At 38.9% G+C, this 210,519-nt stretch overlaps 1 protein-coding gene, 1 long non-coding RNA gene and 4 pseudogenes across 13 annotated transcripts, besides 6 other annotated features; 2 read left to right on the forward strand and 4 right to left on the reverse strand.

The window, feature by feature from the left end:
- Nucleotides 1-19,520: 19,520 nt before the first annotated feature.
- On the reverse strand, nt 19,521-65,182 carry SEPTIN7-DT (SEPTIN7 divergent transcript). 2 transcript variants are annotated; one of them, NR_120511.1, is made up of 6 exons: nt 65,043-65,182; nt 58,463-58,579; nt 45,766-45,902; nt 22,736-22,830; nt 20,290-20,374; nt 19,521-19,752 (listed from the first exon to the last, which is right to left on the reverse strand). It is a non-coding gene; the product is annotated as an SEPTIN7 divergent transcript (long non-coding RNA). The 2 variants fall into 2 exon arrangements; NR_120512.1 differs by lacking the exon at nt 20,290-20,374 and having other exon boundaries at nt 65,047-65,182.
- Nucleotides 30,215-33,209, reverse strand: LOC442293 (glycine cleavage system protein H (aminomethyl carrier) pseudogene; annotated as a pseudogene).
- Nucleotides 64,846-64,905: an enhancer, noted in NCBI's record as "active region_25842". NCBI's record gives its function as "activates an Ori minimal core promoter by ATAC-STARR-seq in GM12878 lymphoblastoid cells {active_cell/tissue: GM12878}" and the evidence as "EXISTENCE:reporter gene assay evidence [ECO:0000049][PMID:35858748]".
- Nucleotides 65,028-65,651: an enhancer, noted in NCBI's record as "NANOG-H3K27ac-H3K4me1 hESC enhancer chr7:35840081-35840704 (GRCh37/hg19 assembly coordinates)". NCBI's record gives its function as "activates a minimal SCP1, AML or CMV promoter by ChIP-STARR-seq in primed H9 embryonic stem cells {active_cell/tissue: H9 hESC(primed)}" and the evidence as "EXISTENCE:reporter gene assay evidence [ECO:0000049][PMID:30033119]".
- Nucleotides 65,028-65,655: a biological region, named in NCBI's record as "NANOG-H3K27ac-H3K4me1 hESC enhancer GRCh37_chr7:35840081-35840704".
- Nucleotides 65,266-65,655: an enhancer, noted in NCBI's record as "active region_25843". NCBI's record gives its function as "activates an Ori minimal core promoter by ATAC-STARR-seq in GM12878 lymphoblastoid cells {active_cell/tissue: GM12878}" and the evidence as "EXISTENCE:reporter gene assay evidence [ECO:0000049][PMID:35858748]".
- On the forward strand, nt 65,543-180,320 carry SEPTIN7 (septin 7). 11 transcript variants are annotated; one of them, XM_011515656.3, is made up of 15 exons: nt 65,614-65,827; nt 96,049-96,053; nt 97,355-97,457; nt 128,109-128,215; nt 137,223-137,323; nt 138,198-138,332; nt 144,380-144,497; nt 147,041-147,133; nt 148,448-148,544; nt 150,385-150,436; nt 155,225-155,350; nt 162,772-162,940; nt 177,208-177,260; nt 177,719-177,800; nt 180,203-180,298. In XM_011515656.3, the coding sequence occupies exons 1-15, from the start codon at nt 65,767-65,769 to the stop codon at nt 180,281-180,283; spliced, it is 1,383 nt and encodes a 460-aa protein (XP_011513958.1). In that variant the 5' UTR covers nt 65,614-65,766; the 3' UTR covers nt 180,284-180,298. The 11 variants fall into 11 exon arrangements, with proteins under 11 accessions (NP_001229885.1, XP_011513958.1, XP_011513963.1 ...); XM_011515661.3 differs by lacking the exon at nt 177,719-177,800 and having other exon boundaries at nt 180,203-180,320; XM_047421095.1 differs by lacking the exons at nt 96,049-96,053; nt 177,208-177,260; nt 177,719-177,800; nt 180,203-180,298 and adding exons at nt 66,820-66,821; nt 167,633-167,772; nt 168,811-171,667 and having other exon boundaries at nt 162,805-162,940.
- Nucleotides 65,806-66,045: a silencer, noted in NCBI's record as "silent region_18097". NCBI's record gives its function as "represses an Ori minimal core promoter by ATAC-STARR-seq in GM12878 lymphoblastoid cells {active_cell/tissue: GM12878}" and the evidence as "EXISTENCE:reporter gene assay evidence [ECO:0000049][PMID:35858748]".
- Nucleotides 66,076-66,525: a silencer, noted in NCBI's record as "silent region_18098". NCBI's record gives its function as "represses an Ori minimal core promoter by ATAC-STARR-seq in GM12878 lymphoblastoid cells {active_cell/tissue: GM12878}" and the evidence as "EXISTENCE:reporter gene assay evidence [ECO:0000049][PMID:35858748]".
- LOC107986783 (gem-associated protein 7-like) lies at nt 111,457-111,983 on the reverse strand (annotated as a pseudogene).
- On the reverse strand, nt 194,715-194,821 carry RNU6-1085P (RNA, U6 small nuclear 1085, pseudogene; annotated as a pseudogene).
- LOC100419774 (zinc finger protein 383 pseudogene) lies at nt 198,445-199,126 on the forward strand (annotated as a pseudogene).

Here is a 210,519-nt window from a genome sequence, read left to right on the forward strand (position 1 = left end):
TAACCACGACACAACGACTCAGGATCAGCTTTTTTCTTATCTTGCTCACTATAATTAGTTGCCTTGATCAGACCTCTACTGACACAAAAAGAGCAAGTGAAACAGCCATACATTTTGTTTGTTAAGCACAGCTGAGGCTAGCTCAACAGAGTGTCAATTGAAGGGAATAAAATATGCAGCAAAGTTGGGAGAATGGGAACAAAGAATCCAGTATGACAATTTACAGGAGAGCTAAACAAGCTTTCAAAACAGCATCACAAAGGTAAAAAGCCTCAATAATGTAGAAAAGAGATAAATTGGAAAAGAAAGCTTGAGAGGAGCTGGAAGGACTAATTTAAAATCAATGAAGAAATTTAAGACTTTGTTTTAAATGAACTTTTTTTAAAGTCAGGTTTATTGAAATACAATTTATATACAACAAAATGTACCCTTTTAGTGTATAGTGCTACGAGTTTTGACCATTGCATATAGTTGTATAGTTGCCATCACAGTCAAGACATGGGAGAGTATACATTTTCTAAAACTATATATGTGTGTATTCTCAAAATGTTTGATAATGAGATTATATTACTTTATAACTAGAAAAAATACTTATATATTATAAATATGTACTAAATACATACATACAAAGTCTGTTTCCAAAGCCCATTCTCTTTGCTGAGCAAGGAGGAGGAAAGGTAGGGGACACAGTTTAGAAGGAAATGAAAGAAAGCTTCCTCCTCTTAGCAACTGGGATTCATTCAGAAATGAGAAACCATGAATCAAATTTACCAAAAGACCTGGAGCACAGCTCTGCTGTCTCTAGAGCTCATCACAGTCTAACATCTCCACTTTCAAAATGTTGTTGAGCACAGATATTATTCCAAAGTGCTGAAGATGAGCCCTGGAGGCCTATCAAGCCCACTGAGACCACTCCAGACCCACAGACCATCCACGTAAGCATCTTCCTGTCTCTTCCCACATCTCCAGAAAATCAGGTAGGAACAAGCTAATCATTCTTATGGGCAAGTGAATGCATGGCAGCCTTTCACTGTACTGAGGAGGCAGGAACATGAATAATGAGGCCAAAGCCAAAGGGAACACAGATCCAAATACAGGTCACATTTGAATACAGAAGCAATCCATAGACAGAGATAAAATATTTGCAAATCATATGACAAAGAATTCATATCTAGAATGTGTAAAAAGCTCCTATATCTCAAAAATTTTTAAAAACCAACATGGATTGACTTTAACAAACAGTTCGTTAAGGAAGATACATAAATGTCCCATAACCACTTTAAAAGATGCTCAACATTGTTAATCATTAGGGAAATGCAAATTAAAGCCACAACATGATAACTACTGCTCACATGAATGGCTAAAATAAAGGAAAGACTGCACTAAATGTTGAGACAACACAGGACAATCTGAACTCTCATACACTGTTGGTAGTGCAACCACTTTGTGAAGAGGTCTGACAATTTCTTATGTGACTAAACACATACCTGCCCTATGACCCAGCAATTCCTCTCCTAGGTAGATAGCCAAGAGTTACGCAAGCATTTCCACAAAGAAACTTACACAAAAACCATCATAGCAGGTTTAATTGCTAAACAAACTAAGGCATACTCATACAATAGAATACTACTCAACAATACAAAGAAACAAATTCCAGTACATATAATAGTGTGGATGAATCTTTAAAACATGCTGAGTGGAAGAAGGCATATAAAAGCATATACTGTGTGTAGGCCATGAGTGGTGGCTCAGGCCTGTAATCCCAGCACTTTGGGAGGCCAAGGTGGGTATATCACTTGAGGCTAGGAGTTCAAGACCAGCCTGGCCAACATGGCGAAACCCCATCTCAACTAAAAATACAAAAATTAGCCCAGCGTGGTGGCACATACCAATAACCCCAGCTACACAGGAGGCTGAGGCAGGAGAATCTCTTGAACCCGGGAGGCAGAGGTTGCAGTGAGCAGAGATCGCGCCACTGCACTCTAGCCTGGGTGACAGAGCAAGACTCTGTCTCAAAAAAACAAAACAAAACAAAACAAACAAACAAAAAATACACGTACAGTGTGATTTCATTTATATTAAGTGCTAAAACAGGCAAAACTAATTTATGGTGGGGAAAAAAATCAGAACAGTAGTTGCCTCTGAGATTATAGGGATGAGAGAAGGGACATGAGGAAACTTTCTGGAATGATAGTAATATTCTGTGTCCTGATAAAGATTTGTGTTACACAAATGTTTCCATTAATCAAAAAAAAATCATTGAATGGTACACTTAAGGTATGCGTACTTTGCTGTATGTCATTTTACCTCACTAAACAAAAAAGAACTCTACGTAACCAAATATTGCACTCCGGTTAATAATATGCACACTAAAATGTTTAGGGGTGAAGTATATAGATGTTTGCTGCTCCCTTTGAAATATATTTTAAAAATAATATGGGGCTGGGCATGGTGGCTTATGCCTGTAATCTCAGCCCTTTGGGAGGCCAAGGCGGACAGATCACTTGAGGTCAGGAGTTCAAGACCAGCCTGGCCAACACGGTGAAACCCCGTCTCTACCAAAGACACAAAAATTACCTGGGTGTGGTGGCAGATGCCTGTAATCCCAGCTACTCAGGAGGCTGAGGTAGGAGAATTGCTTGAACCCGGGAGGCAGAGGTTGCAGTGAGCCTACATCATGCTACTGCACTCCAGCCTGGGCAACAGAGAAAGACTGCAGCTCAAAAAAATAAATAAATAAAATAAAATAAGATAGGTTGATGATTGAATAGAGGAATGGCTACATGGACAGTTATGTGAGAAAGCAAATACAGAGATAGGTTAATTGTAGAAGGCAGATGGTGGGTATATGGGTGTTAACTATGAAATCATTTTATCTTTTCTGGATATTTAAAAAAATTATAACAAGCTGGGCGTGGTGGCTCACGCCTGTAATCCCAGCACTTTGGGAGGCTGAGGCGGGTGGATCACGAGGTCACGAGATCGAGACCATCCTGGCTAACACGGTGAAACCCCGTCTCTACTAAAAATACAAAAAAATTAGCTGGGCGTGGTGGCATGTGCCTGTAGTCCCAGCTACTTGTGAGGCTGAGGCAGGAGAATGGCATGAGCCCAGGAGGCAGACCTTGCATGAGATCATGCCACTGCACTCCAGCCTAGGCGACAGAGCAAGGCTCCGTCTCAAAAACATAAATAAATAAATAAATAAATAATTTATAACAAAATGTTGGGAAAGATAGGTTAAGAGTTAGAAGAAAAGGAAAATGAAGATCAGATAAAAAAGGATGAAGCCAATATTAGAACACAATGAAGAACTACAGATCTGCCTTTGAGTTTCCTAAGAGCCAAAACAAAAAGTGGGCAGAGGAGGACAGAAGAGGAAGATGAAGAGAGAGGAGAGAGAGAGGCGGGAGAGAGCTCAGTTACATAATTAGCAATACTCATATGATTTTTAAAGTTCTTCTAGTAAAGCACCACTTTTCCTGATACGAAGTTTTCATGAAGAGGAGACTGGACATTGCAGTTCTGTTAAGAGATTTTACACATTAAACAAGCAAGAAATTAATTTCTCTCTTACATAATGGACCACATTACGAGAAATGCAAATTAAAGCCACAATATGATACTACTGCCCACATGAATGGCTAAAATAAAGGAAAGACTGACCACACTAAATGTTGAGAGAACACAGAACAACCTGAACTCTCATACACTGTTTGTGGTGCAGCCACTTTGTAAAAATGTCTGACAATTTTTTTTAACATATATATTTTTATTATACTTTAAGTTCTAGGATACATGTGCACAACGTGCAGGTTTGTTACACATGTATACATGTGCCATGTTGGTGTGCTGCACCCATTAACTCGTCATTTACATTAGGTATATCTCCTAATGCTATCCCTTCCCCCTCCCCCCACCCCACAACAGGCCCTGCTGTGTGATGTTTCCCTTCCTGTGTCCAAGTGTTCTCATTCTCCAGTTCCCACATATGAGTGAGAACATGGGGTGTTTGGTTTTTTGTCCTTGTGATAGTTTGCTGAGAATGATGGTTTCCAGCTTCATCTATGTCCCTACAAAGGACATGAACTCATCATTTTTTATGGCTGCATAGTATGTCATGGTGTATATGTGCCACATTTTCTTAATCCAGTCTATCATTGTTGGACATTTGGGTTGGTTCCAAATCTTTGCTATTGTCAATAGTGCAGCAATAAACATACGTGTGTGTGTGTTTTTATAGCAGCATGATTTACAATCCTTTGGGTATACACCCAGTAATGGGATGGCTGGGTCAAATGGTATTTCTAGTTTTAGATCCCTGAGGAATTGCCACACTGATTTCCACAATGGTTGAACTAGTTTCCAGTCCCACCAACAGTGTAAAAGTGTTCCTATTTCTCCACATCCTCTCCAGCACCTGTTGTTTCCTGACTTTTTAAAGATCGTCATTCTAACTGGCATGAGATGGTATCTCATTGTGGTTTTGATTTGCATTTCTCTGATGGTTAGTGATGATGAACATTTTTTCATGTGTCTTTTGACTGCATAAATGTCTTCTTTTGAGAAGTGTTTGTTCAAATCCTTCGCCCACTTGTTGATGGGGTTGTTTTTTTCTTGTAAATTTGTTAGGGTTCTTTGTCGATTCTGGATATTAGCCCTTTGTCAGATGAGTAGATTGCAAAAATTTCTCCCATTCTGTAGGTCACCTGTTCACTCTGATGGTAGTTTCTTTTGCTGTGCAGAAGCTCTTTAGTTTAATTAGATCCCATTGGTCAATTTTGGCTTTTGTTGCCATTGCTTTTGGTGTTTTAGACATGAAGTCCTTGCCCATGCCTATGGCCTGAATGGTATTGCCTAGGTTTCTTCTAGGGTTTTTATGGTTTTAGGTCTAACATGTAAGTCTTTAATCCATCTTGAATTAATTTTTGTATAAGGTATAAGGAAGGGATCCAGTTTCAGCTTTCTACATATGGCTAGCCAGTTTTCCCAGCACCATTTATTAAATAGGGAATCCTTTCCCCGATTCTTGTTTTTATCAGGTTTGTCAAAGATCAGATTGTTCTAGATGTGTGGTATTATTTCTAAGGGCTCTGTTCTGTTCCATTGGTCTGTATCTCTGTTTTGGTACCAGTACCATGCTGTTTTGGTTACTGTACCCTTGTAGTATAGTTTGAAGTCAGGTAGCATGATGCCTCCAGCTTTGTTCTTTTGGCTTAGGATTAACTTGGCAATGCGGGCTCTTTTTTGGTTCCATATGAACTTTAAAGTAGTTTTTTTCCAATTCTGTGAAGAAAGTCATTGGTAGCTTGATGGGGATGGCATTGAATATATAAATTACCTTGGGCAGTATGGCCATTTTCACAATATTGATTTTTCCTGTCCATGAGCATGGAATGTTCTTCCATTTGTTGGTGTCCTCTTTTATTTCATTGAGCAGTGGTTTGTAGTTCTCCTTGAAGAGGTCGTTCACATCCCTTGTAAGTTGGATTCCTAGGTATTTTATTCTCTTTGAAGCAATTGTGTTTGGGAGTTCACTCAGGACTTGGCTGTTTGTCTGTTCTTGGTGTGTAGGAATGCTTGTGATTTCTGCACATTGATTTGTATCCTGAGACTTTGCTGAAGTTGCTTATCAGCTTAAGGAGATTTGGGGCTGAGACAATGGGGTTTTCTAAATATACAATCATGTCATCTGCAAACAGGGACAATTTGACTTCCTCATTTCCTAATTGAATACCCTTTATTTCTTTCTCCTGCCTGATTGCCCTGGCCAGAACTTCCAACACTATGTTGAATAGGAGTGGTGAGAGAGGGCATCCCTGTCTTGTGCCAGTTTTCAAAGGGAATGCTTCCAGTTTTTGCCCATTCAGTATGATATTGGCTGTGGGTTTGTCATAAATAGCTCTTATTATTTTGAGATACGTCCCATCAATACCTAATTTATTGAGAGTTTTTAGCATGAATTGCTGTTGAATTTTGTCAAAGGCCTTTTCTGCATCTATTGAGATAATCATGTGGTTTTGTCTTTGGTTCTGTTTATATGCTGGATTATGTTTATTGATTCGCGTATGTTGAACCAGCCTTGCATCCCAGGGATGAAGTCCACTTGATCATGGTGGATAAGTTTTTTGATGTGCTGCTGGATTCAGTTTGCCAGTATTTTATTGAGGATTTTTGCATCGATGTTCATCAGGGATATTGGTCTAAAATTCTCTTTTTTTGTTGTGTCTCTGCCAGGCTTTGTATCAGGATGACGCTGGCCTCATAAAATGAGTTAGGGAGGATTCCCTCTTTTTCTGTTGATTGGAATAATTTCAGAAGGAATAGTACCAGCTCCTCTTTGTACCTCTGGTAGAATTCGGCTGTGAATCCATCTGGTCCTGGACTTTTTTTGATTGGTAGTCTATTAATTATTGCCTCAATATCAGAGCCTGTTATTGGTCTATTCAGAGACTCAACTTCTTCCTGGTTTAGTCTTGGGAGGGTGTATGTGTCGAGGGATTTATCCATTTCTTCTAGATTTTCTAGTTTATTTGCATAGAGTGTTTATAGTATTCTCTAATGGTAGTTTGTATTTCTGTGGGATCAGTGGTGATATCCCCTTTATCATTTTTTATTGCATCTATTTGATTCTTCTCTCTTTTCTTCTTTATTAGTCTTGCTAGCGGTCTATCAATTTTGTTGATCTTTTCAAAAAACCAGCTCCTGGATTCGTCGATTTTTTGAAGGTTTTTCTGTGTCTCTATCTCCTTCAGTTCTGCTCTGATCTTAGTTATTTCTTGCCTTCTGCCAGCTTTTGAATGTGTTTGCTCTTGCTTCTCTAGTTCTTTTAATTGTGATGTTAGGGTGTCAATTTTAGAACTTTCCTGCTTTCTCTTGTGGGCATTTAGTGCTATAAATTTCCCTCTACACACTGCTTTAAATGTGACCCAGAGATTCTGGTATGTTGTGTCTTTGTTCTCGTTGGTTTCAAAGAACATCTTTATTTCTGCCTTCATTTTGTTATGTACCCAGTAGTGATTCAGGAGCAGGTTGTTCAGTTTCCATGTAGTTAAGCGGTTTTGCTTGAGTTTCTTAATCCTGAGCTCTAGTTTGATTGCACTGTGGTCTGAGAGACAGTTTGTTATAATTTCTGTTCTTTTACATTTGCTGAGGAGTGCTTTACTTCCAACTATGTGGTCAATTTTGGAATAAGTGCGATGTGGTGCTGAGAAAAATGTATATTCTGTTGATTTGGGGTGGAGAGTTCTGTAGGTGTCTATTAGGTCCCCTTGGTGCAGAGCTGTGTTCAATTCCTGGATATCCTTGTTAACTTTCTGTCTCGTGGATCTGTCTAATGTTGACAGTGGAGTGTTAAAGTCTTCTATTATTATTGTGTGGGAGCCTAAGTCTCTTTGTAGGTCTCTAAGGACTTGCTTTATGAATCTGGGTCCTCCTGTATTGGGTGCATATATATTTAAGATCGTTAGCTCTTCTTGTTGAATTGATCCCTTTACCATTATGTAATGGCCTTCTTTGTCTCTTTTGATCTTTGTTGGTTTAAAGTCTGTTTTATCAGAGACTAGGATTGCAACCCCTGCCTTTTTTTGTTTTCCATTTGCTTGGTAGATCTTCCTCCATCCCTTTATTTTGAGCCTATGTGTGTCTCTGCATGTGAGATGGGTTTCCTGAATAGAGCACACTGATGGGTCTTGACTCTTTATCCAGTTTGCCAGTCTGTGTCTTTTAATTGGAGCATTTAGCCCATTTACATTTAAGGTTAATATTGATATGTGTGAATTTGATCCTGTCATTATGATGTTACCCGGTTATTTTGCTCATTAGTTGATGCAGTTTCTTCCTAGCCTCGATGGTCTTTACAATTTGGCATGTTTTTGCAGTGGCTGGTACCGGTTGTTCCTTTCCATGTTTAGTGCTTCCTTCAGGAGCTCTTGTAGGGCAGGCCTGGTGGTGACAAAATCTCTCAGCATTTGCTTGTCTGTAAAGGATTTTATTTCTCCATCACTTATGAAGCTTAGTTTGGCTGGATATGAAATTCTGGGTTGAAAATTCTTTTCTTTAAGAATACTGAATATTGGCCCCCACTCTCTTCTGGCTTTTAGAGTTTCTGCTGAGAGATCAGCTGTTAGTCTGATGGGCTTCCCTTTGTGGGTAACCTGACCTTTCTCTCTGGGTGCCCTTGACATGTTTTCCTTCATTTCAACTTTAGTGAATGTGACAGTTATGTGTCTTGGAGTTGCTCTTCTCGAGGAGTATCTTTGTGGCATTCTCTGTATTTCCTGTATTTGAATGTTGGCCTGCCTTGCTAGGTTGGGGAAGTTCTCCTGGATAATATCCTGCAGAGTGTTTTCCAACTTGGTTCCATTCTCCCTGTCACTTTCAGGTACACCAATCAGACGTAGATTTGGTCTTTTCACATAGTCCCATATTTCTTGGAGGCGTTGTTCATTTGTTTTCATTCTTTTTTCTCTAAACTTCTCTTCTCGCTTAATTTCATTCATTTGATCTTCAATCACTGATACCGTTTCTTCCAGCTGATCGAATTGGCTACTGAAGCTTGTGCATTCGTCACATAGTTCTCGTGCCATGGTTTTTAGCTCCATCAGGTCATTTAAGGCCTTCTCTACATTGGTTATTCTAGTTAGCCATTTGTCTAATTTTTTATCAAGGTTTTAAGCTTCTTTGCAATGGGTTCGAACTTCCTCCTTTAGCTCAGAGAAGTTTGATCGTCTGAAGCCTTCTTCTCTCAACTCGTCAAAGTCATTCTCCGTCCAGCTTTGTTCCATTGCTGGTGAGGAGCTGCGTTCCTTTGGAGGAGGAGAGGCGCTCTGATTTTTAGAATTTTCAGTTTTTCTGCTCTGTTTTTTCCCCATCTTTGTGGTTTTATCTACCTTTGGTCTTTGATGATGGTGACGTACAGATGGGGTTTTGGTGTGGATGTCCTTTCTGTTTGTTTTCCTTCTAACAGTCAGGACCCTCAGCTGCAGGTCTGTTGGAGTTTGCTGGAGGTCTACTCCAGACTCTGTTTGCCTGGGTATCAGCAGCAGAGGCTGCAGAACAGCGAATATTGCTGAACAGCAAATGTTGCTGTCTGATCGTTCCTCTGGAAGTTTCGTCTCAGAGGGGTACCCGGCCGTGTGAGGTGTCAGTCTGCCCCTACTGGAGGGTGCCTCCCAGTTAGGCTACTCGGGGTGTCTGACAATTTTTTATGTGACTTGAGGTAGTGTTCAGGATGGTATTGTGTCTCTGTTTAAGAGACCACAAGGGAAATGAGGTGATTGGAGCTCTAAAATTCCACAACATAAAAATGTCTGCAGTGATTTTATCCAGGAAGAAAAAATTAGGTAAAAAGATAGAAAGAGCCTTAAAAATCTCTAAGAAACATATTCTATCCCCTATCTCATTCATCTATGCCAATGTATCCTGCTAAATTCATTCCTCTCTGAACATATACCATATGCTAGATACCATAGGGAATGATAATAATAGATTTTTATGCCATATTTCAACAATTCTAAGATGTATGATTTTTTGCACATTTTGATATTTCTGAAATTGGGATAGGTCTTACATCAATGGCATGTCATAATTGGTAGAATTTTTTCCTTCTTAATGGTACATAAAATAATTGCACTTCTTAAAATCAATGATATCTTAGATTTATTAAAACACAATCTCTAGTGCTTCATAGTTCAAAGTATTTTCATCTTATTTGATCCTCACAGCAACATATTTTGTTGAGATGGGTAGTTACTCCTATTCTAAACCTAAAAATCAAAATTCAGAGAGACTAAGTGACCTCTCTGAGGTCCTCCTTAGAGACTTTATGATGAAGCCATAACTCTAATCTAAATCTACTATTTTCTCCCAATATCCCACTGAAAACTCCATGGAAAAAAATACCTGTTTCATTCACTCCTGTGACACCAGAATATAGAACATTACTTGGCATATAGTAGGTATTTGATAAATATTTATTGAATCAATGTATTACATTATAGAAGTGAATGAAAGTCAGAAGGGAGAGCGTTCTGTGAGTTGTAGTGAGCTGAGAAGTTTATACAGAGGGTGAGTATCCTTCCATCTTTCCTCCACTTTGGTGAACATCTCATTTATTACTCAAATATCTTCTGTTCCATGATGGCTTCCTCAGGTTAAGCCAAACATATTTGTTTCCTAACGACTTGAAAGGCAACCTAGTAGAGCAGAAAGCATACTGGTTTTTGCCTCAGAAAAAGTGGGTGTAAATTCCTTCTGATTTTAACCACCTACTAGCACAAAACTTTGGAAAAGATTGGAGAACTTTCCTGAGCTTCAATTTTCTTATCTGCAAAATTGAGAATAAAACCTAGCAGATTGTATCATTGTGAGCCTTAAATGAGACCAGATATATGAACTCACCTGGCACACAGTAGGAGCTCAATAATATTGGTCCCTTTCTCTTCCCTCTGCCATGCTCCACTTGGACTTGGTAAACACGTCAACACATTTTTTCCCCAAGAGACTGCAAGTTTCTATAAGAACTCTATACAGATGAGGGTACTTAGTGAAAATAAATAAATAATAAAATAAAAGAACTCTGTTTGGTTCATAACCACCTTTCCAGAGCTTAGGAGAGTGCCTGACACATTCTAAGTGCCCTTAAATAGTTTCAGAGTTCATTCATTCACTTATTTCATCTTTAAATATGCATCATGTGCCTACTACGTGCCAGGACCTTTTCCTGTTGCTGAGGATATTGCAATAAATAAAGCTAATGAAAAGCCTTGCCCTCATGGAGACAGATGAACAAGACATGAATAAATAAACAATGTATAATGATAAGTGCCATGGAGGAAAATAAAACAGGGAATGGGGATAGGAGGTATAGAGGCAGGCAGGGGTGACTTGTTGCAATATTAATTTGGATGTTAAAGAAAAGCCTCACTCATGGTGACATTTGAGCAGAGATTTCAAGGAAATTAGGGGAAAGCCATACAGATACAGATATATGGGTTAAATTTGAAGAGCAATTTAAATATTTGTAGGAAAAAAATGAGAGAAAGGTAAATGGAACATTCCAGAACTTGGGAACATTTGACCAAAAACCTGATGGAATTATGTAGAAGGCTGGCTTGGGCAATATTAAATGAACCAGCTTAGGTGGAGTGTCAGGGCTTAGAATATCAGGAAGAGAATGTACATTTCATGTTATAGACAATGGTGAATCATTGAAGACTTTTGAGCAAGATGACGTGACAGGAAGCTTCATCTGGTAGAACAACCCATGCAAAAAGTATTAAAGGAAAAAGATGGCAGTTCTGTTTAAGAGATCTTGAATTTGACATCATAGTACATACACAATGGAATACTACTCAGCCATAAAATGGAACGAAATAACCAACTTCACAGCAACTTGGATGGAACTGGATGCCATTATTCTAAGTGAAGTAACTCAGGAATGAAAAATAAAATATCACATGTTCTCACTTATAAGCGGAAGTTAAACTATAAGGATGTAAAGGCATAAGAGAGATATAACGGACTCTGGGGGACTCGGGGGGAAGAGTTTGGGGGTAAGGGATAAAAGACCATATATTGGGTACCGTGTACATTGCTCAGGTGATGGGTACACCAAAATATTAGAAATCACCACTAAAGAACTTATACATGTAACCAAAAATCACCTGTACCCCCAAAACTATTGAATTTTTTAAAAGTATGCATATTTATTTATTTACTTATTTTTCAGACAGAGTTTCGCTCTTGTTGCCCAGGCCGGATTGCAATGGTGCGATCTTGGATCACTGCAACTTCCGCCTCCTGGGTTCAAGCGATTCTCGTGCCTCAGCCTCCCGAGTAGCTGGGATTACAGGCATGTGCCACCATGCCAGGCTAATTTTGTATTTTTAGTAGAGACGGGGTTTTACCATGTTGGTCAGGCTGGTCTTGAACTCCTGACCTTAGGTGATCCACCCGCCTCTGCCTCCCAAAGTGTTGGGATTACAGGTGTGAGCCACCGTGCCCAGCCAAGTATGCATATTTAAAAAATAAAAAAAGAACTGGGCAGACTTGCCTACCTGGTCATACAGAGTGCTGAACACTTGCTGGCTTCCCCATGGAGCCTGCCCCAGGAAAAACAAAAATAAATTTAAAAAATAACATAACCTATTTGTCAGACAAAAATACAGGCCTAGAATTAAGAGAGAGACAAGGGTTTGAGATTTGAGAAGCGTAGCCCACCTAAATCCTGACAGACAATTACAGTCATCTTCTAAGAACTGCAGACTCTGTCGGTGAGCAACAGACCTTGCTAGAATTTCATTTCTGGCCTAAGAATTAGTACAGCATTCCCCTTAGGAATTTTCCAAGCTCAGGCCAAGACCAGAAAACCAAAGTCAGCAGTAATGAGAATGATATGCAGGACCTGACAGGGAGATACGCCAGCAAATTAAGTCCTGTGTAGGAAAAATACCTTGAAAGGTGGGGCACAATGTGTCTTGGGAAGCTCAGGCTCAGGAGAAATCTGGAAGAACATATATCATGACAGATGCTTCAGCCTCGTGGGAGGGCTTTTGTTTAAAAGTGTGCTATGTAAAATGATATAGACACCCTACAAAAAGCAACATGCCAATGATTCATCTTGTCTACAAAAACATTACAGACCCTCACATTTGATTTTCAATCCAACACTAATTGAAGTTATCAAAAAAGAAACAAAAGTTATCTCTTTGTCATTTGGAATGATTTTTCATTTACCCACCAATAAGCAGGAAGGGGGTCTGTGAGTGCTCCAAAACCAAGTAGTGGGGTTTTTAAGCTGCAGGGAGAAAGGTTGCGGAAACCAGATGCATCTTTATATAAGATTTTGGAGTCCTACTGATGTGTTTGTGACTTTATGACAGTGGAACTCTACCACTGAGAAAAGAGAAAAGAAAATGCCATTGAAATAAACTTGGTTCTCACCAACAAAGCCTGGAATTCCAGCCAGGTGTATTGCGTGCCTATAATTAGCTGTTGGCTCTTGGGAAGGAAAGAAACTAAAGGGATGCAAAAAGAGAGGGCCTCCTTTACTTGAAATATCTTAGTCCAAGGATCTTCAAATATTCTGCTTACATAACCCCCAAAAGAATGTTGTAAAGCTATGTAACTCTTCACATATTTTAAGTTGACATCTAGCATTTTTCATCATAAGATAAAAATAAGATGATGATAGACTGTAATTGGGATAAATATTTCATGACAGTATTTGATAAAAGATATTTTAACTTCACAATAAATAAAATACCCCAAATCTGAAAGAAATCATCTAAAAATTTTATGAGCCAGTTTTATCCAATGTTTCTCAAAAAACTTGCTTGTGTTGTAAGACATTCCAGTTGACTTTAAGAGAATCAGCATCACTAATTCATACGGTTCAGCTATTCCAAATTCAGAGCTTTCCCCACAAAGACCAATTATTCCATTTCTAATGACAAGCTTCACCCTTAACAGAAATATGTATACAGGTCAGGCAAATAAAGGAAGCCCCATGGATGTAAGGCAACTTGATTAATAATAACTGAAGATTTCTCCATCAAACCAATATTTTGTTCTTGTTTTTTTTTTAACTTCTATATGTATCCACAAAAAATAAAAACCTTTTCCTAAACAGGCCAAATTACACTGCCACAGAACAAAAATATCTAATCCATATTAAAATGTCTCACATGTCCTTTATGGTTAGTTTTTCTAATCCAGGATTAAATCCTGGGCCATATACTGCATCTGGTGTTATATCCCATAAGTCTCTTTTAATCTAGAACATGCATTCTTAACCCGGGGGTGGGAGGGTGATATTATCCCCCAGGGAGTGAAAATTGGTTCTTGAGGAATGAAAAAAAAATGCACTATTTTTTATGTACAAAGCACAGATATATGTATAGTACGTAACCTGTATGTTTACAGTATATACACATATACCTGTGGTATTTTCATGAATAATTAAGGGAAAAATGTCTAAAAAGATTCCTTTTAAATGTATGGGGTGCAATAATGAAGAGAGGTTGAGAAATACTGGTCTAGAAGAATCCCTCTTTCATGACACTTATGGATTGATGAGGCCCCCAAATCAACATTTCAATATACCCACTTGTTTCATTCACAGGGGAAGTTTTCATAGCCTGGGGCAATATTCCTTCATAAGATTTGGGATGAGAGAGGTGGCAGATGTGGAAATGTGCTGCTCAGATCCCCCTGCAAGAAAGGCTGTCTCCTTAGCTGGGAGGAGTGTGGCTAGCAGACACCCTCCAGCTGTTACGTTCCTCAGGATCTGCCTCAGCTTTCCAGCCAAGGTCATGCTCTTCTTGGGGCAGCCTCAGGCAATAACTGAAAAACAGCTGATGTACATGGGCTTGGCCATTTCCACCCAACAGGAGAACTTCTAAGATGCAATCTTGGCTCTGGAGCTTCCCCACTGAGCTGGCCAACTTTGTGGGGTCTGCGTTACAGTCAGACAACTCCAGCTGCCTAACCCTGCTCTCCCCCTCATTTCCCAGATGTCACTCCCCAATAAAACACTGGTATTCCTAACTCTCTCTCTCTCTCTCTCTCTCTCTCTCTCTCTCTCTCTCTCTCTGTCAGCATCTTCTTCCTGGAGAACCAAACTGGTACAGTGAGGGCAAACATGGGCTTATAGATCAGTGTTAGGAAACAGTAGACAGGAGATGGAAGATCTAGGAAATGGTCTCCTTAAAATTATCTGTAGTCTTAAAGTCTTCACTTACCAAAGGTGTAGGAGATCAGTCAAGGTTCAATTAGAGAAGTAGAATACTAGGAGATAGATAGGTAGGTAGGTAGGTAGGTAGGTAGGTAGGTAGGTAGGTAGGTAGATAGATAGACAGATAGATAGACAGACAGGTAGATAGATTGATATAGTAGGGCATTTATTATAGGGATTTGATCTTATTCATTTGGGGGAGCTTGTTACTTACTCTGTGTGAGGCCATCGCATCTGTGTTTGGTGCTGAAGCCTGAAATCCTCAGAGAAGGCATTTGGGAAAGAGAGATGTCTGTGAAGTTGGGGAAACAGGCAAACTGGAACCCACGAGGACGGACTGGAATCTGCATTCATATCCTACTGCTTTCAAGCTGCCAACTTCAATGGTCAGGTACTCTCTAGGAGAAGCTGGTGTCCTTCGTCATGGAGGACATGTTGGGTCTGGAAGTCAGAGAGGCTGGAGAAGTTGCAGGCGTGGCTACTGTTCCACACCACAATGCAAGTCAACAGGTAAGGAACAACATGAATGAGATGCAACAGCACCTGTGACCTGCACCAACCTTTCAGGTGTAAAAAATGTATGTCTGCTACTTCACTGCTTTACTTTTGCTTTCTAAATCTCACACAAAGCTAGGTATGGTGGCTCACACCTATAATCTCAGCACTTTAGGAGGCTAAGGCAGAGAAGGGAATTTTGGGTGCCATAGTTTTAGTTTAGCTGAGTTGATACACAAATCCACCCAATGGGGGTTTCCATATCCTGTTTAAGAATCACTGACTTAAATAACAAAGGGCTAGAGAGCCCTTCTAAAAGTTGTGCTTGGGAGTTTAGGATTAAATGTATAGCCTCGTTGCATATCCTGAGAGTAAAGCCTTCAGTCTTACAGGCCTGGGTTTGAGGGGCTGATGGCTGCTAACCTCTCTGAATTTCAAGGTCTTCATTCATAAAAGGGCAATAATACCTACTTTGCAGGATTCTGTGAGGATTGCATTGTGGCAGCACACACAAAGTCCAGATACATAGTGCTTAATTAAGGGCAACTATTATTTCAAGGGTGTCTTATAGCTTTCAGGTTAATACAATCACGCTAAGATTTTAGATCTGCTGAACCTTTAGAGGCTTATACAAGCCAAAGACTGGCTAAGCCACAGGTTAGAACTCATGGAACCATCAGCTTACACCCCCTAAAACCAGAGTTCTCCATGTCCTTGAGTTGTGTGAGTAGGAGGGAAAAGTCTGATAGTCCCAATTGGTTAGACTTTGATTGATGAATGCCATCAATGGCTGCAGGTCAAAGGCAGCAGTCAATAGGAAACCATGCTTCATGTTGCTATTGCAGTTCAGCATTTCCTAAAGGCAGATGCCTCCTTCCTGGTCCTTCATGCCTCAAAGAGTTGGAATCGACCTGATAATCATGGAGGCAAATAAAATTGTGATAGATGGAAAAAGGCCATTTCTGTCCTGTCATAATTTGATTCTCTCCACCCCCTGCTCTCTTACTCCAATATATAACTTAAGGGCCACAGATATACTTCATGATTAAGAGTGCACTTGGTCCTGAATTAGTCAAGACTATGGTTGCAAGAAACAGAAACCCAAGTTGAACCAGTTATAAACAAAGAAATAAGAAAGAAAGAAATAGAAGGAAGAAAGGAAGGAAGGAAGGAGTAAGGTTATGATTGTTTAAATATTTATTTTTTAATTTTGTGTTTTATTGATACATAACATGTACATATTTTGGGGGTACTATGACAATTTAAAACATTCATATGCCTTGTAAAGATAAAATCAGTGTAACTGAGATTCCCATCACCTTAAATATTTGTGTTTTCTTTATGCTAGAAACATTCTAATTCTTCTCTTCTAGCTATATTGAAATATACAATAGATTATTGTAAACTATAGTCATACTACTGACTGATGAAATACTAGGTCTTATTTCTTCTATCATACTGTATATACATACCCATTAATCAATCTCTCTTCATCCCTCTCCCTGCTAAGGTTACGATTTATTGAATATTTGGCACAAGTAATGGGTAGTTGTAGTCTAGGGGAAGTAGACCTTGCAGACCTTGGTGGGGATTGCAGGGACTTAGCAGTACAGTCAGATCTCTCTCTCTCTCTCTCTCTCTCTCTCTCTCTCTCTCTCTCTCTCATTCTCTCCTCCGCTTTTCTCTGTGCAGGGGATGCATTCCTACATTCTTTCCTACTACAGATGAGCTTGCTCATCTTGCTGTGGAGAGGAAGTGGAGCATGGTCCAGACAAGCACTGGTTTTGTCATCGCTGTCTAGTAACATCAGAGAAGAAAGCTTCCTTTTCCCAAAGTCTACATATAAATTCCCAGGGAAAGGCTCTTTCTGGCTCAATTTGATGTAGCCAAGTGGGTGGTGACTATGGTTGGTCAAGCCTGGATCTCATACTCACCCTGTAGACTGAAGACTGGTTTGGCTGTCCACTAAAACCTTAAGGAGAAGAGGTAGAACCTTTCTCTCCAATGAAATAAGGTGTTGTACTGGAAGACAGGTGGGAGAGGAGCTGCTGAACAGACACAATCGACAGGTGTCCATTACAGATCCTTCATGTCTCAAGATTTTGTTTTGTTTTCCAACAAAAGTCTCTGAAAACAGAGGACATTTACAATTGCAAAAGAAAAACTCTTTGTTGACAGAAAGAGGAGAATGTGTACAGATGACAGAAGCTGCATAAATAGGCTGTCATCAAAGCTCTCTTGGAGAGTGCATCATCTCCTCATGACTTCAGGTATTTAATCTCCATATGACTCTCATATATACTTCTCCCAGCCTCTAATCCTCAGGGGATAAGAGTAGCGCCGACCTCATAGGGCTTCTGTGAGAACTATTTTGAGTGAATGCAAGTAAAACACACAGTACAGAGCCTGATGCATAGAAAGCTTTTTTATAAATAAAAATAATTTTGTATATTTATGTACTACACCAATCCTCAGGACACACTGAGGGCTATTTGCTGCAAATACCTACAACATTCTGCTTAGGGTTATTTTTCCGGCACAGGGAGACCGTTTTGGAGAGTTAATGCCCCTCAAATAAATTCTCAATTGACAAGAATTAGTGGATAAATACTTCGACTTCCTGATCCCTAGGCAGGACTACATTGAGACATCTTCTATACTCTCTTCCAGTGTCTCCAGCATGACTGCTCTCCAACTGATTCCTTTGAGAACATGCCCTTTATTTTTTTGCTTCCTTTCTTTCCCTGTCATACTGCCCCACTCTCCTGCCGGTGTTTCCTGAAATCACCTCCTCAATAAGTGGTGTGCATTTAAATCTTCATCTCAGGATCTGCCTATAGGGAACCTTAAACTAGGACAATAAAATATATGAAAGAATGTGCACCACATTGTCTGCCATCATCATCCTACGACTGGTAGGATTGTAAGTTATTATCCTTTTTGTTATCTATATTTAAAGCATTTCCACAATGAACACAGACACCAACTAATTGATGATTGAAACAATCTAAAATCTTAAACCGGATTTTTAATCTCTGCAGGACCCGACCAACTTTTTCTTCTACCTACTTCTAACTCTGTATTCACAACAAACAAGTCTTCTTACTTTTGGACCCACTAAGTCCATTCCTCTCTCCAGGCCTCTACACATACTTGACCTAGCATTTTCTATTACTCTTATCTCTTCCACAAGGCCTCCCCTGACTCACTCAGCCCATGATGCCAGTTTACATTCATTTCGTCTACATATCATTTAATCAGCATTATCAGTTCTTCCCATACCCTGCACTACTTTAAAGAGATATGTGTGTAAAGTACTTCTTTGCCATATGGGTCTCTCAAGTTTCTAGAACATTTGGATCAGACATAGAACCACTTTCCACGTGAAAATGGCATTACACCAATTCAAGATAAAATGCTCCCCACAAAATTATTCAAGATAATATCTGAGCTGCATCTGCTGTTTCAGTCTGTAACAAAGGGTCTTTTTACAGGACAGCAGCAGTGGGGAGGAGAAATGGAGAGAAACAGAAGCTGCCTCTGATGTACTGATTCTACCACACATAAATGATCTTTTCATGAGCCAATTAGGAGAGAAGGAAAGACAAAAAGCATTCTTGACTTAGGAATGGAATAGTCGCTCCTCCTCGGTGCCTGATTCAGTTATTTAGAATGGCTTTCTTACGGCTGGGCCTCTTGTGAATTATGAGTCTCTCTCTCTGTCTTCCCCCCCAGGCTTCATATTAAAGACAAGACACAGCTGCCAAGGCCTCCAGAGATTTCCCAGCAGTCTACTATGGTGAAATAAAACACCATGTTATGCTGGACAACTAGCCTGTCGTTTCTGCACCATGGGCTGTGCTATTCTCACGGCCAAGATAAAAAATCCCAGGCCCTGGACACTTACTGCTTCTCTTGAGATTTGTGGCTTGATCTTCTAGATAGTACTCGATTTTGTGTGTGTGTTCCAGCTTCCCTGCATGATATTGATAATTATCTTCTAAAGGGATTGGATATGTTTGTATAATATACGTATACTCCTCCTTCTTGAAATACTGTCTTGAAGGAGGGCATTTGGTTACCATTAAAGCAACTATTTTGCTTCCAAGTGGTAAGAAGTTCTGTGGCCCTGGTGCCACAGATGACTTGGGACTTTGACAGGGTTGTGATCGTCCCTATAGGCATGTTTTGTGTCATTACTACCAGAAGGATTGCATTATACAAATGGGCTGAGGTTTGTACATAATGATTGGTTGAACTGCTTCTGATGTTGCAATCTCAGCTTTATCTGCCTCAGAGTAAATGGAGCCAGCTGAAATAGGTCTGTAACCCTGCATGGAGATTTGGAGTATACTAGTGAAATGTTGGGAAGGTGTCAAATTGGAGACTATTTTTAGTTAAATGGTTTACACCCTAGTAGAGAACAAGACAGAAGGCACACATGATGCTCCACCTTCATATTTTGATTTCAGTCTTCAAATAATAGGATAAATTTCAAATCCCAGCAGTCTTACATGAGCCTATAGTAAAGGAGAAGAAGAATCTCAGAAATTAAAAAGTTCTTCATACTGATGACAGGAGCTCTCCAAGTGTTGACAAACAGCCCTCCCCACACATTCCTTTCTTCCTCTCCCATTTTATCCTAATTATAAGCTAGCAAATAGGATAAAGGAAGATACCGCTCCCTATTGGATATACCTGTGTTCAGAAATCTTTACTAAACTAAAATCATCAGAATCCAATTTCTTTCTAACCTAACTATCTGCATGGTGTAAATGGGAGGGTAGGTAAGGATCTAATTAGTGATACAAATGTCATTTGTATATTCAATCAGACAAACAGATCCCTTTGGGAGTACACAAATAAAATCCCAAACAGTAGAATTTACCAACTGAAGGACAAAAAAGAGTCTTGTTTATTTTTCTATTTTTTATGCAATAGGTAGGTGCTCAGTAAATATAGTTGGGTTCGATTATGAAATTGAAAACATCCATGCCCACTTTGAAGAAAATAATCTGAAAGGAAATTATCAAATGCCATGAATATGTAAATTATACCTTGAACCACTTCTCTGCTTCTCAATTGTGAGGCCAAAATGCTTCCCACGTATAACTCACTAATTTTTACAAGTTGTAATAGTCCCTGCAGGAAGAGAAATAGCAATTGCCATTGTTCCATTTGACAGATATGAGAACTAAAGTACAAGCTGTTAAGCCAGGGATGGTGACTCAGTGAGTAAGAGTCAGAGTAGAATGATATGAGACTGGGACAGAGGGAGCAGAAATGCTGCCTAGAATTTACTCTGGGGCTCCTATTCTAACTCCTTGCGTCCTTTGACCAGATAACAACTTAGGAACCCCTGGCATTGCACTGTCGTACACCAGGAGAAGCTTCCCCTGCCATCACAAGGGCAGAGGAAACAGCCAAATTCCAGGACTCACGTAGAGCAGGGGCTCTGTTTTGCTTATCATGGTGGGCCCACCTTCACCCTCATTCCCCAGTGCTACCTAATTCAGCACTTGCATTGGCCCTAGCAAACAAGGATCAGATGACAGGATGAATCAATGAAGGCCTTGTGACTCCCATTTTTGGTGTTCAACCCATTAAATCAATATTTCTTAAAACAAGCTGGTCATGGTGGCACATGCCTATAATCCCAGGGACTCAGGAGGCTGAAGCAAAAGGATAGCTTGAGGACAGGAGTTCAAGACCAGCCTCAGCAACATAAAGAGACCCTGTCTCTACAAAAAGTAAAAAGAAAAACATTAGTCAATCTGGTAGTCCCAGCTCCTCTGGAGGTTGAGTCAGGAGGATTGCTTGGGCCCAGGCGTTTGAGGCTGCTTTGAGTTATGATTGCTGCCCCACACTCCAGCCTGGGTGACAGAGGGAGAGAAAGAAGGAAGGAAGGAAGGAAGGAAGGAAGGAAGGAAGGAAGGAAGGAAGGAAGGAAGGGGAAAGAAGGAGAAAGAAGGAAAGAAAAGAAAGAAAGAAGGAAAGAAAGAAAGAAAAAGAAAGAAAGAAAAGAAAGAAAGAGAGAGAAAGAAAGAGAGAAAGGAAAATAAAGAAAAAAAATTTCTTAGGACATTACAGTCTATCCCTTTAGAAGAGAAAATGCCCCATAGCATCGCCTGCCTGCAATCATTCCTGCAGAAACAGCAAAAAGACTTTCTACATCTCAAGGAATCACATGCCTCCGGTTCTAGTGATGCTCCTTTCCAATAAAACAAATACTCCCTAAGCAGATAAATAAATAATCAAACACAAATAAATGTCATACATGAGGAAAGGTCTTCCATAAGTTTTGAAATAAGGAAGTTACAAAACAGCACATTCTCTGGGCTAAGGGCTGTTAAATGTACTATCCCATTTGATCCTCATAAAAACCTTGTGAGGTAGATATTCTTTTATTACTTCTGTTTTTGAGGCGGGGTCTCGCTCTGTTGCCCAGGCTGGAGTGCAGTGGTGTGATCTTGGCTCACTGTAGCCTCAAACTCCTGTGCTCAAGCAATCCTCCCACCTCAGCCTCCTGAGTAGCTGGGACCAGTGGTGCACACCCGGCTAATTTTCACATTTTTTCTGCAGAGACAGGGTTTTGCCATGTTGCCCAGGGTGGTCTCGAACTCCTGAGCTCAAACAATCTACCCGCTTCAGCCTCCCAAAGTGCTTGGATTATAGCCATAAGCCACTGCACCTGGCCTCTTTTTATTCTTATTTTACAGATAAGGAAACTGAGACTTAGGTTAAGTAATGCCCAGAATCACACAGCTTGAAAAATATTTAAAACCCAATCTGTTTGAATTCAGAACATGGCATTTTACTCCTCTCTCTGGTTCTTGCTCCCACCCTGGCTTCTTGTCTCCTTTCCCCCCCTTTCTTCTCCTTTTCCTCAATTTCTGTATATCTCTCTCTCCCTCTTTTTCTCTTTCTCTCTCTCTCCTTTACCATGTAAGTTTATCTATGCATAGCTTTCTTCACATTCTCCAGGGTTTCCATAACCCACAAAACTTTCATTGCCAGGAAGCTTTGCCAGTCCCAGACTCAAAGGCCAAGCAGGGTATCTGATATTCCAGCTACGAGGCTGTTGACTAAGGTCACTGCCCCACTACTGGGCATATCCCACACTCACACATTCTGCCAAGTTGGGACTGTAAATGCATTTCGTCACATGGATGTGAAAATGGCAATTATAAAAGCAGTATTTAGAAATGGCTTCCACTTAGATTTTGGTCAACTAGTTTGTATAAACATGTACTATCAATATAAATAATTTGCATCAGAGAGGTACGTGGCCTCTTCTGTAGAAACATTCTTCATGCTCCAGAAATTGTGTCATCAAAACATTATCCAGGTAGCAGTTAACTTCCTTTGATTCAACATGTAGATACATACTTCATAGCTAATATTTTGAGTAATGACTGTACAAACATATGCCTAGTGGTTCACATCCATAATCTCATTTAACCAAGGCTTACAGGGTTAAATAACAGCCCAATTGTCACTTACTAAGTTGCAGAGCCATTTCTCCAATAAAGGTGGGCCTCCTGTCAGGATCTAAGTTCTCAACCCTTCTGCTCTCAGTGACAAATATAGGGCCATCCCTGTGGAAGATAAAAATGAAATGGCTCAGTCAAACAACATAGAATCCATTAACAAACATTTTTTAAAAGGTTTACAAACATAATAATAAAGGACAGAATGCAACCTAATAGCACCTTCTTGTCCAACAGATAAGAAGTAGTAATGATATCTTAGAGCAGACCTTTAATTTGTGAGGGATGCTTTTTAAGAGAACTTAGAGAAAAGAGGAAACCACAGAGCATACTCAGAGGCAGGCAACTCTCCAAACAATTACTTCTGCAGAGTCGAGTCAAGACTGAGTTGAGACTGATGGGGTAAAAGTCCAGAAAGTCAGTGATGGGGGTGGGTTTAAAACTTGTATGCATCTGGAGATAAAGAGGTCAGAAGGGCTGAGGAAAGATTAGAGTTAATGACCCACATGGACTAGAAATCCTCTGGCAGTAAGTAACCCCTGACACCAGGGGGTGGCTGATACAATCAGAACAGGACAGACACCGAGAAGTCAAAAACTAACCATTAGTAAATACAATAGGGCTTTTGAAGGCCAAGACTCCTCCTTGCTTTATTTATTTATTTATTGCTATAGATCATTTACTTAATACACGATAGTTCTTAGGATAGTACACACTGTTAACTTATAATCATTATTAGGTTGAGAGAGAAAAACACAAATTAAACATCACACACAAATTAAAGATCTGTTCTCTTTAACAAATCATGACTACTCTTTATCTGTTGGGCTGAGAATGTAATATTAGGTTGTATTCTGTCCCTTATTGTTATATTTGTAAAGTTTGTATACAAAAAGAGAAGATTCTCCCAAACTATTTTCTTTAGATACCTGACTGGAGGAGTTGGGAAGGAGTCAATGCCAGTAATTAATTGCCATTTTTTTTTTTTTAAGACAGAGTCTCGTTCTGCTGCCGAGGCTGGAGTGCAATGGCGCAGTCTTGGCTCACTGCGACCTCCACTTCCCAGGTTCAAGCAATTATCCTGCCTCAGTTTCCCAAGTACCTGGGATTACAGGCATGCGCCACCTCACCTGGCTATTTTTTTTATTTTTAGTAGACATGGGGTTTCACTATGTTGGCCAGGCTGGTCTCAAACTCCTGACCTCAGGTGATCTGCCCACCTTGGCCTCCCAAAGTGCTGGGATTACAGGTATGAGCCATCACGCCTGGCCTTGATTGCCATTTTTGAAGGGTTGAAATCACTCTGTCATGATCTAATCTCCAACAGTTTTTAAATGACCATAAACTCCAGTCACACTGGCGATGGAGTGGTCTCTCTACCAAAATCCTACTTTTAATAATGTCTATCCATCTTTACTTTCAAACATTTTAAAAATCTGGGGGCCGAGCGTGGTGGCTCACGCCTGTAATCCCTGCATTTTGGGAGGCTGAGGTGGGTGGATCACGAGGTCAGGAGTTCAAGACCAGCCTGGCCAAGATGGTGAAACCCCGTCTCTACTAAAAATACAAAAATTAGCCAGGCATGGTGGCAGGCACCTGTAATCCAGCTACTCGGGAGGCTGAGGCAGAAAACTGCTTGAACCCAGGAGGCGGAGGTTGCAGTGAGCTGAGATAGCGCCACTGCACTCCAGTCTGGGCAACACAGCAAGACTCTGTCTCAAAAAAAAAAAAAAAATTGGAAGAATGCAGAACCAGGGGGTTCCATAGCTTGGTGGAACAGTTGCAAGGCTTGACTTCCTTCGATAAGTGTTCATCAAAGACTGATTTTTCCAAATGAGGAGACTTATTCTGCTCATTTCCTGCCTGCAGTCACATCTCCTAGTTGGGGTGCTGCATGGAATGGTAAAAGCTATAATGCAAATATTTCTCAGAAAAAGAAGTGCATTTGTACTCCATTTGCCCTTTAAGGGTTATCTGATTTCAATCATCTTTTTCCAAAAAATCTTGCTAGAACTTGCAAAGTTCTAATAGAAATTGGTATGAAGCAGTCAGGCAATGGCAAGTACAAGAGGGAAAAAATGAAGAGTCTTGACTTTGAAAAGTATTTACATACATTCCAGAGCATTCTAAACACATGAAGAATAAACTTAGCAGGGAAAGGCATTCCATGCCTAAAATTGTGTCTTTGAAACTAGGATCTGAGTGGAAGAAATAAGTTATGTTATTAATATATGGTGAGGAACAGAACAGAAATTGAAGGCGCAAATGAAGTGTTCGTGGAAGATTCGTGAGACAGAAGGGCAAATATACACCAAGTAGATACTTCTCCTACGGACACGCTTTGCAATTTGAGCATTTTTGAGCTTGCAATGGAATTTTAAAGCCATCCAGAAACAACAGATGTTTGAACCCAAATGATCCAACGTCTTGATGCCAAAATTAGGGCTCTGAAGAGGAACGTTAAGAGTTGGAGCACATGAAGAATAACTTCAGTAACTCTTCTCTAATGCAACAGTTGAAAGATTTATTCTATGGCTTGCTGACCTACCCTTTTATCTGTGCCCAATTATATTTGAAGTGATAAAAATCTCTGTCGAATGGGAGTATTAATAACTAAAATTCAAGTCTCTTTTCTAAATCTGACTTCAATCTCTTCTCTCTCCTCTTTGAGCATTCAATCTCTAAATCAAATTATGAAATCAGAAGGAGGGCCCTTCTGAACATTATCTATTCCCAAATTTTTGCATATGAAAACCAATAATAGATTATGGCTGTACTTACACAGCACAGGATTATCTAGCTAATTTAATAGTTGTAAGCAGCCAAGCCAGGTACTGTGAGCAAGCAAACAAAAACCAATCAACAGCAACTCCCACCAACAATGAACAACCAAACTGCATTTTGCAAGCTATTCTTTTTCCAGATTAAATCGGTAACTGATAAATGCTAAATCTCTGCTTTACTTGATTTTTTTATTTTTATTTTTGAGACAGGGTCATGCTCTGTTACCCAGGCTGAAGTGCAGTGGCATGATCATGGCTGACTGCAGCCTCTACCTCCTAGGCTCAAGCAATCCTCCCACCTCAGCCTTCCAAATAGCTGGGATCACAGGTGTGTGCCACTAGGCTTGGCCAATTTTTGTATTTTTTTTGTAGAGACAGGGTCTCCCTATGTTGCCCAGGCTGGTCTTGAACTCCTGGGCTCAAGCAATCTTCCTGCCTTGGCCTCCCAAAGTGCTGGGATTACTGGTGTGAGCCACCATGCCTAGATTGCTTTACTTGATTTAAAATGACATGTCATTTAATCCTAAAACAAGAACGTTATTTTTTCATTAGTTTGTTGGATTTTTTTTTCCTCCTGCCTCTCTGTTAAATAAGAAAATGCCATTTAGACATCAAATCACTTCATTCAGTTTCCAAAGAAACTTCTTACATATCTCATTTACCAAATAAACTTCCCTTCCTAGGGCCAGGCATAATGCCTCACACCTGTAATCCCAGCACTTTGAGAGGCCAAGGTGGGAAGATTGCTTGAGTCCAGGAGTTGAGGACCAGCCTGGGCAATATAGTGAGACCTCATCTTTAAAAATAAATAAATAAACACCAATGAAATTTCCCAGCCAGGTAGCAAGGTTTATTCGTTTCCAGAAAAAATGCAAGCATAAAGATATTTCTTAACTCAGTCACTCAAATGCTGTAAAATAGCACCTTTGGGGAGAAAGTGGCAGTATGATCATGGTTCTAAAAGGCAGCCAGGAACTCAAAATTGTAACAACATTTTAAAAATAGCGTCGCAGCTATGATTACAATTTAGCTCCATAGCACGTAAGCATGGTATGAACAGGAAATGGGAGTACATCTTCAGAGCCTGATAAGATTCACTAATGTAAGACATATGCTCTGTTTCTCAGCTTGCAAGCTAGGCCTAGCCAGAAAGAAGGAAAGCATACATGTTTATCTTTAACCTAAAGATCAAATTTATAAACCTTGGAAGATTTTTTGAATTGCTATTGAATTAAGTGATGAACTCGAGAAATGTGCAGCATAGATTCAATTGTGAATTTGAAAAATAAAGGTTTGAAGTAACTTCCAAAGGAAAATTAATTGTTAGCCATGCATCACAAGCCTGGGTTATCTCAGGGCAGCCTCAACAAGGCAGAACTTGTCCTTAGAGAAATGATTGCTAATCAAGGGGACATTCCTAACAAAAATATCTCCATTATCTATAAAAGACCAAAGTTGAGTTCACTAAGGATGGTATGTTTTAAGAACATTCTACAGTATCAATAATTATTCAGAGTTCTACTTAGAACAAGTAGAAATATGTCAGGATGCCTTTAATATGACTCATATTTTAGGAGGGAACTGATGGTTTACTTGTTTCCAGATTTATTTTAGAAAAAGTAGAAGATAGTGCAACATGGTTCAACAGTAGACACACAGCAGTACATTTAAGTACACACAAACTAATCAAATCACCCAATTTTACAGTCCATATTAAAGACAATGAAAAGGAGCCAAATATCAGTCTCTATCATCAAATACAAATTGGATTTATAATCCTTTGATATGGATCATGGTAAAGAAATGTTGACACATTTGGAAAACAACACCCCCTCCCACCCCCCACCAAAAGTATTATGATTTAGATTTCTAGCTTCTATTTCTTCACCAAAAAAGTCTAGGTTTTTCTGGTTATTCAGAATAAGAATAAATTCACTCGTTCCACAAATGTTTATTGAGGGCTTCCCATGCATGAAGCACTGTTGTAATTGCCAGAGATATAGCAGTGGGAAAGACAGATAAGGAGCTCACATGCTAGTACGAGACGTCAGCTAATAAATAAATAAACAAGAGTTCTTCAAGGGTAATTAGTGCTGTGAAGGGGATGAAAGAGTGATGTGTAGAGAAAGACAGAAAAGGTGGGGACTATTTTAAATAGGATGGTCAAGGAAAGGCTTGTCTGAGCTGAGACCTGAAGAGCAAGAAGCAAATAAGTGAATATACTGGGGAATGATCTGGAGAAGAGGCAAGAACCAGTGCAAAGTTCCTGAGGCAGTAACAGGCTTGACTTCTTCAAGGAACAGAAAAAAAGGCAGCAAGGTGATAATTAATGAGGAGAGGGAAAAAGATGAGCTTGGAAAGGCAGGCAGGGACCAGATCACATGGGACCTGTTGTACCTTGCTAACAGGTTGGGACTTTTTACGAACAATGAAAAGCCATTGAAGAATTTATATGAGTGAGTAATGTTTATCTGATTTATATATTATAATTAAAATAAAAATATCTGATCTGATTTTATTTTAATTATAAAATTTTTCAGGCATCTAAGAACTTACAGACAACAAGAAAAGGGATACCTTAAGAAATCAGATTCAGTTAAAATCCCCATGGTACTCTTTTCAGTCCTATTCTCCTCCCTCTTTAAAGGTAACTGCCATTCTAAACTTTATGCTTGTAATTTTCTTGCATGTTTTTGTGCTTTTACCACACATACTCATACATATCTATAAACAATATGTAGCACTGCCTTGCATGTTTTTAAACTTTATATGAATGGTACCATACTGTGCATATTCTTCTGTACTTGCTTTTTTACCTTCAGTATTATGTTGCTGAGATTTATCCATGCTCATTAATCCTTAGCAACTACTTAGCATTTTCTTGGATTAACATGTCGTGATTTCTCCATTCCTTGGTTGAAGGGCATTTATGTTGTTTTCAATGTTTTTGTTCATATCTCCCTGGGCAGACAATGGAAAATAGACAAGAGTAGAAATACATAAGCCAGTTAGAAGACTCTTCAGTAGCCCAGCAGAAAGCTAGTGGAGGCTAGGATTAAGAGAACAGCAATTGAGATGAAAAGAAATGGAGAAACTTAGTATACGTTTTGGAGATGCAGCTGATTGGACTTGCTGATGAATTTGATAGGCAAGAGGGGTTGCTGAGAGAAGGTGAAAAATCAAGGATGAATACTAATTTTTGGCCTTGAGCAATTTTAAAGGCATCTAAAGGCTGAAATCTAGAACTCTAAAAGGTGTTTTATGATGTCGTATTTTAATTACTTAAGGTTAGTGAAAATCTTATCTTACTTATACTTGCGTCTCCTCTAGTGCTTTGCAATGTATAATATTAGGTAACCCCAAAAATTTTGTTGAATGAATAATAGACTTTACAATTGCTTCTCTATGGTGCATAGGAATTATATTTAGATTTAGTCATATGACAATCTTGAATATTGTCAGAAAAAAAGTGAAATGATGCTAGATTTTATTAAAATAATGCAGGAATAAATCCATTTATCTTTGGGAGTTATTAATAAAGCAAGATTGGCTATATGTTAAACATTTTTGAAGCTGAGTATTATATGAGAGTTGAATTTTTGTGATTTTTGGAAAATTCCAAGATAAAAAGTTTAAAAAGGCCAGGCATGGTAGCTCATGCCTGTAATCCCAGCACTTTGGGAGGCCGAGGTGGGTGGATTGCCTGAGCTCAGGAGTTCAAGACCGCCCTGGGCAACATGGTGAAACCCTGTCTCTACTAAAATACAAAAAATTAGCTGGGTGCGGTGGTGGATGCCTGTAGTCCCAGCTACTCAGGAAGCTGAGGCAGGAGAATCGCTTGAACTCAGGAGGTGGAGGTTGCAGTGAGCCAAGATTGCGCCATTGCACCCCAGCCTGGGCAACAGAGTGAGGCTCCGTCTCAAAAAAAAAAAAAAAAAAGTTTAAAAAGAGATTTTTAAAAATTTAGCCATTTCCCCATCGAGAAGAGAATTGTCCCCTATTTGTCACTTCAAATATTAGGTTGGTATAAAGGTAATTGCAGTTTCTACCATTAAAAGTAATATAAACATCCAAATAATAACCACTCTAACGAAGCAGCTTGTCAGAGAATTAGGAATTCCAGCCAAGTTCTTAACTTCTTGGGGCTTATAAACCCCTTAGAAAACATGATGAAACATATGAACACTTTTCCTGGAAAAAAAGCACATGTATACAAATTTGCATAAATATAGCCAGGTGTTTTTGACATTCTTTGAAGCTAATGTCATAGACCAGATTAAGAAAAGAAGGTCAGTTAAAGACCTGCATTGAAGTTCTGATACTATTATATGAATTGTTAGGTAATTTGTTAACCTGAAATTTTGTCACATTAGTTTTTTAATTGTTTAATATTCTACTCCACAGTTGGTACTTACATTCCTACCCAGAGTTTGCAGCCAGACGATTGGGGTTTGAGCCTTCCCTTTCCCACTTTTAAGCTGTAAGATCTCAGAAAGTCACTTAACCTTTCTGAGCCTCAGCTTCTTTATCTATAAGTTTGAAATAGTAATAAATACACTAAGTGCTATTGTGTGATAAAATGAGCTAATATAATTGAAAGTCCTTCATAAGATGTAAAGAGCACTGTAAATTGGTGGTCATATTTTATACCATTATGTGCCAGAAACTCTTCTAAACTTTTTTTTTTGAGATGGAGTTTTGCTATTTTTTTAACAAAAAAGTATTTTATTATTTTGCTGCAAAGCTGTTGCTTCACAGTGTAAAAATAGCACCAGCAAATGCAGTATATTGCAAAATTAAGATAGTGTTGTTCTTCATCTGACACTGTACAAGCAACAAAAACTTCTTCGCTCCCAGTTATTTCCAACGGAAAGATCATTAAGTGTTTCAACCCAAATCCAGGTATAGATATACACAAGTTACAACATTATAGAAGGCTTAAGAATAACATTATCATTGAATTATGTAATTTTTTATATACTTTAAGTTCTGGGATACATGTGCAGAACTTGCAGGTTTGTTACATAGGTATACACGTACCATGGTGGTTTGCTGCACCCATCAACCCGTCATCTACATTAGGTATTTCTCCTAATGCTATCCATCCCCTAGCCCCCCAATGGCACGATAGACCCTGTTGTGTGATGTTCCCCTCCCTGTGTCCATGTGTTCTCATTTTTAAAGTCCCACTTACGAGTGAGAACATGTGGTGTTTGGTTTTCTGTTCTGTGTTAGTTTGCTGAGAATGTGGTTTCCAGCTTCATCCATGTTACTGCAAAGGACATGAACTCATCCTTTTTTATGGCTGCATAGCATTCCATGGTGTATATGTGCCACATTTTCTTTATCCAGTCTATCATTGATGGGCATTTGGGTTGGTTCCAAGTCTTTGCTATTGTGAACAGTGCTGCAATAAACATACGTGTGCATGTGTCTTTACAGTAGAATGATTTATAAGCGTTTGGGTATATAACCAGTAATGGGATTGCTGGGTCAAATGGTATTTCTGGTTCTACATCCTTGAGGAATCCATTGCCTTCCACAATGGTTTAACTAATTTACACTGTCATCAACAGTGTAAAAGCATTCCTATTTCTCCACATCCTCTCCAGCACCTGTTGTTTCCTGACTTTTTAATGATTGCCATTCTAATTGGTGTGAGATGGTATCTCACTGTGGTTTTGATTTGCATTTCTTTAATAACCAGTGATGATGAGCTTTTTTTCACGTTTGTTGGCTGCATGTCTTCTTTTGAGAAGTGTCTGTTCATATCCTGTGTCCACTTTTTGATGGGGTTGTTTTTTCTTGTAAATTTGTTTAAGTTCCTTGTAGATTCTGGATATTAGCCCTTTGTCAGATGGATAGATTGCAAATATTTTTTCCCATTCTGTAGGTTGCCTGTTCACTCTGATGATAGTTTCTTTTGCTGTGCAGAAGCTCTTTAGTTTAATTAGATCCCATTTGTCAATTTTGGCTCTCTTGCCATTGCTTTTGGTGTTTTAGTCATAAAGTCTTTGCCTATGCCTGTGTCCTGAATGGTATTGCCTAAGTTTTTTCTAGGGTTTTTATGGTTTTAGGTCTTACGTTTAAATCTTTAACCCATCTTGAGTTAAATTTTGTATAAGGTGTGAGGAAGGGTCCAGTTTCAGTTTTCTGCATACGGCTAGCCAGTTTTCCCAGCACCATTTATTAAATAGGGAATCCCTTCCCCATTTCTTGTTTTTGTCAGGCTTGTCAAAGATCAGATGGTAGTAGATGTGCAGTGTTATTTCTGAGGCCTCTGTTCTGTTCCATTGGTCTATATATCTGGTTTGGTACCAGTACCATGCTGTTTTTTTTACTGTAGCATTGTAGTATAGTTTGAAGTCAGGTAGCATGATGCCTCCAGCTTTGTTCTTTTTGCTTAGGATTGTCTTGGCTATACGGGCTCTTTTTTGGTCCCATATGAACTTTAAAGTAGTTTTTTTCTAATTCTGTGAAGAAAGTCAATGGTAGCTTGATGGGGATAGCATTGAACCTATAAATTACTTTGGGCAGTATGACCATTTTCACGACATTGATTCTTCCTATCCATGAGCATGGAATATTTTTCCATTTGTTTGTGTCCTCTCTGATTTCCTTGAGTAGTGGTTTGTAGTTCTCCTTAAAGAGGTTCTTCCCTTTGTAAGTTGTATTCTTAGATATTTTAATCTCTTTGTAGCATTTGTGAATGGGAGTTCACTCATGATTTGGTTGCTTGTCTATTATTGGTGTATAGGAATGCTTGTGATTTTTGCACATTGATTTTGTATCCTGAGACTTTGCTGAAGTTGCTTATCAGCTTAAGGACATTTTGGACTGAGATGATGGGGTTTTCTAAATATACAATCATGTCATCTGCAAACATTATGTAATTTTTATAACTAGTTTTTACCATGGATAATTTAATGAATTCTGAATACTAGAGCCTAGTCTAAAAATCATAGAGTATTATAAAATAGAAGAATATTATGTTTGTCTATAATCATTTGAAAGATAAAGGGCATTTTCTTTCATTAGTGTTAACAGTAGTTTTTTTTTCCCCATCGGTAATGCTAAAAGTTGCTATTCTAAGTCTTCTAACCACCGCTAATTTAAGACAATTCTGCTGGGTTGCATAATTTCATACTAGTTTATTTAGGGGTTCCATTATCGCTCCTCAATAGATTTTATGTATGTCTCATACACTTCTTCACTCATAAGTTAATCCAGTTCTGAAGAGTTACTCAGTGTCATCTTTATCAGCCAACCATCTTCACAACAAGATTTGTTGACAAGTCCTGGATTTTCTGCAAGAGCTTCATTAATTTCAGTTACTTCTCCTGATTAAAGAGAATAGATTTCACTAGCAGCTTTCACACTTTCCAAAGCACAAAACTCATCTTGTTTGTTCAATTTTGTCCCAACTTCAGACAGACTACAGTAAACAACATCTCCCAAAGCTTCGTTTGCAAAATTATTGATTCCCACTGTTCCAATACCATTTTCTGTTGTTATCCATTCATGCTTCTCTGTGAATTTACACACCCAGAGCAGAACGGGTCCTGTGAGCAGCGTCCAGATGGCGCCCGCCCCCAGCTGCCAGGGCCTTGGCAGGCAGGGCACGGCGGGTGCCCAGAGCGCGCGCAGGCTGCAGAGCACGGCCCGCATGCTCCGTGCTGCTTGCAGGGCCATGTTCGCAGGAGTTTCGCTCTTGGTGCCCAGGCTGGTGCAATAGCGCGATCTCGGCTCACTGTGACCTCCGGCTCCTGGTTCAAGCGATTCTCCTGCCTCAGCCTCCCGAGTAGCTGGTATTACAGGGGCGCGACACCGAACCCAGCTAATTTTTGTATTTTTAGTAGAGATGGGATTTCACCATATTGGTCAGGGTGGTCTCGAACTCCTGACCTCAGGTGATCCACCCGCCTCGGCCTCCCAAAGTGCTGAGATTACAGGCGTGAGCCACCGCGCCCGTCCTAAACTTTTTAAGTACTGTCATTAACCTCATTTTTACCCATTAGAAAATTGAGGTTGGGAGAAGTCAAGTAACTTGCTTGGTGTCACACAGCTAGTAAGTAGTGGAATTAGGATTTGAGCCCAGCCATTCTGACTCTAGATTGACTGCCCTTAATTCTTATGCTGCGAATTACATTATTATTTACCCAAAATATAACATCCCTCCACTGCCCTATGATATAATGTTTTGATCATCTGATTAATTCTGTTAACCTAGCACTGTGAGGAAAACTATAATTCAAGTAGCAGTCAAATTCTAAGAAAAAAATATATGCCACTTTCATCTATGTTAAACCTTGTGTTGGTTTTTAAAACAATTTTTAACTAAAGTGTTTTACATTTAAATTTCATATTCTTAATTTTTTTTCTGTATAATTTTTTTCTTTTTTTCTTTTTTTTTCTTTGAGATAGAGTCTTGCTGTGTCACCCAGGCTGGAGTGCAGTGGCACGATCTTGGCTTACTGCAACCTCCACCTCCCAGGTTCAAGCAATTCTCCTGCCTCAGCCTCCTGAGTAGCTGGGATTACAGCTAATTAGACCACCAGCTGATTTTTGTATTTTTATTTTTATTTATTATTATTATTTGTTTTTTGAGATGGAGTCTCGCTCTGTTGCCCAGACTGGAGTACAGTGGCACAGTCTCTGTTCACTCCAACCTCTGCCTCTCAAGTTTAAGCGATTCTCCTGCCTTAGCCTCCTGAGTAGCTGGGTTTACATCACACCACCATGCCCTGCTAAGTTTTGTATTTTTAATAAAGACAAGGTTTTACCATGTTGGCCAGGTTGGTCTTGAACTCCTGACTTCAGGTGATCCACCCACCTCAGGCTCCCAAAGTGCTGGGATTACAGGCGTGAGCCACTGTGCCCGGCCTAATTTTTGTATTTTTAGTAGAAATGGGGTTTCGCCATAATGGCTAAGCTGATCTTGAACTCCTGGCCTCAAGTGATCCTCCAGCCTCGGCCTCCCAAAATGCTGGAATTACAGGTGTGAGCCACCATGCCCAGCCCTGTTTAATTTTTATATTGTAAAATTTTACTTTATTTAAGACCTTCTTTGGAGAAGTGCTTGTGGAGGCTGGGGCAGGGAAAACACAAGGTGAGTCTGAGGCATCATGTGGTGCCAAAAAAGTAAGGAGTGCTAAAAAAAATAATGGGGGCATGTCAGGAAGACATAGGGGCCAACTAGAAAGAGCTCCCAGTGGCCAAAGCTGAAGCAATTTGATCAAAAAGTAAGTAACAATAGCATTGGATTACAATCCACATAATAAATATTTATGAATTCATATTGATATTAACAAATAATTGCATTTTTAAAAACTAATGGAACAAAAGAGACAGCCTACATAAAATTCCAATTAATAAATATGGAAAAAATGAGGGAAATAGAAAATTAAAAACAGAACACCACACTAATATTTGTTGCAGGCAAGATCCATTAATGAATGCTTAAAATCAGTGGAATAGAAACAGGATATTTTCAATTTCAACATATCTTCCCCAAGATATTTATTAATAATAAAGGTAAAAATAGTAACTTTGTAGTGGAGAAACCTGGCAAATAGCACCTTAATCAAGTGATGGAGACTAGCATTACTGTAATAAGACATATCAGTATCATGAACCCCCGATCATGATGTTGTGAGAAGGGCCCATCATTGCTGTGTATGCTTATCAAAAAATGCATAAACTTGATTTAATCATGAGAAAACATCAGACACAGAAAAACTGAAGAACATTCTACAAAAACCTGACCAGTACTCTTCAAAAATGTGAAGGTCATGAATGTCAAGGAGACACCGAGTCTACATAAAGTCTACATAGTTGGCAACTAAAAGGACGTAACAACTAAATGCAATGTGGGGCCGGGTGCAGTGGCTCATGCCTGTAATCCCAGCACTTTGGGAGGCCAAGGCAGGAGGACCACTTGAGGTCAGGGGTTCGAGACCAGCCTGGCTAACATGGCGAAACCCCATCTCTACTAAAAATACAAAAATTGGCCAGGCGTGGTGGCATGGGCCTGTAATCCGAGCGACTTGGGAGGTGGAGGCAGGAGAATCGCTTGAACCCAGGAGGTAGAGGTTGCAGTGAGCCAAGATCACACAACTGCACTCCAGCCTGTGCAACAGAGTGAGACTCCATCTCAAATAAATAAATAAATTAATTAATTAAAAAAAGAAAAACCAAAAATAAGCAAATAAATGCAATGTGGGATCCCAAATTGGATCCTAGAAAAGAAAAATGATATTGGGAAAACCAGGGCAATACAAATAAAGTCTGTAGTTTAACTAATAATAGTATTATACCAATGTTAATTTACTAGTTTTGACAATTGTAATATGGTTACATAAAATGTAAACATTAGGGGAAGCTGGGTGAAGCGTACATGGGAATTCTTAGTACTATTTTTGTAACTTTTCTGTAAGTCTAAAATTATATCAAAATAAAATGCTAAGAAGGAAAGTAAGCCCAGACCCTGCATTGTTTTAAAAAATTGTTTAAACAATCTAGTCCAATATTTCCCCAAATTCAGTCATTTGAATATAAATTTCAGGATTTTGACAATCTATGTAATAATAGTAATATCAACAACAACAATCAACATGTAGTGAATTGTCACAATATTTGACAAGGGAGGAAAATGAGGCGCAAAAAAGTAAGCAACTTATTCAAGGTCACAGAACTAATAGCTGGTAGAACCAGGATTCAACCTTAGGCAATTTGATGTAGCATTCATCTTCATTTCTCCTCTATACTATCTCTGACCTGTATCCTGTACTGCTATGATATGTATTATTATTTACTTACTAACTTAAAATTAAACCCATTTTTAAACTTAAAAAACAATAATCAAGCAAAATAATAAGCTATGTTATAGGGTCCTCAGGACAGAAGTTTTTGTTTTATCCACTAATATTTTATTCACAAGTTCATTGAACAGTGCCTGGCACACAGAAGGTACTCAACAAATATTTGTTGTGTGAATAAGTGAATAAATAACTTTATATCACAACTATAAGTAGCAAACCAGCACCATTTGCCAGAAATAGAAAGTTATCTTCTAAGTAAATATGATGAAAATAATATAAAATTATTAAATGTTATTGCTTCCTGAAGGCTCTGGACCTGAGCCCAGTATCTCTATATTTAAAAAGTAGTGTAAGTGTTAGAAGATATCAAAAGAGGATACCAGTTCCAAACAGACTTTCTATTTGATTTAATCAGATGGATTTAAAGAGAATAATTTTCTGAGCAAACCAATTTTATTTGAAGTCATATCAGTATGCCACCTAAAATCATCATACAAATGACCAGGGTAATGTCCCATTCTTTAGGAAAGATGGCCTTCTTGTAAAGGGACCAGTTGAGTCAGGGTTCATATAATATTAGACAATTCAGTCTCTCTCAATCTTCTTCACTCTTCCTTAAATATCATCTTGTCTGTAATATCCTACTTCCTCTTATTTACCTCTCTATTCCTACCACCAATCCCCTAGATAATTATTTGTCTCTGTAACACTCTTTGTGCATTTCTCTTTAATAGCACTTAAAACATAAATTCTTAAATTCATAATTATCTTTTCCCAAGTCTGTCTCCTTCACTTAAATTATAATTATATTGGGCATCAGAGAGAGTGTCATAGCATGTTTATATCTCCAGAGCTCATACCACTATCTAAAAAGATGAAAGGCCCATAATAAATTGTTGATTTATTAAATTAAGCAAATTAGAGGAAAAGAGAGAATTGTCCAATTTTCTTCTATCCATGAAGCCATGATTTTGTCATTGCCTGCATTTGAGACGCTTACTCTTGAGATCATTCATAAGATCTTCCCAAATACACATAAGGGTTCTACATGAAGATGAAAGGTACATATTGATCCTTTCCTTCAAAAGACTTCAGAATTAATTTGCTTCCTAGGGCAATTATAATATAATATCATTCTCCCTTTGGGAGAATAAATGCTTCGCCCAGGATGGGCAACTCCTTCGTAGATGTGACTGCAGCATTTTTGCAGCTTGCTGATAAAGTGGGGTAGTGCTAAGGTCACTTTTCTATACCTGGGTGATGATCTCTGCTCTCCACAGAAAAAAATAATGGAACAATACAGGTCCTAGCTGACATGAGTAAGAAAGGTACAAGATAGTAAAGGAAACACATCACAGAACAACATTTTTACTAGAAACCAGAGCTGCAACCTTCCTCAGATATCTCTTAAGATGGCTAATAACAGTTTCTTGGAAACTAGCCTGTTAATAACTATTGCATTTGAGAACAGGATTCAATATATAAATACAAGCCCTAATATAGAGGCACATAGCAAGCATCACTAAAATATTGAGCTGAAATCATCTCCATATTATGAAATTATTATTCAGAAAGCAATAGCTTTCATATATATATGAATAGAATGGAAAAGAGTCTATTTATAATAAGTGTTAATAAATATAAAATACTTCATCTTCATTCATAATCAGAGAAATGTTATCAAAATTGTAAAACCATACAGATAACTAGCTTTCTTCTATCAGACAGGTGAAAATCTAAAAGTTTTACAACATGCCCTATTGGCAAAGCTGTCAGGAAACAGGCACTCTTATGCATGTAGCATAAACTGGCACAATTCTTATGGAAGGTAATTTGGCAATAATATCAAAATTACAAATGCATTTACACCTTAACCTGCCAACGTCACTTCTGGGAATTTATCCTTTACACCTGCAACACATGAAATTACAGATATACACTGTTATTCATTGCCTCACTGTTTGTAATAGCAAAGGATTGGGGAAAAAAACCAAACATTCATCAAAAGGGCTTTTTTTGTACAAAATATATTTGTACAAAAATAAACTAGGCAGGGCTCAGTGGCTCACGCCTGTAATCCCAGCACTTTAGGAGGCTGAGGCAGGTGGATCACCTGAGGTCAGGAGTTCGAGACCTGCCTGGCCAACATGGCGAAACCCCATCTCTACAAAAAAATGCAAAAATTAGCTGGGCATGATGGTGCATGCCTGTAGTCCCAGGCTGAGGCACAAGAATTGCTTGAACCCGGGAGGAAGAGGTTGCAATCAGATGAGATCGTGCCACTGTACTCCACCCTGGGCAATAGAACAAGAATCTGTCTCAAACAAAAACAAAAACAAACATAAATAAATAAAATAAATTGTATAAATCTCAATTGAGAGACACTTTACAAAATACCTGACCAGTACTCCTCAAAACTGTCAAGGTCATCAAAAACAAGAAACTTACACAGCCAAGAAGAATCTGAGACATGATGACTAAATGTAGTATAATATCATGAAACAGGAAAAGATAAAACTAAGGATATCAGAATAAAGTATAGACTTTAGGTAGTAATAATAAATCAGTATCGGCTCAATAATTGTAACAAGTATACCATACTAAAGTAAGATGTTAATAATAGGGGAATCTGCGTGCCTGGTGTATGGGAATTCTCTGTACTATCTTCACAATATTTTTGCAAATATAAAACTGTTCTTAAAAATGAAGGTTATTAGGCCGGGCATGGTGGCTCACACCTGTAATCCCAACACTTTGGGAGGCCGAGGAGGATGGATCACCTGAGTTCGGGGGTTTGAGACCAGCCTGACCAATATGGTGAAACCCCATCTCTACTAAAAATACAAAAATTAGCTGGTCGTAGTGGCAGGCGCCTGTAGTCCCCGCTACTCGGGAGGCTGAGACAGGAGAATCACTTGAACCCGGGAGGCAGAGGTTGCAGTGAGCCGAGGTCATACCACTACACTCCAGCCTGGGGGAAAGAGCAAGACTCTGTCAAAAAAAAAAAAAGGAGGTTATTAATAAAAATATGTAAATTACAGGATAGCCATATAATAGAACAGTTCTATACAACACTCAAGAAAGAACAAAGAGGCTCTCTCTGAAGTAACAAAAAAAAAAAAATCTTCAATGTTGTTAACTGAAAAAAAGAGTTATGTAAGGACTTTTATTTGTCTAAAGAAACCCTGAGGTCGGGCGCGGTGGCTCATACCTGTAATCCCAACACTTTGGGAGGCTGAGGTGGGAGGATCATCTGAAGTTAGGAATTCTAGACCAGCCTGGCCAACCTGGTGGAACTCCGTCTCTACTAAAAATACAAAAATTAGCTGGGCGTGGTGGCAGGCGCCTGTAATTCCAGCTACCTGGGAGGCTGAGACAGGAGAATTGTTTGAACCCGGGAGGTGGAGGTTGCAGTGAGCGGAGATGGTGCCACTAGACTCCAGCCTGGGTGACACAGCAAGACTCCGTCTCAAAAAAAAAAAAAAATTAAAAAAAAAAAAAGAAAGAAAAAGTGAAAGAAAAAAAAAAGAAACCCTGCATGCACACACAAGCATCTAATATCAGTGGCCATCTGTTGAGGTGGAGTGATGAAACAAAGTGGATGGAACACAGGGTGAGAAGATACACACACACACACACACACACACACACACACACACACACACACACACACTAACCATGTAAATGCAATACCTATTTAACTAATTTTGTTGCCTCCTGCCTATATGATTGTATAAATAAGCAGTGAGATGGACCCTGGGTAAAATGAGATCATAGTTGAGAAGCAACCCTTTTCCTCAAATGCTGCATCTTCCACTCTTGTATCTCTGTGTATTCTTTTTTTTTTTAAGTGTAAAATGATTTGAGCCTGGCAAACCTGTGTGAACTAATCTCCTACAACCAAAACTCCCAAATGCCTAAAAGATCATGCCACCCTTCCATGGTATCCTGTTTCTTTTTATGTAAAGTGAGGGCTGGCATAAATAAAATTTTCTGTTCTGAAAAACTCTTATTATCAATGAAAGAGAGATAATTTATGGAGAGAAAAAACAGGGGAGTAAGTACAGAATGGCAGATCCATAAGAAATTGTTCCAAATGAAAAGCAAGCTATGAAAATTGGTATTTTCAAAAAAGATTAACGAAGTCAATCTCTGTCCTACCTCTACTGCGATATTCCTTCCCTGAATATTTTAACAGTAGATATATAACAGGGACAGAATAATTTGAAATCAGAAGTTTCTCATTTTAAAAAAACTAGTGATTTAAAGAGTAAAATTCACTTTACCTTGATTCCAAAGAGCTGTTAGAAACACAACTCTCATGGAAGGACATTTAATTATATGAGCTTCACAATAACATTGTCTTCAAATCAGGCCTACCCCCTAACATTTGGAGGATCTGAGTCAAAAGCACATATTGAAGTCAACTTCTCATGTTGACTTTAAAACTCTAAATATTTTAAAGTTACAAACAAAGCAAAATAAACTGTTAAATAAATACTTAAATCCTCCTGCCTGGACACCTTTATAAAACCCTGAAATATCAGGTTTTAATTTAGATTTCTCAAACTCTTCAAAGTTCCATACCTGCTTAGTCCCCAGCCCCATGGCTACCTACCCTTGGGAGGGTGGAGGTGAGGAAGAAGCCATGGAAGTTGCTTGGACCATGTGAGCTAGGAATTCCTCCATCCTGGTTACCCCAAATGTGGTCTGATGAGGGCATACAGACTCTGAGTGAGTACATCCCTTTAGCAACACAGACACTTTACCCCATGAAGAGGGGCAGGACCCAAGAAAGGCCAGAGTGGAAACCTCAAATGTTTGGGGTTCAGGCTCAGGGGACATTCTCACTCTGGCCTAAGGATTATACTGCTTCAGATACTTCTTGGTGATCAATCGTTAGATGAGGGAATAGAGAGTAAAGCTTTCATTCTTCTGGATACTTTGGAATATTATTTTTAAATGTAAATTTTTTATGACATTAGTTGACAAATCAAAAGTTGTAATGATTTGTCTTTTGGATCATTTCTCAGCCTTCTGGCTAAGACCAAGTGTGATTTGTCTTTTGGCATCATGCAGCATTAGAATTTTCTGAAATTCAAGGTCATATACAAAGTGAAGTGGAGTTGGTTGATTCTTATTATTATTTTGTGTGGTTTTTACATAATGTGCAATCCAAAAGATAATCTCTAGGGAGGAGTAATAGGAGTAGAGAGAATGGAAAAGGAGACTTTTACCCTTAGTTGATACCATTCTGAACTGTGGGACTTTTTTATCGTTTGGATATATCACATTTACATTAACATGACAAAAAATTAAAGATCTTTTAATAGTCTCTTATGCAAATATAGAAGTTTGAATGCTGAATTTAATGATTAGGCATAGGTCTTTTGGTCTCCAGATGAAACACTGCCAACTCAACATATTAGGTAATGTGATAAATACAGAAATGCTATTTTTTCTTAATGGCAACATTCACATTTGAAGCAAGCTGTCAGTAGCAAACAGCTTTGCTTGAGTTGCCTGGTTTAGCAGATGTCTTTGTTAGGAATGTGACAATTATCACCATTGTTTATTTCAGTGAATATCAAGTAGTACAGAGGGAAGCCAAGTCCTCATCAATAGTGCACATGGTTAATTGCATCATGATAACTTCTCACATGCCTTACTCTTTGTTACTTGCTCTTGAAATTATGAAAAGACATATCTGACTCTGACTAAAAAGGTGAATGCAGTTCAAAGTCAATATCAGCTGTAACACAAAACTATGTAGACCACATGGGAATAGGCAAATTACTTTTTTCCAGCTACTTTACTTGCTGTATAATAATAATAGGTAACATTTACTGAGCACTGACTTTGTACCAGATAATTAAGAAGCACTTTACATACATGATCTCTTTCAATTATAATCAGAAGCTTCCCTGATATTTGCATATATTCTTTCACTTGCACTGTGTCTTCCTTTTAACATGTTATTATTTGCTATAGTGCCAAAGGCTTATTTTGATATGATGAATATCATGAATTTTGTCCACTAAATAATTCCCATTATGGAAGTTCCATTATAAGGAGAAAATGTATACTATAATAAAGACTAAATTATTAAGGAAAACAAAATAAAAATCTTGCTCCCCAAGACAAGTTAAATTGATCCTTAATTCTATAAATTAAATCAAGTCAAAGCTTGATATAGAATTCAACAATTCTATAAACAATAAAACATCTACTATGGGAGCGCTTCATATTCATTGGGTCGGATGCAAAAATGAATTAGGCTGTGTCCCTGTCTTCCAAGATGTATGCTTTAATGGAGAAGAGAAACACGTAGGTGCCAAAACAGACTGTACTCAGTTCTGTGTTCCAGATATTAACCAAGTATTTGATAATGCAGGGTGACTCTTGTTCTGACTTTGGTGATGGAGACAGCATTTTGAAAGAGAATGATTTGAATGAGGTCCCTGACCATGGGCCCTGAACTTTTGAGGGTCCCACTCTGGCCTTCTGGGGGCTCTACAAAAGCTGATCTAGGAGGAAGACCATCAGACAGAGGCAATAGTCTAAGAAAAGGCAACTGAGACCCTGGTCTGTTTGAGAGACTTGCCACACAGACCAGGCTGCAAGAATGGAGTGGAGATAAGATGAGAGAGATGGATTCAGACCAAATCATGGAGATCTTTGACTACAGAGGAAAGGGGTAGGGTATAAAAGTCTTTGAACTGGAAGTGTGACTTGGTCATATCTGAACCTTAGGAAGATGACACTAGCAGCAGTGTTCAAAAATGTGACATTCGAGGTGACAGAGAAAGACAAGTAAGTAAGCCAAAGAATGAGAAAGAGCTTTCTTTCTTTTTTTTTTTTTTAGACGGAGTCTTGCTCTGTCACCCAGGCTGGAGTGCAGTGGTGTGATCTCAGCTCACTGCAACCCTCCTCCTGGGTTCAAGCGATTCTCCTGTCTCAGCCTCCCGAGTAGCTAGGACTACAGGTGCATGTCACCACACCTGGCTAATTTTTGAATTTTTAGTAGAGATGGAGGTTTCACCATAGTGGTGAGGCTGGTCTAGAACTCCTGACCTTAGGTGATCCACCCGCCTCAGCCTCCCAAAGTGCTGGGATTACAGGTGTGATACACCACGCCCAGCTGAGAAAGAGCTTTCTATAATGTGAAGAAATCACTGTGAATGGTACAGTTATTTTGCTATTTTTTTGCTAATTCGAGGAAGACAAACTGAAACCAGAGAGACTTTTTAACATGCTTTTGCAATAGTCCACAGAGGAGTTAATGAGTTTCTGAAGAAGGGAGTGAACAGAGAAGACTGATTTGAAAGATAATGGTGGAAGGAGATGCCATTGAATTGATTAGCCAAGATCAAAAACACACCAGTAAAAAGTGATGAGTTGAATTTAGATCAGAGTTTAAAGTGTCTGCAATGCATCAGTGTGGAATGCTCAGCATCCAATTAGAAATAAGGGTCTGATTAGGGGAAGACAGATGAGGGCTAAAGGGACAGAGGTAGGAGTCATTCTCACAAAGGTGAGAGGTATAGCAATTAAATAATTGAGTCATAAGATAGGATGAGACTACCAAGGGACTATTGAGAGTTAAAAGAGAGGACTGAACACTGAATCTTCAGAAAGCTTACATGTAACCGGCCTATTCTAAAGGGGGAGAAGAGGAATCCTGAAAGGAAACTACACAGAAGCAGTTCATGAGGGAGGAGGAGAGGAGAATGCAACATGAATTCCAGTGGAGATGAGGGTTCTAGTGAGAAAAGCGTGGTCCATGTTGTCAAATTCTGCTGAAACCAGAATTTCAGCAGAAGGTCTAAGAAGAGGATTTTGGCTTTTGAACTTTGCAGAGGCTGAAGGTGCTTAGGATTAAGTGGGGGAAGAAACCAAGATGGATGAAGTTTGTGGATGAAGAAGAAAAAGAGAGAGACAGAAATACAAAGAATGGAAATTAGACTCCAGGGAGAGTCTCCTTAGGGCAGGAGAGAAACGGTTTGCAGTTATTAAGGGGAGGACTCGAAGAAGAGATGATTGATAGAGCAAAGTCAAAGAGGACATGGGAAGGGAAGAGAGAAAAAGGGTAGATGAAAACACTGGCTTTAGAACAAAATCACAAAAATTCTTCTTCAGACACCGGGGGAAGATAAGTGAATAGGTAATAATTTGGACAAAATGATATTTATAAGTTATTCTTATCAGATGACCTCCAGCTTCTAGTAAATTAGGTGGCAAAAGAGGTTAGAGGTAGATGTAGAAATTTGGTAAGACTGCAGAGGAGTGAAACAACAGATAGAACTATTTTAAGAGTGAATGAATGAGAGATGAGAAAAGGAATGTCCAGTGTTGTTGAGTTCCAAGACAAACTGTACAATACAACTTTTAGAGCAGTCAGTCAGCCTGGTTATGGTATGTTCTCCAGAAATGTTCAGCTGCCAAGAAATGGGTAAAGAAGATACAGATGGTTTCCTTAACTAGGGCTGGAAATCAGCAGAACAGGTGTGACAGAAGAACAGTGAGATGAGTCATTAGAATGCTGGCGAGGGCAAAGTGAGAAAAGTTGTCCCAAGGACTCATGAGGTGCCTTATGATGTCCTGTGAAACCAGGAAGACTAGTGGATGGGGAAAAAGCAAAGGGACTGGATCTAGTGATGTGAAGAATGGGTCAGAAGGTATGAGGTTATAGGAGAGATAGAAAGATAGGTAGTGGTCAGAGGAAATTTTTCACGTTTGACAGTCTCAGATGTGGAGAAGTTGAGGGTGATGGTGAAAACTAAGGTATGTCTGGCTACACCAAAGAGGATCTGAGGCAGAATGAGATGAAAGTCACAAAGATCAAGTTAAGGAGCCAATAGTTCAGAAAGTTAGAAAGATTATCAACATGTATTTTGAATCTCCCAAAATACTGTGGTTGGTAGCTGAGACTTATTTAATATGATGAAAGCCACACATTAATATGATATTAAAATATGAGTCACTAGAAAAGTATCTGGAAGGGGGTCACTCAACCTTGCTCCTTCAACAAATATATATCAGGTAATATAATGGGCTTAACATGAAACTACATTCAACAAGCATGATATGATGGATATGTTTTTAAACAATGGTTTAATTAACGTTGAGTTTAGTTCCCACTGTCAGAGTACAACTTAGCACCTTGTGGATGACCTTGCACTAAAAGTAGAAAATACAAATCAGTTACCATGAAGAAGGAAAGAAAAGTAGAGAAGTTAAATCCAGTAATTAAGAAACATCACCATACATTTAAATGAATGGTTGGACCAAGTAAATAATAATAATGCTCAAGAAATTACCTGTATTCATCCTGAAACTGCTAATCATTCCCTAATGTTTTGCCCTAAGAGTATACATTTTCACACTCAAAGATTCTTTGTACAAACAGTCAATGGACCCAGAAATACAGGCTTTCTCACCAATTTGCCTTCTAGGTTGTCATAAGACTAGCTCGGTGGTGGCACATCTGGAGTCATCGAATGCAGGAACCACAACAAATGGGACTCACTGGTTCTTTGTACCACATATGGGAACACAGCCACAATTTTCTAAAGTTCTGAAAATAAATAAATTTTTTTTTAGAGACAAGTACAGTGACTCTATTATATACACTCATCAGGAGATTGTGCAGAGTTTGGGATGTTGTAATCATCTAACTCAAAGAGGAATTGTTAGCCAGATGTCGAAAAATACATGTAAATAGGCTCTGGGAGTACATGTTATCTCTAAATCTTCCCAAAGAATGTTGAACTAGTCCTAGAACATTTACTTACATATGCTTTTCAAACAATCTTTAGAGTAAACTGAGAAGCCCTCTTTTGCATTACTTTGGTTAGTCCAATATAGATAAAACATTGATAATTGTTGAAGCTGTGTGGTGGATATGAGAGTTTATCATACTCTTCTCTCTTCTTTTGTATATGTTTGAAATGTTTCATAATAAGAAGTAAAAAAACATAAAAGGAGAGAGGAGACAGTCTCCTTATGGGGCTTGTATAGCTGGTGGTAAATGAGACCCCTTTCTTTTCTTCTTCCTGTTGACACACTGTAACCTGTGAAAAGCTGCTTACTCAAGTTTCCTTTTCAACAGAACAAATTAGAATGCACTGAGCCTAAGTTATGGATGGCATAGCATCATTATTGTTCCTCATATTCCTTCATGCGTCATAAAATTCTTCCACGTGCTGTCATTTCATTTGCTCCCACAGAACTTCCGTACTCACACGCTTCTCCCAAATAGTTTTCCTCCCAACATCCATCCTGAATGCAACAGGTTTTAATCATTCATGAACCAATCTTTATGGAACACCTAGTAAGTGTCATTATTTTAACATTATTTTATAAATTCCATGCCTAATTATTTTTGCGTGACAAAAATATCATCTAACAGAAAGCATTTATTTCCTCAATAAACATCTATTAAGCACTTAATATCTGCAAAGTAGGTATCAAGGCCTTGGTTATAAAGCTTGCTGGAAACTTCTGCAAGGAAGCAAAAATGGTTGAAGATTAGTGAGGTGAGGGCCTGGGGCAGTGACTCACGCCTGTAATCCCAGCACTTTGGGAGGCAGAGCGGGGTGGATCACAAGGTCAGGAGATTGAGACCATCCTGGCTAACATGGTGAAAACCCATCTCTACTAAAAATACAAAAAAGTAGCCAGGCATGCTGGCACGCACTTGTAGTCCCAGCTACTTGGGAGGCTGAGGGAGGAGAATCGCTTGAACCCAGGAGGCGGAGGTTGCAGAGCATGCTACTGCACTCCAGCCCGGGTGACAGTGAGACTCTGTCTCAAAAAAAAAAAAAAAAAAAAATTAGTGAGGTGGCACTTCTAGTGAGTAAGTGAGAATATTTAAAAATGCAGATTCTCTTGCTGTTTTGGTTACTGTACCCTTGTAGTATAGTTTGAAGTCAGGTAGCACGATGCCTCCAGCTTTGTTCTTTTTGCTTAGGATTCTCTTGGCAATGTGGGCTCTTTTTTGGTTCCACATGAACTTTAAAGTAGTTTTTTCCAATTCTGTGAAGAAAGTCATTGGTAGCTTGATGGGGATGGCATTGAATCTATAACTTACCTTGGGCAGTATGGCCATTTTCACAATATTGATTTTTCCTGTCCATGAGCATGGAATGTTCTTCCATTTGTTGGTGTCCTCTTTTATTTCATTGAGCAGTGGTTTGTAGTTCTCCTTGAAGAGGTCCTTCACATCCCTTGTAAGTTGGATTCCTAGGTATTTTATTCTCTTTGAAGCAATTGTGTTTGGGAGTTCACTCAGGACTTGGCTGTTTGTCTGTTCTTGGTGTGTAGGAATGCTTGTGATTTTTGCACATCGATTTTATATCCTGAGACTTTGCTGAAGTTGCTTATCAGCTTAAGGAGATTTTGGGCTAAGACAATGGGGTTTTCTAAACATACAATCATGTCATCTGCAAACAGGGACAATTTGACTTCCTCATTTCCTAATTGAATACCCTTTATTTCTTTCTCCTGCCTGATTGCCCTGCCAGAACTTCCAACATTATGTTGAATAGGAGTGGTGAAAGAGGGCATCCCTGTCTTGTGCCAGTTTTCCAAGGGAATGCTTCCAGTTTTTGCCCATTCAGTATGATATTGGCTGTGGGTTTGTCATAAATAGCTCTTATTATTTTGAGATTAGAATGGCAATCATTAAAAAGTCAGGAAACAACAGGTGCTGGAGAGGATGTGGAGAAATAGGAACACTTTTACACTGTTGGTGAGAGTGTAAACTAGTTCAACCATTGTGGAAGACAGTGTGGCGATTCCTCAAGGATCTATAACTAGAAGTACCATTTGACCCAGTGATCCCATTACTGGGTATATACCCAAAGGATTATAAATCATGCTACTATAAAGACACATGCACATGTATGTTTATTGCGGCACCATTCACAATAACAAAGACTTGGACCCAACCCAAATGTCCATCAATGATAAGACTGGATTAAGAAAAGATGATACATATACACCATGGAATACTATGCAGCCATAAAAAAGGATGAGTTCATGTCCTTTGTAGGGACATAGATGAAGCTGGAAACCATCATTCTGAGCAAACTATCACAAGGACAGAAAACCAAACACCGCATGTTCTCACTCATAGGTGGGAATTGAACAATGAGAACACTTGGACACAGGGTGGGGCACATCACATACTGGAGCCTGTCGTGGGGTGGGGGGAGGTGGGGAGGGATAGCATTAGGAGAAATACCTCATGTAAATGATGAGTTAATGGGTGCAGCACACCAACATGGCACATATATACATATGTAACAAACCTGCATGTTGCACACATGTACCCTAGAACTTAAAGCATAATAAAAAAAATTTCATTTTGTGAGGAATACTACAAATTGGGTTCAGTGTATACTGCTTGGGTGATGGGTGCACCAAAATCTCACAAATCACCACTAAAGAACTTACCATGTAACCAAATACCATCTGTTCCCCCAAAAAGCTATGGAAATAAAAACAAAATTTTTTAAATGCAGATTCCCAGGCCCTGCCAACAGAGGGATTTAAATTTGAGGTAGTCCCAGAAAAGGCTGAGAACCACTGGTCTAAGTCATTAAGTCTAAGGTGCCCAAGAGACTCTAGTCTGACTTAAGCTGGCCTTCAACTTGGAGTGTAGTTGGCAGGTGTAAGCAGGCAGGATATTTGTCTGAAGCTGCATCCTGGTGCCGGAAGGAATCTGAAAACAGGGTCCAAATCTAGAGAGAGAATTCAGCAGGATTTAGGCAAGGGGTCAGAACTCAGAGCTGCCAGGGTTTAGGTTCAAGGCTGGGCTTTGGTTCCGGTGGAGTGCTAAGCAAGGATCCTGAAAAGATCTACTGTATATTTTGTCCCAGTTGTGTAGCAGGCACTGTGTGAAGCTCTTACTCACGTCATCTCATTGATTCTTTATAATTAGCCCTGTGAGACAGGTTGATTTGCCCAAAGTCAGACAGCCAGTAAGTGGCTGAGTTGTGATTTGAGCTTAACTCTATTCTAACTGCAAAGCCCCTCTCTTTCTGCCCCTCCATGGTGCCTACAAGGACTGGGGCAAAGGGTCATCAGGCTCGCCCAGGGCAATAGCTAGGGAGACCATTGGAGTATAAGGGGTTCTGCTCATGTAAGGCTTCAGGCATCTGGCTATTTCCACACTCCCCTCACTAGTAGGTGAAATAAACTCCCAGTGACTGATAGGTTCTCTTGATTTCCAGCATTATGTCTCAGGCAACATAGGGAAATTGGCAGGTTTCTCTTTGTGCCCACAGCCTTCCTGATTATATCTGTTTCTTTTCCAGTCCCTTAGGAGGGGACTACCAGCCTCATGCTCTTCATCTCCATTCCCATTCAGGAATACATGTCTGAAGACAGATGAAAACATTGTACTTTTGGGACCTATTGCGTTTGAACAAAGATGAGGTACTTACAAGAATAAAAGTGATATCAAGAGCTGGAGATAGGAAAGATTTGGAAGATAAACCGAATTCCCAGAAATCACACTTGTAGATAGGCTGTAGCACATTCAAACTGCTCCTATTGCTATCTGAAGGAAATGATAAGATTTTGGGAGATGAGCTGATCAAGAGTTCTGCTGCTTCAGAGATTCTCTAGAAGTACTTTTCATACCACTGTACAGGCCTATGTATACAAAGTCCTCATTTTTCACAGGGAACAATAAGTATGTGTACGCTTCTCACAAAGACAGTCATCAGTGGTCACAACCCATCAAAGCCTCTTTCTTTTGATAACTGAAGTGATAGACCCAGTCACTGCTTTATTAGTATTCCAAATACCAGCACCACCCTACCCTACAATAAACAGAGTCAACAAGAGTGGCTCTCCTGGTACTCTTCACCTCACCAACACTGAGAGCTCAAGACCACGGAATTTTCTTCTACTTATCAGTGTATCACTTGTGAGTCCAAAATTGTCCTAGCAAATACTTCTGACTAATGGCTACCAGACACATTAATATATATTTTAAAATTTACAGGTGGTAGTTTATTTGCTGAGGAAATACAGTAATGAACTTTGAATGACATTATAAGATAATGTCAAACTGGATGACAACTTTTCTTTCTTTTTATAAATGGAGTCTCACTCTGTCACCCAGGCTGGAGTGCAGTGGCATGATCTCAGCTCACTGCAACCTCTGCCTCCCGGGTTCAAGTGATTCTCCTGCCTCCCAAGTAGCTGGGATTACAGGTGCCCGCCACTGCGCCTGGCTAACTTTTGTATTTTTAGTAGAGACGGGGTTTCACCATCTTGACCAGGCAGATGTCGAACTTCTGACCTCGAGATCCGCCTGCCTTGGTCTCCCAAAGTGCTGGAATTACAGGCGTGAGCCATGGCACCTGGCCACGATATAATTTTTAAACATGAGTTCAGACTATATACAGTTTTCTACAACTTGAGGTTTTTGACTTACCATGGACATCTTTTCAGGCCTAGTGTTCTATTTATATGATTGAACTGCAATTTATGATACAACTGTCCTATTAATGGACAATTAGGTTATTTACTATTTTTGCTGTTTCAATCAGTGCTATAGTGAGCATCCTTATATAAATACCTTTTGACACCGGGCATGGTGGCTCATGCCTGTAATCCCAGCACTTTGGGAGGCAGAGGAGGCGGAGTGGTCAGGAGTTTGAGATCAGCCTGGGCAACATGGCGACAACCCCATCTCTACTAAAAAAAAAAAAAAATACAAGAATTAGCTGGGCGCAGTGGCGGGTGCCTGTAATCCCAGCTACTTGGGAGGCTGAGGCAGAAGAATTGCTTGAATCCAGGAGCGGAGGTTGCATGAGCCAAGATCATGCCATTGTACTGTAGCCTGGGCAACAGAGCAAGGCTCCATCTCAAACAAAACAAAACAAAACAAAAAATCTTTTGATATATGTACTGGTTATTTTTCTAGGACAAACATCTAAAACAGGAATTGCCGAGTCAAATGGTATACATATTAACTAGACTTTGGTAGCTTGCAGGGAGAATGGTATGGGATGAACTACATCCCTCAAAAATTTATATGTTGAAGTCCTAACCCCTAGTCCTCAAAATGGAACTGTATTTGTAGAGGTAAGGCCTTTGAAAGGTAAGTTAAAATGAAGCTGTTAGGGTGCGCCCCAGTCCAATCTGACTGGTATCTTAATAAGAAGGAATTTGGACACATGAAGAGAAACCACAGAGGTACACACACAGTGGGAAGACCACGTGAGGACACAGTGAGAAGGTGGCCATCTGCAAGCTAAGGAGAGGGGCCTCAGGAGAAATTTAATTTGCTAACACCTTGATCTTGGAATTTTAGCCTCCAGAACTGTGAGAAAATTAATTTCTGGCATTTAAGTCACCCAGTTTGTGGTATTTTGTTATGGCAGTCTGAAAAGACTAATAGAGGAATCACTCTAAAAGCCTGGGTGGATCCCCAGGTGATCCACCCGCCTCAGCCTCCCAAAATGCTGGGATTACAGGCGCGAGCCACTGCACCCAGCCTGGATGAAAATTTTTCTGTATCCTGTGTACACAACAGGATAAAGTAATTTATTTCTATATCATATACACAATAGGAGAAAGGCAGCATAATAAGGCAGACCAAACACTGGGCTTTGTTGCTTATTAGCTGTGCAACTTTTGCAAATTACTTAACTTCTCTGAGCTGTGTTTTCTACCATGAGAAAACAAAAAGAGTAATACTTGCCCTGAGAAGTTTTTGTGAGGACTGGGCATAATATACGTGATTGTCTAACAATACCCGGGATTTAGAGAGTTGAGGTGGGGCCCCTGTGGTGTGAGCGAGCTGTTCTAATCACTTGCTCCCTCCACTCGTGTCCTTTGTCTCTTCCTTCATCACCCTTACCCTCCTTGCTTGTTGCAGTTTCTTTAACATGGTGTTTATTATAAACCTGGAGGAATTTCAAGGATCTTTGGAGGTTTGTGAACAATTTGTTTTTTGATGTATCTCATTCTGACATGACATGGCATTAAGATTACAGGAAGAAGTTATTAAGGTATTTTCCCATTCACTTATCCCCACTTGTCATCATATAAACTACAAAACAGTGAGAAGAAAATCAAGAATATCTTTCCCACATTTCTTTCTTTGATTGATGGGAGTAAATAGTTCACCTTTAGTAGATCATTTTAAGTACATTAGTCTTTAGATTAAGACAATTAAATCACCCTAGATCTACCTAGTGGCTAGGGTAAGTTAACACAACGTTTGCAACTGAGCCTTAACATATTCCCTCTTCCTGACCATGCCTCCTCCCTCAACTTTCACCATATCTGATCCATGTGCTTCTTTGAGAAAGAGGTAGGAAGGAAACTTGAAATGACTTGAGGATCTACATACATTCCATTCTGCAGCCATCCTCAATTACCTTCACATACTTGACATTCTTTCGATTTCCCAAAGAAATTATATACCCAAAATGGCACAGCTACAGTAGCTGGAATGATTGGTGTCAAGGTATAATACTTTTTTCTTCCTTCAGCAAATCATTCTTTTTATTATTATACTTTAAGTTCTAGGGTACATGTGCACAACGTGCAGGTTTGATACATACGTATACATGTGCCATGTTGGTTTGCTGCACCCATCAACTCATCATTTATGTGAGGTATTTCTCCTAATGCTATCCCTCCCCCAGCCCACCCCCCAACAACAGGCCCCAGTGTGTGATGTTCCCCACCCTGTGTCCAAGTGATCTCATTGTTCAATTCCCACCTATGAGTGAGAACATGCGGTGTTTGGTTTTTTCCCTTGCGATTGTTTGCTCAGAAAGATGGTTTCCAGCTTCATCCATGTCCCTACAAAGGACATGAACTCATCCTTTTTTATGGCTGCATAGTATTCCATGGTGTATATGTGTCACATTTTCTTAATCCAGTCTATCATTGATGGACATTTGGGTTGGTTCCAAGTCTTTGCTATTGTGAATAGTGCCACAATAAACATACATGTGCATGTGTCTTTATAGTAGCACGATTTATAATCCTTTGGGTATATAACCAGTAATGGGATTGCTGGGTCAAATGGTAATTCTAGTTCTAGGTCCTTGAGGAATCACCACACTGTCTTCCACAATGGTTGTACCAATTTACACTCTCACCAACAGTGTAAAACCGTTCCTATTTCTCCGCATCCTCTCCAGCATCTGTTGTTTCCTGACCTTTTAACGATTGCCATTCTAACTAGTGTGAGATGGTACCTCATTGTGGTTTTGATTTGCATTTCTCTGATGACCAGTGATGATGAGCATTTTTTCATGTGTCTGTTGGCTGCATAGATGTCTTCTTTTGAGAAGTGTCTGTTCATATCCTCTGCCCACTTTTTGGTGGGGTTGTTTTTTTCTTGTAAATTTGTTTAAGTTCCTTGTAGATTCTGGATATTAGCCCTCTGTCAGATGGGTAGATTGCAAAAATTTTCTCCCATTCTGTAGGTTGCCTGTTCACTCTGATGGTAGTTTCTTTTGCCATGCAAAAGCTCTTTAGTTTAATTAGATCCCATTCATCTATTTTGGCTTTTGTTGCCATCGCTTTTTGTGTTTTAGTCATGAAATCCTTGCCCATGCCTATGTCCTGAATGGCATTGCCTAGGTTTTTTCTAGGGTTTTTATGGTTTCGGGTCTTACGTTTAAGTCTTCAATCCATCTTGAATTAATTTTTTGTATAAGGTGTAAGGAAGGGATCCAGTTTCAGCTTTCTACATATGGCTAGCCAGTTTTCCCAGCACCATTTATTAACTAGGGAATCCTTTCCCCATTTCTTGTTTTTGTCAGGTTTATCAAAGATCAGATGGTTGTAGATGTGTGGTGTTATTTCTGGGGCTCTGTTCTGTTCCATTGGTCTATCTCTCTGTTTTGGTACCAGTACCTTGCTGTTTTGGTTATTGTAGCTTTGTAGTATAGTTTGAAGTCAGGTAGCATAATGCCTCCAACTTTGTTCTTTTTGCTTAGGATTGTCTTGGCAATGTGGGCTCTTTTTTTGGTTCCATATGAACTTTAAAGTAGTTTTTTCCAATTCATTGGTAGCTTGATGTGGATGGCATTGAATATATAAATTACTTTGGGCAGTATGGCCATTTTCACGATATTGATTCTTTCTATCCACGAGCATGGAATATTCTTCCATTTGTTTGTGTCCTCTTTTTTTTTTGTTGAGCAGTGGTTTGTAGTTCTCCTTGAAGAGGTCCTTCACATCCCTTGTAAGTTGGATTCCTAGGTATTTTATTCTCTTTGAAGCAATTGTGAATGGGAGTTCACTCATGATTTGGCTCTCTGTTTGTCTGTTCTTGGTGTATAGGAATGCTTGTGATTTTTGCACATCGATTTTGTATCCTGAGACTTTGCTGAAGTTGCTTATCAGCTTAAGGAGATTTTGGGCTGAGATGATGAGGTTTTCTAAATATACAATCATGTCATCTGCAAACAGGGATAATTTGACTTCCTCATTTCCTAATTGAATACCCTTTATTTCTTTCTCCTGCCTGATTGCCCTGCCAGAACTTCCAACACTATGTTGAATAGGGGTGGTAAGAGAGGGCATCCCTGTCTTGTGCTGGTTTTCAAAGGGAATGCTTCCAGTTTTTGCCCATTCAGTATGATATTGGCTGTGGGTTTGTCATCAATAGCTCTTATTATTTTGAGATACATTCCATCAATACCTAGTTTATTGAGAGTTTTTAGCGTGAAGGGCTGCTGAATTTTGTCAAAGGCCTTTTCTGCATCTATTGAGATAATCATGTGGTTTTTGTCATTAGTTCTGTTTATGTGATGGATTATGCTTATTGATTCCTTCAGCAAATCATTTTACATGTAAAGTGAAAGATTGCTTTGCTGCAGATTGTTGTGTATTGGTGACAAAAGGAGAGGAAGAGCGAGAGTATCCACCAGTGATTGAAGAAAGGGCTTTACTTTTATCATCTTTTCCTTCTCTTTTTTTCTTTTCAGAGTTCACCTTGGTAGATTAAGCACTATAGGGGGCCGGGTGTGGTGGCTCACGCCTGTAATCCCAGCACTTTGGGGGGCCATGGTGGGCGGACTGCCTGAGACCAGAGTTCAAGGCCACCCTGGGCAACATGGTGAAATCCCGTCTCTATTAAAAATACAAAAATTAGCCAGGTGTGGTTGTAGGCGCCTGTAATCCCAGCTACTCGGGAGGCTGAGGATGGAGAATCACTTGAACCTGGGAGGCGGAAGTTGCAGTAAGCCAGGATCGTGTCACTGCACTTCAGCCTGGGTGACAGAGCAAGACTCTGTCTCAAAACAATAAACTTGAAAAAAAAAAAAAAAACACCATATGTCTGGGAAGGCTTGTGCATACTTTTCCCTAATAGGTTAGTACCTATCTTGGGAAGCTAAGAGTCAGGGCTGCCTTTTATCTAGAACTGATCAGAAGGGAGAGGGGCTAGAAGCAGCTGGGCTGAAGCAAGAAAAGTAAAGATGGATTTGTTCTCTTGACCCAACCTGGCCAATGGCAGAGTTAGCCAAGGCTTTCATTTGTCTGTCATGGAGATGCTAAAAACAGAGAAGTCTCTGCCAGATTTTAAATCTGGGGGCAAATTGTGTAGGAACTGTTGTTTTTCCTTTTTTCTCAATGTGTTTGTGTGTGCATGCAATGGAAGCTGGAGATAAATTAAGGAGCAACTATGAAGATAATATAACAATTTCTTCCTATTTGCAATATTTAAGTTCCACTTTTTTTGCCCCTTTTTGGTGCTGCTTTTTCTACTCTATTTTCTAAACCACATATAACCCTCCAAAATATATGCAATTATTTCCAATAAATATTTGAGTGCCTACTATGTGCAAGGTATTATGCTAGGTTCTGCATTAGAGAGCTAAGATTTAGTCTACCTCATGGTCTGCAGTCTCACAGCAAAAGTAACCCATGGTCATGCTTGCTCATAGATTTGCAAAAACAGCTAGATTTTACAAAAGAAAACATTTTAGTTGTCTAGCATTCATTGATAGCATCTACATGTCATGGACATTTAGCTCAAAGCAAAAACGTATTTTGAAATAATGAACAATTAAATGATCACTTTTATCAGAAACAAAAATTTCAGAAGAGTCTGCTCACTTGTGTGTCACAAATCGTGAAAGGGAAAGGGAATTATGTCCATGCCATATGTGAACCATAGAGTTAGGCAGTAATATCATATCATCTGCAGTACAGCTGCTTCATTTAAATTCAAACTCTAACATTTATAGTTTCAATAGTTGTTATTGTGGGCTGTATACATGACATTAAAAATCATATTTGAGGAAGTTCTTGAATTTGGTAGCTGATTTAGATTATAAGGTCTCTTCCAACTCTAAGATATTAGAGTCTATTAGGACACAAATGTAGTCTTGGGAATAAGAACTTGAGGGTGAAATATCCAGAGTTCAACACCAGTGTTTAATGCTGCATTGCTACCATTTTGGATAATAAAAATGACAATTATTTTGGTTTCATAAAATCTGTTTATCTGTTTATAGTGTTTGGCTGGAAAGATGTTATCACTTACTGCCAAATTTTTAAAGCAAATAAAAGAAAAAGGAGTATCAACCAAAAACCATAAATAAATCATAATCATGATTCTGCACATGAAAAGGAGCACATCATGGATAACAATCACAAACACCATCATTTGCTTTTTTTTTTTAATAGATGCTTAAGTACCTCCCTAAAAATAGGATCCAATCAATATCAAATGATTAGAGATACAGTACAGGAAAGAATTTCTGAGTTGTTGGGAGCCTCATGAAGGAGGGGAGTAATGACACACTATACTACTTTAACTATTACTAAGCATTTGTCCTCTACCAGTCAGTCTCCATGGTAATCCAATGCAACTGCTTCGCTTAAAGCAAGTGGATCAGTCTGGCACAGGCTAATTTGCTTCCTCTCCAAATTTCCTGTTTTCCTGGATATGAGGTCTCTAAGTGCATCTTCAGGAAACAGCCACTCATTAGAGGTCCTCTAGAAAGGATAACTTGGAGAGAGCAGGTTCTTATTGCTTGCTAAAATCATAGCCTTGTTCTAACCTCATGTTTCATCTACATAAAATTACTAAAGTTCAATTCAGTTCACTTTCAGGAGTCTCTTCTAGTGCAGGAGGCATTCACTTATTGCCAAAGTCAATATACTAAGTCTGGTTGTTGAAGGCAGCTGGTTTCCCATAGAACCATGTGTCCTTGTTTCCTATTTCAGTTAGTTTCTGAGTCAATGGTAGGAAAATGCCAAAGGGAGTTGGCAACAATGGCCTTTTCCACTTATAATAGATTTTCTTTGATGTACTTTGGATTTTTCTCCAGTATTGTGTTCAGCAGTATTTCTACTGTGTAATCAGATTGGATAGCTCCACAACAAGGCACTGATTGGCAAGAGAACACCGAGGTAAATGGTTTCCTCTCTTCCTTTGGTCCCTGAGGCAACCGTGCTGCCAGTCTATTACCAGTGATATGGAGTCTTGAGAGGGAAGTGAGGCTCTTATCTGCATTAGAACTAAGGTTCCAGAAGAGCCCTGGAATTTGAAAATTCCTTGAGCCTCCAGTGATAAGTTGAGATAAATCCGGCCTCCCGAGGCAGTCTGGATTCAAACATCCTATTTCTGCACTGCTTCCTCCCCCTTCCCTCCTTGGCTGGTGGGAAAAACTCTTCCTGAGGTGACTAATTTAAGAATGGGAGTTATTTGCTCTGCTTTTTTGCTGTTTAACTCTCTGGGGCTTCAAGCTGCATGGTTCTCTCATTTTATTTTCTTTTGTTTTGTTATTATTACTATGTCTTTTGGCTTTTCCTCCTTTGTGGGATGAAGTTTGATTTTAAACAGAAAAAAAAAGCTATGAGGCTTTATTTAAAAAAAAAAACAACTTTGTTCATCAGTTTTATAGCCTTGCAAGTGTCACTTGACTTCCTGTACCTTACAGATTCCTAATCTATAAAAGGGCATGTCAATATTCCCTTGAATTTGTGGAACATTAACATTGTCAATTATTTTAGATTCTTTGTTCTCAAGATAACTTTCCTCTAATAACTATGCTATTTAATCATGAACTTAACATTAGAATGTATAATTTTCAAATATTCAAAAGTTAAATATAAAAATATTTAAACCATACTTACCTTGATTCCCTGGTGTTTGTATTTCACAACACTTAAACGAGATTTTGTGAATGGTAGAATATTTCTCTTGTGTAATAGTTGTCTCTCAGTATCAGAGGGGATTGGTTCCAGGACCTCCTGTGGATGACAAAATCCTCAGATGCCCAACTCCCTGATATGAAATGGTGTAGTACTTGCAAATAACCTATACATATCCTCTCTTATACTTCAAATCATCTCTAGGTTACTTATAATACCTAATACAAGGTAAGTGCTATGTAAATGGCTGTTATACTATATTGCTTAAGGAATAATGACAAGAAGAAGTCTGTACATGTTCAGTACAGATGCAATTTAAAAAAAATTTTCTGTGGTTGGTTGAATCCATGGGTGTGGAACCCACAGATACGGAGGGGCTGGCTATATCTTGAATGAAGAGTTTTCATATTTGAAATCTGACCTGAAAAAAAAATTAATTCATACAAAACTAAGTTAGTTTCAACTTGTTTTTTTTTTTTTTTTTTTGAGACGGAGTCTTGCTCTGTCACCCAGGCTGGAGTGCAGTGGAACAATCTGCTCACTGCAACCTCCGCCTCCTAGGTTCAAGCCACTCTCCTGCCTCAGCCTCTCCAGTAGCGGGATTACAGGCGTGCACCACCACGCCCAGCTAATTTTTGCATTTCAGTAGAGACAGGGTTTCACCATGTTGGCCAGGCTGGTCTTGAACTCCTAACCTCGTGATCCACCCACCTTGGCCTCCCAAAGTGCTGGGATCACAGGCATGAGCCACCGTGCCTAGCCCTAGTTTCAGCTTTCATGAACAAGTTACATAACTTTAATTTTCACAAGAAAAAAGTTTTAGTTAATGGCTCTTTCTTTTCCACATAATTTCTCAATCCTCTTCCAATATCCTTCAAAGGAGGAATATAAAGCACTCAAGGGCTTTTTGGATACTTGGATGTTACTGTTAATAGCAAAATATTGTGGATTGCCTAACCTGGTTCATAAAATACACACCTGAAGTCTCAAGCTTCCCCTCCACCACTCAACCTGACCATGTCTGCTAATTTTTGGTAACGCAGAAAACAGGAGAGATCTGTTGAGAGGTGCCATCTCATTTTTACTGTTATGTTCTGAGTTGGCCCTCAAATAGAACCTTCATATAGACCTAATACCATTCTCTGGTCCTTCTTCTTGCATCAAAGGTAAAAAAGTACCTGAAAATTGTAACAATCATCTTACCCTCTCACCAGACTAATGTCCAGCAAATAAAGGATAGGATTCAGGACAATAGGGAAACAAATCTCTTCACCTGAGATCTCATTTATTGGAAAAGTATGAGTTCTCTGAACCTTGTCTCAGAGCCTTATAAAATGTGAAGAGCTAAAGGGAAATCATTTCATTTCTTTGAACTTTGGTTTACTCAATTAAAAAGTGGGTGTAATACCTGTTCCATAAAATTGTTATATGGATTAAATGAGATTAATGTGAAATGGCTGGCTATAAAAATTCTCATCTTCAGGTTATTATAGGTAGTCCTGGTTCTACTACCAGCTAGAATGTTGGTCCATATTTATCACAGACAATTACTAAAACAAGAATATTTGCATAACACTCCATAGTTTACAAAGCACACTGACCTAAAGAATACTTTCACTTATGCATATTCAAATGTTAAATCTGGGTAATATTTTTACCTGTTCAGACACGAAGTCTGGGCATTTGGGAGGAACCTTTATTAAGAAACATTAAGCAGCTGTGTGCCAGAGTTTTGGCAAGCTGACATTCACTAATTATAATTTAACACATCTACATTGAGCTCACATATGTGCTAGTGCAGCAGTTCTCAAACTTTTGGTCTCAGTACTCCTTTACATTCTTAAATATTATCGAGAACCCCAAAGAGTATTTCTTTATGTGAAATATATCTATTGATATTTATTGTATTAAAAATTAAAACTGAGAATGTTTTAAAATATTACTACTTCATTAAAAAACCAATTCATTAAAATTCATCAAATAACACTAAACCGTTACATGATAATGTAAAAAACATATTTTGATGAAAAATAACTGTATCTTCCAAAACAACAACAAAGAAATAGTTTGGAGTGCCATTGCTTTACATTTTTGCAAACCCCTTTAATGTCTAGCTTAATAGAAGATAGCCGGATTATTTTGTTTTTGCATTCAAGCTGTTGCAATATCACACTTCACACAATCTCTGGAAAATGACACTGTGTGCTCATTAAATAATGGGAACAAAAAAGGTAAAAAATACGTCTTATTATTGTAATTAAGACATTGACGTCTTGGCACATCTCAAGAGATTCCCTCTTGAGGTTTCCCCATTCCACACTTCAACCAATGTGCTAGTGCCTAGTATCCAATTATCACTCAAGAAGTAATTGTCAAATAAAGTAATGAATACCATATCCTGGGCCAGGTGCTGAGGCTACAGAGGTGGACAAGACAAGAGATCTTGACTTTAAGGAGTTTAGACTTAAATTTGTCTCTCTTAAATAGGAGACAAGTATTTACAAAACTCTGCTACTAGAACTACCATAGGAGAAAACACAAGATACTATGGGAGGTGAGAGGGTACCTAGCCTAGTTTTTGGTGATCAAGGAAGACTTTTAGAGAAAATAGTGGTTAAGCTGAGACTTAAAGGAAAAACCAGGTAAGGAATGCAAATGTAAAAAGGAGAGTGAAGTGGGAGCAGCAGGGCTTACTAGGATTTAGGGTGAGCAAGGTATAGCAGATTAGCCAGAAATGAGGGAATGTGTCATGCAAGTTTCTTCAAGGAAAATTTTAAGACTTTAAACAGGGGACTGACATAGTTAAAGTTTAGAAAGGTCACTCTGGGTACGATGTAAAGGATGAGTTGCAGTATTACCGGCCAGAAAAGCTACTGCAAGGAGTTGAGGCAGGAGATAATTATGGCTTAAGTAGAATAGTAATGAAGCGGAGAGAAATGGAAAATTAGAGTTGAGAAGGAAAAACTGATAGGGCTTTCTAATGGCTGACAGAGAGAGACGGGCTGAGTAAATACCCATATTTCTGGTTTACAAAAGCGGGTTGATGATACCCACTTTTAGAGATTAGAAACATAAAAGCTGGTAAAATAAAGAGTTTAGTTTGGGATTTTTGAGATATCTTGGAACATCCAGGACAGATATTTTGAAGGCAGTAAGACATATAGGTTTGTAGTCAGAAGAGAGAACTGGACTAGAAACTTGCATTAGGAGTTACTAGTGTATATACGGCGGCTGAAGCCATGAAGGTGAATGAGACCACATAAAGGATAATGTAAAAAGTGAGATAGAAACAAATTGCACACAACTTTGGGGTTCATGGATATTTGACAGCCAGAAGGGGGTCCTGAAAGGTAAAATAGAGACACAGAGATCTAGGAGAAAAACTAGGAAAGTGTGGTTTCACAAATCAAGGCATATGAATGCAGAAGGCCAAGGGTTCTAGTATCAAATGCTGCAGAGAGGTCAAGGAAAATAAGACAAAGGGTCTACTGGATTGAACACAAGAGGTTCTTGGTGACCTCGTTGAGAATTTCAGTGGAGTGGTAGTTGCAGAACCCAGAAGCTTGTTGAATAAAGAACCCATTGACTGCAGTTCCTGGAAAGGCAGGAGGAGTGAGAATCTAGAGAACGAGCACAAAGAGATGGAATACAGGGAACTGGCAGAGATATGTGCCTCAGACAGGGGGGCACCTAATCTACCGTGAAGCTTGAAAGAATGAGTATGGAGACATAAAATTGTTGGAGTTCCTGTTTTTTTTTTCTGAGACGGAGCCTCGCTCTGTCACCAGGGCTGGCAGTGGCACGATCTTGGCTCACTGCAACCTCTGCCTCCTGGGTTCAAGCAATTATCTTGCCTCAGCCTCCCTAGTAGCTGGGATTACAGGCACCCGCCAAGACATCCGGCTAATTTTTGTATTTTTAGTAGAAACAGGGTTTCACCATGTTGGCCAGACTGGTCTCGAACTCCTGACCTCAGGTGATGTGCCTGCCTCGGCCTTCCAAAGTTCTGGGTTTACAGGCATGAGCCATCACGCTCAGCCTGAGTTCCTCTTTGATGGTTTCTATTTTTTTCTATTCTCTTATTTGAGAATAAGTGAGGGGAGTGGTTTGAAAAATAAGGAGAAAATCAGAAGTGGCTGTTGTGGAAATTAAGAGAGAGCCAACTAGGGAAACAAGCATTGCTTGGTAAAGTTGAAGGCCCACGTGAGTTTGGACGCTGTAAATATGTGGTGGAAACCATCTATATGGTCTGTCCAGAATTTCAGATCAGTTTTTTTAAATCTGTTTCTGAGTCAGTAAAGTCTAGGCTATATTTTATTAACAAATAAATGCAATAAAGAGATCATAAATATTGCAAATAAGTGCAATAAAGAGATCATAAGATCAATACAATTCTCTTTCCTCGTGCACCACGTATAATTTGCATAACACATGTATATACATTATAGAACATTGGCTATGAAACCTCCCTACAAAGAAAGTTCCTCAGAATATCATTATTTCATTGCCTGTAACACTCCGTATAATTTTTTCTTTTTTTTTTTTGAGACGGAATTTCGCTCTTGTTGCCCAGGCTGGAGTGCAGTGGTGCTATCTGGGCTCACTGTAACCTCCGCCTCCTGGGTTCAAGTGATTCTCCTGCCTCAGTCTCCCGAGTAGCAGGAATTACAGGTACCGCCACCACACCCGGCTAATTTTTTGTATTTTTAGTAGATGCGGGGTTTCACCATGTTAGCCAGGCTGGTCTCGAACTCCTGACCTCAGGCGATCTGCCTGCCTCGGCCTCCCAAAGTGCTGGGATTACAGGCGTGAGCCACCGCGCCCGGCCACTCTGTGTGATTTTCAATGAAAAGTAGTGAAGCTATCATAGTGTGGGGTGAACATGAACAAACTTCAGACAAGGAATTTAATATAGTTTCTATTAAGAATTTATCCATTTTCATAGCACAAAATAACACAATTCACCTCTTTCATACCCATTAAGAGATCTTCCTCAAAGAAATATTATCAATAGAGATGGGAGGCAAAGATTTACTTCCTTTAGACTATTAGGTTATATTAATATAAGTATTTGCTTTAATTTTATATTTTAAAATAATCTATATTTAGGTAATATTTACTAAGCATTGACTAAGCACCGTGTTCATGTATTAGTCTATTTAACTCTTATCAAAATCCTGTTAGATAAGTATTATCTCCGTTTATAGATGAGGAAACTGGATCACAGGAAAGTTTAAGTAACTTGTTCTTGGTTGCAAGCCTAATAAATGGAGAGCTGGGATTTGAACTCAGGCAGTCTGACTCCGGAGGCTATATACATTTACCCTCCTTGGTACACTGCTTTTTTTCAAAAATAGAAATTCAACAAAATTTCCCAAAGTAAAAGTTCATTTGAAGTTTCAGAAACTTAAAACAATGATTGAACAGATAAGTTGCAACAGACTTCATAAGCAGTTCAGTAAAAATGTAGACTTACGAAATGGCATATATCAAGATACAAAATAAGTTGCTTCTATAAGTTTCTTTTCTTAAAAAAAATTACTTGGAAATATTTCAAGTATATAGAACAGTAAAGGAAATAATTACAAGTGAACACCCATGTGCCCTCTACTTAGCTTAATGTTTTGCCACATTTTCAAGATATTTCTGGTAGAAAACAAACGTTATAGATACAAATGAACCCTTCTTGTTACATTCCCTTCTGTTCATCTCTGGAAGCAACCAGTATTCTGAATTTGGTATCTATCATTTCCTTATACAATTTTTAGTTTGATCTTACTTTTTTGTAATTATTAAACTTTTATTTATGGTATGTCATATATATCTTTCCGCAACCTGTCTTTTCATTTCTTCCTCAATATTAGGTTAATGACTCTATCCATATGAAAAATGGTAGCTTTAGTTCACTGATTTTTTGGTTCGTGTTGTATGTCAATTTGTTCAACAATGACACTTATTCATCCATTCTCCTATTAGTAGACATTTATTGTTTCACTAATATAAGCTATTTTGCTCTGAACTTTCTTGCACGTGCCTATAACTTAAAAATACACATACTTTTTTAAAACATGCAGTTAAACAGGAACATACACATTTCTTTAACATGTAGTTAAACAGGAAAAGTAACACATGTGCATGAAGAATACAACCAAGAGAGCCATCACGTTCAAGAAAAGACCACAGGTTATTCCGAGTGAAGTAAGGCTTTCACTAGAAGGCACTTGGGGAACGTTCCAATGACAGCGACATTCATCGCTACAGTAGAAACTCACACAATCGCAGCCCTTTATTAGTATTTTGTTACCCAGTAGTTCCTGTGTCCATTCATTTCCTCAACTGGAGTGTGAGCTCCAAGAGGACCGAACCGGGCACCGACAAGGTGAGCCAATATGAATGTGGCGAGTCCGCAATGGGGGCTACAGCGGCCGACCTCTGGGGCTGTGCCAGGCCACTAGAGTGTGATGGCGCGAGGGAAGGGTCGGGGAAACAGGGCCTAACCTCACTTTTCACCCCGAAAGTCAAGATAGCCACGGAAACAGGGATGAATGGGGAGCACAGACACCTGCCTCGAAGTGTCTCTTCACTTTCACTCACAAAGCCGTCGGGTCAGTAACCAGAAGCCGAGGGGCGGATGCGGCCCCCGCCCTGTGGCACTTTCTCAGTCTGGTTCTTCCAGCCGCGCCTCTTTGCCTTACGCCAATTCCGTAAGGAGGCGCTGAGGCCAACTGGCCGGCTCCCGCAGCTCCAAAACTTGACGTGAAATTGCGCGGGGCAGAGCTGACTGCGGCCATCTTTAATTCGGGCAAGACCCCACCCTCGCACCCCACCCACTAGTCCTTTTCAGCGTTCCCAGGATTTTCTCCAACAAATGTAACGCGGTTAACCTTAGAAGCAGTGTTGAAGAAACACGCAAAGAGGCCTGAGTATCCATGACCTCAGTGGTGCGAAACCCGGCCAACTTAAACATGGCGGCTAAACCCGAACAGCAAAACGTTGCTGACGCCAATGAAGTCATGCTCGAAATGGAGCGAGGCGGCGGAGCTGGGGAGGCGGTAATCTCGCGAGATGGAAGCCAGCCTCCGCTAGGCCCGGAAGCCTCGTCTGAGGGGGCGGGGGACGGAGGAGGGAGCGGGAGTCGAGCGAGAGCCTGTGGAGGAGTCCGCCTGCTGTAGCGTGCGTAAGCAAGGCAGCTACGCCGGGCGGCTACGCTGCGGAATCGGCGTAGGCGCCTTTGGAGAATCGGCGGGCTGCGCTCCGCTGGGGCTGGTCGCGGAGGGGGGGAGGGGATGTCGGTCAGTGCGAGATCCGCTGCTGCTGAGGAGAGGAGCGTCAACAGCAGCACCATGGGTGAGTCTCAGCTTCGGGTGCCGCGACTTGGGGTCAGCGGCTCCGAATGCCGGGAAGCTCTGCGGCCGCTGGACCGAGCTAGGGAACGCCCTGAGGCGAGGCGGAGGCAGCGGCGAGGGGAGCCGGGATGGGGGCCACTGCGGGCCCGGGGCGCGGCAGCGGCGGGCTCGGGGGGAGGGGAGGCGGCGGCGGTGACAGTTTGAATTGAACGTGAGGAGAGCCGAGGCGGCGGCATTTCCTGTGCCGCGGCGGGCTGGCCCCCGGCGCAGAGCCGCGGCCTCCGCGGCCGGAGCAGCCTGAGCGTGGTGGTCTCAGCCCTGCCCTTGCTTCTCTCCGTCCCTTCGCCTTTCCTCAGTCTCCTCCCGGGCCCGCCGGCTTCCGCGGCCCCGCTTCCTCCTGTCCCCGGCCGCATCCCCGTCGGCAGAAGTCCCCTCGTGGGGCAGTGGGCCTGGCTAGGAGGGTGGGGACGAGTGTGAACGCTCGGGCGAGGGTGCTGTGTGGGCCAACCCGGGCGGGCGGCGGCGGGGAGGGAGGAAGAAGGATGCACCAGGCTGAGGCTGTGGTGGAGGCGGCGGCGGCGGCTGCAGCCGCAGCTCCAGTCACCGCGTCGCCTCCCCGCTCCTCCTCCCGCCTCTCGGGGTTGCCTCTCTCCAGGCGCAGCCCGGAAGGCCGGTGGATGGCGGGCGAGTCTTGAGAACGGAGGGAGAATCGGTAGTTTGGTTTGGAATTTGGGCTTAATTTTTAGGAGTAAGGGAAAGAGAACGCCTGGGAAGGGCGCCCCCCGGAGGAGATAGAAAGGGTGGGAAGGGTCCTTGGAAAAGGGAGGGAGCGGAGATGTGGAGTGGCGAAGTTTAGGGAAATTAATTTTTGAAAATATTTCAATATTCTCAGTTATTCTCTTAACGAGCCCTTTCATTTCCTTTCCTCCCCCACATGTTGGAAAAAGAACAGGCCATTTCATTTACATTTTCCACTCCTGAGTTCCATTTCAGCTGTGTGTATAGTAAGAAATAAGCAACCGAGATTTTTCTAGGACATTTCCATTTGCTGAGTTACTTTTGAAGAGTACACTGTTTCAAATTTGGGTTTTTACAGTCCTAGGAAAGAATTTGTGACGTCCAGGTGTTTTCTTAGTTACTGAAATAATAACTTACTACATTTCTTGAGTTTATTGCTAAATAGTTCAGCTTTAAGAATTCTTTCTTCTGGCTTTTTTATTTTGATGAAAGGAAAAAATATCTTTGTTAGTGCCCCTGAGAATGTAAATGAACAGATCATCTAAATTACTAAGCATCTAACCTGTTTTACATATTTATGCACATGCAGGTGATGAGTATAGTCAGTTTTTCCCCCTAAAGTTTATGTGCAGACATGGGGAGGAGAGTATTTTAGACTTAAAAGTGTACAGGTAGGGATGAAATTTATGGAATCCTGATAGACTGAAGGGGGGATATAAACAATGACCAAGTCAGCTATTGCTGCTTGGATTCTTTATTTCTTCAGACTGCAAGGGAATGAGTAAGGGGTGGTTGGGTGGTGATGGGGGGGTGGTACGGTCGTGGCGGGAGAGCAGTAAACAATCTTTCATCTCATTCAGCTGTTCAGTGGGTGGGACTAAAGGAGATAAGAGTTGAGTGAAGCTATGAAATAAATGTGGAAGCTACATAGGTGATTTGCATGGTAGCATTGTCTTATTCTATGATGGGACAACATGATGGAACCAGGTCTTCATAACACAGTTATTAAAAATACATATTTTACCACATCTTAGGCTTACAGAATTCAAATTCACAACAAATAACAGAAATGTTAAGTTGATTTTAATTAGTTCTTATCCTTTAAAAAGAAAGGATATTGTCTTTTTCTAATGTAGCTTAACAATTTTTGTTGCAGGCTTTGGTTTGGAGATATTTGATGCATACATAATACATGAAAGGTAGTGTTAAAAGATTGTATTTCAGAAGTTTGTGATAAAATTGGTTGTTCAGATTTGCACATTGTCCCGTAGAAGTCATTTTAAGTAAATCCATGCCAGAACTTCTGAACAAGTCTGAGGCAAGTTAGGAATCCTTACAGAACCTAGGAGAATTTAGAGGAATATGCTAGGACAACAACAACAACAAAGCTTGGGGGAGAAGAGGGAGGAAGAAGAGTTACATCTATGGCTTCTAAGGTCTCAGTAATGGAGAGTGATCAGATGAGGGACCAGTCAGAATAAGGATAGTGGTAGAGCAGATTAGTTTCAGACTTTGTATAATTTGATGATATACATATTCATTGTAGACTGTATTCTGGGAATTGCCGATAGAGAATTCCTACCTGACTAAATTGCCTGCTGAGAAATGTGTTTCACATTTTGAATTAATAAGCTATCTTCAATTTTTGATTATAAGTTGAACATTTTAAACTAATGATTTATGTCTTTTACTAAGTTTTGAGACAAAACTTTTTGTATACTTCTTTTTTTGTACTAAGTTTGGACTGTAAAGATAAACTTTATTATACAATAGAAACTGAAGAAAAATTATGTTTTTAAGGAGCAGAATTGTAAGGTAGTTTGATTATGGGTTTAGTTCGCTATATGAGAGCATACTGTTAAATGTAGACCATTGAACTCTACAGCAGTGTTTTGAAGACTGCAGGTTGTGACCCATTAGTGGACATTGCACTTAATATTTTGAGGGAGATTAAATTTTCTTTCAGGTATTGTGTACTAGGTGGGGAAGTAATTTTTTTTAAGGATTGTGGTCAAAATGTACAGTATGGATGAGTCAAATCTAAGGTCTTCGAACCTTATGTTAGGGGTTGGAGGTCTTGGTGTGAGGAAGGAAGACTTTAAAATTAAAGACTGTTAAGTCCGTGTGGCTTTTTCTTACTTTGGATTCATTTATCCTGTACTCCATGTAGCTCGCATGGTTAGAGAGATCTGAGGCCTACTCCTATTTGAGAGGATGTTATCCCCCATAGCCAGAAACCAGGGTGGCTTCCAAAAGAAAAGGGTAGCATTCGGTGACTCTGCTTTAGGCCTTGAGGATGAATCTTTTCTTTGTTTTTGTCTTCCTGTGTCCTTTTGCATCATCAGAGATCTGGAGACTAAGCTTTGAGCATGGGCTTGGGGAAGAGGGGCCAAAGAGGCAGCTTGGCTGGCATTAAGTGTTGAAGGCCGTAGACCAGACACACACTAAATCCTTGTGACTTACACTTGGTGCAGTCCAGCTATCCAGATGTAGGGATTACACATTGGGGTTTGAGTTCAAAATCTTAATAATGATTTAGAACATGGGCTTTGATGTTAGATATGGATGCAAATCTTGGCTTTGCTACTCAATAGATACACCAGTCAGAGTAGGTTAGATTGTAATTTTAAAAACTACAGTTAGGCGTTGTTAACAATACGGTACATTGAGAAATCATAGAGTATTTTACCTACACAAACCTAGATGGTAGAGCCTACTATACACCTGGGCTATATCCTATTGCTTCTAGGCTATGAGCTTGTATAGCTTGTTATTGTACTGACTACTGTAAACAATTATGACAAATGGTAAGCGTGTTTCTTTTTTTGTTTTTTTTTTTTTTTTTTGAGACGTAATTTCGCTCTTGCTGCCCATGCTGGAGTGCAATGGTGCAATCTTGGCTCACCGCAACCTCTGTCTGCCTCCTGGGTTCAAGCAGTTCTCCTGTCTCAGCCTCGCGAGTAGCTGGGATTACAGGTGCTTGCCTGCCTCAGCCTCCCAAGTAGCTGGGGTTACAGGCACTCGCCACCACGCCCAGCTAATTTTTGTATTTTTAGTAGAGACGGGGTTTCACCATGTTGGCCAGGCTGGTCTGGAACTCCTGACCTCAAGTGATCCTCCTGCCTCGGCCTCCCAAAGTGCTGGGATTATAGATGTGAGCCATCACGCCCGGCCAAGTGTTTGTGCTTCTAAGCATAGAAAAGATGATGTGCTGTACTATGAACTTGTGACTGCTATGACATCACAGGTGATATGAATTTTTTTAGCTCCATAGTAATCTTATGGGACTACTGTCATAAATGTCCATTGTTGACCAAACGTTGGACATACTGCATGACTATACTGCAAATAAAAAAAGTGGAAATGGAATAAGAAAGATAAACTATAAGCCCCAATTTTTTATTATTAGTTTCAATAGACATAAAATTATTCTGCTATTAAATTTTCCATTTTTGTGCTCTCAATTTGTGTTTCTCTGACATAAACTGATAATTCACAGACTGGCTCATTGGTCCACAGACCACACTTTGCATAGCACTAGGTTAAACTATGCTGCAGCAACAGACTGTCATGCTAAAGTTTATGTACAGTATTATGTTTTAGGCCAGTGTTAACTTTAAAAATACTATACTTTGAAAGCTGAGAATTAAGTATCCCCTGTGATTGGGGGGATAGCCTGAAGCTGCTCCTGCTTACGTTATTTTGAAGTTTTCTAAGTCTTAAGTATTCATGTGTCATTTGCATTTTATTCAATGTTTGTTTGCTTTATGTGAAATATAAAGATGATATTCTTCCTCCTTCCCCACTGATCTGGAAGTAAAAATGGACTTTCCTGAAGTTGTAACATCTTAATTCTGTTGTTTTGTTTAACTCTGGGACACAACTGACTACTTCTGGTAGCTTTATTGGAGGTGAGGCTCCAGGTCAGAGTTTCTCATTTGAGGTTTTGTAATTATTTGAGGGAGGGGAGGGCTGTCTTGAGCATTGTACAGTATTTACCAGCATCCCTGCTGTCATCGTGCTAAGATGCCAGCAGCACATGCTCTCTCTGGTTGTGAAATGAAAAAAATGTCTACAGACATTGCCAAATGTCACGTGGGGGAGCAGAATCATCCTTGGTTGAGAACCACTGCACTAGGTGATGGAGAGCCATTGAAGGATTGTGGGAGACGGGGAAGAAGGAACAAGCTTCCTTAACTGTCTTACTTTTTACTTCTTCCTGGAACTCCTACCACTTAATATTCTTAGTATTTCCTAAACTTGGGAATCAAAATTACCTAGATTTTTTTGTATTAAAAGTTTATCATTAATTGATATATTTTTGCAAAGCATGATCAGTAATTACTGGACATAGAACATTATGCTAGGTCATTATTTTCTAAAGTATGGTTGAAGGGTCAACCATGGCTTGGAGTTAAAAATGCAGATTAACTGGTTCCCACTACAAGACCCATTGATTAGCAATCTCTGGGAGAGGGACCCAGGAGTCTACATTTCCAAATGCTTTCCGACTTATCAAGTAACTTCATTATTGTATGCTTTCATAGAAAAAAATACGTGGATTTTAAGTATTTAGTTCAATGAATTGCTGATGTGCATACACACATCTTGTAGCCTTTATTCTAATCAAGATAGAGAATACTTCCACCATCCCAGAGTTTCTTGTGCCCTGTTGGAGTTCTCCTTCTACTGCCCCAGGTAACCACTGATAAGATTTCTAATAGCCATGAATTAGTTTTTTTGTTTTTGTTAGTTGACTCATTTAAAGTGTTTTTTCTGGGTAACTTTCTAAAGTCTCCCCATCCCTATAACTTCTTTATTATATAAGATTTCAAATAAAATGAACGTCATGGTGTTTTTCAAAGAATACAGATTCTCATAGTGTTTCACACTTTGATAAATGATAGGCCTGGGATGGGGCCCTGAAAATCTTTGGCTCTGATTGACTGTTTTCAGGAAAATCAAAACTATTTTCCACCAGTTTTGCTGTGCTTTATAAAATATATTTGAAATATTCCTGCAGTGGTAATTTGAAACTTTTGTAAACTTTGTTCATTGATTTAACAAGTATTTGACTCCAGGAAGTATCAGACACTTTGACACCATAGCAATCAAGAAAGCTGTGGTCATGGATGTTATGATGTTTCTGTTTTCATTTCTGAAATTGCTTTTTTAAAACTTTTTTTTTTTTTTTGAAACGGAGTTTCGCTCTTGTTGCCCAGGCTGGAGTGCAATGGCACAGTCTCAGCCACCGCAGCCTCCGCCTCCCCGGTTCAAGTGATTCTCCTGCCTCAGCCTCCCGAGTAGCTGGGATTACAGGCATGTGCCACCATGCCCGGCTGAATTTTTTTTTTTTTTTTTTTTTTTTTTTTTAGATGGAGTCTCTCTGTGTCGCCCAGGCTGGAGTGCAGTGGCGCGATCTCGGCTCGCTGTAAGAAGGTCTGCCTCCCGGGTTCACACCATTCTCCTGCCTCAGCCTCCTGAATAGCTGGGACTACAGGCGCCCGCCACCGCGCCCGGCTAATTTTTGTATTTTTAGTAGAGACGGGGTTTCACTGTGTTAGCCAGGATGGTCTCAATCTGCTGACCTCATGATCCGCCCGTCTTGGCCTCCCAAAGTGCTGGGATTACAGGCGTGAGCCACTGTGCCCTGCCAATTTTTGTATTTTTAGTAGAGACAGGGTTTCTCCACATTGGTCAGGCTGGTCTCGAACTCTCGACCTCAGGTGATCCACCTGCCTTGGCCTCCCAAAGTGATGGGATTACAGGTGTGAGCCACCGCACCTGGTTGCTTTTTAAAAATTTTATTGGGAGGTTTTTTGTTGTTGTTTTGTTTTTTTGAGACGGAGTCTTGCTCTGTCACCCAGGCTAGTGGCATGATCGTGGCTCACTGCAACCTCTGCCTCCTGGGTTCAAGTGATTCTCCTTCCTCAGCCTCCTAAGTAGCTGGGATTACAGGCACATGCCACCACGCCTAGCTAATTTTTGTATTTTTAGTAGAGACGGGGTTTCACCATGTTGGTCAGGCTGGTCTCTCCTGACCTCGTGATCTGCCTGCCTTGGCTTCCTAAAGTGCTGGGATTACAGGTGCAAGCCACCGCACCCAGCCTGGTTTTTTTTGTTGTTGTTTTTTTTAATAGGTAATATAATCACTTGGTTCAAAATTCAAAAGGTTAAACAGAGAGATACAGTGAAATCTCCTTCTTACTTCTACCCCCAAGTCACCCAGTTTCCTAGTCCTCGGCATCCTGTGTTAACAGTTTCTTGTATGTTCTTCCAAAGGTGTTTTTTGCATATGGAAGTTAAAAACATTTATCCTTCCTGCCCCCACCCTTGGTAGCATTAAGACACATTATTTCCCACATGTTTTTTTCCAATGAGTGTAATTTGGGTTATTCCGTATCAGTACATAAAGAGCATTCTTATTCTTTTATACAGCTGCATAACCGTTACATGATATCTCAGTCTGTTTGTGCTGCTCCAACAAAATACCTGAGACTGGGTAATTTATAAGGAACAGAAATCTATTTCTTACCATTCTGGAAGCTAGGAAGTCTAAGATCACAGTGCCAGCAGGTTTGGCGTCTCTGCTTCCAAGATGGCACCTTAAATGCTACTTCCTTTGGAGGGAACAAATGCTGTGCCCTAACATAGTAGAAGGAGCAAAAGGGTCAAGCACCTCCCTTGCACCTCTTTTATAAGGTCATTAATCCTATTAATACCATTACTAGTGATTAAGTATCAACATACAAATTTTGGGAGAACACATTAAGACCATAGCATATGGATAGATCATGATATGGGATATATTTTGATTTGTTTAACATGTCTGCCTCTGATAGACATTAATTTCCAGTGTTTTGCTATTACCAACTTTGACATGGTGAGTCACTTGGGATATTGATCTCTTCACATTTGTTAGTGTATCTAACAAATACACTAACTGTTAGTTTTTGAACTCTTTGAAGCAGGAGACTACCACTTAAAAGTTGTAGTATTGACATTGTCATTATATCAATAATGTATTGATGTTATAGTATCATAACATTGATGTTAAGTATTGGTAATATTGCTGTTAAGTCATTAGTTTAGAACTTCAACAATCAAGTTCATTCACTTAACAAATACACGTTTTGTACTTGCTGTGTGCTGGCCACTGGGGAAACTGAATTAAATGCTGTGGCAGTTGAAATAGAGGCATGGTGATTAAGAGTTTTCGGATCTAGAGTCAGACTTGGATTCATATCTCAGTTCTAAAGCTTAACTGAACCTTTGGCAAATAACAGAACTTCTATTTTTCCTTCTCTGTAATGTGGGAATCATAAGGTTATTGGAGAAGTAAATGAGATAGTACATGACAAATCCTTAGCATGATGCCTGGCATATAATAAACACTGAGATGTTAGCTTAAAAAAAGTTATCAGACTATATTGCAGTTGACTTTATGTTCTGCCTCCACTGTGCTTAAAGTCTAGGCCTGTGTTTTGTTCACCTTTGTGTCCCCAACCCATAACTGGCTTGCATTTAGTAAAAAATTTGTGATACGATATAAAGGTATGCAGAGCATACAGTGAAAGTTCAAAGCAGGATACCTTTTCCATGCTGGAGAAGGTGAATCTTTGAAAGTCGGTAGGAGTGATTAGGTAAAGGAGGTGAAGGAGTAAAGATAATTATTCTAGACTGAGAAATTATGTTAGTATCAGGTTATGAGGTTAGAAGAGGTAAGTAGGCAACTGGTATTGCTGTGCTGAGAATTTAAAAATCTTTATTGAAGGCTTTAAAAGAAAAGTGGTAATCGTAAGAATCGTGATGATAATTCTCTCTGTTGAGAGTTGACAGGGCACCAGGTTGGAGCCATTAAATTGAAGGAGTTTAATGTAGCAGTTTAGGACTAAAAATTGGTCAGAAGCAGGGCAATGGGAAAGGACATGAGGGGGATGGTTGTAAGGTGTTAGGGAAGATGTGGGTGGTGAGTAATGAGTCCAGAATATTTGAGCTTTCTGACTTGAGTGAATGGGTAGATGAATAGATGCTATTTCTTGAAATAGGTAATTTGAAACATGAAATTGAGAGGCCTGGGGGACATCCAAGTGGACATGTCTTGTAGGGTCTCAATACTAGGAAGACATCTAGGATAGAAAATAAACATTTTCTGATAATTGTAAATGTATTCATTTGTGCTTTGAATTTTTATGTTTAGTAAGTGAGTTTGTGAACAGAGTTGAAGGAAATTACAATAAAGTGATTTGTGTGAAACTTCGTTGTCCTTCAAATATAGACTGAGGTCTCCAGTTTCTGGGGTAGTACTAAAATGTTTCCTTTTTTTTTTTTTTTGAGATGGAGTCTTGCTCTGTCACCCAGGCTATAGTGCAGTGGCGCGATCTCAGCTCATTGCCAGCTCCGCCTCCCACGTTAACGCCATTCTTCTGCCTCAGCCTCCCGAGTAGCTGGGACTACAGGCGCCCGCCACCACACCTGGCTAATTTTTTGTGTTTTTAGTAGAGCCTGGGTTTCACCGTGTTAGCCAGGATGGTCTCAATCTCCTGACCTCATGATCCGCCCGCCTTGGCCTCCCAAAGTGCTGGGATTACAGGCGTGAGCCACCGCGCCCAGCCAGATGTTTACTTATTTAAAATTTCAGCTGGTACGTTTCACAGCAGCAGTTGCTTCAGACTCAGGGTTATGCTAGTGTTTCTTTGCAGGAGTGACATTTTGTATCCTTATATATTGTTATTGTCCATTCAGATTGTAATGAGTTAATGAGTTTTTTTTTTTTTGAGACAGAGGCTCGCTCTGTCGCCCAGGCTGGAGTGCAGTGGTGAGACAGAGGCTCACTGCAACCTCCACCTCCCTGGTTCAAGCAATTCCTCTGCCTCAGCCTCCCGAGTAGCTGGGATTACAGGCACATGCCACCACGCCTGGCTAATTTTTTTGTATTTTTAGTAGAGACGGGGTTTCACCATGTTGGCCAGACTGGTATCGAACTCCTGACCTGAGGCAATCTGCCCACCTTGGCCTCCCAAAGTGCTGGGATTACAGGCATGAGCCACTGTGCCCAGCCGAGTTCTTTCTTTTGAGGAAGATTTTGGTATGTATTGTCCTTCAGTTTTAGAGAATACAGTAAATATTTTGAATGAGATCATTATTTGTGTAAGAGGAGGCAAAATTCTCATAATAATTTTCTTAGTTCTTTCCATTTATATATTTTTTTAAAAAATAAGGAGAGTACCACCTTATTTATTACATGTAACATTTTGGGGTATGAGGCGATCTATACAAGGAAAAATTTTCCAGAAACTAATGTTCTCTCAAATATTAACATTTTAAAGTATTTCTAATAATAAAAATTTAGTATATAAACTTGGTTTCTTTTATGATTAACTTAAACAAATTAGCCACAAGGGGAAAAATAAATTATTTCAATCATTGTAAGTTAATTTGTATTCTTTCTAAATATATAGGTTGTAATTAGGGGTGTATTAGTGGTCCTAAACCCTGGACCAGCATTGGAAACATTTCTAATGTTTAACACAGTTGGAGACTCTATAACTCACTAGGTGGGAAGTGGGGCTTAGAAGCTTGCTTATTAAGAGGCGGGCATGGTGGCAGTGGTTCTCATCGGTAAACCCAGCATTTTGGGAGGTCGAGGCGGGCTGATCACTTGAGGTCAGGAGTTCGAGACCAGTCTGGCCAACATGGTGAAACCCTGTTTCTACTAAAAATACAAAAATTAAGGCTGGGCGCGGTGGCTCATGCCTGTAATCCCAGCACTTCGGGAGGCCGAGGCGGGTGGATCATGAGGTCAGGAGTTCAAGACCAGCCTGGCCAAGAAGGTGAAACCCTGTCTCTACTAAAAATACAAAAATTAGCTTCCTGCAGTGGCAGGTGCCTATAATCCCAGCTACTCGGGAGGCTGAGGCAGGAGAATCGCTTGAACGTTTCAAAAATAAACAAAAAACAAACAAAAAAATTAGCCAGACATGGTGGTTGGTGCCTGTAATCCCAGTTACTCAGGAGGCTGAGGCAGGAGAATTGCTTGAACCTAGGAGGCAGAGGTTGCCGTGAGCCAAGATCAAGCCTCTGCACTGCCTGGTGACAGAATGATACTCTGTCTCCAAAACAAAAAAAAAAAAAACAAAAAAAAAACAGTTTTTAGAGAGATGGCTAACTCAACTTCAGCTGTGGGCGAAAAAGATAACTAGAATGACTTAGCTGGCAAGTAGACCCACCAAAAATACTTGTTTGTGTTAGTGCATGGTGCTGTGCTGTTAGAGAGGTAATTACATAGACATAGGCCCCACGTCCCTTCCCCACCCCCCCATTTTTTTTTTTTAATTTTGGAATAGTTTTGGATTTGCTGAAAAGTTGAAGCCCCTTTCTTTTTGAAAGCTAAACATGTGGTCAACACAGAGGAAATGCAGAAATAATGCTACAGACATGCAAATATAGCACGATATATGATATAAATGCACCATCAACGTTAGTACTGGCCAGGGTTAAGGGAAATGTCAAGGGAATGGGGGTTTTATGCTTAATGGAAACATCTTTTATTTGAATCTGTGTTGAAAGTTTTGGGAGGCTCCATTGCTTTTTAATTGAAGGATGTGTATTCTAGTTCTGGTTGGTGGGTAGTGGATTTCATTTAACAATTAGAATCTAGCTAAGATAAACAAAGGACCTTTTTCCCCCGTAGGGTAGTTTCCTCATTGTTCTTATGGCTTCCAGTCTCTTCCCACTTCATTTAATAAATAAATCTTTTAAGATTACTATACCTAAAACATTACTTTTACAAAATAACTTACCTATTATAGTAACATAAATATGTCTATTATTTATAGTATTGGCTTCTAGAGCTCTTGTTAAAAATATTATTTCTTGGGCTCTATCGGCAAGATTCTAATTCCCTACTTCTAGACTGGGGCACAGATTTCTATTTTTAATCAAAAGCTCCCCATATTCTTCTGATTATAGCCAGGTTTGGGAATAACTTTTCTGCAAGATATAAGTCCGGAGGCCTTAATAATAACTATCATCTGTAGGGCAACCACTGTAACAACTGTCATTTATTGTACTTACTGTATGTGAAGTGCCAAACCCTTTATGTTAATTGTTTTGTATATACCTTACAAATATCCTCATCAAGATGTTATCCCAATCTAAGGCTCAGAAAGGTTATGTAACTTACCCGCCTGAACACAAATAAGTTACAGCAGATACTGGAATTCAGATTTCTAGCTAGCTGTACATATACTGCCTTATGAATCTTTTATATATTAAAAACTTTTAGGTCATCATTTTAGCACCTCCTTGGTTTGACCTTTTCCTACTTACAAATGAGTAATATTCAGTATTCCTTTTTTTTTTTTGGAAAGAGTCTCGCTCTGTCACCCAGACTGGAGTGCAGTGGCATGATCTCAGCTCACTGTTGCAACCTCCACCTCCTGGGTTCAAGCGATTCTCATTCTCTCCTGGGTTCAGCTGCTGGCCTCCCCAGTAGCTGGGATTACAGGCGTGTGCCACCATGCCTGGCTAATTTTTTTGTATTTTTGTAGGCATGGGGTTTTGCCATGTTGACCAAGCTGGTCTCAAACTCCTGAGCTCAGGTGATCTGCCTGCCTCAGCCTCCTAAAGTGCTAAGATTACAGGAGTAAGCCACTGCACTCGGCCAATATTAGTATTCTTGCTTCTGGTTATGGTGTTTGTACCTGCCTTGAAGTCCTATCATCTGTTAAGGAAGGCCCATATCAAAACTACCCATTCTGAGAAGCTTTTACCAACCATGACATGATGAGTAACTTGGGATATTGATCATTTCACATTCGATAGTGTATCAGTGCTTTTGAACTCTTTGAAATAAGAGACTATCAGTTGTAGTATTGACATTAAGTTCATTACATCAATAATGTATTGATATTATATTACTGTAACATTGATGTTAACTATTGGTAGTATTGCTGCTAAGTCATTAGTTTAGAACTTCAACAACTTCATTCATTTAACAAACACATGTTTTATACCTGCTGTGTGCTGGTCACTGGGGAAACTGTTAAAAGTTGGAGAGTATTTTCTTTCATGCTTTTTCTGTAAACTTAAAAAAGCTGTAATGATAGTGGCTCAACATTTTATTTCTCTTTGGTAAATTCTTGGGGTAAGTAATATGGTAGATGTATGTTTAATTTTTAAATTGCAAAATTATTTTGCAATATATTAGTAACATTTTACATTTTCACCCCCAGTGAATAAGAATTCAGGTTGTTCCATGTGCTCACCAACACCTAGAATGGTCACTGCTTTTAATTTTACTCATTCTTATAGATTTGTAGAGATAACTTACTGTAATTTTAATTTGTATTTTCCTAATGACTAATGATGTTGAGGATCTCCTGTGCTTATTTGCCATCTGTTTGTCACCTTTGGTGGTCCATTGAAATCTTTGGTCCATTTTTAAATTAGGTTATTTGTCTTAATGAATTGTAAGGGTTTTTTTAATATTTTAGGTACTAGTTTTTTGTTGGACTGTGCAAATACACTATTTCTCATTACACTTTTACCCACTAACTTTAGTATCTTGTCAATGATTCTTGCCTATGGCAGTTATTACTGTGCTGTTTGTGTTACTGGTGATTTTCTGTTACATGATTTTCTGTTTACATGTACATGATGCTACATTTTAAAGCTGGGATTCTGACCGGGTGTGGTGGCTCATGCCTGTAATCCCAGCACTTTGGGTGGCCAACGTGGGTGGATCACGAGGTCAGGAGATCAAGACCATCCTGGCTAACACGGTGAAACCCCGTCTCTACTAAAAATACAAAGAATTAGCCGGGCATGGTAGCAGGCGCCTGTAGTCCCAGCTACTCGGGAGGCTGAGGCAGGGGAATGGCCTAAACCTGGAAGGCAGGGCTTGCGGTGAGCCGAGATCTCGCCACTGCACTCCAGCCTAGGCGACAGAGCGAGACTCCTTCTCAAAAAAAAAAAAAAAAAAAAAAAAAAGCTGGGATTCTGTTGTAAGGAAGAGCTCTTTTATTTATTCATCAGTTCGGTTATATATTAATTTTTTTCATTGTTCAGTTGTCCATTGATAGACCTTTCAGGTGGCTCTTGTTCATCCTTTCACTGTGTACCCATCATTTTTAGGGGTACTTCTTTACTTTCTAGTTCATCTTGTATTTTTCGTGCCTAAGCCTTGGAATCAACCATTGTCCAAGGAGTCCAGCAACCTTTTTTTGAGAGTAGTGATTAAGAACCAAGATCTGGGCACCAGAAGTGCTCATTGCTGCTGGGGTGTCACTGCCTCTAGTAGATGTTTTGAACAGACAGAGGTAGGCAATATATGAATTTATATATATACATCTGTATTTTTGTATATGTGTGTAAAAATATTTGCATATGTATACTAAAAACCATGAATTTATACTGGTACATCGATTCCAATCTATTAATGCAGAGTTCAATCTAGCCTTTCTCTTTTCCTTGTAACTCTTTTCTTCAACATTGAGAAACCTGGCTTTCATCTACAATTTATTTACATACTTGGAAAAACCTATTGTACACATAGATGTAACTTCAGAACTATGTAATATGCTTACTTGCTAGAGTATATTTGTGTATGCTTTTTTTGTCTTTAGCCTTATGCAGTACCAATACTGTTAGTTAATATAGTATGCTAATACCTTATGCTAATCAAAATACTTTTTTCCAAAGTTAGTTATATTCTTTTCTGTTCCACCCCCTTCAGTGTCTTCATGTTATTCTTCTGAAATACAATTAGTTTTATTTGTTACTATTTCTTTTCACATCCTGGCTGATTTTGTTTTTTTAATGGGAATATATGGAAAATTACTATGGTGTTAATAGACTTAGTATTCTTCCCACCTTTCTTTTACCCTGTTCTCATTCTCCTTTTTTCTACCACTTTCCCACACATCGATAGAGGTAATGGATCTCATCAGTTTCTGATTGATTTTTTGTGAGTATTTTTTTGCGCATATGAGAAGATATGTGTGAGAAAGGAGATATAACAATTTATGAAAGGTAGTGTACAGTACATGCTTGTTTTTATCACAGATTTATTGAGATAATTTACATGCCATAAAATATACCCCTTGAAAGCGTGATTTTGTGGTTTTTCGTGTATTCAGGGTTGTGCAACCATTGTCACTGTCAACTTTTAGGACATTTTCATCAGCCCCAAATGAAACTTTGCAGCCATTAATAATCAGTCCCCATCCCTTCTCTTCCCTTGTCCTGGCAACCACTAATTTACTTTCCGTTTCTATGGATTTGTCTATCTTGGACATTTTATATAAATGAGATCATATAATGTGACTTTTTGTGATGGGCATCTTTCACTTAGCAGTGTTTTCAAGTTTTGTCTGTGTTGTAGCATGTCTCAGTAGTACTTCATTCCATTTTATTGCTGGATATTATTCTGTTGTATATATACTACCATATTTCATTTATCCGTTAGTTGATATTTGGGTTGTTTTCTACTTTTTGACTATTATGGATAATGCTGCTGTGAATGTTTTGAGTACAAGCTTTTGTGTGGACCTATAGTTTTCAATTCCCTTGGATATATACCTAAGGATAGAATTACTGCATCATAGTGTAGTGTAACTCTAGTTTAACTCTATGAAGAACTGCCTGACTGCCGAAGCAGCTGCCTTATTTTACATTTCTACCAGCAGTGTATGAGAGTTCCAGTTTTTCCACATTCTTGTCCATACTTGTTATTGCCTGTGTTTTAAAACTATCCTACTGGGTGTGAGCTGGTATCATTGTGGTTTTAATTTGCATTTCCCTAATGATGTTGAACATCTTTTCATGTGCTTATTGGCAATTTGTACACCTTCTCTGGAGGAATGTCTATTAAAATGCTTTGCTGAGTTTTTAATGAAGTTGTCTTACTACTGTTCAGTTGTAAGAATTCTTCATAGATTCTGGATATAAGTCCTTTATCATATAGAAGACTTGCAAGTAGTTCCTACAATTCCACAGGTTTTTTTTTTTTTTACGTTCTTGATAGTGTTCTGTGAAGTACAAGCATTTTTAATTTTGATGAAGTCCAGTTTATCTACTTATTGCATGTGCTTTTGATGTCATAGTCAAGAAAGCATTTCTAATCCAAGGTCATGAAAATATACCCCTATGTTTTCTAAGAGTTTTATAGTTTTAGACCTTTATGTTTAGGTTTTTGATCCATTTTGAGTTAATTTTTGTGTATGGCGTGAGATAGGAGTCATTCTTTTGTATGTGGCTATCCAGTAGTTTCATCACTCATTGTTGAAAAGACTAGTCTTTTTCCATTGTGTGGTCTTGACAACTTCTGTGAAAACAACTGGCCATAAATGTAAGGGTTTTCTTGTGGATTCTCATTTGTTTCTTATTGATCTATATGTCCTTAATGGCAGTACCACACTGTTTTGATGACTAACTTTGCAGTAAGTTTTGAAACTGGGGAGTGTGAGTCTTCCAACTTTGTTCTGTTTCAAAATTGTTTTGGTTATTCTGGTTCCCTTGAATGTCCGTCTGAACTATAGGCTTAGTTTGCTAATTTCTACAAGTAGGCCAACAAGGATGTTGATAGCCATGGTGTTGAACTTGTATATCAATTTGAAGAGTATTGTCGTCTTAACAGTATTAAGTCTTCCACTCCATTAATGCAAAGTATCTTCTGTTTATTTAGGTCTTCAGTTTTTGTGAACAACATTTTTATAGTTCTCATGTATAAGACTTACATTTCTTTTTGTTAAATTTATTTCTAGGTATTTTATTCTTGATGCTATCACAGATGGAATTTTTTCTTAATTTTTTTATAGAAATGCAATTGATTTTTGTATATTGATCTTATATCATGCAACTTTATTAGTTCCTGTAGTGTTTTTTTTTTAGTGGATTCTTTTGGATTTTTTATTTATAAGATCATATCGCCTGCAAATACTACTTACATTACTTTACAATCTAGATACATTTTATTTCTTTATTTTACCAAATGCCTTTTCTGGAACCTCCAGAACTGTGTTGATTAGGAGTAGCAATGATAGACATCTTTGTCTTGTTCTTGATTTTAGAGTGAAAGCATTCAGTCTTTCATCATTGTGGGTTTTCTGAGATGTTCTTTATGAGGTTGAGGTTCCCTTGTATGTCTAGTTTGTTAAGTGTGTTTATCGTTGAAAGAGTGTTGAATTTTTGTCAAATGTGTTTTCTGTGTCTACTGAGATGATTATGTGTTTGTTGTGTGTGGGTTTTAATTTAGTGTATTACATTGATTAATTTTCATATGTAAAACCAACATATTCATTCTGGGATATATCCCATTGGTTATGGTGTATAACCCCTTTTTATTGCTGGATTTGGTTTGCTAGTACTTTGTTGATGTTTTTTTCCATCCATATAAGATATTGGTTGGTTGTTTTTACTCGATGTGTTTGGTTTTGGTATCAGAGTAAAACTGGCCTCATAAAATGAGTTGGGAAGTATTTAATCCTCTTCTATTTCTTGGACTAGTTTTTGAAGGATTGTACAACCTTTAAACATTTGATAGAATTTACTGGTGAAGACATCTGGGTATGGGCTTTGTGTAAAGTTGTGTTTTTGCCTTTTTGGGGTGTGTGTGTGTTAGTTATTTTTTGTTACTAATCTATTATAGGTCTATTCAGATTTTCTGTTTCTTGAGTCAGTTTTGGTAGTTTATGTCTTTCTAGGAATTTTTGCATTTCCTCTAGGTTATAATCTGATCTGTTGTCAGCATGGAATTAATTGTTCATAGGTTCCTTTTTATTTCTGAAAGGTTGGTAGTGATTTCCCTTCTTTCATTCCTGATTTTAGTAATTTGAGTGTTCTGGTTTTTTTTTTCTTGGCTGGTTTAGCTAAGGTTTTGTCAATTTTGTTGATCTTTTCAGTGAACTAACTTGTGGTTTTGTTAATGTTTCTGTTTTATGTATTTCATTTATTTCTGCTTAAATAATCATTTCCTTATTTTGTTTTCCCTGTTTTGGGTTTAGTTTATTCTTTTTCTAGTTTCTTGAGATGGAAGGTTATGATGTGAGATCTTTCTTTTTAATATAGGCATTTACAGCTGTAAATTTCCTTCTAAGCACTGATTTAGCTGCATTCAATACATTTTGGTATGTTGTGTTTTTAGTTTCATTCATCTCAAAGTATTTTCCAGTATCCCTTGTGATTTAGTTTTTGACCCATTGATTATTAAAGAATGTACTGTTTAATTTTCACAAGTGTGTGAATTTTCCAGATTTTTCTCTGCAGTTGATTTCTAACTTCATTCTCTAGTGGATGAAGAATATACTTTGTATGATTTTCAGCCCATTTAAATTGAGACGTGTTTTGTGATCTAACATATGGTCTCTTCTGGAGAATATTCCATGTGCACTTGAGAAGATTGTGTTTTGCTGTTTTTGGGTGGAATGTTGTACAGCTATGTGTTAGGTCTAGTTGGTTTATAGTGTTGTTGAGTCTTCTGCTTCTTTATCATCTGTCTAGTTGTTTTACCCGTTATTGAAAGTAGGGTGTTGAAGGTCAGGTATTACTGTTCAGTTGTTTTTTTTACCTTTCATTTTCTTAGCTTTGTGCAATTTGGGGACTCTTTTATTAGGGACATACGTGCTTAAAATTGTTCTATCTTCTCAATGGATTGGTCCTTCAGTCAGTATAAAATATCCTTCTTTGTGGTAACAATATGTCTTTTAAGTCTGTGTTTTCTGATATTAGTGTAGCTACTTCAGCTCTCTCTTGTTTTCTGTCCTTTTTTTTCAATCTGTTTGTGTTTGTGATTCTGAAACATGTCTCATGTGGGCACCACATAGTTGGATCTTACTTTTAAAAATCCACATAGCCATTCTTTACCTTTTGATTGGAGTCCTATTATACCTGAAACAGCAAAATACATTAGTTACATTTAATCTAAGTAGTGATATGATTTACACCTGTAATTTTGCTGTTTTCTACATCTTGTCTTTTTTTTTTTTTTGAGACAGGGTCTCACTCTCACTCAGGCTGGAGTGCAGTGGCACCATCATAGCTCACTTGGTTGACAGTCTTTTTCTTTCAACATTCGAAATATGTTATCCTTTTGCTTTCGGGCCTCCATGGTTTCTGATAGGATGTCAGCTATTCTTATTTACAGTCTCTTATACATATAGTTGCTTCTCATAAGCTGCTTTCAAGATTCTCTGTTTTTGGTTTTTAACAGTTTGGTTATGTGTGGGTCTCTTTGATTTTATCTTATTCAGTTTGTTGAGCTTTGATGTTGATACTAATGTTTTTCTTCAAATTTGGGAAGTTTTCAGTTCTGTTTCTTCAAATATACATTCTGCCCCTTCCTTCCTAAACCCACCCCTTTTCTCCTTCCCTCCCTTACTTCATGTTTGATTTTGTTCTGTAGGTCTCTGGCTCTGTTCATTTTTCTTTCTTTACTTAAATTGGTTAATGTTATTTAACCCATTTTCAGGTTTGGTGATTCTTTTTTCTGCAAGCTGCAATCCTTCGTTGAGCTTCTCTAGTGAATACTTTTATTTATTATATTTTTTAACTCCAGAATTTTTAAAAAATTATCTTTTTTGATATTATCTATTTGATGAACATTGTTTTCATACTTGACAGTTTATTAGACTTTTCTTTAGTTCTTTGAACATATCTAAAATAGCAGGTTTAAAGTATTTGTTTAATGTCTGGGCTTTCTCAGGGACTGTTGCTTTTTTCCCCTGTACATGGGCCATGCAGTTTTGAGTTTTTTTTGCAAGGCTCATACTTTTCTCTTGAATACTAGACATTTTAAATATTTCAAATAATACAGTGTGGCAGCTCTGGAAATCAGATTCTCCCTTCTCTGCAGGGTTTATTGTTGTTGCTTTTTGTTATTTGCTTAGTTCCTTTTCGAACTAATTCTGTGAAGTTAATTTTTGCCATATGTTGTCACTGAAATCTCTGCTTGGTTATCTTAGTGGTCACTTGTGAGTGGGCCTTTAGGGACTACCAGACACATCAAATAATGACAGCAGTTTGAGAGTGAGGCTTTGAAAGCATTCCATGATTGTTCTGTTTTTTTCCAGTTGCCACTAGGCTGCTGGTTTTTACTGTGATTGTGTGCTGATGGTTTTCAAGGCTACTGTAGAGGTAGAGAGATGACAATGGGCAAGTTAAAATGCAAGAGCTGCTGTTTTTACCAAGGCTCAGCCCCTTGTCTTGAATCAGCATTACCTGGATTCCTGCAAGCTTTTAGTTAATTTCCAGAATTTTAAGTTAAGTTGATTTGAACAGTTTGTGTCAGTTTTCTCCTTGCTTTTAATGAAGCAGAATTTTCTGAAGTATTTACTCCACCAATTTCTTTGATGTTCTCCTGTGACAAGTGTTTAAGAATGTTTTTCTAGTCAATATATCATTATCTGTCCATGCATATTTTTCTAAAACCTTACTTTTAATGGCTGCCTGGTATTTTAATACATGGAGGTACTGTAATACAATTTTAGTTTCACTTGTCTTTAGAACTCATCAAAAATTGTTACAATTTTTTACTATTATGAGCAGTGCTTTGTTGAATATTCTTTTATCTTAATCATGTATGATTCTCAAGACTATCCATTTCTGGAAGTGGAATTTGTTGAATTTAAGACAATAAAAACTTCAGTTTTTGGTCCACATGGTTAAATTGCCCTTTAAGTAAGTGGTTTAAGTTTATATTCCAAAAGTCATGTAGGAGAGTGTCTCTTTTTCCACATCATCACCCAGTACTGGGCACTAGTACTCACTTTATTATTTTTATTTTTATTTTGAAATGGAGTCTCACTCTGTCATACAGGCTGGAGTGCAGTGGCACGATCTTAGCTCACTGCAACATCCACCTCCGGGGTTCAGATGATTCTCCTGCCTCAGCCTCCTGAGTAGCTGCGATTACAGGTGCATGCCTGGCTAATTTTTGTGTTTTTAGTAGAGACGGGGTTTCACTATGTTGGCAAGGCTGGTCTCGAACTCCTGACCGACCTCAGATGATCCACCCGCCTTGGCCTCCCAAAGTGCTGGGATTACAGGCGTGAGCCACCACACCTGGCCTCATTTTATTTTTTTAACTTTTGGAGACAGAGTCTCGCTCTGTCGCCCAGGCTGGAGTGCTGTAGCACCATCCTGGCTCACTGCATCCTCTGCCTCCCAGGTTCAAGCAATTCTCGTGCCTCAGCTTCCTGAGGAGCTGGGACTACCTGGCTAATTTTTTGTATTTTAGTAGAGACAGGATTTCACCATGTTGCCCAGGGTGGTCTTGAACTCCTGAGCTCAGGCAGTCCACCCGCCTCGGACTCCCAAAGTGCTAGGATTACAGGAGTGAGCCACCACACTCAGCCTAATACTTATTTTATTTTTTTCTTTTTTTAAGAGATGAGGTTCTATCTAGAGGTGATGGGAGACAGTGACAGATCATCAGGCATTAGATTCTCATAAGGACTGCGCAACCTAGATCCCTTGAATGAACAGTTCACAATAGGGTTCACTCTCCAATGAGAATCTAATGCTGCCGCTGATCTGACAGGTGCCAGAGCTCAGGCGGTAATACGAGAGGCTGGAGATACAGATAAAGCTTCAGTTGCTTGCCCGCCACTTACCTCCTCTTGTGCGGCCCAGTTCCTAACAGGCCACAGACCGCTACCAGTCCATGGCCTGGAAGTTGGGGACCCCTCTACTGGGATATTTATAATTGCATATGTGGTTACCTAATATTTCCATGATACAACACTGGTCTAGATTCTAGGCCATTCTCCTTCAAAAAGAACCCTGCTTCCTTACAGTTTTACTGTTTAGCAGCAATGTTTTCTACCCCTTCTTAAAATTTTCAGCTACCACACCCCTGTTTTGTTCTAATATTAAAGATGACATCTAACACTCAATTTTTCTTTCTGCTCCAAGCTCCATCATCATTCTGGGACATTTTTGGCCCATGTGTAAGACACTTTCAGTAAGTTAGCTTCAGTTTCTTGACTGTGCTTGAGCCATCCTTTTTTTTCTCTCTCTGTCTCATCTGAGAGCCATCCTTTTAATAGCCCTATGGAGGAATGGGTGGGAAGAAAAAATATTTAAAAGTAAAATATTAAAAAAAGAAATAATAACCCTGTGGGGCTATCATCTGCAACTTATGTTCCACTTCTAAAATCTTAATTGTATAGTCCATTTTAACCATAACTTACATGTATTTATTTATTTTTTCGAGACAGAGTTTCGCTCTTGTTGCCCAGGCTGGAGTACAATAGCGTGATCTTGGCTCACTGCAATCTCCACCTCCCAGGTTCAAGGGATTCTCCTGCTTCAGCCTCCCAAGTAGCTGGGATTTCAGGCATGCATCACCACGCCTGGCTAATTTTGTATTTTTAGTAGAGATGGGGTTTCTCTATGTTGGTCAGGCTGATCTTGAACTCCTGACCTCAGGTGATCTGCCCGCCTCAGCCTCCCAAAGTACTGGGATTACAGGCATGAGCCACCGTGCCCAGCAACTTATTTTTTTACTGTCTTCTTTACTTCCTGCCTTCCATCCTTGATCCTCTCCATTTTCATTCACTGAATTACTTCATCTGTATTTGTCATCTCTCTTGGTCTTGTACTTTTGTGTACCCTTCCTGCAAAGCAAGTTTCAAATGACTCCTACAGCCAATTTTATTGTACTCAAGTTATGGATTGCTACTGGAGGAAAAGATCACATGGCTTCAGGGATACAGTCAAAGATTTATGGTCTTCAGCCTTAACCAGGTGGACAAAATTGCTTGGATGGCTGTTACGTATTCCTAGTCTCTCTCTCTATTCTTATGGTTGCTGTTTCACATCTTTACTTCTTAAAATCCCCTACTTCTCTTCTCTTTTTTTTTGGGATTTTCAAGTTGTTTTATATCTGGTACTTAGGGAAAATCCTGTCCTTCATTCCATAAATGTTATCTGTGTCCTTACTTAACTTTGTCTGCTACTTGGTGTTTTCTATTAGCATTCACACAAATAGAACCATCTGCCTTTTTTTTTTTTTAAGTGCTTAAAACTCTTGACCTTGTATTTTCTGGCTGCTATCCTGTTGTTCTTCTCTTCAAAGATAAGCATTAAAAAAAATTGCTTATACTCACCTCCTGTAGTTTTTTTTTCTGCTTATTTATTTCCAGTCTGCCTTCTTCCCCTATCTTTCCATTGATACAGCTTTGAGAGTGGTTTCCAATGACAATAAGTAGATTTTTCTGTATCCTTAGATTGACCAATCCAGAGCATTTGGTATAGTTAACCACTTCTTGAGGGGGCTGCTACAGTTGACCTCCTTTGAAATGCTTCTGGGAACTCTTTGATTCTTCTTTTCTCTCAGCTTTTCCTAGGTTTGTTTAGGTGATTATGATGGGATGTTGGTGTTGCTTCTTGGCCTGCTTCCTACTCTGTATGCTGTATTTGGATTCATATCCATGGCCTTGATACCATTTAAATGTTGATTACTTAAGATATTCATTATCTGTCTAACCTAGATGTTTCTAGCATTTCTAACCTTTATATATACAACTGCCTACTAGACATTGTCTTCCCAAAGTCCACCTTAACTCAGATGATTTCTACTTTTAACAGTTGGTACTCACCATTCATCTTAATTGCTCAAGCCCAAATTAAGAAATCTGAATTTTATCACCCTTCTACAAGTTAGTTACAGAGATCTGTCATTTCATGTCTTTAATATCTAACCTAGCATTGTCCAATAGCAATTTGATGCAAGCCACATATGTAATTAAGCTTTCATAATAACCACATTTAAAAAGTAAACAGGTGAAACTAACTTTAGTTTTATATTTTATGTAATTGGGATATCTAAAATTTTATTTCAACATGCAATCAGTATAAAATTATTAATAAGATATTTTTGATTCTTATACTAAGTCTTTAAAATATGATATTTTACACTTACAGCACATCTTAATTCAGACTAGCTACATTTCGAGTACTCAGTAGCCACATGTAGCTAGTGGCTACCTTAATGGCTAGTAGAGTTCTAACCTATATTTCTCTTTATCCTTACTACCTCTATCTTGGTTCAAGCCTTTATTTTTCCCCTGAGCAGCTGGAGCAGCTCTTGGGGATTACTACCATTTTCTCCTCCAGTTCATCATCAATATTCTTGTCAGTAGTAATTTTCTAAAGTATGAATGTGACTCTGCATGTGAATTCATGTGATTGTGCATTCCTCTTTGTATCTTTAGTGTTCTTCCTAAGCTTTCAAGATGAAGTCTAAGTTCCTAAGTATGGCCAACAAAGTCCTTCCTCATCTGACTTTTGCTTAACTTTCCTAAGCTATAGTTCCTTGATCCTAAAAATGAGTTGTATTGAACTGTTTGTAGTTCCTATAAGGAACCATACGCTCTTCTTGCTTTTGGGCCTTTGCAGTTAATAACTCAACTGACTGAGACCCATATTCTCCAGCTCCCACCCTCATCTGTCATCAAATTAAGGTCTACTAGTCAGTCCTTCAGTATCTAAAGGATCTGATCCCAGGATAGGATGAAACACCCTTCCTTGTTTGCTCTTATATATCCTTCTGTGCTTTCCTGTATCAGGGCATTTATCACTGAATTATTTTAATTGTCCTCTAGCTTATCTCACCTCCCTATTAGATTCTTAGCTTCTTGAGCAGGGATCTTGTTTTTATTAGCTTTTATATTCCTGTTTACTAGAACACACATATATGCTTGGCATATTGTAAGTATGTTGAATGAATGAGTGAAGGAATGAGGTAAGTCTAGGAAGTTAAGATCTGAACTCTAAGTTCAGAGCAAAGAAAAATTGATTTAAATTTTAAGTTATCTCATTCTTGTATGTATTTATAGAGTTAAATATTAGAATCTTTTTAACAGATTAACTGAGAATCCAGAATAGGATTAAGAAAATAAAAGTTGGTTCTGTCAGTACCCAGTTGTTCATATCAGTAAAAAGAGGAGAGCTGGGGGCATGCTAAATAGGTTATGAACCTTTAAAATAGTTGAGGGATGAGGAACATAAAAACTGATATTTAGGACATGCCTATGTAATCTTGTAATATTTTAGTTTTCATATTATATTAAATCTAGAATCTAGGCATTTTTAGACCAGTTATACTTAAAATATTTAAAACATTTAAATGGCAAATGAATTTCTTTAACTTTTCCCTTAGGCTGTATGAGAGATGGTAGGAATTTGACTAAGCAAGTACCAGACACATATCTGTGTATGATATAAGGCTTTTGTTAGGAATACTAAGGAGTTGAGAAGTAAACTTCTGCATTAATATCTTTTCCTTTTGTAGTCTGTGGTTGTTTTTCATATTTAGAATTACTTACACTTTAGGAGAAACATACTTCGTCAGTGTGTAAAACAATATGCTATATATATGTATATTTATATATATATATATTTTTTAAAATCCAAAGGGAGGCAGATTGGAGTTATTTAGAAAAGATCAATGGCTATTTTTGAAATACAAAGTTACTAATGTAAACCTTGGATTTTTGTAGCTTGATGTTTAAACTGCAAATAGAATTTGGGTGTGTTAAGGTAATTTGAGGTGCGCATTATAATCCCTAGTCATTTTAGTTTTTTATTAAACATCTCATTTTGTAATGATATTGGGAAGTTGAAGGTTTGTAGTTCCTTCTAGGGTTGTTTTTCTCAAATTCTGATTTTTATTAGGCATCCATTCTGTTACAAACTCCCCTTGATCAATTTTTTGTTACTAAAAAGCATATTTAATAGTTTTCAAAATAAGTTGCTGCTTTTTCCTATTGGAAAATTTTTATCTACTGGAAAATTTGTTGAAAATTAGTATTCAGAGTTTTAAAAATGGTAATGGCATTTTAGATAGCAAGATTTGGGTAACTTTGGAATAGGAACAAATGGCAAGAGAACGTAAAGAATTCTTAAAGAATTTCAGTAATCTATCTATTAGAACTTGTTTGAAGCGTGCTGTTACTTGAATATATTTGTGCTGAACTAATGTAACCTTAGAAGGAAGGTTAGAACTAAGTTACCGGATATTGTATTTAAGTTGATTTTTCCATCAAACAGTGGAGTTACCGTAGTTTGATTTTTCTTAACTATGCTTTTAACATACAGATTTAACATCTAAAAGATTTTGTAAAGCATATCTAGCAGATACGCTTTTAGAAAAGATTATTTGATAAATGTTTCTTCTTAAATGACTAATGTTTGAAATCAAGGAATACTTTAAAGACCTAGGGGTATTTTTGTAGAAGCTTGGGTGAATATGCTTTTATTTATACATACTTATAAATGCCACAATTGTATCACTCACATCTATAAATAATGTTCCTTATCCCGAGATATTTCACACTGGCACTGTGAACATTTGTGCAGGAAAAGAATCAGTGGGTGGTTAAGTCTTTTGAATTACAGACTATGGTTGATTTTAGAATTTAGGGTATGGAAAAATTCTTATGAGATATGACAAGTCTATATGTTTTAATCGACCAGTATTAAATTTTTTATTTTTTTTGAGACAGAGTCTTGCTCTGTCATCCAGGTTGGAGTGCAGTGGCGCGATCTCCACTCACTGCAACCTTTGCCTCCCAGGTTCAAGTGATTCTCCTGCCTCAGCCTCCAGAGTAGCTGGGACTACAGGTGTGCGCCACTATGCCCAGCTAATTTATGTATTTTTAGTAGAGACAGGGTTTCACCATGTTGGCCAGGCAGGTCTCGAACTCCTGACTTCAAGAGACCTGCCTGCCTCGGTCTCCCAAAATGCTAGGATTACAGGCTGGAGCCATTATGCCTGGCCAAATTATTAGTATATTTTCTAAATAGTATTTGTGCTAGGTAGCTTCAGAGCCATATTTTTGTATCTGATAGGACACTTCTATACGAATTTTGGGATGATATGTTTTTAGCCAAACCCATGTTTTATCTTTGTACAGAGTTTCTTCCTCAGAAGATGTTTTCCTGAAAGAGTAGTCATTCAGATTTTTAAAATATCTACTGTGTGTCAGCACTTTGCTAAGAACATAGAGATGAATATGACATGGTTCTCTCCCTCTGGGAAATCAGTCATATGGGGGAACTGACAAAATGTTTAAAATAATTTTATTTTAAAAAATATTTATTATAATAATTACATGCAAATAATTGTCTACTGTAAATCATCCTAGTTACTCTTCTTTGTCACCATGTTACTGAGACTGCTCTTATTTTTTAAGTTACCAGTGACCTTATTTCCAAATTTTATCAGTATGTCTGTTTCTGTAATGGTATCTTTCTCTGTAGCATTCAGCATAGTTAAGTGAATCCTCCATCCCTGAGATGATCTTGGTTTTCTTCCTGTCTCCACTGACTGATCTTTCTCTGCTCCAGGGCTTTGCCTCGACCCCCTTCTTCTTTTTTTTGAGACTGGAGTTTCTCTCTTGTTGCCCAGGCTGGAGTGCAGTGGCACGATCTCAGCTCACTGCAACCTCTGCCTCCCAGGTTCAAGCGATTCTTGTGCCTCAGCATCCCAAGTAGCTGGGACTGCTACAGGCACATGCCACCAAGTCCGGCCCATTTTTGTATTTTTAGTAGAGATGGGGTTTCACCATGTTGGCCAAGATGTTCTCGATCTCCTGACCTTGTGATCCACCCGCCTTGGTCTCCCAAAGTGCTAGGATTACAGGCATGAGCCACCGTGCCCTGCCGACCTCCTGTTTATCTATAGTCTGTCTTTGGGAATCCAATCCTGTTTCAATAGTATCTGCATGGCGATGATTCCTAAATCTATATTTTCAGCACCAACCAACCATGAAATTTCTCACTCTGTTGTCCAGGCTGGAGTGTAGTGGCATGATCACAGCTCACTGAAGCCTCAACCTCCTGGGCTAAAGCAATCCTCTCGCCTTGGCCTCCCAAAGTTTGGAATTACAAGCATGAACCGCTCTGGATGGCTGAGAGCTATCTTTAAAACAGTAATCAGGTCACTTGCCTATGAAAAACTCTCTAGTGTCTTCCTATCATGCCTAAAATAACATCCATATACTTCCTACTTTGGCTGAGTCCCAAATGATCAGGCCCCTGCTTGCCTCCCTGACCTCATTTCCTATCACTCATCCCCTTGTCCACTACTTCACTTCATTATAGTTCATGGACCTTCTTTTTTTTTTTTTTTTTTTTTTTTGGAGACGGAGTCTCGCTCTGTCATCCAGGCAGGAGTGCAATGGCACGATCTCGGCTCACTGCAGCTTCCACCCCCTAGGCAGGTTCAGGCCATTCTCCTGCCTCAGCCTCCCGAATGGCTGGGATTACAGGCACACATTGTCAGTCCCGGCTAATTTTTTGTATTTTTTAGTAGAGACGGGGTTTCACCATGTTGCCCAGGCTGGTCTCAAACTCCTGACCTCAGGCAATCCACCTGTCTCGGCTTTCTTTTTACTCTTGGAAATACCAAGTTCATCCCCACTTTAGGGCCTACCCCTTTGCCTGGAATGGTTTCCCGCTTTCCACAATTTTAAAATAATACTGTGTGCCAAAGACTGTTCTTGTTGCTAAGGATAAAGCAGTGAATAAGAGACAAGGGCAGACCCTGAGTCATTTTTGTTATACCTCTTATCTGATGAGTTCCTTCAAGGTGCAGTCTAAAATACTGTATTCTTTGAAACTACTGGTGCAACTTGCTCTCAGTAGCTTCCTTTTTTGATGTACCATTTATGTAATTCATTCAATCTCTGCGTTGATGGAGCTTACATTGCGGGCAGGGTGGAGGTCACAGTAAACAAGTTGGGTAAAATGTGTGTTGGATAATGGCAAGAGCTAAGAAGAAGCATACAGCAGGCAGCAAAGTGCTAAGGTGAGGAGTGGGGTCGTAATTTTAAATAAGGTGATTAGGGCAGGCCTTTTTGAAGGTGACATTTGAGTAATAAAAATAATCTGTGGCTGGGCTCGGTGGCTTACGCCTGTAATCCCAGCACTTTGGGAGGCCAAGGCGGGTGGATCATGAGGTCAGGAGTTCAAGACCAGCCTGGCCAAGATGGTGAAACCCCATCTCTACTAAAAATACAAAAATTAGCCGGGTGTGGTGGCACATGCCTGTAATCCCAGCTACTTGGGAGGCTGAGGCAGGGAATTGCTTGAACCTCGGAAAGAGGTTGCAGTGAGCCGAGATCGCGCCACTGCCCCCCAGCCTGGGCAACACAGTGAAATTCTGTCTCAAAAAAAAAAAAACTATTCCAAATAAAAAAAGCAACAAGTGCAAAAGCCATGAAGTGATAGTATGCACTGTATGTTTGGGGGGTAGTTAGGGATTCAGTGTTGGGGAAAGTGAAGTGAGCAAGGGGAGGAAGTGTAGCAGGAGATGAGGCCAGAAGTAAGAGTAGAGCCAGATCTTGCTAGGCTTTGTTGGCTAGTGGCTTTCATTGGTACACATTGGAACTACTTGAGGAGCTTTAAAAAATACTGATGGATGGGTTTCGCTTGCAGAGATTAATGTAATTGATCTGGAGGTGCAGCTGAGACATTAGGATTTTATAAAAGCTCCCCCAAGTGATTCTAAGATGCTGCTAAGGTAGAGAAACACTGTAGGCCATCATTGGGACTTCGGCTTTTACTTTTGAGGAAGTTCGGAAGTCATTGGATGATTTTGTCATGGAATAATTTTGTAATTAACTTTAAAACTGGGGTTTTGTTTATTACATTTAATTACCTTAACTATAAAACGGACTCCAGTTGTTTGAAGTGGGTTGTGATATAACTCATAGATTTGTATCAGTATAAAAATGCACACTTTTCACAGTTTGGCCAAGGATTATCTATTTTATTTTCTGTGCTTCATTAGTTGCCTTTTAGTTTTCACAGTTCACATATGTCTCCTCTTTCCATCTGTTTCTGCTTATCATCTTTAGCTTCCTTCCTTTTCCTGTATCTAAATGTCTACATTTCTTTAAATTCTGGACTTCAGTTTAATTAATAGAACTTGAAATACAGCATTGTATAAAAAGGTTTTAACCAAAACATTTGCATTTGTCTGATCTGAGCTGTCTTAATCCAGTGACTGACAAAGCAAAATTGCATGAAATTTACATTTTTTTTCTTCTTGTAATTTAAAACTTGGTTCCTGTATACCTTCCTGGATCTTTATACTTTTGTATCTTTTCTACCATTTCTGTAAAACCTCAACTGCAGGGTGCAATAATGGGCCTTATTTTCTATATTTCAGCAGGACAGTTGCTGAAAATGGGTTTAAACTCACTGGCATTATATCCCACACAAAAATATATTACTTTGACATGTTTAGAAAAAAGTCTGCCTTTAATTTCTTTGTAATTTACCTCTAATTTGTTGAGTTACATGTAAGTAACTTTTTTTTCCCCTCTGTCTTGCTGTGTTTCAATGGATTTGCCTCTCCTGTTTGGACTGAATATGTCATTACAATTCTTGGAATTCTTTGTTTACTGTTCCTCTGTGGATTTCTTCTGTTGGAATCTGGAACACTGGAATGATGGAAATGTGTTCTTTACAAAGTAGCTGTGAGTATACTACATAATTTATAGAGTTTTTTTCAGTCTCAGTTAACTTAAATTTAATTTATAGTTGGATGAAATATGAGCCAAGGAAACCTTAGGTTTAATGCATATTTCTAACTCCACTCATAGCAGACTTTCAAATATTTGACTTAAAAATGTTAGATTCTGATTAGTCTCCTAATTATTATGTTTATAGTTAGCTTTTCATTTTAATGGGCTTCGTTTTTAAAATTTGGCTTAAGAATTAGTTTTATGAAATGAACAAAAGAGCCAAAGATTATGGATGGAATATTTAGCTACATGACTAGTAAACATTGTAGACTTCTGTTCTTTGTTAAATCCAAATGTATTGAATTGATGTTTTGATCCCATGATTGCTTTTTAAATGAGAATTTAAATGTGGCAGAAACTTTTAAGAGAATGTGTGCCTCTTTTTGCTATTTTTTAATGTTGAGATAAGACTGCCTCCAAAGTAAAATTAACCAATGAGACTCTGCTTATTCAAATAGTCTTAACTACGGACAGCATTTCTCACCCATGGGTAAGTTAGAAGTCAGACTTATTTACTACACCAATTTGGAAGTAGATTTCTTTCAGTTACTCACGAAACTATTGTTGAGGTCATCTAGGAATAAAAAACCAATAGAAAATGAAGTTATAAGTTACTTTAAAACCTGGATAAACCTGAAGATAAAGGCAGTAGGATCATGTGAAACCTTGAAGTGACAAAATTGGACCTGGCATAACAGCTTGAATGATACTGTAGCTGGTTGACACTGATCACAAGAGCCTTCAAGAGTTTATTTTTTAAAATTGCTTTAAATTCAACATTTTGATTTCATTTCATGAATAAGAAGACAAATTTCAAGAATCTCATGCCTGTGGTATAATTAGTCAGTGTGATCAAAGGAGATAATTAAAAAGGATTCTTAATATGATATGAAGGGGATTTGAATTTTTTTATTGTGAAGAATCCTTTGTTATTTTGCTTTTTTAGTTGGTTGGTCAATCATCTTGTTACTAACTACTGTCAATTGAAATCTTTGCTCTGAGGCAGGTTTTCTAAATTTTTATTTCATTCCCTTGGATTTTTATAATTAACCATTATATTGTCAGTCAACTCATGCTCAAATAATTTTGTCCATTTAAGAATTGATAGTTTTATTGATAATGCCATGAAAGTAGTTTGATTTGCTGTGAATAATAGTATAATTTTCTAAAATAGGTTAATGAAGGGAATTTGAAAGTGTGATTGAATAGTACTGTTGATACATGAATAACTTGGCCCTTTTTGCTTTTGTCAGCAACAGAAGAACCTTGAAGGCTATGTGGGATTTGCCAATCTCCCAAATCAAGTATACAGAAAATCGGTGAAGAGAGGTTTTGAATTCACGCTTATGGTAGTGGGTAAGATATGATTTCTTACTAAAATGGAACTTTGGTTTAAGTTTTAAACGTTAGTCAACTCTGAATAGATTTAAGAAAACACTGGCACAGATATCTACAGTGATCATATCTTTGTTGTATTTTCTCTTATGTGCATACATTTTAAAATTTAACTCAGTGGCATAATGGGATTTATGTCTTGCCTCTTATTTTAAGGTAGAAACTACAAGTTGAGAAATGGTGGGTGATAGTGTTGGAGTGGAACTCTAGAGAAGTTATCTTCAATTCATAGTGCTACAAAAGAAAATAGCATCTGGTGGTTACTTACTACTCCAGGATAGTTTTGTTTTCTGGCTTATATGCTATAGTGGAGTATCATATAAGCATTTAACTTAATGTGCTCTGAATTTTGAAAAGAAAGGTAGGATAGAGGATCATAATAATGTAGTTGATTACCCTTGGAATTCATTAATTGAATGTAAGCACTGGAATGAGTAAAATATGACTCTCCTGGTTCTCTAATTCAGTCTGAGTTTTCTTTTGTGTGTTATTCCATGAACACATTACCCTGCCTATAGTCCATTTGAAAATACTGTTAAGGATAATTTTGACTGTAGGTTGGTAGCATCATTATTAAATATGAAGAAACACACTGTGTCTTTCCCATCTATAAGATTAGTTATCTTCAATAACAGTCTTACTCTTAAATGACTATACAGTATTTTCACCTCATATAGGCTGACTTTAGAACCTAAGTTACGAATATTGTATAGTGTAACTTTGTTGTATTTCTGTTATTTAAGAAGGTGAATTGCAGGGTAGTGGATTAGCTATCCTTAACAAAGAAAGTTGAGTTGATGCTTGACTTTTTAGGTAGTATACATTTTTGTTAACTATGTTTCAACATCTAGTATTTTTATTTTGGTGCTGAATTAGGTTAATTGAACTAGCTGTGAAATACTCCTTTATTGGGAGGTAGAATATTTTATCTACTGACTGCAATATTTTACCTGTTGGTCAGTTTTTGGCTCTTTGGAAGTTGTATACATCGTCAGAGTTCACAGTTAAAACAGGTACAGAATATGCAAATTTGATACTTTATAGCATTGGTTACCTTGTCTATGTATCTCTTGTTGAGTAGAAGTATGGTATATCTAGCTTGCAAACTGCTGCTGTGGAGTAGAGATGGGTCTAGATAGAGGGATAAAATAATGCAGAGCATACCTTTTCTTCGGTAGGTTGGTAACATCATCATTATATGAAGAAACACTGTATCTTACCTTTACATATGTAATATTAATAATCTCAAGTGACAAACTGTAGACAAATACAATTTTTTCACTTACGGGAAAACCTCCTAGGTCCATTAGGAGAACTGTAACAATTAAAAAAATTTCCTTTGACTTTAGAATTTTTGTTTAAAGAATTACTTTTTAAACTATACTTAGTAGGATAATGTCTGGTGATCAAGGCCAGAGAGTTGATTTAAAATCTCTGTGGCATTTTTCCAAATGAAAAAAATCAAATAATCATCTGATTTTGATTTTTAGAGGAAATATTCAGTCTCTAGATGTATATTACTTATTAGCTTTTCTAATTAATCCCTTTGTGAAATGCAGCTTTTCTTTTTTCTCTTCCTAATGATAAGACTTCAACTGAGGCCAAAGAAAAATAGGTGTTAATATCCTTACTTTCAAGTGTTAATATCCTTATTCTGTTTTCCCACTGAGCCTTGAACATTGTTTAATTAACTACATTTGAATAGATATATTGAGTGCAGGTATTAAATATTTTCATCTATATAGGTGTAGTGCCTTATACATAGTCACTTACTAAGTATCTAATCACTTAGTATCTAATATGTTGATTTATTTTTCAGATTTTAGGCTGACTCTAACAGCATCATTTGCAAATCATAGAAAGCTGAAACCAACCTTGCTTTAATATTCTTGACTTAAAAACTTTCAGCTATTCCTTATGAGCTAAATCCTCATTTTTGGGATCTAAACTCAGAATAAATTTGGCTCCCACATTACGACAGTTCATTTACAACTTACACATTGATATCAACTGAGAATCTGTAACAGATTTTTTTTTTATTAAACTCTTTGTACTTTGTTGGAAAACCTTTAATAATCTTGCTTCATAAGCAATGTTTATTGAGTACTTGCTTGAGTGACTTATTTGTATCAAAGAAGCATGCTGTGTATTCCCATATTTTCTGTCTTAAAGGAGCTTCTGATTTATATGACAAGATAAACCACATAGAAATATGAGTCAGTAGAATCATACAAAAGTTAAGAGCCATAGAAGTTTAAGGGTATAGGACAGTTTGCCTCAGTTGGAGATTATTATTGCCTTCTTTTGAAAAGGGAGGCATTAGGACAAATTTTTGAAGGATAGAATTGGGGCCAAGATTGAAGGAGCAGTCCTGTTGGCGGAAATAATAGCCATCATTTACATAACTTTTTTATGTGCCAGGTAATGTTTTCAGTACTTTATGGGCATTATCTGCTAACTTACGATTCTTACAACAGCCCTATGAAGTAGGTATTGTTATCCCATTTTGGAGCTGAAGAAACTGAGGCATAGCGAGATTAGGTTACTTGCCCATGGTTACATTGCTAGGAGATGGCAGAACCAAACCCAGTCTACTGCTCAGTTAGTCTGGGATGTTCTTAACCACCATGCAGAGGCTAATCTGGGGATACTGGGTATAGTGCAGTGTTTATAAGAGTACATCCAATATGCCTTGAACTTAGATGAATTCAGTGAAAGAGAGAATGAATGAGAATGAGAACTAGAGAACTTAAATAGTACAAGTAATTTTTCCTGTTATTCCACTGGAATGAGCATCTGGCCTAGAGTGGGTGTGAAGTGGGAGAGGTGCATTTGCTATTCTCCTAGTCATTATTAGCTTCCACATAGTTTGATAGTGTGAACTCCTCACTTTGCTGAATGTTATAGTCTAGGGACAACAGGGCACCTAAGTACAAATTGGTCACTTTTTATGTGTTCAAAGAAACAGTTACCTATTTTAGTGGAGGAGGAAGATAGGTTGTTAGCTTGTATGTAATTGTGCTTTATGGATGATATAAGGAATTTTTCAAGATTTTTTTCACAGCACACTGACTTTAGGATCTGACCCCTAAGGTGTAACTTTACAATTAAAATTAAGCTGGAAAGGTAGACTAGCCAGGATTTTGGAGACCCTGATTGACAATTTGATGGGGAGATTAGAATTCTTGATTTTGAATCTTTAAAAATTTAGGCATATCAAATAATGAAGACATGTAGATCTCTATTCAGTGAAGTTGTCTAACCTGTTTGGCTTGGAACTTGACTATCATTAGTGTGCTCCCTAATTAGACTTAACTGTGATAGAGAATAAATTTTTAATTGTAATATCCTGTTTTTACTAGAATTCTTCAAGGAGGCAGAACTCAGAAAACTGTAGTTTGCTTTATTTAACTTGAAATAGTTTTTAAAACAGGTAGTATTAAACCTATTATTCTGAATCCTAGGAAGATAGAATCCAAAATTCAGTCATTTCTGTAATCTTGAACTTTGCAAAATTTTTGTGATAACAGAATTTTAAACATTTAATGATATGTCAATAATGTATTTGACCTATGCCACATGTGTTTAGTGGCAGATTGGCACTTCTATTTTTTTTTCCAGTGGGAGAGAGCTTAGAATATGTTGGTTTGGCCATTTTTTGGGATTCAGAGTTTATCCTAATTTTTTTTTGGTATATGCCTTATCAGAGAAAGTTTAGGAGTTACTTAGTTAGTGATAGGATATACGATGACTATCCTAGTTGTCATTTTCCTCCACTGCCTGTTGATGTTTGAATTGATAAAATAACATCTATATCAGTTTATCAGGTTATTTGAAAAAATTGAAAGATAATATTGGCTCAAAATTTTGTATCTAGGCTGTTGAGCATTTTGTGGTATTTTTAAGATATGTTAATTCCGTGAAATGTTTTGAGTTATGATTTTAAGATTTTTCCTTGAGCTCTGTATTTTTATTTTGCTTTTATTAATAGAAGTAACTTAACTGATAATGACTTCACAACATTGGGGATATACTAAAAACCATTGAATTATACACTTTAAAATGGTGAATTTTATCTTAGAAAAAGTAATTCAAAAAGAAAGTTTAGAAGAAAAAAATCACATAATTCCACATGTCCACTATTTTAATTTTGTACATTCCTTCTAGCTGTTAAATCTGAATATTCTTTAAAGCACTTAAAAAATAAAGTTAATATATTTCATTGCAGAAATTGGGAAATGCAGAAAAGCAAAACGAAAATAAATATTGTCATCTGTCACCTATTGATAATAACTCTTAAGTATAGGAACATTTAGTATTCTTATGTGTATCTGTAATGTTCTATGATTGCCTTTTAAATGTGTAGTTAAATTGTGATTATCTTGTGATATCGTACGTTCTTTCATAACCTATCTATTGGTCAAATTGTAGACTTTAATGGCCTGTATAGGTTAGATATATCATTCTTGGTCATATTGTCAGGATAGTTAAAATTGCTAGCTAGTATTAATACTATAATAACATCGTTATAGTTATACCTTTGCTTCAATTTTTATTTATTTTCTTAGAATAATAAAGCTTTGGAAGTTTGAATTGCTGTTAAGATTGATGCATTGATTTAAGGGTTTTGATACATAATACCAAATTGCTCTAAAACAAGTTGTGTACCATTTTGTATGCTCATCAAGTGTTGACAGCACTGTTTTTCCTGAATACTGCCAACATTGGATATTAATCTGATTCCTAAAACGTGGTATCTTATTTTCATCTGTATTTTATTGTTGCTAGTTATTTTATTTATTTATTTTTTGAGATGGAGTCTTGCTCTGTTGTCCAGGCTGGAGTGCAGTGGTGCAGTGTTGGTCCACTGCAACCTCCACCTCCCAGGTTCAGGCAGTTCTCCTGCTTCAGCCTCCCTGGGACTACAGGTGTGCACCACCACCCCCAGCTAATTGTGTATTTTTAGTAGAGATAGGGTTTCACCATGTTGGCCAGGCTGGTCTTGAACACCTATATTGACCTCAGGTGATCCACTTGCCTCGGCCTCCCAAAGTACTGGGATTACAGGTGTGAGCCACCACACCTGGCCGTCGCAAGTTATTGTTTATTTATCTTTGATATTCTTTTATAAATGGTGTGTTCCAGTTTATTTTTAAAAACTTTTTTTTTCTTAAGTTTAGGTAGGTAGGTACTCTGAGGGCATTATTATTATTTTGTTGTTGGTAGGCATTGACATTTTTTTCCAGAATTTTTTGTGTGTTGTGTTTTCTATTAGCTTGATTTTTATATTATCCAAACTTCCTTCCTTCCTTCCTTCCTTCCTTCCTTCCTTCCTTCCTTCCTTCCTTCCTTCCTTCCTTCCTTCCCTCCCTCCCTCCCTCCCTCCCTCCCTCCCTCCCTCCCTCCCTCCCTCCCTCCCTCCCTCCTCCCTCCCTCCCTCCCTCCCTCCCTACAGGGTCTTGCTTTGTCACCCAGGCTGGAGTGTAGTGTCACACTCTTGGCTCACTGCAGTCTCTGCCTCCTGGGTTCAAGTCATCCTCTCCCCTCAGCCTCCCAAGTAGCTGGGACTACAATTGTGTGCCACCGTGCCCAGCTAATTTTTTGTTTTTGTATTTTTTTTGTAGAGGTGATGTTTCACCATGTTGCCCGTGGCTAATCTTGAACTCCTGGGCTCAAGCGATCCATCCGCCTTGGCCTCCCAAAGTGCTAGGATTACAGGTGTGAGCCATTATGCCCGACCTCAGTCTTTTTCTTTGTGGTTTACTTAATGTCTTCTTGCTTGATTCAAGGTTATTAGAAGTTTTACTACATATTAAATATAAAGACTAAATGACTAATTAAAGACTAATTTTTTATTTTGAAATCTTAAATCCGTATGGTTTTTTGATCTAAGTTGTGAGGCAGGAATCTGATGTTTATTTTTTAAATGGTTGAGTAGCCCTACCAAAACCGTTTGTTACAAGCTTAATTTTTAAAAGTGTATATGCTTGGTTTGTTTTCTTTCTTACCCTTTGGTTTAGTTCATTGGTCTTCCTATATAAATACTACATTCTTGGAGTTATAAATTTCCAGCAATTATGTTGTTGATTTATGTAGGAAGATTACCAGAGTTTATGTTAATTTAGGGAGATAGGCAAACAGTAAGTCAAATGATTACAAACTGCTATTTTCTAGAAAGAAATAAACATGGTGAGACTTATTTGGAGTCATCAAGGAGGACCTGCCTTTTTGAAAAGGATATTTTTTCATGCTAATTCCTGAATTACATGACAGTTAGGAAATACTAAAAAGAGAAAAAAAGGAAAATAAAGACTTAGCAGCAAGAGATAATAATCATTAATATATGCTGTGTTTATCTTCCATATTTTACTTTGACCACTGTGTAATGTTTCCAGCTGTGGCTATCTGATATTTTACCATTGCTTCATCATTTGACATTTGAATGATTTGTTTTGTTTAATCTCATAATAATGCTGCAATAAAAATTTTACAGAATGGAAATTTTGGTCAACATTTTAACGATAATGCTTAATGGCTATATGTGTATTCTAATCTGAGATGGAATATGCTATAATTTTTGTAATTTATGTTATGTTATGTTATGTTATGTTATGTTATGTTATGTTATTTTTGAGACAGAGTCTTGCTCTGTTGACCAGGCTGGAGTACAGTGCGCTATCTCGGCTCACTGCAACCTCCACCTCCCAGGTTCAAGCAATTCTCTGCCTCAGCCTCCCCAGTAGCTGGGATTATAGGCGCCTGCCACCATCACGCTCAGCTAATTTTTGTATTTTTAGTAGAGATGGGGTTTCACCATCTTGGCCAGGCTGGTCTTGAACTCCTGACCTTGTGATCCACTTGCCTCGGCCTCCCAAAATGCTGGGATTACAGGCGTGAGCCATTGCGCCTGACCTGTAATTTATTTTTTTACTGATGGACACTAGGTTTGTTTTTACCCCTACCCTTGTTACAAATAGCATGGCAATGAAGATCTTTAAACACACAGAGTTTTGTTATATGTATGTTGGCAGACAGAGGGCAGTATCATTTTTATTTATTTGTTAATAATTCCTGAAGTAGGATTATTAGATCAAAGTATTTGAACATTTTGTGGCTCTTGGCACATACTGGCAAATTGTTCCTTTCTTTTCTTTCCCTTTTCCTTTTTCTTTTTTTACCTTCCCTTTTTCCCCTTCCCCCTTCCTCCTTCCCCCTTCCCCCATCCTTCCTCCTCCCTCCCCCTCCTCCTCCCCCTTCCCCCTCCCCCCTTTCCCCTCCCCCCTTCCCCCCTTTCCCCTCCCCTTCCCCTTCCCCTTCCCTTTTCTTCTTTTCTTTTTGAAACAAGGTCTTGTTCTGGTGCCCAAGCTGGAGCCCAGTGGTATAATCAGAGCTCCCTGCAGCCTTGAGCCCCTGGACTCAAGTGATCGTCCCACCTCAGCCTCCCAAGTACCTGGGACTACAGGCACACACCACTATGCCCAGCTAATTAAAAAAATAAAAATAAAACAAAATTTGTTTTGTAGAGATGGGGTCTCACTGTGTTGCCCAGGCTAACCTTGAACTCCTGGCCTAAAGCAGTCCTCTCTCCTTGGCTTCCTAGAGTGCTGGGATTACAGGTGTGAGTCATCATGCCTGGCCAGCAAAATTGTTTTTTAAAAGTTTATGCTACTAAAGATTATATATTAAGAAAAAAGGAAATTTTTTTTTTCTGAATTTGAAGAGATTTATGGTGTATTTGAAGGTTAGGCTATTCATTCCATGGATGTTATGACTGTTTTAGATGCTTGAGAGGGATTTTAAAGGTACATGAATACACTATAATAGTAGAGGAGGAAAACAGTATACACATAACTATACCATGAATCATAATGTGTTAAGTGGCATAAGAAATGTGTAAACCAAATGTTATGGAAGTTTAGAGAAAGGAGACTTTACAGCTAAAAAGCATGCCATTATCTTAATCATTTACTAATTCTTGAGAAAAAATGGTACTTTTTTTCAGTAATTCGTATATTCATGTTTTGTTTGCTTAATTCTTAATCTGAATTAATGGCTTAAATCCAGTGTCTTAATCATGGAACAGTGTAGTTAGGAAAAATACTTGGAAAATCAGTCTTACAGATTGCAGTCTATTAGCCAGATGTAGCGGTGTGCACCTGTAATCCTAGCTACTCAGGAGGCTGAGGCAGGAGAATTGCTTGAACCCGGGAGGCAGGGGTTGCAGTGAGCCGAGATCGTGCCACTACACTTCAGCTTGGGCGACAGAGTGAGTGAGATTCTGTCTCAAACGTAAAAAAAAAAATGTGGTTCTGTAACAAGAGCACTATCTGGATTGACATATGTAAGAAATGTAATCTTGATAATATCCCAGTTTCATTTAGCAGTCTTTTAAAAAGTCATCAGTGTGATTTTAAAAATATAAGCAAGTCATTGAATTATGATTCTTAATCTGTTTTTGCTTCTCATACATATACTATCCTAATATGGTCTTTGAAAATAATACAAGAAACTCCAGTGTCGAAAAACACAGCTATCCTTTCTTTTGACAGACCGAGAGGCCTAAGATAAACTTCATAGTATATAGGCTGAATTAGTTAAGGATGGTCATGTTTGTCAGACCTAGAGAAACTGTTCTCTTGGTATTGAATACACTCAAGATTGATTGGATAGGTGGACTGAAGTAAAAATGGTATCACATTTGTTAATTTTAATTAGCTAGATGTTGGGACAGAAATATGAAGGCCGCATAGTCTGTCAGTATTTTAAAAGAACTCAGTACTGAACGGAAGGCAAGGACATGAAGGGAGCACATGTTAGTGTAACTTCTTTACAGATAGAAATGTAATTCTCACATAGAAGACTCATTTAGTATGTAGTTTTCATCTTGGCAAGGAAGACTGCTCTTTCTTTCTCCATAATGGGTAATTTCTAAATCTTTCCTAGTCTAGGTCATGGAGGCCAAATACTATTGTGGGTCAGGTGGGTCCATCGTTTTCTTAGGTGACTGTATCACATAAGTCTGAAATGTAATTTTAAATATGAGATAATAATATCACCTTCTGCTTAGCTATGACTACAGTCTAGCACCAAAGGAGGTCAGAATTTCCCCCTTTATATTTAGTCCATCTTTCTGTTGAAAGCATTTGTAGATTGAGTGTTTTTTGTATTATGAATCGGGTTTAGTCTCTCCCAAGGCAGGAAGTTTTCAAGTATTACATTTTTTAATACACAGCAGGTGGATTTTGTCTGAAAGATAGTTTTATGCCAGGATATTGTACTTGTTTCACTATTGAACTACAGAACCTTAGAATTATTTTAAAGATTGGAAAGGTATAACCTGTCTCCCATGAAAGACCTTTGTAGTGGTAAATTTGCCAACCTTGTTAATTTTACTCAAACTTTGTTTTTGAAAAAAAAAAAACCCTCATTTTAAGTAATAATTTTCATGTATTTATATCTAGGTCTTGGGGTTTTTTGGTCTGTTTTACTATATAGGAGTATATAGCCATTTAAAGCAGTGGCTAAGGTACTGAAGGCTGTGGATCAAATTTTTAGCAGGGAAGGGGAATGCTGAATGGGTTCACTGACTTGCCAAACTTTCTGAAATATAATTGAGATTTTTATCATGTCTTTATATTCTGGAGACAGATTGCATGTTTAGAATCTCAAAAAGGTCATCTACCTAAAATACTGAAAATTATAGGTACAAAGTATTTTATATAATTAGAAGTGTACGTCATTATTTACTGCACATGATTACTGTGCTGAAAATAATGTGTTAATTTTAAATTTTGAAACAATTCTAAACAAAAGTTACAAGTACAGTACATAACTTTTTTCCTAGGATATTTGAGATGGATGCTTCTCTTTTGTCCCCCTAAATACTTTAGTATATCTCTCTTCCTCAAGGATATTCTGCTATATAGCCATAATATACCATCAAAATCAGAAAGTAACAAGTGTATGTTATACACACACAGACACACACATTTATATATATATGTGTGTGTGTATGTATGTATTGAAAAATATAAGTGCACACTTAAATCTCCAATTTCATTCCATCACTGTAGGGGTCCTAATTTTCATCTCTCCCATATTTGTATTGTCCTCTGATGGTGAAAATACCATTATCTTCCATATGTGTACTTATTTGATCAATCCCCCTGTAATTAATCCATCACCTCCTTCAGGTTCTTCCCTTTCTTCTCTGAAAAATATTAGGGAAGAACCAGAGGGAGGTAATGGATTAGTTAATTGCAGGGGGATTAGTGTAATTAAGGGGGAGGCAGTGGCCCTGCTTACCTCTCTTGTGCTGTGATGTCTTATGCAAGGCCATTCTTCTCATGTGGATGCCCCCTCATCCTATTTAACTCAGACATCTCATGCTAGTCCATTCGTATGCTCTATTAGAAACTTTTCCTCATTCCGTAGGCTCTAATACCCTAATACCCTGTTCTGGGCCACTGTGGATTTCTCTCCAGCATGGACACCTACCTCTGTCAGTCTCACGTAATGACTTTTGGACTGAATTTTTAGGAAGAAATATGGAAAAGATAGAGCTGAAATAATTTTGAAGTGTTCAAAAGCCAGTATTTGACTGTATTATAGAATTAATTGGTATGTGAATAGAATAGTTTTTTCGATGCCTAAAAATGTAGAAAAATTAGTAAAATTGTTATTTTGGACTGCCATAGAAAAAAATGGTGGAGATAAAAAGCTCTGGAAAAATTTAGCTGGGAAATTAAAATTATCTGCATATGCCTACAAGTGTTGCAGAGTTATAATATTTACATATATTTTGATAAAGTAGCATGTCCCCCAAATTTACTAACAGTTGAAACAAATAGGCTGATATTTAGAAGGAAGAAAGTTTTAGACTTTGGGGCTTCTGTTTCTTGTACTGCCCAGAACCCTAAGTAAGCAGATGATAAATACAAGGTAATTATGCATATCAAAGAATCAAATGTGAAGATTTGATTGTGAAGAGTTCATTCTTAACTCAAGTTTTTAATGATCAAAGGCTATAAATTGTTTATTATGTTACAGATGGAAATAATTACAGCAATAACATAAAGGATGAGCTCTTTCATAGCATGCTTGTCCTGGTTCAGAGGGTAAATTTTAATTGAATGATTAGTAATTAAGTTTATGTACATCAGCAGTGTAAGTGCTAAGAATTACTGATGAAGCGGATGACATGAAAATGAAAATGATTACTTCTACCCTCAAAGGAATTTCCAGGGAAATGCACACTACTAATTACATTTAGTTGAATAAAGGTTATAGTAATGTACATTTAAAGTGCCATGTAGTCAGGAGTTTTTATTTAGATTTATGTGGTAACTTTATTAGTCTGATAGGATCGATTAGAATCTTGAAACTAGTAACTCACTATTGTGTTTAAATTTGGAATTTACAATTTATTTTGGCAATTTTGTAAAATTTTATTCATGTTTTTGACTTATGTTTTTGTCACACCATGAAAATAAGCCTTCTGTATTTAACTTTATATCTACTTTGTAAAAGTGCAGCAGCTGTTACACTGAAAAGAATATCATACTTAGTCCAGTTTAAAACTTCAATTTCTGTCACAGACAAGCTGTATGACCCTGGACAGATCACTTTGAATCTCACTTTCCTTTTCACAACAAATATTTACCTAGTCTTTTTTTTTTGAGACGGAGTCTCACTCTGTTGCCCAGGCTAGAGTGCAATGGCGTGATCTCGGCTCACTGCAACCTCCGTTCCCCTGGGTTCAAGCAGTCTTCTCCTGCCTCAGCCTCCCGAGTAGCTGGGACTACAGGCGTGCACCACCACACCAGGCTAATTTTTGTATTTTTAGTAAAGACAGGATTTCACCATGTTGGCCAGGCTGATTTCCAACTCCTGACTACAAGTGATCCACCCACCTTAGCTGGGATTACAGGTATGAGCCATTGCTCCAAACCTTACCTTGTCTTTTCTAATCCAAGCATTGTGTTGTGATTACAAAAAGTAAACGAAGGCCAGGCTCATTGATGTGTGTAATCCCAGCACTTTGGAAGGCCCAGGTAGGAGGATTGCTTGAGCCTAGGGGTTCGAGACGACCCTGGGCAACAGAGTGAGACCCCATTTCTAAAAAAATATAAAAAATAAAAATAAAAGAGCTGTGGTAGGGTTCCTTAAGAACTTGTGGGTGTAGGATGGTGGTAGAGTGGAGATACTTACACAGGAATGCTGTGTACTGTGAGTGACCACCCCTGCCTCACAGAGGGCTTGAGATAATTGTGTATATGAGTGTACTACATATATATATTATATATGTAAAATACCTAGTACATCTGTAAATTGAATAAATGTTAATTTTAAACATATTTTTATTCGTGCATTTTCATGACTTAGTTTTAAGATCCAAAACGAGGAATGAAGAAAAGGGAAAGCAGGGATGGTAGACAATGATATGCAGTTAATAAGCTAAATATTTGATTAATCCTTACTTTGTACTTCTGTTTTGGTTGAACTCTTTTGATTATAAACATTCGGGGCAAATGTGTGCTCTTTGTAATTCAGTATAGATTGCTGGGCAAAGCTGTTTTCTGGTGAGAGTCAGATTTAAAAGATGGTTGAGAATTTATTCTTTTCCTTCTTAAAACATGGTTTAGCTGAGTAGCTTAGATTCTTAAAAACACAATATGACTTTTTACCTGTCTATTCTGTGCAGGTAAATATCGTGCTCAAGTTTTTTATGTGATATGACTATTTAGTCTGAAGGGTGCACTTGCTTTATGGTTGCTGAATATTAATGCTACCCCTTGCAAACCTTTCGAGTATCTTGTTTTCCCTGGACTGTGTCAGGTATTTAATGTTAGTGATAGGAAGACTCTTAGGAATTGATTTTTTTTAAAGTTAATAAACTTTAAAAAAAGTTTTACTTTGAGATTTTGGACCTGATTTTATATATGTGGATGTTTGCCTTTGTTGTTGAATCAACATGAATTATATATTTGTTTGAAATGTGGTTGGATATTTAGATAACTCCTGTTTTTTTTTTGATATAACAGATATTCAGATATATGGCTTGAAATTTTCTTCCTATAAAAACTAGGACTTGTTACAAAATGGTTTTTGATTAGAAAAGTAATATGAAGGAAGTATATGGCATTTTAAGAGAGAGGACATCACCATTGTTAAATTTTGTTATTTTTCTGCATCTTAGGCATAGCTGTAATACCATATTTATTTTGTATACTTTCTTCATCTAATGCTGTGGCAAGCATTTCTCTATGTCAGATTTTTAAAAGCTAATTTTCAATGGCTGAATAATATTTTTATAGGTGTATCATAATACGCTTAGCCTGCCTCCCATTGTTGGACCTGGAAGGTCTCCCTCTGCCACCACACACACACTTTTTTTATTGTTAAAATATTATTGCAGTGTTTTTCTCTGTGTGTTTCATTCCTAGAAGTAAATGGCATGGTAAAGGATGTTAACTGAAAATGTCGTACCAACTAATACAGTTTCTATAGGTGTGTGAATGCTCATATGTGTCTCATCCTTGCCAATATTGAGTGGAAATCTCTTTTATTTTCCTGGAGAAGTTGGTTCTTTAGCACGAGGGAAGCATTTGAGAGTGTCTTCAGGATGGCTCAACTTTGCAGTGTCTTCAATAAATAACTTCCCATAACTTCCCACTCTGTAATTTGCCCACCTGTATTACCCCACCCCCAAGCCTCAGACTTTAGGAAATGGCATCAGGCCTGTATCTGGAGAGTTCAGAGTTCTGTGAGGTAGAGCATTCCTTCCAATGGGACCTAGAATTCCTAGAGTTGCAAAATTCTACTGATTAGACCCAGGAGGTCTCAGGAGTCCAGAGTTGCTTGGAGCTTGGCTCAGAATTCCAAGGGGGCCCATAACTCCATGAGGCCCAGAGTTCCTGGCTTGGGAACACTGGGAGGCCTGGGATACTGTGGCTTAGACTCAAGCAGAAAGGTGAACACAGATCTTTATTAGCAGATACCAAATTTGACATTTAAAGGAGATTTCTGAGCAGCTGCAGACCTCGCCAAGACCATGCAGATTCCACTGACTATTCCCATGCCAGTGCTCCAGCTGCTCAGGCTTGAAGGTATGTGAAATAATGTCACTACATTAGAGCAGTGTCTCTGCACACTTACGGGAGTCTGCAGCTGTGACACATAGAAGTTGGCCGTGTCCAGATTGGTGGCTCCGAAGTGGGCAGCCTTGTGCACACAGTCGTGCAGTGTGAAGCTCACCTGTCGACGCACTGTAGCCAGCATGCTGCAGAGGTAACATTCCCGAAGGGCAGCTCGAGCCCACTGCTCCAGGGATTCCTGCGATTCTTGAACTATGGGACCACTCTTGGATTTCAGGAACCTCTGGCTTCAAGGGCCCCAGCATCCATCAGGGGCAATGCCATGGCTGAAGCCATCAGGGCCCCCGGGTAACTGGAACACAGGCACAGGAATAGTCAGTGGAGTCTGCATTGTCTTGGTGAGGTCCACAGCTGCTCGGAAATCTCTTTTAAATGTCAAATTTGGTATTTGCTAATTTGGTATTAGAGGTTTTACATTTTATTTTACTTGCCTTTGATTATTTATTTGAAATTTTTAAAAAAGTACTGTTCTTTATTTGGAAATTTTGTACTTGCAACTTTTTTAATGTCAAAAGTCTTCTTTTTGAAACTTTTTTTGCCTAGCTTTTTATTAAGTATAGTCACACCACTAATGACAATTTCATTGTTATATTTCTTGTGAATGTTGTAACTTAAAAATAAATGAGTACAGTACTCTTTTATTTTTAAAGAAATATAGTGAGATATAATTCACATAATCATGGTATGATTCAAATACTTCATCCCTGGTCCTTAGGGGATACGTTTTGGTATATGAGATTTATAAAAAGTAAGAACTTAAAAGAATCTATAGGTTATCTAATTCAAAGAGTTAAAAACTACCCACTTCTGCTTTGAAAGCTACTTCTTAGAACCACTGTATAGAACATGCTACCTGATGAAGAATAAATCAACACCTTGCTTCCCGTCTTCTATCCATTAGATATCCAGGTAAAATAATATCTGTTTTCCTGATATTTCTCCTTTACTTACACTCCAGCATGCCACGTGGCCAGCTGTAAGTTGCCCTCTACTTTTGTAGAGCCCTTTGCTGTGTTTCTGCAAAATCTACTTTTTCTGATTCGTGTAACTCAAAACTAGCTCTATTTTCTTCCAAATTAAAACTCTTATTTTCTTAATTAATGCTGGCCCAAAATAGAAATTAGAGGGAAAGTCTTATTCCAGGATCTGAAAGACTAATAGTATTCACAAGAATACTTGATTTTTTTTTTGAGATGGAGTCTCGCTCTGTCGCCCAGGCTGGAGTACAGTGGTGTGATCTCGGCTCACTGCAAGCTCCGCCTCCCGGGTTCACGCCATTCTCCTGCCTCAGCCTCCCGAGTAGCTGGGACCACAGGCGCCCACCACCATGCCCAGCTAATTTTTTGGTTTTTTTTTAGTAGAGACGGGGTTTCAGCATGTTAGCCAGGATGGTCTTGATCTCCTGACCTCGTGATCCACCCATTTTTAAGGAGGAATGTGTATTGAATGATCAATTAGAATTTCAGGTAATGGGAAGAATTTAGAGGAGCATTGAGGGACAGCTCATAGACTGTATTTAAACCGTCAATTTCAACTGTTTTCAGTTTAGCAAAAGAACTTACAGAAATTTGGTATATATCTTATGAAACTTTGCAGACCCTAACCTAACCTAGGTCAGGCAGTATCTTTTACTACAAAATTGGGATAATCATTTTCTAAATAATCATGAAGAAAATGTTCTGAGTAGGCAGTAAGGATTTCTCTGGTAACATGATGATTTAAAAATGTAATTGTCCACTTGAACTGGGTTGTATAAAGAATGCTTCTATTTCTGAGTATAGCAAGAAAGATCCTAACATACCTCTTAGCGCCTCCCAGCCTCAGACGTGTAGCAAGTGAAAGCTGTTTGAATTGGCAAATGAGGTAATTATTGAGTAGCTGGTTGGAATGTTTGCTACTAGCTATCCAGCAGAATTGTTAGTTCTTAGTACTGGTGTAATTACAGTAATTAGAATAAGTAAACTTCTTTTAAGATAATTGCAGGGCCAGGTTATATAGAGCTTGTTTAGCTTGCCTTTTAGTATTAGCATGTACATCAGTGTGTATGTTAAAGGATACCCTAATAGATTTTGTGGAAATGGAATTGTCTTATAGTAAATTCCAGATCAACATATGTATGGAATGTATCTAATGTAGTCTAGACCAGTGGCTCCCAGTTTTTTTGGCACCAGGGACTGGTTTCGTGGAAGACAATTTTTCTGCCAGGGTGTGTGTGTGTGGGAGGGGAGCAGGATGGTTTCGGGATGAAACTGATCATCAGGCATTATATTCTTATAAGGAGGACGCAACCTAGATCCCTCACATGTGCAGTGTGCAATAGGGCTTGCATTCCTTTGAGAATCTGATGCTGCCGCTGGTCTGACAGGAGGCGGAGCTCTGGCAGTAGTGTTCACTACCACTCACCTCCTGCTGTGTGGCCTGGTTCCTAACAGGCCACGGACTGTGGGTTGGGGATGCCTGGTCTAGATTGTTCTTCACAGATTAAATCTTTACCAGATTAAGTTTATTAAAAAGTAAAACAAAGAATAGCGCCCTCCCTTGGCAAAACATCTTGGTGTGGTATCTTTTCTTCATTTTACAGCCAGATGTAAAGAAAAAATAAACCTCTACTTTTAAATTTCCCATCCAGTACTTAATTTCTCACCATTTGGCTTCTCTCCTTAACACAAAACTACTTTTATTAAAGATCAGTAAAAGGCCTTCTGGTTGTCTTTTTCTTTAACTTATTTGGCATTACTGACCATTTTTTCCTTGAAACTCTTCCTCACTTTTTGTGATATTGCCTCCTGGTTTACCTGGTTGTGTTGAAGCCTGCTTTATTAGGATCCTTTCCTGTGGGGCCATCTTTAAATGTTAATGTAATCTGGCATATTGCCCTATGTCATCCTTATTTACTAGAATTTCTTAATTTTCTTTTTAGGGACAGGACAACATGAACATAAGAATTTCTTAATTTCATCTACCTTTCAAATCATTTGGGAAGCTTCTTCAAAGTATTCTTGGAAACACTTGCCTAGATATTCTGGGCTTTGGGTCTAGGATGGAATATGATCATCTATTTTGAAATACCTCCTGAGATGACACTAATATGTATTTTGGTTAAGAACTATAGTTTGTTGCTGTCTCACCTCTTAATAGGTTTCATTTGAGGTGCTTTTTAAAATGTCAAGCCCTGTGCATTTAATTAATAAAGTAGGTATCTTGATCAAGGTCATATACTTGTAGGTGATTGAACTAGGATTTGAATTTGAACAAAATTGATTTCAAAACCCAGGAGAAAAATGAAGGAAGGAGTTAGAGGAACAAGGTAGAAAAGCTCCACAGTGTGATCACCAGCTCCTCTCAGGCTTTCCTCTTGCCTCTACTCTAACATGGTAAAACATTCTGAAAGGACTTAAAGATTCTGTTTCTAAAAATCCTTTGCTTTCTTTTCTATACAATTGCTATAAAATGGTAAAAGTGGCTCCTTGAATCTACAGATATCCCAGAAAGTTGAAATGCTTATTGAAATGATACTCCATCTTTCAAAGCCTCATTGAAATGTGACCTCCTTTCCAGGCTGGTGTGATTTCTCAGTTTTCTGAAATTCTGTCGCTTTGGGGTATCTCATTCATGATTTTGATAAAATTCTGCCTTGTTTGTACATTGTTTGCATATCTTACCTCTTGTAGCATACTAAGATTTTTAAGATCAAGGACTACATCTTATCTTTGCATTCCTCGTTCATTTATTTGATAAAAATTTAATGATCACTTATAAAATGTCAGGTACTACTTTAGTCTCAGAAAATCTAGAGATTAATAAGAAATGTATATGAAGTTGAGATGCTGAGTAAAACAAAGATAAGCGAGCATCTTTAAAGCAGGACTTCTCAGATTCTTTTATTATAAATACTGTGGGATCCCAATCCCAAAGACCTGAAGAAACCTGACGTTAGCTATTATAAACAAATATTATTGTGACTTTCTTCAAAACCTTATAAACAAATAGGTGATGAATGTTTTATTTTTAGGCTTGAAATTTAACATTCTTGAGTAGTGATAGAATATGTGGCTTTCATGGACAAGTCCTCAAAGATAAGAAGGACATGGGTTATTTTAACATGCTTATTAGGTTGAAGTACATGTGTTGTATTACTGACTCTAGTTACTCTTGTTTCTTAATTTTCATAGAGTAACACCTTAAATTGTAAATATTATGTTTTGTTTTAATAAGGACAAAAAAATTTAAAATCCAGTTATTTCCCCTTAAACTGCAGTAAAATGAGGGAATGATAATGACATTGTTGCAAAACATGTATAATGCATTTCAAAGTCAGAATAAATGTAAAATAGGCATTAATTTGGAACATTCAGAAATTTATTTGGATTTATTAAAATATTAGTTTGAAGAAATATGAAATGTTACAGATATTCTTTTTATCTTGAGTAATTTTTTTCTTAAGCCAGTATATATATTATTCTGAACTCTATTCTTAAATGTTTTCTAAATAATGCAGAAGTACACTTGATTTGGGTTGTTTCCACAGATCTTGTGTTTAAGTAGAGTTTGATTTGATAGGACTGATTATAGTTCTCTATTGTTTTGCATTAATGATACTACTTCCTTCCCTTTAGTAAAGCCAATGAACAAGGATCAATTGTAGTTATAAGTCACTTTGAGATTATTAGACAAGGCTGCTATATTTTGTCTTGTAATTATAGGCCACTTGACATTTTGGTATGGAAGTAAATATTACTCTACTAAATGTGAGTAGAAATTAATATTAATGTTCAAACTCAGGCATAGCCTCACTGCTTTCAACATTCCTTTTTACTTATTTTGAGGCCAGTACCCTTTAGTGTCAATAAATTGCCAACCTTACTCTTCTACTTTACCCCCCTGCATCCCTGTTTCAAATGTTTATTCCCTTCTTAAGGCTGTCTACTTCACCTTTGACCCTTATTCTTAGTAGTTGCACTAGGGTCCTTTCTTTTTCTGTGAGAAAATGTGAATAGTAATAAAATACATTTCATTGCAACTACCTATTACTGATATTCAGGTGTCCACTGTGCCAAGGTATGATTCTAATGAGATCACTTATTCCTCACACCAACTCTGTGTTGTTGTAGGTACTGCTTTTATCTGCATTTCATAGGTGAGGGCACTGACACACAGAAGTATGGTTTGCCCAAGGTCACAAGAAAAGTTTATTGATGGAACTGAGATAAGAGATTTCAAGGAAATTTTAAGCTCTAATGGACTACTATAACCTTTGCCCCTAGACTTTTCCAAAGTTACACAACTACTTTCTTACAATTATTGGTACTTTTGAAAAAAAAAAATGAGATAACTTGGATTAAGGGTATGTGATACTTAAGGAAACACAGAAAAATTTGGAATACACTTAATTTACACCTTCAGGGTACTTCTTAGGAAAAATTTCCAGGGAAGAATAATAGTATTACCAAACTATTTTTGTATTTGTCAGGTGCTATATTTTACTCTGCTACCAAGTAAAAGGACTGCTCACTCATTACAAAATAGCTTGTTTTTAGAGCTCCCAGTCACAATGATTTGAGTAAGGTGACTTTGCTTATGGGAAATAAACTATTTTATCAGGCTTATTTGAATGACATTTTGGTAACCTCTGTGTCACGATAATAGAATCATTAAGACAATACAATAAGCTACAAATACCTCATTTATATGAGGTACTTGACTTGAGTCAATACAATAACCTACAAATACCTCATTTGTATGAGGTACTCGATTGAGTACTTTAGGAGAATATTCACTGAATCAGTGTTATTCTTGAAAGGACGTAGATCTATTATTGTATCTTGTAAAATGTTCTTTTTTCCATCTTTCTCAGCCTGCTAAAGAGGTTATGATTTAGTTTCAGGACAGATGTGGAATTTGATACTAGGGGTATCAAATTAAAGATTTGACAAGCCTTTAATGACAAGATTAAAGGCTGTTGAACTTAGTTTCTCTCTTCTTCCTGTTCTAAATTTTTAATTGCTTTATCCTTTACTTTTCCATTTGAAGCTCATTGTGGTTAGTGCAGTAAAAGCAGTGGCCCTGGTGCTCAAGCATGTAATCCCAGCCCTTTGGGAGGCCGAGGTGGGAAGATTGCTTGAATCCAGGCGTTTGAGACCAGCCTGGGCAACATAGTGAGACCTCATCTCTTAAAAAAATATTTGCTGGATGTGGTGGCATGCACCTGTAGTCTCAGCTACTCGGGAGGCTGAGGTGGGAGGATCACTTGAGCCCAGCAGGCAGAAATTGCAGTAAGCCATGATTGTGCCTCTCACTTAAACCTGCACGACAGAGTGAGACTCTCCTCGGGGCTGGGCGGGGGAAGTGGGTCAGGACATAGAGGTCAAGAAGCATGTTCCTTTCGCCTGCTCAGAGTCTGGGAAGTATAGTATGATTAAGGACATGAGATTTGCCATTCAGATTGAGCTGTAGCTCTGCTACTTGGTAGAGGTATTTGTCATTGGCAAGTTACTTTCAGAGGTTTCATTTACTTAGCTGTAAAATTGTTTAAAGAATCTTATGTAGAGTTTTGTAATTATTGAAGTCATTGAATGCATGTAAAGTGCCTAGCTCAATGTCTTTCTTATAGTTATTGAATAAAAATATTAAGTGTTATTGTTAATGAAGATACTGGTAAAATATCCCATGTCAGATATGGTCCAACCTGGTTAACCAGATTGGAAGGTAGTTGGGAATTTTGGCACAGAGTCTTTAATGGATAAATGAGAGTGGGTATTTAGAAAGGCAGTAGAACATACTGCCTGGTGTCAAATACTGATTACTGCTTATTAACTCTTTGGCACTAGTAAGTTATTTCACTTTTGTTTCTGTTTTTTCACCTTAAAATGGTATTGATAATGATGCAGATTGAGTATCCCTAATCCAAAAATCTGAAATCTCAGATACTCCAAAGTTTGAAACTTTGAGTGCTGACGTGATGCTCAAAGGAAATGCTCATTGAACCAGTTTTTGGATTTTGGATTTTCAGATTAGGGATGCTGAACTGATGAGCAATGCAAATATTCTAAAATTTGAAAAAGCCCCAAATCCAACACGCTTCTGGTCCCAAGCATTTTGGATAAGTGATACACAACCTGTAGCATCTATCTCATGGTATTATAAAGGTTAACTAAGTCAATGCTTGTAAAATACTGGCACACAGAAGAATTTATAACTTACTGGCTGTCACTGTCATTATTTTTGATGCATAGTGGTATCAGTGCTAGAGGATTTGGGGATTCAAATTTTGAAAAATGCCCCCCAGGGGACATCTCTCAACGTCTGGAAGCATTTTTGGTTGCCACAGCTGGGGAGGAGGGATGCTAACTGGCTTCTAATGGGTAAAGGCCAGGGATGCTGCCAAGCATCCTTCAATGAACAAGGCACTCCTCACAATAAAGAATTATCCAACCCAAAATGTCAGTAGTGCCAAGATTGAGAATTCCTGTAGTACAGCTGTCTGGAGCTGTAGTTGCCAGCATCTGCAGCAACCTGTGCCTGATGCCTGCCTCTCATTTACTCTGTAGTCTCTTACTGGACTCAATAATCATTTTTCTCTTAACTTTTATCCCAGTACTCCCAATCACTATATTTGCAGGTAGCCTCTTCTCAGGCATTCTTGACTTCTTTGTAGTATAACATATTATCAACCCCTTTAAATATTAAAAGTTAAAATTAAATATTATATAATTTATGGTTCTTGTAGAAAAACTGATATACAAAGAAGAAAAATTTAAATGTTTCATAACCTTTCCCATCTAGAAATAAACACTGTTACAAAGTTGGTATATTCACTTTTATTATTACCCTCCCCTTGGCTTCCCAAAGAAAGAAAAGCTTATAAAATATACATTTTATTTTTTAAAAACTAAATTCTAAAGATATTTAGTAAAAAGCAAGTTTCCTTTTTTCTCTCACCTGCATTTCCAGTCCTGTCTCTAGAAATAAGCATTAAATTGGTGCAAGTCTTTTGGCATTTTTTTATACTTTTATATACACCAGGCATTCCTACGTCAATTTTTTTTGTGTGTGTAAACAGTACCATGCTATAAGTACTATTCTGTGAATGTGTTTTCCCTATCACTGAATATACTGTGTGTGTATATACACTGAATATTCCTGTCAGTATATTCTTAGCAATTATGTGGTATTCTGTAATATCTTTATCATGATTTATACAGTCAGCTATTAATGAAGATGGATGTTCGTAGTTACAAACAGTGCTTAGGTTCCTTGGATTTCTAGGCACACATATAAATGCTTCTGTAATGTACATTTCTGAAAGTGAAATCCTGGGTCAAAAGGCATGTAGATTTAAATTTTGATAGATTACCAAATTATTCTTCAGAAAAGCTGTAGCAGTTTACAGTTTCACCAAGAACCACCCCTGATGGTTGACTTACTTTCTTTAGGCTTATTTTAAGCATGAGTTTTTCTCCAAATACTTTAGTCAGATCTCTTAGATTTTTATGTGTAATACTCATTTTGTTTGTATTTGAGTAATTTTCACATAGGAAGAGTTAAGGAGAGATATCTAAGTAGGTGGATGGATTGTGTTATTTTTTATTAATTTTTAATTTCACTACAGAGAATTCAGAGAATATGATCTGTAGGTTCCAGCATTGATTTATTTTTCTGTGTAGCCTTACATAGGATTAGCTTATTTAAGTATTCCATAGGTTTCAAAAATGTGTTTATTCTCTGGGTAGAAATTTGTGTATATATATTTGACAATTAAGCATATTATTTAAATCATTTTTATTTTTTCAGCGCTTGATTTATCCATATCCAAAAGACCTATTAGTCTTTTAATGTGGAACTTGCTAACTTGCTGTTGTTTCCAAGTTTTTGCCTTAAGTATTTTTAACATTTTGTTATTTATATTCTTCTGTCATATCAAACTTCCATGTGTTTCTAATTTCCTTAAATGAATCACAGAAATAATACAACTACTTATTGAGCACTTAATGTGTACCAGGCACTGTGCTTAGATTTCACATATATTACCTAATTTAGTCCTCATAGTTCATACTCTTATACTAATTTGATATGTAAGAAAACAGAAAATGCAAGTATCTTGCTCACTGTAATTATAGAATTATAATAATGGAATTATACAGTATGTATTCTTTTTAGATTGGCTTCTTTCGCTCACCAGCGTACATTGGTCTCTGTCTTTTCATGGTTTGGGAGCTGATTTCTTTTTGGTGCTGAGTGATATTCCATTTTCTGGATATACCACAGTGTATTTATCCATTCAACTACTGAAGGACATTGTGGTTGCTTCCACGTCTTGGCAATTATAAATAAAGCTGCTGCAAATACCTGTGTGTAAGACTTTGTTTTTAACTTAGCTGGGTAAACATCAAGAAGGGCAATTGCTGGATCATTGCCTTGTGTCCTCACTGCTCTTAAAGATCAGATTTGTTCAGCTTTTTACTTCTTAGAATGGAGTGGCGACTTCCAAGCTCCTTATGTATGGAACCAGAAAAAGCAGACTGAGTTCTCAACTACTTTTTGGTACCCATTTTTTCTGCCTCCTTACCCTGAATGAGACTGGGCTCTTTGAGGATCATTTCCCCTGTGGCATATAGCTCAAGGGGGAGCTTTTGTTTCACCTTATGAGCCTCAAGGTGGGGAGATGGTCTTGGTTACTTTCCTTATTTCTCATCGAGGTTTGTGTTAAAGCTTTCTGTTTCTTTGGGATCTTCCAATTTATAAGGAAATAGAAATCACTTTAGTTCAGAATAAATTCTTCTAAAAGTTAAATATAAAGTTCTCAATTATAGGAAAAAATAATTAAGGTCTCTTTGATTTGGCTTTTCTAATTGAATTCGATTCTAGGGGAAGAAGTGTTTTGATTTTCCTCCTTCCTTGATTCTAAGATAAGATCTACTCTGAAACATATAATCAGATTTGATTTGAGGGAGGTAAATAGTACAGTCAATTACATTTTGATTATGAGACATTTGTTTTTAGAAATATTGGGGGGGCAAAATTGTGTCTTAGAATTGAGGAAATTGAACACTTATCAATCTGTTAAGAAAGATTTGCTTTGCCCAGAGCCAACTTAAAAAGAAAACTACAACTAACAGAAATAACTCAAGAATAAATGTGGAGTTGAGAACTAGAGAAACACATTACACAGGAGCAATGTTGAATTGGAATCAGAAATTATTTTTTTCTTGGCCAAATGATACCCTTTATTTGCAGTGTTTACTTTGATGGAGATCACCCAGTTAGTGTAGCTATGGTTCACATTGTAATTGGTCTTAAAAAAAAAGGAAACCTAATCATTTATCTTTAAATTGCAGTTTTCCCACACATTTGATAAGTTTTTAAACTTTCATAACCATGGGTAAAGTTTCTTGAAATACAAAACAGCTTGGTTTTAATGCCACTTGGGAATTGAATTAGAAAGCTTTGGTCCATAATTTCAGTGTTAAGTAGTCTAGGAATTGATGGAAGTTAATTTATTATTTATGTATCCCCTGATATGTTAAATATCTCATAGCTGAGTTCAGGGTATACAGCGTATTGCTTCACATAGTCAATGTTAAGAATTTAAAAGATAAAGAAAAAATCCAATGGGAAAAAGTATTATCTTAACTGAAAGTATAATTAGGTATTTGCTAATTTTTAAAGAGTATTAAAAAAGCAGAAACCATTTAGAAATTTGATAGTAGATAGTAGTATGAGGTGTACATACTGTTTAGAATAAAGGGAGAAACCTTCATCACTGTTTCCAAAAAGGAAAGTTACTCAAAAAAAGGGGGGTGGGGTGGTGGCAAATAGTCTAGTCCTTAACTAGGAAAACCATGAACCACTTTTATTTCTTTTTTTTTGGGACAGAGTCTTGCTCTGTCACCCTGGCTGGAGTGCAGTGGTGTCATCTCAGCTCACTGCAGCCTCTTCCTCCTGGTTCAGGCAGTTCTCTTGCTTCAGCCTCCTGAGTAGATGGGATTACCAGGCATGTGCCACCGGGACAGGGTAATGTTTTTGTATTTTTAATAGAGACAGGGTTTTGCCATGTTGCCCAGGCCTGTCTTGAACTCCTGAGCTGAAGTGATCCCTCCGCCTCGGCCTCCCAAAATTCTGAGATTACAGGCATTAGCCACCACGCCCAACCCCCACTTTTATTTCTGATTTTAGTAATTTGAGTCTCTCTCTTTTATTCTCAATCTAGTTTATGGTTTGTCAGTTTTGTTTATTCTTTTGAAGAACCAACAATTGGTTTTGCTGATTTCTGTTCTTTTTTTGAGACAGAGTCTAGCTCTGTCGCCAGGCTGGCGTGCAGTAGTGCGATCTTGGCTCACTGCAACCTCCGCCTCCCAGATTCAAGCAATTCTCCTGCCTAAGCCTCCTGAGTAGCTGGGATTACAGGCATGCCCTGCCACGCCCAACTAATTTTTGTATTTTTAGTAGAGACGTGGTTTCACATTGTTGGCCAGGATTATCTCAATCTCCTGACCTCATGATCTGCCCACCTCAGCTTCCCAAAGTGCTGGGATTACAGGCATGAGCCACCGCACCTGGCCGATTTCTATTCTTTTGGTTTTCTTTTTCTTTTTTTTTTTTTTTTGAGACAGAGTTTCGCTCTTGTTGCCCAGGCTGGAGTGCCAATGCACGATCTCGGCTCACTGCAACCTCCGCCTCCTGGGTTCAAGCGATTCTCCTGCCTCAGCCTCCCAAGTAGCTGAGATTACAGGCATGCGCCACCACACCCAGCTAATTTTGTATTTTTAGTAGAGACGGGGTTTTACCATGTTGGTCAGGCTGGTCTTGAACTCCTGACCTCAGGTGATCTACCCTCCTCAGCCTCCCAAAATGCTGGGATTACAGGCGTGAGCCACCACACCCTGCCGTTTCTATTCTTAAAATCTCTTTTATTTATCTCCGCTCTAATCTTTGTTTTTTCTTGTTTTTGCTAGCTTTGAGTTTAGTTTGCTCTTCTTTTTCTAGTTCCTTATGGTGTAAACATAGGTTGTTTTTTTAAAATCTTCATTTTTATATAAGTGTTTACAACTATAAATTTCCTTCTCAGCACTGCTTTTTCTGTATTCCGTAAGTTTCGGCATGTTGGGTTTTTATTTTTATTTTGTCTCAGGGTGTATTCTAATTTCCCTTGTGATTTCTTTGATTCATTGGTTGATAAGAATATGTTGTTAGATTTCCAAATATTTGTCAGTTTTCCTAGTTTCCCTCCATTACTGATTTTTAGTTTTGTTTTATTATAATGGGAAAAAATGCTTTGTTTGATTTCACTTCTTTAAAATTTATTAAGACTTGTTTCTTTTAGTCATTCCTGAAAAATGTTTTACATGTCCTTGAGAAAAGTGTGTAGACTGCTGTTGTTGGATGCAGTGTTTTGTCTATGTCTGTTAGCTTCAGTTGATTTACAGTTTTCTTCATATCCTGTATTTCCTTGTTTATTTTCCGTCTAGTTGTTCCGTCCGTTATTGAAACTGGAGTATTGAAGTCTCCAACTATTATTATAGAACTGTCTGTTTCTCCCATTAATTCTACCAATCTTTGCGTTACATAATTTAAAGTTCTGATGTTTGGTGTATGTTTTTAATTGTTACATCATCTTGGCAAAGTGACCCATTTATCAACATTTGAAGTCCTTTGTCTTTGATGATAGTTTTTGACTTGAGACTATTTTGTCTGATATTAGTGTGGCTTCTCTACCTTTCTGGTTACTATTTGCATGAAGTATCTTTTTCCAACCTTTTACTTTGAACCTATGTGTTTTCTTAGATCTACAATGTGTCTTTTACAGATACGCAGTTGGGTCATGTCATTTTATCTATTATGACATTCTGTGCCTTTAATTGGGAGAGTTTAATCAATTTACATATAAATACTTATAAGGAAGAACTAACTTGCCATTTTGTTTTCTGTATGTCTTTTAGCTGTTTTGTCCTTCATTTCTTCCATTACTGCCTTTGTTTGTGTTTACTTGATTTTTTGTAGTGACACAATTTGATTCCCTTCTCTTTTTTTTTTTGGTATATTTTATAGAAATTTTCTTTGGTTATTATAGGGATAATATATAATATCCTAAAGTTATTACAGTCTCAATTTTTTATACCAATCTAACTTAAATCACATTGAACAACTACACGTCCACTGCTCTGTCCCTCTTTTATGTTATTGATGTCGTAAATTACATTATTATACATTATGTACCTATTAACACAGATTCATGATTTTTTAATGCATTCGCCTTTAAAAACTCATAGAAAATATAAGGTGAACTTGCAAACCAAAATTATAATAATACTGGTTTTTATATTTGCCCTTGCATTTACCTTTACGGGATCTTTATATCTTTATATTGCTTTGAGTTACTGTCTAGAGTCCTTCTATTTCAACCTGAAGGACTACCTTCAGTATTTCTTGTAGTACATGTGTAGTGATAATGAACCTCCCTCAGGTTTTGTTTACTGGGGAATGTCTTTATTTCTACCTTGTTTTTAATGGTCAGTTTTGCCAGATACAGAAGTTGCATTTGACATTTATTTTCTTGTAGCACTTTAAATGTATCATTGCACTGCCTTCAGGCCTCCAAGGTTTCTGCCAAAAAGTTGGCTTATAGTCTTATTTGAGGATTCTGTCTATGCAGTGAGTTGCTTCTCTTTTGCCACTTTCAAGATTCTGTCTTGGCTTTTGACAGTTTGATTGTAATCGTGTTGGTATTGGTTGTGAGTTTTTCTTATTTGGAGTTTGTTGAGATCCTTGGATTTGTAGATTCATCAGTTACATCACCTTTGGGAAGTTTTTTCCTTCATGTAATCTCTGTTCATTTCTCTTCCTCTGAAACATCCATTGAGTATATATTGGTCCAATTGATTTATTTCATAATCTCTTGGGCTCTGTTTAATTTTCTTCTTTCTTTTTTCTTTCTGCTCAGATTTGATAATTTCTGTTGTCTTCAGATTTGCTGAGTTTTTTCTTTTGCCTACTCAGTTCTGCTATTGAACCTATATAGTGAAATTTTCAATTATTGTATTTTTCAGCTCTACAGTTTGTTTTTATAATTTCTCTTTATTGATATTCTCATTTTGCTCATTATTTTCCTGATTTCCCTTCACTTTTTTCTTTAGCTCTTTGGGCATAGTTCAGACAGCTGCTTTAAAGTCTGTCTAATAAATCTAATATCTGTATTTCTTCAGGAATGGTTTCTGGAAATTTTTGTTCCTTGGAATGGGCTATGTTTTCCTATACCTTGTTGCATGCCTTGTGATGTTTTTTGAAAACTGAGTATTTGAAAGAGTCACCTCTCTTCAGTTGCACACTGGCTGTGTACTACTGGGGCATTTCTCTGCTGATTAGTTGAGCATGCCCTTAACGTAGTGATCACCCTAAGGTGAAAGCTTAAGGTCTTCTTTTCTGAGCATTTGTGTTGCCTAGGCCTGTGGGTCGCTTTCTCAATTCCTCCTGTATGCATGGCTGCTTTTGAATGTCTTAATTTCCCAAAGAGTCTCACCTGGATACTCAGATGGTCTATTGTATCTACCCACTGTAATCTTATGCCCCAAACATCTATTGTGTCCCCTTGCAGCTTTCATAAATGGTGCCCATTGCTTCTCTCACCCAATGAGGTCCCAGTTAGGCAAAACAGGAATCAGTTCTTCTGGCAGACCAGAGAGGTTAAAATGTTACAAGTTAGGTCTGCACTCTTGCCGCTCATTTGAAGGGAATGAATTGGGAATTGGTTTGCTGCCTCCTTGAGACCCAGATAAACTGCAGAAGGGGTGGGACAAGATCACAGAAAAATGTCACAAAAGTTTTGCATATTTTTTTTCTTAATTGGGCATTTGCTTCATTCTGTAGACCTTTGTTTTTCACAGGTCCTGTAAGGTTAATTCAACTAATTTCTGGTTGTTTTTGGTGTTTCTGTGAGGGAATGAGGCTTTGAGCTTTTTAGTTTGCCGTTTTGCTGATGCCACTCAATAATACTTTTTAAATTATGAAAATAGCAGAATCATATTGAAGGAAGTTTACAGCACCCAGAAGTATAACAAACTAAGAAAAATCATCCGTATTGTACTATCCACAGAGTAGCCACTATTTACATTTTGGTGTGTTACCTTTCAGACTTCTATTTTTCTTCCTCTCTCTTTTCCCTTTGTCCTCTGTCATCTTGTTCCCCCACTCCTCACCACAAATAAAAAGGGGTAAAAAACTAAAAAAAACCTCTAAACACAATTTATTGAGTACAGTGTTAATTTTTTAATTAGCATACTTTTGTTTTTAATTTCCCAAAACATTATTGTATATACTAAAATTATCATTTATATTTCCAAAAAGAAATATTGTAGATATTTCTGATAACATCCAAATGCTTGGGTTTTATTCTAATCTTTCTGCTTTCAAGGTATAAGAGTTAAGAAAGAATCGAGTGTGGCCAACCCATGTTACTTTCCTGTGACTTAGACATTTTTGCATTTTTACATCTAGTAAAAATTGGCACGCTCTCAGTCAAAGGGGTAAGCCCAGACCACGTGGAAAGGATCTTACCTCTTTTGAGAGCTAATATAAAAAGAATTCCTCCTAGACATAAAAATATTGTGACATCAGTTACTTAGGCTAAGCATGCCTATTATTCTAAGTGAATTATTAACAATAAATACTTTAACTCTGTGCCGTGTTGTCATAATATGGTTTATAATTTATTTTAACCTTAGGTTATATATACCTTGAAGCCATTTATATTTTCATATACTTGTAATAGTTACTATATACTAGACTATGTATGTTAGACTAGACATGGAGAGTCAAAAAAGAGTACGTGATCAGAGTACAAATCATGCCCTAGCTTCCCTTCATGTCTACCTCCTACCTCGAGTAGAAGCAATATAAAAAGTAATTACCTAAGATTTTTTGGATTCTGGTTTGGGAGAAGCACCCTTATATTTAGGCTGATGGGTGGCTGAATTAGAAAGTATGTTTTGTGATTTAGAATTTTATACGGAGATGTTCATTGTGATTAATTCTTTGTATTAGCAGATTTTTGCTTTTTATAGTTGCATGATTTCTTGTTTTGATCATTCATTATTGTCTATTAGTAAAGAAAAACTTTATTTCACTCAAGCAGCGACATATAATCCAACTTGGATTTTTTAATAATGACATTTTTCTTTGGGAATAACATTACTGTTAAAAATGTAGATTATTAGATACATTACTTTTAATGAATATAAGTGGTATAATTAGAAGACTGAAAAGAATCCCTGGAAACATGAGTCTGATTTGATAGCTAAGCAACTGAGGACAAGATACTTATTCTCTGTAGCATATTTTCTAATGTCATTTCATTGTCTCACCAAGAAGTACTTGCATAAGGCAAGTTTGATTATAGCATCTGTTGAATATTTAAGATTGCGTAAAGTGGGTGAGTTTAACAGATATTTTCCCTTATTTCTTTTAGGTGAATCTGGATTGGGAAAGTCGACATTAATCAACTCATTATTCCTCACAGATTTGTATTCTCCAGAGTATCCAGGTCCTTCTCATAGAATTAAAAAGACTGTACAGGTATGGATATTAGTATTGTTAATTGATAAGCTGGAATAATATTAATACACACAAAGCACATGTTGTAACTTTTATTAGGCTTCCTTAGAGGTAAGATGCAAATTTGTCCTTAGCCAGTGTATGATGGTAAATATGACTTCATAAAATTTAAAAAAAAAAGTACAGTTCATCAGAAGAATTATCTTGGCTAGAACTTCCCAAATTTGTCTAGAGGACTCTCCTAGAGATGACACTGTGACATAGTAACCAATTCCCCTGGAGTTGTGCTATCTAGTATGGTAGTCATTTGCCACATGTTTAAATAAATTAAAATTAGTTAAATTAAAAATGCAATTTCTCATTTGCTCCAGATACATTTCAAGTGCTCAACAGCCCATGTGGCAAGTGGCTGCCATTTTTTGCAGCACGTATATGAAGATTTTCATCATTGCAGAAAATTGCATTAGATGGTGTAGAGAAAACGTGATTTATAGAAAAGCTATTGTGATTTAAATATAGTGTTCTATATTAGTCAGTGGGATAATACCATATCATAGTTGAATGGCAATAGCGATTCTGTAAGACTCCCAAGGTATATGTGATCTGATTTACTAGTTCTCAGTCTTTGCTATGCATTCCAATCCTCGGTATCCTGTTAAATTTAGTTCTTCTAGTAGGTCTGAGATGGGCTGCAATTTCTACATTTCTAACAAGATCACAGGTGATGCTGATGCTGCTGGATGGTAGATCACACTTTATAGAGCAAGGGGCTAGATTCTAGATATGTACTTTTTATTAAATAGTACAGCAGCCTGTAGCCACATGTGGCTATTAATCTTTGAAATGTAGGTGGTCTGAATTGTGATGTTCTGCAAATATAAAATATACCACAGATGTCTAAGACTGAGCATGGAAAAAAAAATCTCAATAATTTTTTATATTGATTGTATACTGCAGTGATAATATTTTGGATGTATCAGGTTAAATAAAATTGATTGATTTCACCTTTTTCCTATTTTAAAAGTGGCTAAGAAAATTATAAATTATATGATTGATATGGTATTTTTGTTTGTCAGCACTGCTCTAAACTGTTGATTAAAAATATTGTTGGTGAGCTCTGCTTATGTGATATATAGGACATGAGCAGAGAGGAGGCAAGTGAACAGTTCTGGCTGGAGTTGGCTTCATTCAGGCAGTGATGCTTTTAGCTGGATTTGAAGAAGTGGTAGTGATCATCCCAGTGCACAGGATGGAGGGACAGTCTGTATATTCTGGGCAGTAACTCATATATCAAACTATAAGATGCAGTTTAGTAACTAGATCCCAAAGGAGTAATTTTGTGAAGTGAATTTCTTATTTCTCCTTCTCAATGTTTCTATTTTAGGATTTTTTTTTTTTTTGGTAACCTTTATAGGGCTTGAGATTTAAAATTACCTGCAAAATTATGCTCTAAAAACTTGTTCCTACATGCTTATTTATTTTGTGATAAATATTGGAAATTTTAATCCTAAGCAAGAAAATGAACTTTGAACTTTCTTAATTTGGGTATCTATTAGGAATACCTTAATTTAGGTATTTATGAATTTAGATATGCAAGATAAAACTAACCACTACCCAAATTAATGTACAGTTCATTTCCAGAACCCTAGTTTCTTCTGTGTGCTCACTGTCATTCAGTATTACACCCCCCAAAGATACACACCTTAACTGACTGCTTTCTCCATAGATAAATTTGCCTGTTCTTGAATGTTACATACATATACTTTTTTATATCTGTTTTCTTTCAGTGAAGATTACGTCTGTATTATTTACTCATGTTGGGTGTAGTTCTTTTTCATCGTCATCGTATGCTACTCCATTGTGTGAATGTATCAGTATATCATTTATTGTTTATTTTAGATAAGCCTTTGGGTTTCAGTTTTTTACTAATAGGAACATTCTTGTGTATGTCTTGGTGGACTTAGGCACTCATTGCTGTTGTGTGTGCATAAAGATATAAAGGTATTTGAGTCTATTTTCTTTGATTTCTAGTGAGGTTGAACATGTCTTTTGTACTCATTAACTGTTATTTCATGAAAGTGTTTTGATAATATTTTCTGTCATTTTATTCCTGATTTATAGGAGTTTTAAAAATCTAACTAATAATCCCCTACATTTTAGATATTGCAGACATTTTCTCCCCAGGCAAGCATCTGTTAAAGATGTGACATGCCCTCAATTTATTAGAATTCTTACATTGGCCTAGCTTCAAAATAAATTGTCTAAACCCATTTTACCTTCCTTTAAAATAACACTTCAAAAATATCCTCTTCTGTTGTGAATATCTTCCCAGAAACTCTCTTTATCTTGAAAACAAAGGGGTAATGGAGGTAAGAATATCTCTAGGAGGATTTTTAAGACAGAAGCCTGTGCACCACTGTTAAATATCTTTTCTTTACCAAAAGGAAGACCTGTAACATTTGAGAACCAGATTGATCCTTACTAGAATCCTGTAGAAGTCCTCTTTCCTGATTGAACCATGGAGGTGTATTCTTTTATATACTGGAAACCAGTTGAAGATCATCTAAACTCTTTTGCCCACTTACTCAGGAAAGAACATGCCATATTACAGACAGGGTCAGAGTCATTCAAGAAGCCTGAATGTAGTTAGAAAATGAGAATGTAATCTTTTTGATAGTTGGCTGGCTCCTTACCAAGCCCAGTAGTCTAGCAGATGATCTGCCCTTGGAAGCTAATAAACTCTCACAGTAGAGGGGAGTGGTCACCAGTATTGTATCTCAGTCCAGACATATTAGACTGGTAAACATACAATCCTGAGTTTCAGAAGACAAACGTTTATGAAAATGGGGAGAAAAACTGTCTCCTATTATGTGGCTGAATAAGGAGCAAGATATTAATAAAGACCATGATCTCATATTCTCATCCCTGGGCATTATCTATTTATAAGAGACTTGTATCTTAAAGGAGATATTCATTCACATTCACAGTCTTGGAAGGAATGGGAAGCTGTGTACACTGAACAGAGAGCTGATTTTTAGCCTCCTGTGTGTAAAATAGCAGTTCTGATTCAAGTGAAGTTTTCAGTATTGATAGAAGCTCATTAAGATTAATTCTTAACCTCTTATCTTGGACCTCAGGACCCTGAGTTATATCTGTGCATTTCCAGATGCGAGCTGACACCAGTCCTGGAATTCTTTATACCAGTGCTTCTCAAACTTGAGCGCACATCACAATCACCTGGAAGGCTTGTCGAAACACAGATTGCTGAGTCCCTTTCTTCATGGTTTGCTATATAGCAGGTTTGAGGCAGGGCCCAACTAATTTGTATTTCTATTTAGTTCTCAGAATGTATTACTGCCAGTCTGGGTACTACATTTTGAGAACAACTGCTCTGCTGCAAACTGGTTTTATCCTGTGTCTGTCAGGGTGAAAGGAGGAGAGGGAAGTGTTTTACCTTAGTTCTTTCAGAATGTTTCAAGTGGAATGAAATGGTACCATGTTACCTCCATTTTTTACTTATATATATATTTTTCCAAAAGATTGATGAAAATGAAGTGAAAAAAATTGAACATTTGAGCTCTACTTCATGTTTCAGTATCAAATATAGATACCCAGATTAACAAAATTTTTTGGAAAAATATTGCTTACAATGTTGTATGTATGTTAACAGTTAACCGTTATTTTATAATTTTGTACCATTTGAAAATTTTTATATTTATTTATTTATTTTTGAGATGGAGCCCTGCTCTTTCACCCAGCTGGAGTATAGTGGCGCGATCTCGGTTCACTACAACCTCCACCTCCAAAGTTCAAGTGTTTCTCCTGCCTCAGCCTCCTGAGTACCTGGGATTATAGGCGTGTGCCACCACGCCTGGCTAATTTTTGTATTTTTAGTAGAGATGGGGTTTTGCCTTGTTGGCCAGGCTGGTCTCGAACTCCTGACCTCACGTGATCCGCCCGCCTCGGCCTCCCAAAGTGCCGGGATTACAGGCGTGAGCCACCACGCCTGGCCTGCATTTGAAAATTTTTAAATCATACTTCATGTCACTGAAAGGGTATCATCTGTCTTTTCTTGGGAAGAAATTATCCTTTCTTCTGAGATTGAAGTCCATTTTAATTTTCTCTTAATGTATTAAGATAATTCTTTTGTGCAATGACACTGTTAGATTTTTTAAAGTTCTTAGTTGGAAACTACGCTGCTCCCCTTTGAAACATTTTATTGGTCCATGAAGTGTTTTTTTTTTTTCTTTCCGAGATGGAGTCTTGCTCTGTTGCCCAGGCTGGAGTGCAGTGGTGTGATCTCAAGCTTACTGCAACCTCTGCTTCCTGGGCTCAAGCAATTCTCCTGCCTTAGCCTCCCGGGTAGCTGGGATTACAGGCGCGTACTACACCTGGCTAATTTTTGTATTTTTAGTAGAGATGGGGTTTCACCATGTTGGCCAGGCTGGTCTCGAACTCCCGACCTCAACTGATCCTTCCACCTCAGCCTCCGAAAGCGCTGGGATTACAGGTGTGAGCCACCGCACCCAGCTGGTCCCTGAAGTTTTGTAAATCAAACTCTGTAGATGAAGTGGGTGCAAAATTTTGAAAGTGAGAAAAGGTGAAAGCAGTATGTACTTCTCTGGGGTAACATACTTGATAGACTCCTTGAAAAATTTTCACAGAGCCCTATCAGGAGAGTCTCCTGTTGACAGCTGGTCCAGTTTTGATAGTTTTTGAGCCATTCACATAACATATTTGAATGCTTGTCTTAAACTAAGTTTTGGGGCTACAATGATGATAGACAAAAAGTTCTCAAAGATCTCACAATTGTGGGAAAAATATGGACAAACAATTATGACTTAGTGAGAAAGATGCTTTTGTAAGGTGCTGTAGAGGTGACCTTGGCAAGGTAAATTTTAATGAAGTGGTAGCAAGATGGCAGTGGGTTGAGAAGTGAGTGGTGAGTCAGTGAAGATGGGTGATGGCTATTAAGGAAGGGATGAAAAGGGATACCTAGGAGTGAGTATAGAGGACTCAGAGAGTGGTTTGATGATTTCCAAAAGAGACCTGAGAATGGTTATATCCTGTGGCAAGTCATTCTCTAAGAAATGAGAGATTGACGATAGAGGGGAAATAGTGTAAACGGTTGTCAAGATGAATCTAAAATGGAAATTAATCAGTTCCCTAGAACATATTGAGAAATTAGCTTTAGGAAAAAGATATATTTCACACACACTGTACCATGGAAGGTACAGTGCTGATTCAGACAGACTGGGAATGGTCTCATTTTTAAGTGGAGATATGAGGTACTTCACTGAGCATTGTGACAGACATGGGCTTGGGAAGAGCCTACTGGGAAATGGGAGAGGCATGAGACTAAGGAGCACATAAGAGGAATATTAGCAGGGAAATTCTTGTTGAGGTTGAAAGTCATGAATTTTATGGTATAGGAATAGAAAGATGGGTTAATCCAGAGTGGGATTTGAGTTGGAAAGGGAAAGAAATAAAGGTTTTGGGAAGGAGGTTGCTAATAGAAAATGAGAGGGGCAAGGGATTTGAGGTCTCAGTGTAAGGAGACAGGGATATGAGAGGTAGAGAGGTTCAGAATAGAAGGCCAAGTTAGAGTTTTGGGATCAACTTTCTTAGTAAAGTAGTTCTGGGTCTTGATGAGAAGGAGGTATTCTTTAAGCATAACTGTTTTACTATTGGTCACTTCCTCTTTCATTTTCTTGTGGAACACGATGAAACATGTAAGATGATATTTGTCTTTTGAGCCAGTAAATAAGCAAAATAGATAGTTTTTGTGTTTGAGCTAAGTGGAGTATCTCAGGCCATTCCAATGTCTTCAGAGTTTTGGCTGTAATGCTACCTCTTGAGCAAGTGAAGGTAGAGGTAGGCTCTTGACAGAAAATTTTAACCCTCTCTTCAAAATGTTATGTTCTTAATTAAATAACATTTTTTATTTACCTTAATAAGTGGCATGTAAACATTAAGTTAGGTTAGTTTATATGACACTGTATAATAAACATTGTTTGACTTTTTTTCCTCAGATGGTAAAACTGAAAACTCAGTATACTGGAACTCTTGTATACTGTATACACTCAGTATTAGAAAATGAGTACCTTGGATTTCTGGAATCTCAGATGCCAAAAGAGGTCTCAATAGATGAATTATACATAGATGATACATGGACGATAGCTTTAGTTTTATTTATTTTTCAGGGAAAAACAGTTGAAAATGCCCTTGATTCATTCTTTTGGTATTAAATGATGCAGCTAATCTTAGAGAACCCTGAGTGATGCCATAAAGATGTTGATGTGACCTGCTTAAGGAAAGTGCGTGGGAAAGTGGCCATTTGGAATAGATTTGTTAGAAAAGTTTGAAATTCTTGGACTTCAACTAATTTGTTTTCCATGGATCCCATGAGGATACTTGTAAAAGCAGATGATAGGATACAGTCGGATCCTGTGAATGGCACTAGTTTAGTTGTGTTTTCTGGATCTCTTCCATATGTCGCTGACTTCTTTGTATTTGACCGTGTATGGATACACAGAATTTTGTAGGCCAGAGAAGAAAAGAAGCTTTATAAACATTCCTTAAAGTGTGTAAAATACAAATCTTCATTTGTCTTAGCAAGTCAATAAGTAATTAAGTTGTTGAACTGATTTTTTTTAAAAAACAGGGAAATATCTTAAAATTTAAGCTGTTAAGTTAAAATGTGTAATTGGTATACAGCATATTACTGAAGGTAGAATGGGCTTCGTTTGGTAATAAAGGAACCAGAAATAGTTTGAAGTAAAATTGGGAGATGATTCATGTAGATTTACTATATTGTTGTATCACTTTCTAGTGTGTAGTACTATGTTATTTAAAAGAGTAAGTAGGTAAAGGAGTGGTATGATTACTTTGGATATTTCTGCTTCAGCCACAGTTACCATGAATAAATGATCTGTCTTTATAAAGGAGATGGAAGTGAATTCAAGATATTGAGATGTTAGATTTGACTGGGTTGTCCTTTGGCTAGAAGATCACCAGATAAAATGTAAACCTCCTAAACTAGATGAGATGATACCATTAAACATTTTTTTTGGCCCAGCACTTTGGGAGGCTGAAATGGGAAGATCGCTTGAACCCAGGAGTGAGGCTGCAGTAAGCTATAATCTGCCATGCACTCCAGCCTGAGCAACAGAGTGAGACCCTGACTAAAAAAAAAAAAAAAAAAAAATGTTTTTCCTTTGGTTCTCATGATCTCACACTGATGAATCTGATTGTTTTCTCTGAGTTATTTTGCCTCTCTCATGTTATTAGGGTAACCTGATAATAGACATGTTATCTTAGTTGTGTGGTATGTGACAGTGATCTCCTAAATGATGTGCATCAATCATTGATACTGAGGATGATCAGAAAATATTACAACTGTTATTGATGTTTACTTTTTTAATCTACAGATTAATGATAATGCATATTAATACTTAATATTCAGATTGCCAATAGTATATATTTGGTGGATAAATATCTTTTGGATCTGCAAAATTTTCACTTGATAGTTTATATCAGGATCAAAGCAGTTTAAAGAACATTAAAAGATAAGAATTTGGCATCTCATTTCTCTAAAAGATAAGTCATGTGTGTCCACATCTCAGGCAATTTTTTTCAGTTTTAATAAGTTTTATTCCTCATAATAAAATTTTTTTAACAGAAAACTCTTGATTGCTGTAGACCTCTGCTGTGTATTCGGTAGTCACTAGCCATATGTGGCTATTTAAGTTAATTCAAATTAAATAAAATTAAATATCAGCTCCTCATTTGCAGTAGTCAGATTTCAAGGACTAAGTAGCCACATGGACAAGTGGAAGGTGGTGTTCAGTTGCTGCTCATAATAGTTGATACCCTAGGATTTGGAGATGCAGTGTGGATACACAACAATTCCATCATCTCAGAAAGTGTTATTGGATAGTGTGGCTACAGACTTTTCTTGCTCAGCAATCTTAGTCTCCGCATGTTAGTCTCTTCATGCATCAGGTAGCATCTATAAAACATGCCAAAAGGAAGTAGGCTATCTCTAAAAGTGTCCCAAACTTTTTGTCTTGTAAATTAGCTTATCAGCATACTTGGAGCCTCTAGCCTTAATAAGGACTTGTTATCCTTATTAAATGTGTTATCAGGAGAAAGCCTGTCTTTTTCTGGAGGAATTATTCCCTTTTCATTTGAATCCGTGTTTGCTTTATCTTGGGTTCCTGAAAACTGATATTTTGCATTTAACAGCAGCATATGCCCAGGATGAATGATAATACATCTTCTGATACAGAGCTTGAGATTACAGAATGTCTTAAATTGTTCCAGGAACTGTTGTTATCATTTAAGTCCAATAATCAGTTAGTAAGGTTTCACCCTACCAGAATACACTTTTTTTTAAAATAAAAACTGTCTGGACTTTTGCTGATTACATTGTCCAGAATGTGGAGTATCACATTTGAGAAAAGGATTGGATCCTAGCCATAACATAAATACAAGGGTAATACATCCATGCTGAGAAAGATTAAGGAATGATAGTAAGTTTATTTGAGTGAGTGGTTGGGGCCAAACTTGATAGAGAATAGTCCAGGAAGACATTTACTGTAAATGGTAGATTAGATGTTCTTCTCTGATTAATTACATTTGAACTCTGTGAATTATTAAATCACTCAAACTGCTTATTTGTATTATTAGATGCACATTTAAGTTATATAAGTATTACATGTCTTTAGTGGTGATCACTATTTTATCAGTTCCTCTGTCTGTCTTTATACCAAGTATGAGTCATAAACCCAGTATGAATTTGCCAAGAGATTGGCAGACTATTTGTATATATGCTTTTCTTTCAAATAATCTGGATTTCCAATGCCCGCTATCATCAATTCTAAAGGTAATGTGGTAGTAGGTAGATTTAGTTTGCTAACAGTTTCCCAGTTGGTTTTGATAAACTCGAACGTCCCTACCATCACCCCTTGTAGGAAATCACTGATGTAATGTATGATATTAACATCTGCACCAATTACTCTTACAGGTGGAACAATCCAAAGTTTTAATCAAAGAAGGTGGTGTTCAGTTGCTGCTCACAATAGTTGATACCCCAGGATTTGGAGATGCAGTGGATAATAGTAATTGGTAAGAAGGGTTTGTCCTCACAACTTTGCAGTGCATTTGGGGTACTGGGGTGGTTAAACTTTTTCTTCTTAACATTTTAAAACTTCTCATCTTAGCAAAGGTCACCAAACTTCAAGCAACATGACTTGGGTTTGTATACCAACTTTGCCACTTATCTGACAAAGTTGTTTAACTTCTTTGAACCCATTTACTTTTCTATAAAATGGAGATAATACCTATCATAAAATTGTTTTTAAGACATATTCTAAAATAACATAGGTAAATAGAAGAATTCTCATTATTGTAAGAAATTTAAAACTGTTCACTTTAATTTTATTCATTTGTATAAATTCTATCTCAATCCTAATTTAAACCTGATATTTAGACTTTCAGTTTTTCTGTAAGTCCTAAGTGAAGAAAACAACTATGAAATTTTAGTCTGAAGTAATTATCTTAGTATTTTATAAATAATACTTTTATTTTTGTTTGAATTCACATTGTTTTTGAGGTAATTTTCTGTCAACTCTTAAAACTCCCAAGTTCACCATGAAGTTTTTTTATTATTTAAAGTAATCTCTCATTTGAAATTTTAAACTGCATATAATTGTTTTCATATTATGAAGTGTGTTATTAATACACTTATTAGTGCAAATAATATGCTAATATTTAGCTGTGTTTCGACAGTAAATAGTTTATTTTCTTTCATTTGGAAAGTTTTGAATAATGAATATTTATTCAACATAATTTATATTTTTGAATATATAGAATAACTTGACATATCTTCTACTGGTAAATTCATTTTGCCCATTTGAAAATACTGATTATTGTCCTTTAACAGTCATCAGTTAATTCATATGTAGAATTGCAGCTTGTTTTGTTTATTTGCGTTCTATAGCTGGCAGCCTGTTATCGACTACATTGATAGTAAATTTGAGGACTACCTAAATGCAGAATCACGAGTGAACAGACGTCAGATGCCTGATAACAGGGTGCAGTGTTGTTTATACTTCATTGCTCCTTCAGGACATGGGTCAGTACCTTGATACTTCTGATTCCTTTTTTGTTGTTGTTGCTTACTGTTACCTTTATGTGCATACTTTAGTAATCTTTAAGTTTGTGAAGTACACACAACTATAGCCATTATGAAGTACTAAATTTCATGTAGAAATGTCTTAGTTGAAAAGCCATTTTAAGTCCTATATAAGCTAACAGTGATTTTACTCCTTAGTTCTTCATTCATAAGGATTTTCCCTGCTTCATGAAATAAACAGTGTTGCCACCATGGTTTGAGGTCTCAATGTGGCAAATTTAGCTTTCATGTTGACCACTCTGCTACTAATAGAAATACCAAATAAAGAGAAGCAGCCATACCAGTTAGACATATTCAAAATAAATCCAAAGATGCTATTTATTATAAGTTTCATAGAAATGATTATCAAAAACACTTGCATGCCAATGTTTTCTTGTGCCATTTCTTTCTACAATAAATCTATTTGGCTTCTGTTTCACCTTAGCTGTCATAGACGTGTTGTTCAGGTATCATATTGTCAGTACTAATCTTTTGTTTATTAGGACTTAAGACCTAAGAATCTAGACATTAATCTAATCTGATTGTTCTGTTTGTTATAGTTAGCCTGTACTCCCTTTTTTTGTTTTTTGTACTTCTGCTGTCATTTTGAGTACATATATGTGTTATTGACAACTGCAGAATTTTCCAGTTATTCTTCCTCAGTCTTTTCCTTTGGGTAAGTAACTCAGTATATATAATTCAGCCACCTGATGATTATAACTCCACCATCTCTCCACCAAAAGAACTGTAGTAGCATCAGGCTAAATAGCATTAAGTTATCTAACACTCACATTACAGTAGTGTAAACCAATTCCTTCAAGTATACCTTTCTCTTCTATTTTTGGCTTCTTGCTCTCTTTTACTTTTTTATAGATAGGTCAATGCCCATTATCACTCTAGATGGATAAGGGAGCCTTAATTATATACTTATATGTTTGCACTGCCAGATTGTAGTGGAGTAAAGATGTTTCTTCTTTTATGTCTAATATTCTTTTACAGTACTCTCAGTTTACATGTTTAAATCACTAAACTGACTCTGACTTAAAAGGCTCAAAAAAAGTAATCTCAAAAATACAACATATTATATAACCTTTTATGAGTATTTGTGTAGCTACTTGAATTTGTATTTTTAAGTCATTCTCGTTTAACTTGTCAGGGCTTTTTCCTTTAAGCCAGCAGAGTGAAATCTTAACCTGCATTTAAGTCAATAAAACTTGTCAGCTTATAACCAATTTTATTATTTTAGATCTTCTGGACTCTCTCCAAGTTTAGTAATTCTCATGAAGTCACATTCCTTCCATCCCCTTGGGGAAAATTTTATTTCCTAAAATTGCATGGGAAATGAGAGCTTTTTTAAAAGAACAAATTTTTATATTCAAATGATATGTAGTGGCTTTGTGCCATTTCTTATTTGTCACAAGGGGTAAGATGTTTAAAATTGCTATTTCTTATATATAAAAATGTACCTTTGAACAATTTCTCAGTTTATTTTTAGAAATGGAGCAAAGTTTTGCCCTTTGGTACATGATATTGTGGATTAAGTGAAGGAATATGACACAGAATTTTATGTATAGAGTTCCAGATATCCTGCTCACTACAGACTGAAATTCCATGCAGTCTAATAGATGAATCAGAGCGTTTCCGTCTTGTCTGGGTAGTCCCTGGGTTCCCTTTTTGGAGGGATTTGTTTTTAGATAATTATAAATTGGTCCAACAGTGTACTTTCAGTGCCTCCTACCTCCCTCTACCAAGTATGAACTGCATGCATGGCTAATGTATGATTTCAGCTATTATTGCTTCATTTGCATTGTTCAGTATTTTGTAATTGTTATTAAAATAAAAAACTGACTTGGAACATGAATTTTAAAATGGTGTTTTATCCTTCTAGTATTGATTACCACTTTTAGAAAAATTGGTGTCATCCAGTGAGTTTTATACAGAAGGATTTTTTCTCTTATACATACATACATACATACATACAAAAAAAATTTGTCATTTGCCCTGTGGTTGTTCATTATGCTGTAGACTTTGAGGTTAAATAGTCTTTTCTCTCTAGTATGGGTTTATCTTCTAGAAACGATAAAGGATTTTCTGTTGCTTAAAAACAAGATTTAAAAACTAAATTTGTTGATGAAAAGACCAGCCAATATAAAACTAAATGGACAGAGGAAAAAATTCAACCAGAATGTAATATACATGTGAACTAAATGTTTTCTGTTGCTGACATTTTGTAGGCTTCTGAAATTTAATGGGACTTTTACAAGGTTTACCTTTTTTCCTAAAGTTTAATTTTTAAACTGACTTAAATGTTCTTTGACCCTTTGGTTATATTTAAGAAGTTGACTTCCCTAATTTCCTTGTTATGTTTATTTTTAAATATCTTTCTTTCTAGAAGTTGGGATATTATAATAAATACTCAGCAAGTATTGTTTTGCATTTAAATATAAAATCTTGTTATTTGGATTTTAATAGTTTATATTAAATGCCCTTAAGATTTATTAAAATTTTGGATTAACTGAACTCTGCTTTTTTGTCACTGGATTGATAAGCAGGCTTATATCTGACATAACAGCTTAATAAGGTAGTGGCAGTTTAAATTTGTCATGAATATGAATTGAAAAACCATAACAATTTAGAAATCTGAGATTGAATATTTCATGGCATTTATATTTAGTGTTTTATATAATGATTAATGAAAAGAAGCAAAACTTAAAATTTTTTTTCAAAAATGGATAGGTTCAGGCCAGATGCAATGGCTTACGCCTGTAATCCCAGCACTTTGGGGACCAAGGCAGGAGGACCATTGCTTGAGGCCACAGACTAGGCAACATAGTGAGATCCCATCTCTACAAAAAATTAAAAAGTTAGTTGAGGCTGGGCGCAGTGGCTCACACCTGTAATTCTAGCACTTTGAGAGGCTGAGGCAGGTGGATCACCTGAGGTCAGGAGTTCAAGACCAGCCTGGCCAACATGGTGAAACCTCGTCTCTACTAAAAATACAAAAATTAGCCAGGCTTGGTGGTGGATGCCTGTAATCCCAGCTACTCAGGAGGCTGAGGCAGGAGAATTGCTTGAACCCGGGAGGCGGAGATTGCAGTGAGCCAAGATTGTGCCACTGCACTCCAGACTGAGCAATAAGAGTGAAACTAAAAAAAGAAAAAAAAATTAGCTGGGCCTGGGGGTGCACTCTGTAGTCCTAGCTACCCAGGAGTCAAAGTGGAAGAATTGGAGGCTATGGTGAGCTATGACTACACCACTGCACTCCAGCCTGGGTGACAGAGCAAGACCCTGTCAAAAAAATAAATAAATAAAAATGGATAGGTTCTTTTAGTTAACACTAGTGAGGCAAGAACACAGTTTACAGATAATATAAACAGGGTTATTCCATCTACACACACTTTTTTCGTTGTGCTCCCTATTCTCTGAATGCCAGTGTCAATTTTCAGGGGATTTAAGACAAGGAGAATTAGAATAGGAGGCAGCTATCTTAATTCTCCATGTTTGCTTTCTCCCCCTCACTGTCTCTGTCTTTCTGCCTGTCAGCCTTACTACTACAGTAAAGTATATACAGTAATCTTTGTTAGTAAAAAGGACTGGACTATCTTATTAGTCTTAGGGCCCTAATCCCCCCAGTTTTAATATATATGTTTCTCTTTCTTTATTTTAAAATGTCAGTCAATTCAATTATTAGTATGTCAATAAAATTATTAACAGAATGAGACCTTTATTTCATTTTTCTCATGTTTTTATAAAAGTTAAAGAATACCACTTTAGAATGGTAGTCCTTTGCAAAATATTTCTAGTATCTTCATTTATTCTTGTGAAACATTCAATTTTAGTCCACAATATATTCCAGATTTGAGGACTTCGGTTCTCATTTAGAATTACTAAAGGACATAACGAAAATCACAGCAGCTTACTTTTTTTGTCAACAAATATTTGGGCACCTTCTTGAGTGTTAGATACCACGCTGGGTGCTGAGGATACAGATAAATTGAGATAAGGCCCTCGCTGTAGAGGGTATTTCAGTGAGAAGATGGGAGAAACAAATACAGATGCTCCTCAACTTGGGACAGGGTTACCTGTTGAAGTTGAAGATACGTTTAATAGCGTAGCCTACATTTGGGCAAAATCATCTAACATAAAACCTATTTTGTAATAATGTGTTGAATATCTCATGTAATTTATTGAATACTGTACTGAAAGTAAAAAGCAGAATGGTTGTATGGTTTCTATTCTATGCGTATTGCTTGCACACTATCAGAAAGTTGAAAAATTGTTAAGTGGAACCATAGTTAGTGAGGACCCATCTGTATGCAGGCAGGCAGTTATGGTACAGCACACTAAGTGTTGTCAGCACATAGAAATATGCCTAGTCTCAAGGTTAGAGAAGGATTCCCAGTGGAAATTGGATCATAAGCCAGTGTCCTAAAGGATGAATAGGAATTAGCCAGGCCAAGGAGAAGGAGGATGAGAATGGAGGAGGGTGTTCCAGCTAAGGTAGTAGCCTGTGGCCAGATGTCAAAGTATGATGCTTTCAAGGAATTGTAAGAAATTCAGAAAGGCTGGCACATTGGAAGTAGGAGGCGAAAGAAAGGCCAGGAATGCTAAGAGATGAGGTTAGCTTGAGAATCTATGTCTTCACAAGCTTTGTGGGCCATTCTAGTTAAGGCATCTGGCCTTTAGTAAGATTTTTGGTCAGGTCATAACTCCATAAGATTTGGATTTAGAAAGACCACTCTGACTTCAGTATGGATGATTCATGTTATAGTTATTCATTCCAAAGGACTTGGTGGCCTAGACTAAAGTAATGGAAATGGAGATATACATACATCATGCATACACACATCTATACACATACTATATATAGGAATAGGATTAGAGGAGGGGAGGAATCCTAGGTTTCACACTTGAGTAATGGGGAAGATTGTAATGCCATTCACTGAGATAGGAAGCGTAGAAGAGGGAAAATGGGGGTTCAGATGAGCTTTTGATTTTAAGGAGCCCATGGAACACCCAGGTAGCATATCCACTGGGTAAACACAAACCTGGAACTTAACAGTGAGATATGAGCTGTCTATGAAGATTTGGAAGTCAGTTGACCAATTGAAGATAATTGAAATCTATTGTAGTCATAATAATTGTACTGAATGTAGAGTAAGAAGAGAAAGCCTGGTAGGGAATTCTAAAGAATGTACTTCTTAAGGGACTAGCTTACTAAGAGGATCCTGAAAAGTATCCTAAGGAAGAAGAGCTTGTGAGAGAATAAGTAATGGTAAGCACCATGATAGAAGTATTTAGTCACCTTCTTGAAAGTACAGAGGCAAACTGGAGGCAGCAGCCAGATTGTAATGAATAAAAGGGATGTTGAAGATTATCTTGTGAGCATCTTGTCAGAGAAAGATAGTTGGTAGCAAGAACTGAATGTGGAGTTGGAAGAGGACTACCATTTTTCATTTTTAAAAAATCCTCCAGCCTGGGCAACCTGGCGAGACATTGTGTCTACAAAAAATACAAAAATTAGGCAGGCATGGTGGTGTGCACCTGTAGTCCCAGCTACTCAGGAGGCTGAGATGGGAGGATCTGAGCCTGGGAGGTGGGTTGCAGTGAGCTGAGATTACACCACTGCACTCCACCCAGGGCAACAGAGTGAGACCCTGTCTTAAAAAATTAAATAAAAAAAAAAAAATTAAAAACCTTGTAAATTTTGAGTAATAAATATAGAGATAATTCTAGGAAATTCTATTAGGAGCCTTTCTGGTTTTTCCAATTCCTCTTTAGGGCCAAAACCCTGTGACCAGGGTTCAAGGGCAGGAGTCAAAGCCTTAGCCACTCCAATGCTTCTTGAAGTCCTGTTCTACCTAACTTTTGCTGGCCTAATACATCTTCAGAGTGTTTCTGATAAGTAAGTAAAGTAGTTACATTGTATTTAACTAGCATTGGGGATGTGAAGAATCTTGTTCTCCCAAACTGATCAATTCAGTCAAATTAAATACTGTGTATTTCAGACTTAAACCATTGGATATTGAGTTTATGAAGCGTTTGCATGAAAAAGTGAATATCATCCCACTTATTGCCAAAGCAGACACACTCACACCAGAGGAATGCCAACAGTTTAAAAAACAGGTGAGCAGGATGTGTTAACCCAGGTTTCTTATACCGTTCTCATAATTTGCAGTTTTTACTATTTTTAGTATAATGTGTTGCAATCCATTCCTCTTACTGCTTTACTATATTGTCATTTATACTGTATTAGAAATAACTCTTCAATCTTCTGCCTTTGTCAGTTTTTAAATATGGCTGTTTTAAGTGTTCTGTAATAACACCCCCACACAGACAATTTCTCCCCATACTCTTTAGAATTATTTTCTTTTTTCTTTTCTCTTTTCTTTTCTTTTTTTTTCTTTTCTTTTTTTTTTTTTTTTTTTTGAATTATTTTCTTAGAATGAATTCCCAGGAAGTGGATTATTCTTTCAAAGGCTATGATTGTTTTTATGGGTCTTTATCTCCCCACTCCCCATTTTGTCATGGTGCTTTCCCAATAAAACAAATTTGTACATCTGTTTCACTGTGACTTTGCCAGCATTGTTATTTTTATTTTGAAAACTTTTTTGGAATGAAGTGGTAACCAATCATTTCTTTGTCTTTTCCTTTTATTTTCCCGAAAGGCTGAACATTTTAAAAACAAAGTCATTTTTTTCCCCCTTTTTGTAAACATCTGCTCAAATCCTTTGTCTTTTTGACCAGTAGTACTTGGTATTACCCGTATTTATTGATATGGGTTCTTTTTATTCTGGATATTTAGTTCTCTCTCATTTTCACAATATTTTTTCTGTTTTCTCTTTTGCTGCTTATTTTTGTTTTCAGTGCACTAATTTTGTTTTCAGTGCACTTTACGGGATATTTATAGTTTAAGTTATTGTTCAAACCTATGACCCTAAGATTAAGAGTCTCATGCTGTATGACTGAGCTAGCTGGAAGGCCACTAAACTGTTTTTCTAGACTCACGTCTAGTTGTCTCAATAATATTGAGTTACACAGTCACACATATTTCTAATTTAATTGTGTTTGGTTCGTTATATATTACATTTTATGAAATGTAAGGTCAATTCTGGAACCTTTCTCTATTCCAGTAGTCCAAAGGCCAGTAGTATATTGTTTAAACCACAGCAGCTTTATATAATATTTAAAAGTAGATTGTAATTATCTCTATTGTCCATATAGTCCTATTGTAACAAAATACTTTGTTTTTCACCTTTTTCAATATGAATTTCAGAATACCTTGAAACCTGTTATAAAAAGCCTGTTAAAATTTGCTTTGAAGTTGTGCTAAATTCATACTAATTTTCAGAAAGTTTTAGTACATTGTTTTTACTGTATCTAGTATTTTTGTGTTTTACACTTACCCATTCCCATTTTTGTTTTGTAATGTGCTATTTCTAAGTTTCAAACACTATCATATAATACATTTCTTTTTGTTTATTATGTGTTTCGATTTGGATTTTTACTGATAAAGGTAAAAAAGATGAATATGAAGTGACCTCTTCTTTCAAATTGGTCACATCCTGGTGGTTGTACTCAGGTCATTTTAATATACAACCTCTGACTAAAACCATTGCTTTTAGAGCTAGCTACTATTACTCATTTTTCTCGTCATCATGTATTTGTCAATTCCTTGTTTATTCTTTTTTTTTTTTTAAATATAGGTACGTACCCTAATTGTAAAAGAAGTGTGGTCCTATTTTTTTTCAGTGACAATTTTACTTCTGTTTACTTCTGTCTACTATAGTAACCATGTAACACAATTTGTTCAGGGTCCTTTTATAGCTGCTGGGAACCTTTGCCAAGAAAGTTGCACCAAAATATAAGTATAGACAGGGAAGCTAGGTTTAGGTATATTAGCCATTGGTTTGTTATGGGTTCAAATAAGGATAGGTAGTTGAAAATTATTTGGATGTCTGTATTCTGTTTAGAATTGGAGTGATTTTGAACATGATAATTTAATTTGAACTAGGTCATTTCTGATGTTAATAATAAGTTGTCTTCTCTAGGTTTCTGCATTCTCCTTATTAATTCTTGAGCTTCTTAATTTCTAGGATGTGTTTTCTCCCTGTGTCCTTCCCTAATCTTACACCTGTTGCTCCTCAATTTGTGTGTATGCACATGTACATGTAAGGATTTTTCTGATGAATGTTCAGGGAGCAGTGCTGTACTTAGTTTTACCTTACTTTTGCCAGATTCTACTAAAAATTTTACGTGAGTTTAGCCCTGTTTATTCAACTAAATAAGATACTTGGGAATTTATATCTAAAGGAAGAATCTCAGTCATTGTAAATAAATGACCTAAAGTCATTATTGTGGAAATCAATCAGAGAAATCCCTTTCTGGAGTTTTACATCCTTTTTGGAACTCTTTTGGTATGACAGCTATATGACTTTAACACTTCGGAAGTAATTGGATTTGGTGTTTATATATCAACTTCATAGTTAAAAAAAAAAAAAAGACTAGCGTAGTACTTTAATTTTAGATTACAACTTTGCATCATTAAAAAACAGTAAAGGATCTGGAACCAAGGACCCATATAGGAATCGAAGAGGCATGTAATGAACATAAGACTAATATACTAATTATGTATGGTGCTCTTTTGCTGACTACTTCTTCCATTTTAGATAATGAAAGAAATCCAAGAACATAAAATTAAAATATACGAATTTCCAGAAACAGATGATGAAGAAGAAAATAAACTTGTTAAAAAGATAAAGGTAGGTTCATCCCTGTACACACGCTAAAGTAATCTGAGGCCTTAAAAACATACTACAGCGTCCACAGGAAAGATCAAAAGTATCAGTGTTTTAAGTAGTTGGCTTACAAAATACCTAGGGAGATTTAATGTTGAATTCAACTTTATAGTTAACTTTGAAGATTAGCTAGTATATATAATAAGGAATTGTATAAACTACTGAGGTGAATAACACAATTCTTATTTCAAAGTGTTTTTAATTAACTGGCTTTCATATTATGTAATTTTTTTCTCTTAAAAAACAAGTGATGAGAAAGGAGAGAATTCGTTCTGTTATGTTTTAATTGCCAGACAAAAATGTATTTATTTTGTCTCTATAAAAGCCAACCAAAATTACAGCTAGATAGGAGGAGTAAGTTCTAGCGTTCTGTAGCATTGTAGGGTGGCTGTAGTTAACAGTAATTTAGTCTATATTTTCAGATAGCTAGAAGAGGATTATGAATGTTCCCAATACAGAAAAATAAGTTTGAATTGATAAATATGCTAATTACCCTAATTCAATCATTACATATTTGTATAAAGTTATCAGAATACCATACTGTACCCCACAAATGTGTACAATTATGTTTCAATTAAAAACAATAAAAACCAACCAAAAATTCACATCAACATATTTTCTGTATTTTATCATGGTTTTCTATGTACTTTGGCCCTAAAAATGGTATACTGAATAATGGCATTATGTAGGCAAATATCTTGGAATAATGAAATTCTTATACATTGCCTGTGAAGAATTTCTGCAGTTGTAAATAGCTGCTTAGGTATTTCTGGGAGCCACAGAATTGTGAAGGGCTGAACATGGATGAACACAAATCCAGTCACCAGGATTTGAATTTCCAAAGTTAGAGCTTAACAAATATACTATTACCTGGTTTAGGTACTGTTATAGTTGGTTTGTGATCAAGTAGGCAAGCTAGTCATTAGCCCCCCGCTTTTTTTCCCCCAAATGCCAATATAGTTTTTACCTTTTATCCCCCCCCAGGTATGGGACAACTTTCTGTAGTGATTTTTAGTAAATAATTTGACCAGTATATGCTTGAATATTCTTAACATTAAAGAGAAAATTTAATTTTATTTATTGTTTACCTTGGTGGCAATACCATGTGATGGCAGTTTACTAAATATTTGTTAAATGGCCTATAAAAACTAATGCAGAAACTATCGAAAGTAAATTTTTTTTTTTTTTGGCTAACCTGTTGAGTAATGTAACTTTTTTTATTTTTGAATTTGTGAGGACTACAGAGATGTATTTGAACAAGAATACTTTGTTTTATAGGACCGTTTACCTCTTGCTGTGGTAGGTAGTAATACTATCATTGAAGTTAATGGCAAAAGGGTCAGAGGAAGGCAGTATCCTTGGGGTGTTGCTGAAGGTAAGATTTTCTTCAGTGAATGACTTTCTAAAATATCTCAAAACTGATTAAAAATTTGTATTTATAGTAAGTAGTACAGTATGCACACTGTATTGATATAGTCTAGATTTTCAAGGATAATACTGATTTCAGGTTCTTGTAGTCTCAATTTTCTCTTTAAGTACATTGGTATTTTTCAAACCTGTATCCTACCAAGTCAGGCAAGTGTGTGTTAAGTCCTAAAGTTGTAGTATAGGTTGAACATTCTTAAAGAGAAAATTCAAAATGTGAATTGCTCCAAAATAAAACGTTTTGAGCACTGACATGCTGCTCAAAGGAAGCGCTCACTGGAGCATTCTGAATTTTGGATTTTTGGATTAAGGATGCTCGACCAGTAAGTATAGCACAGATATTCCAAAATTCCAAAAAAATTCAAAACACTTCTGGTCCCAAGCATTTCAAATAAGAGATACTCAACTTGCCCCACCCTGGCTGGCATCCTGCCTCATCATTAAGTCTATTTCTGTTTTCATATTTGAAAACATAACTAAAATTGAGGGGTTCTTTACCTGGGGCCCAAAGTTTGCTCCCAGGGAATCTAATGAACCACCTGGAATCAAACATTTGGAGAGAAGGCCAGTCACTTTTATCGGAACGTCAGATGGTCATGGACCCTCAAGAATGATTGAAGAAATTTGTAAGCCCAGTTAAAACATCCACAGTCTTCTTTCCTCAGTGCAAAAGTTGCCCTTTTTGATATCTCATATTTAGAGTAAAAAAATTTCGTTAATAAGAGATCCTCTTTACTAGTTTTGTAAGGAGTTTTTTGTTTTCTTTTTTAACCTGCTATCTTAAATTATTAAGGGTTAAGTAAGGAGTTTTAAATACCAATAAAATCTTAGTTATAACACCAAGCCTCAGAAGTACTTCCTCTTGGCAATAGGTTTATTGTATTGGTTTAATCTGATACTTAATCTTCTGTATTATAGTAAGCTGAAACCAAAATTGAGATTTGATTGTTTTATCTGTTTGTTGCTATTATTTTTGAACTTCGTTTTTTTTTTTAAGAGACAAGGTCTTGCTATGTTGCCCAACTGGCCTCAGAATCCTGAGCTCAAAGTGATCCTCCCACATCATGCTCCTCCCACATCACGTCACTATAAGCACACACCACTGCCCCTGGTTTATTTTGAACAATTCTTTAATTTTTAGGATATTGTTTCAGGTAACTGTCCTTATTGGCAATTTTCCCATCAGTGACCTGTGTACCTTGTTCCCAGCTCTCTCTATCATGCCCAGGCAACTTTTACTTGCTGAGCTGGGGCTTTAGAACTTACCCCTTAAAAATACGCACCGGAGAAATTGATTTGCATCTCTCTTTTGTAGTTTACCCCTCTACTCCCAAGTAATATTCCTATTTGTGATACATTCTTTAAAAATAAAAGTAAAGAACCTGAAAGTTCTTGGCTCCCTTTTTCATTTTGGTTACCTTAAGATTTTTTCTAAAGTGATTCTCCCTTCACTCACACCACTGAATTTTTTAAATGTATTATAGAATAAATATATTTTTTACCAATAATAAGATTTCCCCTTTCAGAATTTCAAAGTTGTTTCTGGAGAGTTCATTTGTTAGGTTTACATATCTATTTCTGAGGATTAAACTACAATAAGGCAATAATAGAGTACACTTCTCTGTCATGCCCTCACATTGAGTGTACTATGTTAGTGTTAAATCTCAAAAAAATTGATCTGTTTTGCATTTCCTCTTCTTGTTTTTACACCCCAAGTTCCTGTGAAATATTTTTTGAAAAGACTAGGTTTAGTGGAAATATAACATATGCGGTCTGCTTTTTTCTTACAGTTGAAAATGGTGAACATTGTGATTTTACAATCCTAAGAAATATGTTGATAAGGTAAGTGCAAGCAATGATGGAAATAGCATAAGATTTTCTTTCCCTAAGTAAGAGTTGGACAGATTTACTTTTTGCCTTCTATAAATGTAGCTAATTTAAATTTATATCTTCAGTCTAGCCATGAAGTAAACACTACATATAGATGATTCTTTCTCCAAGGTTTTGAAGTCATGAGCAAAAGTTGCAAAGTAATTTGTCTAGGGATACATAGGAAAATTAGTCTCTTTATCATTATACTTTGTGTCGAGATTTAATACTGAAATAACTATGGAAAGTGAAGTAGAAGAGGCTCTTTTTTCTTAATGTGAAAACCTTGTGAAAACTATATAAGAGAAGGCTAGTTTTTGAGTCCAAAGCTAGAATTTGAATGTTAAAAGGTGCACAGCCTGGTAGCTGGTGAGTAGGGCACATTTTATGTACTGGAACATAGTGAATAAAACCAGTATTCCTACCAGGTGAGAAATCCCTAAATTGTGTCTTACACACCTGCTGAAAGAGAAGGAAAGCCTATGGGAGCAGGACATCGAGGCCATCCTGATTAGAGGACCAGGACTGTAAAGAGGATCTCTTACTAATGAATTAGAAAAGCAGCAGCAGAGAGGAAATCATGAAGAAAAAGTGTAATAGGACTAGAGATGTTAGTAGACAAGGAACAGAAAGGGCATCAAAATGATCCTCAGTATTTTCATGTTGAGACACATTCATTCCCCTCCCTACCTGACTCCGCATTTCCCACTTTTCTCTCTTGCTTCTCTACACCTTTACCACATACTCTCTTTAACCTTCAGTTTTAGATGTCTGTCTTTAGTTGATATCTATTAATTTTCATACCTCTACCCACTTTCCCAAAACATAAGAATCTCTTTTGCTGTGTAAAGAAAGGTAGTTACATAAATATGGATAATAGTTGGAAATCATGGAATAACAAGAGGTCATTCTCAAGGTGAGAAGTGAGGGGGAAAATTTAAGACAGTCAAACTGCTACCTCAAGAAATACAATAGAGGTGAGAGTGAATTTTGAAATTAAATAAATGGCATGTAATTGATCTTTATTTTCAAAGGAGCAGGTGTTCTTGGTAGGAACTACATGATAGGTTTAATTCAGCAGTTGAGGTTGCCAGGCCTCACTTAGTGGAGAAGAGCAAAAGCACGAGAAGGTCATCTTCTGGGTTTTGAGAATACAACACTTCAGGCTCTATTATGAACCATTCCCTTCCTCTTCCATTCTTAAGGTGTGACTTCAAAAGAATACATATTAATAATATAATCTGCTATGACAGTATATAAGTAGAGAATGTTTAATAAATACTAATTTACCATTGCATTCCTCTTGTTTTTAAATCTTCTATGGTACTTGCCTAGTGCTTGACACAATGGCATTCTATAACTTTTTCTTGTGTATTTTAAAAGTATACAATCAATAATTTCCTACATACCTAAAACACTGTAGAGGGGAAAGCTAGTTACTGAGCCAGAGGCTACTTTGTTGAGATGGAGTCTCACTTTCTTGCCCAGGCTGGAGTGCAGTGGCACGATCTTGGCTCGCTGCAGCCTCCACCCAGGTTCAAGTAATTCTCCTGCCTCAGCTTCCTGAGTAGCTGGGATTATAGGCATGCACCACTACACCTGACTAATTTTTGTATTTTTAGTAGAGACAGGGTTTCACCGTGTTGGCCAGGCTGGTCTCAAACTCCTGACCTCAAGTAAACCACCTGCCTCAGCCTCCCACAGTGCTGGGATTACGGGCTTGAGCCACCACACCCACCCAGCCCAGAGGCTACTTTGAATATTCGAAGGTTCACAGCCTGGCGGCTAGTGAGGGACCTCCCTAGTATAAGCATTACAGAGCAAATTGACCATGCCTGCAGGAAGATTTAATACAGCAGAGCAGCAAGACTTTTATGCCTAAAAATTCTAAAGTTATTATTAAAAAGATGTGTATTTAATTTAGCTCATGTCTTTAAGACAAAGCCATCTAGTGGATATTTAATAAATACTTGAAGGAAGGAAATAAAATACCAATACCAATATTACAGATGTCTGTAAATCCCAAATAATTGAAATCTTGCAGGTCAAAGGAATAGTGATTGCTTCTAAGAAAGAGGCAAGTTCAAAGAAGTTCTCTTGCTAATTAAGAGAACTAACTTACTCCAGGCAAACCAAGGAAGACGATGGAAAGGAGGAAAACTATACAAATATTTTCAGGGTGTGGATATGGGTGTTTCAGAAATCAAATGGGGAAAGAAAACAAAAGGAGAACAGAAAGAGTTACGATATCAGCAATGGGAAATGGAAGAGACAAATTCCTGAAACTGTGGGGAAACTATTGCTAATTAACAAATTATTTTGAGAATGGAGGAGTGGGTTGAATCATAAAATGATAAAGTATATTTAAATGGAAATAAAGACTTTCATAACCTGAAAAAATCAGAATTATGTAGTCGTATAGAAGACTTTAGTGATTTTAGTGAAAAGAAAAATTATTCATTATCTAAAATATTAGATGACACTAACAAAAATAACTTAACAATTAGTAAATTCACCTTACTTTTATCTTACACATTCATGCAAACATTTCATGTAAGTTTTCTTCCTTAGGACCTTTAACGATTTTTCAGTGATGCAGTGATGATATGTAATATATAATAAATAAAATCAGGCCAGGTGCAGTGGTTCACACCTGTAATCCCAGCATTTTGGCAGGCGAAGGTGGGAGAATTGCTTGAGCTCAGGAGTTCAAGACTGGCCTGGGCAACATGGTGAAACCTCGTCCCTACTAAAAATACAAGAAATAGTCGGGCGTGGTGGTGCATGCCTGTAGTCCCAGCTACTCAGGAGGCTGAGGTGGGAGGATGGTTTGAGCCTGAAAGGCAGAGATTGTAGTGAGCTGAGATCGTACCACTGCATTCCATCCAGCCTGGGCAACAGAGCGAGACCCTGTATCAAAAAAAAAAAAAAAAAAAAAACGGAAAAGAAAAATTAAATAAACATTGTTTTATATTGGCATAGGTATTTGTTATTTTTCTCCACTTAGAGAAACTGGTTCCAAAAAGTGTTTATCATATCTCAGCTTCAATCTTGAGTTATGAATTCTGTTAAAATTCCTATCATCTGCTATCTGCATTGGGATGCAAAAGGTAATGGCATGTTCCTTGTAAAGGGGATCTTACAGTTGAAGAGATATGATGTCACCTGTGACGTATACTTGTACCAAAAATGAATGACAACCAAGGAGGAAATGGTCATGGTTGGAATGCTTTGATGTCAAGGCTGGGAAAAAGGTTTCCAAAGCAATTAAGTCTTTGACGAGAGATTGACAAATTAGCATGAACTGTTCAGTGTCAGCCGCCAGATATGCCAGGAGTAGGGAGCTGCCTGACTTGCCTGAAGTGGAGTGGTAGAACTTCAGAAGTAACTATTGTGGCTATAAGAGAACGTGAATTTATTGAGGGACAGAGTCTGGGAGATGAGATTTTTGGAAAAACCAGACTTAGGACTAAGGGGAGTCAACTATCAGAGAATTGCATGGAAATGTCAGTACGAAATGAATCAGAGTAATTGAATATCACATTTTGTTCCCAAAGGGGGAGATTCAAGAAGCTGGATTGTGAAGTAACAGTAAAGGTTCTCTGGTTGTAAGGAATGATAAAAACAGTACAACAATACACTTTTTTTTTCTTTTTAAGACGGTCTCTTGCTCATGTACTCAGGATGGAGTGCAATGCGTGATCTTGGCTCACTGCAACCTCCACTTCCTGGGTTCAAGCGATTCTCCTGCCTCAGCCTCCCAAGTAGCTGGGATTATAGGTGCTTGCCACCACGCCCAACTGATTTTTGTATTTTTAGTAGAGATGGGGTTCCACCATGTTGGCCAGGCTGGTCTCGAACCCCTGAGCTCAGGCAATCTGCCCGCCCCGGCCTCTCAAAGTGTTGGGATTACAGGTGTGAGCCAGCGTGCCCAGCCAACAATACACCTTTGTGTTTGTCTCCCAGAAGGGAGTTTTAGTAAAGTGGTGAAGATGAATGATGGCAGATATAGGAAGTTTGAGATAGAATGGATGATGAGAAGAGAGAGGACTGACAATACGGTATTGCCACACCATGTATATCCAAGAACACTACATTGGTAAAGGATATCCATAGAGCAGCTAAGGATATCTTCAGTGTCTTGAATTATTAAATAATGATGACATCATCTCATATGTATTGTAGACTTATATATATTGATTTTATATATGATAGAAATGCTGTAAGCAAAAATTTGTTTAACCGAAATACCACTTTCACTAGACAGTTTGAAGAAACAGAAAATTACTCTAAAATTTCCTTGTTTGAAAACAACTTGATATGTGATCTGAAATTTATTATTATGTATTAATAAAAACTCATATATTACCTTAGTAATATTGCTAAAAGGCAGTGTCTTTTAGATTTTATGAGCTTCAGTAGTGGCCAATCTGCACTCTGTTGTCTAGTATTTAAATAGATAATATAAAGATGAATACTCTTTCATAGAAAGGTCATCCTTCAGTAACTGTTTTTGGGGATTTATAGGTCTTAAAATGTCACTGGAATCTAAATTTGGTGTCAAGTTAGCTTATTTTTTGTTGGTTTACTTTGAGTGTAAATGAAAACAGATGAATGCCACCTTCCTTAACAATAGTCTTTTGTTCATTTTAAATCTGAAATTTTTGTTTTGGTAAAATTTTGAATTCATATTAAAACTTTTTAAGCTTTTTTCCCCCTAGCTATTAATAGAAGCAAACTCTTGCTGTTTGTTTATGACAGAACACACATGCAGGACTTGAAAGATGTTACTAATAATGTCCACTATGAGAACTACAGAAGCAGAAAACTTGCAGCTGTGACTTATAATGGAGTTGATAACAACAAGAATAAAGGGCAGCTGACTAAGTAAGTATATATTTTTTTCTCCAAAAAGGTATTATTTCTGTAGTCAATAATCATATTGTTTCATTTTCATTAAATTTCTTCTGGCTACTCAGTAGAAAATTTGGATAATGTTCTTTATGCACAGCAGCATAAATTTATATTGTTATGCTTTGTTAATAGTAGAAGCTTTTTTGAATGAACCATTTTGATAGTTTTCACTTACAAATTATGTGGAAACAAAGGACAGGCTTTAACAAAAGGAATATTTAGATGAATTTGTTCTTGGTTACCTTCTCTATTCCTATTCCAGGGAGTAAATTAGCTGGAGTTTCGTTTTCTTCTTTTGGTTGTTAGAGTGGTGTAAGTGACTACCAAGTGTGTAGCTTTGCCCTGTTGAGCTTATATCTCAAGCTGTGGTGGTTTCATGTTGGGTTCGAAAAAAGAGATGTGTGAGGAAGCTGGTAACCATGTCTGTGCCCTACTTTTTAAAAATCTGTCATTATTGAAAATCATAATTACATCATATGTCACTTAACAGTGGGGATACATTTCTGAGAAATGTGTCATTGGGCTATTTTGTCATTTTGTAAACATCATAGAGTATCTACACAAACCTAGATGGTAGAGCCTTCTACACACCTAGGTTATGTGGTCTAGCTATTCCTTGCAGGCTATAAACCTATACAGCATGTTACTGTACTGAATGTTATAGACAGTTGTAACATAATGTCAAGTATTTGTGTATCTAAACATAGAAAAGGTGCAGTAAAAATACAGTGTAAAAGATTAAAAATGGTATATCTGTATAGGGCACTTGGTTTGAATGGAGTTTGCAGGACTGGAGATTGATTGCTCTGGATGAGTCAGTGAGTGTGCAGTGAGTGAACGTGAAGACCTAGGACATTACTGTACACTACTGTGGACTTTATGAACACTGTACACTTAGGCTATACTAAATTTATTTTTTAAATTTCTCTTCAATAATCTTACTTTGCTGTAACTTTATTTTATAATAACTTAAATTTTAAAAAACTTTTTGGTTCTTTTGTAGTAACACTTAGCTTAAAACACAAACACATTGAACAGATGTAGAAAGATATTATCTTTATAATCTTTATAAGCTTTTTTCTATTTTAAAAGTTCTTTCTTTTTTCATTTATACCTTTTTTTGTTGTTGTTAAAAACAAAGACATAAACTTACACATTAGCCTAGGCCTACTCAGGGTCAAGATCATCAAGATGCCACTGGGCAGTAGGAATCTATGGGCCACCATCATATATGCCATCCCTTGTTTACTGAAATGTCATTATGCAGTACATAGCTATATTGCAAAACCATTTTAAATAATGTGCATTTGTAGCTAGGTGTTATCTACAATTAGACGATAATCCTGAAGGATCAACTATATAAATACGAAAGACAAGTTCTCAAAATAGCTATAGTATTTTCCATAGTGGTTAACATGCCTTATAATGGAATAGAAAAATGTCCCTTCTTAAATATTTAAAATACAAGATTCTGTTTGAGGTAAGCCTCAATATGTGAACAAAAGGAAGGCTTTTTATCTCTTTTGAGCAAAATGTTTATTGAGTAACTTTGGCACAAAAATGTAAGGACCCATCATAGTGAATATTGTTCATAAAATCCTAATTCACTTTAAACTTATCATTAACGATGCACTTTTTAACTCATTAAAAGAAACGCATACACAAAGCTACTGATAATTTTGTATGTTAAAGTACTAGTACATATTTTTTGTTAAATATATGTACTTATTCAATATATTTTTTAAAACATTTGTTAAGTTGTAGATAAAAGGAATTATTTATTTGTTCCCATGTCTCAAATATAAGGCTTTTTAAAGTAGTGCTGTTGGATGCAGGTAAGATAATTCATGGAAAAATAGAAAACTTTACAGTATCATTAAGTTTCTTTCTGCATATACAAAATTCTACTGTGTGGATACATGAGTTAAACTATATCCCAGGTGAAAACATAATTAGTAGAATTCTACTGGAAATATATCTCTTAAAGAGAGGAATCATGACCATACTTTGCCTATGCAAATAAAAAAAGAAATGTTTGCATTGCTAAAAAGCAAATTGGCCCAGGAGCTAGCATAATATTTTATTTTATGTTAATAATAAATAGGAATTAGACTGTTACTACTTCATTGAATAACGCATACTGAACCTGAAAGAAATCGCTTAGAAGTTTTATCTATTAGTTGTATCTGACATTGTCTTGAAAATGTTAGCAATTTCAAAAAATATTTTTGTTAAATTTTTCTTTAAAAGTCATTAACAACTTATGGTGCTTTAGCTGATGTAAGGTGCTTTTCCTCATAGCTCAGTACATATCCATGAATAACTGAAAAGAAAGACTAATGTTTAAATAAGTGAAGTAGGTGTGAGTTTAGGCTTCTTTTAATGTTCTTTTTGTATTGCTCTCATGTGACTCTATAGCAACGTATTCTTTGACAGTGGTAGTGGGGAGGGGTTGAGAGTTGCAAGAATTTTGGAATGGAAGGTGAACCTATTGAAAATTTATAGTTAAATTGATCTTTGGCAATGTATGTTTCACAAAGTGCTAATCACACTTTGGTTTTAGAATATAAGCTAAACTTTTTAAAGATGTTAGACATTGAATAGTAAAATACATTCATGTGCCACATAATGATGTTTCAGTCAATGACCGACTGCATATACAAGATCCCATAATATCGTGTGTCTATACCATAGAGCCTAAGTGTGTAGTAGGTTATACTATCTAAGGTTGTGTAAGTACACTATGTTGTTGAACCGATGACAAGTGAATTTCTCAGAATGTATCCCCGTTGTTAAGCAGTGCATGACTGTGAATCAATTTATCTTATATTTAATTTTCTGAGGTAGTTTTGGGCACACTGTAGAGTCTATTGAAACATGAAGTAAACATTAAAAATACATGTGTAGATGTCTGAAAATGTGCCTTTCTGTTACGTCAATAGCCCTAGAACAATTCTATTTCAGAGGGACTTAAAACAAGAAATAGATTGTGTGGTTTAAATCTGAAGAATAGCTGAACTTGTCCAGTCAGCTATAATTTGTCTCAAGGTTAGATCTGGAGAAGTGGATGCTGTTCTTAGCAGCTATCCAGTAATTACCTGTTTCTGACAAAGTATGGAGCCATCCAAGTACTTCTTGCATCCCTGTATGGAGGGTAATGGGTGGTTGAAAGCCACAGAAAGGGTAACCTCTCAAATCAAAGAAAATTCAGCAAGGGTTTGTAAAGGAAAGGGGAGAAGAGTTGGTCATATGCAGATTGCTGATCTCTTAAAGGAAGTGTGATCCCCAATAAGAGGAGGGCCGTCTTTTTTTTTTTTTTTTTCTAAACTTCCTTCTTGAAGTTTTGTCTGCCTCCTTTTTCCTTGATCTTCCTTGTACCCTTTACTTAAAATCACATTTTATTGGTGACTCTTTTTCAGAACTGATGTCTATCATTGGTACCAATTGTGACAATAGATACCTTGCTCCAAGTTGGGGCACACCCTTGTCTCTCTTTCCCTTATGTTAATTTATTTTTCTGTTCTCTATAGCCTTCTCCATCAGTCATCTTGGGAAAACTTTATAAGTGAATGACTAAAAATACAAGTTTCAAAGGCAGATTCTCAGAATTCTTGATACATGACAGAGTTTTCATTGATCTAAATAGAAATAAAGACAATTTGCTGAAAATTTCAAGTTGTTTCAAAAAATTAAACTTAGTTATATCTTTTACTCTTTATTCAAGTGTCCTTTCATGAAATTATAATGATAGTAGTTGGAAGTTTTGTTTATGTTTGGTTTTAATACTCTCACATGGCAAAACAAAATGTTGGCAACCATTATTACTCAAAATTTTTAGAAATTTTTATTGAACTTTGAAATTATTTAAGTGAAATTCCTTTGGAAAATTTTGCACATAGTGACCTACTAACCACTGGAGCAAAAGTATGTAAATCTACTTGCTTAATTTGTTCTTTAGGAAAGACCACACACATAATTTAAATGAAACATGATTGTCTTTTATTATACTCCAAATGTGGGTCATATGTAATGCAGCAAAGTAGAACTTGACTAGGTCATCCTTATGTGGCATGGTGGCTATAATTCTCTTATTGGTCACATGAAGGGATGTGGCTTGCAGGAATTTTAACCTTATAAAGACAACCCTAGAAGGAGCTAAATCATTGGGGGTTTAGTTTCATATTCCGGTTATGTTGTAATCATTTTCTTTTTCTTGTTTTACTAGGCTTTCTTCATTTCTTTGTCTGGGTTTTTAATTTCACTGATAGGTTTATAAGCTTTACTACTATATGGGGGTGGGTAAGAGTTTCCTATTAAAAAGCAGGCAGGCAATAATACAACTTAAATGGTTTTTCCAGCCATTTAATAAAAGGTTTTACTTGGAAAAAAATAGTAAATGTGAAGATAAAAAGTGATCTCCCTACATTTTCTACATTATAAGCACAATTTTTTGTTTCGATTTTCTAAAAATAAAGATGACTAGAAGTGAGGTGTTAATATAAAAATTAAAAATTTGAAAGATCATTTTTACTGGTGAGAGACTTCAATAATTCATTTTAAATATGCATGAACATTTTTTCACAGTATTTGAGTATATTTGGTCAGATTATTTTTACAAGACTAAAAAACTTACAGTATCTTAACTGTTAAATAATTGCAAATTTCTTTTAGAAACACACATTTGCAGGTTTAAAACTTTCAAGACTTTCAGAAGATAATTGCACAGCATATTTATTTTTATAGTGATTTAGTGTAATGATTATGAACATAATTTGGGAAATAAATTAGCTTTAGCGAATTTTACTGTAAATTTTTTATTTAGGGCACATACCTTAATAATTTGTGAAAGCTATGCATTTGCCTTTAATTGCAGCTTTTAGCATGCTTTACTTTAAATGTGCCAAATCACTAATTTTTTTTCCTTTAGGTATGATACAGTTGAAGGCATGTAAGGCAGGGGATTTTAAATACTTAAATTTTGAATTTAAATGAAGATATTTTTTTCTTCGAGATGGACTCCTGCTCTGTCAGCCAGGCTGGAGTACAGTGGCACGATCTTGGCTCACTGCAACCTCTGCCTCCTGGGTTCAAGCAATTCTCCTGTCTCAGCCTCCCAAGTAGCTGGAATTACAGGCGTGTGCCACCACGCCCGGCTAATTTTTGTATTTTTAGTAAAGATGGAGTTTCACCATGTTGGCCACGCTGGTTTCAAACTCGTGACTTTGTGATCTGCCTGCCTTGGCCTCCCAAACTGCTAGCATTACAGGTGTGAACCACCGTGCCCGGCTTAAAAGATTTGAAACATCATTGCATGTTTTATCCGCAGTCTCTTATTTTCCCCCCTAGAGTTATTTAAATAATAATTTAGGTGGCAAAAATACTTGCTCTTTCCCAAGGATAAGATAAACATTTTATAGATGAGTTGTATAAGTAGGAATAGATATTTCTCTCTGATTTCTAATTTAATATATTTACAATCATAATTGTTGGAAGTTGCTTAAATACACATTCAGTTACTTAAGGTTAGCAATCACAAAATTGTTTTTAGATTGTTTCTTTTTTAGAGACTAAAAAAGATTTTTGGGGTGTTAGGGGACAGTGGGAATTATAGACTCTTTGAAAATCTAACAAAAGCTTTGGACCCTTTCACCGGAAGAATCCTGGCAAACACAAACACACATTTGGTATGCTGTTTCAGGGCAGTCATTGACACTGTGTGTGCTCAAGAGATCAGAGGCAACTGTATTAAAAACACCTGCCATTAATATGAGGAGTATATTATTAAGAAGCATCTCAACTTTTAACAAAAAAAGATGATATTTACACTTGAAAATGTTTTTCAGCTGACTCCACTTTTAAAATGCAGGTTCTTGTTCTAAGTTAATATGTCTGGTTAGTTTCATTTTCAGAACTTTTGATTCATTGTTTAATTGGAAAAATATATGTCAGGTTAGCATGTAGAAGTTTTCTTTTAGTGAAGAAATATCCTTGATTTAAACAACATTTTATTCTAATTTACGCAATTGCGAAAACAGATCATCTTAATTCATAGCATTATATCACATCTTTGTTCTTGCCTTTTTGTTAAGAAAAACTGGTAGCCAATATTCTGTCCTTTTTGTTTTGTTTCTAACATTTTCTATCTAGCTCTTTTGCCTGCTTCCCTGTTAGAAAAGAAAATTGCTGTGATGGTCAGAAATATTTAGCCTAATAAGGAGAAAAGTCACCATAATAAGAGTGTGTCAAATCAGGGTTAAAATGACTAGCCTTAAAGTTACGGGTGAAATCCAAGGTCTGGTTTTCGTTTTTAAGCCATGAGTTAATTTTTTAAAAAAAATTAGCGTATTACAGTAAAATTTACCCATTTAAAATATAAACCTCAATCAATGGTCAAAGCCTGTTTTTATGGAGGCAAAACAAGCATGCTTTATTAACAAAGCCAAAGAAGGACCTATCTCTTTAGTTTGTCCCAGGGTATTGAATAATTTTCAGAGATTCTCAAAGCAAAGAGCCCACTTCCTGCTCCTGGGCTGAAAGCACTAGGTACTTTGGCATTCTCTTGTGTCTCTGTGTAAGTATATTAGCCTTAACATAAAGCCCACCTGTAAATATATCTCAGTGTGAAAATTTTGAACACAATTCTACAAAGAGATTTGAGTCCATGGACTTCAACGTCAACAGAGTGAACATTTTTTTTTTTAATTTAACTATGCTTATGTCTATTTTTTTGGCATTTAAAAATAATTATTAACAAAATATTTGCTTCTGATTATCTCTGAAGTATGTGTGTGTGTTTTAAATCACTGAACATCTTTAAAACTTAAGACAGTGAAATATTTGAGTTAAGTAGAATGAATTTTCAAGAGCATTGAAGTTATCATAAGGGGCCTAGAAATATTCTGTATGCCTAAATAGTGCTCTAGGTATTGACTAGTAGTTGTTTCCAACGTATCAGTTCAGTTACCAAAATAAATAATAATTTTTGTGTTGTTAGTAGCTGTCTTGGAAGAGATTGTAACACTTGAAATTCTGGTAAAACTAAAAATATTCTACATATGTTAACTTCATTACTCATTTTCTATTTTTCATGGTAAAATGTTGTTTGAAGAACAAAATTAAATTATTTTCTTCTAATGTTTCATTCTGTGAATGTATTTTGGGAATTTTTTTCCCATTTTCCTTCTACAGTTTATTTGGTATGTCATCCTTAGGTTTGATATGCAGTAGGTTTAGAGAACATCTTTGTTTTTTAGATTTTTTTCATAAATAATCAAGTTTTATATATGAAATATGGAAAGAAGTTCTAGGTTATAAATATATTAATAGTGACATATAGCATCTGATTTGTTTTCATCAGCTGTTTCATAGTTCTGTATTATAATTTTTATTCACAGACATTTAATGATTACCCTTAATATTCGTGACAGGAGCCCTCTGGCACAAATGGAAGAAGAAAGAAGGGAGCATGTAGCTAAAATGAAGAAGATGGAGATGGAGATGGAGCAGGTGTTTGAGATGAAGGTCAAAGAAAAAGTTCAAAAACTGAAGGACTCTGAAGCTGAGGTAATCAGTCTAATATCCCATCTCTTAGCAGACATTGTGTTCCTTTTTAAGTAGTATCTTCAGTAAAATTTATAGATAATATAACCTTTTTATACATATTTTTTCAAAATTAATACCCTAGTGTAACAAAACGGATAAATTTCTAGAAGCAAGCACCGTGTTTATAATAAAATAATACATACTTCAATATGCAAGTGCTTGGACGTAGTATATTAGGTAGGACAGTGTAATAGAATACTTATAATGAATTATTAGTTATAATGAACAAGTTTGAGTTGTGAAAAATAAAATTACAAACCATTCCATACAGGTGGCATAAGAACACTAAAGATGAGAGTTTGGGGGTGGATTTATGCACACAAACTGTGTTAGGATAATAATAATTGACCATATTTATTTGTGTATGAGTGAAAAAGAGGGAAATAACCTTTATTGAACTAAAGACATGCCTGGATAAATTCCACACAATTAAAGAAGAGAAAATTAGGGAATGTGATATTTTTGTTAACAGGTTAGGCCTTCTTTATTTATAATGTAGTGTCAAGGTAGTTCCTGGTGTTACAACATTGGGCAGGGTAATGACAAAACATCCCAGAAGACATACCTACTATCTTGAAACCCTTCTAGATGTTGAGTTATACATTTAGTTTCTATTAATCAAAAAGACCTTGGAGACATTTCCTTCAATAGGTGGCAAGAAAGAAAAGTTGGAGAAAAAGATAAACTGAACATTAAAAATCCATAGAGCAGTTAGTTTGATAGATGTCTGAGAATAGTAGAAAAAAAACTATGGGTAATCCCAAAATAACAGTGGTTTCAGTATGAAGTTTTCTTCACATAAATTTGTTATAATTAAAAATTATAAAATAGCCTGGGCATGGTGGCTCATGCCTGTAACGCCAGCACTTTGGGAGGCTGAGGCACACAGATCACTTGAGTTCAGAAGTTCGAGACTAGCCTGGCCAACATGGTGAAACCTCATCTCTATTAAAAATACAAAAATTAGCTGGATGTGGTGGTGAGTGCCTGTAATCCCAGCTACTTGGGAGGCTGAGGCTGGAGAATCGCTTGAACCTGGGAGGCGGAGGTTGCACTGAACTGAGATCACGTCACTGCACTCCCGCCTGGGCGACAGATCAAGACTTTGCCTCAAAAAACAAACAGACAAACAAAAAGCCCTATAAAATAATAAATTATTTTAAAATATGTGAGATGAGGTCCAGGTGTGGTGGCTCACATCTGTAATCCCAGCAGTTTGGGAGGCCAAAGAAGAAGGATTGCTTGAGTCCAGGAGTTTGAGACCAGCCTGGGCAACATGGCAAGACCCAATCCCTATAAAAAATTTTTAAAAATAGTTGGGCATGATGGCCTGCACCTATGGTCCCAACTACTCAGGAGGCTGAGACAGGAAGATTACTTGAGCCTGGGAGATAGAGGCTGTAGTGAGCCATGATTGTGCCACTGCATCCCAGCCTGGGTGACAGAGCTAGACCTTGTCTCAAAATTATATACATATATATATATGGATGACAGTAATATAAAATAGTTTTAAAACAATCTTTAATGATAAAATTTAGTAAGATCCCTGTTTTATGTGGCTTCACTAATATTTGTATCTAAGTGTATGAAGAAGAGATTCAGATCTCTCGTTATATTCTTACAGTTGATCTCATTGCTTTTGTAATTACCGCATAAAATATGGAAACCTTTTTTGACTAAAGGCATAACAAAAGTATGCTAATCCATTGAGTAAATAGAATGCACGGAATGAGAAAGTATTAAATAATTTCGAGGAAATGTTTTTATTCCACATCATTTCTCTTACATTATTGGGCTTTTCTTGTAATTTCTTATTAAAATCTTTCACTGTTGTTATATTTGTTGTGAGTTTAATTTAGCAGGGGTATGGAATAATTCCTCCTGGTTTCAGACGCTGAGCACTACAGGATTAGCATCCCTGGCACTGCCACTAAATGCTAATAGCAGTGCCCTCCTATCATAGGGCAAACCAAAATGTGCATACACACACACCCCTAATCAAAAGTCACTGTCTTAGCTATTGCTGTTGTATTATAAATGAATAATTAAAGTTCTTAACATGACATTTTGGAGATTAATTTATCAGCATGTTGTAAATATATGCATTGAGTCTCTACCTCTTCAGTAATTCACATATAATCTGGAAAATCTATATCCAAAAGGGGGAAAAAAACAGGAATAATCAAGAGTCTACTACATTATCTCCACACTTAGATTCCATTGAGAATCTAAAAGTAGTTTAACTTATATTTGAGGCAGATGTATTTTAGGACATGTTGCTAAAAGTAAATATTACGAACAAGTAATTGTGAACCTGTAGCCAAGGAACCCTTTGGGAATTTTAATGATTACTGTGAATGGTGAAGACAGTTTTGAAGAACTATTCTTTGAAGGATGGAATGTTAACATTTCAAGGACCTGTGAAGAGCTCTGGGCCAAGGTTCCCACCAGATACTCTAAGCCATTAGAGAATTAGGCATGCTCATTCTAGATTCTTTGTCTTTTATGAAACCACATCTAGAGTGTATTTACCAACATCCCTGTGATAATGAGTTTGCAAATCATCATGTATATGATACATGATATATATTGTGTAAATATACGTGTGAATACATAAATAGGTAAAGAAACCCTTTTAGCCTTGTTTAATACAGTCTCTCCTTAAATCCATTATGCTGGAAATACTTGTTTGGGGCACAGCTAGCAGCACAGTACATCAGCCACAGCACCAAGCAACTTTCATTTATTGTGTTGTCTAGTGCACACCACAGCCCTACAAGGTAGATATTATTGCCCATCTCTCCTTTATAGATAAGAAGGATAAATTAACTTAGTATGCCAGCATTTGAACCCAGTTAATTTTTAAGTTAAGCTAGATAGGTCCACAGTCCTGTTTTTCACAATTTCAGAATGGAAAAAACTCTGAAAACTGCAAAACCTAACATGAACTAAGTTTTAATCCTACATATTGTGAATATTTATATATTTTACTGAAACAAATAAAAAGTAATGTGTTTGATTATACTTGTTGCCCCAGATAGCCCAGGAGGTATTTTATAAATATAGTGTATACTCCTTTCTAAGCGGTGTTGTCGTTTTAATAACTGAAAAATGTTGAACTTCAAAAGGCATCTGACCCCATGGGTTTCTTAAGAGTGAGATTGTGACCTGTACCTTTATCTACATGCAGTTAACACAAAAGATAATTACTTATATGTAACAAGTTAAAGAATGATGAACACTGTAAGCCTACTACCTGGCTTAAAAAAATAGAATGTTATCAACTCATTTGAAGATGCTGTGTGCCTGTCCCCTATTGTATCCCTCTCTCTCATTCCCAGAGGTAACTACTATTCCGAATTGTGTATATGTGACTCTTTTCATTTAAAAAAAATAACTAGAGACATTTTCTTATGTTCCTACTTTCTGACATTTCTTAGTAACTTGTTTGCTGTCATCAGGAAGATATCACCTCAGATTTGATTCATGTTTGCTTAAGTGTGTCTTAGGTGATTTTGTTTTGTAGGAATTGCATGAAATAATTGAAATAGGAATAAATCTGAAGTCACTTCGGGCTTGCAAAAAAAAATTGTATGCAAAATTATAGTAACATATATAATATGTATATAATATATAATACATATAATAGTTATATATTAACATTATGTTAATGTTAACTCACCAGTGTAGTAAAATCTGTAACAGAACATAATTCCTGGATAACTGAAGGTTTTGAATAGTCCTTGGGTATTTGGCATAGAAGGATTTAATCTGATTTTTAAAATTTGTTGACTTTTTTTTTTTTCAGAAATGGATTGACTTGCACCTAAATGAAATTACTTATCTAATGATCTCTTGGACTTAAAGCACTTTGTTTCTGCAGTTACTTCGCATGAGTGTTTACTGCCTCTCAGTCAGCATTCTTTACAGTATTAATACACAGAGAAGGAAGGACCAGCTGCATTAGAATCACTGTAACTTGTTGAAAATCCACATTTCCAGACTTAACACCCAGATATTCTAATTCAGTACGTCTGAGTGAGGTCCAGGATTCTATATTTTTAACAAACATCCCAGGTGATTTGCATGAAGACCAATGTCTGAGAACCACTGCTTACAGGAATCAGAGTACTTTGCTGGCATCTTTGAGCTCTTAGGGTCCTAAACTACCTGCTTTCTTTTCACTTGTCTTAGCTTTCTAAACTTGGAATTAGGAGGCTTATTCAAGTCCTGGTTCTTCCACTTTCTGGCTAGCAATCTTGGGCAAGTCACTTAAATTCTGCAACTGTTTCCTCATCTGTACAATGAGAACAGTGATGTGTTCACTGCCCAGCCTCCAACATATTTGTGATTAAAGAAAAACGAGATAAGATAGTAATTTTCCATTATAAAGTACTCCACACTGTTAAGTTTGTTGCTTTTTTTTTTTTTCCTGTTTCCCAAGATTATTGTCTTGGGTCACTGGCCTTTTGGGTGGCAGGTCCTAAAGGAGGAGGAGTCCTTGACCAGAGTACTTCCAGGTAGTACTCTGAATTTACAACAGGGCTATTCAAATAGTGCTCATACTCCTTATCATTAGGGTGTCTGGATGAAACATACCTCTGCTTCTGATTTCTTAAATAGTTTTGTTTTATATATTGTGCTATGATTTAGCTCCAGCGGCGCCATGAGCAAATGAAAAAGAATTTGGAAGCACAGCACAAAGAATTGGAGGAAAAACGTCGTCAGTTCGAGGATGAGAAAGCAAACTGGGAAGCTCAACAACGTATTTTAGAACAACAGAACTCTTCAAGGTAACTAATAGCAGATTACTAAGAAATGTGTGTATTAATGTTTTAAAGAATTGTTTTCCTACTTATTTAAAAAACATTAGAATAACACTTAAAAAGTCATCACCCATTATCATGCATTCCAAACACAATGGTTTTCATAGATAAATATTTTTATATGGATGGATACAGTCTGTGTCCATTAGCAGTATTTTTTCAGTACATCTTTCATGACTTAATATTCATAATTATGATTTAGCAACTTCATAACATTCTCCCCAGTTAACTTACCTTCATTGGATTTCTTACCTCCTCCCCCCAGTTGTTGGACATAAGGGTTGTTTTCAATTTTTGGCACACAAAGGGAACATTCTTCAAAATCTATTACATATTTAGGGGTATGTTTTAACTGTTGAATTATGTTTTTACGATAAAATTCTTAAGACAAAATGTTAGATATTTGATTTCCAATACAACTAATCAATTACTTTCTCTTAATTTATACAAAATTCAATAATATTTGTACCTTGGTTTTCTTTTCCTTAATAGTTTCACTTAAAACTGAAAAGTGGCATTCCTATAAGGATTATATAGTTTATCCTCATTACTAAACATTTTCAGATTTGACATTTGTTCTACTACACTACCCTACTGTTAACATTTTCCCCAAAGAAGAGGAAAATAGATTTGTGAAAGCAATTGCACTTCAAAATGCAAATGACAGTGGGGGAAAAAGAATACCCTGTTTGCTGCCAGTTGATACTTTTTAGTTTGTGCTGTTTCATTTGGGAAGAATTGTTCTTGTATATTAAAATGGAGTTTTGCCTTATTTTTTTACTGCTTATCCTGGAGTTTTGTCAAATATTTGATTGTCTAAGAAAATGCTATTATAGATTAACATTGTCTTAGCTGTTTACTTCTAAATCTTTTAATTTTTTTCAGTGAAAAAGTAGTATCTGAAAATCCCAACATTGTTGTAATTGGGTTAGCTGTTGTTATCATGTTGTCTATCATGTTTATAAAATGGTTACTCATCTTGCTTATTTTCCTTTTATCCTTTAGAACCTTGGAAAAGAACAAGAAGAAAGGGAAGATCTTTTAAACTCTCTATTGACCACCAGTTAACGTATTAGTTGCCAATATGCCAGCTTGGACATCAGTGTTTGTTGGATCCGTTTGACCAATTTGCACCAGTTTTATCCATAATGATGGATTTAACAGCATGACAAAAATTATTTTTTTTTTTGTTCTTGATGGAGATTAAGATGCCTTGAATTGTCTAGGGTGTTCTGTACTTAGAAAGTAAGAGCTCTAAGTACCTTTCCTACATTTTCTTTTTTTATTAAACAGATATCTTCAGTTTAATGCAAGAGAACATTTTACTGTTGTACAATCATGTTCTGGTGGTTTGATTGTTTACAGGATATTCCAAAATAAAAGGACTCTGGAAGATTTTCATTGAGGATAAATTGCCATAATATGATGCAAACTGTGCTTCTCTATGATAATTACAATACAAAGGTTCCATTCAGTGCAGCATATACAATAATGTAATTTAGTCTAACACAGTTGACCCTATTTTTTGACACTTCCATTGTTTAAAAATACACATGGAAAAAAAAAAAACCCTATATGCTTACTGTGCACCTAGAGCTTTTTTATAACAACGTCTTTTTGTTTGTTTGTTTTGGATTCTTTAAATATATATTATTCTCATTTAGTGCCCTCTTTAGCCAGAATCTCATTACTGCTTCATTTTTGTAATAACATTTAATTTAGATATTTTCCATATATTGGCACTGCTAAAATAGAATATAGCATCTTTCATATGGTAGGAACCAACAAGGAAACTTTCCTTTAACTCCCTTTTTACACTTTATGGTAAGTAGCAGGGGGGGAAATGCATTTATAGATCATTTCTAGGCAAAATTGTGAAGCTAATGACCAACCTGTTTCTACCTATATGCAGTCTCTTTATTTTACTAGAAATGGGAATCATGGCCTCTTGAAGAGAAAAAAGTCACCATTCTGCATTTAGCTGTATTCATATATTGCATTTCTGTATTTTTTGTTTGTATTGTAAAAAATTCACATAATAAACGATGTTGTGATGTAATATTGTGTGAGGTCTTAAATATCCTACAGTCGATGTACAAGAGTAGAGTATGTTTGGGAAGAAACTTTTCAGCTTAAGTTTGCCTCCTCTACAATGACATCTTTTATATGCTTGTCTCATTTAGAATGCATATGTGCTGATTTTCTAATTTAAGAGATACCATATCTCTCTATTCATTTCTATCTCTCATTTGTATGCTTATTTTTCTGAGAACATTTTTTTTTTCCCCCAGACAGGGTCTTGCTTCATTGCCCAGGCTGGAGTGCGGTGGCACAAACACGACTTGACTGCAGCCTCAACCCTCTGGGCTCAAGCAGTCCTCCTGCCTCAGCCCCCTGAGTATCTGGGATTGCAGGCGTGCACCACCACGCCTGGCTAATTTTTGTATTTTTTGCAGCCTCCCAAAGTTCTGGGATTACAGGCATGAGCCGTCATGCCTGGCCTCTGAGAACAGTTTCTGACTCATTCAGATTAGGTATACTCTCAAGTCCCTGGAAACTGAAATTTTTTTTAACTGTAAAGAGGGTAGTGTCATTTCTTTTCTTAAGGTCAAGTGACATAGATTTTAATGTAATGCATAATTTAGGTAAGAAATTAATTAATGTAGCCTAGTTTATTATCTTGAAATGTTTTACCCTATTTACTTTTTAAAATTAATGACCTAAGCGGAGGGAATAATTATAAGTCAATAGCAGAGAGATTGTTGTTTGGGTGTTTATTTTTTTCAGTTTTTGTTTTGAGAGATTGGGTTAACACCTCTAGCCAAAATTGTTTGGTTTTAGGGAGGCTAACAATAACCTACTGAATTTGGAAAATGCAAAGGTAAAAAATGTATATAGACTGCCTGCTGAACTGGTTAAGTACTACTGCTTCTGGGAAATACTATTTCAAAATTCTATGTATTATAATAATAAATTTGTAAGACATTCATTATTCTACCATCCTAATGAAAACTTTCAGAAGTCTTTCTTTATCCATGGCATGCCCAGGGTTTTACCTGAATCTGATACAGGATCTATATAACTTTACTAGGACTTTTGATTGTTGACTCCAGGCTTAGGTATATCAGAAGGTTCTTTTTGCCATTTGGCCTGTGGATGTCTGAGAAGATCATTCACAATACATGTAAAATTCAGGTAGGCCTAAGGAAAGGCCAGCCTGTAGAAAGCAAAATGGCAGTGTCTGTTCTCCACTGTTGGAGGCATTATGTAATTTAAGTATCCTGTTAGCCACTGTCTTTCTGCTAATTAAGTGGGGCTGAACAAGTAAGCACTAATAATACCAGTGAACCACTTGGGCACCTTGTGGGTAGAGTTTTGCTGCCACCTAGTGGAATGGGATATCATTGCTTCCATATCAGGTTCACAAGCAAGTTAAGTGGGCACAGTTTATTTCTGTGTAGCTCAGGCTGTAATCTTGAAAGCTGAGGAGATACCCATGCCTCTCAGACTCATTAGCTGGGTGTCACATTACCACCTGCACATTCTGACCCACCGCATCTTAATATGTTTTGTCCTCTTGGAGAAACTAGGAGTAGAAGTCAGGATATGGTAGGTAAGGGGGAAAAAGGAAAGACGGCTTGATAGCTATGAATGCATGAGGAGCGAAATGTTGACTCAGTTATCTAGATCATGGTCTCCAAACCTGATGCTATTTCCTTACAAAAATATTTGTTGAGCATGTGTCCATAATTATATGTATTGAACAATGAAAATATGTGTCAACAAATGTACTGCTACACTAATGTGAACATTATGGAACAAAATTTGAAAGAGTGAAATAAAAGGTTTACACTTTCCCCAAGCTCCAATGAATTATTACTTTGCACGTTGGAGGCCATCGATCTAGGCAGTATGTGGATAGTTAATAGTTATTGTTGAATCACCAAGGAAGGTCCTAGTGAAGACTGCTGTGGTGTCCTACTTGATCTGAAAGGAAAATTTGCCACACCAGTAAATCGAAGTCCTTTCTAATAATAAGCTTGCAAATGTAAGCCCTTGTACTTCATCCAGAATTTTACCTGCCCCTTTTGTAATAAAAACTTCCCATAACTGTCCTGTTCCAGATGGTAACCTAAGTAGTTACATGTGTTATTTAATCCTTAATGATAACAATTGGGTAAGTTATCTCTTAAGGTAACTTATTAATACATTATCTAATAAATGAATAAGTTAAACATCTTAAACCCTGTTTCCTCATCTGCAAAAGGATGAGGAAACTGAGGGTTTAAGATGTTTAGTAGCTTATTCAATAGGTGGTAACTGGCAGAACAAGAGTTTGAACTGGTCTTAGTTACACCAGGGCCTGTGCTTAAATATTACGCCTTGCAAGTACCTGGTCTGCTACACTGCCACATTTCTGAAGCATGATCTTCTACAGAGTTGTTAGCACAGAGCAGATGCTCCCTGATTAAGAGGGGCAGCTGGCCACCAGGCAGCCTGGAGAAGCAGAAAGCACCAGACATGCTAATTGTCTCAGTTTAGACCCCAACTCTGTGAATTGGGCATGTAACTTCTATGAATGTTTTCTCAGCTATAAAACAGACCCCATGCCTTCCTTGCTGGTTTGGAGTGAGGATTACATTGTGACTGCACACGTTAAGGTGTCCAGACCTCGAGAATGTGACAATCTGCTGGGGTCATGACAGACCAAAAAGTATTTCTTCTCAGTTTTAGTGACGGTTTATTTTTAGGAAATGTGCATGGTGCCATGGTAAGTCTCTGGATCTGCTTCTTTGTGCACAGAGATAGTCTTTTGGAGTTACTTCCATGGAAATAAGGTAATTTTGGTCAAAAGAGGAAAGGTGTTAGTAATTGGAGTTATAAAATACACCATTCTTTGTAAGTAATGCCGAGATGGTTTATCAGAGTCTCTCATCTTTAATGAAAACTTTTGCTGCTTTTCAAGCAAACTTGGTTCCCATAATTTGGGATTCATCCACAGAATGTTCAAAGTTTAGTGTCAGCCATTTTCAGCAGAAAATAGAGGCTGACAATTTCCTGTGTTCTTTAGAAGACTTTGAAAGCTTCATGGGAAGAATGAAGACTATTCTTGGCCTGAACATTTGCCCCATGGGGTGCTGGACCCAGCCAAACAGCCTTGTATTGGCAAAGGAGGGTCAAGTGAAAGGAGACCTTGTTCTGCGCCAGGCTCTCAAAAAGGGTAGCCTGAAACCCTATTGGCCACACGGAACCTCTTTTAGATGCTGTTTGTGGACCTGCCGAAATCGAATGCCACTCAGGCTTTCTGAAACCCTATGGGGGTGGGAAGAGGCAGTAGCTGACACCTCTGAGAGCAGAGGTTTGTGAAGATGTGGCATAGATGAGGAGGCTAGCAGAGGGGGGGTAGTCAGACACTACCAACAAACTTCCTTTTTGTTCTCTTTGTTCTCTCTTCGAGGTGGGCCACCCCGCTTAGCTCCCTTTTGTCCAAGTGTGTTGCAAGGGAGCAGCATTTCACCGGGAGATTTGCACGTAAGTAGAGCACAGATTCCCCTGGGTGAGGGGCTGGCTCTCACCCAAGTGTGGGGATACCAAACTAACTTGTTCTGGCAAAGGCATACAACTTTTTTACCCCTCATTTAATTCTGTTGTCTTTGAATTTTTAATGATCTCTTTCATATTTAAATATATGCTGTACTCTAGCGTAGCACAGAAAAGTTCCCTGTGTCTTGGATAAGCCAGTAGTTTTAAGCAACTTGGCAAATGGTGAGTGAAGTAATGAGCACTCTGGCATGGCCCCTGGTGTTAATGTGAGCTGTTTTCCCTGCATTTCAGAAGTCGGAATATATCGGTGGGACATAATAGGAGCTGTCCAATTTTTTTTTCCTTAGGGATAACTCTCAATGTGATTATACAAATCTCTGGCTTACCCTGATAAAGTTAAAAAACAAAACTAAATGTTGTATTCAATATTTTGGGAACACAGTTCTCTCACCCAGACACAAATGAAATCTTCCTTAGACCTTTTTATTGCTGGGCAGAGGTGCCAGGAACTCAAATTGGCATTTTCTCAAATCTCCACCTCATTAGTGCCTATTTAGACCCCATCCCTAAGAGTCAGGTGCTTTGGAAGATGGAATGGAGGCCGCTGATAAAAATCCACTTTCTGTAGTCTCCATTCAGGTATGATTGGCCTGATTATAGCTCATGTCCTGAAAAGGAGATAGGTTTTTTTCTCCAACTTGTAAGAACTGATGAACTCATCCCACCAAATGCGAATGTTTTAGACAGTATTCAAACTGGGAAAAATACCTGCCTATCAAGGGAGAGAGAACTCACTTTGAAGTCTAAGGGAAGGAAACAAAATTGAAAAGTGCTGCAACAAGTGTTTGTGGAGTACTTGCTGTGTGCCAAATACAGAGCATTCACATAGATTGTGAACTAGAGCTCCTGAGAAGGTTATGACATGGGCATTTCCACCTCTTTATAAAAACAAGCAAGCTAAAATATCACGGTGTGATTCCATAACATTTGTATTTGTTATCCATTGTTCCACAATAAATGCCCCTCAATCCTGGCAACAAAATTTAAACCACAACAATCTGTAATAGTAACATTCATTATCTTAGTTTCTGCAGGTTAGGAATTAAGCGGTTTAGCTGGGTGGTCTGGCAGGGTGCCTTGCAGTAAAGATGTTGGCTGAGGCTACAGTCAACTGTGGGCTTCAATGGGGCTGGGGGATCTGCTTCCATGATGGCTCACTGACATCACTGGCAAGTTGACGTTAAGAGGCCTCAGCCCCTTGCCACATGGACCTCTCCACAGGGCTGCTTGAGTGGCCTTGTGACATGGTGGCTGGCTTTCTCCTAGAGCAAGTAATCCAAGAGAGAGCAAGGCATAAGCCACATGGCTTTTATGACCCAGCTCTGAGAGTCACACACATGATTTCCCAATATGCTATTGCTAATGCAGCTTAGTCCTGTTCAATGCATGAAGGAGCTGTACAAGAGCGGGCGTACTAAATAAAGGTGGCACAAATACAGCAAGCTTTTATAAATAGTCTTATTTGGCAAACCCATTTAGCTGACTTTCTGGGTATTCTTGATAATCATTTTCCTAAAATGAAACTATTTCAGTTTTTGAAATTAGCTAATTGGATTCTCCCTAAAATAACTAAATTTAAACCAATTGAAGGTGCTGATAATGTTTTTACAGATGGGTCTAGTAATGGTAAAGCTTCTTATTCTGGTTCAAAAACTAAAGTTTTCCAGATGCCCTATACTTCAGCTCAAAAAACAGAGCTGGTAGCTGTAATTGAGGTATTGACTGCTTTTAATATGCCTATTAATGTGATTTCTGATTCTTCATATGTGGTTCATTCCACACAGTTAATTAAAAATGCTCAGTTACAATGTCAAACAGATGAATAACTGATGACAAAAACAAAAAAGGGGGAGAAACAGGGATTACGGGACAGCCCATATACAACTGAATCTAGCATTATTAACTTCAAATTTTTTGAGCCTGCTGAAAGGCCAGATGTTATCAGTAGCTGAACAGCATCTACAGAAACCAGCTGCAAAGACAGAAGCAGAACAACTGGTTTGGTGGAGAGACCCGATAACAAAAAGTTGAGAAATAGGTAAAATAATAACTTGGGGTACAGGCTATGCTTGTGTTTCTCCAGGCCAGAACCAGCAGTCGATTTGGATACCATCAAGACACCTGAAACCTTATCATGAACCAGATGCCAAGGAAGAGATTCTGGAAGGATCCTGAGGACCCCCCTGGTTGCAGCCATGTCAAGACTGATGCTGAGGAGGACCCCAACTGTCACGAGCAACACCCATCAAACACAGCCACCCACCTGGGGACAGACCAAGAAGCTGCCACAGATGGCAGAAGAAAACCTGAAGAAAGCAGGACAACCAGTCACAATGAGTAATTTAATGGTAGCTATGATAGCGGTAATCACCACTGCTGTGAGTATTCCTTCAATAAGGGCTGACACAGGGAACAATTATACTTATTGGGCATATTTATCAATCTTGGCTGGCAATAATGCCTGGATGTAATCACTCTATGATGCAGTTACACATGCTTTCTGATCTCAGTATTTACCATAACAAATCTGCTCCTATATTTGAGGCATACTGCCCTCAAAAACCTATTTGTAAACAGAACTGGACCTGGCCAGAAAAAAATGAACGTACTTGTTTAGGAAGATTGCATTGCAGAACATGCAGAGATGCTGCACAATGATTCCTATGGAATCATTATTAATTGATCCCCTAAGGGGATGTTTAGCTTAAATTGCACCTCTCAGTCCGTGTGCCACGGCCACACTATGTTCAGCTGATCTGAACAAAACGGCCAGATGGTACATATAATAAGAAGTATGGCAAGAGTTCCTATTATCTGGAACCGTGGCAGTATAGTGACACCTCAACCTCAAATGATATGGCCCACTGTAGGAGCTAAACATTAAGGATTTGTGGAAACTATTAATAGCTCTTAGTAAGATCAAAATTTGGGAAAGAATAAAAAAGCATCTAGAAAGACACTCTACAAACTTGTTTTTGGATATTGCAAAATTAAAAGAATATTTAAAGCATCCCAGACACACCCGACCTTAATGCCAGGATCTGGAGTGCTTAAAGGAGCTGCAGACAGATTAGCAGCTAGTAACCCATTAAAATGGATACAAACACTTGGAAGCTCTGTGATTTCAATGATGATTGTGCTTTTAATCTGTGTTGTTTGTCTTGTATAGCCTGCAGATGTGGATCCTGACTCCTGAGAGAAGTAGCTCACCGTGACAAAGCTGTCTTTGCTTTTATCGATTTGCAAATCAAAGAAGGGGGACATATTGGGAGCAGGCCTCCCAAAATCTGGCCATAAACTGGCCACAAAACTGGCCATAAACAAAATCTCTGCAGCACTGTGACATGCTCATGATGGCCATAACGCCCACGCTGGAAGGTTGTGGGTTTACCGGAATGAAGGCAAGGAACACCTGGCCTGCCCAGGGCAGAAAACCACTTAAAGGCATTCTTAAACCACAAACAATAGCATGAGCGATCTGTGCCTAAAGGGCATGTTCCTGCTGCAGATAACTAGCCAGACCCACCCCTTTATTTCTGGCCATCTCTTCATTTCCCATAAGGGATACTTTTAGTTAATTGAATATCTATAGAAACAATGCTAATGACTGGCTTGCTGTTAATAAATATGTGGGTAAATCTCTGTTCGGGGCTCTCAGCTCTGAAGGCTGTGAGACCCCTGATTTCCCACTTTACACCTCTATATTTCTGTGTGTGTGTCTTTAATTCCTCTAGCACCACTGGGTTAGAGTCTCCCCGACTGAGCTGGTCTCGGCACTTCTCTTTGCCTTGAAAGCAGGTACAGCGGACCTTCCTGGCATCAGAAAAAGGCCTCCAGAAAAAGAGACACAGGTACTAGCAATTGCAAATTATCCAGAGCCCTTCTAAGTTGTAAGATCTGAAGGAAATGTCTGCCATCTATATTCTCAGCCACACTTAGTTTCTTAATCTGCAAGATGGAATTAATAATAGTACTTACTTTATGACGCTGTTGCAGAAATTCATTGAATTGCTACACGCCAAACACTGAGAACCCAGCTGGGCATATAATAAGCATTCTATTGCATGGCATTATTGCCATCATTTTTACTTCTATTACTGCTACTGCTTGTAACTGCTTGTGCTTTTTTGATATGAAAGTCCACCATCAGGGAGCACTGTAGTGGAAAAGGTATTAGGCCAGGCATAGCCTTTAGTTCTCTGGCCTTGGGTCCTTCATCTGTGATATTCAGTTAACAATACCTAGCCAGTAGGGGTGTTAAAGATTAAATAAATGTGAGAATGTGCCTGTTGCTTAATCTTCCTCAGAGGGTTATGGACTCTCAGAGCCACAAGAAGGTCATCTCTCCTTTGCTCCTCGTATGCTGGGATCTGCCACATCAATGGCAACAGGTGGGCCTCCAGAATTTGCTCCAGGTGTTTGGAAGTCCTGACACCCTCCTGATCTTCTCTGTAACATGCACACTTTGGCCTGTGTCAGTTTGCTGGAACCACATCAGGCCGGCCCTCTTCCTGGGACAAAATTCTTTCTTTTTATCTTTCTTTCTTTCTTTCTCTTTCTTTCTTTCTTTTTCTCTCTCTTTCTTTCTTTCTCTTTCTCTCTTTCTTTCATCTTTCTTTCTTCCCCTTCCTTCCCTTCCTTCCTTCCTTCCCTTCATTCCTTCCTTCCTTCTTTCTTTCCTTCCTTCCTTCTTTCCTTCCTTCCTTCCTTCTTTCTTTCCTTCCTTCCTTCTTTCCTTCCTTCCTTCCTTCTTTCCTTCCTTTCTCTCAACTCCAGTGTCCTGGCTGAAGTGCAGTGCACTGAACATTGCTCACTGCAGCCTTCACCTCTTCAGCTCAAGCGATCCTCCAACCTCAGCCTCCCAGTAGCTGGGACTACAGATGCATGCCACCATGCCTAACTAATTTTTGTATTTTTTGTAGTAACAGGATTTCACCACATTGCCTAGTCCAGTCTCAAACTCCTGGCCTAAAGTGAGCCTTACACCTTGGCCTCCCAGAGTGCTGGGATTACAGGCATGAGCCACTGCACCTGCCCAGGAACAGAATATTGACCGCCATTTTAAAAGAATTCAAGAAGTTTGCTTGAATTCACGATCAAGCAGCTCACCAGCTGGGAATAATATAATGCCAATTTTTAGAGTAATGGCTAAATAAATCAGGATATAGCCATAGAACAGAATACTATGTAGAAAGCGAGAATGAAGTATTCCTTTATTTCTTCTTAAGGAAATACGTCTAAGCATAACATTGAGAAAGAATGAGGTATTCCTTTATTTCCTATTAAAGAAAGAACTCTAATCATAACTTTGAGTGATAAAAGCAGGTCATATGCTATAATAACATTTAAATAATGCACACAAAATATAGCATATTTTAATTATATAGGAATGTTTATATGCATTCCATATTGTGACAGTTAATTTTAAATATCTCATGGCTAGGCCATGGCTGAATACTATCTTAGATGTTTTTGTAAAGGTATTATTTAGGTAAGATTAACATTTAGATCAGTGTACTTTGAATAAAACAGATTACTCTCCATAGTGGGATGGGCCTCACTTAATCAGTTGAAGGCCTTAAAAGAAATAAGGCTGACCTCCCCCAAGGAAGAAGGAATTATGCCTCCGGGCTTTCTTTGGACTCAGGGTGCAACATCACTTCTTCCCTGGGTCTCCACACTGATGGCTGGAGTTACCCTGCCTGCATATTTTGGACTTGCCAGCTTCCACAATTGTGTGACCCAATTCCTTACAATAAATCTCTCTCTCTTCTCTCTTTCTGTCCCTCTCTCTCTCTCTCTCTCTCTATATATATATATACACACACACACATAAATATATATAGATTATGTACACATATGTATATATACATAAACCTATGTATACATACCTATTCCTTACCAATTCCTTACAATAAATCTCTATTCTCTCTCTTTCATTCTCTCTCTATATATGCATACAAGTATATAGATATGTACGTGTGTGTATATATACATAAATATATGTATACATAGATATGTGTACATAGATATGTATGTGCACGTAGATATGTGTATATAGATATGTATTTGCACATATGTATATGCACACGTATCCATGCATACCTACATATATTTATGTACACATATGCATGCGTGTGTACACATATAATGTATGTGTACATATATGTATACATGCACGTACATATATGTATATATGTATATATACACAGATGCATGCATGTACATATATGTATATATGCGTATGTACACAGGTGCATGTATACATGTGTATATATACATGCATATACACATGTATACATGTGTACATATATATACACACATATACATATATGAAATAAAGGGGTGGGTCTGGCTAGTTATCTGCAGCAGGAACATGCCCTTAAGGCACAGATCGCTCATACACATATATATATATACACACACACATGCAAATGTTCACCCATGCACCTGCTCATACACACACACTTCTGGAATTGGGTAGGGAAGGAAGGACAGTAGGGACCAGGGACATTTTAGACTTATCTGAATTGTTTTCATTTTTTAACAAAGAAAACTTACGCAAGCATTAATTTTGCAATTAAAAGGCATTCAAACATTTTGCTGCAGGCACTGACCAATATCCCCTGTGAAATATCACTAATGTCATGTTACTTACCTCTGTTAATGTTACGAAATTACACTATTTCTGTTTTCTGCTTTCCTAGTTTCCTGTTGCACCGTTTTTCATCTCTGCATGGTTCCACTGTCATCTAGCTTTTTGAAAAACTCATTTTGTTTGCTCTCCTTCCAGGTCCTGGCTTCCTGTCCTGGCCATCCAATCATATCCACCGCAAACAGGCCTTGTTCCTCTGTCACTGCAGGCCAGCTCTGAACCGTCTCTTTTCTTCCACTGACATAGAAAGATGAGATGTGTCAGCACCCTTGCAAACATGAAAGCCTAGCCAGTGAAGTGCTGAGTGCTGGAAGCTTTGCCTGGGGCATGAACAGGTAGAGAAACTGCAGATTCTGTGTCAGATGAAGTGACTCAAAGGGACAGAATGGCCATCTTTGGACAGTTTAAGAGCTTTTATAAGGAAGAGGAATCAGAACTCACTTCATGTGGTGCATGGTGCCAAATCAACAAGATAAGTGTTCCCAGGAAGCAGATTTCAGCCCATCTCAGCTCACTTCAACCTCTGCCTCCCGGGTTCAAGTGATTCTCCCACCTCAGCCTCCCGAGTAGCTGGGATTACAGGTATGTGCCACCATACCCAGCTAATTTTTGTATTTTTAGTAGAAACGGGGTTTCACCACATTGCCCAGGCTGATTTTGAACTCCTGAGCTCAAGGGATCCACCCACCTCGGCCTCCCAAAGTGTTGGGATTACAGGCTTGAGCCACAGCGCCTGACCTATATGCGTATTTTATGTCCAAATTAAAAAGGACTATAAATAAATATGAGAGTCTTGTTATGTGTGCTGAAGTGTTTAGGGGTGAAATGTACTAATGCTGCAATTCATTTTGAAATGCCTCCAAATAGGATGGTTTGAGGGATGGATAGTTGAATAGATTATATGATAAACTGAGCATAATGAAATGATAATTGTAGACTTCAGGGGTGGGTATGGATGTTCACTGCAAAATTCTTTCAACTTTTCATTAAGTTTGAACATTTCTTAAGAGTGTTAATTCATTTATTTTTTAGAGACAGGGTCTTGCTCTGTTTCCCCGGCAGGAGTGCAATGATGTGATCCTAGCTCACTGCAGCCTCAACTCCTGGGCTCAAGGGATGCTCCCTTCTCAGCCTCCCAAGAAGCTGAAACTACGAGTGCGCTCCACTGCATTTGGCTAATTACCCAGGCTGGTCTCAAACTCTTGTCCTCAAGTGATCCTCCCACCTTGGCCTCCCAAATTGTTAGGATTACAGGTGTAAGCCCCACACCCCAAACGTTTTTATAATAAAACACTGAAGGGAAATTCTGATGCTGAGACCCTGCACTTACATCTGTTAATGAGATCTTTCCTCAATTAAATATGCTGCCATTGGAAATTGGTACATTTCTTCGTCAAGGGCAACAGTTTGTCAAGGGCAACATACACATATTCCTGGGAGAAGTGACACTGTGGGAGATTGTTGAGCTTTTTTACCCCTAAAAATGAACTTATCGGGGAATACGTTCATGATCTCTCCACAGGTTCTAATAATGAGGGGAGACCTGGGTTCTGCACCTGGCCTTGTTGTCGTGGTTACTGTTGCTTTCAGGCAATGGCACCTGTTCTCCAGGTGTGAGTCTGGACTTGTACTTGCTTTAGCCATATATGGCCACCAGAGGGCGCAGTTACCCCACAGTTGCCTGGAGCATCCACACCCCTCAAACTCACAGCTTGAAATGTCACCTGCAGCCGTCTGAGGTCATCCACGGTTATTTTCTTTTTCTTTTCTTTTCTTTTCTTTTTCTTTCTTTCTTTCTTTCTTTCTTTCTTTCTTTCTTTCTTTCTTTCTCTCTTCCTTCTTTCTTTTTTCTTCCTTTCTTTTTCTTTCTTTCTTTTTCTTTCTTCTCTCTCTTTCTTCTTTCTTTCTTTTCTCTCTCTCTCTCACTCCCTTCCTTCTTTCCGTCTTTCCTTCTATCCTTCCTTCCTTCTCCCCTCCTTTCCCCTCCCCTCCTCTCCCCTTCCCGAAAGAGTTTCGCTCTTGTTGCCCAGGCTGGAGTGCTGTGGCACGCTCTCGGCTCACTGCAACCACTGCCTCCTGGGTTCAAGTGATTCTCCTGCCTCAGCCTCCCAGGTAGCTGGGATTACAGGTGCCCGCCATCATGCCCGGCTAATTTTTGTATTTTTAGTAGAGACGGGGCTTCCCCATGTTGGCCAGGCTAGTCTTGAACTCCTGACCTCAGGTGATCCACCCTCCTTAGCCTCCCAAAGTGCTGGGATGACAGGTGTAAGCCACTGTGGCTGGACATCCACGGCTATTTTCCTCATGCCTCACCTTCCCCTGTTGGTTCAGTGACCCTCAAAGGACAGAGCCTCTGTGCCATGGGCCCTTCCCCTGGATCTGTGCATTGTCTAATATGACTGGACCCTCCTCCTCACCCCTCATCCTGCCCCAGCTCCTCTGATGACATCATCGGCTCTGGAACTGCCACTCAGCCTCTTGCAAGAGGGTCCCCTCCCTCCGACCCCACTGTCCCCTCAGGACCCCAATTCCGCTGGCACCATCTGGTGCAGGGAGTCTTTTTTTTCTCCTATACCCCACATACCGCAGAATCTAAAGTAGGGTCTATATCCTCCATGCTTCCTGTGGTTGCGTCCAAGACATTTCTCTTCCAAAGGCAGCAGAGTCACCTGCTGTCCCTCTCGGTGACTGCTGTCTGCTGGTCTTCTGCTTACACCTCCTCATCCACTGAGGACTTGGGCTCTCAGTTGACAGTGTTCTCCATCATTCTTGTCATGTCGTTAGAGGGATTGCTGCCTGGCAACCCCTCTACATTCCCCAGGAGGTTTGCAACAGTGATTTCATACAAGACGTTGGCGTCGTCACCCACGTGGACATGCCAGGCTACTCCCTGAGGGCGTCATCACCCACGTGGACAGGCCAGGCTACTCCCCGAGGGTGATGTCACCCACGTGGACAGGGCAGGCTACTCCCTGTCTCTCTGGGCACCAGGACTGCTGCAGCTCCAGTGACCTTTTCCAGTGTGCCTCTCAGCCACCTCTCCCTGCCTGCGGTCACACCTGGGACCCTCCATCACCCAGAAAGGAGACTTCAGACAGCTCCCCACTGACCTCTCTCGTTCCAGAACTCTCCACTTGGCCTCATCACCTCACTGTCACTCTCTCTGTGTCCACTGCCTTCCTTAATCATCGTTCATAATTAAAATCAACTCCTGCAGGGCGAGGTGATTCACGCCTGTAATCCCAGCACTTTGGGAGGCCGAAGCGGATGGATCACTTGAGGTCAGGTGTTTGAGACCAGCCTGGCCAACATGGCGAAACACCCGTCTCTACTGAAAATACAAAAATTAGCCAGGTGTGGCGGTGGGCACCTGTAATCCCAGCTACTGGGAAGGCTGACGCAGGAGAATCACTTGAATCCGGGAGGTAGAGGTTGCAGTGAGCTGAGATCACACACCACTGCACTCCAGCCTGGGTGACAGAGGGAGACTCCTTCTCAAAAAAAATAAATAAGTAAACTCCTTTTTCTCTCTCTCTCCTGACATTGTTCCCCTCAACAAGGGTGACATGAACGGGCTAGATGTCTTGCGTCTGCACCTGACAGCCAAGCATCACTGGGAAAGCACACACTCAGCTGAACTTTTACTTTATTTATTCATCTATTTATTCATTTGTTTATTTATTTTAGAGACAGCTTCTCACTCTGTCACACAGGCTGGAGTGCAGTGGTGTGATCAGAGCTCGCTGGAGCCTCCACCTCCTGGGCTCAAGCGATCCTCCCACCTCAGCCTCCCTGGGAGCTGGAATCATAGACGTGCACCACACCACGCCCAGCTGATTTTCTAATTTTCTGTAGAGATGAGGTCTCATCATGTTGCCCAGGCTGCTGTTGAACTCCTGGCCTCAAGCAATCCTCCTCACCTCAACCCCTCAATGTGCCGGGATTACAGGTGTGAGCCACCATGTCTGGCTGTACTGCCCAGGCTGGAGTGCAGTGGAGCGATCTCGGCTCACTGCAATCTCTGCCTCCTGGGTTCAAGCGATTCTCCCACCTCAGCCTTCTGAGTAGCTGGGATTACAGGTGCCCACAACCATGCATGGCTAGCTTTTATATTTTAAGTAGAGATGGGGTTTCACCATGTTGGTCAGGCTGGTCTCAAATTCCTGGCCTCAGGTGATCCACCTACCTCGGCCTCTCAAAGTGCTGGGATTACAGGAGTAAGCCACTGAGCTCGGCCTGGCCAGACTTTCACTTTAAATTCACAGACTTCAAGTAGGCTGCCTGGCAACCGCTTTATATTCCCCCAGGAGGTTTGCAACGGTGATTTCATACTTCCTCTCTCTCTCCTCAAACCTCCTGTGCTTCCTTCCCTCCCTCTCTTCTGCTCAGCTGAAGCTCACTTCTCTAACGTTATTAGAAGCCATCAGAGTGAATATTCTTTTTTTTTCTCTCTCTCTTTTTTGAGACAAAGTCTTGCTCTGTCGCCCAGGCTGGAGTGCAGTGGTGCAATCTCACTCCAAGCTCCGCCTCCTGGGTTCACGCCATTCTCCTGCCTCAGCCTCCCTAGTAGCTGGAACTACAGGCGCCCGCCACCACGCCCGGCTAATTTTTTGTATTTTTAGTAGAGACGTGGTTTCACTGTGCTAGCCAGGATGGTCTCAATCTCCTGACCTCGTGATCCGCCCACCTTGGCCTCCCAAAGTGCTGGGATTACACGCGTGGACTGTGACCGGCCCAGAGTGAATATTCTTATCTTCCCACCACCCACCGACTGTGTCTCTGTTCCTTCCACTGTCACTGTGTAATAATTGCCCTTCTGGGGCTGGGCATGGTGGCTCATGCCTGTAATCCCAGCACTTTGGGAGGCTGAGGTGGGAGGACTGCTTGAGGCCAAGAGCTTGAGACCAGCCTGGGCAACATAGTGAGACTCTATCTCTACAAAAAGTTTAAAAATTAGCAAGGGTCTGGGTGCGGTGGGTCCCGCCTGTAATCCTAGCACTTTGGGAGGCTGAGGCGGGCGGATCACCTGAGGTCAGGCGTTCAAAACCAGCCTGGCCAACATGGTGAAACCCTGTCTCTACAAAAATACAAAAATTAGCAGGGCCTGGTGGCATGTGCCTGTAATTCCAGCTACTTGGGAGGCTGAGGCAAAAGGATCACTTGAACTCGGGAGGCGGAGGTTGCAGTGGACCGAGATCGTGCCATTGCACTCCAGCGTGGGTGACAGAGCAAGACTGCATCTCAAAAAATTAAAAAAAATAAAAATAAAAGTTAGCAAGGCATGGTGGTGTGCACCTGTGGTCCCAGCTACTCAGGAGGAGCTGGGAGGATCTCTTGAGCCCAGAAGTTCAAGGCTGCAGTGAGCTGTGATTGGGTCACTGCACACCAGCCTGGGCGATGGAGTGAGACCTTATCTCTTAAAAAAAAAAAAAAAGAATTGTCCTTTTGATTGATGAAGCCGCGGACCACCCTGAGCTGTGCTTCCTATTCCTTCTGGCTTTCCCAAGCTTTTCTTGTCCACCGGAAGCTTTCACTAGAAGGTAGAGGACTGGCTCTGTAGTTGGGAACTACAGTTGGGAACATTCAAGAATATTCTATTAACATATTTACATTTTTTAAATATTTGGTTTTAAGAATATCAGCCCCCTTGGCCCGGCACAGTGGCTCACGCCTGTAATCCCAGCACTTTGGGAGACTGCGGTGGGCCGATCACCTGAGGTCAGGAGTTCAACGTCAGCCTGACGAACATGGTGAAACCCTGAATCTACTAAAAAAATACAAAAATTAGCCAGGTGTGGTGGTGGGTGCCTGTAATCCCAGCTACTCGAGAGGCTGAGGCAGGAGAATTGCTTGAACCCGGGTGGCAGAGGTTGCAGTGAGCCGAGAGCAAGCCACTGCACTCCAGCCAGAGCAACAGAGTGAGATGCTATCTCCAAAAAAAAAAAAAAAAAAAAGAATATTACTATCAGTCACTCCTTGATATAACTGGAGATCTGAGATAACATAACAGCTGTGGCACCGCTATGAACCAGAGAGAGGACAGGAGGCTTCCCCAAGGGCAGCTGTAGTTCAGTAATCCGTTAACAAAAGTCTCCCTTCTAAAGTCTCCACCATTTTTTTTAAGACAGAGTCTCACTCTGTCACCCAGGCTGAAAATGCAGTGGCACGATCTCAGCTCACTACAGCCTCTGCCTCCCAGCTTCAAGTGATTCTCCTGCCTCAGCCTCCCAAGTAGCTGGGACTAAAGGCATGTGCCATCACGCCCAGCTGATTTTTGTTTTTTTTTTTTTTTTTTTAGCAGAGTTGGGGTTTCACCATGTTGGCCAGGCTGGTCTCAAACTCCTGACCTCAGGTGATCCTCCCACCTCGGCCTCCCAAAGTCCTGGGATTACAGGTGTGAGCCACCGTGCCCGGCCTAATTTTTGTATTTTTAATACAGATGGGGTTTCACCATGTTGGTCAGGCTGATCTTGAACTCCTGACCTCGAGATCCACCCGTATCGGCCTCCCAAAGTGCTGGGATTGCAAGCGTGAGCCACCACGCCAGGCCTTATATGTGTTTTTCTAAATGCACTTAGAAATCAATGGGTAGGGCTTGGCTGCTTTAGGAAACCGTTCCAGAACTCTACTCTGCCCATAGACCCAGAAAAACACAAATGAGGACAAATAAGGAAAGCTTAGGTTTTCCCTGGAGAAAGAGGAAAGGTAGAAACAGACAGGACCAGACGACCGGCCAGACAAGACCACGTGTAAGTGCCAAAAGAACCACACAGGCCACGCCTTTAATTCCAGCACTTTGGGAGGCCAAGGTAGAAAATCACTTGAGGCCAGGAGCTTGAGGACAGTTTGAGAACAGCTTGGGCAACATAGCAAGACCCCATCTCTACAAAAAATTTTTTAAAGTCTGGGTATAGTGGCTCATACCTATAATGCCAACACTTTGGGAGGCTGAGGTGGAAAATTGATCACTTGAGCCCACAAGTTCAAGACCAGCCTGAGCAACATAGTGAGACCCTGTGTCTATAAAATTTTTTTTAAATTAGGCATGGTGGCCTACATCTGTAGTCCCAGCTACTTAGGAAACTGAGGCAGGAGGATCCCTTGAACCCAGGTTGATGCTGCAGTGAGCTGTGTTCATGCCACTGCACTCCAGCCTGGGTGACAAAGCGAGACCCTCTCTCTCAAGAAAAAAATGTTTTTTTAATTAGCTGGGCATGGTGGCATGCCAAGAGCAGAAATTTGTCAGGGTATTAAGTTGAAACAATAACAGTCCTTTAAAACTTTTATATGCTTAAAAAAAATGACCTTATGCCCCCACCCACTCCATTCCCTCCTGGTTTAACTACTGCTTATGTTTTATTTTTATTTTTTTGTTGAGACGGGGTCTTGCTCTGTTGCCCAGGCAGGAGTGCAGTGGCACGATGATAGCCCAATGCAGACTGGAACTCCTGGGCTCAAACAGACCATCTGTTTCTGGTCAAAAAAAGAAAAAAAAATCATCTGTTTCTGGTCAGAAGTCAGGTAGCTCAGTCCTTCATGAAGAGGAATGCCTTGCATGAGCTAGATTACTCAAAGGGTCCCAGTATAAAAGATACCTCTTATAAAAGATACCCCCTCCCACCTCTTAGAAACCTTCAAATGCTAGAAAGAATGTTCCAAAAGGCCGGCTGTGACTAGGAGCTGAATAGAGGCTGCTCCCTCTGAAAAATAACATCACGTCAAGCTGGGCAAATCTGAGAGCTATGAACCTTCCTAAATGTCAAAATTGCTAAGGTATTTTTAAAACTCAGAAACTTATATTAACAACTGAGAAGAGAAAGCGGTGGAAAACGTGAAGAAATCACACTTTTGTTAGGTGTTGAATTACTGGAGACGTATGTGTGTCATGAACTGAATTGCGTCTCCCAAATTTATATGTTAAGTCCTAACCTCCAGGACCTTAGAATGTAACTATATTTAGAGATAGGGTCTTTAAAGAAGTTAAGTTAGAATGAGGTCATTGGGGTGGGCCCCAACCCAATCTGACTGGTGTCCTTATAAGAAGGGGAGATGGGGCCATGCATGGTGGCTCATGCCTGTAATCCCAGCAATTTGAGAGGCCAAGGCAGGCAGATCACCTGAGGTCGGGAGTTCGAGACCAGCCTGACCAACATGGAGAAACCCCGTCTCTACTAAAAATACAAAATTAGCCGGGTGTCGTGGCGCATGCCTGTAATCCCAGCTACTCGGGAGGCTGAGGCAGGAGAATCGCTTGAACCTGGGAGGTGGAAATCATGCCATTGCACTCCAGCCTGGGCAACAAGAGTGAAACTCCATCTCAAAAAAAAAAAGTCAGCTAGCTCATGTCTTTTTATTTTTATTTTTGAGACAGGGTCTTGTTCTGTTGATCAGTTTGGAGGGCAGTGGTACAATCATAGTTTACTGCAGCCTTGACCTCCTGGGTTCAAGGGATTCTCCCATCTCAGCCTCCAGAGTAGCTGGGACCACAGGCATGTACCACCATGCCTGGCTAATTTTTATGTTTTTTGTAGAGGTGGGGTCTCTTCATGTTTCCTAGGCTGGTCTCCAGCTCCTGGCCTCAAACAATCCTCCTGCCTCAGCCTCCCAAAGTGCTGGGATTACAGGCATGAGCCACCATACCCAGCCTCTTTTTATAATGTACTGAAACACTCTTTCAAAGTACTGGTGAGTGCACAATACAATTTTCCTTTAGGTTCAGTTTTTCTATCCCAGAACTTGCTGAATCTGAATCCCAGCCTTGTGCATTCCTGGACTCTGTTTCTGCCATTCACTCTGAGTGTGGGATGCAGAAACAGCTTTTTAGATACTGGTGCTTAATTAACTCCCAAAGGCTTGAAGAAAAAGGTCTTTGGGCCAGGTGCAGTGGCTCACACCTGTAATCCCAGCACTTTGGGAGGCTGAGGCAGGTGGATCACTTGAGGTCCAAAGTTCGAGACCAACCTGGCCAACATGGCAAAACTTCGTCTCTACTAAAAATACAAGAATTAGCCTGGCATGATGGTGGGTGCCTGTAATCCCAGCTATTTGGGAGGCTGAGGTAGGAGAAGCGCTGGAACCCAGGAGGCGGAGGTTGCAGTGAGCAGAGATCACACCACTGCAATACAGCCTGGGTGACAGAGTGAGACTCAGTCTCAAAAAAAAAAAAAGAAAAAAGAAAAAGGTATTTGCACATTTCTGATCACAGAGGCCCTGAAGATGGGTCTGCTGGCCTTTTACTATTCTCAGAAACCTGCTTGGTGTTTGGGAGGAGGGTTGAGAAGGGGGCAAGAGCTGACCTTCCTCGCCCTGCAACTGCACGCGGGGGTGGCTGTTCTGTGTTCAGTGAGGCGCTAGACTCCAGACCTGTGAGCCCTCACATGTTTTCCTCCCCTTCTCTGGCCAGGCGCCAGTTGGCCCACGTGCCCTTAGCTTTCAGAGCATCCAACTCTGCCAACCTTGCAGGAAGATCTGGGGGTAGGGGGTTCGGGGAAGAATCTTTATTGGGGCCATACACACTGCAGCCTCATAGGATGGGTGGGGCAGGAGCCAGGGCCCAGTTGACCCTGATGAAAACCTTAATAGAGATATGTAGCCCAGCTCTGGCCAGGCACAGTGGTTCTCATGCCTGTAATCCCAGCACTTTGGGAGGCTGAGGCGGGTGGATCACTTGAGCCCAGAAATACTAGACTAGCCTAGGCAACATGACAAGACACCCCTCTTTATTTTATTATTTTTTATTTATTTACTTTATTGAGACAAAGTTTCGCTCTTGTTTCGCAGACTGGAGTGCAACCACACGATCTCAGCTCACTGCAACCGCCTCCTGAATTCAAGCGATTCTCCTGCTGCAGCCTCCTGAGTAGCTGAGATTATAGGCATGCGGTGCCATGCCCAGCTAATTTTTGTATTTCTAGTAGAAATGGGGTTTCACCATGTTGTCCAGGCTAGTCTGGAACTCCTGACCTTAGGTGATTCACCCGCCTCGGCCTCCCAAAGTGCTGGGATTACAGGCGTAAGCCAGGGTGCCTGGCCAATGCCCCTCTTCATAAAAAACGTATAAAATTTGCAGGGTGCGGTGGCTCTTGCCTGTAATCCCAGCACTTTGGAGGCTGAGGTGGGCAGATCACAAGGTCAGGAGATCGAGAGCATCCTGGCTAACATGGTGAAACCCCATCTCTACTAAAAATACAAAAAATTAGTAGTCCCGGCTACTCGGGAGGCTGAGGCAGGAGAATGGTGTGAATCTGGGAGGCAGAACTTGCAGTGAGCCGAGATTGCGCCACTGCACTCCAACCTGTGCAACTGAGCGAGACTCCATCTCAAACCAAACCAAACAAAACAAAACAAAACAAAAAACAGAAAAAAAATTATAAAATTAGCCGGATGTGATGGTGCATGCCTGTAGTCCCAGCTACCGAGGAGGCTGGGGTGGAGAATTTCTTGAGCCTGGGAGGTTGAGGTTGCAGTGAATTGTAATCGTGCCACTGCACTCCAGACTGGGGGACAGAGCAAGATGAAAGAAAGAAACAAAGAAGGGGGGGGAGGGAGGGAGGGAGGAGGGAAGGAAGGAAGGAAGGAAGGAAGGAGGGAAGGAAGGAAGGGAGGGAGGGAGGGAGGGAGGGAGGGAGGGGAGAAAAAAGAGAGAGAGGGAAAGAAAGAAAGAAAGAGAGAAAGCAATTATTATAATATGATGGTCAAAGTGTTCTTATTCAGTTAGCCTCTCACCAGAGCTTAGCGGAGGGGTCTTCAACTCTAGACTACAAGTTAAGGCAAAGTTTTCAGAATTGAGTTTTTTTCTGTTTTTGTTTTTTTGTTTGTTTTTGAGACAGGATCTCGCTGTGTTCCCCAGGCTGGAGTACAGTGTTGCAATCATAGATCACTGCAGCCTGGAGCTCCTGGGCTCATGTGATCCTCCCATCTCAGCCTCCCAAGTACCTGGGATTACAGTAGAGATGCACCACCATGCCCAGCTAATTTTAAAATTTTTTTGTAGAGACAGGGTCTTGCTATTTGCCCAGGCTGGTCTCAAACTCTTGGGCTCAAGCAATCCTTTCTCATTGGCCTCCCACAATGTTGAGATTACAAGTGTGAGCCACCACGCCCACCCAGAGTGATTTTTTTTTTTTGAGACGGAGTTTCACTCTTATCATCCAGGCTGGAGTGCAGTGGTGCAGTGGTGCAGTGGTGCAGTGGCGTGATCTCGGCTCACTGCAACCTCTGCCTCCTGGGTTCAAGTGATTCTCGGGATTACAGGTGTGAGCCACCGTGCCTAGAGTCCATATTTTGGAATATTTTCAATCTGTGGTTGGCTGAATCCATGGATGGGGAACCTGCAGTTATAAGGGTCAACTGTACTGGCCTCGTCAGTCTGGAAGTGCCCCTTCTTCTGTTTTCTGGAGATTACGTGTAATTGGTGTTGCTATTTCTTTAACTATGAGCAGACTTCTCCAGTGAAACTATCTGGGTCTGGAGATACCTTTTTCAAGAGTGGGAGGAAAGAGTTAACACAACAGGTCTGATTCACTCATTTCTCACTTATTTCTGTAGCCAAAGCGTGGCCATTGGTCAAACTCTGAAAACCAAACTCCTGGAATATTCACATAGTTACCGGGTCAGATGTTATTCTCCACGCCCAAAACAGTGAGCCCAGATGAACCAGGCTGTCAGCAGGTTTAAAGTAAACATACAGATTCATGATGCTTAGCCAGGCACAGTGGCTCACGCCTGTAATCCCAGAATTTGGCGAGGCCGAGGCAGGCGGAATCGCTTGAGGTCAGGAGTTCAAGATCAGCCTGGCCAGCATGGCAAAAACCTGTCTCTACTGAAAATACAAAAAATTAGCTGGACGTGGTGGTGAGTGCCTGTAATCTCAGCTACTTGGGAGGCTGAGGCAGGAGGATCATGTGAACCCAGGAGACAGAGGTCGCAGTGAGCCAAGATCACACCACTGCACTCCAGCCTGGTGACAGAACGAGACTCTGTCTCAAAAAAAAAAAAAAAAAAAAGCCACAGTGAGCTATGATCATGCCACTGCACTCCAGCCTAGGCGACATAGTGAGACCCCATTTTTGAAAAAAAAAAAAAAGAATAAAAGATTCATGATGCCCAACCTGGTGGTTTAGGGCTGTGTTTGGTCACATGGCAGGAATGTCACCCAGGTTGGAGTGCAATGGTGTGATCTCAGCTCACTGCAACCTCAGCCTCCTGGGTTCAAGTGATCCTCCCGCCTCAGCCTCCCAAGTAGCTGGGATTGCAGGTGTGTGCCACCATACCCAGCTAATTTTTTTACATTTTTAGTAGAGATGGGGTTTTACCATGTTGGCCAGGCTGCTCTTGACCTCCTGACCTCAGGTGATCCGCCCCCGTCAGCCTCCCAAAGTGCTAGGATTACAGCCATGAGCCAGAAGGAGTCTTGCTCTTGTCGCCTAGGCTGGAGTGCAGTGGCACGACCTAGGCTCACTGCAACCTCTGCCTCCCAGGTTCATGCAATTCTCCTGCCTCAGCCTCCAGAGTAGCTGGGATTACAGGTGCCTGCCAACATGCCCAGCTAATATTTTTGTATTTTTAGTAGAGATGGGGTTTCACCATGTTGCCTAGGCTGGTCTCAAACTCCTGACCTCAGGTGATCCACCCGCCTTGGTCTCCCAAAGTGCTGGGATGACAGGCATAAGCCACCACGCCCAGCCTTTTTTTTTTTTTTAAATAAAGACGAGATCTCACCATGTTGTCCAGGCTGGTCTCAAACTCCTGGACTCAAGCAATTCTCCCATCTCGGCCTCCCAAAGTCCTGGGATTACAGGGGTGAGCCACTGTGCCTGGCCTAACCACACAAATTTTGACTCCAGAACTCAAGTGGGATTTCCTGGGCAAGGACATCTCACACAAGTCCTTGCAGTTTGCTCCTGGAAAAGATAAGTCTGTACTGTCCCTGCAGAGGATAAGTATGCATTTGACCTTCCAGCCTTCATCTATTAATATCCTTTTTCCTGCTGTCTTTGTATTGTATCCTCCACTGTAATAAACCTTCACCTAGAGTATAACTTGATCTAGAGTCACATGGGTCCTTCCAGGGAATCACCAAACTAGTTGTATGTGACCACGAAGACAAGAAATTCTTTTATTAAAACTATGAATTCAAGGACAGGCGTGGTGGCTCACGCCTGTAATCCTAAGACTTTGGGAGGTTGAGGTGGGTGGATTGCATGAAGTCAGGAGTTTGAGACCAGCCTGGCCAACATAGTAAACTCTGTCTCTTCTGAAAATACAAAAAGTTAGCCGGGTGTGGTGGTGGGCACCTGTAGTCCCAGCTACTTGGGAGGCTGAGGCAAAAGAATCGCTTGAACCCAGGAGGCAAAGGTTGCAGTGAGCCAAGATTGTGCCACTGCACTCCAGCCTGGGTGACAGACTGAGACACCATCTCAAAAAAAAAAAAAAAAAAAAGGATTCAGCTGGGCCTAGTGGCTCATGCCTGTAATCTTAACACTTTGGGAGGCTGAGGCAGGCGGATTGCTTGAGCCCCAGGAGTTGAAGACCAGCCTGGGCAACTTGGCAAAACCCCGTCTGTACAAAAAATAAAAAACTAGCTGGGTGTATTGGCGGGCGCCCGTAGTCCTAACTACTCAGGAGGCTGAGGTGGGAGGATCACCTGAGCCCAGGAAGTTAAGGCAGCGGTGAGCTGTGATTGTGCCACTGCACTCCAGTATGGGTGACAGAGTGAGATGCAGTCTCACAATAAAATAAAATAAAAATAAAAAACCATGAATTCAATTTTTAAAATTGTTACAAGATTTTAAAAATTATGTTTCATATTGAGTGATTTTTGGTAGTTTGTAGTTTTCAAAGAATTGGTCCATTTCATCCAACTTGTTGGATTTATATGGGTAGAGTTGCTTAGTATTCACTTATTATCCTTTTGTTAGTTTTTTTTTTCTTTGTTTTGTTTTTTGAGATGGAGTCTCACTCTGTCACCCAGGCTAGAGTGCAATGGCACAATCTTAGCTCACTGCAACCTCTGCCTCCCTGATTCAAGCGATTCTAGTTCCTTGGCCTCCCAAGTACCTGGGATTACAGGCGCCCGCCACCACGCCTGGCTAATTTTTCTTTTTTTTTTTCTTTTGAGACAGAGTCTTGCTCTGTCGCCCAGGCTGGAGTGCAGTGACCTGATCTCACTCACTGCAACCTCCACCTCCTGAGTTCAAGTGATTCTCCTGCCTCAGCCTCCTGAGTAGCTGGGACTACAGGTGCCCACAACCATGCCCAGCTAATTTTTTGTATTTTTAGTAGAGACAGGGTTTCACCGTGTTAGCCAGGATGGTCTCGATCTCCTGACCTTGTGATCTTCCCACCTCGGCCTCCCAAAGTGCTGGGAATACAGGCATGAGCCACCATGCCTGGCCTAATTTTTGTATTTTTAGTAGAGACGGGGGTTTCACCATGTTGCCCAGGCTGGTCTTGAACCCCTTACCTCAGGTGATCCACCTGCCTCCGCCTCCCAAAGTGCCGGGATTACAGGCATGAGCCACTACACCCGGCCTTGTTTTGTTGTTTTGTTTTGTTCTGAGGTTTTGAGACGGAGTTTCGCTCTTGTTGCCCAGGCTGGAGTGCCCTGGCACGATCTCGGCTCACTGCAACCTCCTTGTCCCAGGTTCAAGCAAATATGGAACGCAACACAAATTTGCATGTCATCTTTGTGCAGGGGCCATGCTAATCTTCTCTATATCTTTCCAATTTTAGTATATGTGCTACCAAAGCGTGCACAATTTTTGTATTTTTTGTAGAGATAGGGTCTTGCCATGTCACCCAGGCTGGTCGCAAACTCCTGAATTGAAGTGATTCGACCACTTCGGCCTCCCAGAGTGCTGGGATTACAGGCATGAGCCACAACACCTAGCCTCAAATGGAAATTTTAAAACAAAAATACAATAACAAAAATTTAAAACTCACTAGATGGACTCAATTAACAATATGAAGGTGAGGAAGAGTCAGTAGACAAACGTGGATTGATAGAAAGCACTCAAACTGGCCGGTCAAGGTGGCTCACGCCTGCAATCCCAGCACTTTGGAGGCTGAGGTGGTGGATCATTTGAGGTCAGAGTTCGAGACCAGCTTGGCCAACACAGCAAAGCCCCATCTCTACTAAAAATACAAAATTAGTCAGGCATGGTGGCACACGCCTGTAATCCCAGCTACTCAGGAGGCTGAGGCGGGAAATTGCTTCAACCTGGGAGGCAGAGGTTGCAGTGAGCTGAGATGGCACCATGGCACTCCAGCCTGGGCAACAAGAGCAAAACTCCATCACAAAAAAAAAAAAAAAAAGTGCTGAAACTGAGGCCGGGCATGGTGGCTCATGTCTGTAATCCCAGCACTTTGGGAGGCCAAGGTGGGTGGATCACCTGAGGTCATGAGTTTGAGACCAGCCTGGCCAACATGGTGGAACCCCGTCTCTACTAAAAATACAAAAATTAGCCAGGCTTGGTGTTGACTGCCTGTAATTCCAGCTACTCTGGAGGCTGAGGCAGGAGAATCGCTTGAACCTGGGAGGTGGAGGTTGCAGTGGAGCCGGGATCGTGTCACTGCACACCAGCTGAAATGACAGAGCAAGATTGCATCTCAGAAAAAAAAAAAAAGAAAAAAAAATCAATGGGATTACTTGGTGTGTTTCTGTTTCTTTCAGGGAAATTTATCAGAAGAAAGAGAAAGGATATTTCAGTTTTCTCTGAAAAGTTGATTTTGAAAAGAGCCCTATATCTTATACATAATTTCCCCATGATTCTCCAGAATTCTAAAAAGGGAAGCACATTGTTAATGTTAATGTTCTTAGGGCTATTTTTGGACTGGACAGAAAAGCAGAATAGTTTGTGTTTTGTGTGGACTTCAGAGTGCATTGAAGGCTGTAAAATAACCAATCTTGTTAGACATCTGTATCCAAAGTCACAGTACTCCAAGCATAGTATAACCCTTGTATATTACTAAAGACTACCCCATTGTTATGTTTTTGCCTTTTTTTTAATAAACCAGCTTTATTGAGACATAATTTACGGACAATAAGTTCTACATATTTGAAATATCAAGTAGATGACTTTTATCAAAGGTATAAAACATTTTCACCTCCTTCACTCCCCTTTACAGTCAATCTCCATTTCACTCCCCACTCCAGGCAACCACTCATCTGATTGCTCTCTCTATAGGTTAACTTTGCCTGTTCTAGAATTTCATGTAATTAAAATCACACAGTATGTGCCCTTTTGTGTTTAACACATCTCACTGAGCACAATGTGAGATTCACTCACACTGCATGCATCAGTAGGTTCCTTTTTATAGTTGAGTAGAGGTTTTGGTGTGAACATACCACAATTTATTTATTCTCCTCTTGATTGACAAAAGGGTTGTTTAGGATTTTTTTGCTAAGTAAATCTCTTTTGAATGTTATTGGACTAGAATTTTTTTTTAATTTTATTATTATACTTTAAGTTTTAGGGTACATGTGCACAACGTGCAGGTTTGTTACATATGTATTCATGTGCCATGTTCGTGTGCTGCACCCATTAACTCGAGATGGAGTTTTGCTCTTGTTGCCCAGGCTGGAGTGCAGTGGCATGATCTTGTCTCACTGCAACCTCCACCTTCCAGTTTCAAGCGATTCTCCTGCCTCAGCCTCTCGAGTAGCTAGGATTACAGGCACCCGCCACCACACCCAGCTAATTTTTGTATTTTTAGTAGAGACAAGGTTTCATCATGTTGGCCAGGCTGGTCTCAAACTCCTGACCTCAGGTGATCCGCCTGCCTCGGCCTCCCAAAGTGCTGGGATTATAAGCGTGAGCCACCGCACCTGGCCATGTTTTTGCTTTTATGAGATATTCATTGGAATTGGAATTTGTTTGATGCTGCTTCAGGATATGAGTAATTATTAAAAGAAAATGTGACTTTTTAACAAAGCAGTCCAGGAATACGTTGTAGAGAAAAAAGATGACTGCTTAAAATATGGCTATGGTTAAAATGTTGTCTATATTAAGGAATCTTCATGAGATCCTTGACATCATTGTGAACACAATCTTTTGTGATTATGTTACATGATTTTCATCTTTTTTCAATTTATCTAAGTGCTTGGCCATAAAGACACAACTGACCACACTTAACCCCTCTTGAAGACATTTTTAAATCTCTAAATGAATACTAACTCCAACATATCTATCTTGTTTTTACCACAAGCATTTTGAAAAAGCAGAGTAGGCCAGGTGCAGTGGCTCATGCCTGTAATCCCAGCACTTTGGGGTGCCGAGGTGGGTGGATCAGCTCAGGTCAGGAGTTCGAGACCAGCCTGGACAATATAGTGAAACCCCAACTCTATTAAAAATACAAAAATTAGCTGGGCATGGTGGCAGGTGCCTATAATCCCAGCTACTCAGGAGGCTGAGGCAGGAGAATCACTTGAACAATCCAGGAGGCAGAGTTTGCAGTGAGCCAAGATCTCACCATTGCACTCCAGCCTGGGTGACAGAGCAAGACTCTGTCTCAAAATAAAAATTAAACAAAAAAAAAAAAAAAAGAAAGGAAAAGAAAAATCTGATGAATGTGGAAAATCTATATGTATTCTTAGAAAAAAATGCTCTTCAGGGCTGGGCGTGGTGGCTCACGCCTGTAATCCCAGCACTTTGGGAGGCTGAAGTGGGTGGATAACCTGAGGTCAGGAGTTCAAGACCAAACTGACCAACATGGAGAAATCCTGTCTCTACTAAAAATACAAAATTAGCCGGGCATGGTGGCACATGCCTGTAATCCCAGCTACTAGGGAAGGCTGAGGCAATCACTTGAACCCAGGAGGTGGATGTTGCGGTGAACCAAGATTGCACCATTGCACTCCAGCCTAGGCAGAAAGAGTGAAACTCCATCTCAAAAGAAAAAGAAAAAACGCTTTTCAAATTTTTGCATTTCTGACAACTGGATGTCCCCACCTGCCAACCAGTCCTGTGGCCCCCACTCAGGAACTGACTTAGCCCAAAAGGACAGCTTTAATTCTCTATGATTTCATCTCCTGCACCCAACCAATCAACAGGCCCCCTATCCTAGCCCCTTGCCCACAACACTATCTTGGAAAAATCCCTCATCTCCAAGACGTTAGCAAGATTGATTTGAGTAATAACTCCATCTCCCACGTGGCATAGCTGGCTTCGCATCAATGAAACTCTTTAATGCCATGGTCTTCAGTGGATTTTGTTTGTGTGGTAGTCAGGAAGAACCCCTTGGGCCATTACAAACATGGGGACATTGTAGAGGACCATTTTAGGGACCCCATCCTATTAAGTGCCATGAATACAGAAAAAAATCGTGATTCCATTTACATGTTTTAGAAGTGAGAGAAACTCCAAATATGATATGGTCAAGTTGTGCAACAGAATTCAGAATTTATTCAATATTACAGTGTTTATATCACAGAGAACATCTTTGTCATTTATATAGGCAATTTTCCCTGGGGCTCACATGCTATTGAACACTGTAACGTTTATTTTGGGGAGAATCTGTGGAGATGGGGGAGGCATCGTCAACATTCCAGTGCAGCATCAGCTAATTCACATGCAACAAAGAGTCTATCAATGCAGAAATGTGCAAGAGCTTTTGGAAAAGTATAGCTCATTCAATATCAGAGAATTCACAATGGAGGAAAATCGTATGTGTGTAATGGACGTAAAAATGCTTTGAGATGGTGTCCAGAGCTAATCAGACATCTGGGATTTTGTAGCAGAGAGGGGCCTTGTGAGTATAATGGATGAGGAAGAACCTTCAATCAGAGTTCCATACTTAGACAATATCAGCTAATTCAGGTGGGACTTAAAATGGTCATACGTAATGAAGACGGAAAACTCAGGGAAGCATGGGGAATACGGAATGTGAGATCATCCACACTGGAGAGAAGTCTTAGGAGTACAATGAGTGTGGAAAATCACTTGGGGACAAACTTAGCTTTCTCATCATTGGAGAATTCACACAAAAAAAGGAATGAGCTTGGACGGATCATGGGAGAACTTCCAGGCACTAATCAGGCTAATTCATCCCGGAGAAAAACCTTGATGATGAAGAAGGGGAAAAAGTCTTCCAGTTTTTTTCCTTATTGGATTTCAGAGAATCCTCAGTGACATATAGGGAAACTTGCTGGAGGAATTCAGGGTTTATTAAGATTCACATTAAAGCATTAATCCCATTAAAGTAGGAGTTTAAACTTTTTTGCTTCTTTCACCCCAAAGTTTTCATTCCTTACGTCTCTGTTGAGGGAATGAAGCAACAGGCAAAAATCAATGGTGCACTGGCTTTGCCTTTCAAAACATCACACAATATGTGGGGTGCAGAAGGACAGCATTGAGAGGTGCTGGGTTTGGTGCCAGAATCTGGCAGTTGCAAATTCTAATACATCACAACACACTCATAGGTGGGCCCCATATATCTGATGAACTTCCAGGGCCACATCTCTACAAATGCTGAAGATTATTTGGAGATGGGAAAATGCGGCTGGGGGTGCTTTTTCTCCAGGTCTGAGTAAAATGAAATAGTGGGTATTTCTAAGATATATTAGGAGGATGCCAGTTTCTCTTTGTTTCATATTTTCAAAAACAGAGATTTAAAGAGGACGGGCTAGAGCTCTTATGTTCAGCTTCTTATTCCATAAGGGAAGAATCAGGCGTATTTCTTGTGTTGAAGCAACACACACACACACACACACACACACACACACGTTGTTTGGCAAAAGTCAGACCAGAAGAAAGCTTCTCTCCTACCAACCTCATTCCTTGGCCTTGAACCAGCATTCTAAGTCTTCCAATACATCCTTGTCTCTCCCTACAGTAACTCTCTCATTGAGTTCTGTTTTTGTTTGTTTTTTGAGAAGGATTCTTGCTCTGTAGCTAGGCTGGAGTGCAGTGGCACAATCTCGGCTCACTGCAACTTCTGCCTCCCAGGTTCAAGCAATTCTCCTGCCTCAACCTCCCAAATAGCTGGGATTACAGGCATGTGCCAACACGCCAGGCTAATTTTTGTATTTTTAGTAGAGACAGGGTTTCAGTACGTTGGTCAGGCTGGTCTCGAACTCTTGACCTCGTGATCCACCTGCCTCAGCCTCCCAAAGTGCTGGTATTACAGGCGTGAGCCATCATGCCCGGCCCATTGAGTTCTTTATAGAAGTGAGTTAGGTTTTGTAGATTTTTGGCTCCTAGCTTTGCTTAGAGAAGCCAGAAAGAGGCGCAGTGGCTCACACCTAGAATCCCAGCACTTTGGGAGGCCAAGGCAGGCAGACCACGAGGTCAGGAGTTCAACACCAGCCTGGCCAACATGGTGAAACCCCATCTCTACTAAAAATACAAAAATTAGCCAGGTGTGGTGGCATACGCCTGTAATCCCACCTACTGGGGAGGCTGAGGCAGGAGAATCGCTTGAACCTGGGATGCGCAGGTTGCAGTGAGCCGAGATCGCACCACTGCACTCCAGCCTGGGAGACAGAGTGAGACTCCATCCCAAGAAAAAAAAAAAGAGAGAAGCCAGAAAGAAAATGTAGGAAAAAAGAGGAGAGGCAGGGGAGATGAGGAATGAACAAAGTTGCAGAGGGGGTGGGTGGGGGGAGGCAGTGGCTATGCACATAGAGAATGGCAACTGAGGACACCTTATTCCTGAGAACTAAGGTGGCACTAAGGTTGATGGCTAGAGAGTAACTGAAAGGCCTAGTTCCCACTGAAAGGCCTAGTTCCCACTAGGCCAGTTTAGTTCCAGCTGCCATCAACTTTTTCCAGTAGTTCCCTTGCTCACACTCAAAATCTCAGGCATTAAAGCCCCACTGAGTTACCACAATTCATGGAGTCCTGTTTTAGAAGATGTCTAAGGCCAGGCAAGGTAGCTGACGCCTGTAATCCTAGCACTTTGGGAGGCCAAGGCGGGTGGATCATGAGATCAGGAGATGGAGACCATCCTGGCCAACATGGTGAAACCCTGTCTCTACTAAGAATAAAAAAAAAAAAAAAAAAGTTAGCTGGGCGTGGTGGCACTTGCCTGTAATCTCAGCTACTTGGGACCCTGAGGCAAGAGGATTGCTTGAACCAGGGAGTCAGAGGTTGCAGTGAGCCGAGATCGCACCACTGCACTCCAGTCTGGCAACAGAGCAACTCAGTCTCAAAATGAAAAAAGAAGATGTCTGGAACTTGCATGAATATCTCTTTCTTTCCTTGTCTATGTCCCCTAGGCCTTGGGGTTAGGACTCTGAGCTGGGATTCCTCTGTAGGCTAAGACCAATCCTGATTCTTACTCCCTCCATATGAGCAATAATTTGATTTCTAATGTCTAAACTTAGGTTGATTTTCCATTGGGAGTTACAGCAACAGTCACGGGGTTCTGAGAAGGGGCGAGGGATGCTTTAGGCTGCAGGTAGCAGAAATCTGCCCAGAAAATAAAGACACGTGACTTACAGATCAGTAAGACTGGAAGTGGGGGTTCCAGGATAGGTATGGTGGCTCAACGCTGTCATGGAGGACATAGGCTCTGCCATCATCAGTATGTGGGCTTTTCCCCTTGGTCTTGTTGCCTCGTGGTCTCAAGATGGTCCCAGCCATCTCGCCATAAGTTTTTGTTTTGTTGTTGTTGTTGTTGTTGAGACAGAGTCTCTCTCTATCACCCAGGCTGGAGTGCAGTGGCATGATCTCGGCTCACTGTAACCTCCGCCTACAGGTTCAAGCGATTCTCCTGCCTCATCCTCCGAAGTAGCTGGGATTACAGGCATGTGCCACGACATCCAGCTAATTTTGCATATTTAATAGAGACCAGGTTTCACCGTGTTAGCCAGGCTGATCTCAAACTCCCAACCTCAGGTGATCCACCCACCTCGGCCTCCCACAGTGCTGGGATTACAGGCATGAGCCACCGTGCCTGGCCCACAATTTTTGTATTTTTAGTAGAGACGGGGTTTCACCATCTTGGCCAGGATGGTCTTGAACTCTTGACTTCATGATCCACCTGCCCTGGCCTCTGAAAGTGCTGGGATTACAGGCGTGAGCCACTGTGCCCGGCAAATGGGATGGCGTGCTGCATGGGCTGGAAATCCCTCTACATTCTAGCAGCACAGCTAAGTCACCCACCCACTTCTAAGCCAACTGACAGCAAAGGGAACAAGTGGCAAACTGGCTGCAATGACACCCACAGGCAGGAGGTCCCCCTGGAATGGCTTCTCTTGGCTCTTTTTGGAGTCCCAGCTCAGTTCCTGCCCTGTCCTCCTTTATCCTCTCGCCAAAATCAAGCTCATTTTCCCTCCGCGAGGGGATATTCCTCCATGGCATAGCTTATTTTGGTTTTGCTTCAATGGCCAAGTTTCTTCTCCGGTGTAATTCTGGCCAGCACACTGGTCTGACCAGGCCCTACTTGCCCTTAGGACATCTTGTTGCTCACTGATTTTACTGTCTGGTTTTTCCACTCCAATTTCCAAAAGGGGCCATCTGACTGGCCTGGCTGGCTTTCCCTACATTTGTGAGCCAGATGACTTCAAAAATCATTGGCCAGCCTGTATGTGATCCTGGTCCACTGAACTGTATATCTGGGGGCTTGGGGGGTGGCAGAGAGGCAGGGTCATGTGGTGTGACACAGCTGCCTGGGCAGTGGTTTCCATGGAGGGGCTGGGGGTAGCACAGGTGATGGTGCAATGGTGTAGGGTATCCATAGAGGGTTCTCAGAGCCCAACAACTGTACGAGATGACAAGGCTACTCTGTCAGGGAGAGAGACCACATGGAAGAACATGAGGCATCAGTCATGTGACTGCAAAAGCCACTTTGGACATTTCAGCCCCAATAGCTGTGGAGGAGAGGAGACCTCAGACATAGTGGAGCAGAAATAAACTGGAACACAAGACTCACGGAGCTGGGTGCATCATCACAGATTCTTGAGTCCCAGCGGCCTCAAGGCTTCCATGGCTCAAGAACGTCCCCCAATTCCCACAGCAGAAATTCCAGTTGCTGCAGGTAGAAAGCTTGAGTTCTCTCATGAACATGGCTTTAATAGTGATTGGAAGTGTTTCTTGCCTACGGGATTTAAGATGTTGGGAAACTTTTTTTTTTTTTTTTTTGAGACAGAGTCTCATTCTGTCACCCAGGCTGGAGTGCAGTGGCGTGATCTTGGTTCACTATAACCTCTACCTCCCAGGTTCAAGCGATTCTCCTGCCTCAGTCTCCCGAGCAGTTGGGACCACAGATGTGCGCCACCATGACTGGCTATTTTTTTTTATTTTGTTTTTGAATTGGAGTCTTGATCTGTTACCCAGGCTGGACTGCAATGGCGTGATCTCGGCTCACTACAACCTCTGCCTCCCGGGTTCAAGTGATTCTCCTGCCTCAGCCTCCCAAGTAGCTGGGATTACAGGCATGCACCACCACATCCGGCTAATTTTTGTATTTTTAGTAGAGATGGGGTTTCTCCATGTTGGCCAGGCTGGTCTCAAACACCTGACCTCAGGTGATGCGCCCGCCTTGGCCTCCCAAAGTGCTGGGATTACAGGCATGAGTCACTGCGCCTGGCCTTGGGAAACTTTTTGTGGCTTTGACAGGCCGAAGAAGGAACTGTGGAGGCAGGACTATTTCAAGATGGCCCTGTTACAGACAGAAAATGGGCTGGTTCTTCCAGCAAATGGAATTTTAAAATTCTTCAATGGAAAAATGAGAACTTTTAGAAACATGGGTGATGGGCAGAGCTGGATTTGAACCCCTGCTCTTCTACTTACTAGCTGCATGACCTTGGGCAAGTTATTTAGCCTCTTTAAGTCTTATTTTTTTTCATTTGTAACAAGAGGATAGAAACACACCTCTTTCACAGGGTTGCTGGTAGGACTAAATGAGATACTGCATGGGAAACAATTGGCACCACTGGCCCTGGACACATGATGGTGACTGCGATTGTGAGTCGCTTATGCACTTGGCAAGTGAGGGCCAAAGGCCCAGTGAGAGACCCAGCTAGAGCTTCAGGGCGCTGGCTTGGCTCTTCTTAACAGGGATCTGGTGCCCTCCACGGTGGGGACTGGGGATGGGGTAGGGGTGTCTTTACAGCTCTCCATCTAGATCCAGTTTCTTGAGCAATTTCATAGAAGCCTCTCGTTCTATTTATTTATTTATTTATTTTGAGATGGAGTCTAGCTCTTGTTACCCAGGCTGGAGTGCAATGGCTTGATCATGGCTCACTGCAACCTCTGCATCCCGGGTTCAAGCAATTCTCCTGCCGTAGCCTCCTAACTAGAATTACAGGCCTGCACCACCATGCCTGGCTAACTTTTGTATTTTTTTGTAGAAACGGGGTTTCACCATGTTGGCCAGACTGGTCTTGAACTACGGACCTCAAGTGATCCGCCCACCTTGGCCTCCCAAAGTGCTGGGATTATAGGCGTGAGCCACCATTCCTGGCCCTCTCATTCTCTTTAGAATGGCCTTTGCTACCCCCATGGGGATGCCTAGCTTCTCCAATAGCCTTCACCTGGTCTTTCTTCCTCCTCTCTTTATTCCTCCTCTTTCTTTCTCTCCTTCTCTCTCTCTCTCTCTCTCTCTCAAGGTCTTGCTCTGTCACCCAGGCTGGAGTGCAGTGGTATCACAGCTCACTGCCACCTCGAACTCCTGGGCTCAAGCAATCCTCCTACCTCAGCCTCCTGAGTTGCTGGGATTACAGGCATGCTCCACTACACCTGGCTAATTTTTAAATATTATTGTTTGCAGAGACAGGGTCTTGCTATGTTGCCCAGGCTGGTCCAGAACTCCTGGACTCAAGTGATCCTCCTGCTGTGGCCTCCCTAAGTGCTGGGATTACAGGTATGAGCCACCATGTCCAGCCGGGTTATTAATGTCAATCTCCGCCACCTCCACCTGTTTTTGTAATTTCTTATCCAATTTGGCCTGGGGATCATCATCAGAGGAGGGATTTGAGAGGGTATTCTTTTTTTTTTTTTTTTTGAGATCGAGTCTCACTCTGTTGCTCAGGCTGGAGTGCAGTGGCACAATCTCAGCTCAGTGCAACCTCTGCCTTCCAGGTTCAAGTGATTCTCCTGCCTCAGCCTCCCGAGTAGCTGGAATTACAGGTGCGCACCAGCATGCCTGGCTAATTTTTGTGATGTTAGTAGAGACAGGGTTTCACCATGTTGCCCAGGCTGGTCTCAAACTCCTGGGCTCAAGCAATCTGTCCGCCTTGGCCTCCTAAAGTGCTGGGATTACAGGCATGAGCCTCCGCGCCTGGCTGAGGATATTCTGGAGGCTCATTGTAAATGGCATTCCAGCTATACAATTCCAGGACTTGAGCAATGGAGCCAGCAACCGGCTGTCTCCTGTGGCCTGTAGAGAACTGGGTAAATACATGAGCCTCTGGTAAGCAGACGGAGAGGCCGCTGGCCAGGGAACTCCCTTTCCTTCTCTCCTGAATGCTCAATGACCTGCTGACATGTTCGGCAAGTCAAAGTTCAGCAGTGTGGAAGACTTGGCTTTCTAGGAAATGCAGTTCTCACAGGCAGCGCCAACACTAAGAACTAGTTCTTACTATCTGTGTCAAGATACCAAGAATTTTAACTTACTAGGTTTTTTTTTTTTTTTTTGTACGAAGTCTTGCTCTGTCACCCAGGCTGGAGTGCAGTGGTGTGATCTTGGCTCACCGCAACCTCCACCTCCCAGGTTCAAGCAGTTCTTCTGCCGCAGCTTCCCAAGTATCGGGGATAACAGGTGTGTGCTACCACACCCAGCTAATTTATGTATTTTCAGTAGAGTTGGGGTTTTACCATGTTGGCCAGGCTAGTGTCCAACTCCTGACCTCAGGTGATCTGCCTGCCTCGGCCTCCCAAAGTGCTGGGATTACAGGTGTGAGCCACTGTGCCTGGCTAGTAACTTTTAAAGTTAGAAGAGAGCTCCAAGGCTATATAAAACTCTGGACTTGGCTGGGCGCGGTGGGTCGCGCCTGTAATCCCAGCACTTTGGGAGGCCGAGGCAGGTGGATCATGAGGTAAGGAGTTTGAGACCAGCCTGGTCAACCTGGTGAAACCCTGTCTCCACTAAAAATACAAAAATTAGCCGGGCATGGTGGCACCCGCCTGTAATCCCAGCTTACTCGAGAGGCTGAGTCAGGAGAATTGCTTGAACCCAGGAGGCAGAGGTTGCAGTGAGCCGAGATCACGCCACTGCACTCCAGCCTGGGCAACAGAGCAAGACTCCATCTCACAAAACAAAAACAAAAAAAACTCTGGACTTGTACACAAATTTGTTCCCTTTCAGGGGAGATTGACATTTCACCACCAACAAAAGGCGAGAGGCCTTTTCTGTCCTGTGTCCTTGAGACCCAGAACTTAGCCATATACCAATGGGATGATGTCCTCCCCAGGGGCAGGAGCAGACCCAGGTGGGACATTTCAGTACAGTCCTTAAGGTCTGTTCTCGCTACCTCCAAGAACTCCTTGGCTGCCTGGGAACCAGAGTGCAACATTCATTCAACAGATACTGAGTGCATACCTACTACGAGTCAGATGCTAAGCTGGGCACTGTGGACACAGAGACAGGCCTAAGGCATAGCCTTGCTTTCAGAGAGCCCCAAGTTCACATCGAGGGTGGTCCCTGAGCTGGTCATACTTAACTAGGACTGTGAATGCACAGCTCCGCAGCAATGGTGACTTCTATTTTTTTTTTTTTTTTTTTTTTTTGAGAGCAGTCTTTCTCTGTTACCCAGGCTGGAGTGCAGTAGAATGCTCTCAGCTCACTGCAATCTGCACCTCCCGGGTTCAAGCGATTCTAGTGCCTCAGTCTCCTGAGTAGCTGGGATTACAGGTGTGCACCACCATGCCTGGCTATTTTTTGTATTTTTAGTGGAGATGGGGTTTCACCATGTTGGCCAGGCTGGTCTTGAACTCCTGACCTCAGGTGATCTGCCTAACTTGGTCTCCCAAAGTGCTGAGATTGCAGGTGTAAGCTACCACCGCACCTGGCCAACAACACTGACTTCTTGCTTGTTCCTTGCCTTTCCATCCCCAAAATCGTTCCCAGGGCCTAGTGTAATGCAGGGCAACTAGCAACACCTCTCAGGCAGAGCTGAAGCTGTGGAGACCAAGCATCGACCACCTTGGCTAATGCGGCTGGTCTGCCTGGGGCTGAAGGTTGGGAGGGGAGGAAGAGGTGGCAGTAAGTATAAGATCACCTTCCTCCCTGTGTGACCTTCAAGGGGCAACCACCCTGAAGAAGGTGGGCTACATCTTCAGTGGAAGGTAAATGACCTGAACAACAAACCCATCTGCCTAGATGACATCGTCACAGTTATAAGCAGTCTGCCTGTCCACACAGTCCGCCAAGCCACCTTGAGTGTCTCAGGGTTCAAAGGATTCTTGGACCATCCAGAGGACAAGGGGCGGCCCCTCTTCAAAGATCTCTCAGTCTGCTTCAGAAGAAAAAGTCATCAAAAGATAATGAAGGGCTAAGTGTGGCATGAGTGTTAAACGGGTTTCACAGGCAGTGCATTCTCATGAAGGGAAGCAGGGGAGTAGGGCTCCAGGCTCACAGCATCCCAGGAGGGCTTCAGGGAACAGATGGGCTTTGGGCCAGGCTTAAAGGATGGGCAGAATGCAGAGTGGGAGGGGTGGGCACCCCACTGCATTCCAGGGGGTGCTGACCATCAGCAATGACATGGCACTCAAAATAGAGTTTGGGCTAAGCACGGTGGCTCATGCCTGTAATCCCAGTGCTTTGGGAGGCTGAGATGGGAGGACTGCTAGAGCCCAGGTGTTCGAGAGCAGCCGGGGCAACACAGTGAGACCTCATCTCTATAAAAAATTTAAAAATTAGCCAGGTATGCTGGTGTGTGCCTGTAGTTCCAGCTACTCAGAAAGCTGAGGTGGGAGGATCACTTGAGCCCAGGAGGTCAAGGCTGCAGTAAGCTATAATCGTGCCACTGCATTCCAGCCTAGAAATGCAGAGCAAGACCCCAGCTCTTTAAATAAATAAATAAAAAGGTACCACTTCGGGGAAATTGCAGACTCTAAGCTTAAACTCTACTGGCTTGATACACATGGCAAAACACTTGGTCAGGATTTGCAGTAGAATATCAAAGAACTCACAGGGCAGAGGAAAGCTTCAAATATTATGAATGAGGGAAAATTTCCATTCATCTCATAATTCATACTAGAGAGACTCCCAGTGAATGGCACCAGTGGAGGAAAATCCTCAGACGGAGGCGAGCTGTTATTGGAGATGCGAAAATCACAGGGGAGGACAAAGCATAGAAGCGCGTGGAACCATGTAACAGCTTGCACCTGAAAGCATCACACGGGAGAGAAGTTGCATCCTCAATGAATGGCGTTCCAAAAAAGTGCAACCACATCAAGCATCAGACAAGCCATTCTGAGCTCAGTCTTTGCAATGTAATGAATTGGGGGTGGTAATCATTTGAGAAGAAATCAGCCCTTACTCATCAGCCAATGGTTCCGACTGGAGAGAGGGAGGGTGCTCATCATGGATGATGAAGCTCTCGGGGTGCTCCGATCACATATAACAAAGGAGGCTGCAGAAGGGGCCTGAGGAGGGCTGTCAGGGGGTCCTAGGGGTACACGTGACATAAAAAGTTCACAAGAGGAAAACATTTCAGATGAAAGGGGCGAACTTAGAAAGTGATTTCGGGCCGGGCACAGTGGCTTGCACCTGTAATCCCAGCACTTTGGGAGGCTGAGGTGGGGCAGGGGGAGGGGAATCACTTGAGGCCAGGAGTTCAAGACAAACCTTAGCAACATAGCAAGACCCCATCTCTACCAAAAATAAAAAATAAATCCATAAAAAATTTTTAAAAGCTTTTTTTGGAACTTGTCCTCTTAGAACCAGGAATGGCTGTGGGGAACGCAGATACCCTTCAGAGGAGTTTGCTCAGAGGACACAATTGTGCACGTGTGATCCTTGGGGCGACTTGCAGGGGTACCCTTATGCCATGCACAAGAATCCAGCCCAGCAGTTCTCAAAGTTTCCTTTTCCCACAGAGCTATACATTTTCTTTATCTTCCCTCCTCCTTCCTCTTTGTCCTTTGGTAAAGTCCAACGTCAATTTTTCTGTTCCTTGTTGTTGCCTTGGGAGGGTGTCCTGGCACCTGTGTGTTCACATGTTGTCTGCCTGGCCTGCCTATCAAGAGGCTGGTGGCAGGCCAGACACAGTGGCTCGCCCCTGTAATCCCAGCACTTTGGGAGGCCAAGACGGGCAGATTGCCTGAGGTCAGGAGATCAAGACCAGCCTGCCCAACATAGTGAAACCCCATCTCTACTAAAAATACAAAAATTAGCTGGGCATGGTGGTGCATGCCTGTAATCCCAGCTATTAAGGAGGCTGAGGCAGGAGAATCACTTGAACCAGGGAGTTGGAGGTTGCAGTGAACTGGGATTGCACCACTGCACTCCAGCCTGGTGACGGAGTGAGGCTCCGTCTCAAAAAACAAAACAAAAAAACCCAGACATGGTGGTGGGTGCCTGTAATCCCAGCTACTTGGGAGGTTGAGGCAGGAGAATCATTTGAACCCAGGAGGCAGAAGCGGAGGTTGCAGTGAGCCGAGATCACACTACTGCATTCTGGCCTGGGTGACAGAGTAACTCTGTCTCCCAAAAAAAAAAAAAAAAAAAAAAAAAAAGGAGGCTGGTGGCCACTGGGGAACATGCCCCAGAGGATACTGTGATGGCTGCTTCATGCATTCCTTCATTCTTTTCATGTCTTTGGAGCATCTATTCCATGCCTGGCACTTCTCTTTGTCAGGGGATAGAGGAAAGGGCAACCTTGGGAAGGACAGAGGTGGATCAGGAAGTAGCGGCTGCTACTTGAGATTTTTTTTTAATGTATATGTAGGTACATACCCTAATTATAAAATATATGTGGTCCTATTTTTCTTCAGTGACAATTTTACTTCTGTTTACTTCTATCTAGTATAGTAACCATGTAACACAATTTGTTCAGGGTCCTTTTATAGCTGCTGGGAAGCTTTGCCATGAAAATTGCACCAAAATATAAGTATAGGCAGGGAAGCTAGTTTTAGGTATATCAGCCATTGGTTTGTTATGGGCTCAAAGAAGGATAGGTAGTTGAAAATTATTTGGATGTCTGTATTCTGTTTAGAATTTGGAGTGGTTTTGGACATGATAATTTAATTTGAACTAGGTCATTCCTGATGTTATTAATAGGTTGTCTTCTTTAGTTTTCTGCATTCTTATTAATTCTTGATTTCTAGGGTGTGTTTTCTCCCTGTGTCCTCCCCTAATCTTATACCTGCTTCTCCTCAGTTTGTGTGTATGCACATGTACATGCAAGGATTTTTCTGATGAATGTGCAGGGGGCAGTGTTGTACTTAGTTTTACTTTACTTTTGCCAGATTCTACTAAAAATTTTAGCTGAATTTAGCCCTGTTTATTCAACTAAATAAGATACTTGGAGATTTATATCTAAAGGAAGAATCTCAGTCATTGTAAAT

The sequence above is a fragment of the Homo sapiens genome, chromosome 7 (genome assembly GCF_000001405.40).
Source record: "Homo sapiens chromosome 7, GRCh38.p14 Primary Assembly".
Taxonomy (NCBI): domain Eukaryota; kingdom Metazoa; phylum Chordata; class Mammalia; order Primates; family Hominidae; genus Homo; species Homo sapiens.

What these genes read in the sequence shown, in the direction of transcription:
- SEPTIN7 (XM_011515656.3), top strand. Translation starts at nt 65,767, where the DNA reads ATGTCGGTCAGTGCGAGATCCGCTGCTGCTGAGGAGAGGAGCGTCAAC. An exon ending in ATTGCTCCTTCAGGACATGG is followed by an intron (nt 138,333 to 144,379) that starts GTCAGTACCTTG and finishes TGTGTATTTCAG; the next exon opens with ACTTAAACCATTGGATATTG. An exon ending in GCCAACAGTTTAAAAAACAG is followed by an intron (nt 144,498 to 147,040) that starts GTGAGCAGGATG and finishes CTTCCATTTTAG; the next exon opens with ATAATGAAAGAAATCCAAGA.